The sequence below is a fragment of the Bos mutus genome, chromosome 16 (genome assembly GCF_027580195.1).
Source record: "Bos mutus isolate GX-2022 chromosome 16, NWIPB_WYAK_1.1, whole genome shotgun sequence".
Taxonomy (NCBI): Eukaryota; Metazoa; Chordata; class Mammalia; order Artiodactyla; family Bovidae; genus Bos; species Bos mutus.
Genome location: NC_091632.1, coordinates 28,596 through 316,953, shown reverse-complemented (window position 1 = coordinate 316,953; position 288,358 = coordinate 28,596). Strand labels below are relative to the sequence as shown.

Genomic DNA, 288,358 nt, shown 5'->3' with positions numbered 1-288,358 from the left:
CCCTCATCTCCTGGAAGAGCAGGCCTGGTTCTTCTCTATCCTAGACCCACCAACACTGACTGAAACAAACTGCCAATGCAGTGTGAAAAAAAGCAAGAAGCCCACTCTTCTCAAAAGGATACTTGCATATTTAATAGCATTCTCTTATTACATTTCATTTATTTGTAGCCAGGACCTGAATCAGGGGTTTCAGTGTACAATGTAAACAGAAAGACACACAGTGGCAATATTTTTTAAATTAATTTTTTTGTTATATAAACAATATGTAAATGTTCTTTCCTTGAATAGAAAAATGAAACCATTGCATTTCAGAGTCAGACTTCCTTTGATCAGTCTCCTAAATCCAGACTATTTCCCCTCAACACAGAGGTAACCACTGTTACCAGCTTGAATATATATTTGCCTAATATATACATAGAAAATATATAATTCTGTCATGTGGACTTGGATTTTGCTATTATTTTTTACATAAATTGTAAACCACAAATATTTCACAACTAAATTCACTAAAAAAAAGTCATATCTAAACCAGTACATACAGATTTATATCATTATATTCTTAGAATAGACATATCATGGTTCATTTAGCCACCTCCTTGTTGACAGACATCCAGGTTCTGTCATTTTCTCTCATTATAAACATTGTATTCTGTCACATGCTTGAGTCTTCTCCAACCTTGTCCTGCCTGGTCCTATGTTCCTACCCCTTATGAAGGGGAAAATTTATCATTTATACTGTTTTAAGGGTGCAAAAATAGTAGAAGTGTTCTTAAGAACTCTTTATAACACATTTTTAGTAATTTAAAAACCCTAGGTCCCATTAAGATGATTTCTACATCCAGTTGGGGACAAATCACTGCTCTAGGAAAGACAGTGCACCCAAGGAGGTAGAAGGAGTTTCAAAAGAGAATGAAGAGAGTAGAAAGGGAAAGAAAGTGAACAGGAAAGAGTAAGAAAGAGAAAGATGTAAAAGAACATGTATACAGTAGCGCTCTCTGCAACAGAGTAAAATTGGAAATGTCTAGCAGAAAAGAAACAAATAAAACTTGTCATATATATTCACCAGAATATTATGTAGCATTAAAATAATAATTTGAAGACTGTGTAAGAGTATGAAAAAGCTTCTGATATTAAGTTAAAAAGTAATCTATAGGGCATTTCACCTCAAAACAATGAATTTCACCTTTTTCTCAAGTGCACATGGAACCTTCTCCAGGATAGATCACATCTTTGGCTATAAATCTAGCCTTGGTAAATTAAAAAAAATTGAAATCATTCCAAGCATCTTTTCAGATCACAATATGGTAAGATTAGATGTCAACTACAGGAAAAAAACTATTAAAAATTCAAACATAAGGAGGCTAAACAACACGCTTCTGAATAACCAACAAATCACAGATGAAATAAAAAGAAATCAAAATATGCATAGAAATGAATGAAAATGAAAACACAACAACCCAAAACCTATGGGATTCAGTAAAAGCAGTGCTAAGGGGAAGGTTCATAGCAATACAAGCTTACCTCAATAAACAAGAGAAAAATCAAATAAATCAAGTAAACCTAGCTCTACACCTAAAGCAACTAGAAAAAGAAGAAATGATGAACCCCAGGGTTAGTAGAAGGAAAGAAATCATAAAAATTAGTACAGAAATAAATGGAAAAGAAACAAAGGAGACCACAGCAAAAATCAACAAAGCTAAAAGCTGGTTCTTTGAGAAGATAAATAAAATAGACAAACCATTAGCCAGAGTTATCAAGAAACAAAGGGAGATGAATCAAAGCAACAAAATTAGAAATGAAAATGGAGAAATCACAACAGACAACAAAGAAATACAAAGGATCATAAGGACTAGTATCAGCAATTATATGAAAATAAAATGGACAAATTGGAAGAAATGCACAAATTTTTAGAAAAGTATAAGTATCCAAAACTGAACCAGGAAGAAATAGAAAATCTTAACAGATGCATCACAAGCACAGAAATCAAAACTGTAATCAGAAATCTTCCAGCAAACAAAAGCCCAGGATCAGACAGCTTCACAGATGAGTTCTACAAAAAATTTAGAGAAAAGCTAACACCTATCCTACTCAAACTCCTCCAGAAAATTGCAGAGGAAGGTAAATTGCCAAACTCATTCTATGAGGCCATCATTACTCTAATACCAAAACCGGACAAAGATGCCACAAAAAAAGAAAACTACAGGCCAATATCACTGATGAACATAAATGCAAACATCCTTAATAAAATTCTAGCAAACAGAATCCAACAACATATTAAAAAGATCATACATCATGACCAAGTGGGCTTTATTCCAGGGATGCAAGGATTCTTCAACATTTGCAAATCGATCAATGTGATATACCACATTAACAAAGTGAAAGACAAAAACCATATGGTTATCTCAATAGATGCAGTTAAAGCCTTTGACAAAATTCAACATCCATTTATGATAAAAACCCTCCAGAAAGCATAGAAGAAACATACCTCAACATAATAAAAGCCATATATGATAAACCCACAGCAAACATTATCTTCAATGGTGAAAAATTGAAAGCATTTCCCCTCAAGTCAGAAACAAAACAAGGGTAACCACTCTCATCACTACTATTCAACATAGTTTTGGAAGTTTTAGCCACAGAAATCAGAGAAGAAAAAGAAATAAAAGAAATCCAGATTGGAGAAGAAGAAGTAAAACTCTCAAGTTTGCAGATGACATGATCCTCTACATAGAAAACCCTAAAGACTCCACCAGAAAATTATGAGAGCTAGTCAATGAATATAGTAAAGTTGCAGGATATAAAATTAACACACAGAAACCCCTTGCATTCCTATACACTAACAATGAGAAAACAGAAAGAGAAATTAAGGAAACAATTCCATTCACCATTGCGATGAAGAGAATAAAATATTTAGGAATAAATCTACCTAAAGAAACAAAACACCTATATATAGAAAGCTATAAAACACTGATGAAAGAAATCAAAGATGACAAATCAAATAAATGGAGAAATATACCATGTTCATAGATCGGAACAATCAATATAGTGAAAATGAGTATACTACCCAAAGCAATCTATAGATTCAATGCAATCTCCATCAAGCTACCAACGGTATTTTTCACAGAACTAGAACAAATAATTTCACAATTTGTATGGAAATACAAAAAAACTTGAATAGCCAGAGCTATCTTGAGAAAGAAGAATGGAACTAGAGGAATCAGCCTTCCTGACTTCAGGCTATACTACAAAGCTACAGTCATTGACAGTATGGTACTGGCACAAAGACAGAAATATAGATCAATGGAACAAAATAGAAAGCCCAGAGACAAATCCACACACCTATGGACACCTTATCTTTGACAAAAGAGGCAAGAACATACAACGGAGAAAAGACCATCTCTTTAACAAGTGGTGCTGGGAAAACTGGTCAACCACTTGTAAAAGAATGAAACCAGAACACTTTCTATCACTATACACAAAAATAAACTCAAAATGGGTTAAAGATCTAAATGTAAGGCTAGAAACTATAAAACTCTTAGAGGAAAACATAGGCAAAACACTCTCTAACATAAATCACAGCAGGATCCTCTATGATCCTCTATCACCTCCCAGAATATTGGAAATAAAAGCAAAAATAAACAAATGGGACCTAATTAAACTTAAAAGCTTTATACAATGAAGGAAACTGTTAGCAAGGTGGAAAGACAGCCTTGAGAATGGGAGGAAATAATAGCAAATGAAGCAACTGACCAAGAATTAATCTCAAAAATATACAAGCAGCTCATGAAGCTCAATTCCAGAAAAATAAACAATTCAATCAAAAAGTGGGACAAAGAACTAAACAGACATTTCTTCAAAGAAGACATACAGATGGCTAACAAATACATGAAAAGATGCTCAACATCAGTCATTATCAGAGAAATGCAAATCAAAACCACAATGAGGTACCATCTCATGCTGGTCAGACTGGCTGCTATCAAAAAGTCTACAAACAATAAATGCTGGAGAGGGTGTGGAGAAAAGGGAACCCTCTTACACTGTTGGTGGGAATGCAAACTAGTACAGTCGCCATGGAGAACAGTGCGGAGATTCCTTAAAAACTGGAAATAGAACTGCCGTATAACCCAGCAATCCTACTGCTGGGCATACACACTGAGGAAACCAGAATTGAAAGAGACATGTGTATCCCAGTGTTCATCGCAGCACTGTTTATAATAGCCAGGGCATGGAAGCAACCTAGATGTCCATCAGCAGACGAATGGATAAGAAAGCTGTGGTACATATACACAATGGAATATTACTCAGCCATTAAATAGAATACATTTGAGTCAGTTCTAATGAGGTGGATGAAACTGGAGCCTATTATACAGAGTGAAGTAAGTCAGAAAGAAAAACACTAATTCAGTATACTAATGCATATATATGGAATTTAGAAAGATGGTAATGATAACCCTATATGTGGGACAGCGAAGGAGACACAGATGTACAGAACAGTCTATTGGACTCTGTGGGAGAAGGTGAGGGTGGGTTGATTTGGGAGAATGGCATTGAAACATGTATATTATCATATGTGAAACAGATCACCAGTCCAGGTCCAACGCATGAGACAGGGTGCTCAGGGCTGATGCACTGGGATGACCCAGAGAGATGGGATGGGGAGGTAGGTGGGAAGGGGGTTCAGGATGGGGACATATGGACACCCATGGCTGATTCATGTCAATGTATGGCAAAAACCATTACAATATTGTAAAGTAATTAGCCTCCAATTAAAATAAATAAATTTTAAAAAAGTTAAAAAGTAGACTATAAAATTAAAACTATATAATAATAACAACCATGTAAAATGATGCAGACATATTAAGATGGAAAGGCAATACAGACAAAACAATTTGATTTGTTATAGTAACAGAATTGTGGGTATATTATTATTATTGTTTACTTACATTAATATTGTCATAATGGTATTTTGGGCAATATTTTATGTTAAATAGCAACAAAAAGAAGAAAGGAAAATAAATAAATTGAAAATGGTGAAGAAGAGAGGGAGAGAAGGGCATGGGAGATGAAATAAGAAAGGAGAAGAGAGGTGAGGAGAAAAGGACTGGAGTCATGTTTTGAAGGCTGGGCCATCTTTAGCCATAGAAGCAATGTCAGCGATAGTGTTGACTCAGGCTCTTCCAGGCTCCTTGGATGGAAAACAGTTTCCACCGTACACAGATGTTTACCTTCCACCCTCTTCCCTTTGATGTTTTTTAAAGCCAGTGAAGAAGTTAGGGATACCAAGCACAGGATTTCAAAGAACTCAGATTCTAGTGTCTAGAGAGAGATGAGGGCACAGGTGTGTGAGCAAACAATTATAGACAGTCAACAAAAGCTCAAATAGAGGTCTGATATTCTGTAGGCGGAGATTGTAGTGTCCCAGAAGGCTTCACAAGCAAGGGACATTTGAGCTGCATTTCAAAGAATGGGCAGGAGATTATCAGACAGAGAAAAGGGGGCAGCATTCTAGGCAGAAGGCACAAGTGCAAAGGCACCAGGGCCTAAACACACACTATCATCCAGTATAGTTAAACTTTGGGTTTGGGAGAAACATAGGTAAGAGATGAGGCCTTGAATTTATTCTAAGGGCAATGGGAAGCATTAAAACATTTAATCAGAGCAACATCATACTCTAATTTATGCTTTATGATGACCATTGCAGCAATGAGCAAACTGGGTGGCAGTAGGACAAAGTGGAGAGAAGGAACATAAATTAGAACATCATTGTAAGAGTTCTGATAAGAAAGAGTAAGACCCTAAACTGGGGCAATTAATGGGATAAGAGTAGAGGAATTAACTCATGAAATTTTTATGTAGAAATAATAAAAGTTTATCCATTAATTCATTCAGTGAGCAACTTTTGAGTTGCTGTTGACAGCTCAGTCGTGTCCGACTCTTTGAGACTCCACGGACTGCAGCACACCAGGCCCCCCTGCCCACCACCAACTCCCGGAGCCACCCAGACTCTGTGGCCCCACGGACCACAGCACACCAGGCCCCCTGCCCACCACCAACTCCCGGAGCCACCCAGACTCTGTGGCCCCACGGACCACAGCACACCAGGCCCCCCTGCCCACCACCAACTCCCGGAGCCACCCAGACTCTGTGGCCCCACGGACCACAGCACACCAGGCCCCCCTGCCCACCACCAACTCCAAGAGCCACCCAGACTCTGTGGCCCCACGAACCACAGCACACCAGGCCCCCCTGCCCACCACCAACTCCTGGAGCCACCCAGACTCTGTGGCCCCACAGACCACAGCACACCAGGCCCCCCTGCCCTCCACCGACTCCTGGAGCCACCCAGACTCTGTGGCCCCATGGACCACAGCTTACCAGGCCCCCCTGCCCACCACCAACTCCTGGAACCACCCAAACGCACGTCCATCATGTCAGTGATGCCATCAAGCCATCTCATCCTCTGTCATCCCCTTCTCCTCCCACCCTCAATCTTTCCCAGCACCAGGGACTTTTCAAATAAGTCAGCCCTTCGCATCAGGTGGCCAAAGTATTGGAGTTTCAGCTTCAACATCAGTCCTTCCAATGAACTCCCAGGACTGATCTCCTTTGGGATGGACTGGTTGGATCTCCTTGCAGTCCAAGAGACTCTCAAGAGTCTTCTCCAACACCACAGTTCAAAAGCATCAATTCTTCGGTGCTCAGCTTTCTTTATGGTCAAACTCCCACATCCATACATGGCTACTGGAAAAACCATAGCTTTGACTAGACAGACCTTTGTTGGCAAAGTAATGTCTCTGCTTTTTAATATGCTGTCTAGGTTTGTCATACCTTTTTTTTTCCCAAGGAGCAAGCATCTTTTAATTTCATGGCTGCAGTCACAATCTGCAGTTATTTTGTAGCCCCCCCAAAATAAAGTCTATCATTGTTTCCATTGTTTCTCTATGTATTTTCCAGGAACTGATGGGACTGGATGGCATGATCTTAGTTTTCTGAATGTTAGTTTTAAGTCAGCTTTTTCACTCTCCTCTTTCACTTTCATCAAGAGGCTTTTAAGTTCTTCTTCGCTTTCTGCCATAAAGGTGGTATCATCTGCATATCTGAGGTTATTGATATTTCTCCCGACAATCTTGATTCTAGCTTGTGCTTCATCCAGTAGTAATGCTCCAACTATCATACAGTTCTTCTTATTCACATGCTAGCAAGGTTATACTTATAATATTTCAAGCTAGACTTTCAGAAGTAAATGAATTGAGAACTTCCAGATGTACAAGCTGGCTTTAGAAAAGGAAACCAGAGATCAAATTCCCAACATTAATTGGATCATGGAGAAAGCAAGGGTATTCCAGAAAAACCATCTACTTCTACTTCATTGACTACACTGAAGCCTTTGTGTGGATCACAGCAAACTGTACAAAATTCTTAAAGAAATTGGGAATACCAGACCACTTACCTCTCTTCCAAGAAACTTGTATGTGGGTCAAGAAGCAACAGTTAGAACCTGACATGAAAAAACTGACTGGTTCAAAACTGGGAAAGGAGTACAACAAGCTGTATATTGTCACCCTGCTTATTTAACTTATATACAGAGCACATCACGTGAAATGACAGACTGGATGACTCACAAGCTGTAGTCAAGCTTGCTGGGAGAGATATGAACAACCTCAGATATGCAGATGATACCACTCTAATGGCAAAAAGTGAAGAGGAACTAAAGAGCCTCTTGAGAGCGTGAAAGAGGAGATAAAAAACCTGGCTTAAAACTCAACATTCAAAAAATAGATCATGGCACCCAGTCCCTTCACTTCATGGCAAGTAGATGGGGAAAAAGTGGAAACAGTGACAGATTTTCTTTTCTTGGGCTCCAAAATCACTGCAAAGCATCTACTTCTAATTTAATGACTATGTCAAACTCTTTGACTGTGTGGATCACAACAAACTGTGGAAAATTCTTAAAGAGATGGGAATATCAGACCACCTGACCTGCCTCCTGAGAAATATGTATGCAGGTCAAGAAGCAACAGTTAGAACTAGACATGGAACAACAGACTGGTTCCAAATAGGCAAAGGAGTACATCAAGGCTGTATACTGTCACTCTGGTTATTTAACTTATATGCAGAGTACATCATGTGAAATGCCAGGCTGGATGAAGCACAAGCTGGAATCAAGATTGCCGGGAGAAATATCAATAACCTCAGATATGCAGATGACACCACCCTTATGGCAGAAATTGAAGAGGAACTAAAAAGCCTCTTGATGAAAGTGAAAGAGGAGAGTGAAAAAATTGGCTTAAAACTCAACATTCAAAAAACTAAGATCATGGGATCCGGTCCCATCAGTTCATGGCAAATAGATGGGGAAACAGTGGAAACAGTGAGAGACTTTATTTTGGAGGGCTCCAAAATCACTGCAGATGATGACTGCAGCCTTGAAATTAAAAGACACTTGCTCCCTGGAAGAAAAGTTATAACCAACCCGCTGCTGCTGCTGCTAAGTCGCTTCAAGCATGTCCGACTCTGTGAGACCCCAGAGATGGCAACCCACCAGGCTCCCCTGTCCCTGGGATTCTCCAGGCAAGAACACTGGAGTGGGTTGCCATTTCCTTCTCTAATAACCAACCTAGGAAGCATATTAAAAAGCAGAGACATTACTTTGCCAACAAAGGTTCATCTAGTCAAAGCTATGTTTTTTCCAGTAGTCATGTATAGATGTGAGAGTTGGACTATAAAGAAAGCTGAGCACCAAAGAATTAATGCTTTTGAACCATGGAGAAGACTCTTGAGAGTCCCCTGGACTGCAAGGAGATCCAAGTAGTCCATCCTAAAGGAAACCACTCCTGAATGTTCATTGGAAGGACTGATGCTGAAGCTGAAACTCCAATACTTTGGTCACCTGATGCAAAGAACTGACTGCTTTGAAAAGACCATGATGCTGGGAAAGATTGAAAGCAGGAGGAGAAGGGGCCAACAGAGAATGAGATGGTTGGATGGCATCACCAACTTAATGGACATGATTTTGAGTAAACTCTGGGAATTGGTAATGGACAGGGAGGCCTGGTGTGCTGCAGTCCATGGGGTCACAAAGAGTTGGACACTGAGCGACTGAACTGAAAATCACTTGGACGGTGACTGTGCTGTGCTAAGTTGCTTCAGTTGTGTCTGACTCTTTGGGACCCTATGGAGTGTAGCCCACCAGGCTCCTCTGTTCATTGGATTCTCTAGGCAAGAATAAAGGAGTGGGTTGCCATGCCCTCCTCCAGGGGATCTTCCTGACTCAGGGATCGAACCTGTGTCTCCTTCATTGGCACTAGGTCCACTTTACCACTAGTGCCACCTGGGAAGCCCCATGGCAGTGAATGCAGCCATGAAATTTAAAAACTCTAGCTTCTTAGAAGAAAAGCTGTGACAAACCTAGACAATATATTAAGAAGCAGAGACATTACCTTGACGACAAAGGTTCATATAGTCAAAGCTATGGTTTCCTCCAGTAGTCATGTACGGATGTGAGAGTTAGACCATAAAGAAGGCTGAGCACCAAAAAACTGATGCTTTCAAATTGTGGTGCTGGAGAAGACTCCTAAGAGTCCCTTGGACTGCAAGGAGATCAAATCAGTGAATCCTAAAAGAAATAAACCCTGATACTCATTGGAAAGACTGATGTTAAAGCTGAAGCTCCAAATAATTTGGTCATCTGACTCATTGGGAAAACCCTGATGGTGGGAAAGACTGAAGGCAAAAGAAGGGGCAGAGAGTCAAATGGTTAGCATCACTGACTCAATGGATGTGAATTTCAGCAAACTCTGGAAGATAGTGGAAATCACAGGAGCCTGGCACGTTGCAGATCATGGGGTCACAAAAAGTCAGACCTAACTTAGCAATTGAATGACATGTCAGTCAGTGATCAAATAGAGTGTCTTAAGAGAGAAAGTTGGACGGGTAGACAGCCGGTTACAGACCAATGAGGGAGAAGGCTTGAGAGACTAGGAATCAATGGGCTATGAGAAGGGAGGGAGGAGAGTTTTAGGATGACTTCCCGGTTTCCTTCTCAGAGGTTGAGTGGATCCAGTGGCTGACATGAGGAGCTCAGGGTAAGGGTGTATCTGGAGCCACACGGTCATTTTGATTTGGGTCTCTTCATTTCCTTGAGAAAGGCCAGGTGTGGCTTAGGGAGCTTGTTATCGCCTTCCCAATTATATGAATTTATGGAAGGCACCTAGAAAAGTCCCTGTCACACAGTAAGTGCTCAGTAACTGTTAAATGAAGAAAACAAGTAAGAAGTGCAGAGACTTAAAGCAAGATTCATATATACCATGCTGCCTCTGTTCATAAGATCAAGATCAGTGTGTGGCCCACTGACTCTGAAAGGCAGTATACCAGAAACTTCTGACAGAACTAAACCTCAGCCTCCCAAAAAGAGGTTATTAAAGAGAGTGTGAATATAAACATGCAAAAATAGAGCTCACTGTTTGTAGCCTGGTCTCCTGCAAAGAAAAGCATAGATGGGGCAGAGGGATCTCAGCAGTTTATTCCCATCAAAAGGCAAATGCATACTGTGAACCTTGAAAATCACCTCATTGCTTGATACCATGGAGGAAGTCACCAAAGTTGTGAATTTTCTTTGTTCTTGTGCTTTTATTATTGTTGGTTTACTGAAATTTTAGAAGATGAAACATAGTATGGAAATATTATTTATATCGATGCTGTTGGGTAGTGAAGTCATGGAAAATTTGCTTGAAAGGTTTACTGAACTGCTTCTCCACCACAGGGAATTAAAAAGCTTTGAAGGACTCAACTCTTCAGACCTCAGGCAACTCATGTCTTCTGTATGTGACAAGACTTGTAAACACTCTGATCCTGAAAGTGAAACACTGCTGAGGCATTGGATGGAGGAAGTACTCATGTTGACCTTAAGCTGGATGTGTGGACTAAGTGACTGACCACTGGAACCTGCTTTCATTTCTTATTGCTTCAGTACTCTGAGCACAATGAAATCTTTACCAGATGAGCCACAAGGGAAGCCCAATGAAATCACCAACAATAAAGAAATGCAGTGCTATTTGATGGACATAAAGTCACATTTCAGGAGACATTCTCAGATTTTGATATGAATGGTATGAAATTTGGTATGAATTTTGTTATGTTATATATATGTATATATATGTTATATATATTATATATGTTATATATATATGCTATGTTATATGTGTATATATATATATATATATATATATATATATATATATAAGAAACCTTTTTAAATTTGTATAGAGAAGGGGAAAAATCTCATACTTGTTGGGTTTCCTCTTGCCGTTTAAGAGAGATAAAAAGTGTCTGACACTCATAGCCTATTTCCTCTGTTTGGAGACCCTGGCCTTCCTGCCTGTTACCCTCATATATATATATATATATATATATATAAACCATTTTGAAATGAATATCTATTGAGTGCTTATATGTTCCAGGCACTAGTCTAGGTGTTTTACATGTACTAATTCATTCAAGCCTCACAACAAACCTATGTGATAATTTCTAGCATTGTTCTCATTTCACAAATATTAAAATGGAGACACAGTAAGATTAAGAAGAAAGATCTTCAAGTAGGGGAATCCAGACTCTAACTCTGGCAGTCTGACTTCTGTGCTCTTAACCACTCTGTGTAAACTTGAAGATGTATCTAAATCACCAAACATCAACCCTATCAGTGGGGCTTCATTTCCATGGAACTGATTATAGTGAAAGTTAATCACAGTTACCAAGAAAATCAATTTTCCTAGAATTATAGAAAGCACTGGATAAATTCCAGAACTTAAAATATCCTACTATGTGGTATGACTTAGCAATACTTGAGTGCATTTTCTTTTTCTAAAGAAACCATTGAGGTCAGTGCTGAGAACCCTCACTACTGAGTAAATCTGGATCCTGTGTTGAGATATGACTTGCTGGAGCACCCTCTACAACTCCATTTGTTATATACCTGTCCTCATGGACTTCATCAATCCTCTTAAAATCAACCCACATTTAGCATAGGCCCATAAGAGTGCACTTTGTATAAATTATTAATCTAACTGCTTTTATATTGCTTTTGTGTTGTTGTTAAATTGTCCAGTCAGCTTCGCTGTTGTTGTTATCTTTTAAGTTATGGACTTCATGTTCTGAAGTATAGCATGGTAGTTTGGTGATTGATCCTCTCATTAAAGAAAACTAAAAATACTGGACAAAATAAATAATTGAAAACTCTTTTTAAATGCACTAATAGATTGGGAAAAATATTACAGGTAAATTCAGAAGCCTTAAAATCACATAAAAACCAGAAAGATAAACCTGTACTAATGTCAGCATTTATAATGAGTTTCAGTTTTCATATATCTTGCAAGACATAGAGGGTTTAAAGGTAAAGAGACTAATAGGAGTCTACACGCCCAGTATAAATCCATAAACCTAGAGCCCAAAGGCTACAATTCATTACAAGGGTGAATTAAAAATAAATTGGTCAACATCACTCATTATCAGAGAAATGCAAATCAAAACCACTATGAGGTACCATTTCACACCAGTCAGAATGGCTGCGATCCAAAAGTCTACAAATAATAAATGCTGGAGAGAGTGTGGAGAAAAGGGAACCCTCTTACACTGTTGGTGGGAATGCAAACTAGTACAGCCACTATGGAGAACAGTGTGGAGATTCCTTAAAAAACTGGAAATAGAACTGCCTTATGATCCAGCAATCCCACTGCTGGGCATACACACTGAGGAAACCAGAAGGGAAAGAGACATGTGTACCCCAATGTTCATCGCAGCACTGTTTATAATAGCCAGGACATGGAAGCAACCTAGATGTCCATCAGCAGATGAATGGATAAGAAAGATGTGGTACATATACACAATGGAATATTACTCAGCCATTAAAAAGAATTCATTTGAATCAGTTCTAATGAGGTGGATGAAACTGGAGCCTATTATACAGAATGAAGTAAGCCAGAAGGAAAAACATAAATACAGTATACTAACACATATATATGGAATTTAGAAAGATGGTAACAATAACCCAGTGTATGAGACAGCAAAAGAGACACTGATGTATAGAACAGTCTTATGGACTCTGTGGGAGAGGGAGAGGGTGGGAAGATTTGGGAGAATGGCGTTGAAACATGTAAAATATCATGTAAGAAACGAGTTGCCAGTCCAGGTTCGATGCACGATACTGGATGCTTGGGGCTAGTGCACTGGGACGACCCAGAGGGATGGTATGGGGAGGGAGGAGGGAGGAGGGTTCAGGATGGGGAACACATGTATACCTGTGGTGGATTCATTTTGATATTTGGCAAAACTAATACAATTATGTAAAGTTTAAAAATAAAATTAGAAAAAAAAAATCGGTGTCATGCCCAGCTGCCTTAAATCTGGCACTAAATAGAGAGAAGAAAAGCATTTCTTTTGAGAATTAGTAATTACCAGCTAGACCTTGTGCAGATTTGCAGCCCACAATTCACACTATCCTGGGGGTTCAAAAAATCTAAAGCCAAACATTTATTTTTTGTATGATCCTGAGCTAGCAATGTCCTCAGGTGCTTGGCAGTAGCAAATAGAAAACATTCCAGAGGAAAGCGATTTCAATCCAAGCATCAGAGAATTACCACAGATTCAGGTTTAAGAAACATGAGCTTCCCAAAAAATCACAAAACACAAGGAAACAAGATACCATGAGTGAGGTCCCATAAGGGAAAAAGTAGACGGCATATAGTGGTTCACAACCTAGGGTAACTTTGTCCTCCAAAAGACATTGTTGGTTGTCACAGCTAGGAGGGGAATGTGTACGCCCTTGGCATCTAGTGTGCAGAGTCCAGTTGCTGTCAAACACTCTCGAATGTGCAGGACAATCTTCTACAATAAAGTCTTCCCTGGCTCAAGATGTCAATAGTGTTAACACTGAGAAACCCTGAGAGAGCAGAATCATGCCTACTGCTAAGTCACTTCAGTCGTGTCCAACTCTGTGCGACCCCAGAGACGGCAGCCCACCAGGCTCCCCATCCCTGGGATTCTCCAGGCAAGAACACTGGAGTGGGTTGCCATTTCCTTCTCCAAAGCATGAAAGTGAAAAGTGAAAGTGAAGTTGCTCAGTTGTGTCTGACTCTTAGCGGCCCCATGGACTGCAGCCTAGTAGGCTCCTCCATCCATGGGATTTTCCAGGCAAGAGTACTGGAGTGGGGTGCCATCGCCTTCTCTGGAATCAGGCCTACAAGGCTTCTATTTTGGATCTGAAAAAAACATATATAATGTGTATAAACTTAAGGAAAATTAAAATATCCAAAAACAGCAAAGGAATATATTATCAAGCAGATTTGAAGAGCCAAATAAAATTTTTTTAAATTAAGTAAAACAACTGAACTAAAAAATTCAGTGGAACAAACATTCTGAAAAATAGCCTGGAATTATCTAGTAAAATTAAAGATATACATAATCTGTGACCCAACAATTCCACTCCTAGTACATAGCCTTGAGAAATTCATGCACATGTGTTTCAATACGCATTGTTGAAAATAGTGCCTCCATAAAAAGGGAAAAAGACTAATCCAGATATCCATCAAAAACAGAATAAAAGGTGTAATATTTTCATGAACTGTACTGCCTCAAAGCATGGAAAGTAAGTGACCCACAGGTACAAACATGGATTAATTTTCAAATATTATGTTGAATAAAAGATGTAAGACCCAAATATAGAGTATTACATTAAAACAGACAAACAAAAATGGATATAGGTGGTAAAACTGTAAAGAAAAGCAAAGAAATTGTTAGACTAAAGCCAGAGTGATGATCATCTCTGGTGGAGGAAGTGGTGGTTGAGGATCAGGAACAGAGACAGAAATTCTGGACTTCAGTAAAGTTCCATTTCTAGGGTGATTACTTAGTATTTGTTTCATAATTAATTGTTAAGCTGTGAAAGTGAAAATGTTGGTCCCTTGGTCGGGTCTGACTCTGTGGCCCCATGAACTGTAGCCCTTCAGCCTCCTCTGTCTATGGAATTCTCCAGGAAAGAACACTGGAGTGGGTTCTCATTTCCTTCTCCATTTATATTTTGCACTTTTCTGAATTGTGTTACATTTTCTCAATTTAAAAAAAAAGTTTGAAAAAGACGTTTGAAAAATGAAATGGACAGGTTAAACACCAGCTTAGGAAAAGCTGAAGTGAGATTTACGATATTGGAAGACAGATCTAAAGAAGCTCTTCAGAACACAGTTCAGAGAGACAAAGAGATAAAAAGTAGGAGAGAAAGATTGAACTGGAATTCTAAAGACATGACACAAAGAAGGGCAGTATTTGAAGAGCTAAAAGCTGAAAGTTTCTCAGAACTAAAGAACAAACAACTGACAAAATCGGGAAGCCCAGATAATCACAAGCAGTTTAAATAAAAAGTATATACACCTATAACATATATTAAAATTTCATAATGTGTAGATTTAAAAAAATGGCTCCATGTAGCTCTTGGTACTTGACCCAACTTCTGTCAAAATGTCTCTTGTTTCTGAATTTCTGTGCAAGCCCAGCATGAAGGGTAATCACACTACACCTTTAAGTACAGACAGGTCAGTCAAAGCATAGAACAACTCTGATGCTGAGTAGAATGCTTTGAACATTGAAACAGCCATCAAGACCAAAGGTATGGATGCGGTTACCATCATCCACATTTTGACCAAATGCGGCAATGAAAAGAGACAGGATATTGCCTACCATAGAAGGACCAAAAAGAAACTTGCATCAGCACTGAAGTCAGCCTTGTCCAGCCACCTAAAGATGGTGATTTGAGAACTATTGAAAACACTTGCTCAGTATTATGCTTCTGATTTGAAAGCCTCCGTGAAGGGGCTGGGGTGCAATGAGGATTCCCTGAGATTATTTGCTCAAGGACCAACCAGGAGCTACAGAAAATTAGCAGAGTCTACAAGGGAATGTACAAAATTGATCTGGAGAAGGACATTATTTCTGAAACATCGGTGACTTCTGCAAGTAGTCAGTTGCCCCTGTAAAGGGTAGAAGAGGAGAGGATGAGGCTCTGTCATTATGTACTAACTGAGCAAGATACCTGCAGTCTCTATGGTACTAAAGAGAAGAGGAGAGAACTGATGTTCTTAATGGATAAACATCGTGACCAAGCGGAGTGTGTGTCACCTCCAGAAAGTACTTGAAAGGTACAAGAGTTATGTCCCTTAGAGATTTATAAACATAACGGCACCCCACTCCAGTACTCTTGCCTGGAAAATCCCATGGACGGAGGAGCCTGCTAGGCTGCAGTCCATGGGGCCGCTAAGAGTCGGACACGACTGAGCAACTTCACTTTCACTTTTCACTTTCATGCTTTGGAGAAGGAAATGGCAACCCACTCCAGTGTTCTTGCCTGGAGAATCCCAGGGATGGGGGAGCCTGGTGGGCTGCCGTCTCTGGGGTCGCACAGAGTCAGACACGACTGAAGCAACTTAGCAGCAGCAGCAGAGAGCATAAAGAAAGCTGTGGTACATATACACAATGGAGTATTACTCAGCCATTAAAAAGAATATATTTGAATCAGTTCTAATGAGGTGTGATGAAACTGGAGCCTATTATACAGAGTGAAGTAAGCCAGAAAGAAAAACACCAATACAGTATACTAACGCATATATATGGAATTTAGAAAGATGGTAATGACAACCCTGTATGTGAGACAGCAAAAGAGACACAGATGTATAGAACAGTCTTTTGGACTCTGTGGGAAGTGGCAGGGGATGATTTGGGAGAATGACATTAAAACATGTATAATATCATATAAGAAATGAATCACCAGCCCAGGTTAGATGCAGGATACAGGAAGCTTGGGGCTGCTGCACTGGGATGACCCAGAGGGATGGTATGGGGAGGGAGGTGGGAGGAGGGTTCAAGTTGGGGAACATGTGTACACCCGTGGCAGATGCATGTTGATGTATGGCAAAACCAGTACAATATTGTAAAGTTAAAAAAAAAAAAATAAATAAAATAAATAATACTAGAAAACTTCAAAAAAAAAAAAAAAAAAGAAAGAAAGAAAGAAAGAAAGAAAGAAAAAGGTCAAAGGAGACTGGGAAGATGTTTTCCTAAACCTGGCCCGAGTATTCATAATAAATTCCTGTATTTTGCTGTATATGACTCCATGAAGGGCAAACCCTCATTATAAGGGCTTGATTAGAATCATGGTCTCCCACAATTACAAGCTGCTGTACTACTACATCCAGCAAGACACCAAGAGTGACTGCCAGAAAGTGCTCTATGCCTGTGTGTTGGGGATGACTTAAGCGTGAGATAGCATGAGCATCCAGAAGTGGTGTTCCTATGCTTCTAGCTAACAGTTCTAGAAAATCAGCTTGCTACAAACAGCCCCCTATGCCCATTCCCTGTGAGGATGATGTTAGTATTGCTCCCCTTGGCCCCAGCTTTATTTTAGTTGCCCAAGCATTTCCTGCCTTTCCTGTCTAGTCTTCCCTTTTATCAAAAAAAAAAAAAAAAAAAAAAGAACATTCCAAGGAGTTGGAAGTGCAGTCTCTGATGTGAAACACTTTGCCTCTTGTGTACTATGTCATAATGTCATAAACAGATGGATAAAATAAATTTTTATTTAAAAATTAAATAGAAAATATATTAAAAGCAGTCAGCAAGAAAAAAATATATAACCTTTAAGTAAATGATACCTAGACTGACTCCTTTTTTCATCAACAGTGAAAGTTAGAGGATAGTACAATAATATTCTTTAATGTGATAAAGAAAATTAAATCTATTATAAATCTATTATATTATCATGATGCTGCTACTGCTAAGTTGCTTCAGTCATGTCTGACTCTGTGTGACCCCAGAGATGGCAGCCCACCAGGCTCCCCCATTCCTGGGATTCTCCAGGCAAGAACACTGGAGTGGCTTGCCATTTCCTTCTCCAATGCATGAAAGTGAAAAGTGAAAGTCAAGTCGCTCAGTCGTGTCTGACTCCTAGCAACCCCATGGACTGCAGCCTACCAGGCTCCTCTGTCCATGGGATTTTCCAGGCAAGAGTACTGGAGTGGGGTGCCATTGCCTTCTCCATTATATTATCATATGTATGAAAATAACATCAATGACAGATATAAAAACATTAAATAACTCATGGAATAAAGACATTTTTAATTGAAATTTAAAATATTTAGAAAGGGTTACAGACAAAACATTACATGTCAAACTTGTGAAATACAATTAAAGTGGTACTTTAAAGAAAAATTATAGTCTTAAATGCCTATATTAGAAAATAAATCAGAAGGAGGATCAATATGGGTAGAGGTGTAGGACGTGGAGCTTACCTCCCACAAATACATCAAAAATACATCTATGTGTGGAACAATTCTCATAAAACATCTACTGAACACTGGTAGATGACCTCAGACTTCTGAAAGAGCAAGAAAATCTCCATGGAACTAGGTATGACAAAAGGAAAAAAGGAGAGAGAGAGAGAAAGGAATCAGGATAGGACCTGTGTTTTTGGGCGGGAGCTGTGAAAGAAAAACGTTGCCATACCCTGGGAAGTCCCCAGCCAGGATGGGAGGGGAGCTTCAGAGACTTGGAGGACAGCACAACTGGTTTGTGTAAGGCAAAACAGAGAGAGACTTGCCCAGATGTTCAGTACCATCACCATGCACTCCCCAGTCTGAGATACTTGTCTGCCAGGGCAGGCAGGGACTGAATGCCAAAGCTGGGGCTTTGCAGGTCAGACATGGGGATACAACTGGGATTGACTGCATAGAGACAGCCTGAATGGACAGGAGAGGGGTGCAGTTACAACCAAGGGTATATGCAGAAGAAACGTGGGCCAGCATCTCTTTCCGGAGAAGGCAATGGCAACCCACTCCAGTACTCTTGCCTGGAAAATCCCATGGACGGAGGAGCCTGGTAGGCTGCAGTTCATGGGGTCGCGAAGATCGGACATGACTGAGGACTTCACTTTCACTTTTCACTTTCATGCATTGGAGGAGGAAATGGCAACCCACTCCAGTGTTCTTGCCTGGAGAATCCCAGGGATCGGGGAGCCTGGTGGGCTGCCATCCATAGGGTCTCACAGAGTCAGACACGACTGAAGCGACTTAGCAGCAGCAGCCGCCATTGAATTACCCATGACATTTTTCACAGACTGGAACAAATAATCCTAAAATTTGTATGGAATCATAAAAATAAATAAATAAATAAAAAAACCCAGAATTGCCAAACCAATTCTCAGGAAAAAGAACAAGCCAGGAGAAATAATTCACCCAGATTTCAGACAATACCACAAGGCTACAATAATCAAAACAGTGTGGTATTGGCACAAAATCAACCATAAAGATTAATGGAATATAATAGAGAGCCCAGGAAAAACCCACACACATGGATAATTAATATTTGACAAAGGAGGCAAGAATATTCAATGGGGGAAAGACAGTCTTTTCAGCAAGTTGGGCTGGGAAAGTTGCACAACTGCATGTAAATCAATGTAGTTAGAACACATCCTCACACCATGCACAAAAATAAACTAACAATGGCTTAAAGACTTAAACATAAGTGGGAGAGGGAGAGGGTGGGATGATTTGGGAGAATGGCATTGAAACATGTATAATATCATATATGAAATGAGTCACCAGTCCAGGTTTGATTCACGATACTGGATGCTTGGGGCTGGTGCACTGGGACGACCCAGAGGGATGGTATGGGGAGGGAAGAGGGAGGAGGGTTCAGGATGGGGGACACATGTATACCTTTGGCGGATTCATTTTGATATATGGCAAAACCAATACAATATTGTAAAGTTAAAAAATAAAACAAAATTTAAAAAAAAAGAGAGAGGAAAAAAAAAGTCATGAGATTAAAAAAAAAGAAAACAAGACAAGACACCATAAGATTCCTAGGAGAGAACATAGGCAATTATGTTAATTATGTTTAACATAGGAAATTAAGTTTTTTTAGGTCAGTCTCCCAAGGTAATAGAACTAAAACCAAAAATAAACAAAAAGCACTTAATCAAACATACAAGCTTTTTCATAGCAAAGGAACCCAGAAACAAAACAAAAAGACAGTCTATGGAATGGGAGAAAATATTTGCAAACAATGTGATTAACAAGGACTTAATTTCCAAATATACAAAGCTCATGCAACTGAACAACAGAAAAACAAGCAATCCAGTTGAAAAATGGGCAGAAGATATAAAGATGGCCAATAAACACATGAAAAGATGCTCAACATTGCTAAAGATTAGAGAAATGCAAATCAAAACTACAATGAGGTACCACCTTATACCACTCCGAGCAGCATGATTAAAAAGTCTGAAAGTAACAAATGTTAGAGAAGATGTAGAGAAATGGAACACTCCTACACTGTTGGTGGGAATGTAAGTTGGTGCAGCCACTATGGAAAACAGTATGGAGGTTTCTCAGAAAACTAAAAATAGATTTACCATATGATCTGCAATCCCACTCCTGGATATATATCTGAATGAAACTATAATTTAAAGAGATACACATACCCCTATGTTCATAACAGCTCTATTCGCAATAGCCAAGACATGGAGACAACCTAAATGTCCATTGACAGATGAATGGATAAGGAAGATATAAATGAGGGAATAATACTAGCCATAGAAAAGGATGGAGTAATGCCTTTTGCATTAACATGGGTGCAAGTAGAGATTATCATACTAAGTAAAGTAAGTAAGTCAGAAAGGGAAAAACAAATACCATATGATATCACTTGCATGTGGAATCTAAAATATGAACTTGTATATAAAGCAGAAACAAAATCACAGAGAGAACAGATCTGTGGTTTCCAAGGGAGAGGGATGGGAGAGGATTGGACTGGGAGTTTGGGGTTAGTATATGTAAACTATTACATATAGAATAGATAGACAACAAAGTCCTACTGTATAGCACAAGGAATTATATCAATGTCCTGAGATAAACCTTAATGGAAAAGTAATATAAAAAAGAATGGCTCAGTGGGAAAGAATCTGCATACAATGCAGGAGACATGGGAGATTATTGATATTTCTCCTGGCAATCTTGATTCCAGCTTGTGCTTCTTCAAGCCCAGCGTTTCTCATGATGTACTCTGCATATAAGTTAAATAAGCAATATCTCCTTTTCCTATTTGGAACATCTGTTGTTCCATGTCCAGTTCTAACTGTTGCTTCCTGAACTGCGTATAGGTTTCTCAAGAGGCAGGTCATGTGGTCTGGTATTCCCATCTTTCAGAATTTTCCACAGTTTATTGTGATCCACACAGTCAAAGGCTTTGGCATAGTCAATAAAGCAGAAATAGATGTTTTTCTGGAACTCTCTTGCTTTTTCCATGATCCAGTGGATGTTGGCAATTTGATCTCTGGTTCCTCTGCCTTTTCTAAAACCAGCTTGAACATCAGGAAGTTCACGGTTCACATATTGCTGAAGCTTGGCTTGGAGAATTTTGAGCATTACTTTACTAGCATGTGAGATGAGTGCAATTGTGCAACAGTTTGAGCATTCTTTGGCATTGCCTTTCTTTGGGATTGGAATGAAAACTGACCTTTTCCAGTCCTGTGGCCACTGCTGAGTTTTCCAAATTTGCTGGCATATTGAGTGCAGCACTTTCACAGCATCATCTTTAAAGATTTGAAATAGCTCAACTGGAATTCCATCACCTCCACTAGCTTTGTTCATAGTGATGCTTTCTAAGGTCCACTTGACTTCACATCCCAGGATGTCTGGCTCTAGGTGAGTGATCACACCATCGTGATTATCTGGGTCGTGAAGATCGTTTTTGTACAGTTCTTCTGTGTATTGTTGCCACCTCTTCTTAGTATCTTCTGCTTCTGTTAGGTCCATACCATTTCTGTCCTTTATCGAGCCCATCTTTGCATGAAATGTTACCTTGGTATCTCTAATTTTCTTGAAGAGATCTCTAGTTTTTCCCATTCTGTTGTTTCCCCCTATTTCTTTGCATTGATCGCTGAGGAAGGCTTTCTTATCTTTCCTTGCTATTCTTAGGAACTCTGAATTCAGATGTGTATATCTTTCCTTTTCTTATTTGCTTTTCACTTCTCTTCCTTTCACGGCTATTTGTAAGGCCTCCCCAGACCGCCATTTTGCTTTTTTGCATTTCTTTTCCATGGGAATGGTCCTGATCCCTGTCTCCTGTACAATGTCATGAACTACAGTCCATAGTTCATCAGGCATTCTGTCTTTCAGATCTAGTCCCTTAAATCTGTTTCTCACTTCCACTATATAATCATAAAGGATTTGATTTAGGTCATACCTGAATGGTCTAGTGGTTTTCCCCACTTTATTCAATTTAAGTCTGAATTTGGCAATGAGGAGTTCATGATCTGAGCCACAGTCAGCTCCCGGTCTTGTTTTTGCTGACTGTATAGAGCTTCTCCATCTTTGGCTTCAAAGAATATAATCCATCTGATTTTGGTGTTGATTATCTCTAGTAATTTTCTGGTGGAGTCTTTAGGGTTTTCTTTGTAGAGGATCATGTTATCTGCAAACAGTGAGAGTTTTACTTCTTCTTTTCTAATCTGGATTCCTTTTATTTCTTTTTCTTCTCCAATTGCTGAGGCTAAAACTTCCAAAACTATGTTGAATAGTAGTGGTGAGAGTGGGCACCCTTGTTTTATTTCTGACTTGAGGGGAAATGCTTTCAATTTTTCACCATTGAAGATAATGTTTGCTGTGGGTTTATCATATATGGCTTTTATTATGTTGAGGTATGTTCCTTCTATGCTGGCTTTCTGGAGGGTTTTTATCATAAATAGATGTTGAATTTTGTCAAAGGCTTTCTCTGCATCTATTGAGATAATTATATGGTTTTTATCTTTCAATTTGTTAATGTGATGTATCACATTGATTGATTTGTGGATATTAAAGAATCCTTGCATCCCTGGAATAAAGCCCACTTAGTCATTATGTATGATCTTTTTAATATGTTGTTGGATTATGTTTGCTAGAATTTTGTTAAGGATTTTTGCATCTATATTCATCAGTGATTTCCATAAGCCTTTTATTCTTCTCCATCAGAGGTCAGATAGACTGAAAACCACAGTCACAGAAAACTAACCAATCTAATCACATGGACTATGGAAGGGTCATGGTGGAGAGTTCTGCAAAACGTGGTCCACTGGAGAAGGGAATGGCAAACCACTTCAGGATTCCTGGCTTGAGAACCCCATGAACAGTATGAAAAAGCAAAAAGATAGGACACTGAAAAATGAACTCCCCAGGTCGGTAAGTGCCCAATATGCTTCTGGAGATCAGTGGAGAAATAACTCCAGAACGAATGAAGAGACAGAGCCAAAGCAAAAGCAACACCCAGTTGTGGATGTGACTGGTGATGGAAGTAAAGTCCAATGCCATAAAAAGTTATATTGCACAGCAACCTGGAATGTTAGGTCCACGAATCAAGGCAAATTGGAAATGGTCAAACAGGAGATGGCAAGAGTGAACATTGAAATTTTAGGAATCAGTGAACTAAATGGACTAGAATGTGTGAATTTAACTCAGATGACCATTATATCTACTATGGTGGATAGTATTTCTTCCCTCAGAAGAAATGGAGTAGTCAACAAAAGAGTCCAAAATGCAATACTTGGATGCAATCTCAAAAATGACAGAATGATCCCTGTTCATTTCCAAGACAAACCATTCAATATCACAGTAATTCAAGTCTATGCCTTGACCAGTAATGCTGAAGAAGCTGATGGTGAATGGTTGGTTCTAAGACGACATACAAGACCTTCTAGAACTAACACCCAAAAAAGATGTCCTTTTTATTCTAGTGGACTAGAATGCAACAGTAAGAAGTCAAGAAACACCTGGAGTAACAGGCAAATTTGGCCTTGGAGTACAGAATAAAGCAGGGCAAAGTCTAATAGAGTTTTGCCAAGAGAACGCATTGGTCATAGCAAACACCCTCATCCAACAACACAAGAGAAGACTACACACAGACATCACCAGGTGGTCAATACTGAAATCAGATTAATTATATTCTTTGCAGCCAAAGATGGAGAAGCTCTATACAGTCAGCAAAAACAAGATCAGGAGCTGACTGTGGCTCAGATCATGAACTCCTTATTGCCAAATTCAGACTTAAATTGAAGAAAGTAGGGAAAACCTCTAGACCATTCAAGTATGACCTAAATCAAACCCCTTATGATTATACATTGGAAATGACAAATAGATTCAAGGGATCAGATCTGTTAGAGTGCCTGAAGAACTATGGATGGAGGGTTGTGACATTGTACAGGAGGCAGGGATCAAGACCACCTCCAAGAAAAAGAAATTCAAAAAGGCAAAATGGTTGTCTGAGGAGGCCTTACAAATGGCTGTGAAAAGAATAGAAGCAAAAGGCAAAGTAGAAAAGGAAAGATATTCCCATTTGAATGCAGAGTTCCAAAGAATAGCAATAGAGAGATAAGAATGCCTTCCTCAGTGATCAATGCAAAAAAAAAAAAAAAAAAGAGGAAAACAATAGAATGGGAAAGACTAGATATCTCTTCAAGAAAATTAGAGATGCCAAGGGAACATTTCATGCCAAGATGTGCACAATAAAGGACAGAAATGGTATAGACCTAACAGAAGCAGACAATATTAAGAAGAGGTGGCAAGAATACACAGAACTACACAAAAAAGATCTTCACCACCAGGATAATCACAAAGGTGTGATCACTCACCTAGAGTCAGACATCCTAGAATGTGAAATCAAGTGGGCCTTAGGAAACATCACTATGAACAAAGCTAGGGAAGGTGATGGAATTCTAGTTGAGCTATTTCAAATCCTAGAAGATGATGCTGTGAAAGTGTTTCATTCAATATGCCAGCAAATTTGGAAAACTCAGAAGTGGCCACAGGCCTGGAAAAGGTCAGTTTTCATTGAAAACCCAAAGACTGCTCAAACTACTACACAATTGCCACATACACTAGTAAAGTAATGCTCAAAATTCTCCAAGCCAGGCTTCAACAGTATGTGAATTGAGAACTTGCAGATGTTCAAGCTGGATTTAGAAAAGGCAGAGAAAACAGAGATCAAATTGCTAACATACATTGGATCACTGAAAAAGCAAGAGAATTCCAGAAAAACATTTACTTCTGCTTTATTGACTACAACAAAGCCTTTGACTGTGTGGATCACAACAAACTGTGGAAAATTCTAAAAGAGATGGGAATACCAGGCCACCTGACCTGCTTCTTGAGAAATATGTATGCAGGTCAGGAAGCAATAGTTAGAACTGGACATGGAACAACAGATTGGTTCCAAATAGGGAAAGGAGTACACTAAGGCTGTATATTGTCACCCTGCTTATTTAACTTATATGCAGAGTATATCATGAGAAATGCTGGAGTGGATGAAGCACAAGCTAGAATCAAGACTGTGGGGAGAAATTCCAATAACCTCAGATATGCAGAAGACACAACCCTTATGGCAGAAAGTGAAGAACTAAAGAGCATCTTGATGAAAGTGAAAGAGGAGAGTGAAAAGTTGGCTTAAAGCTCAACATTCAGAAAACTATGATCATGGTATCTGGTCCCATCAGTTCATGGCAAATAGATGGGGAAACAGTGGAAACAGTGGCAGACTTTATTTTGGGGGGCCCCCAAATCACTGCAGATGGTGACTGCAGCCATAAAATTAAAAGACACTTGCTCCTTGGAAGAAAAGCTAGATAGCATATTAAAAAGCAGAGACATTACTTTGCCAACAAAAGTCAGTCTAGTCCAAACTATGGTTTTCCCAGTAGTCACATGTGGATGTGAGAGGTGGATTATAAAGAAAGCTGAGTGCAGAAGAATTGATGCTTTTGAACTGTGGTGATGGAGAGGACTCTTGACAGTCCCTTGGACTGTGAAGAGATCCAGCCAGTCCATCCTAAGAGATATCAGTCCTGAATATTCAATGGAGGGACTAATGCTGAAGCTAAGACTCCAGTACTTTGTCCACCTGATGGGAAGAACTGACTCATTGGAAAAGACCCTGATGCTGGGAAAGATTGAAGGTGGGAGAAGGGGACGGCAAAGGATGAGATGGCTAGATGGCATCGCTGACTCGATGGACATAAGTTTGAGTAAACCCTGGGAGCTGGTGATGGACAGGGCAGCCTGGTGTACTGCAGTCCATGGGGTTGCAGAGTTGGACACGACTGAGTGACTGAATTGAACTGTACCATTTTTCTAGATTTCACATATAAGCAATATTAAACAATATTTGTTTTTCTCTTTCTGACTTACTTTACTCTGTATGACAGTCTCTAGGTCCATTGACATCACTACAACTGGCTCAATTTCTTTCCTTTTTTAGCTGAATAATATTTCGTTGTATATATGTACTACATCTTCTTTATCCATTTCTCCATTGATGGACATTTAGGCCACCTCCTTTTCTTGGCTATTTTTAAATGGTGCCACAGGAAGGTGAATGCATCCTTTTGAATGATTGTTTTTTCTGAATATATGCCTATGAGTGGATTCGCTGGGTCATATGGTAGCTCTAGTTATAATTTCTTTTTAAGGCAGTTCCATACTGTTCTCCATAGTGGCTGTACCAAGTTACAGTCCCACCAACAATGTAGACGTGTTCCCTTTTCACCACACTCTCCAGCATTTATCATTTGTGGATTTTTTGATGATACCCATTCTAACCAGTGTGAAGTGATATTTCATTGTAGTTTTGCTTTGCATTTCTTTTATAATTAGTGATGTTGAGCACCTTTTCATGTGTTTGTTGGTCACCCATATGTCTTCTTTGTTGAAATGTCTATTTAGGATTTCCACTAATTGCTTTGTTTTGTTTTTAGTTGAGCTGCATGTTATTTTTGTATATTTTGGAGATTAATCCCTTGTCAGTTGCTTCATTTGCAAATGTTTTATCCCATTCTTAGGGTTGTCTTTTCTTTTTGTTTATGGTTTCCTTTGCTGTGTACAAAGTTTTACATTTAATTAGGTCCTATTTAGGGACTTCCCTGGTGGCTCAGATGGTAAAGCGCCTGCCTACAATGAGGGAGACCTGGGTTCAATCCCTGGGTCGGGAAGATCTCCCGGAGAAGGAAATGGCAACCCACTCCAGTATTCTTGCCTGGAAAATCCCATGGATGATGGAACCTGATAGGCTACAGTCCATGGTGTCGCAAAGAGTCAGACATGACTGAGCAACTTTACTTTCACTTAGGTCCTATTTGTTTATTTTTATTTTCGTTACTCTAAAGCAGTGGATTGAAAAAGATCTTGCTATGATTTACATCACAGAGTGTTCTACCTATATTTTCGTCTAAGAGTTTTATAGTATCTGGCCTTACATTTAGGTCATTAATCCACTTTGAGATTATTTTGTATACAGTGTTGGAGTGTCCTAGTTTTATTTTTTCATGTGTCCAGTTTCCCCAGCACCACTTATTGAAAAGACTGTCATTTCTCCATTGTATAGTCTTGCCTCTGTCAAAGATTAAGTCACCATATGTGCATGGGTTTTTCTCTGGGTTTTCCATCCTGTTCCATTGATATTTATTTCTGTATTTGTGCCAGTGGCATGTTGGTTTGATTACTGTGGCTTTGTAGAAGAGTTTGAAGTCAGGGATCCTGCTTCTTCCAGCTCTGTTCTTTCTCAAGACTGCTTTGGCTATTCGAAGCCTTTTGCTTCCATACAAATTGCAAACATTTTTATTCTGATTCTTTGAAAAATGTCATTGGTATTTTGATAGGGATTGCATTGAATTTTTAGATTGCTTTGGATAGTATAGTCATTTTCACAATATTGATTCTTCTCATTCAGGTATATGATATATATTGCTTCTTCTGTTTGTGTCATCTTTGATTTCTTTCATCAGAGTCTTATAGTTTTCTGACTATAGGCTTTTTGCCTGCTTAGGTAGGTTTATTTCTAGATATTTGTTGTTGTTGTTGTTGCAATGTTAAATGAGATTGTTTCCTTAATCTCTCTTTCTGCTCTTTCATTGTTAGTGTATATAAATACAAGAGATTTCTATATATTAATTTTATATCCTGCAACTTTACCAAAACCATTGATGAGTTGTAGAAGTTTTCTGATAGCATCTTTAGGATTTTCTATGTACAGTACCATGTCATCTGCAAATAGTGAGTGTTTTACTTGTTTGTTTCCAACTTGAATTTTTTTCTTTAACTTATTTTCCTTCTCTGATATATGTGGCTAGGAATTCCAAAATTATGTTGCATAAAATTGGCAAGAATGGACATTTTTGTCTCATTCTTGGTCTTAGAGGAAATGCTTTCAGCTTTTCACCATTGAGTATGATGTTAGCTGTAGGTTTGTTGTATATGGCCTTTATTATGTTGAGGTAGGTGTCCTCATGGCTCAAATGGTAAAGAATCTGCCTGCAAGGCAGGAGACCCAGGTTCTATCCCTAGGTCATTCTTGCCTGAAGAATTCCATGGATAGAGGAGCCTAGTGGGCTAGAGTTCTTGGGGTTGCAAAGAGTCAGGCATGACTAAGTGACTAACACTTTCAGGTTTCTTCTAAGCCCACTTTCTGAACGTTTTTTTTTTTTTTTAATTTATCATAAATAACTGTTGAGCTTTGTCAAAAGCTTTTTTTGCATCTATTGAGATGATCATATGATTTTTATTCTTTAATTTGTTAATGTAGTGTATCACACTGATTGATTTGCATATATTGAAGAATTTTTGCATCCCTGGGATAAATTTCACTTGATCAGGGTATATGCTTTTTTTAATGTGTTATTGGAGTCTGTTTGTTAGTATTTTTGTGAGGATTTTTACATCTATGCCCACAAGTGATACTGGTCTGTAATGTTCTCTTGTTTTGTGTGATACCTTTGTCTAATTTTGGTATCTCATGATGGTGGCCTTGTAGAAGAAGCTTGAGAGTATTCTTTCCTTCACAAATTTTTGGAAGAGTTTCAGTAGGCTAGGTGTTAACTCTTCTCTAAATGTTTGATAGAATTCAGCTATGAAGCCACCTGTCCCTTTTTGTTGGAAGAATTTTAATCACAGTTTCAATTTCAGTACTTGTGATTAGTTTTTTCATGTTTTCTATTTCTTCCTGGTTCAGCCTTGGAAGGATGTATCTTTCTAAGACTTTGCCATTTCTTCTTCTTGCTGTTGTTCAGTTGCTCAGTCATGTCCAACTCTTTGGGACACTATTGACTGCAGCATGTCAAGCTTCTCTGTCCTTCACCATCTCCTAGAGCTTGCTCGAACTCATGTCCATTGAGCTGGTAATGCCATCCAACCATCTCATCCTCCGTCATCTCCTTCTCCTACCTTCTAACCTGCATCAGCGTCTTTTCCAGTGAACTGGCTCTTCATATCAGGCGGCCAGAGTATTGGAGTTTCAGCTTCAGCATCAGTCCTAATGAGTATTCAGGTTTGATTTCCTTTAGGATTAACTGATTTGATCTCCTTGCAGTTCAAGTGACTCTCAAGAGTCTTTTCCAACACCACAGTTCAAAAGCATCAATTCTTCAGTGCTCAGCCTTCTTTATAGTCCAACTCTCACATCCATACATGACCATCGAAAAAACCATAGCTTTGACTATACAGACCTTTGCCAGCAAAGTGATATCTCTGCTTTTAATATGCTGTCTAGGTTTGCCATAGCTTTTCTTTGAAGGAGCAAGCATCTTTTAATTTCATGGCCGCAGTCACCATCTGCAGTGATTTTGGAGCCCAAGAAAATAAAGTCTGTCACTGTTTCCATTGTATTCCATCAATTTCTATGAAGTGATGAGACCAGATGCCATGATCTTAGCTTTTTGAATATTGAGTTTTAAGTCAGCTTTTTCACTCTCCTCTTTCACTTTGATCAAGATGCTTTTCAGTTCCTCTTCACTTTCTGCCATAAGGGTGGTGTCATCTGCATATCTGAGGTTATTGATATTTCTCCTGGCAATCTTGATTCCAGCTTGTGCTTCATCCAGCCTGCCATTTCACATGATATACTCTGCATATAAGTTAAATAATCAGGGTGACAATGTACAGCTTTAACGTACTACTTTCCCAATTTTGAACCCATCTGTCGTTCCATGTCTGGTTCTAACTGTTTTTTCTTGACCTGCACACAGGTTTCTCAGGAGGCAGATAAGGTGGTCCGGTATTTTCATCCCATTTATTTCTGCTCTGATCTTTATGATTTCTCTCCTGCTACTATTTTGTGTTTTATTTGTTCTTTTGTCTTTAGTTGCTTTAGGTGTAAGAATAGGTTGTTTGAGATTTTTATTGTTTCTTGAAGTAGTGTATTGCTATAAAGTTTCCTCTTAGAACTGCTTCTCCTTATCCAATAGGTTTTGGATTGCTGTATTTTGTTGTCATTTGTCTCTAGGTATTTTTTATTTTCTCTTTGATTTCTTCACTGATCCATTGATTAATTAGTAACATATTGTTTATCTTCCAAGTGTTTGTGTTATAAATAGATTTTATTGTGTTGAGACATATTCTCCCTATATGCACTTTAAGAGATTTTACCATGAATGGATGTTTAACTTCTTCAAGTGCTTTTTCTGCATTTATTGAGATGATCATGTGGTTTTTGTCTTCTTTTGTTGATGTGGCTTATCCCATAGATTGATTTATGCATGTTGAACCATCCTTGTGAACTTGGGATGAATCCCACTTAATCATGCTGTATGATCTTTTTTATGTGTTGTTGGATTCATTTTGCTAATATTTTAGTAAGAATTTTTGCATTTATATTAATCAAGATATTGGCCTGTAATTTTCTTTTTTCAATCAGATCTTTGGTTTTGGTGTCAGAATGATGATGGCTTCATAGAATGTCTTTGAAAGTGTTGCCTTCTCTTCAATCTTTTGGAAGAGTTAGAGAATGATTAGTACAAGTTCTTTTCTGTATGTCTCCAAGAATTCATCTGTAAAGTCATCTGGTCCTGGACTTTTGTTTATACAGAGTTTTTATTTATTTATTTATTTTTTAAATTAATTTTATTCTATTCTCAAACTTTACATAATTGTATTAGTTCTGCCAAACATCAAAATGAATACAGAGTTTTTAAAATTACAGGTTTTATTTCATTTCTAGTGATCAGTCTGTTCAAATTATCTACTTCTTGACTCAACTTGGATAAGTGTACGTTTCCATTGTCCATTTCTTCTAGGTAAGTCGAATTTGTTAGCATATAACTGTTCATAATATTCTCATGTTTTTTTGTTTGTTTGTTTGCTTTTCTGCAGTATTGGTTGATATTTTTCACGTCTTATTTTATTTATTTGGATTCTCTCTCTTTTCTCATTGGTGATTCCAGTGACGGGATTATCAATTTTGTCTACTCATTCAAAGAACCAGTTCTTGATTTTATTGATTTTTTCTATTTTTTAAAACCTATTTTACTTATCTCCACTCTGATCTTTATTATTTACATCCTTTTGCTAACTTTAGGTTTTAACTCTTTTTCTAGTATTTTCAGGTGGTTGTTTTGGTTGTTTATTTGTAATTGTTCTTGTTTTGGAAGACAGCTTGTATTGCTATGAACGTCCCTCTAATAACTGCTTTGTTGTACCCCACAGGTTTTGTATGGTTGTGCTTTCATTGTCATTTATCTTAGGGAATTTTTTAATCTCATTATTGATTTTCTTTGCTGTCCCATTAGTTTTTTAGTTGCATTATTAAAATGAAATAACAGCCATGTAACTTCTTCCCCACCACTATTTCTTTTTTTGTGGTTGATTTTGAGTTTCATGCCATTGTGCTCAGAGCAAATGCTTAAAATAATTTCTATACTCTTGAATTTTTTGAATACTGAAATTATATTGATTACATTCTTTGAAGCCAAAGAGAGAGAAGCTCCATACAGTCAGCAAAAACAAGACCTGGAATTGACTGTGGCTCATATCTTATTGCAAGGTAAGATTGCACTTATTGCACTACCTCCATATTGCAAAATTCAGACTAAAATTGAAGAAAGTAAGAAAAACCACTACAACATTCAGGTATGACCTAAATCAAATTCCTTATGATGATACAGTGGAAGTGAAAAATAGATTCAAGGGTTTAGATCTGATAGATAGAGTGCCTGAAGACCTATGAACAGAGGTTTGTAAAATTGTACAGGAGGTAGTGACAAAAGCATCACAAAGAAAAAGAAATGTAAGAAGGCAAAATGGTTGAAGAGGCCTTATAAATAGCTGAGAAGAGAAGTGAAAAGCAAAGGAGAAATGGAAAGATATACCCAACTGAATGCAGAGTTCCAGAGAAAAGCAACGAGAGATAATAAAGACTTCTTAAGTGAACAATGCAAAGAAATAGAGGGAAAAAAATAGAATGGGAAAGACTAGGTATCTTTTCAATAAAATTGGAAATACCAAGGGAACATTTCATGCAAAATGGGCACAATAAAAGGCAGAAATGGCAAAAACCTAACAAAAGCAGAAGAGATTAAGAATAGTTGGCAAGAATACATAGAAGAACTGTATTAAAAAGATCTTAATGATGCAGTTAACCACAGTGGTGTGGTCACTTACCTAGAGCCAGACATCCTGGAGTGTGAAGTCAAATGGGCCTTAAGAAGCATTACTATGAACAAAGCTAGTGGAGTTGCTGGAATTCCACCTGAGCCATTTCGAAGCCTAAAAGACGTTGCTGTTAAAGTACTGCACTCAACATGCCAACAAATTTGGAAAACTCAGCAGTGGCCACAAGGGCAGGAAATGTCAGTTTTCATTCCAATCCCAAAGAAGGGCAAAAAGACTGTTCAAACTACTATACAATTGCTCTCATTTCACATGCCAGCAAGGTCATTTTCAAAATCCTTCAAACTTAGCTTCAACAGTATGTGAACATTTAGAAAAGGCAGAAGAACCAGAGATCAAATTGCCAACATTTACTGGATCATACAGAAAGCAAGGGAATTCCAGAAAAACATCTACTACACTGACCACATCTACTCCATTGACTACACTAAAGGCTACATTAAAGGCTTTCCACACTCTGGAAACTATGAAATTCTTAAAGAGATGAGAATACCAGACCACCTTACCTGCCTCCTGAAAAACCTGTATGCAGGTCAAGAAGCAGCAGTTAGAATCAGACATGGAAAAATGGACTGGTTCAAAATTGGGAAAGGAATACATCAAGGTTGCATATTGTCACCCTGTTAAATTCTATGCAGAACACATCATGTGAAATGCTGGGCTGGATGGATCACAAGCTGGAATCAAGATTGCTGGGAGAAATATAAGCAACCTCAGAAATGCAGACGATACTACCCTAATGGCAGCAAGTGAAGAGGAACTTTTTGAGGAACTTCTTGAGCTTCTTGATGAAGGTGAAAGAGGAGAGTGGAAAAGCTGGCTCAAAACTCAACAATCAAAGAACAAAGATAATGGCATCTGGCCCCATCACTTCATAGCAAATAGAAGAGGAAAAAGTGAAAACATAAAGAAGGCTGAGTGCTAAAGAATTGATGCTTTCAAATTGTGATGCTGGAGAAGACTCTTGATAGTCCCTTGGACAGCAAGGAGACCAAATCAGTCAATCCTAAGAGAAATCAACCCTGAATATTCATTGGAAGGACTGATGCTGAAACTGAAGCCCCAGTACTTTGGGCACATGATGAGACAAGCCAACTCATTGGAAAAGAACCTGATGCAGGGAAAGATTGTGGGCAGGAGGAGAAGGGGTCAACAGAGAATGAGATGGTTGGATGGCATCACCAAATCAATGGACATGTGTTTGAGCAATCTCAGGGAGATAGTGATGGACAAAGAAGCCTGGCACGTTGCAGTCCATGGGGTTCCAAAGAGTTGGACAGGATTTAGCAACTGAACAACAAAATTTTTCAGATTTGTTTTGTGCCCTAGTATGTGGTTAATACTAGTAAACATTCCACGTACACCTGAAAAGTATGTGTGTTCTGTTCTTTTAATGTAAAGTGCTGCCAATATCAACTGTCTGTTTTATAGTATCATTTATGATCTCTGTTGCCTTATTTATTTTCTGCCTCAAAAATCTGTCCATTGATGTGAGTGGTATGTTAAAGTCTCCTACTATAATTGTATTCTTGTCAATTCTCCCTTTTTGTCTGTTAGTGTTTGTTTTATATATTTGGGTGCTCCTATAATAGTTGCATATATGTTGACAACTCAGCAGTGGCCACAGGGCAGGAAAATGTCAGTTTTCATTCTTGCTGGCAAGTGTAAAATCCTCCTTTTGTATTGATCTTTTATCATTATATAGTATCTTTCTTTATGCCTTTTTAAAATTAATTATTCACCGGCCTCAGGTCTTAGTTACACCATGTGCAACCTTCATTATGTCATGCAGGAATCATTTGTTTTCACACTTAGAGTGTCTAGCTGTGGCATGCAGGCTCAGTAGTTGTATCACATGGGCTCCAGACTGTGTGGGCTTCAGTAGTTGTGGCACACAGGCCCAGGAGTTTCACCCACAGCCTTGGTTTCTGTGTGACATGTGGGATCTGATATCTCACTTTGGTTTTATTTATTTTTAATTGAAGGATAATTGGTTTAGAATATTGAGTTGGTTTCCACCTGACCTGCCTCTTGAGAAACCTATATGCAGGTCAGGAAGCAACAGTTAGAACTGGACATGGAACAACAGACTGGTTCCAAATAGGAAAAGGAGTACGTCAAGGCTGTATATTGTCACCCTGCTTATTTAACTTATATGCAGAGTACATCATGAGAAATGCTGGGCTGGAAGAAGCTCAAGCTGGAATCAAGATTGCTGGGAGAAAAATCAATAACCTCAGATATGCAGATGACACTACCCTTATGGCAGAAAGTGAAGAGGAACTAAAAAGCCTCTTGAAGTGAAAGAGGAGAGTGAAAAAGTTAGCTTAAAGCTCAACATTCAGAAAACGAAGATCATGGCATCTGGTCCCATCACTTTATGGAAAATAGATGGGGAAACAGTGAAAACAGTGTCAGACTTTACTTTTAGGGGCTCCAAAATCACTGCAGATGGTGATTGCAGCCATGAAGTTAAAAGATGCTTACTCCTTGGAAGGAAAGTTATGACCAACTTAGATAGCATATTCAAAAGCAGAGATGTTACTTTGCCAACAAAGTCTGTCTAGTCAAGGCTATGGTTTTTCCAGTGGTCATGTATGGATGTGAGAGTTGGACTGTGAAGAAAGTTGGGCACCAAAGAATTGATGCTTTTGAGCTGTGGTGTTGCAGAAGACTCTTGAGAGTCCCTTGGACTGCAAGGAGATCCAACCAGTCTATTCTGAAGATCAGCCCTGGGATTTCTCTGGAAGGAATGATGCTAAAGCTGAAACTCCAGTACTTTGGCTACCTCATGCGAAGAGTTGACTCATTGGAAAAGACTCTGATGCTGGGAGGGATTGAAGGCAGGAGGAGAAGGGGACGACAGAGGATGAGATGGCTGGATGGCATCACCGACTTGATGGACAAGAGTTTGGGTGAACTCTGGGAGTTGGTGATGGACAGGGAGACCTGGCGTGCTGCAATTCATGGGGTCGCAAAGAGTTGGACACAACTGAGCGACTGAACTGAACTGAACTTCTGCCATACATCAACATGAATCAGCCATAGGTATAGGTATAGGTCCTCTTGAACCAAAAACACAGAGCTCTTCACAAATTCATAATTCATTGTCATCTTGTGCAGAGGCCATGCTAATTTTCGAATTCATTCCAATTTTAGCATATGTGATGCTGAAGCAAGCACCCATTTTGTTTTCAAGTTAATTTTGTCTGAATATTGTGACCTCTGCTTTTTTGTCATTTCCATTTGCATGAAATATCTTTTCCCATCCCCTCTCTTTCAATCTATGTGTTTCCTTTGCCCTAAAGTGGGTCTCTTAGAGGCAACCTATTGTAGACCCTTGTTTTTCTTTGCAATCTGCCACTCTATGTCTTTTGATTGGAGCAGTCTATTGACATGTAAGTTAAATATTGATAAATATGTATTTACTGCCATTTTAAACCTTTTTTTCCAGTTGATTCTTTATTTCTCCACTGTTTCATTCTTTTGTTTTACTTTTTATGGTTTGATGATGGTTTTATTGTATGCTTGTATTCTCTTCTTTTGTGTGTGTATGTGTGTGTGTGTGAATCTATTTTATGTTTTTGATTTCTGGTTACCCTGTTTTTCAAGTATATTAACCCCTTCATTGGAGAAGGCAATGGCAACCCACTCCAGTACTCTTGCCTGGAAAATCCCATGGGAGGAGCCTGGTAGGCTGCAGTCCGTGTTATCACTTAGAATCGGACATGACTGAGTAGCTTCACTTTCACTTCTCACTTTCATGCATTGGAGAAGGAAATGGCAACCCACTCCAGTGTTCTTGCCTGGAGAATCCCAGGAACAGAGGAGCCTGGTGGGCTGCCATCTATGGGGTTGCACAGAGTCGGACATGACTGAAGCGACTTAGCAGCAGCAGCAACCCCTTCCTATATCTGCTTGTTTTAGACTGATAGTCATATAAGTTCAAAGGCATTCTAAAAAAAAAAAAATTTACATTTTCTTACTCTCTTCCCCCACATTTTATGGTTTTGATGCCCTCTTTTACATCTTCACGTTTATCCCTTTGCTGTTCCATATGTTTATCATTGCTTTCACAAATAGTTTTTTTCTTTTTTTTGATTTATATAATGGCTAAGTGATTTATTTTCTAATTGTGATTTCTTTTTTCCTATGTCTTCTTCTTTTCTATTTAGGGAAGTCACTGAAGTCACTCAGTCATGTCTGACTCATTGCGACCCCATGGACTGTAGCCTACCAGGTTCCATCATCCATGGGATTTTCCAGGCAATAATACTGAAGTGGATTGCCATTTCCTTCTCCAGTTTTGGGAAGACCTTTCAATATTTCTTATAGGATAGGTTTCATATTGCTATATTCTTTTCATTTTTGCTTGTCTGATAAATCCTTTATCTCACCTTACGTGCTAAATGATAATCATGCTGGGTAGAATATTCTATGTTGCAGATTACTCCCTTTCAAGACTTTGAATGTATTTTCCTCTCCCTTTTGCCCTGCAATGTTTCTGTAGAGAAATCAGCTATCACCTTATGGAGATTTCCTTTTAATTAACTCTTTATTTTCCTCTTTCTGCTTTTGAATTATCTCTTTAACTTTTGTCATTTTATATATAACATGTCTTGGTTTAGGTCTGTTTGTGTTCATCTTCTTTGGGAACCTTTGTGCTTCCTATATCTTTAGGTTTGGGAAGTTTCCAGACATAATTTTTTCAAATACATTTTCAATCCCCTTTTCTTTTTCTTCTTCTGGAATCACTATTATGTGTAGATTGGCATGCTTTATGTTACCCCATAGGCCTTGTATACAGCTTTCATTTTTCTTCATTTGTCTTTCTGGTTGCCATGCTGACTAGTTAATCTCCATTATTCTATCTTCCAGACTACTTCTTCATTCTTCTGCATTATTCTCTCCAGTATTCATTGCCTTTAGCTCAGCTTTAATCTTGGGAAATGAACTTTCTAAATTTTCTTGCCTCTTCATTATAGTGTCTCATTATTTTAACAGTGATGTGCATTTCTGTCGATCAGATACGATCAGATCAGATCAGTCGCTCAGTTGTGTCTGACTCTTTGCGACTCCATGAATCGTAGCACACCAGGCCTCCCTGTCCATCACCAACTCCCAGAGTTCACTCTGACTAATGTATATTGAGTCAGTGATGCCATCCAGCCGTTTCATCCTCTGTCATCCCCTTCTCCTCTTGCATCCAATCCCTCCCAGCATCAGAGTCTTTTCCAATGAGTCAACTCTTTCCAATGAGGTGGCCAAAGTACTGGAGTTTCAGCTTTAGCATCATTCCTTCCAAAGAAATCCCAGGCTGATCTCCTTCAGAATGGACTGGTTGCATCTCCTTGCAGTCCAAGGGACTCTCAAGAGTCTTCTCAACACCACAGTTCAAAAGCATCAATTCTTCGGCACTCAGCCTTCTTCACAGTCCAACTCTCACATCCATACATGACCACAGGAAAAACCACAGCCTTGACTAGACTAAACTTTGTTGGCAAAGTAGTGTCTCTGCTTTTGAATATGCTATCTAGGTTGGTCATAACTTTCCTTCCACGGAGTAAGCATCTTTTAATTTCATGGCTGCAGTCACCATCTGCAGTGATTTTGGAGCCCAGAAAAATAAAGTCTGACACTGTTTCCACTGTTTCCCCATCTATTTCCCATGAAGTGATGGGACCAGATGCCATGATCTTCGTTTTCTGAATGTTGAGCTTTAAGCCAACTTTTCACTCTCCTCTTTCACTTCATCAAGAGGCTTTTTAGTTCCTCTTCACTTTCTGCCATAAGTGTGGTGTCATCTGCATATCTGAGGTTATTGATATTTTCTCCCGGCAATCTTGATTCCAGCTTGTGCTTCTTCCAGCCCAGCATTTCTCATGATGTACTCTGCATAGAAGTTAAATAAACAGGGTGACCATATACAGCCTTGACATACTCCTTTTCCTATTTGGAACGAGTCTGTTGTTCCATGTCCAGTTCTAACTGTTGCTTCCTGACCTGCATACAAATTTCTCAAGAGGCAGATCAGGTGGTCTGGTATTCCAATCTCTTTCAGAATTTTCCACAGTTTATTGTGATCCACACAGTCAAAGGCTTTGGCATAGTCAATAAAGTAGAAATAGATGCTTTTCTGGAACTCTCTTGCTTTTTCCATGATCTAGCGGATGTTGGCAATTTGATCTCTGGTTCCTCTGCCTTTTCTAAAACCAGCTTGAACATCAGGAAGTTCACAGTTCACATATTGCTGAAGCTTGGCTTGGAGAATTTTGAGCATTACTTTACTAGCATGTGAGATGAGTGCAATTGTGCAGTAGTTTGAGCATTCTTTGGCACTGCCTTTCTTTGGAATTGGAATGAAAACTGACCTTTTCCAGTCCTGTGGCCACTGCTGAGTTTTCCAAATTTGCTGGCATAATGAGTGCAGCACTTTCACAGCATCATCTTTCAGGATTTGGAATAGCTCACCTGGGATTCTATCACCTCCACTAGCTTTGTTCGTAGTGATGCTTTCTAAGGTCCACTTGACTTCACATTCCAGGATGTCTGGCTCTAGGTGAGTGATCACACCATCGTGATTATCTGCGTCGTGAAGATCTTTTTTGTACAGTTCTTCTGTGTATTCTTGCCATCTCTTCTTAATATCTTCTGCTTCTGTTAGGTCCATACCATTTCTGTCCTTTATCGAGCCCATCTTTGCATGAAATATTCCTTTGGTATCTCTGATTTTCTTGAAGAGATCTCTACTCTTTCCCATTCTGTTGTTTTCCTCTATTTCTTTGCATTGATCACTGAAGAAGGCTTTCTTATCTCTTCTTGCTATTCTTTGGAACTCTGCATTCAGATGTTTATATCTTTCATTTTCTCCTTTGCTTTTTGCTTCTCTTCTTTTCACAGCTATTTGTAAGGCCTCCGCAGACAGCCATTTTGCTTTTTTGCATTTCTTTTCCATGGGGATGGTCTTGATCCCTGTCTCCTGTACAATGTCACTAATCTCCTTCCATAGTTCATCAGGCACTCTATCTATCAGATCTAGGGCCTTAAATCTAGTTCTCACTTCAGCTGTATAATCATAAGGGATTTGATTTAGGTGATACCTGAATGGTCTAGTGGTTTCCCCTACTTTCTTCAATTTCAGTCTGAATTTGGCAATAAGGAGTTCATGGTCTGAGCCACAGTCAGCTCCTGGTCTTGTTTTTGCTGACTGTATAGAGCTTCTCCATCTTTGGCTGCAAAGAATATAATCAATCTAATTTTGATGTTGACCATTTCGTGATGTCCATGTATAGAGTCTTCTCTTGTGTTGTTGGAAGAGGATGTTTGTTATGACCAGTGCATTTTCTTGGCAAAACGCTATTAGTCTTTGCCCTGCTTCACTCTGTATTCCAAGGCCAAATTTGCCTGTTACTCCAGGTGTTTCTTGACTTCCTACTTTTGCATTCCAGTCCCCTAATGAAAAGGACATTTTTTGGGGGTGTTAGTTCTCAAAGGTCTTGTAGGTCTTCATAGAACCGTCCAACTTCAGCTTCTTGAGTGATACTGGTTGGGGCATAGACTTGGATTACTGTGATATTGAATGGTTTGCCTTGGAAACAAACAGAGATCATTCTGTCGTTTTTGAGAGTGCATCCAAGTACTGCATTTTGGACTCTTTTGATGACCAGAATCTTCTGAGGGATTCCTGCCCACAGTAGTAGATGTAATGGTCATCTGAGTTAAATTCACCCATTCCAGTCCATTTGAGTTCGCTGATTCCTAGAATGTCGACATTCACTCTTGCCATCTCTTGTTTGACCACTTCCAATTTGCCTTGATTCATGGACCTGACATTCTATGTTCTATGCAATATTGCTGTTTACAGCATCAGACCTTGCTTCTATCACCAGTCACATCCATAGCTGGGTATTATTTTTGCTTTGGCTCCGTCCCTTCATTCTTTCTGGAGTTATTTCTCCACTGATCTCCAGTGGCATATTGGGCACCTACTCATCTGGGGAGTTTCTCTTTCAGTATCCTATCATCTTGCCTTTTCATACTGTTCATTTCTGTCGATAGCCATTCTTAATTCCTCAATATTTTCATTACCTCCTTTTGAACTCAGTGTCTATTAGACTGAAGAGGACTGTTTGGTTGTCAACTATGTGTAAAAGTATGAAATTAGAAAACTTTCTAACACCATACACAAAAATAAAGTAAAAATGGATTAAAGACTTAAACATAAGACCAGAAATTAAAACTCTTAGAGAAAAACATAGGCAGGACACACTCTCTGACATAAATCACTGCAAGGTCCTTTATGATTTACCTCCTAGAGTAATGGAAAACAAAAATAAACAAATGAGATCTAATTAAACATAAAACCTTTAGCACAATAAAGGGAACTATAAGCTAGGTGAACACACAAACCTCAGAATGGGAGAAAATAATAGCAAATGAAACAACTGGCAAAGAATTAATCTCCCAAATATATGAGCAACTCATATAGCTCAATACCAGAAAAGCAAACAACCCAATCAAAATGTGGGCAGAAACACCTAAACAGATGTTTCCCCAAGGAAGACATACAGATGGCTAATAAACACATGAAAAGATGCTCAACATCACTCATTATTAGAGAAATGCAAATCAAAACCACATTGAGGCATCATCTCACCAGTCAGAATGGCCATCATCAAAAAGTCTACAAACAATAAATTCTGGAGAGGCTGTGGAAAATAGGGAACCCTCTTACACTATTGGTAGGAATGCAAACAGATACAAACACTATGGAGAACAGTATGGAGAGTCCTTAAAAAACTAGGAATGGGAAGGTGGAAGAAGATAGTGGAGGAGTAAGACAGGGAGATTTCCAGCCTCCCCACAAATACATCAAGAACTCATCAAGATACAGAACAACTCCTACAAAGCAACCTCTAGATGACAGTAGAAGAACCCAGGCCTCCGGGGGTGGGTGGGGGGCAGGCTAAGCTCCCTGGAATGAGGTAGGAGAGAGGATAGAGACATAAAAAGGGAAAAGACAGAAAATTTCTGGATGGGAGATTTTGCCCTGAGGGAGGGAGGGAGGGAGGAAGTTGTAAAGCAAGAAGAGTTCCCATGCACTGGAAGATCCCTCACAGGGAGGCTCAAGGGGGAGCCATGGAATCTCAGAAAGACAGGCAAAGCAGAGACTTAAAGGGCAGAAAAAAGAGAAAGCTGCACTTCTCAGCCTATAAACAGCTCATGGACCATGACCTCGACCACACAGTAAGCTTGGGGTACAGAGAGTAGCCTACAGAAGGCCCACAGCAGAGAGGATAGGCCCAGCTTGCCAAGGCGCAGCATACAAACCTCTCCAGTACACAAAACCCTTGGGGCACAGAGGGTGGGCCTAAGGAGCCAAAAGAAACCCCACAACATAGAGGGTGGGCCTGGTGAGACGAAGCAAGTGCACACAAGCCCTGCGATGTAGAGGGCAGGCCTGCGGAGCCAAGACAAGTGCACACAAGTGCTGCGATGCAGAGAGCAAGAACAGGGAGCTGAGACAAGTGTACATAGCCCTGTGACATAGAAGGTGGGCCAATGAGCCAAAACAAGTGCACAGAAATGCTGTGACATAGGGAACAGGCCCAGAGAGCTGAGACAAATGTGCACAAGCCCCGCGGCATAGCAGGATGGCCTGGTGAGCCAAAACATGTGCACATAAGCCCAGGACATTCAATACCACAGCAATCCAAGTCTATGCCCTGACCAGTAACGCTGAAGAAGCTGAAGTTGAATGGTTCTATGACGACCTCAGTTCAGTTCAGTTCAGTCGCTCAATCCTGTCCAACTCTTTGCGACCCCATGAATCGCAGCACTCCAGGCCTCCCTGTAAATCACCAACTCCCAGAGTTCACTCAGACTCACGTCCATCGAGTCAGTCATGCCATCCAGCCATCTTATCCTCTGTCGTCCCCTTCTCCTCCTGCCCCCAATCCCTCCCAGCATCAGTCTTTTCCAATGAGTCAACTCTTCGCATGAGGTGGCCAAAGTACTGCAGTTTCAGCTTTAGCATCGGTCCTTCCAAAGAAATCCCAGGGCTGATCTCCTTCAGAATGGACTGGTTGCATCTCCTTGCAGTCCAAGGGACTCTCAAGAGTCTTCTCCAACACCACAGTTCAAAAGCATCAATTCTTCAGCACTCAGCTTTCTTCACAGTCCAACTCTCACATCCATACATGACCACAGGAAAAACCATAGCCTTGACTAGACAGACCTTTGTTGGCAAAGTAATGTCTCTGCTTTTCAATATGCTATCTATGTTGGTCGTAACTTTTCTTCCAAGGAGTAAGTGTCTTTTAATTTCATGGCTGCGGTCACTATCTGCAGCGATTTTGGAGCCCCCCAAAATAAAGTTTGACACTGTTTCCACTGTTTCCCCAACCATTTCCCATGAAGTGATGGGATCAGATGCTATGATCTTCGTTTTCTGAATGTTGAGCTTTAAGCCAACTTTTCACTCTCCACCTATACTTTCATCAAGAGGTTTTTTAGTTCCTCTTCACTTTCTGCCATGAGGGTGGTGTCATCTGCATATCTGAGGTTACTGATATTTCTCCCAGCAATCTTGATTCCAGCTTGTCATTTTAGAACTAACACCTCAAAAAGATGTCCTTTTCATTATAGGGGACTGGAATCAAAAGTAGGAAGTCAAGAAACACCTGGAGTAACAGGCAAATTTGGCCTTGGAATACAGAATGAAGCAGGGCAAAGGCTAATAGAGTTTTGTCAAGAGAACACACTGGTCATAGCAAACACCCTCTTCCAAGAACACAATAGAAGACTCTATACATGGACATCACCAGATGGCCAACACCCAAATCAGATTGTTTATATTCTTTGCAGCCAAAGATGGAGAAGCTCTATACAGTCAGCAAAAACATGACCAGGAGCTGTTTGTGGCTCAGATCATAAACTCCTTATTGCCAAATTCAGACTTAAATTGAAGAAAGTGGGGGAAAACCACTAGACCATTCAGGTATGACCTAGATCAAATCCCTTATGATTATACAGTGGAAGTGAGAAATAGACTTAAAGGACTAGATATGATAGACAGAGTGCCTGATGAACTATGGACAGAGGTTCATGACATTGTACAGGAGACGGGGATCAAGACCATAGCCAAGAAAAACAAATGCAAAAAAGCAAAGTGACTGTCTGAGGAGGCCTTACAAATAGCTATGAAAAGAAGAGAAGTGAAAAGCAAAAGAGAAAAGGAAATATATAAGCATCTGAATACAGAGTTCCAAAGAATAGCAAGGAGAGATAAGAAAGCCTTCCTCGGTGATCAGTGCAAAGAAATAGAGGAAAACAATAGAATGGGAAAGACTAGAGATCTCTTCAAGAAAATTAGAGATACCAAGGGAACATTTCATGCAAAGATGGGCTCGATAAAGGACAGAAATGGTATGGACCCGACAGAAGCAGAAGATATTAAGAAAGGTTGCAAGAATACACAGAACTGCACAAAAAAGATCTTGATGACCCAGTTAATCACGATGGTATGATCACTCATCTAGAGCCAGACATCCTGGAATGTGAAGTCAAGTGGGCCTTAGGAAGCATCACTATGAACAAAGCTAGTGGAGCTAACTAGCAGTTGAGCTATTTCAAAGCTAGTGGAGCTAGCTAGCAGTTGAGCTATTTCAAATCCTGAAAGATGATGCTGTGAAAGTGTTGCAGTCAATATGCCAGCAAATTTGGAAAACTTAGCAATGGCCACAGGACTGGAAAATGTCAGCTTTCATTCCAATCCCAAAGAAAGGCAATGCCAAAGAATGTTCAAACTACTGCACAATTGCACTCATCTCACACACTAGTAAAGTAATGCTCAAAATTCTCCAAGCCAGGCTTCAGCAATATGTGAACCATGAACTTCCCGATGTTCAAGCTGGTTTTAGAAAAGGCAGAGGAACCAGAGATCAAATTGCCAACATCTGCTGAACCATTAAAAAGGCAAGAGTTCCAGAAAAACATCTATTTCTACTTTATTGACTATGCCAAAGCCTTTGACTGTGTGGATCACAATAAACTGTGGAAAATTCTGAAAGAGATGGCAATACCAGACCACCTGACCTACCTCTTGAGAAACCTATATGCAGGTCAGGAAGCAACAGTTAGAACTGGACATGGAACAACAGATTGGTTCCAAATAGGGAAAGGAGAACATTAAGGCTGTATATTATCACCCTGCTTATTTAACTTATATGTAGTGTACATCATGAGAAACACTGGGCTGGATGAAGCACAAGCTGGAATCAAGATTGCCAGGAGAAGTATCAGTAACCTCAGATATGCAGATGACACCAGCCTTATGGCAAAAAATGAAGAAGAGCTAAAGAGACTCTTGATCAAAGTGAAAGAGGAGAGTGAAAAAGTTGGCTCAAAGCTCAACATTCAGAAAACTATGATCATGGCATCCAGTCCCATCAGTTCGTGGCAAATAGATGGAAAAACAGTGGCAGACTTTATTTTTTTTTTTTTTGGGGGGGACTCCAAAATCACTGTGGATGGTAACTGCAGCCATGAAATTAAAAGACGCTTACCCCTTGGAAGGAAAGTTATAACCAACCTAGATAGCATATTGAAAAGCAGAGACATTACTTTGCCAACAAAGGTCCATCTAGTTAAGGCTACAGTTTTTCCAGTGGTCATGTATGGATGTGAGAGTTGGACTATAAAGAAAGCTAAGCCCTGAAGAATTGATGCTCTTGAACTGTGGTGTTGGAGAAGACTCTTGAGAGTCCCTTGGACTGCAAGGAGATCCAACCAGTCCATCCTAAAGGACATCAGTCCTGAGTGTTCATTGGAAGGACTGATGTTGAAGCTGAAACTTCAATACTTTGTCCATCTGATGTGAAGAGCTGACTCATTTGAAAAGACCATAATGCTGGGAAAGATTGAGGGTGGGAGGAGAAGGGGACGACTGAGATGAGTTGATTGGATGGCATCTCCAACTCAATGGACATGAATTTGGGTAAACTCCGGGAGTTGGTGATGGACAGGGAGGCCTGGCGTGCTGTGGTTCATGGGGTCACAAAGAGTCAGACACAACTGAGCAACTAAATTGTACTGAGCACTGCCAAAGCCAGAAGGACTGCCCAAAGAAATGCTGAACCCATAGACACCCCTGTGATATTCTCCTGGTTGGGGGAATTTGTGCCTTTTTTTCTCATTGATAGAGCTGGATCTTGTCCGTCTGAAAGGCAGTGTCTTGTCCTACTAGAGGACACCGTGTCCTACTACTGGACACTACACTGCCCTTCAGAGAAACGAGATCCAGTTCCATCAACCAGAACACAGGCACAAGTTCCCCCAACCAGGAAATTATCACAGGACACTATCCAACCCTAATTGACTGGAGAAGACTCCACAACCAAGAAGTATGACCTTGAGAACATTTTTTTTTTCCTTATATATCACATTATTGATTCCCTCTACATATTTCTACCTTTACATTATCCTTTTGTGGTATTGTGGAGTTTTCATTTTTGTTTTCCTTGTTTAAAAATACCCTCTTTTAAAGATTTTTTCACCTTTTTTGTGATTTTTCTAATTTTACTTTTGATATATTTCTTATATTATAGTTATTCCTGAATATATATATAAATCTTTTTCACATATGTATATTTATCCTTGCTGTTCTAGTTTTTCCTTTCCTCTTTTTTTCCCTTTCTTCCACCCCTTCCTTTTCCATTTTCTCTCCCTTCTCCTATTTTTTCTCTTCCTCTTTCTTCCTTCCTCCTTTTCCCTTCACTCTTTCTTTTTTCACCATGTAAGTTAAATTGTTGTGCTCTCTTTCTTATATTCCCCAATTGGCAATCTGCTGAGGCTCAGTTTTCCAGATTTAGCCTTAGTTAGCTCTGTTTTTAACTGGTCAATATTACTTTTGGTTTCCCTTGTTCACCAAGTCAATTTTCTGTACTCTATACTTTGGTTATAACTGTGTGTGTGGAAGTGTTGGTATATGTCTAATTATTTCTGTGATTATCTGCTTGATCTCCTCCCACTAGTACACAGGCACAAGTCATCCCTAACAAGAAATAAACACAAACTACTCAACCAACCTTTCCCTCTGAGGGCAAAAACAAAAGGAATAAGGACTACAACCCTAAAGTTTGGGTAAAGAGGACCTCAAGCAGAGTAAAGTAGAAAAAAAAATTAAAAGACAGAGAATACAGCACAAATGAAAGAACAAGGTATAAACTCACAAGACCAAATAAATACGGAGAGGAAATAAACAGTCTATCTGAAACAGAATTCAGAATAATGATAAAGATATTCTGAAGACTTGAAAATAGAATGGAGATAATGCAAGAAACAATTAACACAGTTAATACAATCACCAAGGACATAGAAGATACGTAGAAAAAGCAAACAGATGAATATCACAATTACTGAAATTAAAAGTACTCTAGAAGGGACAAATAGCAGCATAGCTGAGGCAGAAGAACAGATAAGTGTGCAGGAAGATAAAATGGTAGAAATAACTGCTGAAGAGCAGAATAAAGGAATAAGAATGAAAAGAATTGAGGACAGCCTCAGAGACTTTGGGGACAATATTAAATGCACCAACATTTGAGTTATAGGGATTGCAGAGGAAGAAGAAAAAAAAAAAAAGAAATGCACTAAGAAAATTTTTGAAGAAATTATAGTTGAAAACTTTTCCAACAATAGTCAATCAATTTCAAGAAATGCAGAGTCCCTTACAGGATAAACCCAAGGAGAAACATGAAACAGATGTTAATCAAGCTAACAGAAAGAAAGCTAACAAACCAAGGGAAAAGCAACAAGTAACATACAAAGGAAAATCCATACAATTAAAAGAGGATCTTTCAGCAGAAACTCTGCAGGTCAGAAAGGAATGGCAGGATATATTTAAAATGCTGAAAGAAAAAAAAAAAAAACTACAACCAAGATTAGTATACCCAGCAAAGATCTCATTCAAAATTGATGGAAAAATCAAAAACTTTACAGACAAGCAGAAGTTAAGAGAATTTAGCGCCATCAAACTGGTCTTACAACAAATACTAAAAGGAATTAGATAGTCAGTAAGCACAAGAGAAACAAAAGACCTAAAACACAAACCCAAAACAATTAAGAAAATAAAGAACATTATCAATAATTACCTTAAATTTAAATGATAAAATGTACCAACTAAAAGACTGATTGAATGGATACAAAAACAAAACCCACATATATGCTGCCTACAAGAGACCCAATTCAGACCTAGAGACACATAGAGATTGAAAGTAAAAGGATGGAAAATGATGTTTTGTGCAAATGGAAACCAAAAGAAAGCTGGAATGGCAATCCTATTTCAGACAAAATAGACTTTTAAATAAAGAATATTATAAGAGACAAAGAAGGACACTACATACTGATCAAAGCATCAATCCAAGAAGACATAACAATTTTAAGTATTTATGCACCCAACATTGGAGCACCTCAGTACATAAGGCAAACACTAACAGGCATAAGAGGGGAAATCTACAGTATCACAATAATAGTAGGGGACTTTAACACCCCACTTACACCAGTGCACAAATCATCAAAACAGAGACTCAATCAGGAAACAGAAACCTTAAATGAAACACGAGACCAAACAGACCTAATTGATATCTTCAGGACTTTCCATCCAAATGTAGAATACACTTCTTCTCTAGTGCACATGGTACATTCTCTAGGATAGACCTCATCTTGGGCCGCATCAAGCCTCAGTAAATTTAAGAAATTGAAATTGTATTAAGTATCTTCTCCGACCACAGCACTATGAGACTTGATATCAACTAGAGGAAAGAGACTGCAAAAAACACAACCTCATGGAGATTAAACAATACATTATTAAATAATGAAAAGGTTACTGAAGAAATAAAAAAGGAAATCAAAGGATTTCTAGAAACAATTGACAGTGAAAACATGATGACCCAAAACCTATGGGATTCAGCAAAAGCAGTTCTAGGAGGTAAGTTTATAACAATGCAATCCTACATCAAGAAACAAGAAAAGCATCAAATTGACAACCTAACTCTGCATCTAAAGCAGTTGTAAAAAGAAGAACAACAACAGAAAATCAAAAGTCAACAGAAGGAAAGAAATCATAAAGATCAGAGCAGAAATGAACAAAAAAGAAATGAGGAAAACAATAGCAATGTTAATAAAATTAAAAGCTGATTCTTTGAGAAGATAAAATTAACTAACCACTAGCCAGACTCATCAAGAAAAAAAGGAAGAAAAATTAAATCAACAAAATTAGAAATGAAAAAGAAGATGTTACAGTAGACAACAAGAAACACAAAGGATCATAAGAGACTATTATGAAAAACTATGTTCTAACAAAATGGACAACCTAGGGAAATGGACAGGTTCTGAGAAAAGTTCAACCCTCCCAAGACTGAACCAGGAAGAAAAAAATCATGAACAAACCAATTACAAATACTGAAACTGAAACTGTGATAAAAAATCTCCCCCCCAAAACAAAAGTCCAGGGCCAGATGACTTCACAGGGGAATTCTACCAAACATTTAGAGAAGAGCTAATGCCTATTTTTTTGAAACTTTTCCAAAAAGTTGCAGAGGAAGGAACATTTCCAAACTCATTCTACAAGGCCACAATCACCCTGACATGAAAATCAGGCAAAAGCAACACAAAAAAGAAAATTATGGGCCAATATCACTGATGAACATATTCAAAAATCCTAAAGAAAATTCTAGTAAACAGAATTCAGTTTCAGTTCAGTTGCTCAGTCTGTCTGACTCTTTGCTGCTGCTGCTGCGTCCGACTCTTTGCGACCCCATGAATCGCAGCACGCCAGGCCTCCCTGTCCATCACCAACTCCCAGAGTTCACTCTGACTCACGTCCATCGAGTCAGTCATGCCATCCAGCCATCTCATCCTCTGTCATCCCCTTCTCCTCTTGCCCTCAATCCCTCCCAGCATCAGAGTCTTTTCCAATGATTCAACTCTTCGCATAAGGTGGCCAAAGTACTGCAGTTTCAGCTTTAGCATCAGTCCTTCCAAAGAAATCCCAGGCTGATCTCCTTCAGAATGGACTGGTTGCATCTCCTTGCAGTCCAAGGGACTCTCAAGAGTCTTCTCCAACACCACAGTTCAAAAGCATCAATTGTTCGGTGCTCAGCTTTCTTTCTTTTTTTTTTTTTTTTTTTTTTTTTAATTTTATTTTATTTTTAAACTTTACATAATTGTATTAGTTTTGCCAAATTTCTTCACAGTCCAACTCTCACATCCATACATGACCACTGGAAAAACCATAGACTTGACTAGATGGACCTTTGTTGGCAAAGTAATGTCTCTGTTTTTCAATATGCTGTCTAGGTTGGTCATAACTTTTCTTCCAAGGAGTAAGCGTCCTTTAATTTCATGACTGCAGTCACCATCTTCAGTGATTTTGGAGCCCCCCCCAAAATAAAGTCTGACACTGTTTCCACTGTTTCCCCATCTATTTGCCATGAAGTGATGGGACCAGATGCCATGATCTTCGTTTTCTGAATGTTGAGCTTTAAGCCAACTTTTTCACTGTCCATTTTCACTTAATCAGCTTTATTTTCATGAACCAACAAAAATGGATGAAGAATCTAACCTTTAAAGCTTGTTGTTCAGTCAATAAGTTGTTTTCGACTCTTTGTGACCACATGAATTGCAGAATGCCAGGCTTCCCTGTCCTTCACTATCTCTCAGAGCTTGCTTAAACTTATGTCCATTGAGTCAGTGATGCCATTCAGCCATCTCATTTTCTGTAACCTCCTGCCCTCATCTTTCCCAGCATTAAGATCTTTTCCAATGAATCGGCTCTTTGCATCAGGTGGCCAAAGTATTGGAGCTTTAGCTTTAGCATCAGTCATCCCAACGAATATTCAGGGTTGATTTCCTTTAGGATTCACTAGTTTGATCTCCTTGCTGTCCAAGGGACTCTCAAGAGTCTTCTCCAATGCAATTCAAAAGCATCAATTCTTCAGCACTCAGCCTTCTTTATGGTCCAACTCTCACATCCATACATGACTACTGGAAAAAACAAGCTTTGACTTTATGGACTGTTGTCAGCAAAGTGATGTCTCTGCTTTTTAATACTCTGTCTAGTCTTGTCATAGCTTTTCTTCCAAGGAGCAAATGTCTTTTAATTTTATGGCTGCAGTCACTGTCCACAGTGATTTTGGAGCCCAAGAAAATAAAGTCTGACACTGTTGCCACTCTTTCCCCATCTATTTTCCATGAAGTAAGCAAAAAGCTCCAGAAAAACATCTATTTCTGCTTTATTGACTATGCCAAAGCCTTTGACTGTGTGGATCACAGCAAACTATGGAAAATTCTTAAAGAGGTGTGAATACCAGACCACCTGACCTGCCTCTTGAGAAACCTGTATGCAGATCAGGAAGCAACAGTTAGAACTGGACATAGAACAACAGACTGGTTCCAAACAGGGAAAGGAATATATTAAGGCTGTATATTTAACTGCTCATTTAACTTCTATAGTGTAAATCATGAGAAACACTGGGCTGGATGAAGCACAAGGTGAAATCAAGATTGCCAGGAGAGCTATCAATAACCTCAGATATGCAGGAAGTGAAGAAGAACTAAAGAGCTTCTTGATGAAAATGAGAGAGGAGAGTGAAAAAGCTGGCTTAAAACTCAACATTCAGAAAATTAAGATCATGACATCTGGTTCCATCATTTCATGGCAAATAGATGGGGGAACAGTGGAAACGGTAGCAGACTTTATATTTTTGGGCTGCAAAATCACTGTGGATAGTGACTGCAGCCATGAAATTAAAAGATGCTTACTCTTTGGAAGAAAAGTTAGGCAGCACATTAAAAAGCAGAGACATTGCTTTGCCAACAAAGGTCCATCTAGTCAAAGCTATGGTTTTTCCAGTAGTCATGTATGGATGTGAGAGTTGGACTATAAAGAAAGCAGAGTGCCAAAGAATTGATGCTTTTGAACTGTGGTGATGGAGACGACTCTTGAGAGTCCCTTGGACTGCAAGGAGATTCAACCAGTCCATCCTAAAGGAGATCAGTCTTAAATATTCATTGGAAGGACTGATGCTGAAGCTGAAACTCCAATACTTTGGCCACCTGATGCAAAGAACTGACTCACTGGAAAAGACCCTGATGCTGGGAAAAATTGAAGGCAGGAGGAGAAGGGGATAACAGAGGATGAGATGGTTGGATGGCATCACTGACTCAGTGGACATGAGTTTGAGTAAACTCTGGGAGTTGGTGATGGACAGTGAGGCCTGGTACTGCAGTCTATGGGGTCACAAAGAGTCGGACACGATTGAGCAACTGAACTGAACTGAACTGAACTGATGGGACTGGATGCCACAATCTTAGTTCTTTGAATGTTGTGTTTTAAGCCAGCTTTTTCACTCTCCTCTTTCACTCTCATCAAGAAGCTCTTTAGTTCCTTTTAAAACTAAAGCTACAGTCATTTGAAATAACATAAAAATATAAAGTAACTAGGAATAAATCTAACAAAAGATTGCAAGATTTTTATGAAGAAATATTTAAAACTTTATTATAAAACATTAAAGGAAAATTATTATTTCATTTAACAAATACTTATTCAGAAGCCACTACTTGTTATGTAACTCTTATGTTTTACAGTTGTTAACCTGATAAATCCTCATAACCATTTCTGAGAAAGGTACTTTTATTATTAAAATAATCACAGTCACAGTTAAGGAAACTAGAAACTATCACAAAGTTGGAAATCTACTGAGTGACAGAACAGAGATTTGAACCAAAGCACCTTGGCTATGGAATCTCATATTATGTTGCCTTTCTTGATGAATAAAATAAATGGAGAGAGACATTCTATTTACCATTTAGAATACACAGAAATATAAAAATGTTAGTTCTTAAAATTATAAAGGTATCAATTTCTCCCCAAAATTAAACTATAGTTCAATGCAATTCCCATCAAAATTACAAGAGATGCCATCGTGGTTCAGCATGGATGGTGCAGCATCCAGCTGGGTTTTAAAGTTCACTAGAAATGTAGAGGACAAATCAGATAACTGCTGTGACCCATGTAGAAGCCAAGGACTGGGCCATCCATTTATTAAGCACCTAATATGTTCCAGTTGGGCTTCCCTGGTAGCTCAGATGGTAAAGAATCTACCTGCAATGCCAGAGACCTGGGTTGGGATGATCCCTGGAGGAGAGCATGGCAACCCACTCCACTATTCTTGCCTGGAGAATCCCATGGACAGAGGAGTCTGGTGGGCTATATGAGGGTTTCAAAAAGTCAGACACAAGTGAGTGACTAACACATACACACACACACACATATTCCAGTCACTGCTCTAGAAACTAGGGTACAGTAATGAACAAGATAGACAAGGTCCTTGCTCACATCAAGTTTTTAATCTAAGAGGTACTTTTATTTCTACTTCTGAAAAAAATAATTGGCATCAGATTACTCCTCACACTGAGAATTTTAAATTCTGTGTAAAAGTATTTGAAGGCACAAAGCTGGTAGCAAGGACTCAATGGGCCAAGATCCAAAGAAAAGGGAAATGTGCTCTGATAAGTGCAACATCCTAAAGCCAGTTTCCAATGACGACCTTTGTTTAAATTTTGCACGTGTGAGGCAATGCTTCAAGAAAGAAAGTAGGTGACATGGAACTCTGATCAACGTTATGTGGCCCCCTGGATGGGAGGGGAATTTGGGGAAGAATGGGTACACACATATATATAAGGCTGAGTCCCTTTGCTATTCACCTGAAACTATTACAACATTGTTAATCAGCCATATCCCAATACAAAATGAAAAGTTTAAAAAGTGAAAATAAAAGAAAACAAGTAGAAATTTTGGCAATGTTTATGGATTAGGAGAGACAAAATTAGAGTGGGCCCCAGTTTAGCCACCAGATATTCTAGAAATAAGGGTAACAGAAACAGGTCTCAATTGGACCAAGTTATTCTGTTCATGGGGCTTCCCTAGTGGCTCAGACGGTAAAGCATCTGTCTGCAATGCAGGAGACCCGGGTTTGATCCCTGGGTTGGAAAGATCCCCTGGAGAAGGAAGTGGCAGCCCACTCCAGTAATCTTGCCTGGAAAATCCCATGGACTGCGGAGCCTGGTAGGCTACAGTTCATTGGGTCGCAGAGAGTTGGACACGACTGAGCGACTTCACTTTCACTTTTCATTCTGTTCATAACCTATCTGCCTACCACAAGACAATTAAAGCCTTATTTGGAGGAAGTTGCCATCAAGAGTTCCTAAAATTTTTGAGAAAAAAAAAAATATCCAGCAAGTAGTTGAAAATTAACAACAGAAGAAAGATTAAAAGCCAAGAAAAAAGGCTCCTCCCCTCAAAAGGAAACCCCAGAACCATAGGTGATTCAGATTTTTTTTTTATTTACCAGATACACACTTTAAAATAACAATGATTAATGTATTTTAAAATAATTGGAATTGAATGGAAATCCTAGGACTGAAAAATACTATAGCATAAATTAAGAATTCATTTGATGAGTTTAACAAAGTAGATTAGACAAAGCAAAGGAGAGTATTGGTAAATTGGAAAAAGGAAACAATAGAAAATATTCAGGCTAAAATATGTACCCCTCCTGTCCTGTGTGCTCAGTCATGTCCAACTCTGCAACCCCATGGACTGTAGCCTTCCAGGCTCCTCTGTCCATGGAATTTTCCAAGCAAGAATACTGGAGTAGGTTGCCATTTCCTTCTCCAATGAGTGTGAACTCAGTGCAGAGTATGGAATTTTACAGGTAAGAGTACTGGAGCGGGTTGCCATTTCCTACTCCAGGGGATCTTCCCAACACAGGGATTGAACCAGAGTCTCCTGCATTGGCAGGCAGATTCCTTACCACTTGCACCACCTTAGAAGCCCCCACATGCCCCCCAAAAGAGTGGAAAATGTGTGAGACATATAGTACATAGTTAAAATCCCAACGTACACGTAATTGTAGTGCCAGAGGAGAGGGAGATGAATAAGACAGATTCAGTATTTGAAGAAATACTTCACATAGAAATATTCTAAATCAGAGTATTTCAAAATGAAGCCACAGACTGAGGAATATCCACAAAACAACCCTCTTACCCCAAATCTAAATACATCACAGTAATCTAGAGAAAATAAAGACAAAGAGAATACCTTACAAGTGAAATCATTTACCTCAGATTGGGACTTGAATCCTTGTGCTGGGACTCGAACCCAGCCAAAACCCAGTTTGGGACTCAAACCCATGTGGCTGGGACTCGAATTCAGCCAAAACCCTATTTGGTACTTGAACCCATGTAGCTGGGACTCAAACCCAGCCAAAATCTTGTGTGGGACTCGAACCCACATGGCTGGGACTCAAACTGAGCCAAAACCCATGGTACCTGGTTTAAGAACCTAATGAAGCTCAGGTTCTTGATGTCTATTCACAGAAAGAACTCAGTGAGAGACAAAGCGATAGGTGAGAAGTGGACTTATTCAGATTCAGAGAGAAGCACACTCCACAGACAGAGTGTGGGCCATCACAGATGTCAGCGTGCCACAAAATGTGGTACAGTTAGCTGTTACTGACTGGGTAATTTCATATGTTAATGAGTGGGAGGATTATTCCAACTATTTTGGGGAAGGGGTGGAGATTTCCAGGATTTGGGCCACCACCCACTCCTTGGTCTTTTGACAGTGCCTTGAAACTGTCATGGCACCTCTGAGTATGTCATTTCACTTGCTGATTGAAGATCAAGATCTAGCCTTGTCTGCCACCTTGGTCTCATTTGATTCTAATTGGTTTATGTTGTGTCCAGGGCTATGTCATTCTTTGAAAAGTTGTGCCCTGCCCCTTTCCCTCCTGTTACAAAAGGAGGCAAGGTAAAAACAAACTTTGTTGTAATTAGTGAACTTTTGAACAGAAACAATGAAAGCCAGAAGACAAATGGAATAATGTTTTTAAAGTATGGAAAACAACCACATGTAGCATTTTATAAACAGCAAAAATAGCCTTGGAGTGACATTAGCAAGATGGTAGAGTAAGAGGTAGGAGTACTTTTCTGTCAATGAACAACAGATGGCTATCTACAAACAAAAAATAGCTCTGGTATGCCCAAGAGTTTAGAACTTCAGCAACATAGTGGAAGAGAAAACAAAGAACCACAGGAAGATTATTAGGGAGATTGACTTAGCTGAGATGTCTAGAGATAGATAGAGATGAAGAAGGAGGGAAGGAGCTGTCAGTATCAATATCATCACAGTTCCCAGTGGCCCTCTCCATGGAGATCTCTGGAAGACTTTGCCACTAAGGACCTCGATAGCTCCCATGACAACTATGGGCTCCCCACAACTTTCACAGCAGAGGACCCTATAGTGTTCCTTGGCACAGACATCCACAGGTCTTCTGAGGTCTGTTCCACAGAAGACCTGGACAGCTTTCACCACTGAGGTAACCAACAGCTTCCCATTACATACAAAACTCAGTTCCAGACAAAGAGAACTAATGTAGAGATAAAACAAGAAAATTTCTGGAAGAAAATATAAAAGAGTACCTTAATGACCTTGAAGTAGGCAATATTTCTTTAATAGGAACTAAAAGCTTCAGCTCTAAAGCAAAAGAGGTGGAAAGACATCTTAAGAGAGTGAAAAGGCATACTGGAATGGGAAGAGACTCGTAATACTTATATCTGACAAAGGACTCCTATTGATAATATATGAAAAGCCTTTACAATCAATAAGAAAATGACAAACAATCCAATAGAAACATTGGCAAAATACTTTAAGAGGAACTTCAAAAATAAATCTGAATGGCCAAAAAATATCTTAAAAAATAGCCATCAGGGATATGTAAATTTGAAACACAAAAGATATCAGTTTGTTCCCTCCAGATAAACAAAGAAAAATTAAGTCTGACAAATCATCATTAATGGAAGTATAAATTGGTATAATTACCTTGGAAAACAGTTTTTATGTTATCTAGCAAGGTTTAAGATGCATATACTCTGTAACCCACCAATTCCATTTCTATATATATCAGATCAGATCAGTCGCTCAGTCGTGTCCGACTCTTTGCGACCCCATAAATCGCAGCATGCCAGGCCTCCCTGTCCATCACCAACTCCCAGAGTTCACTGAGACTCACGTCCATCGAGTCAGTGATGCCATCCAGCCATCTCATCCTCTGTCGTCCCCTTCTCCTCCTGCCCCCAATCCCTCTCTATATATAGCCTAGAGCAACTCTTCAGCACATACATCAAGAGACATGAAGAAGAATATTCATTGCAGCATGGTATTCAGTACTCTCAAACTGGGAAAGAAATACTTTTCATCAGCAATAGAATTGAGAAGTAAGTTGTGATATACTCACACAATGGAATTCTGTACTACAAACAAAAGAAAATGATTTGCAATACACAGATGAAAGAAGTTAGTCACAAAATAAGATATTTACTTTGACTCCATTGATAAAATATTCAAAAACACATAAAATCAAACATTATGCCATTTAGAGATTTAAAATGTGATAAAACTGTAAAGAAAAGCCAAGGAATTGTAAGCACAAAATTAATGATGAGGATTAGCTTAGGTTGAGGAGGGAATGGATGAGATCAGGAAGGCATACAAAGGTAATGCTATCATATTCTCTTTGTTAAATTGGATGGCAGGAATACAAGTGTTTGTTAAATTGTTATTTTTATACTGCATGACTTATAAATAAATATTACTTTATAATCAATAAAATTTGGTACAATTAAAATTTTGTGTCTTTTACATAAATATATTTACATGTAAATATATGTAAAATATAAATCTTAAATAAAGATTTATGGTCATGTTGCTTATGATGGAAAAAACATGGCTGCCTCTGTACTAGGTTTCACTAAAGAGTAGACTACAGTCATTGACCTTGTCTCCAGGAATTACCCTGTTGAAATGCTCTTCCTGAGCAGAGGGAATGTCCTAACCATTCTGTTTATATAGAGTATAACAATGACTTAGGCTGCCATAAGAAAATACATTGGACTGGGTGGCTCAAATAGCAGAAATTTACTTTCTTGCAGTTGTGAAAGCTGGAAGTCCAAGATTAGGTGCCAGCATGGTCAGATTCTGGTGAAGACACTTCCTGGCTTGCAGACAGCTGCCTTTTTGCTCTGTTTATATGGCCTTTCTTTGATGCATGTAAATAAAGAGTAAGCCCTCTGATGCCTCTTCCTAGAAGGGGCACTAATCCAGTCATGAGGGCCCCACCCTCATGACCTCATCTAATGCTTATTTCCTCTCCAAATATCATCACATTATCATATTCACATATGAACTTGGGGGGTGCGAGACAAACATTCAGTCTATAACATATAGTCACCCAGATTAGCTAATTACCACTTTGGCAGGTTGAGAGAGACTGAGGCACACAAGTCTTATACAGAATATATGGTTTTAGGGGTTGAGAATGAGTATGAAAAAAAAACCCAAGGACTTTCACTTTATTCCCTACATCAAGGTGAGGGCTTGCTTAGCTCTGGGGACTTAGCCACTGCTTCAGAACCCCTTTGCCATGGATGGTACCTATCTCACAGTCCCCTCGCATTTTCTGTGCACATTCCATCTGCCTTGCATCTGCTTGCCCAAGGGTTGAGGGGGGAGCACATTATGTCTATGCAATGTCCTTAAATGAGCACTTCCCTCTTAAGAGAACTTTTCCCCAGAGATTTCCTCAACATGTGCAATGACAGAGATTCTACACAAGGATTGGGGTTGGGGAAGAAGGCACTAAAGGGAAAAGATTTAAATTCTAAAACAGAGAAAATTAAAATCCTGCCAGAAGCAGAATAACATGGGGAAGCACAGGGAAGTTTTGTTTTTGGTCTCAGTATGGGAGTTTCAGAGAACAGATGGCTGGGGGTTATTTATAACTTATAACAGGCAGAACTGAGATCTGTGAAATGCCAGGTGGCTTGGCTGAAAATGAATAAGGCCAGGGTAAGTACTGAGACCTCCACATGGACTCCTAGAATGTGGGTATTTGCGGGGAGGGACGGTTCTGCCATAGAAAGGTTATGGAGCTGATCTCCATCCTCCAGGCTAGGTGAGAAACCCTCCAGAGAATCTCTGCTCTTAGGAATAATAACAGTTTCACTAATAATCATAGTTAACATGTTATTAGCTGACTAGATATCGGGCACTAAGCTAATTATATATTTGTAAAATGAGAAAGCTGAGTCTTGGTGAAGGCAGGTAACCATCCTAAGACCCCATAGCTATGTGGAGCTCTCTGCATGGCACCCTGGCCTGTGTGGGAGTGGGAAGAGTGCCAAGTGTCTAGACAACTTCCCCTATCACTTCAGCCCTAAGTGACTTAAAGAAGCAAGATCACAGGGCTTGAAATATGGACCAGAAACTTTGAGAGGGGTGGGGAAGGGGACAGGGAACTGGCACATTAAGGAGGAGTGTTGAAGGGCAGCTCTGAGCAGCGCATGTGTGTGTGAATATTCAGGTGATCACCCAGATAAAGGCAGTGTGATTATATGTAGAAGAGATTAGTTATTTATTAAATGCTTATTTAATAAATCTGGCTCTAGAGGACAAGGCAGGCAGGCACTGAAGTCCGATCTGGCTGATTCTACTCTGCCAAAGGGCTTATTCTACACACCTCTTAGGAAGGAAGGCAAGCCACTTCCTCTTCTCTAGTTCTCAGTCTCTCCTCTTTAAAACAAGACAGTTGTTCTAAGATTCTTCACAGCTCTGATCATCTATGCATCTATGATTTCACTGTAGTTAGCAAACGTGGAGAAGAGGATGGTTGGGGATGTCAAAAGTCAAGCTCTTGGCTATCAACTCCAAGGCCAAGAGCCAAACCTTGGCAAGAACAGTCAGCGAGGCAAAGCAAAAGGAAGAAAAGTCAGGAGGTGCCATCTGTGCCATGTGGCAGGGAGTGAGATGCTATAAGCACCACTGATCATGCCAACACCCACTCCCAGGGCTAGGTGCTGGTGCCAGCCATGCCTGCCAATGGGTGGATAGAATGCTTCCAGGAGCAAGGTTGTCTATCTCAGAATAAGTAAAGCCCTAGGCAACTTGATGCCTTCTTGAGGAATTCCCTTCTGGGAACTAGAGGACTTCCCTTGTGGCTCAGCTGATAAAGAATCCCCCTGCAATGTGGGAGACCTGGGTCCAATCCCTGGGTTGGGAAGATCCCCTGGAGAGGGGAAAGGCTACCCACTCCAGTATTCTGGCCTGGAGAATTCCATGGACTGTATAGTCTATGAGGTCACAAAGAGGCAGACACGACTGAGCGACTTTCACTTTCAGGCAACTTGATGCAGTTTATTTACTTTTCAGGCTGCAACAATCCTTTTGAAGGCCAAATGTTCGACTTCCTACCTCTATTAGTCTACAATTCTATGTCCCTCTGAAGCACAACTTCATTTTTTCCCAGTGGGCATCATTATCGTCCAAAGATCAAGCATTGACCCCAGGTCACAAAGCATATAGGCTATGATGTTCAGGTCAACCTAGGGAAGAAATGACTCTGAACTCTTACACTCTGTGCCATAGAAGCGACTTGCATTGATGATATGGGCTCCATTGTTTAGCTCAGCTAATTAGTAAGCATTTAGTTAACAGCTATTATGTGCACTTGCTGGGTACCTACAATATACCTAATCTGAAGAGGAGCTGGTTACCAAAGTCATCCAAGGCCTGAGTCTGAGATAGTAGACTTAAATGAAGATGATTGTCCACTGACATTGAGGTTGGTCAGGCTGGGTTCTAATCTTGCATCTGTCTTCAATTAGTACCATTAGAAAATTTCTTAACCAGAACTCCCAGTCTGAAAATTGTAGTAATGATGCTACCTCCAATTATTGAGGGCAGGTAACCATCCTAAGACCTCATTGTAGAGACAAAATAGTTAATGAGACATTGTAGAGACAAAATACTGTCTGGAAGACAGGAAAGTCCTAAATGCTGATGTAGCTGTTGATGATGACATGGTGATAATTGCCCTTCCCTGAGTCAATCCTACTTTAGGCCTAGAGTACTTCCCTATCTAACACCCACTGGCTGATATTAGATAGAGAATGCAGCTGGTTATGGATTCAGGAATCCAAGAAAACATTGCCCTTCACTCCTGGACCAGGAAGCATGAGAGCCTCACTAGCAAACAAAAGAAACTGTTACTTTCAGAAATCTGGATTCAGTCAAGAAAGATGAAAAACAAGCAACTGGAGACTTGGGAAGCCAGACATAGGGTTGTGAAAGTAGCCTTATGAAGAGACCAGGGAGGAAGGAACGGGTTAGGTGAAGGGCAGGTGCCTGAGATCCTATCCTGCTCTGGCCCCTGACCCAAGGCCTTAACTTCCCCAGACATAAATGCAGAAAAGCAAACTATAGGCCGAGGTGAACTATGGCTAGAAATTTGAAGTCAGGGCTATGTCTCCACTGTTAAGGAGCTGAAATGAGGTAAGGACATGGAACATAAGATTTGGTGAATGTTTGGGTGTGTGAACTCCATGGGTGGTCTGGGAGTGTGAGGACTGGAACTCTGGGGATGGAAACAGCCTACTGAGGAGAAGTCTCTGGACCCAGGAAGCAAGTTCACTCAGTTACACATTTATTACCAGGAGACTACCTGCTTTCAGAGGCAGAACAGCTCACACAAAGAAGGGAATGCAGAGAGGCAATATGGCTCAGGGAAAATATTCCAGGCAACAGGATCTGGAGACTGGAATGCAGTGTTCCCACAGCTCACTACGCAGGGAACGCAGCAGATGCCCTGATTCAGGGGAACATTTGGTTTCTGTCTCACATCGACTCACTGGAGAGGATTGTGAGGAGGGCCTGGAGACAGAGAAACAAAAGAAAAGGTCAGGAAAGGGAAAGCCAGGAAGCTGTCCATAAGTTTCCTAAGATCCTTCCAGAGGCCTTGAACAGGTGGTGACAAAAGGTCAAGCTGAATGAGACCTTCCACAACACAGAATCCAGTTCTTTTATTTTATAGCTCAGGAACCTAAGGCCCTTGGAGAAGTTGGCATAGCACAATAGAAAGAGGCTGTGGAGTCAGGGAGACATGAAATCACCACTTAATAGCTGTGTGATTTAGTGCAAGTTTCTTAACTTCTCTGAGCCTTAGACTTCTTTGTAAAGGGATTATATCACTTTTAAGAAGTGAGTGAGGTAATTTATGTAGACCACTTAGAATAGTGGCCAGTAGACAGAAGAGACTCAGTAAATATTAGCTTCGATTTCTCAGGGTCACACAGGGGTTAACAATAGACCTAGGACTAGAGACCAGGTGCCCTGACTTTTAAGCCAATGAGTCGGACATTCTACCACCCAGCTACAGAAAAGTGTCAAAGACAAAACATGCCTATGATGTGCCATTAGACGTGGGGTAGGGAGGGGTTGAAGCAATGTTAGAAGGGATTTTCTCATGACCAAAGAACGGGAATGTATTACCAAAGGTTCCATTTTGGGAACTTATTTAATTGTGTGCTTGGAATGGATTAAAGGCTGGGAGTGAACTAAATGTCATCTCGATGAACTGTTAGGCTCACCGATGCAGGAATTCAATTTACCAGAGGCAGGGTTGGTTATACCATTCTCTAAACCTCCCAAAAGAAAGAAAATAAACATGCAATCATTTATTCAACAAACATTTATTAGGTACATGATATGCCCAAAGAAATAGGGTTTCTAATTACCATTTTGCTTATGAGGAAATGAACGTTCCAAGATATTAAATGAAAAAAATGTCATACAACTAGCAAGTGTCACAGCTAGGATTTGATGCCATCTTGATTTATCTTTGTCCTGCACCACACTGCATTTCCTGTTTTCTGATAGAGAGAAAGGAGTAAAATTGGCTCTAGGGCTGATACCCTCAGAATGGTGTGCATGGAAAGAAGGTCTAAGGAGAATATTTGGCTTGCCCTTTACTAAGAGTAGAAGTAGTCCTTGGAGGCTGCCTTTTACATTGCCCCTGGAGTTTCCCAGCTTGTTCTGGGGGGCACTCTGCCCCTGGTAGGAATCTCTATCTAGGATCCCATGGCTGTCTCACCAGGACCAGACAATCTCCCAGGATCACTCCCCAAAATAGTCTCACTGCCCAGAAGCTTCACAGGGACTATCATATTCACATCCTGAGTAATTAGAGGCAGAAGTATTCAGGCACAGACACATTTCCTGTGTGATGGGGGAGACATGAGGGAGCCCTGACTCTTTATGGGAGATGCAGCCCCTTTCCCCAGAGAGTTCCCAGGATGATAAAGTGATAGAACAAATACCACTTTTGCTCTTAAAGAGCTTCCAGCCTGATGGGGGACATGTAGACAAAGATTGCTATTGTTTTTCAGTCACTCAGTGATGTCCGACCCTTTGCAAACCCATGGATTGCAGCATGACAGACTTCCCTGTCCTTTACCATCTCCCAGAGCTTGCTCAAATTCATGTCCATTGAGTCAGTGATGTCATCCAACCATCTTGTCCTGTGTCATCCCCTCCTGCTCCTGCCTTCAATCTTTCCCAGCATCAGGATCTTTTCCAATGAGTCGCCTCTTTCTATCAGGTGGCCCAAGTATTGAAGCTTCAGCTTCAGCATCAGTCCTTCCAATGAATATTCAGGACTCATTTCCTTTGGGATGGACTGGGATGGACTGGTTTGGTCTCCTAGCAGTCCAAGGGACTCTCAACTTCTCCATACCACAGTTCAAAAGCATCAATTCTATGGCTCTCAGCCTTCTTTATGCTCAAACATACTCATCCATACATGTCTACTGGAAAAACCATTGCTTTGACTATACAGACCTTTGTCAGCAAAGTGATGTCTCTGCTTTTTAATATGCTGCCTAGGTTTGTCATAGCTTACTCAAGGAGTAAGCATCTTTTAATTTCATGGCTGCAGTCACCATCCGTAGTGATTTTGCAGCCCCAAAATATAAAATCTGTCACTGTTTCCACTGTTTCCCCATCTATTTGCCATGAAGTGATGGGACCAGATGCCATGACCTTAGTTTTTTGAAAGTTGAGTTTTAAGTTCACTCTCCTCTTCCACTTTCATCAAAAGTTTCTTTACTTCCTCTTCCCTTTCTGCCATAAGGGTGGTGTCATCTGCATATCTGAGGTTATTGATATTTCTCCCAGCAATCTTGATTCCAGCTTATGCTTCATCCAGCCTGGCATTTCACATGATGTACTCTGCACAGAAGTTAAATAAGCAGGGTGACAATATACAGCCTTCAGTTCAGTTCATTTCAGTTGCTCAGTTGTGTCTGACTCCTTGCGACCCCATGAATCACAGCACGCCAGGCCTCCCTGTCCATCACCAACTCCCGGAGTTTACTCAAACTCACGTCCATCGAGTTGGTGATGCCATCCAGCCATCTCATCCTCCCCTTTTCCTCCTGCCCCCAATCCCTCCCAGCATCAGAGTCTTTTCCAATGAGTCAACTATTTGCATGAGGTGGCCAAAGTACTGGAGTTTCAGCTTTGGCATCAGTCCTTCCAAAGAAATCCCAGGGCTGATCTCCTTCAGAATGGACTAGTTGGATCTCCTTGCAGTCCAAGGAACTCTCAAGAGTCTTCTCCAACATCACATTTCAAAAGCATCAATTCTTCAGCGCTCAGCTTTCTTCACGGTCCAACTCTCACATCCATACATGACCACTGGAAAAACCATAGCCTTGACTAGACGGACCTTTGTTGGCAAGGTAATGTTTCTGCTTTTGAATATGCTATCTAGGTTGGTCATAACTTTCCTTCCAAGGAGTAAGCGTCTTTTAATTTCATGGCTGCAGTCACCATCTGTAGTGATTTTGGAGCCCCCCAAAATAAAGTCTGACACTGTTTCCACTGTTTCCCCATCTATTTTCCATGAAGTGATGGGACCAGATGCCATGATCTTCGTTTTCTGAATGTTGAGCTTTAAGCCAACTTTTTCACTCTCCTCTTTCACTTTCATCAAGAGGCTTTTTAGTTATGGCCTTGACCTACTCCTTTCCCAATTTTGAACCAGTCCGTTGTTCCATGTCTGGTTCTAACTTGCTTCTTGACCTGCATACAGATTTCTCAGGAGGCAGGTCAGGTGGTCTGGTATTCCCATCTCTTTAAGAGTTTTCCACAGTTTGTTGTGATCCATACAGTCAAAGGCTTTAGTGTAGTCAATGAAGCAGAAGAGGTTACTTTTCTGGAATTCTCTTGCTTTTTTGATGATCAATCAGATGTTGGCAATTTGATCTCTGGTTCCTCTGCCTTTTCTAAATCCAGCTTGTACATCTGGAAGTTCTTGGTCCATGTACTGTTGAAGCCTAGCTTTAAGGATTTTGAGCATAATTTTGCTAAAATGTGACCAGTGTTTGTCGCTCAGTCCTGCCTGACACTTTACGACCGATGGATTGCAGCCTACCAGGCTCCTCTGTCCATGTGATTTTCCAGGCAAGGATCCCGGAATGGTTTTCCATTTACTTCTTCAGGGGATCTTCCTGACCCAGGGATCAAACCCGGGTCTCCTGCACTGAAGGCAGATTCTTTACCAACTATGTGAAATAAGCACAGTTGTATGGTAGTTTGAATATTCTTTGGTATTGCCCTTCTTTGGGACTGGAATGAAAACACCTTTCCAGTCCTGTCCAGGCCACTGCTGAGTATTCCATATTTGCTGGGTAACTGAATGCAGTACTTTCACAGAATGATCTTTTAGGATTTGAAATAGCTCAACTGGAATTCCATCACCTCCACTAGCTTTGTTCATGGTGATGCTTCTTAAGGCCCACTTGACTTTACATTCCAGCATGTCTGGCTCTAGGTAAGTGATCACACCATCATGATTATTTTGGTCATGAAGATCTTTTTTTGTATAGTTCTTCTGTGTATTCTTGCCTCCTCTTCTTAATATCTTCTACTTTTTTAAAGTCCATACCATTTCTGTCCTTTATTGTGTTCATCTTTGCATGAAATGTTCCCTTGGTATCTCTAATTTTCTTAAAGAGATTTCTAGTCTTTCCCATTCTATTGTTTTCATCTATTTCTTTGCATTGATCACTGAGGAAGGCTTTCTTATCTCTCCTTGCTATTCTTTGAAATCCTGCATTCAAATGGGTGTATCTTTCCTTTTCTCCTTTGCTTTATCTTCTCTTCTTTTCTCAGCTATTTGTAAGGCCTCCTCAGACAACCATTTTACCTTTTTGCATTTATTTTTCTTGGGGATGATGTTAATCACTCCCTCCTCATGAACCTCCATCCATAGTTCTTCAGGCACTCTGTCTATCAGATCTAATCCCCTGAATCTATTTGTCACTTCCAATGTATAATTGTAAGTGATTTGATTTAGGTCATACCTGTATGGTCTAGTGGTTTTCCCTACTTTCTTCAATTTAAGTCTGCATTTGGCAATAAGGAGTTCATGATCTGAGCTACAGTCAGCTCCCAGTCTTGTTTTTGCTGATAGTATAGAGTTTCTCCATCTTTGGCTGCAAAGAATATAATCAATCTGACTTTGGTATTGACCATCTGGTGACGTCTCTGTGCAGAATTGTCTCGGGTTGTTGGGTGAGGGTGTTTGCTATGACCAATGCATTCTCTTGGTAAAACTGTTATGCTTTGCCCTGCTTCATTTTGTACTCCAGGACCAGACTTGCCTTTTACTCTAGGTATTTCTTGACTTCCTACTTTTGCATTCCAGTCCCCTATAATGAAAAGGACATCTTTTTTGGGTGTTCTAAAAAGTCTTGTAGGTCATCATAGAGCCATTCAACTTCAGCTTCTTTGGCATTAGTAAGTGGGGTTTAGACATGGATTACTGTGATATTGAATGATTTGCCTTGAAAATGAATCAAGATCATTCTGTCATTTTTGAGATTGCACCCAAGTACTGTATTTCAGACTCTTTTGTTTACTATGAGGGCTACTCCATTTCTTCTAAGGGATTCTTGCCCACAGTAGTAGATATAATGGTCATCTGAATTAAATTCACCCATTCCAGTCCATTTTAGTTCACTGATTCCTAAAATTTCAATGTTCACTCTTGCCATCTCCTGTTTGACCACTTCTAATTTACCTTGAGATTCATGGGCCTAACATTCCAGGTTCCTATGCAATATTGTTCTTTACACTATTAGACTTTACTTCCATCACCAGTCACATCCACAACTGGGCACTGTTTTCGCTTTGGCTTCATCTCTTCATTCTTTATGGAGTTATTTCTCCACTCTTCTCCAGTATATTGGGCACCTACTGACCTGGGGAATTCATCTTTCAGTGTCCTATCTTTTTGCCTTTTCTAGGACTCACAACAGATTTCCCAGCCTGGAGATCTGGCAAAGGGAGAACTCCCAAGGAATTTGACTTTGGAGGCCAGTGGAATTTGATTACAGAACTTACACAGGACTAGGGAAACAGACTTTTGGAGGGCACAAACAAAACCTTGTGTGCACCAGGACCCAGGAGAAAGGAGCAGTGACCCCACAAGAGACAGACCCAGACTTCCTTGTGAGTGTCCAGGAGTCTCTGGCAGAGGCATGGGTCAATGGTGGCCTGCTGCAGGGTTGGGGGCACTGAGTGACCCCATGGGACCTTTTGAAGGAGGTTGCCATTATCTTCATTATTTCCACCATGGTTTGGTCTCAGGTCAAAGAAAAGGGAGGGAACACAGCCCCACCCATCAACAGAAAATTGGATTAAAGATTTACTGAGCATGGCCCTGCCCATCAGAACAAGACCCAGTTTCCTCCAGTCAGTTTCTCCCATCAGGAAGTTTCCATAAGCTTCTTATCCTTATCCATCAGAGGGCAGACAGAACTAAAACCTCAATCACAGAAAACTAATCAAACTGATCACATGGGCCACAGACCAGATCAGTCACTCAGTTGTGCCCAACTCTTTGCGACCCCATGAATCGCAGCACACCAGGCCTCCCTGTCAATCACCAACTCCCGGAGTTCACTCAGACTCACGTCCATCGAGTCAGTGGTGCCATCCAGCCATCTCATCCTCTGTCATCCCCTTCTCCTCTTGCCCTCAATCCCTCCCAGCATCAGAGTCTTTTCCAATGAGTCAACTCTTTGCATGAGGTGGCCAAAGTACTGGAGTTTCAGCTTTAGCATCAGTCCTTCCAAAGAAATCCCAGGGCTGATCTCCTTTAGAATGGACTGGTTGGATCTCCTTGCAGTCCAAGGGACTCTCAAGAGTCTTCTCCAACACCACAGTTCAAAAGCATCAATTCTTTGGCGCTCAGCCTTCTTCACAGTCCAACTCTCACCCCTCTTCTCGCTCCAGGCCCATGAACCGTGGGGTTGCTATTTAATGAACTTTATCAGACATCTGGTTCTTTCTTCAGGGCCATCTCACCTAAAATCACCCACTCTTCCCTCTTAAATAAGACATCTCGATGGACTAATGACTAATCAGCCCATGCTCACACATAACTGTGGTGTCATACATTTGGTATTTTTTTATTTTTGGGGATGCTTGGACTCAGCTATGGCCATCTGAGGCCCTGACCCAGAGCATCTATTGTAGCTGGACTTAACTGCATCTTGAGCACCACTATAATGGTAGGCATGGGCATTACAGTCAATGGTCACAGGACATAAATTATATTACACGTTCCCCCCTCCTATCAACCTCCCCCTTAAATATTTACCACCATTTTCAACATGCTTCCCCCTAGTTACTTATTTAAATTTATCACGCTTCCAGTACTCAAATTAGCACTCCGACTAAAGTAAGTATATAAGCACCTAGTCCTTCTCCCCATTACCATAGTTGATGTAGCTTAAAATCAAAGCAAGGCACTGAAAATGCCTAGATGAGTTCCCTAACTCCATAAACACACAGGTTTGGTCCCAGCCTTCCTGTTAACTCTTAATAAACTTACATATGCAAGCATCCACATCCCGGTGAGAATGCCCTCTAGGTTAACAAAACTAAGAGGAGCTGGCATCAAGCACACGCCGGTAGCTCACCAAGCCTTGCTTAACCACACCCCCACGGGAAACAGCAGTGACAAAAATTAAGCCATAAATGAAAGTTTGACTAAGTTATATTAATTAGGGTTGGTAAATCTCGTGCCAGCCACCGCAGTCATACGATTAACCCAAGCTAACAGGAATACGGCGTAAAATGTGTTAAAGCACCATACCAAATAGGGTTAAACTCTAATTAAGCTGTAAAAAGCCATAATTACAATAAAAATAAATGACAAATGTGACTCTATAGTAGCTGACACACTATAGCTAAGACCCAAACTGGGATTAGATACCCCACTATGCTTAGCCCTAAACACAGATAATTATAAAAACAAAATTATTCGCCAGAGTACTACCGGCAACAGCTTAAAACTCAAAGGACTTGGCGGTGCTTTATGTCCCTTTAGAGGAGCCTGTTCTATAATCCATAAACCCCGATAAACCTCACCAATTCTTGCTAATACAGTCTATATACCGCCATCTTCAGCAAACCCTAAAAAGGAACAAAAGTAAGCACAACCATAATCCATAAAAACGTTAGGTCAAGGTGTAACCTATGAAATGGGAAGAAATGGGCTACATTTTCTACATTAAGAAAACCTAGTACGAAAGTTATTATGAAACTAATAACCAAAGGAGGATTTAGCAATAAACTAAGAATAGAGTGCTTAGTTGAACTAGGCCATTAAGCACGCACACATCGCCCGTCACCCTCCTCAAATAAGCATAATGCACCCAATCTTATTTAAATGCACTAACCATATGAGAGGAGACAAGTCGTAACAAGGTAAGCATACTGGAAAGTGTGCTTGGATAAATCAAGATATAGCTTAAATAAAGCATCCAGTTTACACCTAGAAGATTTCATACATCATGAATATCTTGAACTAAACCTAGCCCAAAGACCCTACTCCAACTAAATAACCAAAGTAAAATAAAACAAAACATTTACTCCCAATTTAAAGTATAGGAGATAGAAATCTTAGATATGGCGCTATAGAGAAAGTACCACAAGGGAACGATGAAAGAAAAAAATCAAAGTACAAAAAAGCAAAGATTACCCCTTGTACCTTTTGCATAATGAATTAACTAGTACAAAACTTAACAAAATGAGTTTTAGCTAAGCAACCCGAAACCAGACGAGCTACTCACAAACAGTTTACCAAGAACTAACTCATCTATGTGGCAAAATAGTGAGAAGATTTGTAAGTAGAGGTGACACGCCTAACGAGCCTGGTGATAGCTGGTTGTCCAGAAAATGAATCTTAGTTCAGCTTTAAAGATACCAAAAATTCAAATAAATCTCACTGTATCTTTAAAAGTTAATCTAAAAGGGTACAACCTTTTAGAAACGGATACAACCTTGACTAGAGAGTAAGATCTAACAGTACCATAGTAGGCCTAAAAGCAGCCACCAATTAAGAAAGCGTTAAAGCTCAACAACAAAGATTGTACAAATCCCAAAAACAAACAACCAACTCCTAGCCCTAATACTGGACTAATCTATTATAAAATAGAAGTAATAATGTTAATATGAGTAACAAGAAACATTTTCTCCCTGCATGATTTTAAGTCAGTATCTGATAATATTCTGACTATTAACAGTTAATAAAAATAACCCAACAATAAATAATTTATTAATTACACTGTTAATCCCAGACAGGAGGAAAGAAAGATTAAAAGGAGTAAAAGGAACTCAGCAAACATAAACCCCGCCTGTTTACCAAAAACATCACCTCCAGCATCTCTAGTATTGGAGGCACTGCCTGCCCAGTGACAATCGTTAAACGGCAGCAGTATCCTGAACGTGCAAAGGTAGCATAATCATTTGTTCTCTAAATAAGGACTTGTATGAATGGCCACACGAGGGTTTTACTGTCTCTTACTTCCAATCAGTGAAATTGACCTTCCCGTGAAGAGGCAGGAATATACCAATAAGACGAGAAGACCCTATGGAGCTTTAACTAACCAGCCCAAAGAAGACAAATCAAACCACCAAGGAACAACAACACTCTCCATGAGCTGGCAGTTTCGGTTGGGGTGACCTCGGAGAATAAAAAATCCTCCGAACGATTTTAAAGACTAGACCTATAAGTCAAACCACTCTATCGCTTATTGATCCAAAAATTTGATCAACGGAACAAGTTACCCTAGGGATAACAGCGCAATCCTATTCAAGAGTCCATATTGACAATATGGTTTACAACCTCAATGTTGGATCAGGACATCCTGATGGTGCAACCACTATCAAAGGTTCGTTTGTTCAACGACTAAAGTCCTATGTGATCTGAGTTCAGACCGGAGTAATCCAGGTTGGTTTCTATCTATTAGGTATTTCTCCCAGTACGAAAGGACAAGAGAAATAAGGCCAACTTAAAATAAGCGCCTTAAGACAATTAATGACCGCATCTCAATTAACAACACGAAACCCCGCCCTAGAAAAGGGCCTAGTTAAGGTGGCAGAGCCCGGTAATTGTGTAAAACTTAAGCTTTTATATCCAGAGATTCAAATCCTCTCCTTAACAAAATGTTCATAATTAATATCCTAATACTAATTATTCCCATCCTATTAGCCGTAGCATTTCTCACATTAGTGAAACGAAAGGTATTAGGCTACATACAATTCCGAAAAGGCCCAAATGTTGTAGGCTCATACGGTCTACTCCAATCCATCGCCGATGCGATCAAACTTTTCATTAAAGAACCACTATGACCCGCCACATCCTCAGTCTCAATATTTATCCTAGCACCTATTCTAGCCCTAAGCCTAGCCCTGACCATGTGAATTCCCCTACCCCTACCCTATCCTCTCATTAACATAAACCTAAGAGTCCTATTTACACTAGCCATATCAAGCTTAGCCGTATACTCCGTCCTCTGATCAGGCTGAGCCTCCAACTCAAAATACCCACTAATTGGAGCCCTACGAGCAGTAGCACAAACAATTTCGTATGAAGTAACACTAGCAATTATCCTACTATCAGTGCTCCTAATAAGTGGGTCCTTCACCCTCTCTACATTAATTATCACACAAGAACAAGTATGACTAATCCTTCCAGCATGACCCCTAGCAATAATATGATTCATCTCAACATTAGCAGAAACAAAGCGAGCTCCATTTGATCTTACCAAAGGAGAATCAGAACTAGTCTCAGGCTTTAACGTAGAATATGCAGCAGGACCATTCGCCCTATTCTTCATAGCAGAATACTTAAATATCATCATAGTAAACATTTTTACAGCAATTTTATTCCTAGGAACATCTCACAATCCATATATACCAGAACTTTACACAATCAATTTTACCATTAAATCCCTACTACTCACAATCTCCTTTCTATGAATCCGAGCATCCTATCCTCGATTCCATTATGACCAATTAATACATTTATTATGAAAAAACTTCTTACCCCTGACACTAGCTTTATGCATATGACACATATCACTACCTATTTTTCTATCAAGCATCCCCCCACAAACATAAGAAATATGTCTGACAAAAGAGTTACTTTGATAGAGTAAATAATAGAGGTTTAAAACCTCGTATTTCTAGAACTATAGGAATTGAACCTACTCCTAAGAACCCAAAATTCTTCGTGCTCCCAATTACACCAAATTCTAACAGTAAGGTCAGCTAATTAAGCTATCGGGCCCATACCCCAAAAATGTGGTTCATATTCTTCCCGTACTAATAAACCCAATCATCTTTATTATTATTCTATCAACTATCATATTAGGAACCATTATCGTTATAATGAGTTCCCACTGACTACTCATCTGAATCGGGTTTGAAATAAACATACTTGCCATTATTCCTGTTATAATAAAAAACCATAACCCACGAGCCACAGAAGCATCAACTAAATACTTCTTAACCCAATCAACAGCCTCAATACTATTAATAATAGCTGTCATCATCAACCTGATATTCTCAGGCCAATGAACTGTAATAAAACTATTCAACCCAGTAGCCTCAATACTCATAACAATAGCCCTCACCATAAAACTGGGAATAGCCCCATTCCACTTTTGAGTCCCAGAAGTAACACAAGGTATTCCCCTATCCTCTGGCCTAATCTTACTGACATGACAAAAATTATCACCCATATCTGTACTCTACCAAATCTCCCCATCAATCAACCTAAATCTAATCCTAATCTTATCAATCCTATCAATTATAATCTGAGGCTGAGGAGGACTAAATCAGACCCAACCTCGAAAAATTATAGCCTACTCATCAATCGCTCACATAGGCTGAACAACAGCAGTACTACCATACAACCCCACTATAACATTACTAAACTTAACCATCTACATTATCATAACTTCCACCATATTTACACTATTCATAGCCAACTCTGCCACCACCACCTTATCACTATCACACACATGAAATAAAACACCCGTTATAACCGTTCTAGTTCTTGTCACCGTCTTATCAATAGGAGGACTCCCTCCCCTATCAAAATGAATAATCATCCAAGAGATAACAAAAAACGACAAGGTTATTCTACCTACCCTCATAGCAATTACAGCACTATTAAACTTATACTTCTATATACGACTCACATACTCCACTACACTAACAATATTCCCCTCCACAAACAACATAAAAATAAAATGACAATTTTCCCCCACAAAACAAATAACCCTCCTACCAACAACAGTTGTACTATCCACCATACTACTACCACTCACACCAATACTATCAGTGCTAGAGTAGGAATTTAGGTTAAACAGACCAAGAGCCTTTAAAGCCCTAAGCAAGTATAATTTAATTCCTGATGAGGATTGCAAGAGTATATCTTACATCAATTGAATGCAAATCAACCACTTTAATTAAGCTAAATCCTCACTAGACTGGTGGGCTCCACCCCCACGAAATTTTAGTTAACAGCTAAATACCCTAATCAACTGGCTTCAATCTACTTCTCCCACCGCGAGAAAAAAAAGGCGGGAGAAGCCCCGGCAGAATTGAAGCTGCTTCTCTGAATTTGCAATTCAACGTGTAAATTCACCACAGGGCCTGGTAAAAAGAGGAATCGAACCTCTGTCTTTAGATTTACAGTCTAATGCTTTACTCAGCCATTTTACCCATGTTCATCAACCGCTGATTATTCTCAACTAATCATAGAGATATCAGTACCCTATACTTCCTATTTGGTGCCTGAGCCGGCATAGTAGGAACAGCCCTAAGCCTGCTAATTCGCGCTGAATTGGGTCAATACCCGGAACCCTACTCGGAGATGAGCAAATCTACAACATAGTTGTAACTGCACACGCATTTGTAATAATCTTCTTTATAGTAATGCCAATTATAATTGGAGGGTTCGGTAATTGACTTGTCCCTCTAATAATTGGCGCCCCCGACATAGCATTCCCCCGGATAAATAATGTAAGCTTCTGACTCCTTCCCCCCTCCTTCCTACTACTACTTCTAGCATCGTCTGTAGTTGAGGCTGGGGCAGGAACAGGTTGAACCGTGTATCCCCCTTTAGCAGGTAACCTGGCCCACGCAGGAGCCTCAGTAGACCTAACCATTCTCTCTTTACACTTGGCAGGTGTCTCCTCAATTTTAGGAGCTATTAATTTTATTACAACAATTATTAATATAAACCCCCCTGCAATGTCACAATATCAAACCCCTCTATTCGTGTGATCCGTAATAATCACTGCCGTACTACTACTCCTTTCACTTCCTGTACTAGCAGCTGGCATTACAATGCTACTAACAGATCGAAATCTAAATACAACCTTCTTTGACCTGGCAGGAGGAGGGGACCCTATCCTATACCAACACTTATTTTGATTCTTTGGACACCCCAAAGTCTATATTCTTATTCTACCTGGGTTTGGAATAATCTCTCATATTGTAACTTACCTCTCAGGGAAAAAAGAACCATTCGGATATATAGGAATAGTTTGAGCTATGATATCAATCGGATTTTTAGGGTTCATCGTATGAGCTCACCACATATTCACAGTCGGAATAGACGTTGATACACGAGCCTACTTCACATCAGCCACTATGATTATTGCTATCCCAATTGGAGAGAAAGTCTTTAGTTGACTAGCAACACTTCACGGAGGTAATATCAAATGATCTCCCGCTATAATGTGAGCCCTGGGCTTCATCTTCCTCTTTACAGTAGGAGGCTTAACCAGAATTGTCCTAGCCAACTCTTCCCTTGACATTGTTCTCCATGACACATATTATGTTGTCACACACTTCCACTATGTTCTGTCAATAGGAGCTGTATTTGCTATTATAGGAGGGTTTGTGAATTGATTCCCACTATTCTAAGGCTATACTCAACAATACATGAGCCAAAATTCACTTTGCAATTATATTCGTGGGTGTTAATATGACTTTCTTTCCACAACACTTCTTAGGACTATCTGGCATGCCACGATGATACACCGATTACCCAGACGCATACACAATATGAAATACTGTCTCATTAATAGGCTCATTTATCTCTCTAACAGCAGTCATGCTAATGGTTTTCATTATCTGAGAGGCATTCGCATCTAAGCAAGAAGTCTTAACCGTGGATTTAACCACAACAAACCTAGAATGATTAAACAGGTGCCCTCCGCCATACCATACATTTGAAGAACCCATATATGTTAACCTAAAATAAGAAAGGAAGGAATTGAACCCCCTACTATTGGTTTCAAGCCAACATCATAACCACTATGTCTCTCTCAATTAATGAGATGTTAGTAAAATATTATATAACTTTGTCGAAGTTAAGTTACAAGTGAAAACCCTGTACATCTCATATGGCATACCCTATACAACTAGGTTTTCAAGATGCAACATCAGCAATCATAGAAGAACTACTTCACTTTCATGACCACATGCTAATAATCATCTTCTTAATTAGCTCATTAGTGCTTTATATTATCTCACTAATACTAACAACAAAGTTAACCCATACCAGTACAATAGATGCACAAGAAGTGGAGACAATCTGAACTATTTTACCCGCTATCATTTTAATTTTAATTGCCCTCCCATCCCTACGAATTCTATACATAATAGATGAAATCAACAACCCATTTCTTACAGTAAAAACCATAGGATATCAGTGATACTGAAGCTATGAATATACGGATTATGAAGACCTAAGCTTTGACTCCTATATAATTCCAACATCAGAATTAAAGCCAGGAGAATTACGACTATTAGAAGTTGACAACCGAGTTGTATTGCCCATAGAAATAACAATCCGAATACTAGTTTCCTCTGAAGATGTACTACACTCATGGGCCGTGCCTTCCCTGGGATTGAAAACAGATGCAATTCCAGGCCGCCTGAATCAAACAACCCTTATGTCAACCCGACCAGGTCTGTACTACGGCCAATGCTCAGAGATCTGCGGACCAAAGCATAGCTTTATACCTATTGTCCTTGAATTAGTTCCACTAAAGTACTTTGAAAAATGATCTGCATCAATACTATAAAATCACCAAGAAGCTATACCAGCACTAACCTTTTAAGTTAGAGATTGAGAGCATCATACTCTCCTTGGTGATATGCCACAACTAGACACGTCAACATGACTAACAATAATCTTATCAATATTCTTAGTTCTCTTTATTATTTTTCAACTAAAAATTTCAAAACACAACTTCTATCACAACCCAGAATTAACACCAGCAAAAACACCAAAACAAAACGCCCCTTGAGAAACAAAATGAACGAAAATTTATTTGCCTCTTTCATTACCCCTATAATCCTAGGCCTCCCCCTCATAACCCTTATTGTATTATTTCCTAGCTTACTATTCCCAACATCAAATCGACTAGTAAGCAATCGTTTTGTCTCCCTCCAACGATGAATACTTCAACTTGTATCAAAACAAATAATGGGTATCCACAACACCAAAGAACAAACATGAACATTAATACTAATATCCTTAATCCTATTTATTGGGTCAACAAACCTACTAGGCCTGTTACCCCACTCATTCACACCAACCACACAACTATCAATAAACCTAGGCATAGCCATCCCCTATGAGCAGGGGCAGTAATTACAGGTTTCTGCAATAAAACTAAAGCATCACTTGCCCATTTCTTGCCACAAGGAACACCAACCCCATTAATCCCAATACTAGTTATTATTGAAACTATCAGCCTTTTCATTCAACCAGTAGCCCTTGCCGTGCGACTAACAGCTAATATTACTGCAGGGCACCTGCTAATTCACCTAATCGGAGGAGCTACACTTGCACTAATAAGCATTAGCACTACAACAGCTCTCATTACATTTATCATTTTAATCCTACTAACAATTCTCGAATTTGCAGTGGCTATAATTCAAGCCTATGTATTTACCCTCTTAGTTAGCCTATACCTGCACAACAACACATAATGACACACCAAACCCATGCTTACCACATAGTAAATCCAAGCCCTTGACCCCTTACAGGAGCCCTATCCGCCCTATTAATAACATCCGGTTTAATTATATGATTCCATTTCAACTCAACGACCCTGATAATACTTGGCTTAACAACTAACATACTTACGATATATCAATGATGACGAGATATCATCTGAGAGAGTACTTTCCAAGGACACCACACCCAACTGTCCAAAAAGGCCTCCGCTATGGAATGATCCTTTTCATTATCTCTGAAGTCCTATTCTTTCCCGGGTTTTTCTGAGCATTCTACCACTCAAGCCTTGCCCCCACACCTGAACTAGGCGGCTGCTGACCTCCAACAGGCATTCATCCACTCAACCCCTTGCAAGTTCCACTACTCAATACCTCCGTCCTACTAGCTTCAGGAGTCTCTATTACCTGAGCCCACCATAGCCTCATAAAAGGAAACCAAAATCACATGTTACAAGCCCTGTTCATTACCATCGCATTAGGAGTATACTTTACACTACTACAAGCCTCAGAGTACTATGAAGCACCCTTCACTATTTCAGACGGAGTGTATGGCTCAACTTTCTTCATAGCCACAGGCTTCCACGGCCTCCACGTCATCATTGGATCTACCTTCCTAATTGTCTGCTTCTTCCGCCAACTAAAATTCCATTTTACTTCTAATCACCACTTCGGCTTTGAGGCCCCTGCCTGATATTGACACTTTGCAGATGTAGTATGACTCTTCCTCTATGTATCTATCTATTGATGAGGCTCATATTCTTTTAGTATCAATCAGTACAACTGACTTCCAATCAGTTAGTTTCGGTCTAACCCGGAAAAGAATAATAAACCTAATATTAGCCCTCCTGACTAATTTTACATTAGCCACCCTACTTGTTATCATTGCATTCTGACTCCCCCAACTAAACGCATACTCAGAAAAAACAAGCCCATATGAGCGGATTTGATCCTATAGGATCAGCCCGCCTTCTGTTCTCCATAAAATTTTTTCTAGTAGCCATCACATTTCTTCTATTTGACCTAGAAATTGCACTCCTCCTACCACTACCATGAGCCTTACAAACAACTAACCTAAACACAATACTTACCATAGCTCTCTTCCTAATTCTTCTACTAGCTGTAAGCCTAGCCTACGAATGAACTCAAAAAGGACTAGAATGAACCGAATATGGTACTTAGTTTAAAAGAAAATAAATGATTTTGACTCACTAGATTATGATTAAACTCATAATTACCAAATGTCCCTAGTATATATAAATATCATGATAGCATTTACAGTATCTCTTGCAGGACTACTAATATACCGGTTCCACCTAATGTCCTCTCTCTTATGCCTAGAAGGAATAATACTATCCCTATTCGTTATAGCTGCCCTAACAATTCTCAATTCGCACTTTACACTAGCTAGTATAATACCCATTATCTTACTAGTCTTCGCAGCCTGTGAAGCAGCACTAGGTCTATCTCTACTAGTAATGGTACCAAATACATACGGTACTGATTACGTACAAAATCTTAACCTATTTTAATGCTATTTTTCAATGCTAAAATATATTATCCCAACAATAATACTTATACCCCTAACCTGATTATCAGAAAACAACATAATCTGGATTAACTCCACAATACATAGCCTACTGATTAGCCTTACAAGCCTGCTCCTTATAAACCAGTTTGGTGACAACAGCCTTAACTTTTCATTAGTAGTTTTCTCCGATTCTCTATCCACCCCACTATTAATTTTAACCATATGACTCCTTCCCCTAATACTAATAGCTAGCCAGCACCACCTATCAAAAAAAAAAACCTGACCCGAAAAAAACTATTTATTACCATGCTAATTCTACTACAATCATTCCTAATTATGACCTTCACTGCCATAGAACTAATCTTTTATATCCTATTCGAAGCAACACTAGTCCCAACACTTATCATTATCACCCGATGAGGGAACCAAACAGAACGCCCAAACGCCAGACTTTATTTCCTATTTTACACACTAGTGGGTTCCCTACCCCTATTGGTTGCACTAGTTTACATCCAAAACACAGTAGGATCCCTAAACTTCCTAATACTCCAATACTGAGTACAACCTATGTCTAACTCTTGATCTAACATCTTCATATGACTAGCATGTATGATAGCTTTCATAATAAAAATACCACTATACGGCCTCCACCTCTGACTACCTAAAGCCCACGTAGAAGCCCCCATCACGGGTTCCATAGTCCTTGCAGCAATCCTGCTAAAACTAGGAGGATACAGCATGCTACGAATCACATTACTTCTAAACCCAGTAACCGACTTTATAGCATATCTATTTATCATACTATCTTTATGAGGTATAATTATGACCAGCTCAATCTGCCTCTGTCAAGCGGACCTAAAGTCAATTATTGCATACTCTTCTGTAAGCCATATAGCACTTGTCATCGCAGCTATCCTTATCCAAACACCTTGAAGCTACATAGGGGCCACCGCCCTGATAATTGCCCATGGCCTTACATCCTCTATACTTTTCTGTCTAGCAAACTCCAACTATGAGTGAATTCATAGCCGAACTATAATCCTAGCCATAGTTCCTCCCACTAATAGCCACCTGATGACTATTAGCAAGCCTAACTAACTTAGCCCTACCCCCAACAATTAACCTGATCAGAGAATTATTCATAGTAATATCAACCTTCTCATGATCTCACATGACCACAGGAAAACCCATAGCCTTGACTAGACGAACCTTTGTTGGCAAAATAATGTCTCTGCTTTTGAATATGCTATCTAGGTTGGTCATAACTTTCCTTCCAAGGAGTAAGCGTCTTTTAATTTCATGGCTGCAGTCACCATCTGCAGTGATTTTGGAGCCCAGAAAAATAAAGTCTGACACTGTTTCCACTGTTTCCCCATCTATTTCCCATGAAGTGATGGGACCAGATGCCATGATCTTCATTTTCTGAATGTTGAGCTTTAAGTCAACTTTTTCACCCTCCACTTTCACCTTCATCAAGAGGCTTTTTAGTTCCTCTTCACTTTCTGCCATAAGTGTGGTGTCATCTGCATATCTGAGGTTATTGATATTTCTCCCGGCAATCTTGATTCCAGCTTGTGTTTCTTCCAGTCCAGCGTTTCTCATGATGTACTCTGCATAGAAGTTAAATAAACAAGGTGACCATATACAGCCTTGATGCACTCCTTTTCCTATTTGGAACCAGTCTGTTGTTCCATGTCCAGTTCTAACTGTTGCTTCTTGACCTGCATACAAATTTCTCAAGAGGCAGATCAGGTGGTCTGGTATTCCCATCTCTTTCAAGAATTTTCCACAGTTTATTGTGATCCACACAGTCAAAGGCTTTGGCATAGTCAATAAAGTAGAAATAGATGTTTTTCTGGAACTCTCTTGCTTTTTCCATGATCCAGAGGATGTTGGCAATTTGATCTCTGGTTCCTCTGCCTTTTCTAAAACCAGCTTGAACATCAGGAAGTTCATGGTTACATATTGCTGAAGCCTGGCTTGGAGAATTTTAAGAATTACTTTACTAGCGTGTGAGATGAGTGCAATTGTGCAGTAGTTTGAGCATTTTGGCATTGCCTTTCCTTGGGATTGGAATGAAAACTGAAATTTTCCAGTCCTGTGGCCACTGCTGAGTTTTCCAAATTTGCTGGCATATTGAGTGCAGCACTTTCACAGCATCATCTTTCAGGATTTGGAATAGCTCAACTAGAATTCTATCACCTCCACTAGCTTTGTTCATAGTGATGCTTCCTAAGGCCCACTTGACTTCACATTCCAGGATGTCTGGCTCTAGGTGAGTGATCACACCATCGTGATTATCTTGGTCATGAAGATCTTTTTTGTACAGTTCTTCTGTGTATCTTGCCATCTCTTCTTAATATCTTCTGCTTCTGTTAGGTCCACACCATTTCTGTCCTTTATTGAGCCCATCTTTGCATGAAATGTTCCTTTAGTATCTCTGATTTTCTTGAAGAGATCTCTAGTCTTTCCCATTCTGTTGTTTTCCTCTATTTCTTTGCATTGATCGCTGAAGAAGGCTTTCTTATCTCTTCTTGCTATTCTTTGGAACTCTGCTTTCAGATGTTTATATCTTTCCTTTTTTTCCTTTGCTTTTCACTTCTCTTCTTTTCACAGCTATTTGTAAGGCCTCCGCAGACAGCCATTTTGCTTTTTTGCATTTCTTTTCCATGGGGATGATCTTGATCCCTGTCTCCTGTACAATGTCACGAACCTCCTTCCATAGTTCATCAGGCACTCTATCTATCAGATCTAGGCCCTTAAATCTAGTTCTCACTTCAGCTGTATAATCATAAGGGATTTGATTTAGGTGATACCTGAATGGTCTAGTGGTTTCCCCTACTTTCTTCAATTTCAGTCTGAATTTGGCAATAAGGAGTTCATGGTCTGAGCCACAGTCAGGTCCTGGTCTTGTTTTTGCTGACTGTATAGAGCTTCTCCATCTTTGGCTGCAAAGAATATAATCAATCTGATTTTGGTGTTGACCATCTGGTGATGTCCATGTATAGAGTCTTCTCTTGTGTTGTTGGAAGAGGGTGTTTGTTATGACCAGTGCATTTTCTTGGCAAAACACTATTAGTCTTTGCCCTGCTTCATTCTGTATTCCAAGGCCAAATTTGCCTGTTACTCCAGGTGTTTCTTGACTTCCTACTTTTGCATTCCTGTCCCCTATAATGAAAAGGACATCTTTTTGGGGTGTTAGTTCTCAAAGGTCTTGTAGGTCTTCATAGAAGCATTCAACTTCAGCTTCTTGAATGATACTGGTTGGGGCATAGACTTGGATTACTGTGATATTGAATGGTTTGCCTTGGAAACGAACAGAGATCATTCTGTCGTTTTTGAGATTACATCCAAGTACTGCATTTCGGACTCTTTTGTTGACCATGATGGCTACTCCATTTCTTCTGAGGGATTCCTGCCCGCAGTAGATGTAATGGTCATCTGAGTTAAATTCACCCATTCCAGTCCATTTCAGTTCATTGATTCTTAGAATGTCGACATTCACTTTTGCCATCTCCTGTTTGACCACTTCCAATTTGCCTTGATTCATGGACCTGACATTCCAGGTTCCTATACAATATTGCTCTTTACAGCATCGGACCTTGCTTCTATCATCAGTTACATCCACAACTGGGTATTTTTTTGCTTTGGCTCCATCCCTTCATTCTTTCTGGAGTTATTTCTCCACTGATCTCCAGTAGCATATTGGGCACCTACCGACCTGGGGAGTTTTTCTTTCAGTATCCTATCATTTTGCCTTTTCACACTGTTCATGAGGTTCTCAAGGCAAAAATACTAAAGTGGTTTGCCATTCCGTTCTCCAATGGACCACATTCTGTCAGATCTCGCCACCATGACCCGCCCATCTTGGGTTGCCCCACGGGCATGCCTTAGTTTCATTGAGTTAGACAAGGCTGTGGTCCTAGTGTGATTAGATTGACTAGTTTTCTGTGAGTATGGTTTCAGTGTGTCTGCCCTCTGATGCCCTCTTGCAAGACCTACCGTCTTACTTCGGTTTCTTTTACCTTGGGTGTGGGGTATCTCTTCATGGCTGCTCCAGCAAAGTGCAGCCAATGCTCCTTACCTTGGACGAGGGGTATCTCCTCACCACCGCCCTTCCTGACCTTCAACATGGGATAGTTCCTCTAGGCCCTCCTGTGCCCGTGGGGTTGGTCCTCCGGGGTTGCTCCTCCTGCCCGCCGCCCCTGGCCTCGCGTGCGGGATAATTCCTCTCGTTGCCGCCCTGACCTCGAACGCTGGGTATCTCCTCTCCGCCGCCCCCACCGACCTCGGACGCAGGGTAGCTCCTCTTGGCCGTTCCTGCGCCCTTGCAGTCTGGCACTGTCAGCCACTGCCCCTGACCTCGGACGTGGGGTGACTCCTCTTGGCCACCGCCCTTCGGGCATGGGGTCCTCCTGGCTTCTGCCCCTGACCTCGGACGTGGGGTAGCTCCTCTCAGCCGCGCTTAGCACGCCCGTCGCAGCCGCCTGTGCTTTGGACCACAGCCTTATCTAACTCGATGAAACTATGAGCCATGTCCCGTGTACGGTCACCCAAGATGGATGGGTCATGGTGGAGAGTCCTGACACAACGTGGTCCACTGGAGAAGGGAATGGCAAGCCACTTAAGTATTCTTGCCTTGAGAACCCCATAAACAGTATAAAGGGAGGGACTGGTGGTGGGGAAAAGTGGGTCTTGCTCTGGTGGACAGGGTCTTGCTCAGTAAGGCTTTAATCCAATTATCTGCTGATGGGTGGGGTTGCACTCCCTCCCTGGTAGTTTTTTTTTGGCCTGTAGCCCTGGGGCTACAGGCTCTATGGTCAGGTTAATGGTGACCTCCAAGAGTGTTTATGCCAAAGGGGACCTTCCCAGACAACTGCTGCCCATCTGCCCATCCCTGTGGTGAACCCCTGCTGACCCACACCTCCACAGGACCCCTCCAACACTAACAGGTAGCTTTGCTTCAGTTTCCTATGGAGTCACTGCTCCTTTCCTCTGAGGCTTGGTGCATGCAAGGTTTTGTTTGTGCCTTTGTAGCCTGAAGTCTCTCTTTCCCCCAGTCCTGTGGAAGTCTTGTAATCAAATCCCACTGGGCTTCAAGGTCAGGTTTCTTGGGATTCCTAGTCCTTTTGTTGGGTCCTCAGCCTGGGAAGCCAAAGTGGGGATCCAAACCTTCACAACAGTGGGAGATCTTTTTTGGTATTATTGTTCTCCAGTTTGTGGGTCACCCACCTGGCAGGTATGGGATTTGCCTTTATCGTAATTGTGCCCCTGCTACCATCTCACTGAGGCTTCTTCTTTGTCTTGGGGCATGGGGTATCTTTTTTTGGTAGGTTCCATGGGGTCACACAGAGTTGGACACGACTGAGGCGACGCAGCAGCAGCAGCAGCATCCTGTCAATGGTTGTTTAATAGCTAGTTATGATTTTGGTGCTGTTGCAGAAGGAGATGAGCACAGGTCCTTCTACTCTGCCATCTTGAACTGGAAGTCCCTCTCAGCTATTTGTAAGGGCCTTCAGACAACCATTTTACCTTTTTGCATTTCTTTTTGTTGGGAATGCTTTTGATCACTGCCTGCTATACAACGTTACAAACCTCCTTCCATAGTTCTTCAGGCACTCATCTATCAGATCTAACCCCTTGAATCTATTTGTCACTTCTGCTGTATAATCATAAGGAATTTAATTTAGGTCATACCTGAATGGCCTAGTGGTTTTCCCTACTTTCTTCAATTTAAGTCTGAATTTGGCAATAAGGAGTCCATAATCTGAGCCACAGTCAGCTCCAAGTCTTGTTTCTGCTGACTGTATAAAGTTTCTCCATCTTCAACTGCAAATAATATAATCAATCAGATTTCACTATTGACCATCTGTTGATGTCCATGTGTAGAGTCATCTCTTGTGTTGTTGGTAGAGGGCGTTTGCTATGACCAATGTGTTCTCTTGGAAAAATTCTGTTAGGCTTTGTCCTGCTTCATTTTGTACTCCAAAGCCAAACTTGCCTTTTACTTCAGGTATCTCTTGACTTCCTACTTTCGCATTCCAGACACTTATGATGAAAAGGATGTCTTTTCTTGGTGCTAGTTCTAGAAGGTCTTTAGGTCTTCATAGAACCATTCAACTTCACGTTCTTTGGCATTAGTGGTTGGGGCGTAGACATGGATTACTGTGATATTGAATGATTTGCCTTGAAAAAGAACCAAGATCATTCTGTCATTTTTGAGATTACACCCAAGTACTGCATTTTGGACTCTTGTATGAGTAGTATGAGGGCTACTCCATTTCATCTAAGAGATTCCTGCCCACAGTAGTAGATACAATGGTCAACTGAATTAAATTCACCCATTCCCTTCCATTTTAGTTCACTGATTCCTAAAACGTTGATGTTCACTCTTGCCATCTCCTGTTGACCACTTCCAATTTACCTTGATTCATGGACCTAACATTCCATCCTATGCAACATTGTTCTAACAGCGCTGGACTTTACTTTCACCACCAGACACATCCATAACTTGGCACTGTTTCTGCTTTGACTCAGGCTCTTCATTCCTTCTTGAGGTATTTCTCTGCTCTTCTCCAGCAGCATATTGGGCACCTACTGACCTAGGGAGTTCATCTTTCAGTGCCATATATTTTTGCCTTTTCATATTGTTCATGGGGTTCTCAAGGTAAGAATGCTGAAGTGGTTTACCATTCCCTTCTCCAGTGGACCACGTTTTGTCAAAACTCTCCACCATTGACCCATCCGTCTTGGGTGGCCCTATGTGTCATGGCTTGGCTCAGTAATAATCATGTAGATAAAGCTTATTGAGTACATACTACATAAGAAGCATTCATATAAATATGAACTCATTTAATCCAAAAAAATAACTTTATGAGACAGGTCTTATTTTTATCCTTGTTAAACAGATGAAGAAATGGAGGCACAGTGAGGTCAAGCCACTTACACAGCTAGAAAGTGACGATGCTAACATTAAAATCCAGGCAGTCTGGCTAGTCTGGCTAGTTTGGGGATACTCTAACTCCTCAAGGGTCTAGGTGACCAGAAATGGTGGGTCTGGTCTGAGAAGGCTGTCTCAGGAACATGGGTAGTCTCAAGGCTTGTTTGGAGCTCAGGGCCTAGAGAAAAGGATCCAGAAAGCCCTGGGGCAGAAAGCAGGCCTGCTAAGATTAGGAAGTCATAAGTGAGAGCAGAGAAGGTGGACTCCTAGAGGAGGAGGACCAGGAAGACTTGTGAAGAGTTTATTTATCTATTTGTTTACCATCGCAGTATATGGAATGTGCTATCTTAGTTCTGTGACAAGGGATCGTACCTCCTGCATTGGAAGTGCAGAGTCTTAACCACTGGACCACCGGGAAGTTGAGTCTAGACAGACCACATGAGAAAGGCCTGTGAGCCTGCCATGGAGAAAGCTGGCTAGGCACAGAGGAGCCCTAAAACAGAGAGGAATTGGGGTGGGGAAAAACACAAGGAAACATCCAATGGGAGACTTTCCATAGGGAAGGGGTTTGAGCACCAAGTATGAGGGTAATACTGAGGGTGGGGAGTTGGTAAGGAGGCAAGTGGGAACTCAACAACCGAGGCACACACTCCCCTACCCATACACCCAACAGGGCTCTCTTTGGGACACCTGTCTCAAATGCGCTAACTAGTTGATTATTAAATAACATACTGATCATGACCTGGGCTTTGGCTTTAGACAGATAAGAGTTTCTGGTCCTAGCTGTACAACTCACCAGCTTTCTGAAAGTGAAAGTGAGGTCGCTCAGTCGTGTCCGACTCTTTGCGACTGCATGGACACCAGGCTCCTCTGTCCATGGGATTTTCTAGGCAAGAGTACTGGAGTGGGTTGCCATTTCCTTTTCCAGGGAATATTCCCAACCCAGGGATCGAACCCAGGTCTCCCGCATTGTAGACAGACGCTTTACCATCTGAGCCACCAGGGAAGTCCTACCCTCTCTGAATTCCGGGTCCTCATCTGTAAAATGGTGATAATAGTAGTTACCTTATGGAATGATTGTAAGGATTAAATGAATTACAGGTTATCCAGCACTTAGCATAGGGCCTAGAAGAAAGGGTTCAATAAATAATGACCCTTGGACAGCAAGGACATCAAACCAGTCAATCATAAAGGAAATCAGTCCTGAATATTCATTGGAAGGACTGATGCTGAAGCTGAGGCTCCAATACTTTGGGCACCTGATGAGAACTGATTCATTAGAAAAGACCCTGATGCTGGGAAAGATTGAAAGCAGGAGGAGAAAGGGATGACAGAGGATGAGATGGTTGGATGTCATCACTGGCTCAATGGACATGAGTTTGAGCAAGCTCCAGGAGTTGGTGATGGACAGGGAAGCCTGGCGTCCATGCGGTTGCAAAGAGGTGGACATGACTGAGTGACTGAACTGAACTGAGTCATTTAAAAGTTTAATTTCAAAGTATTTTGGGATTTTCTAGAAATTTGTTATTGATTTCTAATTTAATCTCATTGCTTTCTTTATTATCAGTATTTTAAAATGTATTTAGACTTGTTTTGTGGTACAGCATATCTTAACCATGTGCAGCTACTGTTGCGTGGAATATACTACAAATGTCCATAGGCAAAATTGATTGATAAATTTTTCCGTGATTTTTTTTTTTACTTTACAATATTGTATTGGTTTTGCCATACATCAACATGCATCTGCCACGGGCACCAGGATGATTGATAAATTTAAGTCTTCTATTTCCAAGTTGATTTTACCTACTGTTCTATGAATTACTGAAAGATGATTTTTAAAATCTCTAGCTAAAATTTTGCATTTGTCTATTTCTCCCTTCAGTTTGATTTTTGTGTATGTTGCTTTATGTATTTATTTTTTTACTTTATGTAATTTAAAGGGGTTGTTATTAGGTACATATATATTTAAGATGATTACTTTTTGATAAATTGAGCCCTTTATCATTGTATAATGTATCTCTTTATCCCAAGTAACAGTTTTTGTTCAAATCTACTTTTCTGATATGAATATAGCCACTCCAGGTTTCTTATGATTAGTGTTCTCATTGTATATATTTTCCCATCATTTTACTCTCAAGTTATCTGCATATTTGTGCCAAAGTCTACTTATATTTAATGACGTTATAGATATGGTTGGATATAAGTCTCCCATCTTGGTAGTTGTTTTCAATTTATCCTATTACTCTTTATTCTTTTTTGTTTCTTTTCCTATCTTCTAGATTAACTGAGTATTTTTTAATATTCTAATTTATCTCCAGTGATGATGCATTAGCTATAGTTCTATGTTTTATGTTTTAGTAGTTGCTCTAGATTTAACAGTATTCATCTTTAACTTATCACAGTATACTTTCAGATAATACTGTACCGCGCTTATGTGTAAGTAAGAACCCTGCAACAGTATACTTCTTTTCTCACCTCCCATTCTCTGTGCTATTGGCATCTTACATTTCATCTTTGTGTTATAAACTCTAAAATACATTCTTATTATTTTTGTTTTAAATAGATAATTATCGTTTAAAGAAATTTTACAGTGAGGGGTCTTTTTATATTTACCCACGTTTACCACTTCTGATGCTCTTCATTCCTTTATGCAAATCCGAGTTTCAATTTTGTATCATTTTCCATCTGCCTGAAGAACTTCCTTTACCATTTATTATAGTAAATATGTCCTGGTGATAAATTCTGCCAGCTTATTTTTGTTTGAAAAATGTCTTTATTTTACTTAATTCTTAAAAGATATGTTTTGGTGAGTACAGAATCTTGTTTGATAGGTTTTTTTTTCTTTCAGCACTTTCAAGAGGTTCTACTGTTTTCTGTCCTTCATGCTGCTGCTGCTGCTGCTAAGGCGCTTCAGTCGTGTCCGACTCTGTGCCACCCCATAGACGGCAGCCCACCAGGCTTTCCCGTCCCTGGGATTCTCCAGGCAAGAACACTGGAGTGGGTTGCCATTTCCTTCTCCAATGCATGAAAGTGAAAAGTGAAAGGGAAGTCGCTCAGTCGTGTCCGACTCTAGCGACCCCATGGACTGCAGCCTACCAGGCTCCTCTGTCCATGGGATTTTCTAGGCAAAAGTACTGGAGTGGGGTGCCACTACCTTCTCTGCTGTCCTTCATAGTATCCCTCATAATACTTAGCAGCTTTTAACAATCTTCATTCCTCTATACACAATAGGCCTCTTTTACTCTGACTGCTTTAAAATGTTTTTATCACTGATTTTCAGAACTTTGAGTATGATGCTCCTTGGTGTGGTTCTCTTTGTGTTTATCCTTCATTAAGTGACTTAGATTTGTGAGTTCATAGTTTCTACCCAACTTGTAGAAATTTAACCATTATTTCTTCTAATATTTTTCTGCCCCTCTCTGGAACTTTAATTACATGCATATTAATCCACTTGATACTGTCCCACATGTCACTGAAGCTCTTTTTAAAAAATTTTTTTGTTTCATTTTTCCTATTACTTTGTATTCAGATTCAATGAAATTTTTCTCTGCAATGTCTAATCTGTTATGAACTAATGTATCCCCATCTTCATATGTTGAAACCCTAATCCCTCAATGTAATCAATGTAACTGTATTTGAAGATGGGGCTGTGGAGTTGGTAGGTATTAAGGGTGGGGGCCTGGTCTGATGGGATTATTACCCTTATAAGAAGAAATACAAGAGAGAGTGATCTCTCTTTCAAGGAAAAGCCATGTGAGCACCCAGCATGAGGGCAGCAACCTGTAAGCCAGAAAGAGGGCTCCCACTAGAATCCAACCATGCTGGTACTCTGATTTCAGACTTCTAGCCTCCAGAACGGTGAGAAAATAAAATGCTGTTGTTTAAGCCATCCAGCCTATGGTATCTTGTTATGGCAGCCAAAGCAGACTAATACATAATTCTACAAGTGAAATTTTGATTTATTTTTATAGCTTCTATTTTTTTCTTCATTATGCTCACATTTTCCTTTAAATCCTTAAGCATATTGAGCATATTTAAAAGCCCTTTTAATGGTCTTGTCTGTTAATTATATCACCTCTATCATTTCTGGGTCTATTCCAATTGACTGATTTTTCTCCTGATTATAGGAGAAATTTTTCTCCTGATTTTAGGTCACTTTTTTTTTTTTTCTGCTTCTTTGCTGCCTACTAACTTTTAATTGAATAACTGACATGAATTTTATATAATTGAGTGTTGAATTTTATCATAGTCCTTTGATCAGTGTTAGACTTTGTTCTGGTAGGAAGTTAGTTTGACTCTTTGCTTGAGGCTTGTTTTTAAACTTTTAAAAAGCATATTTAGAGTACTCTTTATTTTACTGCTAAAGTGTGACTCTTTTGTGAGTCTCTTGCTATAACTAGTGGAAATTTAAATAATTTCTGGCTTTGTGTGAAGCTAGGAATTGTTAAGATACAAAGGGGAGCAGAGATTGAGGGGTTTTTGATGAATTGGGTTTGGAAGGATAAGAGGTAGAGAGGAACTACTGAATGGTGGTGTCAGTCACCTACAGTTAATAGATGGCAAACTATTTACAGCTGGTGGGGAAGACATTACTCATCTTCCCCATTTTAAAGATAGAAAAGTGAATCCCAAAGGAGGAAAAAATTTGCCTCAAACCATAACAGCCTGGGACTTGGCAGAAGAGATCCTGTTCTGTAAGAGATCCCTACACCTGGCCACCTGACTTCCTATCCTACAAAGCTCCCTCCATATCAGCCTACAGCCCTGGCCATGCCTGCAGGAACCTAGGAAAAGCTGGCGGACTGAGTTCCAGGGAGAGGAATGCAGGGAGGGTCTTATAGCAAATTCTGGGAAGTGGTGGCTATTGAAAGAGATATTGGGGAGGAGAAGATAGAGCTGAGAGAAAAGCAAAAGCACTTCCACCCAGGCAGCAGCTGCTCCCAAATATGTCACAACTCGTCAAAGAGGCAGAAATAGAAGCTGTCCAGGGAGTAGGAGGGGGTGGGGTGGCATGCTAGGACTCTTAGCCCACAGGGAGGAGAGAATTGAGTGGCTGGAAGAGAAGGGGGACAGGTGGGGTGTGCTGTTAGAGATGAGTATGACACACACATGCTAGGCAGTTAGGTAGGCTGAAGTGGGTCCACAGAACATCCCAGTTGTCCTTCAGTGAGCTTGAGTATGGGAGCAGAGCAGAGACGGGAACAGGACAGACTAGCCAAGGAAACCTGCCTGCTCTGACCCTATGAATCGATCTTTAGAGCTGCATCTGATTTAAACACTCAAAACAGTCCTTCTACCCCGACCCCAGGAGTATTTCCTCCAGCCCCACATGCTGTGTCAGAAAAAGAATGTCACCTCTCAAAGGGCCACTGGAATCATTCAATCCAGCATCTTGATTTACAAACAGGAGAGTTCGGAAATGGGGACAGTAACGTGCCCTGACTCCGTATCTAGGGTTCCCTCTTCCTTTTTCCCTGAACTGTCTCAACTGGGAGCTGAAGGTCAAGCCCTCACAGAAGCATGAACTACTCCTAAGAAATCCTCACCTATATTTTCCCCAAGTTCCTCAGGTTTACACTGCCACATACTCTGCTAAGCCCTGTTCTGCTTATTTTAAAAAGTAGCTCTGCACTTTGTATCTACCAACCACCTCTCCATGACCCTCACTTCCTGAGGACCCTACCACCTGCAGACCTGCACTTCCCCACCCCAACCCCAGAGATTCTTGATGAATGAGCCTGAGCCTGAGCTCCAGATTCCAGGCAGGGACGGATTTCCCAGTGGTAATTTGATGCCCTGTTCTCAGTGGAAACAATGTGCTGTCTCCGGAGGCCTGTAGCCCTCCCCTCCCCCTCATTTCTCCACCATGACTCCCATCTGCGTCCAAACCTCTCCTTCTTTCTCAAGACTTCAGGATTCCCTCTGGTCTCTCCAGCCAATTGTCTCACCCTTCTCTTGTGTCTTCTATTCATTTCTCCATCACTACCTCTCCCAATAGCTCTCTAAACACTCTATTTGAAACCTAGAGCACCTCCCATTCCCTTGCTGCCTCCCACCTATAGCCTCAGGCTTACCTGGAAAACATGTATTCACAGCACACTTCTTCACCTGTCAGCCTCAGAGAGGGAGAGGAGGCACCTTCATTCAGCTCCGAGGCCTAACTAAACTCAGGCTAAGAGCCAACACCTTTCACACTTCTGACACTAGTGCTCTGTGCATCCGATATATAAAAAGAATAAATAAGGTGCACTAGCTGATTTTTAGACTACCTCACCGTTTGGACATTCTATGATTCTGTGATCTCTTCTCACCCTGCTACAAAGTCCTAAAAATAATGCTGATTTGCATGCCATGTTCTTGCATCTAAGTCCTATTGAAATGCACATGTATTCTGCTGCCCAGCTCCCACCTGGTCCTCATTCATAATACCACAGAACTAGCCTAGGCAAACAAAATGTGGGGCCTGTCTGGAGAAACCAGAGGCTCCCACCCTTCCAGAACCTCCTCCTTGATCCTTTATACCTACGCATGTGAGACTCTGGGATAGGAAACTTGCTTTGATGTAAGTCAAGCAAATTAGCAACCTAGGTCAGCCCCACTGCGAGGTCAGTAGGGACTGGAAGATCCTGGGTATCAGACAGCTGGGACTGGGTATGCAGCAGATGCAGAAACAAAGAGTCAGGAGCAGGTGAAAGGGATCTCTGAGCATTTTGAAATTCAACCAGTACCATGCAAATGAGATGAGCCCAGCATGCAAATAGACAGAATCAAGTTGAGACAGTCAGGGTAGAGGCACAAACAGCCTGGCTCTGGAGCCTTGGACAGGGACAAGGACTTCCTCTGGAGGAAGCAGGACTGCTAGAGGAGGAGGCTACAGTCAGAGCAGGGGGCCCAGAGTGCCCACGCCAGCAGGGGTAGGGATTAAGACCTGACGCCCTGCTGTCAGGTTAGAGCTGATGGATCACCACTGGTGGCAGAGCACAAAGGCTGTTCTGTGCTTGGCACCAATGTGTTCCCATCCATCAGAGGGCGGTCAGCATGGAGCAGAGGAATATGCACGGGGGGGCCTCTAGGGGCAACTTTTCCACAGTTCAGCTCTGAGAGAGGAACAAGGTGAGAAAAGGGCCAGTCTCTCCATTAGGGTTCTGAGGTCAGAGACACTTGGGCCACCCTAATCTCTCAGTCCTGGAAGGGTCTGTGCCTCACAGCTGGGATTTAACATAGTCCACAAGCCACTTACTTGGACAGACATACACAAATACATCCACAGACAGGGATTCATTGAAACCCAGACACAAGGTCACCCTCATCTCCCAGTCCTGTCCTCACATTTGGTCAGAAGCGAGTGATACACAGACATAAGCCTAAACTCACACCCAGACTGAGGGCAGGAACTGACTTTATTTGCCACTCTTGCCAATGTCCAGTCTTGCCCAGGGAATGATAGAGAGTAGGCTCTCAGGAAACTGAGTTGAGCAGAGAAAGGGATAAATGAATAAATTCCTTCTCTGGATTATATTAAGCACTGTTTCTAGCCTACTCTATTATCACCGACTTTGTATAATCATCTTCCCATGGGTGAAGTGAAGATGGCAGAAAGACCACGTCTTATTCACATTAGTGACTCTGACACCCAGCACAAGGTACACATTATGTAATCTTTGAATGAAAAAGTGAATGAATAACTGTATACACACATGGTGTGGGGTCATGTTTTCCCTCTCTCATTCCTGTTGTTCTGGTCCTCTGGAGACAACGAAGACAACCAGAGAAATAGCCTGAGAGAGAGGCCAGGAGTGGAGGAGGGGATACAACAAGGAAGGGAATGAACGTTTTAGGGGTGTTTCCACGTGCCAGGTGCCCTTTCATTAATACAGCAACGATTCCTCTAGCATGCACATGTACCATCTCAAAGTTCTTTTCAACTTTCCCTTACGGTACTTGCTGACTATCGGTCTCGTGCCGGTATTTAGCCTGAAACTTGCATCCTTCCCAGTCGAACCCACCGTCTTATCTCTGAGTGGCTCCTGCAGGTCTTCAGCACTTGGCACTGCGTCATTGTCATGGTCTTCTATGTGGTCGCCTTGCCTCAAGCCCTTCCCTGCTGCCAGGTGGGCCTCCTCTCATCTTTGCAGCCTTGTCCAGTCATCCACTTACCTGAACCCTGAGCTCCATATATGCTCATCTACCCAATGATCTCCCTGCCTTCTTCTCCTCATCCAAATCCTACCATTTCTCCAGGATCCAATCCAGGGATCTCCTCCCCTTCCACAGAGACTCCAGCCTTTGGTGGTTTTGATTTTCTATAAACTGAAACATTCATTTGATGAACCCACTCATTTGCAATAGGTCATAACCCCATGTTTACTGCTGAATTAAAACATCTCTCTCTCTTGCACTGTAATTTAACATTTGCACAGTATCCACACTCACCAACTAGATAGTTCAGTTCAATTGCTCAATCGTGTCCAACCCTTTGCAACCCCACGGACTGCAGCATGCCAGACCTCCCTGTCCATCACCAACTCCCAGAGTTTACCCAAGCTCATGTCCATTGAGTTGGTGATACCATCCAACCATCTCATCCTCTGTCGTCCCCTTCTCCTGCCCTCAATCTTTCCCAGGATCATCTTTTCCATTGAGTCAGCTCTTCGAATCAGGTGGCCAAAGTATTGGAGTTTCAGCTTCAACATTAGTCCTTCCAATGAAAACTCAAGACTGATCTCCTTTAGGATGGACTGGCTGGATCTCCTTGCAGTCCACAGGACTCTCAAGAGTCTTCTCCAGCACCACAGTTCAAAGACATCAATTCTTCGGCACTCAGCTTTCTTTATAGTCCAACTCTCACATCCATACATGACCACTGGAAAAACCACAGCCTTGACTAGATGGACTTTTGTTGGCAATGTAATGTCTCTGCTTTGTAATATGCTGTCTAGGTTGGTCATAGCTTTTCTTCCAAGGAGCAAGCATCTTTTAATTTCATGGCTGCAGTCACCATCTGCAGTGATTTTGCAGCCCCCCAAAATAAAGTCTGCCACTGTTTCCACTGTTTCCCCATTTATTTGCCATGAAGTGATGGGACCAGGTGCCATGATCTTAGTTTTCTGAATGTTGAGCTTTAAGCCAACTTTTTCACTCTCCGCTTTAACTTTTGTTAAGAGGCTCTTTAGTCCTTCTTCACTTTCTGCCATAAGGGTGGTGTCAACAGCAGATCTGAAGTTATTGATATTTCTCCCGGCAATCTTGATTCCAGCTTATGCTTCATCCAGCCCTGCATTTTCATGAGGTACTCTTCATATAAGTTATATAAGCAGGGTGATGATATACAGCCTTGATGTACTCCTTTTCCCAGTTGGAACCAGTCTATTAAGATCCTAGAAATAATCACAGAACAAGCTCAATTCTCCTGCTTCCATTTTTAGAGGATGAGGTCACATTGTTTAAGAGTGTGGCAGACCGGGTCCAAAAAGGACAAAACAGTGCAATTTCTGGGTTTCTATAGTAACTTCAACATCACTCTTTTTCTCAGCACTCAGAATTTGAGTGTAAACTGAGGCAAGGGTTTTCTTTTTTCTTTTCTTGGTGGGGTGTTAGAAATATTAATAGATTCTTCTTCAGCCTATCTGAAAGTGAAAGTCGCTCAGTCGTGTCTGACTCTATGTGATCCCGTGGACTATAGAGTCCATGGAATTCTTCAGGCCAGAATACTGGAGTGGGTAGCCATTCCCTTTTTCAGGGGATCTTCCCAATACAGGGATCGAACTCAGGTCTCCCACACTGGAGATGGATTCTTTACCAACTGAGCCATGAGGGAAGCCCAAGAATACTGAAGAGGGTAGATTCTCTCTTTTCCAGTGGATCTTCTAGACCTAGCAATCAAACCAGGGCCTCCTGCATTGCAGGCGGATTCTTTACCAACTGAGCTATCAGGAACCCCTCAGCTATCAGCCTATCTGGTCAGGATCAAAGCAAAGTTTACAACCCATAGCTCCTATACTGCCACTTTTTATCACACTAGTAAAACCAAAACCCAAATTAAGGCCTTGTTGCTTCCCCTCAACATGCTTGGGTTAAAAAAAAAAAATGTCTAGCTATGTACCCTCCTCATCTCTGTTCCTTATCTCAAAGGACACATTTTTGGGATAGCAAAATTTTTCTACTCCTCACCATAGACAAAGAGAGGGTGGAATGCTGCATTTTTCAAGCTCTATTCAGATCTCACCTCCCCTGTGAAGTCTTCCCCAAGACTCCAGCACAGTTCCTCTTCCTCTTATTATCCTTGCCACCAGCTGGAACTTGTAATATCAGTCTCATCTGTCATTTGAGAAGAAATGGGGCTAAGTCCAGAGTGTTTTAGGGGACAAAAAAACTGGGATCAAAGGATAGAAGATTCAGGGTGCAGGCTGCAGTTTAAAACCCAGAAGGGCTTCCTGCTCATCAGTGGAATGGGCTGCCTTAAGAAGTCAGCAGATGTTGGACAATGGCTACATGGGAAGGGGATTCAGGCATCAGGGGTTGAGCAGAACTAGGTGGCCAGCAGGGTCTACTAGATGGGAAGGTCCTCAAGGGTAGAGACACTGCCTTGGGCATCCCTGTGATTCTTCAGTCCTAAGACTGAGACTTGTTCGCTGCTGATCTCTGAGGCCTGCCTACTGTATTGGGATCATTGTTCCCTCAGACCCCAAAGCCTCAGCTGAGAGGTGATCACAGACTGAGAAGCCCAAAGATTAAGCAGTCCCTCCTCCACTTGACATTTGAGATCTGTGTGGTATATATAAAGTTGATGGCTCAGATGGGAAGACCAGAGCAACCCAGCCAAGTGGTCAAGGAGAGGGTATATTTAAACTGCATTTGAAGGTCTCTGCTTTCTCTCCTTCCCTCCTCACCCACATTAAGGAGCCAGGAAAATCCTGGTGTCTAAATTGGGTAGGAAACAAGTTGAAAAGATGACATGGGAAGACAGATGAATGATTCAGAGTCAGAAAGGGAGGAGACAGAGGACTGATCTTGACCTTGCCACTGTGGGGAAGATGGTGATGTGTAGACTGTAAATTCCAGTCTCTGCTCTGACACTGGTCAGCTGTATTAAAGAGAAAACTTCCACTGACTCCTATCAAAAAGGAGAAAACAAGACCGAAAAATTCCCTTTGCCTCAGTTTATCCACAATCACATGAGACTTAAGAAATATATGATGTCAAAATTGCTTTGAAAACCTAAAAGTTGAATCCATCTGCCAATCCTTACCCTGGACACTGAGTATCCATACATGTTCACAAACTGAAGTGCTGTCACCCTCTGGAAAGGGAATCTTCTGAAGAGTTTGATCTCACCAATACAGTCTGGGTAAGGCGCTATGAGGAAGCAGGGAGATGAATAGACTGACTTCCCACGGCCCCTTCCAGCCTAAACCTGCTCCTTCCTTGGCCTTCCCCCACCCCACCCCTCTTCTTTGAGGCTAGCAGCAGGCAGGCCGCCCAGCTAGGAGTAATTGAAAGGAGCAGATGAGGGGAGAATGTGTGTCCTCCCCCAGCTTCCCGGCCCCCACGGGGGCTGTCGAGAAATGAAAACTAGTCAGATTACACCCGTGGCCTCCCTCCCAGTGCACGGGAGCCAGCTAGGGGTAGGCCGGCTGGGGCGGGGGCCGGGGTGGTGTGTGCAGGGGGAGAGGGAAGGGGAATCACGTCTAATCCACTGTAAACGTCTTGATGTGCAGCAACAGCTTAGAGGGGGGCTCAGGTTTCTGTGGCGTTGGCTATATTTATCTCTGGTTCCATGCCAGCGGGGAGGGTTTAAATGGCACCCAGCAGTTGGCGTGAGGGGCCGCAGGAGCTTGGGGGCTGGTGGCAGGAACAAGTCTCTTCTGACCCCATGGAGCTGTATGAGACCTCTCCCTACTTCTATCAGGAACCTCACTTCTATGACGGGGAGAACTACCTGCCTGTCCACCTCCAGGGCTTTGAGCCGCCAGGCTACGAGCGGGCTGAGCTCAGCCTGAGCCCTGAGGCTCGAGTGCCCCTTGAAGACAAGGGTCTGGGGCCTGCGGAGCACTGCCCGGGCCAGTGCCTGCCGTGGGCGTGTAAGGTGTGTAAGAGGAAGTCGGTGTCTGTGGACCGGCGGCGCGCCGCCACGCTGAGAGAGAAGCGCAGACTCAAGAAGGTGAATGAAGCCTTCGAGGCCCTCAAGAGGAGCACCCTGCTCAACCCCAACCAGAGGCTGCCCAAAGTGGAGATCCTGCGCAGCGCCATCCAGTACATAGAGCGCCTGCAGGCCCTGCTCAGCTCCCTCAACCAGGAGGAGCGCGACCTACGCTACCGAGGCGGGGGCGGACCCCAGCCGGCGGTAAGTGGCCACCTCACCCGCCTGCCCGGGCAGGGGGCACAGGGGGCATTTGGACAGCCTCAGGGGACCCCATCGTGGGCTCAGTCAGATGGCTGGAGCAGGAGCCAGGCAGGGTCTTAGGAGGCTGCAGGATGCCTTTCCTTTGTTACAGCTGGACCGCCCAGCTGACCTCCGGTGTCCCCGTGTCCTTTCCAGATAAGACAAAGGCAACCGGGAGGAGAGGCATGTGGAGGGGGTGGCACAGGCCTTTAGGAGGGGTCCAGAAGCAAGTCCAGAGTCAGCTGGATGGGGAGGAAGGTTAACCCCAGCGTCTGGTGTTAGGGCCTCAAAGGCAAGGTCAAGCGTACCTCAGAAGACTGCTTCGCCCCTTAGCCAACCCCATCCTGGGTATGGCCAGTAGAGAGGAAACCCACTCGGCCTCCCTCACGGAACCCCAACAGGCCTGCGCAGAAGTCGGTCTAGTTGAGCCAGACACTCTGCCTCCTTCACCCCGATCCCAGAGTCAGGAAACCAAAGAGCCCTCCTTAATCTGGGCGCCCTATAGGGGCAGAATCACCCCCCACCCCAGGATGGGTGCTGGGAAAGGCCTTGAATCAGGGGTTCTGTGGCCAAATTAAAAGAGGTAATTTTGAAGATTCTGAAATAGGGGGTGGGCTAGGCTGGAGGGCTGCAGCTTGTGACCCTCCCTCCAACCCCACCACAGGCACTTCTTCTGTCCACTGGGACTGGACAAAAGAGACACTACCAAGAATGGTGGTGCCCTAACCCTGGGCCTCCGTTCTGTCTTGCAGGTGCCCAGTGAATGCAGCTCCCATAGCGCCTCCTGCAGTCCACAGTGGGGCAGCGCACTGGAGTTTGGCCCCAACCCAGGGGGTAAGTGAGACTCAAATCACACAGTCTGTCTCTAGGTGCAGTTCTTCCCTCTTCCCTTATTCCCTGCTCCGGTACTTTTCCCTCAGCCTCTCTAGGAGGTTTTTGAAACTAGGGCCCCAAATAGTGGGCTAGAAGGCCCTGTGCCTCTCTGAAGCTTTGACCTGCTAAGGAGTTTTCTAGGCCTCCTGCAACAGCCCAGCTGGGGCCTGGTGGCTGACCTTCCCCACAGAGAGGACAGTGTCCCTGCTCTGGGAATTGCTGAGTCAACGCTGCAAAACTGGGCCAGCAAAGGGCAGTTCCAGTCTCCCAGGATACACTATTCTGGCTCCACCTCAGAATAGCTGCTTCCAAATTCTAACTACATCGGGGATTTCAGAGGACACACTGGTGTTCAAACACACATACACACATGTGCGCACCTAGCATTAGGAAAGGCATGGACTGTGGAGTAGAACCCAAGCTTTTCTCACCCGTCTGTCCTGGAAAACCTGTGCTACTCCAAAGAGTTCAGCCCCTGACTCTGGTCATACGATCCTTTCATCAACCAGGTAACATCTTCTTACCTTCTCCTTATAGATCATCTGCTCCCAGCGGACCCTACAGACGCCCACAATCTGCACTCCCTCACCTCCATCGTGGACAGCATCACAGTGGAGGATGTCGCTGCGGCCTTCCCAGATGAAACCATACCAAACTGAGATTGTCTGCCGGGATGGGCATCCATGAGAGCCCCCCAAGCTGGCCACAGATGCCACCACTTCTGCAGCAGGGCTCTTCTAAGCCAGGCTTTCCTGATGCCAGGAAACCAGCTCTGGGGCTGACAAATGCCAGACTACCCCCTCCTCATCCACTTAAGGTTAACCTGCCACCCAGAGAGGGAAAGAATGCTCTCACTTAGCTGACTCCTTAGAGCAAGAGGGCAGTTCTGTTTCCAGGGAGATAAAGCAAGGGACCAGAGTGCCCCCTTGTGTAAGCCCTCTGGTCAGGGGGCAACTCAGGAGCTGCCCTTTGATCGTTATGCAGCCTCCAAATCCACTCCCTGAAAAGATAGCTTGAGATATGAAGACAGTGTCTTGACCTGGACAAACCATGCACATCTCCTGTTCATCTCTTCCTATGCCAGTGGCTGGGCTGGGCCTGCCCTGAATTGAGATGAGGGAGAGGAATAATCCAGTTCCCAAGTCACTGGGGGGGCCAAGCTTTTACAGTGAATCCTGGGAACCTTCCAGTAGTTTTATGTTTTGTTTTGTTTTGTGTGTTGTTTGTAAAGCTGCCATCTGACCAAGGTCTCTGTGCTGAAGTTGCCAGGGATAGGTGCGGGGCGGGGGGCAGGGGCTCCTGGGGTGATTAATTTTGTTAACTAAGCATTGTGTGGTTTTGCCATTGTTTTGTATATTTTTTTTGCTAACTTATTTGGATTTCTTTTTTTAAAAAATAAATAAAGACTGGGTGCTAGAAGAGTGTCTGTGATATAGAGGGAGGAGATGACTGATGCTATAGCCTCTTCCACCTCGGTGGTCCAGACACATTGCAGGGCCAGGGCTTGTGAAGCAGATGGGGCTCCCAAAGCATCCGAGGCACCACACTGCTGGTGGTCATGAGGTGCCTGAACCCCTATTTCACCATTACAAAGGAAGCCATGTCTGGTTCATTGGCTGGGCAAAGACAAGATTTTATGGAAATCCTTGGGGGACATGCAGGAAATTTCATTCAACATTCTGTTGCGCTCTAGTTCATAGGTGCTATTCACAGTCTCCTGCACTCCATCCCAATAGGTTCATTCCCTTTCAATTAACTGAGAATGCTCATTTTCCTAGCACTCAGAACACAGCCAGCAGACAGGGGTATAGAGCTGGAATCTGTGGGTTTCCCCTCTCTAATTCCTGCCTCTCCTCTAGTGCAACATTAGGAGTCCTGTGAGGAAGTGGGAGGTGATCAAATCAGGGTGATTGGGGTCAGACACTACCCCTTTATTCCAAGCCAAATAGCATGCCCCCTCACCACACTCTTCTGATACTCCAGGCTGCAGGAGATTCTGGTCCCTGTCTACAGCTCAGAGGATGAAGCCAATTTCATTGGGGGTGGGGGGCAAGGGGTTTATAAAGAAGAATCAAAGGAAATGAAGCTAGGACTCTCTTCATATGGGATGCCATTTTCCAAAGACTAGCTTCCTGAAGGGAAGAAGGTGAGTGGAGAATTGAGATGAAGGATTTGGATAGAGATCACATAACGTTAACTGATAAAGCATCAGGAGCTAGAATTTAGTCCATTCAGACTAGAAACCTTATTAATTCTGACTGCTTCAGGCTGTGTCTGGTTTATTGCAAATTATAAGTTTCAGAATCATTACAGAAGTCAGGGGATTCAGAGTGCAGTACATTCTGGCCTCAGTTCTTCCGGGCCCTTCACAACAGACTTGACCCAGTTTTATCAGCCAGGTCCAGGGCCCGATGCCCCTTCTGCACTAGCTCTGGGCCCAGCTGCACCATCTCTACCACACCTATCTTCCTGACTTGTTCCTGGAGAGGGAAGACAACACACTGCTCCTGGAGGTTTCTCCAGGTTTCTCCTGTGTAAGCAACAGAAGCAAGTCTCAGAGCAGGCTCAAAGAACCCAGGTGAGAGCACAGAAGGTTGGGGGGAGGGTAGGCGGGTTCCCCCAGAGCTCGCTCATCCCAAACCACCAGGCAGGGCTGGGTCTACTGGGAAGCATAAACTGGCCTAATCTTTCCCCATTTGTGAGATTTTCTTTTTGGGTTTATGTCACTGCGTTTATGCTGTGGACAGGGGTGTTGTTCCGTTTGCTGTTCCATTTACTGGAATGTTTGCCATTCCAGTAAACAAAAAATGCTGCCTGCCATCAAGTCATCAGACACTGCAGTGGCAAGGTGCACCCATTTCCTGGATGGAGAAAATAACAGAAAGCATTATGTGGTTCAGATACTGGCCCTAGACTGATAAGATGCTTATGTAAAGAGTAATGCCAATAAGTCCGGACTCTTGCATATTCCCATATATAGAAAGGCACTAAAATCATTAATTTGATATGCCTGTTTTTTTGTGATTATCAGTAATCTTTGACATTTGACTACATTTTTATTTTTAGCGTATGTCCTGGCAGAACAGTTCCTCAGAGCTATTTGAGAGGTTCTCCCCTGGGCTATAGTCCTCAGTAAGTTCCCCAAGGAAAACATACTTTTCAATTGTTAGGTTGTGCAATTTTCTTCAGTTGGACAGTCTTACCTCCTTGGAAAGACTGGAGAGGAATACTTAGGTCACTGCCACAACTCTTAGCTCTCCGTGGCTCACTGCCCTTGGAGATGAGGAGGGTAACATGTGTGGGTATTGAGTCAATATTCATTCTCTTATTATCCACCGCAAATATCAAACTACCCATTCAAGGAGTATCTTCTCCCATCAGATACATTTCCTCTGGCCCTGGCACCTTCGAAGCTCCTAGGGGGATACAATCCCACCGCCTTCAGTTGCCCAGTAAGTGGTAATGATCTAACCAAGAGAAAGGCACTCATTGCTACTAAGGAACTGATAGGTTCTTGGGTTGCTGGATAAGTTAATTTCTTCTCAATTATCATTTCAATTGGAATTTGAGGTTGATATTCATAATCTTACAAATGAACAGTTCTCAGCAATGGCTATTAGGGTTGATTGTCAAGTATGGTCATTGTATACTTATTTCTTTTTCAGTCTTTAAGTCCTTAAGCCTCCCACTTGGAAGAAACAATTTGCTGGAATTTCACATGTGCGAGCGTAACTTTACTTTGAGCATTCTTTGGCATTTCCTTTCTTTGGGGTTGGAATGAAAACTGACTTTTTCCAGTCCTATGGCCTCTGAGGAGTTTTCCAAATTTGCTGGCATATTGAGTGCAGCACTTTCACAGCATCATCTTTCAGGATTTGAAAGAGCTCAACTGGAATTCCATCACCTCCACTAGCTTTGTTCATAGTGATGCTTCCTAAGGCCCACTTGACTTCACATTCCAGGATGTCTGGCTCTAGGTGAGTGATCACACCATCGTGATTATCTTGGTCGTGAAGATCTTTTTTGTACAGTTCTTCTGTGTATTCTTGCCATCTCTTCTTAATATCTTCTGCTTCTGTTAGGTCCATACCATTTCTGTCCTTTATCGAGCCCATCTTTGCATGAAATGTTCCCTTGGTATCTCTAATTTTCTTGAAGAGATCTCTACTCTTTCTCATTCTGTTGTTTTCCTCTATTTCTTTGCAGTGATTGCTGAGGAAGGCTTTCTTATCTCTCCTTGCTATTCTTTGGAATTCTGCATTCAGATGTTTATATCTTTCCTTTCTCCTTTGCTTTTCACTTCTCTCCTTTTCACAGGCTTTGTAAAGCCTCCCCAGAAAGCCATTTTACTTTTTTGCATTTCTTTTCCATGGGGATGGTCTTGATCCCTGTCTCCTGTACAATGTCACAAACCTCTATCCATAGTTCATCAGGCACTCTATCAGATCTAGTCCCTTAAATCTATTTCTCACTTCCACTGTAAAATCACTGCAGATGGTGATTGCAGCCATGAAATTAAAAGATGCTTACTCCTCAGAAGGAAAGTTATGACCAACCTAGATGGCATATTAAAAAGCAGAGACATTACTTTGCCAACAAAGGTCTGTCTAGTCAAGGCTGTGGTGTTTCCAGTGGTCATGTATGGATGTGAAAGTTGGACTGTGAAGAAAGCTGAGCGCTGAAGAATTGATGCTTTTGAACTGTGGTGTTGGAGAAGACTCTTCAGAGCCCTTGGACTGCAAGGAGATCCAACCAGTCCATTCTGAAGGAGATCAGTCCTCGGTGTTCTTTGGAAGGACTGATGCTAAAGCTGAAACTCCACTACTTTGGCCACCTCATGCAAAGAGTTGACTCATTGGAAAAGACTCTGATGCTTGGAGGGATTGCGGGCAGGAGGAGAAGGGGATGACAGAGGATGAGACGGCTGGATGGCATCACTGACTCGATGGACATGAGTTTGGGTGAACTCTGGGAGTTGGTGATGAACAGGGAGGCCTGATGTGCTGCACTTCATGGGGTCGCAAAGAGTTGGACACGACTGAGCGACTGAACTGAACTGGACACGTGTGAATGGCAAAGTTTTGTCAAACTGGAGCCTAGACTCATTTATTATTTTCACAAGATAAACATTTGTCATCAAAGCATAGAGACTTTCTTAAATTAACAAACACTTAACTTTCACACTGAATTACAGATAAAACTCCAATTAATGAGTAATGAATGATAGTTCTTTAGGGAAATTAGCTTAAATTTGGTCTCCAGTGGAAGCACCTGCAATAAATCAAACAGGCTTAATCAAATGCTACCTAATAATGAACTTTAGGGAATCTGCTAGAATATAAAGATAAGAATTATTTGAAGTCGATATACCAATTGACAGTGTGTAGAGAGGAACTTCTTGGAGTGTTTAGATAATTGGTGTGAACTGCGAAACACTTAGAGTACTATTTGCTGCACTTGAATAAACATCCTTGGGTATCTAACTTCTTAGAGTAACCTAGTTGGCAGTGAAACCCTTTAAAGTGCTGCAGGTGGTTGGACCAGCTGGAGAGGGAGGTAAAGGAGGTACAATGGAGGGTGAGAGCAGAGAAGCCCCCTCAGTTCAGTTTTACTATTTCATGGGTAAGAGCTAACATGTCGTGTCCCCTGGCCTTGTCTGAATTCCTGGCTTCTGGGCTCCAGGCTAGGGCTGAGACACCTGGAGGTGAGCTAAGCTCAGGAAGAACTGAAGGGGTTGGGCTAGGGTCATGGCTAGGGGCGTACCACCTGGACCCAGATGGGAATCCCAGATGCCACAGTGATTATGGCTGTGCCTCACCCCTCAGCCACATGCAACGACCAAATCCAGATTCTCTGCCTCTCACTATGCTGGGTACATTCCTAAGAGGAGCAAAGAAAAGTGTCCAAGGGAAGAAATCTAGAGTCTTCTTTTTCACAAATGCTGAGAGAAACACGATGTCAGGGTCTCATCTCAAACGCAGCCTGTCCAATGTCAAGTTCACATTTCCACATAAGCCTGTTTCATCTACATTTCCCACCCCAGTGGCTGGCAATGTTGGGAAACAGCAGTTTTCCTGAAATCCTTCAGATCTCACCCCTTTAGCCAGCTGGTCACCAAAGTTGGTCAAGTCTGCTGCTGCTGCTGCTAAGTTGCTTCAGTCGTGTCCACCTCTGTGCGACCCCACAGACGGCAGCCCACTAGGCTCCCCTGTCCTTGGGATTCTCCAGGCAAGAACACTGGAGTGGGTTGCCATTTCCTTCTCCAATGCATGAAGGTGAAAAGTGAAAGTGAAGTTGCTCAGTCCTGTCCGACTCTGAGTGACCCCATGGACTGCAGCCTACCGGGCTCCTCTGTCCATGGGATTTTCCAGGCAAGAGTACTGGAGTGGGGTGCCATTGCCTTCTCCGTGGTCAAGTCTACGTTTCATCATTAAGAGGGTAGTAGGCTTTGTCTTGCTCTCATCCTGCCATCTGTGCCCACAGACTCTGCCATCCCATATCATTGGTGGAATGGTTCCCCTTGAAGATTCAAGGCTGTATTATGCTGCCATCAGGGACTGCACCATTCCAGTGAACAAAGAAAGAAGTCTCCATGAAGAGCAGAGGAACCGAGTGCCTTAGGAGTGGCAGAGATGAGAGTCTGAGAAAGGCAGCTGAAGGGGGGTGGGGGGGTGCTTAGCCTCAAGGTAGGGGCTCAAGCTCACTCAAAAAAAGCATATATACTGGTAGTGGGTCAGAACTTTTAACAAATAGCTATATCATACCAGTTACATGGTCTCAGCTTTACAATTTTCTGTTCTATAAAATGGTGATGATGATACATCATAGGGTTGTGAAGATTTAATGAGCTAATACATTTATCATGCTTAGAACAGTGTCTGGCACAGAAAAGTTCTCAACTTTTAGATTTAATAATAATCCTCATAAAAACCCTCTGAGATAATGTTGGCTCACTTATTCATTCAAGTATATTCATCTAGGGACACATGAGATCAACGGGATTCACTTAAAGGAGCTTCCTCACAGCCCTGTGGGAAAGACTAGAGAGGACAATGACGAGGCAGCATCGTGGTGCGCACAGAGCGCCCGGGTCAAAAAGGGTTGCTGGTTACCTAATTCTGCTGAGAGGCAGGCAGTGCCCCCCAGGTGACACTTGAAGTGGGTCTGGAGCGTTCACAGCTGCAAAGGCAAGAAACGTATTTGTGCTGCCTTCTGGTGACGGGGCTGGACAGACACATTTCTGAGTTAGGCTGACTCAAGACTGGTGAGGAGAGAGGGTACGGGAAAAAGTCAAGATAGCCTCTTGTCCTGCCCCAAGGACTTGGATCTCAGATCTAGAGGTGCGGGGGAGTTGCTACATAAGTGCACAGCAGAGTGATATGACTGAAGGGTGTTTAGGATAGAGTTACTTATCCTCTGGCATCAGTGTGAAAGGCTATGAGGATAGTGAAGCAGGTGGGTACAGAGGAAGTGAAAGAAATAAATCAATCTCAGCAGTTAGGACTCCTCACTCCTTTTCCTATACTCCCTTGGCACAAGTAACCCAAACATTAACCTATCAATTCCATGGTTATATAAGTAAACAGAAGGTAACTAACTACAAGCTTGAAAAACTCTGATATTTACATTCCAGCACACAACAGCCCTTAGGACTGTGGAATAAGCTAGATGCATCAGGTAAGTTTGAAGTTTTTAAAAAAAAAAAGACCAGAGCCATGTGTATGTTGTCTCAAGACCAGTTTATTTATTGGTATATACACACCCACACTCAACACTCACACACACCCATCCGCCCATTCTTGATGCACTGAGCCAGTACAGTGCTGAGAAGGGACCTGATAAGACACAGAAAGCTGATGGTGGGGGCGGGAAGGGTATGGGTCACTGGTGACTCTCCAGATAAAAAGTATATTGATGGTGAGGCAGAAGATACACCAAGACAAGAATCTTCCATCAAATACCTCCCAAGAAACCCTGAACAGACCTGGATCCTGCTAGTTGCTGCCTTATAACATAACCAATTAAGATAGGGTTAAGTTGCAGAGGAGAAGCTGGAACTGAATTTCCCATTTAGCTAGCCCATCAGAGTTCCCTGAAGGAATCAGATGGCCTTATGGTCTCTGATTGTGAGTTCATCAATTACAGGAATCTGGGGCTCCTCCATAATCTTAACATCCATTACCCAGAGACAGGGGCTCTTTCTCTCCAATCGACTCATTTTCTGCTCAAGAACTCCTCCAGCTCCATTGCCAGTGGCCTGACAGCTAGGAAGGGCAGGTGAATATCTTGTCCAGATGCATGGAAGCCCACCCAGCCCCACCACTCTGCAGCAGAAGGCTGTAAGTGTGGCACTGCCCCAGGCTCCATCACTCCTTCTAGACAGGATTCTCTGACCCTTCATCTGACCTGCTAGCCTAGCCCCTACTCAGACCCAAATCAGCTTGCAAACTAGCTGCTCAGCCACCTGAAGGTTGGCACTGCACTGGCCCCTCTCCAGGTAATATGCCCCAGGTAACATGCCCCAGGTACTTTTCCTCTCCTTTCACTAGGAGAAGCTCTGGGTTCCATCAACTCACCCTAAACTTGGGTTCCAAACACTTCCAAGCACCTTGGCAGGAGAAGTATGTGGATGAAGAAGGAGAATTTATTGGAAATGACATTCCTACCAAAGCAGGATCTATATCCCTCAGGCCTAGATGCAACCACGCTGTTGGGGAAAGCAACGGAAACTGGGAAGGTCTCAGGAATTTCTGGAGGCAGCCCCTAAATACCAAAAGCACCCTGAACAAAGAATGACAGTTTGGGGACAAGCAGGTGAATGACAGTCTTCAACAACACTGGATTTCCTGGACCTAGGACATGATTCACTAAAGGGGAAGCTTTATTTTCTTGCTAGGAGATCATGGGAAGGAAGCCTCAGATTACCTTTTTCCCAAACCAGATTTGAAGGTCAGTGTGTTAATATATACTCAATCCACTCATTAGGTACATTTTTGTAGGGCTGGGGTTATCAAAGAAGTGGGACAAAGGGGGACAGCAAGGCAAGAAATACTGGGAGCACAGCTGGCAGTGCATGGTTAGCTCTGTTCTGCCCCAGAGCCAAGATCCTTCTCCTTCCAGCCCAGCAGCAGCTCTACCCTACAGCTGGGGCAGGAGGTAATTCCCACTGCCACATGGGCTTAGAGCTACCGCAGGACATCGGCTCTCCCTCTAGCTGACCTGCCTGCAACCTCTCACTGGGCAGGAGGGCTGAATTTCCCCATGCTTATGCTTGACGTTTGGGATTCAACTTAAACCAGGGCCTAGAATCTCCACCTGAGCCTTCCTTCTTCCCAGGTTCATCATCCTGAGAAAGAATGGGGCCGTCTACATCTCCCAGCCCTCAAAGAGGTCCTGAAGGTGTGGCAGCAGCTACAAGGTGCGGATGAGTCGGGGGAGGGAAAATGGCGGGAAGGGGGATGCCAAAAGCAGACGTAGCCCATCTAGTGCAACCAAGAGACGGACAGAAACCAGAAGGCCAAATAACCCAAGCAAGGAAGTCTGAAGCGCCCTTTCCTTGGAAGGGCCACCCCAGCCCTTGGTTCTGCATCCTGGTCTCCGGTGGAGTGAGCGGTCCAGACCTGTTAGATGCAGAAGACGGAAGGCGGAGTCCATGTATCTCCGCCTGCTTTCCTCTCCCTGCCGCAGACCCACAAGCATGGACGACCTGGCTGCCTCACACAAGGAGACCCAGACACATCCCAGAGAGCCTTACAAGGGACACACAGTGGACCTGGGGTAGCGGGATGCTGAGGGATAGACGAGTATATTCTGAGAGAGGAGACTAGGAGCCCTGGGAGTAAGGGGAACCAGCAGGACGGTAAGGGCTATCCGAGCCTGTGAAACCAAGCAGGAGGAAGCTGGCCTTGCGGGGCTGTGGCTAGTCCCGGAAGGCGGAGAGCATGTGTCCGTAGAGATAGTGGGAGCGAGCTGAGAGAGAGAGAGAGAGAGAAAGGCATTTGCGCAGTGAGTTGGGAGCGACCCCCTGAGAGACGGGTTGCAAGGTATCTGCCGCGTGCCTGTAAGCTCGAAGCGCCCAAAGCCTGAGAAAGCAGTAAGGGCAAGCGGAACAGTGGGTGCGAGCAGCGCTGGAGCAGCAGGGCCGGCCCGCCAGCCACGGGCGCGGGGAGGCCTTGAGCCGGCGGACGGCGGGCGCGGAGCGCCTGCGCCCGGGGCGCGGCCCCCTCACCCCGAGCCGCGGGCACAGCCGCGAAGGACCCGGGGTGGGAGGCGGACTCAGCAGGAGTAGGTCCGCACTGCTGGGGTCTCCAGTCTCCGCGCCCCTGCCGTCTGGACTAGGAGTCGACAGCCGCCGGGGAACACAGAGCAACGGGTTAGTGAGCGTGAAGCTCGCAGGTGGGGCCCTCCCGCCCGCGGCCGCCTTAGCAGAGCCAGCCCGGAGCGGCGCGCCCCGCCCCGCCTTGCCTGCCGCTCACCTTCAGGCGTGATCTTCTTCCGCGGGGACGGTGGAGGCGGCACGGGCCCCACGGTGGACGCGCGGAAGGTTGCCGGGAGCGTGTCGGCCGCGGTGCTGAGCGAGGCGCGGCCGTGGGGGTCCCGCGGACGGAAGCGTTTCCTCCAGGAGGGCGCGCGGCGGAGCGCCTTGTCTTCCCCCTGCACCGGGGGCGCGCAGAGGCCCGGGGCTAGGGCGCTACGGCCGCCCTTCGTCCCTGCCTGGGAGGGCAGGTAGTGCCTGTTCTAGGGGAACTTTTCCCTTCAGAAACAACGGAGCAAGGTCACGTCCCATTTCCGGCCCTCAGCCTTTCCCTGTGGAAAATGACTGGACGAAGCGGATGGCTCCGGAGAGCCCTTGCGACTCTTAAGTCCCCTGTGTCTAGGCGAGGTGCGGTCCCCTCTGTTCGAATCTGACATCCTGCCGTTTAACTCAGTTTCCCTGTCGCCTCAATCATCTCAAAGTGGGCTTGGGATGCCCACTGACCTTTAAAATATCCCTTCTCTCAGCCTCATGCATGGGAAGTGGTCACCAGCCAGCCTCCATGCGCTCCTTCCTGCCCTTCTGGAGACTCAATATGGCTGTAGGCCCAGTGTCCTGGAGGAGTGCTGGGTCCGGAGCCAGGAGACCTGGCTTCCATTTTATTAGCTGTGTGACCCTCAAAGGTGATCTCTCTGAGCTTCAGTTTCATTATCTATAAATGTACAGGCTGCCTATCTGCTGGATCTGGGGAGAGCAGTGACAGGGCAGGCAGATGGCCAATCTGAATAGGCTCCGCCAAAGAAGGCAGTGGACAGCCCCCTGCTATCTGCCTGCTGTATTGCCAGCCAGGCCTCCAAAATAACTATCTCTGCCAAAGGGCACCCAGAGCCATAACCCTACAGGATGTCCCTCTGCACAAGCCTCCCAACCCACCCTTCAGAGCCCACATCCACCCTCCTTGGCGGCCATGCCTAAAACCCCTCAACCCTTGTGTTGGCAGAACTGTCGCAGGTAGAGGGCTACCAGCGGGACTGAGAGACACCAACCCACCAATTCTCACCTCAACAACCTCTACCAGCCCCATTAGGTTTGCTGCTCCTGCTCCGAGTAGGCAAATGTTCCCATCAGTTCTTAGCACCATGTATCTCTGCCATAGCATTTTTAAATGTACTGATGAGATTATCTCATCAATTTATTTCTCTTCTCGTCTTCCTTCTCTCCCCCACCTCCACTTTCAAATTCTAATCTTCATGGGGCAGAGATTTTGTTCTTTTTGTTTCAACCAATATATTCCCCAGCCTCTGAGTAGTGCCTGGGAACACTGTAGGTACTCAATAAATAATTGTTAAATGGCAGCTGGCCTCCTATGCACACATCCCATCCCTCAGTTTATGAGGAACTTTCCTCATCAGTTCTGTCTTCCCCATGACCCTATCCTTATCCTAGTTCTGAGACCCTTCTTTTCTGCATGATTTCTCTCCATTTCCACCTTCAGCCAACACTAAGGTCTTCTTTCTGTTTTTCTCCCCTGTCCTCTAAGTCAGGTGTTCTTTCTGTTCAGCATCTCCTCATTTCCCATGAGTCCTGCTATCCCTGTACAGGAGAACTGGATCTAGCCCTCCAGGGCCTTAAAGCTTGAGAAGGGAGACCGAGAACCAGAACTGTCAGAGAACATAGTTCCAAGAGACAACCCAAGATTGCTTATGATGTGCTTGATGGCTGGACAGGAGGCAGGCTCTTGGATCTCCAACCTCCCCCCTGCTACTGCCCCATAGCCCCAAATCTCATATTATTCATGGGACCTGGCCTTCTATTTTAAGCTTCCTTTTAAAAAATCAGTTCTCTCCAGCCCTGCACCCAACTGCATCCCAGAAAGACCACTACATTGCCAAGATAATATCACCTACTCAATAACTCCGCCTCAATGTCTGATGCCTGGTATCTCCACTTTTAGGAGGCAATGGAATGTAGGAAAAAGAACACAGGAATCAGATACACTTTTGCTCCAGTCTTGCTCTGCCACATACCAGCCTATGACTGTAGATAAGTTACCTGTGACAGCAAGTTACCTCTTTGATCTTCAATTTCATCTGTAAGATGGGATAATAGCCTGTCTCGTGTGATTATTACTAGCATAAAATAAGATGTCTGCCATCACTTCAGTACCATGCCTTGCCCCATGCCTGGCCCAGAATAGGCATTCAAAGACTATTTTTGTCAGGACTGAAGGAGTAAAGAGCTTTCTAAATTAGAAAGCACCATTCAAAGATTTATGAGAAAGCTCTATCAAAGAAAGCTTAGATCCTAGTGTATGGGAAATAAAGGAATGTCCTCCTTGTAGGGGCATTGGGAAGATTCAGATCTCAGAACGGGGACACCTAGTGGGGTTTGGCAGTTTATCTCCTTGACTGAAATACACACACATACATACACACACACACACACACACACGTGTGTGTGTATGGTAAATAACATACTCCAAATTTCAAGGTACCTCTGTGAAGAAAACACCCCTTTACAAATTCTGTGTGTTTCTGAGTGTGTCCTATCTACCAAGGCAGAGTAGTCATTCCACAAACAGGTTTTATTCCTGTTAAACCCAACCAAGAAAAGATTAACTGATAAGTAGGTAACACTAATGGTGTCCTATAAGGAGGCCCAGAAGTCTAAAGAGAGGCACTGATGGGGTGGGGGTGCAAACAAAGGGAAGCTGCACAGAAAATGGGGATCAGCAGATCTGATTGAAGATGGAGAAACTAAAAATAAATAGTCTGGGCTCTTTTTTAACTCGTTTGGAACCAAGGCAGCTAAGATGGACCTGACAGGGAGGGCAGGCAAGGCTGATGATAGGAAAGTGAGTAGGGAGGTGGAAGGGGAGAGAAGGCAGGCACTGAGGGGACTGTGTCCTCAGGAAACCCATGTGTTAGTAGGCATCTCTTACAGAAGTATTATGGCCAGAACTTAGGAGTCTTCCCAGAAACAGTCCAGCCTAAACTTGAGAGGAAGGCCAGACAAAATGTAGTTGGAAGGGACTGTTTCTTCAGTGACCAGGGCACATGAGTAAAACTAGAGGGGAAGCTGGGATGATAGCAGCCTGAGCCATGTGTGTAACTATGTCACAGTGAACTGAGGAACATGTGAGCAAACCTGTCATTGAATGACCTCAGCGTAACTTCCACCTCCAAACAATCACACTGCTGGGCAGGATGGAAACTTTTGAACAGGTTGGAGATGTGCTTTGCTGACAACACTGAAAAGAGGAGGTCTAAGAGATACAGTCAGAGAAGGCAATGGCACCCCACTCCAGTACTCTTGCCTGGAAAAATCCCATGGATGGAGGAGCCTGGTGGGCTGCAGTCCATGGGGTTGCTAAGAGTCGGACACGACTGAGTGATTTCACTTTCACTTTTCACTTTCTTGCATTGGAGAAGGAAATGGCAACCCACTCCAGTGTTCTTGCCTGGAGACTCCCAGGGACGGAGGAGCCTGGTGGGCTGCCATCTATGAGGTCACACAGAGTCAGACATGACTGAAGCGACTTAGCAGCAGCAGCAGCAAGAGATACAGTAAAAGGTATGATCCCAAAGAGATTGCCTTTGGGGGAAACCTCTGAGCTTCTGTAGTTAGGGGGTTTGGGGCACAGAGTTTGAAAATGCTAGAGGTTCAAGGAAGAAGCTTCATAGAGACTTCTCTAGGCCTATTGCTAGGCCTGTTTCTGCCTCCTCAACCCCCTGACATCATCCCCATCCTCTATGGCTCTCCTCTTTTAGGTTACTCCACCAATCATCAACCCAAGGAAAGAAGAACTCATGAACTTCAATGAACCAGCAGTGACCACCAAATCTTCAAGGTCCCCAGTTAACAGCTAGGTACTCACATCATCCAGCTTCCGGTCTGTGCCCAAAGCCAGCAGGTTGTTGAACTCTCTCTCCAACACTTGGCGTGCCTAGAGTGCACAAGGTGAGACAGGGAGAGTAGGGAGGGGCTATGGTTACTGACTTCTAATACCATCTTTCACCTGTTTTGTAGGGAGTACAAGGGTGGAGATGGGGTTTTCAGTTCATTTAACCCATTGGCCTTTGATACTGTTCCTTTAGGTCTGACCTTGGTGTCCGCCTACAGGTCAAACTGTAAACCTTAGGATTTTTCCATATGGAGCTAATTAGAAAACTATAATTTTAAAAAAAAACAACAACTATAGAACACATGGATGGACAGGCTTCACTAACTGGGGGCAAAAACCAACAGTTTGTCTATAAGGGAATATCATGGCATACTACCTCTCTGAAGGGATAAATATGCATGGAGAACATGTATAATAAAGATTTATTTAGATTATATAAATGTATTTTATGAGGTTCCAAATAAAAATTTTAACTTAGGAGACTGCTCAGTCATGGATATTGGTAGCCCTTAGGCTGTGTGGGGCATAAAGGCCTTCTGTAGGCGTCCTAGTACTTTAACTCACTAGATTTGAGAAATGCCAGAAACAAGGAAATTTTCAAAATTGCCACCAGATATTTTAAACCATTTTTAGTGAAGGATTCCATATTGGATCAGATCCTACTTCCCTTAATAGCTAAGCTAAATGAATGGGTCAGAAAAACAAGAATGGTTAGAGAGCAACAGAGGGGTAGCCCTGCTACTGTTTACAGATGTATTGCTATCCACAAAAACTGGATGTATGTAGAGACAGGAAACAAGACAAAACAAGCCCATTTCTGAGTAGAAAATACTAACCATAGAATTCTGTGAGGACGGTCTTTGTTGGTAATGGGTAATATTTTTATAAATGATCAAAAGAGAGACGCACAGTTAATTTTCAAGTATCCAGATGACACTGTTCCCCTGGGTAGTGAAAAATGATTATGAAGCTGTGTAAGTGGGCAAGAAGGCGACCAATGAGGCTGGAGGTGGACAATCATAGAGATATTGCATTTTGTGGGGAAATCTCAGCTCTTCCTAGAGAACAAGGGGAATCTGTGCGATCCATTCTGACTGGTGGGGATGGGTCACTGTAAAGACACTACAGGACACCCTGGGCTTGTGTGCTGCCATCACCCCTAAAAGGCCAATACACCACCAAAATTACGAGACAATTCAACACTACCTTGCACAAGCAAAAACTTGTCTGTTCCCAGAATAGCTTGTGCAGCTCTGGTGGTTGAATTTCAGAAGATATATGACAGCTGCAAACAGTCCAGACAAGGGTAGCTAAAATGATCAGGGCATGGAAACAACTCTATATGAGAAAGGCTAAAAGAATTAAGACCACTCTGTCTGGAAAGACAAAGCCTCAGACCCAGAGGTAGCACAATCAGGGTTTATGAAATGACAGAAAGTAGAACTAGTCAAAAACAAACATCTGTACCAAATCACAGACAATTAGGATGAGGCAGTTGTCCTCCCCAGGGGGAGCCCAATGTGAATTACATTTAGGAGAAATAAAATCAGGAAGTATTTTATACAACAGGTAGTAATTCTAGAGTCCATTATCCACAGGAAGTTAAAAAGGTCAAACATAAATAAGTTCAAGAGAATTTAGTTATATTCTTAGATGATAGCTCCATAATAAATATGAAATGTAATGGAAGGAGATGTCTAATCTTTTGAGCTGTTGACAGGGAGACAAAGCTTTGGCATGGAGCATCTCTGGGCTGTGTTATTTGGTATATTTAGCTTTCTTAAACCTAGGGACCCAGGAGCAGATCCCTAAGATGGGAGACAAAGGAGATACAGGTTCTCTGGTCCTTTTGGGCCCTAGGGCTAGGGCTATTCATTTTTCTCAATGAATAGTCAGGTCAGAAAAGCAAGTTGAGGCAAAGTCTCAACTGCAGTGATATGGCTGGGAGGAGATGGAGGTGCCCACTGCAGGGGCACCAGGCCTGTGCTGAGCATGTTCTGTTTGTGAGGAACACTTGTTTCCTAGGGAACTTGGTTATGCACAAGGACCACTTGGAGGTTTGAGGACATTTGTGATCCCCTCTAGGACAGGCCTCCCACCAATCCATAAACCTATGCATATCAGAGGGAAAGAAAGCAAGAGGAAAGGGAGACCGAGATTGAGACTGATGACAAGTATGCCCACCTGGGTATTTTGTGTGGGTATCTGGAGAACCAGGGCCAGTGTGTTGTGGTCAAAGTTCTCATCCAGGGCCAGCAAAGCGCCATGCACACCACTCTCATGGAGGTTTCCTGCGTAGTCTCGGAGCCCAATAGATTGGACCCAATGAACTACCTGGTCATTGGTCCAGACCAGCACATCTGGAGGGTGGGGGCAGAAAAGCAGCAGAGACAGGTGTGGCCAAAGCCTCTCCAGGGACAGAAATGGAGGTCCCTGGACCCAGAGCTCCAGTCTACCCTGTTTGTCTTGGCTCCTACCCACTCCCACCCCCCTTAACTTTCCACATCTTCTTTCTGTCCTCCTTGGGACCTGAGCTCTTGGAGAACCAGCCCATACTACTCCATTCTTGCCAGCCTGCAGGTTCAGGCCAATAGGCTTTCTCCCCAGACCCCCTGTATCAGGGATCCCCTGTCCCTAGGCAGGAATGGCCCTTTTCTTAGTCTTTCTACGTTCAAGGTCTCTCCTAAGACTTGCCTTTCTTTCTGGTCAAACCCCACCCACAGCACCAAGTTCTCTGAGCACTGTCTCACACCCTTGCATTTGTCTGGTTGGTGGCCCTGTCGTGTGTGTGGGGCGGGGGCTGCTTCTTCTCCAACAGGTGGCAGCATCCTCTGGGCGGAGCCTGTGTCTCCCTGCAGGCTCTGCCTTCCCTCTCAGATTTGGATCTCTGCTGTGGCACGGGACACCTCTCCTGTCTTCCCTCAGCCGGAGGCAGGTCTGTGCGGCAGGCCCTCGTCCCCCCAGGCTGCTTCCACAACCCTCAGAGGAGGCTCCATCGAGCCTGATAGGCTTACCCTTGATCTCATGCTGGCTCTCCTCCCGCCGCTTCTCCAGCTCCTTCCGGTCATAATTCAGCCTCTTCAGGCACATGATGCCATACTGAAGACTGGTTCTGCAGGCACACAGCCCCCCTGAGCCAGAGCCTCAGTGGGGTTGCATTTCAACCTCATCTGCCCCATATCCAGCACCAGTCACAGCACATCAAGACCTACATCCTCCAGTACAAACAGCGTCCCAGCCTGCTCCTTCTCCACCTTCCCCAGGGCTTAGATATGATCCATTCAAGGGTTACTACCCTACCCATCTTCCCTCTAAGCCAGGGTGTGGGCTTGACTGATGAAGGAAACTTCTTTGAATGATAGCAACATGTCCTTCCCTCTCCAGGGTCTGAAATGACAAAGACCCGTACAGATACTCTTTTGTGTGCCCATTTCATTGAGTCCCTAAAATGGCCTATGGTATGACCTGCCCCTATACTGACAGCTCCGCTGTTCCTCAGACACGGCAGGCATGCTTGGGCTCTGTGCCTTGGGGCCTCTGCAGTGGCTGCTCCTTCCGACTGTGACATCCCTCCCCCTTAGACTGCTACATGGCTCATCCTCCTGTCTCCTTTAAGTTTTTGCTCAAATGTATTTCAAGTTGAGTAGTTACCTTGTCCACCTGATTTAAAACTGCAACATCACCAGCATCACCCCCAGCCCATACTCCCAATCCACCTTACTCTGGTCTAATTTTTTTCCTACCACCTTTTATCTATTAACATTCTGTATATTTATAATTCCTTGCTATGTCTCCCAGTTACAATGTAACTGGAAGCTTTGTTTTGTTCACTGATGTATCTTAAATCCCTAGAATGGTGCTTGACACAGTCCATAAATGTAAACATCATAAATCCTAAATGGATTACATGAAATAATTCACATAAACTATTAAAGTACTTTAAACTGTACCAGGTACATAGTATGTACTCAGTAAAAAATGACTAAGCCAGGCCAAAACCCAAGGACTGCAGAAGGGACCCCACAGGCTATCAGTCCAAGTTCTGACCTAATGCAAGAGTCACCTCTTTGACAACCTTGTGAGTATTATGAACACCTGTGCCTGAACACTTCTGGTGACAGGGAACTCACTATCTCTCAATGCAGCTCATTCCACCTTGAGCAGCTTTCCTTGTAGTGTGCTTTAAACTTGAACACTACTGTGCCATTCAGCCTCTCTGGATTTTATCATCTATAAAGTGGAGGAATAGAATAGAAGGTCTCTCCCAACTCCAGCTGCTTTTGACTACCATTGAGGTCATTGCTTTGTGAGATTAAATCATGCTGGATTGCTCCCTACTTTTCTTACCTCAGTTCTACCCAGGTAGCCCATCTGCCTAGAAAAGAATCCCATATAGCTCAGAGACACCATTTCTAGGAACTGTTTTCTGGCTCACGACCTTTAAGCCTTTTGGTCCCTGGAAGGAGGGCAGATGCACACATACCTCCTAACTGGAAATGCCTCTAACTGTGATCCTACTATAATTTCAGTTCAGTTCCTATGACTTTCAAAAAGCTGTTGTATGGTATAGCAGAAATATAAAGCCCTTAACATCAGATCAGTCTGGGTCTGAATGCCAGCTGTGCCACTCTCCAGCTGAGTGGCACTCGGCATATGTGAAACGGGGGTAGTGCCTCTCCTGCAGAATCACCATGAGCATTAAAGGTGATCCTGTATGACAGGGTTTAGTCCAGCCCCTGAAATATAAGAGGCACTCAGTAATGGTGCCACTCTTAGGAGGACATTGCTGATTATTGTGTGTGTGTGTTCTCATATCAAAATCAGAGATGCTCATGGAAACCTGCTCAATAGAATACTATGGTCTAAGGAAAAGAGCTCTCAGTGAGGTGTCAAGAAAGAATGTTGGCCCCATTCTGCAGCCACTTGACTTGAGACCTGGTGACACTCAGTCTCTATTGGACTTGTTTTCTCCATCTGTGAAAGATGTTTTTAAATATCCCCTCCTCATCGTTAAAAAATTATAACTTAAAAAACATTTTTTAAAGATGAGAATATGCTCATGAAATACTGAGTGGAATGAAAGCAGTTATAGACATAACTGAGGTAATAAGGAATGCAGAAATGCTTCATTAACACTGAAGTACTGACGATTTGGGGCTGCAGATGTGTATAGTCTGAGTCTCTCTCCTGGGACCTGGGCAAAGGGTCAGAGGAAGACTTCTATAACGCTGGGCAGGGCTGGGCTGCCAGATCCTGAAGCAGCCGAGGCACATCTCAGCTTGGTGGGCAGTGGCCCTTCTCTCCCCAGCCCCATCAATCACTCAGCAAGGACAGGTGCAGCTAGGTCTGGCAGCCTCCCAGACTGACAGAGACAAAAGAGTGCCTTTCAGCCCTAGCGGTGAGGGGGGAGGGCAGACACAGCTAACGGTTCCGGCACAGGAGGTTCTCCGGCATGGTGGTAAGAGAACTGGGTTTGTGTCAGGAAACTTGCATTCTGATAGTATCCTTGAGTGACCTTGGGCTGCTGCTCCTTCCTATCCCTCAGTTTCCTCACCCATAAAAATATAGAGGCTAACTAATCTATTCCAAATATAATTTTCTCTTTATGAGTTGGAGAGACCAAGGGACACCTGCAGATTCCAAATAGAACCTTGAAAAGCCACACACTCTCAGTTGTAACCTTTGACACATTAACCACTCAAGGCAAAAGAGCTGGCTCAGATAGTTGGTATGATGTGAAGCTGAATGTTAAAAAGGACTTTGTAAAACCTATAAACTCCTGGAACTATTACCACCCACTTTACTCTCCCACCCAAACGCCAGCTGGGGTCAAGCACATATTTCAAATGAGTGAAGCAGGCTGGAGGGGGTAGGAGGACCTGGGGAATACCTATGTTTTAGGAGGGCTGCCTCCCTAGCTCCAGCTGGTTGTTTCCATGATCCTGTTTTTCAAGAGAAGCCAGACATCCAGAATTCTGTGTAATATTTCCTAGTGTTTAAATGTTGGCAACTAAAGTCATAATTTTAAAAATACAATGTAGGCCAAACAAAATACATTAGTGAGCCAAATTCTACCCTCAGGCTACCAGTTGGTGACCTCCACTGCAGACACTTTTGCACAGAAGATCTCTCAACAAAGAGAAGAACACTGGATGACTTTCTGTACAAAAAGGATGTATGTTTAAAGCTGAGAGGCTCAGATCTAGGATGTTAGCAGAGCAAGAATCCAGATAGAACTTTCCTCTGATCTTGTAAGGAATCAGGTACCTAAAATAGATGCTGGGTTCAGTATGAGTCTTCTCCGGATACATGTAGGGAATTCAGCAAGCCCCGTGACAAGAAATAAAATTCATATCTATGAGGACATTTTTCCAAGTGAAGCTAAAAAGAAATGACTGTGTCTTAAGAGTTGGAGGTGAGAGGATTGAGAGGGTAACAGGCAGGAAGGCCAGGGGTCTCCAAATGGAGGAAATAGGTTGCCAGTGTCAGACATTTTTCTCTCTCTTAAGCGGCAGGAGGAAACAAACTAGCGATTTTTTTCCTTCTCTGCTGCTGCTGCTGCTAAGTTGCTTCAGTCGTGTCCGACTCTGTGCAACCCCATAGATGGCAGCCCACCAGGCTCCCCCGTTCCTGGGATTTTCCAGGCAAGAACACTGGAGTGGGTTGCCATTTCCTTCTCCAGTGCATGAAAGTGGGAAGTGAAAGTGAAGACTCTCAGTCATGTCCGACTCTTCAGGACCCCATAGACTGCAGCCCACCAGGCTCCTCCATCCATGGGATTTTCCAGGCAAAAGTACTGGAGTGGGGTGCCATCGCCTTCTCCATACAAATTTAAAAGGAGGTTTCTCTTAAAATACTGTGTTGCCATCATGACACCTGGTTTCACCTGAAGTTAACTATTCTCAAACCTTGAGTTAACCAATGCATTTTTCTTATGGAAATATTTGTCTTAAACTATGTTAATGTACTATGCATTTACCCCAGATTCTGTCTTCAAGTCGGTTCCGCCTAATGGCTCAGAACGGACTTGACAAACCAGTATGTTATACTCAGACATTGTTCCCCTAATCTATGTAAACAAAACTATTTGTATGGCAATCTGCCCTTCTATAAGATTCAAGTCAATCGTTTTATGGCCCGGGATGAATCATCTGGTGCCAAGATTATCCCAAAATGCATCTTATGGATGAGGGGCCTGGTGCCATTCTGAGTTTTAAGACATTCCTTTCTTTCATTAACAGACTGCTAGTGACTATATAACATCCAGCTGAAGACTAACAGGGGGGTACTCTTTTTGCCCCCTTCTGATGCCTATGTCAGAAGCTTTCTCTATCTCCGTTATACTTTAATAAAACTTTATTACACAAAAGCTCTGAGCGATCAAGCCTCGTCTCTGGCCCTGGATTGAATTCTTCTCCTCTGGAGGCCAAGAATCCCAGCGTCTTTTCATTCAGCAACAACCTTTCAGGACTAAACCCTCAAATTGCAGTGGAGACAAAGATTTGACTTTCCCTAAATGGAGATCTGTCACTATCCCAAACTGGTAAAGAAAAAGCGCCTCTATTCCTGGAGACAGACCCCCAGAACTGGGGCAGACCTGTGCTGGGAGGCGGCCGTGGGCTCCAGCCTGGCTCACCGGTGGGAGCTGTCCACCATCTTCAGGTGGACCCGCAGGTCCTTCTTGGTGAGGTGATCCAGCATGCGAGCGTCCACGAGGCACTCCATGAAGTAGCTGCGGTACTGGGGGAGCCCCAGGCTGGGGAGCCACTGGTTCCCAATCCACTCGTGGTTCATATCCCCATAGACCAGGGTCTGAGGAACAAGATGGAGGAGGATGGGGGCAAAGGCAGTGTCAGCAGGTTGCAGCTAGCATATTGTTGAAGAGAGAAATCTTACTCCAACATCCATGGCAATTCAATAAAATCGCAGCTTACTTTCACTGAGAGGCTGGGGAACAATGTCTGAGTATAACATAGTGGTTTGTCAAGTGGGAGGTGGGGATTTTTAATGGAATGTTTTAAATCCTGGAATGATGTATTTCTACTCACTTATCAATTATCTACAGTAATGAAAAGAAGCATCTATCTAGGCAGCAGATAATAGGAACTCCTTCCCATCAACTTGAAAGGCATTTGTGGTGCTGTAAGGCAGACTTGCCTTCCTGATTTCCAGTCAGCCACAAGCCTGCTGAGTCCAAGGGTCAGGCTGCTTTATAGAGGACCTGCAGAGTGGCTAAGAAAGCCAGTCTTTCTTGGGAAACTGTCTTCATATGGTCCACAAGGGATTGTGTTTGACTAAAGATGTAAAAAAAAAAATGAAGTAAGGTGACCTGTGCCTGAATAGCCAGTGCTCTTCTCTAAGGCTTGGTGGTCTCTCCAGAAATCCTCTAGGTCCTTTGTATGCTGTCTCCCCACCCCCAACACAGCATGTGCACCACCCCCTACCCAGTCTGGTTCTGAGAGGCCTGCTCCAGTTAATCACTGCCTCCTATCTTGCAGGCAGGGACATCTCTGACCATCTATCCTTAAAAAGAATTTTAATGGCAACCCTCCATCACTCTCTTTCTTTACCTAATCTGATTTTTTTAGAACTGAATATTTTATCTTATCTTTTAAAAAATAGTTCATACATATAAAATATATGCAGCGTATGTTCATTGTGAAGCATAAAGATGAAGTTAACATCTCTGAATGTCATCCACTGTGGCCTCCATCCCTGTGTCTTCCCCAGCTTGTGCCCTGCTCCCTCGAGAGGAAAAACCTCTCCTGAGTTTTCTATCATTCCCCTTCTTGAGAAAATGTTTTATTGGTTCTTATGGTCACTGATGCGTACTTCTTTAAATAATATAATTACATTTGCTTGGTTGAGAGTTTTAATAGAAAATCTTTTGGGACTTATAGCTTTCACGTTACATTATATGTGCGAGTCATTTATTTCCTCTGCTGAATAGTATTTTACTATGACAATATACTGTACCTGATCAGTCCAGTCTACTACTGCTGCTGTTGCCCAGTAAGTATAAACAGTGCTGCTCTGTGCTTCATTTTAATTCATGGCACTTATATCTATCTGCCATACTGTCCATTTATTTGTTTACTGTCTATCTCTCCACTAGAATATAAACCTCAGGAGGGCTAAGATTGCTTACTTCTGTAGAGCAAGGCCTAATACCTAGTAGCTGCTCAATAAATCCTTGTTAAGTGAATGAATGAAAGCCCTTTGCTAAGCTCGCCAGGGGTACCCCCGAGAGGGTCAGGAAGAGGAAGAGGATTCATACAAATGATCTCAATACTCCTGGGAAGAGTGTCAAACTGAGGGGAAGAGGCAGGCATGCTGGGGGCACAGCCATCCAAGGGTCCTCACCTGCCATGGTAAAAACCAGAGGTAATGAAAGGGGACTGAGGAAGGAATGAGGCAGGGCTTCAGCAGAGGAGAAACCTGTGCCCAGGGCTCTTCGTGTGAAGAGGGACCTAAAAGACCAGGGCTCAGAGTCCTCCAGGAGCAAACCTGCTGGGAGAACACCACCCCAAACTGCTGCGAGTTGGTTCTGAACAAGGGGACAGGGTCTTACCTGAGCCCAGCTGCCCTCCTCACTGTCCTGGGAACAAGTGCAGCATGTCAGGGGGAAAGAGGCAAAATCAAGAAACCTGGCAGCCTCCACCCAAGGCCCCATCAGGAGGAAAGAGCAGACACCCCAGCAGCGGGATGGGTGACTAGGGAAAGCTTGCTGGGATGGTTTCGGCACAGAAGGTGGTGCACATGCCTGGGTTTGCAGTGAACGGGGATCAAATGTGTGTGTGGCAGAATCACAGGCAGCCAAGTTCCCAGGTCCTCATCACCCTCCCTGTTCCTTCCCCAAGGATCCAGCGCAAGGGCAAAGACTGGCTTCATGTCTGTAGCTGGGCAAGATGTTCCCAAGCCCTCCTCTTCTCTGCAGTACATTAGGAGCCTAGCGTGAGCCTGTGAGCCCCCTGGGATGCACCCCCACCCCCACGAACTGTTTCCATTCTCACTTCTCTCCCACCAACTCACCACTCTGAGAGCAGAACTCCATCAAACAGCAGGGATCCCAAGCTTATACTGTATCAGCTGCAACCCCCTTTGCCTTCCTATAACCTTCCCCTCATCCTCATGCAAGTCATCAGTCCTAACCCCAGACCCAGGACCCAGGGCCTGACTCACTGTTTTAGTGGACGTTGCCAGAGTTTCCATCTCTTCGTGGGTGACCCAGACATTCCCAGAAGACTGCAGGCAGAGAAGAAACCTAGCTGGTCCTGTGCTGGGGTGCCTAGGCTCCCTATCAGGCTGAGAGCCTCCAGGACAAGGACAGAGCTGCCTTCCCCAAGTCCCATCACAGGCCCAGCCCAGAATTCTGCAGTCTAGCTCTGAGCAGCTCTCTTTTATTACCGTGTCTGCACTGCTTAGCACGGTGTCTGGCACACAGAAGTACTCAGCAAATTTTTCTGAATGAATATGAATAAATGGCGTGAATCTGGTATACGGACTAACCCAATCACAGAGATGGACTACAGTGAAAGATTTCCTCTGGGCCTCTATGGACAGGTTTACATTCTTCTGGAGAGGTTGGAGGGCCAGAATTTACAAATGCCCTATTTCCTCTGCTTCCCACAAAGGCCCTGTTTGCAAACTCTGCCCAAAGATCTAGAATTCCTGGCAGAGGGAGAACTGGGGAGATGGAGCTCATGGGCAGTATGTGGGAGGCAGGGAATTACACCTGCTGAGATCCTGCTGAATCAGTGCTACCACCTCTTGGAGGCCAGGTGGAACCCTCTGTGGGGACAGGAAGGGACAGGACTCAATGCTATCCTCTTCCCAATGACCCATGGGAAACTTTGCAGACACTATTCTGGGGCTTCTGAAAATATTCTAGGTGAGGGAGAGGCCACTCACAGTCCTGGAGGTGGGCGGGGCAGAGGGGCTGGTCAGCGACACCATCTCCTGGATGGCCAGCCGGAGCTTGAGCCGGTGCAGGGCATTGCTGATGCCAATTTCTCGCTGGATCTCTGTGTCCGATAGGGCTGACATGATGGCGCCACTCTTGACGTTAGCCCGGCAGGCTGCCACGTACCAAGCAGGCATCCCCACCCAGAGCTGCAGATACGAGGCACAGAGGGTAAATTCAGACCCTTCCCCAAGATCTGGGCTTCACTCAATACTGAGAGGCAATGGTCAGGCCTCATCCATGGTCCCAGAATAGCAAATGCAGAGCAGAGGAATTTAGACATGTGGAAATGACCATCACCAAATGCTTTTTCTCATTTAACAGGAAACTCTGAGGCCTGGGAAGGTGAAGGGATTTTACCAACACAGCGTGGGTGATCAGCTCCTGGGGATAGCTATAGGAAAAGTGAAACCACCTGTGAAAGTCTTATGGCTCAATGATGATTAATTCCCAGACTTAGCCACCTGAGAGACATCAGAATATAATATCCATTATGTCCTCCAAAGTAACAGGTGTGTATGTTTGGGAAAAGGGGGTGTTGGCTAAGTGCTAGATATGGCACTGTGCACTTCGCAGGGGAGAAACATGCGGGGAAAATTTTAGAAATGCCACCCCTGTGCCTAAGGAGTCCTTATCCTTTCTCACTCATCCTTCCCACCAGACCCGAGTAGACTTGGACTCCCTTTGCCCAGGTTTACCTCTAGCCAGGAGACCACAGTAGGGCCGTCCCACTGGGCAAAGGGCATTCCTTTTCTCCGGGCATCTTCAAGCAGCTGGTGTCTTTCAGGAAGAACAACAACAGATTTACTAGTCCTTTTTTCTTTGTCAACCATGCTTACTCTCAGGGACCATGGGCTCTGCCAAGATGTGGGCTCCCACTACCCCAGCTCCTCACCACAGGACTGCCACCTTTGCTCTATGCCTGAAACAGTGTAACACGAAGCCATGGGGAGCAACACCTCTCCATTCCCAGAGGTGAGGGCTTTCAGTTTGTTTGCACAGACATTTTTGTCTGCTCTGTCAGAGATCCCAGGTGCTGGGTCATAGCACACTTGTCTCCTTCTCCCAAAGCGCCCTTGTCTCCTTCTTGCTCAGGTCATCCTAAGAACAATCTCCCAGCCCCCACTTAGACCAGGCCAACTCAGTTCAGAAAGGGCCTTGCTGGGCTCTGACTGCCTGAGCTCAGCCCCATGGCAGTCCTGGGGCACGACAGTGAGTGAAGGGCTGGACCCCACCTTGGCAGAGCCTAGCCTGTGGTTCTTACTTCTTCTTCAGCCTTCGGTCCTTTTCTGCCTGGGTTCCCAGCTTGCCAGGCACCATGGGCTCCTGCAGACCGAGCTCAGAGTCTGTTAGTAGTACAACTAGAATGGAAGAGACAGCGTATCAGCTAGGTCCTCTGCTTCTCCTCCCATGGCCTGGGTCAGGACTGGAGAGCAGACCAGCAGGACGCGCCTCAGCACAGGAGAGCCTGCAGGCCTGAGGGGACCACCCATTCTTCCTGGAGCCTCCACACAACATCCCTACAACCCGGCGGTCCCACAGTGGCATCAAGTGGGTCACCCCCAAGCCCAAAGAGCCTTCCCGTGGGGGCCCCAGCTCTGTAAATGTTTTCCAGCCAGATGGCTAGAAGTTGTTCCACCCTAACAGCAGCAGAATCCTAGCAGAACTTGTCCCTCCTCCAGACCAAGCTGTGAAGGAAACTTGGAAAGCCAGACTGGGCTTTGGGCTCAGCCAGGATTAGCGTGGCCTGGGCTGGTGTGGGGAAACAGGCATGCTCAGAGATGTGTGTCTGGGCCCCTTTCTCAGGGCCACTCACTTGCACAAATCACAAAATGGAACATGCATGGCTCTGTCATCTTAAGGATCTCCTGAACTGATGCCAGAGTTCATGGCAGGGGCAGCATTGTAGAATTCATTTAAGTCCCAGTCACTCCTCACAAGTATACAGGGGGCAGAGGGTAATCCAGAAATCAATCTGCAATGCTGTTTTAGGTTTAGGTGCCAACATGGTGTGGGGAACATAGGAAATCATAAGGCTCCAACACAAGATGCCTCTTGCACTGCCAGACCTCCTCAGCCCTGGCCCCTCCCGTCTGTGGCTGGCTCCACAACGTATTTTGCAAGGCCTCTGTGAGCTCGCCCCAGCCTAGGATCTAAACCCACCTCTTCCATTTCTCCCACACCCTTCCCTGTGCACCAAACTCTCATACCCACCCCGTCCCCCTTTCACACACAAATGCTTCTTCTTGGCTAATTCCCACTTAGCCTTCAAGCTTCTGCCCTGGTGTTGCCCAGCAGAGAAAGTCACTCCTGTCATTCCCAATGCTCCATAACTGACCTCTGAGTTCCAGAAGCACCCAGAGCATATTGCTATTTTAATATTGTTTTGGAATCATCTCTTTTTCTTTTTCATTAGAAACTGAACTCCTTGAAGGAATGACTACTGCTCTGATACCTATTACGAAGCCTTGCTTTACTACAGTAGTTAATAAATGTCTGTTGAGCCAATAACTGGATAGATGAGGGCAACGAAAGGAGGAAGGGAGGGAAAGGAAGAAAGGAAAGAAGGAACAGGGGAAGGACAGGAAGACAGCTCACGTTTACGGTGTGCCTACCACATGTCAAGCACACACTGGAACTTTATATTATCATAGAGCTGTTAATAATGCTACCCTTCCCCAAGTACTTACTTGACTACAGTGTCTACCAAGTTATGATTAGGCATTAGGATATTTTGAGTCTTGGAGGCAAGGTATACTAGGAATTAACAAGTGACTCTCCTAGGAGAAAAAAACATCCAAAAAATTTCTCCTGAAGGTCCTGAGCACAGTACACTAGAAAACCTCCAAACGGGAAGAAACCTCAGAGGTCCAACCTCACACTTGATACAGGAAGCCCTTCTACAGCATACCAAATAAACAGCCATTCATCTGATGCCTGACACTTCTCATGGCAGGAACTACCACCTCATGAAGCAGCCCTTCCAGCTGTGAAACAGCTCTGACAGAAAAGTGCTTCTCTGGAGCGGAATCTCGGTGTCTGTGGCTTCTGCCCCCTGGTCCCTGGCAGACAAGGCTGGATCCAAGGACACCCTCCTGCTCCTCCCCTACTCACACCCATTTACTAGGGTTAGACAGAGACCATGGCCTGTGGGTCCATCCCGGCTCGGCTGGATCAGCCTGCCTTTCTCCTTCTTCCCAAACAGGCGGCCGATGGATGATTTGATGCCCTTGCGCTTGGCACCCTTGTGCAAGGAGTCCTGGCTGCTGTTGCTGCTGCTGGGGTTGCTCCCTGGATCCTCCAAAGCACTACAGGATGACAGCCAGGACGGGGTGGGATGAAAAGAAATATACTTAAATTACAGCATGAGAGATGGGAACTAGACTTCAGGAAGAACTTACAGTAAATGTCAGGATTGAAAGGGTAAGGGGGGTATGATCAGAGCACGGGACCAAAAGAGACATGGAAATGTCCTTCTCTCATGGTGTTTCAAAGAGAAGTGAGATGTTCAGACACCTGGGACAGGTAAGGTTCAGCCTGTTCAGAGGCAGAGAGAGGGACGAGGTAAACTTGGGGACGGAGAGGCTTGAGATGGGGTCTGCTCCATTTACCTCTTGCCTTCTTCCTGGCTCAGGGCAGGGAGGCCAAGCTTTTCTAGCTGCAGTGTCCTGGGTGAGGAAGGAGGAGAAGTCTCACATTTTATGGTGGCTTTATCCTCTCGGTTCTCTTCCCAAGACACTGGTGACTGAACAGACAGTGGAGCCGTCAGGGGGTAGAGGGAGAGAGCGGGGGCTTGCTGACCCAGCCCAGATAGGCGGAGGGGCGTAGAGAGCGGCAGAGGGGAGGCCCTGCCGGGGCTTCTCAGAGTTCAGACTCAGACTCAAGGGCCCACGGGGGAGAAATTGAAAGGGAAAGGTGGGGGAAAATTAACCTGTTAGTACCTGGGTCATCAGGCAGCACTCACCAGCAGCTTCCTCCTATGCTTTCTTAAGTCACTGGGCTGGAAGAGAGAGTGGAGGGTGAGCTTGGACTCACCTTTTGGATGCTTGAACGTCTACCCTAAGGGGAACCCAGTGGTCTTAGGATGAGAAGATAGGACTCAGCACCTTATACAGACCTGAAGAGAATATCACAGCAAAACAAACCAACAAAAAACTGGCTTGAAAAAAAAATAAATCAGGGCTTCCTCTGAAAGACAGAAAGACGTGTGGGGGCTGGGTGAGTTTCTTAAGCATTATCCAAGGGGACAGGGCAAGAAAGTAACCACGTAGCTCTTCCCAAACCCAGAACGATGTGCTGGTAACCTGGCGTGCCAAGGTCTATACACATCATAAGAAGAAAATGCTGTGACCCAACTGAGAGTGAGCCCTGCAGTCAATTCCCCTCGGTCAACCCTGAAGCAGAGCCTAGTGATGACAAGGTTGTTCATCAACTGCCCCAAGTCTCTCACCAAGGTCATGACCCCCATCCGATCCAGGTCCTGGGCAGCACTGCGGGAGGTAAGCTTAGGTGTGGCACGGCCGCTGAGTGGAGGGGACGCGCTGGCCAGGGACAGGGCGGTCAGAGAGGTGGGGATGGAACCGCGTTTGTGCAGCTGGGTCAGGTCTAGGGCCTCCATGCTGCCACTAGTCACTCGCGTTTCCAGCTCCTCTGCACGGAGCTCTGTGGACTCCTTCTCTTCCTGGATCATCCTGGGAGGTAGGCAAAATCGGGCCTCACTGTTAGCCCAGAGAGGACTGGCAGGAGGCACGTGTGGGCACTGCCTGAGTCACCACCCAGTGACCCAGGGTACAAGGTGATGCTCAGGTGTATCCCAGTGTTCGGGGGCATTGCAGGGACATACAAGGCCTTGTGGGCACAGCTGGTTCTATCCCACTACAACTTAGCAATTTTCTGTCTAGTTAACTGGCCTAACGTAACAAAACTCCCTAGTTTAACAAAAGCAGTTGCTAGGAAAGGAGGCAAGTCAGTCAGTGGAATATAAACCTTCCCGGAAGTTAGAATGCTTGACCTACCACTATCTATAGGGCCTCAGTTTCCCAATATACCCAATGTCAGGAGTGGTCTAAGTCAGTAGTTCTCAAACACAGAACCTTTAATTGATGCTGATCCCTGATGGAATGTTCCCTGTTCCACAGAAAAATTAGAGTAGTAGTGATAATGTTATGTGTATGGGGGAGGCACTCAGAGAGAAATGTGTGTACGCACACTCACACACACACACACACACACACACACAAATGTAACGACGTCAACTATCCTTTAGAAGTAGGACCTATCTTTATTCTCAGAGCATATCTTTCCAACTTCAGGGATATTAAAATATCCTTTCTTTGATAGAATGGTTATGACAGGAGACGGTAATTTCTTTACTGTTTCATTTTGCAGAATGAAAGTTGGCAGTACTATGTTAGTACCCTTCTCTGTGTGTGTGTGTGTCTGTGTAGTATTTTCTTTTTAGCTTGTCTGTGCAATCCAAAAGTGTGGGAACCACTGAACCAGATGACCCCTACAGCCCTGTAAAGCACTAACGTTCTTTGCTTTGGACTTTCCTTTGCCATTTGTCACAAACGTTAATAAACTCTCTATAAAAATGGAGTAAAGGGTAGATTTTGATAACATTCCCTGCCAGTGGTTTCTGTCTGATGCTTCATGAAGGATGGAAGGCATGACACAGTGCACGGAGTTTAGAAAATTTTGAATCCTGGCTCTGCCACTTACTGCACTGCTTTGGGCAAATCATTTAATCTATCTTATTTGTTTCCTTGTCTGTAAAATGGAAATAATGCTGTCTCCTCCAGTGACTGTGATAAGACTGACAAAAGCTCTCACCCTGAGTTGGCCTCAGTATGTGGGAACTACACAAAAGTGATTGTGTTTAGCTGTAGGAGGTCAGGAACACAGCCTCCGAAGACCTGGGAGGAAAAATGAAGCCTGAGAAGTCAATCTGAAGTCCTGCCCCTCTCCATCAGCGTTGTGCCAGAACCTTGCCTGATCCCCACACAGGGTCCCTAGACGATGGCACTCAAGGTGCAGCTGTAAGAGACAAGCAAACACATATAGAATCTCTCCTGCAGTGTTCAAACACAAAGAGCCTCTGTCCTTCAAGGAACCTCCCAGGCCCTCCACCCCTGCCCTAACCTGATCTCCTCGTTGATAGCATCCAGCTGCTCCTGCAGCATCATGGCCAGGGTCTGGGCATCTGAGTGGCTGCTGGGGGAGACAACGTCCATGGAGCCCACCAGACCCCCTGGTTCATCCTCATCCACATCAGAGATCTCACGGTCACTGTCAAAGGCAGGGGTGGCTGTCGGGACCAGCAGCGCAGGCAGTGGAGATGGCTCCCAGTCCTTAGCAGGGAAGGATAGAGAGGTGGGTGAGACGCACGCGATGGCTGAGGAGCAGGACCCTCCCCACCTACAGCAGCAGCACTGACATTTCCCGGGAGGTTGTTGGAAACGCTAAATCTCAGGTACCATCCCAGACCAGTAATTCAGACTCTGCCTTCTAACAAAATTCCTGGATAACTTACTTGTATGTTAAAGTCTAAGAAACACTACCCAAACTCAAGGAGGCAGAGAGCAGAATACTTAGGAAAAGATTCCAGAAACTGCCTTGCTTTGAATGCTGGCTCCACCAAGTCCCAGCTATGAAAGAGCTGTTTAACCTCTCTGTGCCTTAGTTTCTTCATCTGTAAAGTGGGAACAGTAACAGTATCTACCTCATAGTTAGCTCTGAGGATTAAATTAGGAAATGCATGTAAGGCACTTAGCACAGTGTCTGGCACCAAGTAAGTATTATGTAAAGTCTATCCATTTCTATGCACACAAAAGGTAAAGTGAACAAGAGAAAACCAAGCAGGCCTAACTGTCTTGTGTCTCACAGACTTTTAGCACATTACAGAACCCTCTGGTCAACCGTCAGAGGAGGCAGCTTCTCAGAAATCGTCCTACAAACCTCTTTGGTAGACAAAGGCCTAGAAGTGCAAAGAGCACAGAACTGGGCTGGGAGAGTGAGATCGGGGAAGAAAAGGGAAGAGCCCATCTCTAACTCTATCTTCTGTGTCCCAAACCCCCCAGGGCTCTTTTCTCACTCCTGCAGCCTTTAGATTGAGCTCCTGGGCAGCTGCTGTGTTGTTATAAACAGAAGGAGGACAAGGAGAGAGGGGAGAGAGAAAAAGAGATGATTTCAGACGTCAACTCCCCGCCTTAGGGGTTCCCCTAAGGGCGGAGATGAATCCTTCCCCATCAGATAGGAGTTCCCTCCTTTTCTCTACCTCTATCTTCTAGCGCCCTAGAGCATGTAGGGAACCTGCGTTCAAGACAGAGCATGGTTAACAATTATGAGCCTAGGAAGGAATCAGACTTCCCCAAAAGACTGAAGTCAGTCCTTTTCTGCCCCTAATCTTTCCTGTTTCCTCTCAGCTTCCTAGGCAGACCCCACAGAAACTACATGCTTCTCAGGAAACTGCAGGAGCCATCCCAAGGGTCAGTTAACCTGTTATCCCGCCCTCACCTCCCCCATAAACCACAGCTTTTGTTTCAGAGAGCTTGCCAATTCCATCTTGGCCCTACTTCCCCCACCCCCACCACTAAAACACCCAGGCACACGTGCACAGGCTTCAGTGGGGCCTCAGGGACTGGCTGGCCACCCACCAGCCCCTACCTCTTGCCCATCAGGAGGTCAAGGCGAAACACAGCTGTTGTAGCTGATGACGGCCTTAACCCCGAGGCTGCAGCTGTCACTGACATGGGGGAGGGTAGGGGGAGGATGTGCCCCGCACACCAGCTGTCTGTGAAACCAGAGCCAGACACGTGGCTGAACTGACCCCAAATTCCCCTGGGGAGACCCATCCACACTCACCCCTCCACCCCCTTACCTCGGCAGGCGGTTCCCGCCGTGCTGAGTGACAACGGCGCAGACCTTGAGATGCGTGGGCAGTCGTGCTCAGGGAGAACCGCACATCCGCTGCACTGCTCGTGTACGCCCTGGAGTGGTGGATGGAGGAGAAAAGGTGAGCCCTGAGGTCTGACAGCCCCAGCTCACACCCACTGGCCCCAAAGAGTTAAGGGCTCTTCAGCTTGGAGAAGAGAAGGACATGACTTTTGTAAATGATTTAAAGGTTTCCATGTAAGCAAGAGATTAGGTTTATTCTCTGGTGCTTCAGGAATGAGAATGATCCAGGTGAGTAAGTTCTAGGCAGGTAGCTTTTCATTTAATACAAGAAGAACCTTCAAACAGTACACAAGGTATCTGGAGGGAGAGGGGAGTTCCTGCTTATCCTCACTGCCACTTTTCTCCGCAACTCAGTTCCAGCTCTATGATGGGGTCAGTACCTCTATAGTCAAAGCCAAGAATCCTCAGTCACTAAGGAAAGCAATGCCACATAGCTCGGTGTGCTCAGGGCTGTCTTTTTGATTGGGGTAGGGGGTTGGTCTCTTCTTAGCATTCTACAGGAACGGAGGAGTAGGAGGAATTCCAACTACAATTTCCTGTCTCTATTCTCTGCTTCTCTCCATATGTGCTCTGTAGCTCAGTCGTGTCCAACTCTTTGTGACTCCATGGACTGTAGCCTACCAGGCTCCACTGTCCATAGAATTTCCCAGGCAAGAACATTGGATTGGGTTGCCATTTCTTTCTCCAGGGGATCTTCTAGACCCAGGAACTGAACTTGCATCTCCTGCATTGGCAGGCTGATTCTTTACCCACTGTGCCACCTGGGAAGATGCTTCCCTCCACACTCCTATACAATAATTCCTAATAAACTTGAAATTGGTACCCAAGTGTCTACCACTCTAGAAACCTACAGACTTCTCTTCAACATCTCTTTTCCTAATTTATGTCCTATGCTACCTCTCTGCACATATATATACACACATTTACTTTTCTCTCTCTTCAAAAAAACTGATCCCTATTCCCCTGATACAACAAGAGCATGACTATAGGGAACCTAATGAGTTCTGATCTAAGACATTTTGGTTTGTACAGAATATATCCAGAAGCCATGAACCTTGAGTAGCATCATCCACTTCAGTCTCCTCAATCATCACCCTGCCTCTCTGGGCAGAGAATTGAGTGCAGGCTTGATGTCTGAGTTCAATACCAAATGCTTCAGAAAATATGAAGAAAAACCCAGAAGTTCTCTAAAACATGGGCCTAATTCTAGCATTATGTTCAGAGCCCTAACTAAGTTATCTCAAAAGAACTAGAGTGAACCAGATACTCCCCATGAGCAGGCCCTGTGGGACACAGGTGGGCATGTAATTCAGTAGACCCCTCTCAACAACATGCCCTCTGTCAAGGAAGCAGGAATCATGCCCTGTGTTTCATGACAGTGGGGAAGGATCATGCTGTGGTCTATTGGCTCTCAGCATCCTTCAGAGGACAGGTGCTCCCTTTTAAACTGCCCGAGTAAGCTGGATGACTTTACCAAGTTTTCTAAACCTCAGTGTTCCACCCTGAATAGGAGGAGGGCCCTGAGGTCCTGAGCAGTCTTTTGTTGGGAGGAAGTCTCCTCCCCCAGGGTCCATCCAGGGCCATCCAGGACCCCGTCCCAGCGTGCCTGCCTCCTGAGCATACCTGGAGTGGATGCCATCCACAAATGGTCCTCCTCGACCCTTCAGTTGGTCCACCTCTTGGCGCAGTTTCTCAATCTCTTCAGACAGGCGGCCCTGTGCCAGGCAGACCCATAGTAGGGATAGCAGCAAGGGTAGGGAAGAAAGGGGATAAAAGGACACAGAGAACAGCAGAGTTGGGGAGAAGCAGAAGAATGCACTGCAAAGTCCAAACCCAGGGGCCCAAGGCCAAGACCACAGATGACACCAGAAGAGAAGAGGTCCAGCTGGAAAGTGAGTAGAAGAGTTGGCAGGGCAGGGCCAGAAGAGGGCTCTGTCTGGAAGGACTCGAGCAGAACAGGTCTGCTGAGCCCTCCCTGCCGACAAAGGCATGGCACATAAGGCCGGGTAGCAGAGGGGCCCGCACGAACTCCCAGGCCTCACAGACATTGCCGGGGCACACAGTGGCAATCCTCCCCAGATCTCCAGAAAGCAAGAGCTTCACCAGGTTCGTGTGCTTGCATGCCCAGTTGCTTCAGTCATGTCCAACTCTTTGCAGCCTAGCAGGCTCCTCTGTCCATAGGGTTCTCCAGAGAAGAATCCTGGAGTGGGATGCCCTCCTCCAGGGGATCTTCACCCAGGGACTGAACCCGTCTCTTATGTCCCCTGCATTGGCAGGTGGGTTCTTTACCACGAGCGCCACCTGGGAAGCCCCACCAAATCATTTTGTCAAGTCCTTCATTGGGCCCTGTCTCTCTGCTACCCACTCTCTGCCCTAAGCTTATGGCTCAGTTTCTTCTTTACAGGTGGGTGGTGATACATCCACTGTGACAGGCTTTAGTGAGGATTAGTGGGGTAACATGTGAACACGGACTAACAAACTGGCTAGCACAGTGCTGGGTTTGAGAGCAGCTACGTGAAACACAGGTGTGTTCTTTCCACACAGCAAGCTCAGCCCTCCCAGGCTGGCAGGGCTGGCCAGCAACTGGGTACCTTGTGATGGTGCTGCTCTTCAATCTGCCGCTGGGAGGTCTCCAGCTCTTGGATCAACGTGTTCTGGGGGAGATCAGCTGTGAGCCAAGAAGCCTCCCTCTCCCTGCCCTGACTCCAACTCCAGCTCTGGCCACGCCGTCCCCTCCCAGGACCATCTGCGCTCGGCCTGCTCTCCAGTTCAGCCGCTCCTTGCCCACCTGACCCCCAAACCACCACCCCTCATCCCCTAGCTGCTCTTTCCCTTCTCTCCGGTCCACAGCCCACTGCTGCAGCCCCATCCCACCTGCTCGCGGGGCTCTCCCCACACCTTTGCCCTCCCCACCCCCCCCATTTCCACCAGCTCTGTTCCTCCCAGTAACCTGACCACCAACAGTGGTCCGCAGCACCTTCTCCTCCAGGGCCACCATGCGCTCCCTGAGGTGGAGCTGCAGGCGCTCCTTCGCCTCGATAAGCAGCCGGTCCACCGTGTCTGACAGGCGCTTGTTGTGGGCTTCATTCATCCTCTCCCGCTGGCGCACCTGCAAATGCAGCCTGCCTGACAGCAGGTCCCCACGGCCCTCCCTCCACAGCCCCAGCCTCACAGGCCCCCACGGCCCTTCCTCCACAGCCCCGGCGTCACAGGCCCCCGTGGCCCTCCCTCCACAGCCCCACGGCCTCCCTCTACAACCCCAGCCTCACTGGTCCCCTGGGCCCTCCCTCTACAACCGCAGGGAAGCACCTGTTCCTACTGTGGTTCTGCGCCCACCTGGCCACTTCCATCCTCTGGGGCCCCTCTCTCCAGTGCTCCTGCCCACGCCCCCAGCTCCTCCATGTGTCTGTCTCTGTCCTAGTTAGGTCCTTGTCCAGCTCCCAGTCTCCTCCTTTCCCTGTTCACAGACCATCCTGCGGTACCACCCTGGGGCAGAGAGGGGCGCCAAAGAGTCCTGTCTGGTGTTCTCACCCGCGCCAGCTCTTGGTTCTTCTCCTCCAGCTGTCCCTCCAGCTGTCGGAGGTGCTCCTCAGTGTTGCCATGTCGCTCTTCAGCCTGGAGGTAGGAATGGGTCGGTGTAGCTTGTAGATCATCCTTCCTCCTGCTCAGACCTTGCATCCCATGCTCCCCGGTGCCACAGGAGTCTTTGGGAATTAGGGCCTCAGGGAAAAGTGAAGCCAAGCTCTCCACCTACCATAGCGGAGCATTGTGTCCCCACCACTGCCATTCTTCCCACGTACCCCAACCCCTGCCGGATTCGCCCACCCACACCTCCTCCTTCCTGCTCAAGGCTAACCTTGCACTATCTCAGAGCTGGCAGCTCAAGAGACTGTAAATTCTCATGCCTCCAGAAAGAATGCCACTTGAAAGTATGAGCTACCATAAATCTCTGTGCCTCTAGATAGGAGCACGGACTCCAGCCGGAGTTCAAATCCTGGCTCCCTCCCGTCCCAGCTGTGTGATGTTGGGCAAGTTACTGAACCTCTATGAGCCTTTGTCTCCTCCACTGTGATAACAGTATCTATGCCTTTTGCAAGGACCAAAGGTCATAATCCATGGTAAACACTTAGGACTCAATGAGCACTCAACAAATACTAGCCACAGTGATTACTTTTGCTGTTAAACCAGCCCTGGTAGAGTGGTCTCCCCTTCTGTTCATGCATCGTCAAAGATGGGGACCTCACTGTCTCTTTTGACAAGGTATTCAATATTATTACACATCTTATAGTCAGGAAATCCCTTCTAAAAGTCCTTCTACAATGACTTCCTGAACACATTAATCACTTCAGTCTAGCCCTTGTGGTCAGTTTTTGGAGTGATGAAACCTGACTGCTCAGGATCGCACACACAATATCTTCTGCTGGACTTTAAACTCTGTTCTTCATTCCTAGGGGATATTTCCTGAAAAGCTTAGAGATCACCAAGTTCAACCCCATCATTATAGAGATGATGACTTCATCACAGAGATAATGACAGAGACACCCAATTATGGAGGGAGTGACTTTTCCCAGGTCACAGAGCCAGTCAGTGGCAGAAGTAAATCTGGTCCTGCGTGTATGAGGCACAGCCAGGCTGGAGGCTCCATCTGCAGAGCTCCCAAGCTGCCACACTGGCACAATGGCCAGCCTCTCACCTCCAGAGGTCTAGGGTCTGATGCTTACTAAATATTGGTTTCCTTCTCTTCACTGCTTGAGGCGGTAGCTACGGTGATCCCACATGGGGCACCCCTGAAAAGTCTTTCCCACTGTAAACACTCCTAAATTCTCCTGATTAAGCCACCGCATATCCATGCATTTACACAGCTCTTCCAGACCTAGGCTGTTTTTAGCCATACACCTCCATAAAGTTAATTATCCTTTGGGTAAAATTATATTCCCTTTCATTTGTGCAAAAGTTGCAGCCTTCAAACAGCCAGAGGTGGTCCCAAGATCTAGAATGCTTCAATCTGACAAAAAATGAAATGCTTTGCCTAAACTCCCAGCCCCTTGAGAGATGTATAAACTCTGATCATATCTCCTCTCAAATTTCACTTTTCCAGAAATCAAAGTCCTATTTTTTTCCACTTCAGATTCCCCCAAAAGGCAGTATTACTATTAATCACAATGGTATAAATAATAATAAAAATACTTTGCATTGGCGCAGTTTTTCTACTTCTTAAAGTACTCTTACACTCACCCTCATGAGGCTCACACCCCTGTGGAGTGATAAGGGCAGGGGTTACTCTTCCATCTGACAGACAAGAAAGTGTGCTTCTTGGAGCCATGCAATGAGCAGCAGCTTCCTGGCCCCAGCCGATCACACCTCCCACTGTCTCCACCTACTGCCTGGCTCCAGGAGAGCTCAAGCAGCAGCAGTCAGAGGCAGATTCCCAGGCCGGTGTCCACTTGCCTTAGTGAGGGCCGCAACTCTTTGGGCCAGCTCAGCCTCCACCTCTGGCAGCGTCTCGGCTTTGCGCATCGTCTGCTGAAGTTTCTGCTCGGCTACCTCCAGTAGCTCCTGCAGATATCGGGCTTTCTCCTCACACTAGCAGAGTGAGGGGTGGGAAGGAGAGTCAAGAAGGAGCACTGAAGCGTCCCCTACCCCTAGCTTCAAGAGAGAGCAGGTGACAGGCCAGGGATCATCTTCATTCCAGGATACCCAAAGACACCTGACTTCCCTCTCCCAAGGTGGCCTGCTGTACTTCAGTGGCTCTTGGGCCACCAAGGGGAGGGTCAAGCATGATCATCAGGACCTCCAGGTTCGAGTACAATGCCCCCAAACCCCAAATGCAGGAGTTACCTGGCGATGCAAGGATTCCCTATTGGCCAGCTCGTTCTCCAGTTTGTCATTGAGGTCATGGATTGATGTAGCCTCACGCTGAGCAGCCAGGTAGCGCTTCTCCAGGGTGGTGATCCGCTCCTCCATGTCCTCCTTCTGGGCTAGAGCCTGAGCAGGAGAGGACAGGGTGCCAGAGAAGGGCATCAGCTTCTTCCTGCCCCCACTCTGTCTGTGCCTACGCACTAGAATGGCTGTGTCTCCGCCACACTCCCCTACCAGCTTCTGATCCTGACCCATCCCTTCCACCACTCCTCCCCACACCGGACCCCCTGAGCATTCAGTCTTACACTCCTCAGCCCTCACTTGGCCCTCCCTCAATACCCAGGACATCCAACAGCTGCCTTCCTAAGTGCCAAAGGCCCGCACCCAGAAAGACAGTGTCAGGCCCAGGCCCCTGCTCACTTCCCGGAGGTCCCTCTGGTGTTTGCTGCTCAGTTCCTCAGACTTGATGAGGTCCCGGCGGGCTGTGCCCAGGTCCTCCTCCAGTTCAGCCACAGTTGCTGTCAGGGTGACCAGTCGCTCCCGGGTCTGGCTCAACTCAAAGTTCTGCTTCTCCAGAAGCTCCTGCAGCTCCTCAACCTGGCCTGCGTCCTCCTCCAGAGACATGGAGCTCTCAGTTAGCTGTCAGGCACCCCCTCCCTGCCCTGCCCCGGGGAGAGGGGCAGAAGGACAGCACATCCAGAGCAGGCCACAGCTCTGCCCCAGCTCCAGAGCACATGTCCCAGGAACACCCTTCGTCCTCTGAGCTCTAGGACCTCACGCCAAACAACAATCAAACACCCTCACTCTCCTGTGTCTCTCTTGAAAAGCAATCATTTCTAGTTTTACCTGCTATTTCAGTCTCTTGTAACCTAGAGAGGGCCATGACTAGGGGAACAGAGGCTCAGAAAGAGAAGTGATCTCTTAGATAGATGGCTCCTAACAATTCAGTTACATGCTTACCAGTGTACATACTGGGCACTAAAAGAAAAACCTGCAGATTTCTTTGCAGATGGGGTAAGGGGAAGAAGGAAAGAGAGATGATAACCTTGGAGAAAGCTCCAAATTTAATTCAAGCAGTCGCTCTACTGCATGAAAGCTGGGCAGGGCCCACACCCCATCTGGGGTAAGACGTGCCCCCTCTGTGCAGCTCCCCGTGACCCACCTTCCACAGGCCTTTTGGTCCCAGCTCCACAGTCCCCTCCTCTTCGGCCACTCCATCCCGAACCCCTGACCCCTGCTGTAGGGAAGACACCTTCAGGGAGTCAAAGAGAAGAGAACCTTCTAGACCTTCCAAATCCCCCACCTCCCAGAGAGAGATGCCTCATGTTAGCTAACAATCTCCAGCTAAGACAGGAGGGAAAAGTCTGATGAGGACCAGAGTTGGGAACAGGTGTAACCCAGCCATGGCTTCCAGATGAAAAGAGGGAAAGTAGCTTACCTGCTGGTGGGCACACGCCAGCTGTTCCTCCAAAGTCGTCACTCTCTCGAGGGCCGCCCGGAGCCGCTCTCGCACCTGCCCAAGGAAAGGGGAGATGGAGAAAGAAACAGGGACCCTCTGGACTTGAGCTGGAGAAGCCTGGGCTTGGTCTATCATCACTGAGCATGAGGCAAAGAGAAAGACCTACCAAAAGGCAAATTTCTGAGAGGGCACCTAATAGAAGGACCTGGAAATTGGACTAACGGTAGGAGTAAGCCAGTTAGGAAGCTAGAAGGCAGTTTTCCCTAAACAGAGGATACACAAATCTCAGAGAAGGGATGCATGGAGGCTCCAGGGAAGAGACTGGGGGTGGACTGGACCGTATTGTATTGTATCCATGGTTGCATTGGGGGTGGATGCAGGCTGTCGGCTAGCCTAGGTACCTTCTCATCCAGGGCCTTGTGGTGCTCAAACAGTGACTTGAGAGCCTTCAGCACCTCCACCTCACTGGAAACTCCTGATGGTGACTGAGCCTGACGCTTCACCACAGTCATCCTCAGTGACCGCTCATGGCGGGACACCAGGCACTCCAGATGTTCCAGAAGCAACTGGCAGAGAGAAGGCGAGGGTGCAAGGGAGGACTGTGAGCCTACACCTCGGGGGCTATAAGCACGGTCCACACAAACCCCCAGCAAGCCCAAGTCCTGCCGTGTGTACTGCTGTTGGAATGCGGAGACACTCCCATGTGGGTAAACGGGCACTGCCCCAACTTCAGACCTGTCCCAGCCTCTCTCTCAAGACCCTGACTTTCCCATGATCCCCCAGCTAGAGGTGAAACACCTAGGACTGATGGTTGAACACACTGACTATCATCCCAGAAGACAAGGCAAGAGGAGGTGAGTATGGGGCTGGATGTGCTGGCCATGCCTGCTCCCTCGGTCATACTCCCCACCCCCCAAAGCACAAACACACACCAGGTCACCCCACTTACCCTCGTGTTATTCCGCTCTGCTTTCAGCTCTGATATCTCTTCCTCCCTCTCTAGAAGCTGCTCTCGACACATACTCAGCTCCCGGGTTAAGGTGGTAAATTCCTGTAAATCCCCAAGGCCCCTCAGTGCTTAAGGATCCACCACTTACACAGTATCCTGCATGCCCAAGTCCGTGAGTGGTGGGATCCTGTCACTTGTCCCCTACTTCCACCAACTGTCCCCAGAAAAATCCCTACCCATCTACATGTGCTTAGTCTCTCAGTTGTGTTTGACTCTGAGACCCCATGGACTGTAGCCCGCCAGGCTCCTCTGTCTATGGGGATTCTCCAGGCAAGAAAACTGGAGAGGGTTGCCATGCCCTCCTCCAGGGGATCTTCCCAAACCAGGGATCAAAACCAGGTCTCCCACATTGCAGGTGGATTCTTTCCTGCCTGAGCCACCAGGGAAGCCCAAGAATACTAGAGTGGGTAGCCTAGCCCTTCTCCAGGGCATCTTCCTGACCCAGGAATCGAACTGGGGTCTCCTGCATTGCCAGTGAATTCTTCACCAGCTGAGCCACAGGGAAGCCCTACCCATCCATACTATTAGCATATGTTTCTCCAGAGGGGAGAAGCATTCCACGTACATGCAAGGGAACACAGTTGGATATGACAGTGAGAAAGTCACCAAGTGTGCTCTGTGATTCCTTCCTCCTGCAGCCACCAATATAATCTGATTATGCTCCCCCCTCCCATTTTGCATTTGTTTCTCCAACAATCCAGTGACATTTCCCTGTAGAAGCGGGTGGAGGTGAGTTTCACTTCTGGTTTGCTGTTAGTAAGGTCCAAACAGAGATTGATGGATATTAAAGAAGGAAGAGAAGGGGGCTTTGAAGTGAGTGTTCTGGAGAGCTCTTTTCTACTCCCTTCCCAGAGTTTTGCAAGTTTCAGGTAGCAAAAAAAATGAGATGACTGAAGGGCCACCCTGCATAGAAACAAGAGTGTACAGATCTGCTGAATCAGCCATGTGGCTTCAGCTCTGGCTTCTAGGATCCCAGCTCACGCCATCCTGGGGCCTGATGCCAGGGCATTTGTCCTGGCTTTGTCGAATGCCCATGTATAAAGTATCCCTTTGAGGGGTCTTTTCCCACAATGATAGGCCCAGACACTCTGAGAGACATTTCCAGCCCACTCTCATCCATGAGGCCAAGAACAGAGGGTGAGAGGCTGGCCCCAAAGACCCAGGCCTATCATATCTGTTTATACTTAGACATCAACTAATTCCAGAAAGGTGTTTAGTTAAGGGGTCCAAACTCTGTGGATGCTCAGGGTCTGGGAGTGACTGAATAGTGGCTACAGTCCCATCCCAACCTGCAGTCTCTCTCACACAGCACAGAATCACTACTGAAGGAAGAAATTCAAAGCAATCACCTTTCATCATTCCATATCAGGCCAAGGGGACAAGAGACACAGGGAAGAGACAAGGGGCACAGAGAGATGCCAGAGCCTAAGAAGCCTCGGACGCGGACCCTGCTCATGATTCCTGCCTTTCTCTCAAAGCCACGGGCAACAGCAGTCAAGCAGCTCCCATCCCGGAGGCCAGGCCTGGCCTCATGCAGCTTCGCTATCCAGCTCACACACGTGTGCATGCACACATTCTCCCCCCCACACACACACCTGAACACTTGACGGCATGCCCCCAGCCCCTAACTTGGCACTATCAGCTCTCCTACTTTATCCAGGCTCAGTCACTGCCTAGTCTTCCCACCGCAGTGTGCCTCCTACTTCCCTCCCCAGCTCTTACCATCTGACACACTGTTGCCAGGGTAATCTCCCAAAGCAATGTTGTCTTCACCATTAAATACCAACTTCTTACGCTGGTTCCAGCTTCTCTCTCACAGTTCCTTTCCAAACACCCTAAGACCCAGTTAACCTGAGTAACCTGCTGTTCTCAATCACTAGTAAAGTCCACACCTTTGCTCAGTGGGCTCCCTCTCCCTCCTTCCCAATCCTCTGCCAACACCTGATTTTTCAAAGTCCATCGCAAAGGACACACTTCCTTGGGGTCTTCCTAGTGGAAGGCTTTTTCCTTCCACTGAAAACTGGAACAAAATTCTGGGAGTGCTGACCATGTACCAGCTCCTGGTTGGTCACTGGAGACACAGTAACAAGATAGACATAATCCCTGCCTTTGTGAAGCTCCCAGAGCAGAATTAAGATCAGTTCTCAGCTCTGCCCATTTGTGATCTTGGGCAAAATGTCGAACCTCTTTAAACGTCTAATCCGAAAGATACAGTCGTCCCTCAAGGGCTGCCATGAGGATCAATGATCTGGCCCCTATTTTACTCATTGATATGATTTTAACAGTCCTCTGGAGCCCCTCTTCTATTCCTCCACACTCTTCCTGTCGTTTGGGTTCTTGTCTATTTCCTTTTTAGTGTATGAGCTCCCTAGAGGCAGGTGGTTCCTTCATCCCAGGGCTTGCTCAGGGCTCCAAACACAGTGGGCGTAGGATGGGCCCACCTCTCACCCCAGTTCCTCACCAGGGCTCCATATTCTCATCTAGAAAGCATCATAATACTCTGCCCTGCGGACACTTCTGAAGCCTGGGCAGGAACCTTGCCCGCTCTGGCCCTTCTCCCCACATGCAAGGGGCAGAGGAGCACTCCAGCTCCTCAGGGCTGCCTCCTCCTCCACCCCGGCAGCTCCTCTACCGGCAGGGCGGTCAGAAGCAATTCACCAGTCTCCTCAAGGTTGAATTTCATCCTTTGTATAATAGAGGTGATGGTGATAATAGCACCAAATTCACAGTTGTGAGAATTCTGTCAGGGAAACCCCATGCAAAGTGCTCAGCATACAGAAGATGCCATAAAGGGTGACTATAATCGCTACTAGTTGTGTTGACGGAGGAGAATAAGAGAAGTGTCACAATTCTGTCTATAATTGTCCACGGGATGCCTCTTGTTTCTCTCATCCATGCAAAGAGAGATGAACTAGATTGTCTCTAAAGCTTCTCCCATCTTCGCTCTCTGTGGTTCCCACCCACCACTTCCAAGAACAGACCCTGGTGAAGAGCAGCCAAGGGGAAGCGTCCTGCCCAGTACCGGCTGCCACCTGCTGGCTGCCTGGGCTCACTGCAGCTGGCCACTAAGGCGGGGCTTTCCTGCATCAAAGGCCATCCTTTTCTCCAGGTGAAGCCAGTTTCAGCCTGAGGCGCTTGGGAGAAACAGGGAAAGGTTTTATGAAACAAGGCAAAGGAGAGGAAATGCTCTGTGAGTTCCATCTGTTGAGATGCTCACAGATGCAGAGCTGAGGGCTCAGAAGGTGTGGCTCTGCTGGGCTGGGTGAGGGGAAGGGGAGGAGAGAAATGCTGACGGGCAGGCCTTACCTGGGGGAGGGCAGAGTTAAGGTGGCGCTGGAGCTGGTCTCGCTCATGCAGGGCATCCTGGAGCCGGCTCTGTGTCGCCAGCAAAGTCTCCTGACTCTCCCGAAGGGACTCTAGCAACTTCTCCCGCTCATCCAGCATGTTCACCATCAGCTGCTCAAAGTTGGCGTCAGCATCGGCTCCATGGGGAGGCCCCAGGGGGTCTCCCTCGTTGATTGTGGGCATCACTTCACACATGGTGGGGGTGGGCAGGGGACAGGGGAGTGGCTCACAGGGTTGGCACCTCCGGGGGTCTCAGTGAAAAGGTCTCACAGTGGGCAGTACCAGGTGAGTGAAGAGGTGGGCAGGGGCTTCTCCATGGCATCAGTTGGTCTCAGTCTGAAAGGGGCCTGGTGCCCAGAGTGCCCCTGTGAAACGGAGTGAGAGGGCCTGGTTTAAGCTCTCTGGGCTGGGGCTGGGTACCCTGTGTCCCCAGACAAGGAGGAAGCAGCCGAGTGTGGCCATGACAGGCGGAGCAAGTAGGGCTCAGAGAGGACCCTTCTCTTAGACTGAGCACTGCAGCCTGGCAGAGTCCCAGCTGGGTCCACTGACAACCATCGTTTCTGGAGGGCCGTGGTCTGTTGGAGAAGAGACTACTGTGAGAAGCAGCTGAGCAGAGAAGGGCAGAGGAGGAGGCATGGGTGAGGGCAGAGAACGCAGGAACCTGGAGCAGAATGTGGGGGCGTGGGGGAGGAGCTGGGCAGGCCCCTCCTCCGGGTTTTCTCACTCAGATGGTGCCTTCCTTAGTTCTCCCTAGAAATGCACATGCCTGCTGCTGCAGCTTCTGCTGCCAGCTTTCTCCACCCCCAGCTGTCAGAAGGGCAGCCGCAGTGGAGTGGCTCCTGACCCACATGGCTTGCTGGCCAAATATAGAAATGATTCAGTAAGTGGCAAGAGAGCAGCCAGAAAGCGGCCAGAGTCCTCCCAAGTGGGGCGGTGCAAGTGGGAGGGGGAGAAACAGGGTCCCTACCCCACCATAGGTTTCTTCTCCACGTTCAGGCCAGGGTGAGTACAGAAGGGGTTAAAGAGTTCTTAGTGGATATGAGTCCCATACAGAATAGACTGCTGGGGTCACAGGAAACAGGGACAGAGTAGCTCTTACCCTGACCCCTGGTACAACATGGCTACCTGGCAAGGCCCAGGCTGGACAATGGGGCAGGCAGAGAACCCTGATCTGCTCCATGCCCATCATTCAGGGAAGTCTCTGGATCAAGTCATCCCCTCCTCCTGAACCCTGGCAGACAGTAGGCTTCCACTCTGAACTCATGAATTGCCTCCTATGGGCTGGAGCAGGGACTGAATGAAGTGAAGGATCGGTGACGGGGAGTGGGGAGGGTTACCCTCCTAGGGCAGGGCTTCCAAGGCGGGCCTCTGCTCATGTCTGGGAATCTTTTCCCTCCAAGTCATTGACCAATGCTAGCACTGTCAGAAGCCACCGGCTAGGGTGGTTAACACGTGCACAGCCTGGCAGGAACACCTTGAGTTTTGCACAGGGATGCCCAGCGGTCAGAGCAAAGGAAAGGGAACTGAGGAAGGCGGCCAACAGCTGGGGATTTCCACCTGCCATCAGCTTTTGGTCTCCCTGCTCACTGCTGGAAGGCTACCACCTAATCAGTTTTCAGAGGAAGCTGTCTTCAAAGCTCCTGTTCTAGGACCGATGGGATGTGAAACAGCCAGTGCGGTGATAAGGACTCACAGAAACCTCATAAATGGTGCTTTCCTTCCTTCCTTACCCCTTCTACATCTGGGAAACTCAGAGACAGCTTCTTGTCTAACCCTCTGGTGGCAGACTGGGAGAGTCAGGGAGAGGACAGGCAGCATCTGGACCCAGTGTGAAGTGAAAAGTCAGACACAGGAAGTCAGACACCCTGTGGCAGGGCTGAACCTAGCAGGAGAACCAAAAAAGGGCCAAGCCTCTACCTGAATCACCCTTACCCTCCCCAGCCCCCAGGAATGGGGGACAGAAAAAGTGATGCAGGGGAGAAACATGGGCCCAGATGAGATAAAAGTCAGAGCACTAACTAGAGAACTCCCAAGTCCACAGCCACGGCCATTCCCAGAGGACCCAATAGTTCAGGCAGCATGTGGGTGTGCCCATATATGCACACATATGCCCACATATGTATGTATACTGGCAGACAAAGGATTTGGAGCCTTAGGACATACACATGTTCCCAGACACAGAAAATGGAAACAAAATCTGACCCAGGGAGCCCTTCTCCAAACTGGATAGCCACTGTAAAAGGTGGGATCCCACGAGGTGAAAAGTAGCACCCTGGTCTGCACCCTACGTTACCCCAATATCCCTGCTCCACAGAGTAGCTGGGAGCAGAGCAGACAGGAGGAGCTACTGCCCCAGTCCTGCCAGAGCAGTGGTCTCACTAATGCTAATGACAGCAATTGCTCGGACTCGCTCACCCTCCTCACCTGAAACACTCCACTCTGTGAGATTTAAAGGCCACTGGCTTCCCTGGTGGCTCAGAGGGTAAAGTGTCTGTGTATAATGCAGGAGACCTGGGTTCGATCCCTGGGTTGGGAAGATCCCCTGGAGAAGGAAATGGCAACGCACTCCAGTACTCTTGCCTGGAAAATCCCATGGACTGAGAAGCCTGGTAGGCTATAGTCCATGGGGTCACAAAGAGTCGGACATGGCTGAGCGTCTAGTGGTTAGTGGCCCCACCATATCTCTCTAAGCTCATCAACAGCCATGCCCAATCTCTTCCCACTCTCCTGCCCCCACCCGAAGAAGAAGTGTGAAGCCAAAGAGAAGATCAGTCTGGGGAAGGGGCCCCTGTGGCAAAGGCTGTGCTTTGGAAAAGAGCACTGTGCTCAGGAGCACAGGGACTGAGTCCAGCAGAGCTCAGGCAGCCCACAGCATAACGCACAGGAAGGAGCCCAGAGCTAGGACTCTGGAGCCCTGAGCCGCAGTTCTGTCACAGACTAGCTGAGTGATCCTGGGTTTGTCTTGACTTACTGAGACCTCTGCTGTAAGACAGAACCCACGACCCTTATTCAGTCCATCTCAGGGGGATGACACCATAGATAAAGAGCCTGGGAAAGCAGAAAGCATCCCATGATTGTAGGGGAATTTGAATTATGTTAGTAGTGGGCAAAGGTGGGCCTGTGGGTGGAGTTTTTAATGGTTCCTTCTAGGAAAGGGGTTGAGAAGTTCTCAGGAAGGGAACATAGGATCTCAGGCTGCCCACAGTGATGTGCTGGACATTTGGTCTGATTTGGCCTACCGAAATCCTCCCAGTCATCCTGGCAACTGAGAAGCTGACTTTGGTACCATCATCGCTTCCCCAGGCTCCTTCCAATCCAAGAGCCAGGTAGCCACTCCACTCCCCCTAGTGAAATGGCATCCCACAGAGCAGGCTGAAGATGCGCCCAGAGGTGCATGGCAGGCGGATGCCTCTGAGATGACTGTCCAGGACTTCCTACGGCTGCCCCCACAAACTTCACTAGTGTGGTGAGCAGACGGGGGCTCGAGAACAGCCCTATCGGGACAACTGGCTCTTTCTGGTTCCATCGCCACCTTTAAATAGTGCAGTTATCATCTCAACCTAGCAGAAGCCTCAACTCCTGCACAATTTCTAAGTAACACTCACAGATCAAAAGCCACCAGCCCCTAAAGCAGACATATATGAGGAGCTGTGGCGGTGAGGAGTGTCGGCAGGCTGTGACACAACAGAGGAGTGCCCCCAACCAAGCTGATGTGTGTGTGTGAAGAGGGAGGGTCAGATGAAAACCAGGCCTCTGCGCTTATGAATACAGGAGAGGCAGACTCTGAAACCTCTCTGGCTCCCTAATAATCACCCCCATCTTTTCCTAACAAACAGGAGGGATGGGCGCTTGGATGTGATGCTCTGGGTGACCACACACACATACACAGACTGGCTTCCCACCGCCCTACCAGATGGCAGGCCCCACCATGGTAAGACAGCTCAGCAAGGACAAAGCTATTGGCTTCCATAGAGACCCAAGGGCCAGGGCAAAGCTTCCAGGAGCTGTGCCCAAGTGTAAGTGGGCCAAGAGCCAGGCAAAAGGGGAGCTTCAAGGTGAGAGCCCCTTTACCTCAGAGTAAAGAGCTAAAAAAGGAAGGTCAGATACCACCCAATTGGAGGAAGAGTGAAGACCTGAGGAAATGGGGGAGAGTCATCTAGGAAAACAGTAACAATTATGAAAGCAGCTATGATTTATTCAGAATTTACCATGTGCTAGACATTGTGGCATCGGTTGACACATAGTAACTTTAATTCTCCAGTTCCTTGCAAAGAAGACACAGTTCTTCTCATTTCACAGATTTGAGAATTGAGACAAGTCATGCAATCAAGTCTATGTGGCTAGTAATAAAAAGAGCTAGGATTCAATTCCAGTCTGTCTGACTCCAAAGAGGAGTAGAGGATGGAGGAGAGGGGAGTGGACACGACTCCTTCAGGCATCCTGTTTCTTCCAAGAAGCCAAGGCACTTGGGCCCCAGCCCCTTTCACCCTTATCCAGGAGACGGGAGCCTAAGGGTTCACTTGCCTCAGCCCTCCTCCACCAACCCTCCTCTAGCCCGAGCGAAGGCCTCTGCACAGCGGGCACCATGGTCACGAGGCAGCCACGTCCCCACTGGAAGTGACCTGTCTACAGAGCCTCACCCACCACCTAAGCAAACCTCTCCCCCTACCTCTGGCTGGCTCTATACTGAGCTGTAAGGAGACTGCCTGAGTTTCCCACACCACTCCATATTCCCTATTCCTACAGGAACTACAAAAGCAGACATTCTTCCGAGCCCTCAGCCTCCTCCCTCTGGGGCTTTCAGACACCATCCTCTCAGTGGAACGTAGTCCAGCTCCCCACCTCTCTTTCCCTCTCATGCAGAAGTCCATCCTCTCCCCTTGTTCCTCTTCTGATCCAGCTCAAAACCCCAAGAAGACTTGCCCCCACTCAGCCCCCTCTCCAAAGCCCCACCAAGCCCCCTTTCCCTGCTACTCCTTGTCTCTGCTCACCATCAAGCTCCCAGAATCCACCTATTGTTCACGAGCTTCTAGCACCTTATCCAGCCTGCCTTAGTCTCCTTTCCATATTAATCTAAGGAACTTCTGATCACCCTTAAGCTCTTCTTAAGCACCACTTCCCCCACGGAACCTTTCTGATTCCCTCCACACATAAGATTGCCCCTTCTACTGACCCAGAACAGCTTTTTCTTCTATTTGTGGCACACCAACTCAACTGAAGACTCTTGAGTGAGAACCATGACCTAATTATCTTTGGACTCTCCAACACTTACCATGGGCCTGACATACACAGAGTTGAGTGGATACATGTGACAGAGTCATTCTAGGAAGTCCATCCCTGACCCACTTTAAAGAAGGGGAGTTCAAAATAGAAAAAACTTATCTTGCCCTCTAAAAAATTAAAACTTCTTCACAGCAAGATGGGGGCCATTCCTGCCTTAAAAGGCAGACTCTGGAGCAAGTTGATGGACTGGCTCCTCCACTAACCACTCATGTGACTCTGGAAAGATACCTAATCTCTCTGAGCCTTGGTTCTCCATCTGTGAAATGGGGATGATAATAATATTCACTTTAGATAGCAGATGTGAGAATTACTAGAGTTCAATAACATACACAAAGTGCTGACATCAGTGTCCATCAAACACTCAGTAAGTATTAATTCCTAGCATTTCAGGCTCCTGAAGCATCTTGAGGCTGAGCCCGCTCCAAATACAGTAAGAAAACTAAAAATCTGTATTAGCTAGAGGAAGCGTTCCCAGAGGAAAAAACTTTTGGAAAAGCTTTATTGATACTTTCTCACTGCTGGCCACAAATCCCTTCAAAAGCATCCAGTTCTCTGGGTCTCTAAAGGGCCAGCAATGAGACTTCCTCTCTCTGAGCTTCAGGTTCCCAAATCTGGGAAATAAAAGTCATAACATGTAACATGATCTAGTGATCTCACAGGTTGTCATGAGGGTCTAAGGAGTTAAGAGACATGAAACTGTTCTGAGAAGTATAAAATGCTACTCAAGCACAGGTTAGCACTGACTGCCAGCTTAAGACACTCAACTTCTGAATGCTGGCATAGTCAGCTGACACAGGAAGAGACTGCTCTATCTGACAGGTTCCCCTGGGCCCATACCTGTGAAGCCCATCTCTCCAGCTGCTCCACAGGAGTGAATTATAAGCCACCTCTTACTAAGACATGGCCTATCATTTGGGTAAGCAAAGAACTTGCTGTCCAAATCAGGACAGTGAATTCAGGCACCAGGACTCAGATATAAAATGCCACTGCCCCAGGCATGTCGAACCACTTGGTCACTCTCACTGTCACCACCCAGGGGGTACTAACGGCAGAGGCTGGGGCAGAAAAGAGGCCTGCAGGTCTCTGTACATCTTCCAAAACAGCCCACTTCTAAAGTAACCACAGTTACAGCCATCACAGCTATCCATTTAAATTAAGCCAGGTGTTTGCAAACTGGGCTTTTTCATAGAGTACCTTCAGGGCAGCCTGGCATGAGAAAAAAAAAAAAAAAAAAAGAGGAAAGAGGTAAGACAAATGCAAAGGGCTCTGAACTCTCTTTTCTTTTTTTAATCTCATCAACTCCAAATCTGTGAATTTTACTGGATTTCGGATTAAGGTTTCATTTGTATCAAAGGGTTCCAAGTCTAACAAGAGGTTAGAAGATCTCTGGTAAGTATTGTCTACAGAGACCTCTGCTAAAATAAACACACATTCTCTCAAAGAGGCAGCACATCAGTGCAATAGAACAGGACCTGGGAAGGCTACACAGGACACACTGGGGGCCACACTCTAAAGGTCTAACGGTGGTGCTTTAGTTGCTCAATCATGTCTGACTCTTTGCGATCCCAAGGACAATAACCCACCACACTTCTCTGTCCATGGGATTTCCCATGCAAGAATACTAGAGTGGGTTGCCATTTTCTTCTCCAGCGGATCTTCCTGACCCAGGGATTGAACTGGCATTCAATTCTTTGCATTGCAGTTGGATTCTTTACTGACTGGGTCACCAGGGAAACCCCAAATGTCTAATAGAGATAATTTATTTACAAAAGTTAAGATAGGCTGCACCACTGAACATAGCACCTGGCTTCGGCTGAATTTACATCATAAGTACAGCAACCCCAACCATCTTCTGCTAATCAGAGCCACTGATTAACGCATATATGTCCTCAGTCCACCCTGGTGGCTCAGTCAGTAAAGAAGTAGGGAGCTACCACATAGCAGAAAACAACTGTCCAGGGGTAATAAGGAACATCAGAAGGGAGTACTGTCAGACGCTGGGGTGTGAAAGATCCAGAGCGCACAGAACTGCCCAGAGAAATGTAGGCACAATAAAAAGTGTGCATTGCAGGTGGTCACGAAAGTGTGTGTGGGGTTGGGGGTATGTGCAGACACAAAATAGAATATGGTGGGGGGAGGCATGTGTATTCACACAACAGAGTGTGTAAGTGTAGTCATGAGAATTTGTGGTGTCCATGTATAATATTGAAAGAGATATGTGCTTGTGTGTATGTGTGTGTATATGAGTATGGTCGTGAGAATGGGGTCCTGAGTTCATGTGCATGAGAGAAGATGAGTGGGCATGTAAAATGGTGAGACTGTGTGGATGTGTGTGATCACGAGTATATGTCAGGGCTCATGACTGGTCATGAAAATACATGTGTGTGCAATCATGAGAATGCATCTGGGAGTCATGAAAGTATGTATGTTCATAAGAGCATACAGCTGCTGTGAGAGTTTTGCATGCGTGCATGATCGTGAAAGCATATCGCTGATCATGAGAGAGTATAAGTATATATGTGGTCTTGAACTTCAGTGAGAATGTATGAGAGGGAAAGGAGGGAAGGATGAGAATAATAATGAAGGAATAAAAATTGTACTTGTTCATGTGCTCTGCCCCAAACAAGGACCAAAATTTTAGGGTACTCCACAACTGGCCTAGTGTGAGTTCAAGGCAAGGAACTAGGCTTAGCCCATCTTTCTACTTACTACGAACCATCAGAGCTTCACTGCCTAGCCTCCCAAGCCCAGGGCATCAGATATGGCAGCAGTCACCCACTAAGTCTTCCAGAATGCTCACTCCTGAAGGAAGAGCCCAGGCCAGACTCCTTGCCTGACCTTCCTCTTAGCAGCTATCCTCGAAGCCAAACATAGGAAAATCCTCTTCCACACAGTGGTGAGCGAGGCTGCGTGGTGGTGGAGTGGGAAACGGCTGAGAGGTGATACCCCACGTCTGAGGTATGAGAAACCCCAGTAAGATGGTAGACACTGAGAGAGGGCATCAGAGGGCAGACAGACTGAAACCACAACCACAGACAACTAGCCAATCTAATCACAGGGACCACATCCTTGTCTAACTCACTGAAACTAAACCATGCCATGTAGGGCCACCCAAGACGGGCGGGTCATGGTGGAGAGTTCTGACAAAATGCGGTCCGCTGGAGAAGGGAATTGCAAACCACTTCAGGATTCTTGCCTTAAGAACCCCATGAACAGTATGAAAAGGCAAAATGATAGGATACTGAAAGAAGAACTCCCCAGGTCGGTAGGTGCCCAATATGCTACTGGAGATCAGTGGTGAAATAACTCCAGAAAGAATGAAGGGATAGAGCCAAAGTAAAAACAATACCCAGTTGTGGATGTGACTGGTGATAGAAGCAAGGTCCGATGCTGTAAAGAGCAACATTGCATAGGAACCTGGAATGCTAGGTCCATGAATCAAAGCAAATTGGAAGTGGTCAAACAGGAGATGGCAAGAGTGGATGTCGACATTTTAGGAATCAAAGAACTAAAATGGACTGGAATGGCTGAATTTAACTCAGATGATCATTATATCTACTACTGTGGGCAAGACTCCCTTACAAGAAATGGAGTAGCCATCATAGTCAACAGAAGAGTCCGAAATGCAGTACTTGGATGCAATCTCAAAAACAACAGAATGATCTCTGTTCATTTCCAAGGCAAACCATTCAATATCATGGTAATCCAAGTCTATGCCCTGACCAGTAAGGCTGAAAGAGCTGAAGTCGAATGGTTCTATGAAGACCTACAAGACCTTTTAAAACTAACACCCCGAAAAGATGTCCTTTTCATTACAGGGAACTGGAATGCAAAAGTATGAAGTCAAGAAACACCTGGAGTAACAGGCATATTTGGCCTTGGAGTATAGAATGAAGCAGGGCAAAGGCTAATAGAGTTTTGCCAAGAGAACGCGCTGGTCATAGCAAACACCCTCTTCTAACAACACAAGAGAAGACTCTACACATGGACATCACCAGATGGCCAACACTGAAATCAGACTGATTATATTCTTTGAAGCCAAAGATGAAGTCAGCAAAAACAAGACCGGGAGCTGACTGTGGCTCAGATCATGAACTCCTTATTGCCAAATTCAGACTTAAATTGAAGAAAGTAGGGAAAACCACTAGACCATTCAGGATGATCCAAACCAAATATGACCTAAATCAAATCCCTTACAATTATACAGTGGAAGTGAGAAATAGATTTAAGGGACTAGATCTAATAGAGTGCCTGATGAACTATGGACAGAGGTTCGTGACATTGTACAGGAGACAGGGATCAAGACCATCCCCATAGAAAAGAAATGCAAAAAAGCAAAATGGCTGTCTGAGGAGGCCTTACAAATAGCTGTGAAAAGAAGAGAAGTGAAAAGCAAAGGAGAAAAGGAAAGATACCCATTTGAATGCAGAGTTCCAAAGAATTGCAAGAAGAGACAAGAAAGCCTTCCTCAGTGATCAGTGCAAAGAAATAGATAAAAACAATAGAATGAGAAAGACTACAGATCTTTTCATGAAAATTAGAGATACCAAGGGAATATTTCATGCAAAGATGGGCTCATTAAAGGATAGAAATGGTATGGACCTAAAGGAAGCAGAAGATATTAAGAAGAGGTGGCAAGAATACACAGAAGAACTGTATAAAAAAGATCTTCATGACCCAGATAATCATGATGGTGTGATCACTCACCTAGAGACAGACATCCTGGAATATGATATCAAGTGGGCCTTAGGAAGTATCACTATGAACAAAGCTAGTGGAGGTGATGGAATTCCAGTTGAGTTATTTCAAATCTTTAAAGATGATTCTGTGAAAGTGCTGCTCTCAATATGTCAGCAAATTTGGAAAACTCAGCAGTGGCCACAGGACTGGAAAAGGTCAGTTTTCATTTCAATCCCAAACAAAGGCAATGCCAAAGAATGTTCCAACTACAGCACAATTGCACTCATCTCACATGCTAGTAAAGTAATGCTCAAAATTCTCCAAGCCAGGCTTCAGCAATACATGAACCATGAACTTCCAGATGTTCAAGCTGGTTTTAGAAAAGGCAGAGGAACCAGAGATCAAATTGCCAACATTCACTGGATCATCAAAAAAGCAAGAGAGTTCCAGAAAAACATCTATTTCTGCTTTACTGACTATGTCAAAACCTTTGACTGTGTGGATCACAACAAACTGTGGAAAATTCTTAAAGAGATGGGAATACCAGGCACCTGACTTGCCTCTTGAGAAATCTGTATGCAGATCAGGAAGCAACAGTCAGAACTGGACATGGAACAACAGATTGGTTCCAAATAGGAAATGGAGTATGTCAAGGCTGTATATTGTCACCCTGCTTATTTAACTTATATGCAGAGTACATCATGAGAAACGTTGCGCTGGATGAAGCACAAGCTGGAATCAAGATTGCCGGGAGAAATATCAATAACCTCAGATATGCAGATGACAACACCCTATGGCAGAAAGTGAGGAAGAACTAAAGAGCCTCTTGATGAAGGTGAAAGAAGAGTGAAGAAGTTGGCTTAAAGCTCAACATTCAGAACTAAGATTATGGCATCTGGTCCCATCACTTCATATCAAATAGATGTGGAAATAATGAGAGACTTTATTTTCTTGGGCTCCAAAATCACTGCAGATAGTGACTTCAGCCATGAAACTAAGACACTTGCTCCTTGGAAGGAAAGTTATGACCAACTTAGACAGCATATTAAAAAGCAGAGACGCTACTTTGCCAACAAAGGTCCGTCTAGTCAAGGCTATGGTTTTTCCAGCGGATGTATGGATGTGAGAGTTGGACTGTGAAGAAAGCTGAGCACCGAAGAATTGATGCTTTTGAACTGTGGTGTTGGAGAAGACTCTTGAGAGTCTCTTGGACTGCAAGGAGATCCAACCAGTCCATCCTAAAGGAGATCAGTCCTGAGTGTTCATTGGAAGGACTGATGTTGAAGCTGAAACTCCGATACTTTGGACACCTAATGCAAAGAGCTGACACATTGGAAAAGACCCTGATGCTGACTGAAGGCAGGAGGAGGAGGGGATGACAGAAGTTGAGATGGTTGGATGGCATCACTGACTCAGTGGATATGAGTTTGGGTAACTCCGGGATTTGGTGATGGACAGGGAGGCCTGGTGTGCTTCGGTCCATGGGGTCGCAAAGAGTCGGACACAACTGAGCGACTGAACTGAACCGAACTGAAGACTCTCTATCATCCAGTGCCCATGCCTACCTCCACTCCTGCCCCCACTTGGAACTGTAGGTTCTTATTTGAAAGGTTCTCTCAGGCCATGCAGGCCAATCTCCCATGCTGGAAGTGAGTTCCTCCCAAAATATCCCTGACAGGTCAGTCTTTCTTTGATTATCCTTCAGGAATACAGAGGTCACTACTAAATGAGGAAGCCCTCATTGTCTTAAGGAAGTTTTTTCTTAAACTGAATGGAAACCTATCTCTCCTTTAAAATGAAAGTTATCTATCAAAGGGCAGTGGCTATGAAGTCACATCAGACATGCATTTATGAGAATAAATTTATCAGAATAAATAAAACTACAATGGCTGGGCAAAGTGAGCAATTGTTGTTTAGCTGCTAAGTCATGTCATACTTTTTGCAACCCCATGGACTGTAGCCTTCTAGGCTCCTCTGTCCATGGGATTTCGCAGAAAAGAATACTGAGCCACCAGGGAAGCCCAAGTGAGTGACAGAGGTCTCTTTGCAAACCAGCTATTTTCATCAGAGACTTAGCAACAAAATTATACTTGTAACTAAGTATTCTTTTAAATCACTGTATACATTATACATTTTTATAATTACTATATAATGTATACTGTATCTATACATTAGTATTATTATTCAGAGATATAAACCTAAACCACCTACCATGCTTTATGGGAGATTTAGGAATTTTCCCTTTACTGACTATAGAATCTAATTCCTCCACTAATGTAACACCACTGTATTGGGTGCCCAGAGGATCTTCTGCTCCTGGTTAAAAATATCTAGTTTCAAGGCTTCACTGAACCCAGGGGATCTGCAGATAGACCTCTTTAATTCAATCCAATGATTACTATGAGTAGATTTCTTATTCTGCAGTAGATTACTTTTTGTTATGGATACAAAAGGCAAATAAGATACAATCTAAACCCTTAAGAAATTCACAGCCTACTTGGAAGAAAGGAAAACATATGGAGTAGCATGTAATCAAGTATTCAGTCTCCAGCACATCCTGGGCTTCAGCACTGAGCACCACCTGCAGTGACCGAGTTCACCAGTGATGGTTTCTCCCTCAGCTCTTTGGGAAGGAGACAACCCCAGCCAAGGCCTCTAGACCCCTGACTGACATGCAAGATGCTTCTCTGGACTAGAACTGACTTCACCTGGGGGAACAGAAGGTGCTTGAGGGAGGTGGGGCACAGCTCCCAACGCTCTCTGAAAGCAGAGCCACAAGCTGGGCAGCCATCATGCTTCTTGTGTGAGTGGTGAACCAGCAGCCCAGATCCTCAGGCTCTGCCAGCCCTGGAGTTTCATACGAAGCTGGCTTAGAGCTCCTTCCCTCAATGCTATTTCCCCATGACATTCTCAGTTTCCAAAGGCCCCTCCCAGTTCAGCAAATTCCTCTAGAAGGACCCCTTCTCAGAGTCCGCCCAGCATCAGCACCCCTCTGAGTACTCTTTACTCTGGTGGCCATCTCAAGTGCAACGCTCCTGGGAGCCAGCACCGCATGTCCCCCAGAGCTAATTATACTTAGTGAGCTAGCAGCCAGAGGGGGACACATGGTGACTTCATGCGGCTGCGATATATATTTGTCCCTCCCTCTGACCCCACTCCCTTTCCTCTATTTCTCCCAATTCCCTACCCAGAACCTAAACTCTGAGGCAGCTCCCTGCTCCCTACCAACTCCTCCTCTCCAGCACACACACACACACACACCCCACACATAACTTCATACTACTTAGAAACCACACCTTGTTTCTATATCAACTCATCCAAGGGCATATAGCCACAGAGTACAGTATCCCTGGCACAGAAAGACTTCAGTTGTCTCCCCCATATCCTAAAGCCCCATTGACCTCCACCTCCCTGGCCCTGCTGAGTTTTCACCATGCTTCACTGCCCCCAAAGCTGACTACTCTCCCTCTTCCCTAGCTCTCACCCTGCTGTCCTCAGTGGCTCTGAAAGGACCCATAAGCAATCCCTGACAACTATTTCAATCTCTAAGATTTCAGCAATCAACCTAGAGAGGAGACCCAGTGTCCTGGCTGCCTGCCCTTCCCTGCCTATCCAATCCCTCCTTATCATCCAGCTGCAAGACCTTCCTTATACATGCCACAGTTCTAGCATCATGACAAGCTCAGCAGCACATGCCCTGATACCACTGGATGAGATTTCCTTTTCACATCCCCACCCTCTTCCCACACCCATTCTTCTATCTTTCAGAGATGGTGTCTCTCATTGTGGAGGGTGTCTAGTGCATTCTTGGCCTTCAATAACCATTGTGCCATTCATTGTCTCATCTCCCGGTACCTCTTAATCCAGGCAGCCTCCTCACATCTCAGGGCAAAGTCCTAGAAAACAGCCAAAGAAAATCATTCAAACACTTTTTTAAGGTAGCTTTCCTTGGGACTGCCTGGCTAATTATTAGTGGCAGAGAGTGGACAGGTTGGAATCCAGGTAGGACAGTTATTTAAAAGGATGTGGACCCAGATATTTTCATAATCCAATAGCAGTGTAACAAAATTGGTGCTGGTGGTGGGGGAGGAGGAATGGATCTGTTAACAGGGTGTCTGCTGTGTGTACCTTTCAGGTGCTCCATGGCCCTAAATTGCCTTCAGAAGACTTAGCACCTAGCATGGTGTCTGGCATTACAGTAGATGCCCAATTAATATTTGTTGGATGTTGAACAAAGTACTAGGTGCCAGTTCCAACTGGGAAGATTGAGGGAAGAACCCAAAAGGGGCTACTGGAGGCGCCCCTTAAGATCCCACCAGGAGAGGATCTCCATGCTAAGGACAGCCTCATTAACCACTTGCTCACCAGAGGACAGCAGTCTCAATACCCCTACCCCTCTACCAGCATACCTCTCCTTAAAGGTGACATTGGCACCCCCTTCTCAAAACAAAAACCCAGCCACATCACGTTTCCAAGTCCTTCAATCAGACCTCTCTTTTCCCACTCACAACCAAACTGTACTGGAAAACAGCTCAACTGCGTAGTGGAAAGTCAATTCCCCACTCCTACTCTCCCCGCTCAGGAATCTCTACCCAGCCCTATTTTATGGTTGCTCCCATCCTGAACCCCACCTTCAATAGACCTCCAATTGGCTGCTCCTTCCACTCCACCGCCCCTGGCACTGCAGAAATGTGGGCATCTCTGGCACAACCTGAGACTGGCAGTTCGAGGAATGGAGAGTGAGCAATATTAAGAACGGCTGTTATGAGCAATGTGTGAGGGGATAAGAACCCCTGGAAGAACGAAGACCGTGCCAAAGCAGCGGAGCTGGCCCCGGCGCTTCTTCTCTGACTCTTCTGCATGGGAAACGGGGGCGCGGTCCACCCAGCTCCCCCTGGGAGACTTGCCAACTCAGACTCCCCGCCCGGAGCTGATGGAGCTGAGGGCGAACTCCAAGCACTCCCCACAAATCGGGCATCGTCCTCTCATTCTCATCCTCAAGGGCACAGGGCGCTGCAAAGGCTGGTGAGGGGCGGCAGGAAAAGTATCTACCGGAGAGACACGTTTGAGTAAAAGGTGCTGTTTCCCAAGAACCGCTAGACTGAGACCTCCTTCCCAAACTGTGAGGGGAGCTGGAGGTGGGAAAAACAGAAATCCCTCCCGCACCCCGGGCTCTGGAGGCTCACCTGCCTGCACTCACCGAAGGCCGGGCAGCTTGGCTCTGCGCAGGAAGCCGCCCCGGCCTGGAGGCGCCGGACTTGGCCTCGCGAGCGGAGCAGGCGCCTAGGCAGCCGCAGCCTTCCCGAGCCGAAGCGCCCCGCCCTCGCCTTCTGCGGACGGCCCCCGGCCCCACCTCAAGGGCGGGGCTAGCCGGCCCCCTCGAGGCCACGCCCCTGCCCCGGCGCTCCCTCCCTCGTGACGTGGAGCCGCTTGGGGCTGCGCGCCATCTTGGCTCGGCCGGGAGAGTATCTCGTGAGGTGGCGGGGAGCCAGATTTTTACCCAACGCCAGTCAAGTTTTAGGGCCCAAGGGAGCCCTGCCTCCATCCCAGTGAGGTGCAGCACGTACCCTTTGAACCTACGTTTGCCTCTAACCACCTCCTCCCTAAATTGGTCTCAGTACTGGCCTTGTAATTGTTTGCCAATGATTTGTTGCCTTTCACACTCTGTTGCCCATTTATTATTCGTCCTTTGGTTGCGCCCATTTTTTAAGTGGAGAAACTTGAAAGCAAGATAAATTTCCATACTGCAAGCTTAAGTGAATTGTGTCGCTTGGCTGTGCTAACACTGTTACTATAAAATGAAATGTTTGTCTATAGTATGTACAGAATAGTAAGACAGTTTTAAATGCCAAAATTCATGCCAAATTTTGGTTAAATCTGACCATTTTCTTTTAATTGCACCGTACCCTATACCCTGTGACAATTAATGCATCTTTCCCATCTGGTTTGTGAAGTTTCATCACAGTATCTATTCAGTCCTTTACATTGCCCAGTAAGCACTGTTAGAAATGTAAGGATTTTACATATTCAAAAGCAGAGACATTACTTTGCCAACAAAGGTCCTTCTAGTCAAGGCTATGGTTTTTCCTGTGGTCATGTATGGATGTGAGAGTTGGACTGTGAAGAAGGCTGAGCGCCGAAGAATTGATGCTTTTGAACTGTGGTGTTGGAGAAGACTCTTGAGAGTCCCTTGGACTGCAAGGAGATCCAACCAGTCCATTCTGAAGGAGATCAGCCCTGGGATTTCTTTGGAGAGAATGATGCTGAAGCTGAAACTCCAGTACTTTGGCCACCTCATTGGAAAAGCTGACTCATTGGAAAAGACTCTGATGCTGGGAGGATTGGGGGCAGGAGGAGAAGGGGATGACGACAGAGGATGAGATGGCTGGATGGCATCACTGACTCGATGGACCTGAGTCTGAGTGAACTCCGGGAGTTGGTGACGGACAGGGAGGCCTGGCATGCTGTGATTCATGGGGTCGCAAAGAGTTGGACACGACTGAGCGACTGAACTGAACTGAACGTGTACAGACTTATAAACACACAAGTTCTATATCAGCAACAAATGCTGTAGTTGACATCAATGGCATGTATAACCATTTTTTTTCTTTCCTCCAATATATTCACCATTTGGCTTAATTAATTCTATGTCATTGGTAGAAGGAAGGAAAATCTGAGTAATTCTGACTTACTTGAGGGGTAAGAAATGAACCTGAATATTTTGTTTGTCTGACCCTCCAAGCAAATTCAAGGTACATATTTAAAGAAGTGGAAAGTACATAGCAGTTTTTATAAAAGCAGTCCAGAAAGTTCCAACTCTTCTCCAGATGGTTTCAGTTCCCATCAAAAGGAAATCCCTGAGACACTTTATATCCTTTCACTAAAACGCAACTCAGTCAATGCAGAGGTAAAGTATAACATACTTTACCAAGTGTTAATGTTTTACTAAGAGAAAAGCTGAGGCAATGTTTAATGTTGTATCTATCATACCATGGAGTTTGATACAAAAACCAGGAAGTTCAGTCAGGACACAATTATTAAGCCAATTTTACTTCACTCCCCTTTTAAAAGTAACTCCTAAATAGGGGACACAAAATTCACTAGACATCTCCCTTCTGCTCCATGGCATTTTATAAGGACACTAGGAACTGTGTGTTTCTCTCCTTCTGCTTCAGAGGCAATTTTTGATTGTAGAAATCTCTAAGGTGCTTATTGTCCTTGGGTTTTTTTTTTTTTTTTATCATTTAAATGCCCAAATTCTGTTTTTCACTGACCTAGCTCACTTTCTGCATGAACAGCTTTAGTACCCACTTCACTGTGGGGTAAGGTTAGCTATTAGCACCAGTATTAAGCAGATCCTTCCTAAGAACACTCTGTAAATAGCAGGGGGTAGGGAGAATGGTAAGGAAAAAACAACATTCATTTAGCAGTCAAGCGCAGGACTGTACTGCCCCCGTGGGATTTTCATGTTTAAGGAATATGGTCTTAATGCCCACCTTGTGGCAATATCTAGCTAACATCCATTCCCTCCCCCAGCTGATTTGGGTAGGGGGCGGGGCAGGAGACAAACAGCAAAGTTATCTTGTTAGCAAAAAACAAAACAAAAACATGATCTTCTTCTCAGAGTACACAGGCTATAGCAAGTCCTCTCACCAAGAGGACATTAGTTTTTTTGCAGGGATGAAAAGACCAGGCTCTGATAGGTAGCACAGGGCAGAGCACAACAAAGGAGGCACTAAATTCTTAGAGTGCTGAAGTCTGGTTCCCATATGGGAATGCATTTTTTAAAGGACCTTCAGCATAATAAATGCCTTTTTAACAATTTAATCGCTATTCTTCCTGCAGTAACTTAAATGGTTTTACATTTTACTTAGAAACATGTATTTATAAGATTCTTTCATGGATCTTATATACTATTTAGGCTGATTAGGGATAAGGTTTACCACAATCACCTTTTTATTCATCCTTTTATTTTTTCCGTCTGTGTTCACTTGCCTGCTTCCCTTTGCTGACATCTACCATAAAAATAATGAGACTGACCATTTTAATTGTGGCATAGCAAAGGGTCAGAGTCCTGGCTCTGCCATTTATTGGGTATTATGGCTTTGGTGGGCTTCCCTGGTAGCTCAGGTGGTAAAGAATCTCCTTGCAATGCAGGAGACCTGGGTTTGATCCCTGGGTTGGGAAGATCCCCTGGAGGAGGGTACGGCAACCCTCTCCAGTATTCTTGCCTGGAGAATCCCCATGGACAGAGGAGCCTGGCGGGCTACAGTCCATGGGGGTCGCAAAGAGTCAGACACAACTGAGCAACTTAAGCCACAGCACAGGATAGCTTTGGGTAAGTCACTGATTGCGTTTTTCAGCCACAGAATAGGAACAGTATCACCCACCTTGTGGGGTCGTGAGAACTAGAGACATTATGAAAAGTTCCTAATATAGCACAAAATCATTATCATCACCACTATCAGCTTCATGCAAAAAAAAAAACCTAAAATTCAAAACTGGCCAAAAAAATTTATGCAACAAATATTTTTAAAGAAAGATACACAAGTCAATCTCATTAAGATTCTGAAAACCCTGTCACCTGCTTTATTTCTAGATAAGGGTAAAGGGAAACAAGGAAATATTCACTTGAATTTGAGGGGCAGCTAAACTGAAAGCACGAGTAGCAACAATTTTATGCCTCTAAGGTTACTCTGATCCATAAAGGAATGCTAAAATTTCCTTGTTTGGAGACTTAAGAGTTTAATTTTCCCCTAAAGCAAGATCATCCACTTTGGCTGGGGTAAAAGAATAAAGAACAAACTCAGTAGCACCAAATGGGGTTTAACACAGAAAATAGGGCCAGGTTTCTCCTTTCAAATGCAAAATTTTACATTAAAATATGTTTAAAAATCATAGTTGTTTTTCCTCCTGATTCAATCCTTCTCTTTCTTCTACCAGGAACCCCAGAAACCTAAAGAGCATGTGATTATTGACTAGATATACAATCCAGCTGCCCCTTCCAAACTGGAATCTGATTACAAATGGACTGGCCTAGCTCAAGGCTGCCCTCAGTGACAGGAAGCAGTATCTATGCTCTCAGGGAAAACGGATACTGAGGATGCCACCAGTCAAAAAGTCGAACGCTGTGTACTGGGTCCAGGATGACTTGCACACCCTGTTCACTGCGCAGTTTCTGACCACCATGGACAGGATAATCTTGGAACACCAGTCTCACTCGATGATGCCGCATGTCCGTGCTCACACTGATAGTAAACTGGGAGGGAAAAGTAAATTCAATACCCAAATTTAACAACCTTGTTTTCCTATGACACACTCTGAAATGAAACAGTCTAGACAATTGACATGGACTAGGCCACAAAATAATCTCTAAGTTACACTACCAGCACCTTTGCAAAAATATTAAAAATTAACAGTGGTTTTTATAAGTTTTTCTTAGCTTCATATATTTAAACTGTGCTAAAGAAAGCCTCTCAAATGGCTGCACATATTAGGATACGTGCACATAGAGTACCATCAGTGACAATTTTTAAAAACTGGATTGGAGCTATAAGAGATGATTTGAAGGGATTTTGATGAGATACATCTGATGACTTTTTTTTGGAAAATAAACCACAAAATCTCTAAATGTGTTTATATATCAACATATATAGATGGATAGAGAATTGTATGAATAGGAAGAATATGGAATATGAGTATATAAATAAGTCATTAATGTGGCTTAATGAGATGCCTACCATAAAAACAGATATATGACATACTTTGAATTACACAAAATTATTTAAGACAGTGGGTATATACATGTATATATTAACAGAAACATTAAAGAACAATTCCCCAGAAGTTAAGTGCAGTTATAGGATACAAGTCTAAGTTACCTTTACTGTCTCAACATGTTTATGTATTATTTAACTCTTCACATGAAGTATGCATTACTTATTTTACCATTAAAAAAAGAATAAAGCTATTTTCAATGTGGAGGGGAACGTATCTCTGAAAATAAGCCAAAAATACAGAAAAGATAAATTACATGAACTCTCCAGTTGCCAATCCAGTTAAAAATGTTAAAAATATGGAAAATATACCAGAGGCATATTTGTTGTTTACTAATCTAATTCTTAGCTAAACCTTGAATAGTCAAGGGAATCACACAAAGGACAGAGCTGGTAACCCTACATTTTAATATTCCATTTATGATACCACATGCATACTTCAGATCCTGACATATAGTGCCCATGCTTTACCATTAACCTTAATGGGGTAATGTTTCTCAAACATTAACGAGCACAACACAGGAGATATAAAACCATTCTATTCACTATGGAGAAGGAAACAGAGGTAAAATATTCTCAGACATAACTAACTTCTCCACAAATAAGTCTAGTCCTAATATAAAAGTCAGTTTTCAGATTTTATTTAAAATTATTTTAAACAATAATTTTTTTCAAATATTTCTTCCTCAGTGGTTAAATATACAAATCTTTCAAACTCTAGGTACAGTGACAGTCTACGAAAGAACTGAGGATGACATCCTGTCTCCACTTACCAGGGTAAATATCATTCCCATGACAATTGGAATAAAGATGAAATTGAGAGTGGTGACCTGCAGTAGGCAGCAGTCCTGGTCTGGGTTGGTATGAACATCTTCGTACTGAATGGGAGGCTGCAATCCTCCCATACACTTGCTCTTTAATCTTGGGGACTGAGAAGAATTAAGAATTACTCTCATGGATTAGAGGAAATGTTATGGCTCTAAGACTCCACCAGTGAAAATGCTTAACTAAAGCTGCTGAGATCCATTTTTCTGTTATCTCTTCTCTCTTTAATATATATATCAGCTTCTACACAGATCAAGGAAAGCCCTTTGAAAGATGAGGAAACACATGCAAGCACATGCAGAACAGGTCCTCTCAGTAGCCAAGATCTCAGGTACAGTCCAAGCAAAAAGCAGAAAGAAAGGTACAATAGTATCTGCTCTTCCTGCAAACACTCTTGGCAGTCCCTCTCCCCATGGCTTCCTCAAATTGCCTCAGATATATACAACCATGTGAATTATTATTGTTTACAAATACATTTTCTTTGAAAAAAATTTCTAGGCAAATAACCTCAATACATTGTTTTAACAAGTTCTCTCCTTTCCCCTACTTTTAAGTCTTCAATTATACAGAAAAATTAATAAAACCATGCAATAAACTCCTGTATACCCTTTACCACTGGATATTCTGCCATATTTGTTTTCTTTCCTCTCACATCTCTCATTTTATAAATATATATATATTCACATGTTTAAAAAAAAATCACAGCTCTGAGGTGGGGGAGGCAAAGTCATTTGAAAGTAACATCGGCACCTAAAAAAATTAACAATAATTTCATATCATCTAATATCCACAGAATCTTCAAATTTAATTGTACCAAAAATGTCTTTTATACATAAAGAGGTATCTCATTGTTCATTAATCCAGGATCTGCTCAAGGTTTACTCTATGCATTGAGCTATTAAATCTTTGTGCCTCTTTAATATAAAATAATTCCCTCTTTCTTTTCATGACATTATTATAAGTTTTAATGTGTAGTATCTGATTTTAAAAAGGCAGTTTTATGTTTAGTAAAATCAGAGCAAGGTATTATCTGAAAAGCAAAGAGATGATAAAAACGCATACCTGTTTTTTGAACTTGAAGTTGAATTCCCACATTGGTTCCTGTCTGTTCCCAACAATCTTTCTGCACCAGAAAAGTAAGCACTGTAAGAAAATAAAAATAACCTTTCTGTTGCTAGCTCTAAAGACAGCCATGGCTCCAATGCTGAGATTTTACTTTGGCACAGATAGAAACCCCCATATCCTGCCCCCTCACCCCCAATTTGACATTGGTGCAACATGAGAAGAGATAACCCCAAGGCTGTTCAGTAAAGAGAAGAGGTACCGATAAAAGTCAACCTCAGATGCTATTAAGGTCAACCCCTATTGTTCTCATCTTTAAAGACAGAAACACGGTCTCTAGAGACTGGGGCATTCAGCAGGCCACTACTCTATATTAAAATATAAGGGCAGTCAGTAGCCATCAGATAAGATGATAACAAAGCCATAAAACAGGCAGAGATAGCCAACCCTGAATGTAATAGGAGCAAACCACTCAGGACCTTCTGGGAGCAGACAGCCAGTATGGAAACTACCGAGCTGAGCTGAATTCAATCTAGAGTAAGCCCCTCAAGGAAAGTCAGGCTACAGCTAGGGTTAACACAAGAAGTTAAGTACCTCCCAGGGGATAAGGGGTGGGTCGTCCGCCGTGCCAGCTGTCCTGCCCTTCAGACATGCCCTGTACGTCCTGCTGTTCCATCAAAAATAATGGGCTTGGCTTTAAGGGGCAAACACTTCTGCTGCCAACACAACGGCTCCAGTGTCCCACACAAGCTATGCTACTGAAAAGAGAGAGAGGGAGAATCAAATACGAAAAGGTGGAGTCCAGCAACATGTGACAACTTCCTTCAGGCATGCTGGCAACTTCCTGAATGCCATGCGATTATGGTTATACTAGCAAGGCAATGCATGGGACATAGGCCACTGCAGGTCCCACATCCTCCAGATCTCTAAACAATGGACACAAAAACAGCAGACAGGTGGCCTAGGCTTCCTGTCTCGGTTAAGATTTTTGTTATCACCACTGTTAGTAGTCCACTTAAAAAATTAATATACAATTATAAAAATATGAAGACATGGGCATTTTAGATTTAGGAGTAGCACTTGCATTGTGCACTGGAGCCGCAAGGATGTCCAGCATGAAGTCTGCCCAGTGCTGCTCTGCTCCCAGCAACTGATTAGCACCCAGCCACGGTCAGCTTTGGGGTGATCCCACCTCACCACAGTTAACCTGCGATGATCAAAGGTCTTTGGGAGAAGGAAAACTATAAATGTGAAAAGATACTCTGTCTACTCAGTATTATGAGAAGGAATAAATTTCTACCCCCTCAGCATTCTAATCCTGCCCTAAGTCCATCAACTAGTGTGCCATTAAATTGAGCTCAGCCAATGACCCTGATCACCTCAGTTTACAATCCTGGGAAGAACCATGATGATCTTGAAATCAACAGTACTCTTTTAATCAATATGTATCAGGTAGAATGTTCTTACACTAGAGCTGAACTAGGGAAAAAGAATCATTAACATCCAAAGCATAAAAAACAAACCAGAATTATGAAGTACTAAAGAACATCAGACTTTGGGTAGGAACAGAATAAAAAAAAAATAATTCACAAACTCAAAAGATACAAAGTTTGGACAATAGTATTAGCTGAATGAGAAAAAAGTTGGAGACATCGACTTGCCTAAATAATCATATATGCTATAATAGTCTAGCTTGGCAAAGGTGTGTTCACAGATACCTCATGGTGGAACAAAGGACAAAATGGACCACAGGCTTACAGACCTACTTACAGATCAGAAAAATACAATGAAACTTGAATACAATGTATAAATGAATATAAACTACTGGGGAAATCCAGAGATATAAATAATGGCCTAGAACACAGGAAGAATTTTAGAGCGCTAAAGTCTATGAGTGGGAATACTTCATAGTCTCTGAAACAATCCATCCCAGAGCCTGGCAACAATAGGCACTTTGCAAATGCTGAAGAAGTCTACACCAGAATCTTTTAAGAAGGTCAATGAGAAAGTGACATTCCAGATGTCAAGGTCACATTAGAAAAAGAAAATTAGTAAGTTGTTTTATATTTTTGTACGATTTAATGGAGAAGGAAATGGCTACCCACTCCGGTATTCTAGGCTGGAGAAACCCCGTGGACAGAGGAGCCTGGGAGGCTACAGTCTATGGGGTTGCACAGAGTCGGACATGACTGAAGTTACTTAGCATATCATGATTTAAAGCACCTTTTGAGAATTATGGTTTACATCTACCAAGGAAGAACTGTGTTCTTCCTTGCTCAAACCATCAAACCATTTAAAGTGGTTCAATGTATAAGGCATGAAAATAAATTGAAGAGAATAAGGAATATGCTAAAAGCACAAGAAAGCTTTAAGGTAAAGATAACATAAGCCAGCCCAGCACAGCAGGAATGTCCTGGAGAAACGATACCCCCAAGCCCAGAAAGTTTATATTAGTCCCCGAGCAGCCTGGTATCTACAGCCCCAGACCACCCCATTAAGAAAGCTAGAAACAAGCCATGATAACAGGCCCGTTATACAAGAGTCCATTTCTTAAACCCTACCACTAATACCCACTTACTTTGGAATTCTTTAATGTGCTAGGAGTGCTTTCTGGAATGGCTGGATTCTTGGAGATTCGAGCAGCAAATGGCTCATACATATGGTACAGAGATCGGATCACACATGCCCGAAGACAGTGCAGCTTCTCCATTGACTCTGGTCGCAGGCGCAAAGGCAGAGAGGCATCCAGTGTGTAGTGTCTGAAACATGACACATTACTCCTACCAGTAAGCGACCTGTCTCTTCTGTTCTAGGCGTCTCCTAGGACTCCTGGGCTCTGTACAAATTTTACATTACTAGTCCACTGGCAGTAGTTAGTTTGTCCCTAGTGCTCTCATGTGGTCTCTCTCTCTTACACACACACACACACACACACACACACACACACAAAATCACCATCTCCTTCACTTCTCAGCTACTTTTCTTTGTTATGCAAAACCCAATTCATATATACCTTATAATCCTGCACTTTTCTATTCATTTAACATTTTTAAATCCTAGTTCACTTTAAAAAGGGCAAGTCTCTGACTTGATACTAGTACAATATACTTCAGTTACTCAAAAAGAACTTGCACTGGAGAAGATCCACCAGGTTCTCTTGTCACATGTCTCAGAAAGTTCTCTACTCCCTGATAACATCCCCTTCCACCATACTCTTACCGACAGTTTATAATCTTCATTTCACTTCTAACCCAGCATCAAAAGTTAGCCCTCTTATTAATCACATCATTCACTCTCCTCACCACTGCAACTATACAGAGCCACATAAATGCAAAGACTATGCAATCAAGATGACTAGCAAATCTAAGAAACAACCAACCCAGTTGGAAAGATAAACAGATGGGCATCTATAGTTTCTGAGAATTCTAGCTAAGATAAACCTCTGAAGCAAAGTCAAAAACAGTTATTTTTGAGACCTTACTTTTGCTGAAAGTATTAGGTTGGTGCAAAAGTAACTGGGATTTTACAATGTTGAACTTTGCCACTTCATATTGGAATACATTCTTAAATAAATGTGGATATATTATACATCATTTTAGTGTACATTTCTCACTTTTTTTTTTTTTCGCTAATGACATTACTTGTTGTTTATTTTGTATTTACTTTAGACTATGGAAATGATGTTAGACAAGAAGCAAATTGGAGCGGTTTTTATTTGAGTTCAAAATGGGTCATAAAGCAGCAGAGACAACTCACAACATCAACAATGCATTTGGCCCAGAACTGCTACCAATCACAGTGCAGTGGTGGTTCAAGATGTTTTGAAAAGGAGACGAGAGCCTTGAAGATGAGGAGTGTAGCGGCCAATCAGTGGAAGTTGACAACAACCAACTGAGAACCATCATCAAAGGTGAGCCTCTTACAGCTATAGGAGAAGTTGCTGAAGAACTCAACATTGACCATTCTATGGTCATTTGGCATCTGAAGCAAATTGGAAAGGTGAAAAAGCTCAATAAGTAGTTGCCTCATGAGCTGACCAAAAATAAAAAAAATTGTCATTCTGAATTGTCGTCTTCTAGGGCTTCCCTGGTGGCTCAGAGGGTAAAGTGTCTGCCTACAATGCGGGAAAGCCAGGTTCGATCCCTGGGTCGGGAAGATCCCCTGGAGAAGGAAATGGCAACCCACTCCAGTACTCTTGCCTGGAAAATCCCATGGACGGAGAAGCCTGGTAGGTTACAGTCCATGGGGTCGCAAAGAGTCGGACATGACTGAGCGGAGCGATTTCACTTTACATTACTATTCTACGCGACAACAATGAACCATTTCTCAATCGGATTGTGATATGCGATAAAAAGTGGATTTTATACAACAACCAGCAATGACCAGCTCAGTGGCTGGACTGAGAAGCTCCAGAGCACTTCCCAAAGCCAAACTTGTATCAAAAAAGGTCATGGTCACTGTTTGGTAGTCTGCTGCCCATCTGATCCACTACAGCTTTCTGAATCCCAGCAAAACCATTACACCTGAGAAGTATGCTCAGTAAATTGATGAAATTCACCAAAAACTGCAATGCCTGCACCCAGCATTGGTGAACAGATTGGGCCCAAGAATTATTCTCTACAACAATGCCTGAATGCACATTGCACAACTGACACTTTAAAAGTTGAACAAGAAAAAAAAAAAAGTTGAATGATTGGGCAATGAAGTTTTGCCTTATCTGCCATATTAACCTGACCTCTTGCCAACTGACTACCACTTCTTCAAGCATCTCAACAACTTTTTGCAGGTAAAACGCTTCCACAAGCAGCAGGAGGCAGAAATGCGTTCCAAGAGTTCACTGAATCCGGAGGCGTAGATTTTCATGCTACAGGAATAAACAAACTTATTTCTTGTTGGCAAAAATGTTTTGAATGTAATGGTTTCTATTTTGATTAACAAAGATATGTTTGAGCCTAGTTACAATGATTTAAAATTCACTGCCTGAAACGGCAACTACTTTTGTACCAACCTAATAAATATTCTGCTTGGGGGTAAGGAGGTAATCATAGGGAAGACAATTACCTGAATGAATTAATATCAATTTTAAAGAGGAGCTCAAGGAAGTCAAAGCTACGTTCATGCCCAGGCATGAATTAGAGAAAGTGAAGAGGTCACCATCCAGGGAGTAGCATCAAATCAAAAACAATGAAATCAGCCACACAGATAACATAGTGAGCTTTCTGTGGTCGCACCTTCGGTACAACCTTGTCCAAAAGGCAGCAGTGCAAGTGACAGTCCAGGCGTTCTTACAAATCAGGGAAAAATTCACAATGTCCTCAGGACGGATATAGGAGGCCAGCAACAGCCAAATATCCATGGGATACTCTTCTCCTCCAGTCCCGTTCAGGTCTTCTGAAATAGAAAAAAGAACTATAACCTCTGACCTTCTATTATATGCACATATAAAGATCCCTAATCATTTCAATTCTCCCAGGGCTTGCATAGTTAAGAAAATAGTTTAAATAGGTCCAAGGAAGTCTCTCAAACTCACATTTCCTGCTTATTGCAGCTGCTAAAATTTTTGGTTTCCTGTTGCCCAAGTGAATAGGTTGTGTTCTTAAGGCCTTTATTTAACCAATATTTACACACTATTTTGAAGTTTTCAAAGTACCTTAGCATACATTATACCACTCAACTCCAATAATATGAAAATAAGGAAAATATTACTGTGCCCATTTTACTATATTATTGTGGCCCATATTACTTTGTGCATGTAGTCAAGGTAAACAAAATCCAGTTTTCTCCAAATTCCAACTTTACACTATAAATTCTACCCTTGATTTCCCTTGCAATCCCCATCCATCATTTTCTTCAGTTCAGTCATTTAAAAAACAAAACTGATTTTTATATAGTATAAGGAATCCTCAAAGTACAAAATAAAAAACTAAGTAAATTACAATGTATTTTCATTACTCAATAATTGCTTGCACATATTTTTTTTTCTTCTAGTTTCTGGTTTCACTATCAGCTTGGTCTACGGTTCTGGCCACGGGCATCCAGTAATCAAAGACACCCTGTGAGGACATATCCTCACTTCTTCCTCCTTCAGACCTTATTAGTGTTAATTCTCTTGACCCTGAGGTCCATAATACATGTCAGATTCAAGTAAAAATCCACACTCCATAGAGACACCAGAATCTGGTCTAACTCTAAACTTTAATTGAGACTTAGTCATATAGTTATCCAAAACCAAGGTTTCTTTGTTTCCAGGGCAAAGCCCTGAAGCTGCATCTGCTTTTCTAGTGGCTTCCTGCAGCTCTATAAGTCAATTAGGTTCTTGCATTAGGTTCTTCATAATGGAGACCAATGCTTCTAAAACATTGTTTCTTGTGGTTCCTATGCTTCTTGAAATCTCCAGCAACCATTTAAGGCTCAGCCTACAGCCCTTGGGGCCCTCTTCTCCCACATTAAATCTCTCTCTCAGAAGGCAAACAACTTTCAGTAATTCCTCCACTGAGAATCGTGATGACTTTTACAAAGCAGAGTACTGTTAAAATTTTTCTATCTTTAGGGACAAAATTCAGTGATTATAAAAATTGCCAATATTCTTTTTTTGCAAATATTTTATACCTAATTATTAAGAAATTTCAAAACATAAATGGAATCAGTAAAGGAAAGCTTCATGTAGGTAAGTTATGTAGGACATAAAAAATTTGATAGGCATAGGTTAAGAGGAAGTATTCCAAGTGAAATAAACAGCTAACATGAAGCCTGAATATTCAGAAAAACAAAACATATGTGAAGGCAATAAACAGATAAGTTGAGCAAGATTTTGATGATATTAATAAACTGCTGTTAACTTTTTTACATGTGATAATTTTTTAAAGAGCATTTATCTTTTGGAGATAATTATCAAAATATTTACAGATATAATAATGGGATATCTGGAAACCTTCAAACTAATTGTGCACGTGTGTGTGTTGAGATTAGGGGTGAGGGGGTAGTGGCTAAAACAAAAACAGCCATGAGTTGATAACTGTTGAAGGTATGTGATAGCCACATGGGATTCATTATACTATTCATTCTTCTTTTGTATACGTTCCTTTTTTAAAAGAAAAAAGAGGCAGGGGGGTGGGAGACTGGTTTGATGAGAATAAAGGACCTTAATGAGGGTAAAGTGGAGCAAGGAAGTAAAAGAGGAATTATAGCTAAGAGTTTGTAAACCACAAGTCATATGTCTGATAAGTAACTGGGCTCCTGAATACATAAGAATTATTACAACTCAGTAACAAAAATATAACCTAATTTAAAAATGAGTGAAAGATTTGGATATTTCTCTACAGATGATATACAAAAGGCCAATAAGCACATAAAATATTCAACATTAGTATGCAAATGAAAACCATGAGATACCACTTCACATTCACTAGAATGGCTATAGTTTAAAAAGTTAAACAAATAACAAGTGTTGGCTAGGATGTGGAATTGCTAGTGGGACATAAAATGGAAACTTCATAAAGAAAGCTTGGTAATTCCTCAAAAAGTTAAACACAGTTACCATGTCATCTAGCAATTTCACTCCTACCCAACAGAAATGAAAATACTTCAGACAAAAACTTGTCCATGAGTTAGTAACATTATTCATAATAGTCAAATAAAAAGGAATGAAACACTGATGTACGCTACAATACGGATGAACCTTGAAAACACTATGCTAAGTCAAAGCAGTCAGATGCAAAAGGCCACATATTATATGATATATGATTTCATTTATATGAAATGTCCAGAGTAGGCGAATCTATAAAGACCGAAAGTAGTTTGGTGGTTGCCTGGGAGGAAGGGATGGGTGGGAAAGAGTGTTAGGAGGGAATTAGGTTTGGGTTGACAGAAATGTTCTAACTTAGATCATGTTGATGGCTACAGAACTCTGTGTGAACATATTAAAACCATACATTGCACACTTTAAAGGGATGTATTTTGTCTCAATAAAGATGTTTTAAAAATCTGTAAGCTCTTCTGTGGAACGTGCTCAAAACCAAAGAAGAAAATCAAGAGCAATATCTAACATTGATACAATGGTGACAATAGGCAGGGATTTCAAGCAAGAAAGAGAGAAGAATGTCTATTAGCATCCTTGGTTCTGGAAAAGAGTGGTATAACTGACAATAACTGGCATAATTGCAAAGCAATGTCAGTTCATTTATTACTGATTATTTCAATTGTCATTGTTCAGTTGCTCAGTCGTGTCCAACTATTTGCAACCCCATGGACTGCAGCATGCCAGGCTTCCCTGTCCTTCACCATTTCCTGGAGCTTGCTCAAACTCACATCCATTGAGTTGGTGATGCCATCCAACCATCTCATCCTCTGTCATCCCCTTCTCTTCCTGCCTTCAATCTTTCTCAGCATCAGGGTCTTTTCCAAGGAGTCAGCTCTTCGCATCAGGTGGCCAAAATACTGGAGTTTCCGCTTCAACATCAGTCCTTCCAATGAATATTCAGGACTGATTTCCTTTAGGATGGACTGGTTGGATCTCCTTGCAGTCACCAGGGGACTCTCAAGAGTCTTCTCCAACACAATTCAAAAGCAGCAGTTCTTCGGTACTCAGCTTTGATGGTCCAACTCTCACAACCATCCATGATACGTGGAAAAACCATAGCTTTAACTGGATGGACCTTTGTCGACAAAATAATGTCTCTGCTTTTTAATAGGCTATCTAGGTTGGTCATAGCTTTTCTTCCCAGGAACAAGTGTCTTTTAATTTCATGGCTGCAGTCACCATCTACAGTGATTCTGGAACCCAAGAAAATAGTCTGTCACTGTTTCTATTGTTTCCCCATCTACTTACAATGAAGTGATGGGACTGGATGCCATGATCTTCATTTTTGGAATTTTGAGTTTTAAGCCAGCTTTTTCACTCTTCTCTTTCACCTTCATCAAGAGTCTCTTTAGTTCCCCTTCACTTTCTGCCATAAGGGTAATGTCATCTGCATATCTGAGGTTATTGCTATTTCTCCCAGTAATCTTGATTCCAGCTTATCATTCTTCCAGCCCAGTATTTCACATAATGTACTCTGCATATAAGTTAAATAAGCAGGGTGACAATATACAGCCTTGACGTACTCCTTCTCCAAGTTTGAACCAGTCCATTGTTCCATGTCTGGTTCTAACTGGTGCTTCTTGACCTGCATACAGGTTTCACAGGAGGCAGATCAGGTGGTCTGGTATTCCCATCTCTTTAAGAATTTTCCACAGTTTGTTGTGATCCACACAGTCAAAGGCTTTAGCATAGTCAACAAAGCAGAAGTAGATGTTTTTCTGGAATTCTCTTGCTTTTTCTATGAAGCAACAGATGCTGGCAATTTGATCTCTGGTTCCTCTGCCTTTTCTAAATCCAGCTTGAACACCTGGAAGTTCTTGGTTCATGTACTCTGAAGTCAAACTTGGAGAATTTTGAGCATTACTTTGCTAGCATGTGAAATGAGTGCAATTGTGCTGTAGTTTGAACATTCTTTGGCACTACTTTCTTTGGGATTGGAATGAAAACTGACCTTTTTCCAGCCCTGTGGCCACTGCTGAGTTTTCCAAATTTGCTGATTATTTCAAAATATTTTAACAAATGCAAAAGTCTGTTATCTGATTCTCAAGTATAGGTGAAAGTTCTCATAGATCTGAGACCAAAACTATACATTATTATTTTAACTTCCCCCTGACTCTAGCCGATCATCAGAACCACTTTAGCTTTATCAAAAGGTACCCTGAGACCTCACTGGTAGTGCAGTGGATAAGAATCTGCCTGCCAATGCAGGGGACACAGGTTCAGTCCCTGATTCAGGAAGATTCCACACGCCATAGAGCAACTAAGCCTGTGCACAACTATTGAGCCTGTGTGCTACCACTACTGAAGTTCACGTGTCTAGAGTATGTGTTCTACAACAAGAGAAGCCACCACAATGAGAAGCCCACACACCAAAACAAAGAGTAGCCCTCACCCACCGCAACTAGAGAAAGCCCCCACAAAAAGCAATAGAGACCCAGTGCAGCCAATACGTAAATAATTTTCAAAAATTACAAATAAAAAAGAATAGGTATTCTGGGCTCCATTCCAAGAGTATGAGTTTTTAAGTCTGGAGCAAACCGATGAATGATGGATTGGCACATTATATACCATTAATCTAACTTTCTTTGTTTCACTTGTGTAAGTTTTATCACCACTAATACATAAATATCACATGTTTCTATTTACTACAGTACCTAGTAGACATAAAGCAGACATTAACAACTGCAGAGTACATACATATCTAACTGAAATGAAACTGGTTATATAAAAATCCAAATATTTAGAAGAACATTTTTGTCAAAAGTTTTCTTCCTTACACATTCAGAAATCCAGAAATGCAAAGGCTTTTTGTTCTCCTGTTGTTAAATGGATTTTACCTGATAATGTTCTCAATCATAATACGTTCTCAATGAACAGCTACTACAGTTTACAGCTCCAGAAATATACTGACTGTTACGACTCTCCTTTCCTCTCAAATTTAGATATAAGTGGAAAGCCCTGGTATATTAAAGTCCTGTCCTACTCCTAACATTCAAACTCGGGTTCCCTACTGGTATCACCTCTTGTGTTACTGAGAAGTGACAGCTTCAAGTTATCACCACAGATAGGACTAATAATCCAAAAGAAAGCAAGCCTTGTACCTCTGTGCCTCTTGCTTTTCTTTTTTCTGGAGATAGTTCTCTCATGGATGCTTTCCTCCTGGGCATCAGTCTCACCACTGCTGTCGATGATGTCACAGGGCTCACCAGCCCCAGAAAGAGCTTCCACTGCAGGAACCTGGGAGGCTTCCAAGCCACAGAGAGATTTTACTAGAAAAAAATAAGAGAATGAGACAGCAGAGCCTAAGCCTATGGCTTAGGCACGGTGTCAGCATACATGAGGAAAAGAAAACAGAAAAACAAAAAAGCAAAAGCAGTGTGGGAGTCTGCTAAAGAAAGCTGAGAATGTTAAAAAAAAAAAAAAAGGCATTTTAAATACAAAAAATTGGAAAGCAATGGGCAAACTGATTCCAAAATTGCAGAAACACATCAGACCTGTAATAAGGGAGTGAAACACATCAGACCTGAAATAAGGGAGTGAATTATTCTCCACTATAAACCCCGCAGGATAAAAGCAAAAAGTGAATGCTATTTTCATTTGCATAATTTCTGAGGAGAATGTTGAGAGGAATTAAATCCAATTTAACCTTAATCTTGGGCGAGAGACAGTACTTATTATAAAAACACAAGTTTCAAGGTTGAAGCATGGAAGCATGAAGCATGGAAAAAGGAAAAAAAAAATGCTTCAAGGTTATTACACAAATAGCAGTTAAGTGAAGAATAATATATGTGAACAATAGGAAGAAGATTAATAAGCAGGAAGAAAGCAGTGGAAACCACAGAAGAGTAATCAAGGACTTATTTTTTAATAGAAAGACAAAATATTACCGCTACAGAAACTTCTACTGCTCTTGGCTAATTTTTCCCCTCCTCTGAATATTAAGTAACAACGGAGGACAGCAAACACGTTTACAGGAAGATCCCCAAAGGACTGTAAGAAAAACACTGAGGCAGAACCCCAGGAAAATAAAAAACCTAGTTTACTGTCTGAGTCTGAAAAGACTCGTTGGAAGCCTACCTTCCTGCTGAACAGCATTGGCGACAGCTTTCTTGACCCTTCCAGACCTCACGACTGCCGGATCCGAGTTGGCATAATCCGCCACGGTCACTGAAACACAGTACCAACCCTCAAAGGAAAAGGCGTCCCTCCTCAGCTTACTCCCCACCAAAATTCCCTGCGCACTCCAAGTTCCCAGAGGGCCCCAGCCGCCCTCCCATTGCAGACAGGCGAGCACTCGCCACGGTGCCTTCCAGCCCTGCTTCCAGCCCCGTCTTTCAACGCCCCTGCCCCTCGCCCACCTCTTCCTGAGCAGGCGTCTTGGGCCCGGAACTTGAGTCGCTTCCCTCTCTTGGGCATGGCGACCGTGTCGGGGCGAGGCCGGGTTAGAGGGCCAGGTCCCCGGGCCATGTTTCAGGCCAGAGAGCGGGATCTGTGAGCCTAGGGCCAACTCCGGCCGGCTCCGCTGCCATCCCGCTCCAGAGACCGCAGCTCCCGCGAGGACTTAGGCCCCGGCTCCGCGTCTCATCGGCCGCCAACTCTCCTCTTCAGAAACCAATCACCCTCTGGTTTAGGGAGTACGTCATCATCCGGCGCCTGCAGATAACCCTGCGTCTGGGTTCCTAAGTGGTTGGGAGTGTGTCTTTATGGGCCGTGTTGGTTTTGTCAGACGTCTTATAAGGTAATTTTGTGTCTCAGACCGAAACCCACAACCCCGTCGATTAGAACTGAGTTTACCTTCTTGTCTCCCCAGTTTTTCTGCTATTGTCTCTGTCCATCCGCCAGGTTCCCTTCAGTACACCCAAAGCGCGTTTATTGTCATTCTCGTGCTCATCTCTCAGGCCACAAAGGCATAGTCTAACATGGGTAAGCCTTCACTCTAATTTCTTATACTAAAGCTATACATTTCTGAATTCTGAAATTTGGGGGAAGGTTTCTTAAAAGTTTATTGATTTACACCATCCTCCAAGATAAATTGGAGAAGGAAACGGCAACGCACTCCAGTACCCCTGCCTGGAAAATGCCATGGACAGAGAAGCCTGGTAGGCTACTGTCCATGGGGTCTCAAGAGTCGGACACGACTTAGCGACTAAACCACCACCACCACCAAGATAAATACTAGTAGGGTTGATGAGGAAAGAATGGTGTCTCCTTTGTTTTGAGTGAGAAAAACTTCACGGAACTAAGGTTATAGAACTGTGACGGAGCAGGATCCTGGTCTAGTATCCAGTAGGAATAAGTTATTGTGGGTCCTAAATGAGGTTCTTTGTCCTTCTAACTTCTTTGCAGCTACCAAAAGGTGCTAATCCCTGCCTTGAGAAGCATGGTACTTAGGGACCAGGAACCCAACCAGGACCCACCAGACAGTGCCATCCTAACATGTTTAGGATCCGACTTATGTTTTTAATCTAATTAAACATAAACATAGACATTTGTTAGGCACAAACCACGGGCCTTTTACTAACATTGTGTAACACTAGAGATTGTGCTAATAAGGTTGAATCAGGAATTGTGTTAGAAATTAAATATAATTGTAGTCATGAAATAGTCAAACTTAATTTATCTAAAATAATAACATGAACAAGGGTCTAACAGACTGAACTAAAAGAAATTTGTTTTATTTTTAAAATAATTTTCCATGTAATTGATATTTGTAGTCAAAATGCAGCTGGTAAATCTCCAAACCTCATTTCACAACAGTAATAAATTTGCAGGGGATGTTGATTTGGATCCCTGGTCAGGGACCTAGGATGCCACATACCAAAATAAATAAATAAATAAATGGAAGCAATATTATAACAAATTCAATAAAGACTAAAAAAAGAATATGAAGATCTTAAGCAAAGCTCTTCTTGAGTTCTTTTGGCCACATCAGTGGAACAGAACACATGTAGATCTTTTATTTCACCTTTTACTCAGTTCAGTTCAGTCGCTCAGTTGTGTTCGACTCTTTGTGACCCCATGAATCACAGCACGCCAGGCCTCCCTGTCCATCACCAACTCCTGGAGTTAACCCAAACTCGTGTCCATCGAGTCGGTGATGCCATCCAGCCATCTCATCCTCTGTCATCCCCTTCTCCTCCTGCCCCCAATCCTTCCCAACATCAGGGTTTTTTCCAATGAGTCAACTCTTCACATGAGGTGGCCAAAGTATTGGAGTTTCATGAGAAATATCATGAGAAACGCTGGGCTGGAAGAAGCACAAGCTGGAATCCAGATTGCCGGGAGAAATATCACTAACTTCACATATGCAGATGACACCACCCTTATGGCAGAAAGTGAAGAGGAACTAAAAAGCCTCTTGATGAAAGTGAAAGAGGAGAGTGAAAAAGTTGGCTTAAAGCTCAACATTCAGAAAACGAAGATCATGGCATCTGGTCCCATCACTTCATGGGAAATAGATGGGGAAACAGTGGAAACAGTGTCAGACTGTATTTTTTTGGGCTCCAAAATCACTTCAGATGGTGACTGCAGCCATGAAATTAAAAGACACTTACTCCTCGGAAGGAAAGTTATGACCAACCTAGATAGCATATTGAAAAGCAGAGACATTACTTTGCCAACAAAGGTCCGTCTAGTCAAGGCTATGGTTTTTCCAGTGGACGTATGGATGTGACAGTTGGACTGTGAAGAAAGCTGAGCACCGAAAAATTGATGCTTTTGAACTGTGGTGTTGGAGAAGACTCTTGAGAGTCCCTTGGACTGCAAGGAGACCCAACCAGTCCATTCTAAAGGAGATCAGTCCTGGGTGTTCATTGGAAGGACTGATGCTGAAGCTGAAACTCCAATACTTTGGCTACCTCATGTGAAGAGTTGACTCATTGGAAAAGACCCTGATGCTGGGAGGAATTGGGGGCAGGAGGAGAAGGGAATGACAGAGGATGAGATGGCTTTTACTAAAATGCAGCAATTTTAAATTAATGGCACTGTCAGAGTCCATATTTGAAGATACACATTTTTTTCTAGTAAGATAAGTTGTAAAAGTTACTAAAAGAGATGTTATTTTTTCAAGTTCCAAAAATTTTTATTGAATTTTTTAAATTAAAATTTCCTTCAACTTATAGACTTAATTTGGGGATAAATTGATATCTATATACTATTGAGTCTTTCCACTCAGCCGTTGGAAATGCATCTCCATTTAATAAAATCTTCCAAGTCCCTTAATTATTTTAACTCAGACTTATTGTTCTTGTCAGTTTTTCTTTATGTTTTGTTGAAGTTTAGTTAATTCACAATATTATATTAGTTACAGGTGTACAACATAGTAATTCAATATTTTTATATGTTATAATCCATTTAAAAAGTAACGGCTATGTTTCCCTGTGCCATACAATATATCCTTGTTGCTTCTTTATTTTATGTGTAAGTACCTTGTATCTCTTAATCTCATACCCCTATCTCGCTGCTCCTCCTTCCCTCTCCCCACTGGTTTTTTCTCTATATCTGTGAGTCTGTTTTGTTACTACATTTATTTGTTTTAGTTTTTAGATTCCATATATGAGTGATAATATACAGTATTAGTCTTTCTCAGTGTAACTTATTTCACTGGGTGTAAAACTCCCTAGGTCCATCCACATTACTGAAAGTTGCAGAATTTCTTTTCTTTATGGTCAAATACTATTCTATTGTATGTGTATGCACATATATACATATTAATTTATATTTGGACTTTTTGATGGTGTGAGGTGATATCTCATGGTTTTCATTTGTATTTCTCTGATAATTACTAGTGCTGAGCATTTTTTCATGTGCTTGTTGGTCATCTGTATTTTTTCTTTGGGAAAATGTCTAGTCAGGTCTTCTGCTCACTTTTAAATTGGGCTGTTTGTTTTTTTGATATTAAGTTGTATGAGATGTTTATATTTTTTGATGTTAATCCTTTATTAGTCATAAATAAAGGCTGTCTTTTTGTTTGGTCAATGATTTCCTGTGCTGTGCAAAAGCTTTTAAGTTTAATTAGGTCCCATTTGTTTATTTTTGCTTTTATTTCTTTTTGACTTAGAAGACAGATCCAAAAAATATTGCTGCAATTTATGTCAGAGTGTTCTACCTATGTTCTCTTGTAGGAGCTTTATGGTTTCTAGTCTTACATTTAAGTCTTTAATCCATTTTGAGTTTATTTTTGTATATGATGTGATGAAATATTCTAATTCCATTGTTTTACCTGTAGCTGTCCAGTTCTCTGGCACTATTTACTGAACAGTGTACATATTCTAGCTTTTTTTCATTGTATATTCCTGCCTCCTTTGTTGTAGATTAATTGACCATAAGTGTGCAAGTTTATTTCTGGAATTACATTTATTTATTCTGTTCCCTTGACATATGGGTTTGTTTTTATGCCAGTACTGTGCTGTTTTTATTACTGTAGCTTTATAGTATGATCTGAATTGGGCGTGTGATACCTCCACATTTGTTCTTGTTTTCTCAATATTGCTTTTGCTCTTTGGGATCTTTTGCAGTTTCAATAAATTTTAGGATTATTTGTTCTAGTTCTGTGAAACATGTTATGGATATTTTGATAGGGGTTGCATTAAATCTCTAGATTGCTTTGGGTTGTATGGACATTTTAACAATATTATTTCTTCCAATCCAAGAACACAGGATATCTTTCCATTTCTTTCTATAACTTTCAAATTCCTTCATTAGTAATTTATAGTTTGAGGTATTTCATTCCTTGGTTAAATTTATTTCAAGGTATCTTATTCTTTTAGGAAGCAGTGACAGATTTTATTTTCTTGGGCTTCAAAATCACTGTGGATGGTGACTGTAGCCATGAAATTAAAAGACGCTTGCTCCTTGGAAGGAAAGCTATGACAACCCTGAGCAGTGTGTTAAAAAGCAGAAACATCACTTTGCCCACAAAGGTCTGTATAGTCAAAGCTATGGTTTTTCCAGAAGTCATGTACAGATAGATGTGAGAGTTGGACCATGAAGAAGGCTGAGCACCAAAGAATTGATGCTTTTGAATTGTGTTACTGGACAAGACTCTTGAGAGTCCCTTGGACTGCAAGGATATCAAACTAGTCAATCCTAAAGGAAATCAACCCTGAGCATTCATTGGAAAGACTGTTGCTGAAGCTGACGCTCCAATACTTTGGTGACCTAATTGAAGAGCATACTCATTGGAAAAGACTCTGATACTGGGAAAGATTGAGTGCAGGAGGAGAAGGGTGGTAGCAGAGGAGGAGATGGATGGATAGCATCACCAACTCAATGTACATGAGTTTGAGGAAATTCTGGGAGATAGTGAAGGACAGGGAAGCCTGGTGTGCTGCAGTCCAAAGGGTCACAAAGAGTCAGACACAACATTATGACTGAAGGACAAAAATATCTTATACTTTTTAAAATTTATTTATTTTGTAATTGAAGGATAATTGCTTTACAGAATTTTGTTGTTTTCTGTCAAACCTCAACATAAATCAGCCATAGGTATACATATGTCCTCTCCCTCTTGAGCCTGCCTCCTATCTCCCTCCCCATCCCACTCCACCAGGTTGATACAGAGCCCCTGTTTGAGCCCCTGTCAGAGTCATCAGTTCACTGAGTCATTAAATCCCCATTGGCTATCTATTTTACATATGGTAATGTAAGTTCCCATGTTGCTCTTGTCATACGTCTCAGCCTCTCCTCCCCCTCCCCATGTCCATAAGTCTGTTCTCTAGTCTGTTTCTCCATTGCTGCCCTGCAAATAAATTCATCGGTAGCATCTTTCTAGATTCCATATATTTACATTAGAAGGAAATGGCAACCCACTCCAGTGTTCTTGCCTGGAGAATCCCAGGGATGGCACAGCCTGGTGGGCTGCCGTCTCTGGGGTCGCACAGAGTCGGACACGACTGAAGTGATTTAGCAGCAGCAGCAGCAGCAGCATACTATATTTATCTTTCTCTTTCTGACTTACTTCACTCTGTGTAATAGGCTCTAGGTTCATCCATCTCATTAGAACTGACTCAGATGCATTTCTTTTTATAGCTGAATAATATTGCGTTGTGTATCCATATCACAGCTTCTTTATCCATTCACCTGCCAATGGACGTCTAGATTGCTTCCATGTTCTAGCTGTTGTAAATAGTGCCTCAATAAACATTGGAGTACATATGTCTTTTTCAATTTTGGTTTCCTCAGGGTTTTATTCCCAGTTTTTTAAGGACTCTCCATGCCATCTTCCATAGTGGCTGTATCAATTTACATTCCCACCAGCAATGCAAGAGGGTTCCTTTTTCTCCACAGCCTCTCCTGCACTTATTGTTTGTAGATTTTTTTTATGATGGCCATTCTGATTGCTGTGAGATGGTATCTCATTGTAGTTTTGATTTTTGCATTTCTCTAATAATGAGTGATGTTGAGCATCTTTTCATGTGTTTGTTAGCCATCTGTATGTCTTCTTTGGAGAAATGTCTTTTAGGTCTTCACCCCCTTTTTTTATTGGGTTGTTCGTTTTTCTGGTATTGACTTGTATGAACTGCTTGTTTATTTTGGAAATTAATCTTTTGTTAGTTGTTTCATTTGATACTAATTTCTCTCATTCTGAGGGTTGTCTTTTCACCTTGTTTGTAGTTTCCTTTGCTGTGCAAAAGCTTTCATGTTTAATTAGGTCCCACATGTTTATTTTTGTTTTTATTTCCATTACTCTAGGAGGTGGGTCATAGAGGATATTGCTTTTATTTATGTAATTGAGTGTTCTGCCTATGTTTTCCTTGAAGAGTTTTATAGTTTCTGATCTTACATTTAGATATTTAATCCATTTTGAGCTTATCTTTGTGTATGGTGTTAGGGAATGTTCTAATTTCATTCTTTTACATGTAGCTGTCCAGTTTTCCCAGCACCACTTATTGAAGAGGCTATATTTGCCCCATTGTATATTCTTCCTCCTTTGTCAAAAATATGGTACCCATAGGCGCATGGGTTTATTTCTGGGTTTTCTATCTTGTTCCATTGGCCTATATTTCTGTTTTTGTGCCAGTACCATACTTCCTTGATGACTGTAGCTTTGTAGTATAATCCGGTCAGGAAGGTTGATTCCTTCAGCTCTGTTCTTTTTTCTCAAGACTGCTTTAGCTATTCGGGGTCTTTCATGTTTCCATATGAATTGTGAAACTCCTTGTTAGGAGGTTTCTCAGAGTATAGTTCCAAATAACCACGTTGGCTATAGGTATAGTACTAACTAGTCACAGAATTCTCTGCTCAAACCAGTGTTCTCACAGAAGTGTCCAGCATGTACTGTGTATGTCTCTAAGCTAATGAGGAACATGTGGTGTGTGAACTTGAAACTCTGAGCCTCTTGACAAAAGCTGTATTTTCTGCCTCTGAAAACGTGGTAGTTTTAGACTGAAAGTTACATGAAAAACACTTCAGTTGCTTTTATTTTATTAGGTTCAACAACTTCCATAGTCTAACCCTTGAGTTTTTTTTAAAGAAACAGGCTGCATGCAAACTCCTTGTTAGGAGATCATCTCAGAGTACATTTTTACCTAACCAGGTTAGTTACTGTTGGAGTACAAACTAGTCCAGAACTCTGGTCAAACCTGTGTTCTCAGAGAAGGATCCAGTATGCCCTGTTGGTGCATTTACACTGGTCAGAAACATGATGTGTGTTAACCTTGAAAACTGACATTTTCCTTAAAGCTGAACTATCTGCATCTGAAACCTAGTATATTTTAGACTGAAAGTTACTTAGAAAACTTTGCTTGCTTGTGTGTTATTCAGTTCCACAACTTCCTTAAGTCAAATCCTGTTGGTTTTGGAAACCAAAGAAAGCTGCTTGCAATTCCTTGTTAGAGGGTTATCTCAGAGTACATTTTCACCTAAGCAGGCTAGGTAGACTTAGAGTAGTCTCTGGTCCAGAACTCTCTGTTCAAAACGAGTGTTCTCACAGGAGGATCCGAGTGCTCAGGTTGTGTCTTTACATTCTTCCAAATCACACTGTGAACCAGGAAATCAGAGCTTGCTGGCTAAAGCCTCTTCTCTGCCTCAGAAAACTACTTAGATTTTACAGTGTAAGTTATCAACAAACCCTTTGGTGGCTTTGCTTTGTTTCTGATCGATCACTTCCAGATCTGATTCTTGAGTTTTCTGAAAGAGAGAAGCTGCTTGCACCTCCCATGAGGAATTCATCTTAGAGCACATGTGTACCTCACCAGCTTAGCAGTAGTGACAGAAGTAACTACGCACAGAACTCTCTGCTCAAAGCAGCGCTCTCCCAGGAAGATCCAGTGTGCCCTGTTTGTGTCTTTACATTCTGATTTGGAAACATGATGTGCCTGCTGAACCTTGAAAACCAAGTTTTTGGTTCAAGCTGTATTTCCTGCCTCAGGCAACTAGCCTCTTGCAACACGATTTGCTGCTCACTTTGGCTTTGTGGAAATTGACAACTTCCTACTCTAATCCTCAACTTTTCAGAACTGAAAAAGATGCTTGCAACTCCTCATTAGGTCATGTCAGAGTACATTTTCATCTGTCCAGGTTTCCTATAGTTAGAGTGCTAACTAGTCACAGAACTCCCAACCCAAAGCATGTTTCCAGAGAAGGATCTAATGGGCCTGTTTGTGTCTTTACCTTAGGAAGGCACGTGCTGTGTGTGAATGTTGAAACTGAGCATTTGGTGAAAGCTCTATTTCCTGCCTCGGAAAACTAGTCCATTTTAGATTGAAATTGACCTCCAAAACACAATGGTGCTTTTCTTTTATTGCAGTCAACAAATTCCTTAAGTATTGTTTTATTCAGTTCAGTGGCATCCATAAGTTGTGACATTTTACGAGGTTCAGACACAGCAAGCACATCATGCTGTGTGTGAATCTTGAAACCCGAGCTTTGGGTTCAAGCTGTATTATCTGCCTTGGAAAAGGAGGTCGTTTTCCACTGAAAGTAACCCGAATAACACTTTGGTTGCTTTGGGTGAATCCATTCAACAGCTTCCTTAGTCTGATCCCTGAGTTGTCTGAAACAGGCAAGCTGCTTGCAACTCTTTGCTCCAGGGTCATCTCTGAGTCTATTTTCACCCAGCCTGGTGAGTTATCGTTCAGAGCACTAAAGAGACCCAGAACTCCCTGCTTGAACCACGGTTTCCACAGAATTGTGTGCCCTGTCTGTGTCTTTGCAGTCTCCAGAATCATGCTGTGTGTCAACCTGGAAAACCAAGCTCTTGCTTAGGGCTTTTCTTTGGGTCTTTTCTTAGGCCTTGGGTCAGTTACTTGAAAAATGCTTCAGTCAACTTTTGTTTTAATCATATCAACAACTTCCTAGTCTAAACCTTGACTTTTCTGAAACAAACAAGCTGCATGAACATCCTGGTTTGGAGGTCATCTCAGAACATTTGCACCTGACCACATTATTATAGCTAAGGAACTAACTAGTCACAGACCTCCCCGCTCACATCAGTGTTCTCACAAAAGGATCCTGTGGGCCCTGGGTGTGTTTGAAATCTTTGGAACCATGCTCCATGTGAACCTTGAGGCTGAGCTCTGGTCAAAGACGTACATTCTGGCTCAGAGAACGAGTTAATTTGAGATGGAAAGCAACCTCGAGATGCCTTGCTTGCTTTTGTTTTATTCTCTTCAACAACTGCCTTAGTCTAATCGTGGAGTTTTTCAAAACAACCAAGCTGCTTGCAAATCCTTGTTAGGAGGTCCATCTCCGATGACATTTTCACGTATGCAGGTTATAGTTAGAGAACTAGCAAGTCACAGAACTCTGCTCAAACCAGTACACCTAGAGAAGAATCCGAGACTCATGCTGTGTGGGGACATAGCAAACTGAGCTTTTGGCTCAAGCTGTAACATTGCAAATCAGCAAACAAGTTGGGTTTTGACCCATTTCCTGGAAAAACACTGCCATCTCCTTCATTTTATTCAGATTGACAGGTTCCTAGTCTAATTCTTGAGCTTTCTGAAAGAAAGAAGCTGCTTGTCATGCCTTGGCAGGGGTTCTTCTAAGAGGTCAAATACACCTAAAAATGTTATAGTTTACTGTCTGCTCAAACAATGGTTCTCCCAGAAGGATCCACTCAGCCCTTTTGTGTCTTTATGTTCTTCAGAAACATGCTGTGTGTGATCCTTGAACCCCAACTTTGGATTAAAGCTCTATTTTCTGCATTTGAAGCCTGGTTGATTTTAGACTGAAAGTTACTTGGAAAAACTTTCCTTCCTTGTGTGTTATTCAGTTCCACATCTTTGTTAGCCAAATCCTGTTCGTTTTGGAAATGAAAGCAAGCTGTCTGTAACTCCTTATTAGAGGGTCATCTCAGGGTACATTTTCACTTAAGCAGGCTAGGTAGACTTAGAGTATTCTCTGTTCACAGAACTCTCTGTTTAAAACCAGTAATCTCACAGGAGGATCCAAGTGCCCAGGTTGTGTTTTCACATTCTTCCGAATCATGCTGTGAACCAGGAAGTCAGAACTTGCTTTCTAAAGCCTCTTTTCTGCCTCAGAATACTACTTAGATTTTACATTGTAAGTTACTGACAAACCTTGTGGTGGCTTTGCTTTGCTTCTGATTGATCACTTCCAGGTCTCATTCTTGAGTTTTCTGAAAGAGAGAAGCTGCTCGCACCTCCTGTGAGAAGTTCATCTCAGGTGCTATGTCGGGTTCTCCTCTCCAGCTGTGATGGTGGGACACTCTTCAGGTTGGACTGGTGGGGCTCCTCTCTCATTGTGGCCATGGGCCTCCTCTCAAGTTCAGAAGGGGACTCGGGGCTCCTAGCTAGTAGTGGTGGTGCCTCCTCTGGGGATTCTCCGTGGGGAGGCTGTTCTCTCTACTTGTGGCATTGGGGGCTCGTCACTAGTTTTCACAGGGTTGCTCCGTTCTAGTTGTGACAGGCTCATCTCGAGTTACTTCATGGGCCTCCTCTCTATTTGCGGTAGAGTGGCTCCTCTCTAGGCGCAATGTGCTGGTGGCTCCTCCATACTTTTGGCAGGGAAATCCTCTCCAGTTTTGTCAAGGAGCTCCTCTGTTTGTCGCCGGGGTCTCCTTCCCTGTGACAGCATAGGGCTCCTGTCGAGTTGTGGTGGGGGACTTGGGGTTCCTCTCAAGGTGCGACAGGTTACTTGGAACTCCTTTAGAGTTGTGATGGGGCCTCCTCTCGAGCTGCGTGGGGCAGCTCCTTTCTAGTAGCGATTAGCACACTGGCTCCTGTTGAGTTGTGTTGTGCGGTAGTGAGAGGGTAACAGGCAGGAAGGCCAGGGGTCTCCAAATGGAGGAAATAGGCTGCAAGTGTCAGACATTAAAAAAAAATTAATTTATTTTAATTGGGGGCTAATTACTTCACAATATTGTAGTGCTTTTTGCCATACATTGACATGAGTCAGCCATGGGTGTACATGTGTCCGCCACTCTGAACCCCCCTCCCACCTCACTACCCTCAGGGTCATCCCATTGCATCATCCCTGAGCACCCTGTTTCATGCATCGAACTTGGACTGGCAATCTGTTTCACATATGGTAATATACATGTTTCAATGCTATTTTCTCAAATCATCCCACCCTTGCCTTCTCCCACAGAGTCCAAAAGTCTGTTGTTTACATCTGTGTCTCTTTTGCTGTCTCACATACAGGGTCATCGTTACCATCTTTCTAAATTCCATGTATATGTGCTAGTATACTGTGTTGGTGTTTTTCTTTCTGACTTATTTCACTCTGTATAATAGGCTCCAGTTTCATCCACCTCCTTAGAAATGATTCAAATGAATTCTTTTTAATAGCTGAGTAATATTGATGCTTTTGAACTGTGGTGTTGGAGAAGACTCTTGAGAGTCCCTTGGACTGCAAGGAGATCCAACCAGTCCATTCTAAAGGAGATCAGTCCTGGATGTTCTTTGGAAGGAATGATGTTAAAGCTGAAACTCCAGTACTTAGGCCACCTCATGCGAAGAGTTGACTCATTGGAAAAGACTGATGCTGGGAGGGATTGGGGGCAGGAGGAGAAGGGGACGACAGAGGATGAGATGGCTGGATGGCATCACTGACTTGATGGACGTGAATTTGAGTGAACTCTGGGAGATGGTGATGGACAGGGAGGCCTGGCATGCTGCATACATGGGGTCACAAAGAGTCGGACACGACTGAGTGACTGAACTAAACTGAAGCCAAAAGTCTTAAGAGCTTGAGCCGCTCTTAAGTCTTAGACTGAGTGGCTCTTAAGTCTTAAGACTGAGTGGCCAAACTGAACTGAACTGAATATTCCATTGTGTGTATGTACCACAGCTTTCTTATCCATTCATCTGCTGATGGACATTTAGGTTGCTTCCATGTCCTAGCTATTGTAAACAGTGCTGCAATGAACATTGGTGTACACGTGTCTCTTTCAGTTTTGGTTTCTTCAGTGTGTATGCCCAGCAGTGGGATTAATGGGTTGTATGGCAGTTCTATTTCCTGTTTTTAGGAATCTCCACACTGTTCTCCATAGTGGCTGTACTAATTTGCATTCCTACCAACAGTGTAAGAGGGTTCCCTTTTCTCTGCACCCTCTCCAGCATTTATTGTTTGTAGACTTTTGGATAGCAGCCATTCTGACCGTTGTGAGATGGTACCTCATTGTGGTTTTTGATTTGCATTTCTCTGATAATGAGTGATGTTGAGAATCTTTTCATGTGATTAATACCTATCTGTATGTCTTCTTTGGAGGAATGTCTGTTTAGTTCTTTGGCCCATTTTTTGATTGGGTCATTTTTTTCTCTGGTACTGAGCTGCATGAGCTGCTTGTATATTTTTGAAATTAATTTTTTGTCAGCTGCTTTATTTGCTATTATTTTCTCCCATTCTCAAGGCTGTCTTTTCACCTTGCTTATAGTTTCCTTCGTTGTGCAAAAGCTTTTAAGTTTAATTAGGTCCCATTTGTTTATTTTTGTTTTTATTTCCATTACTCTGAGAGGTGGGTCATAGAGGATCCTGCTGTGATTTATGTCAGAGAGTGTTTTGCCTATGTTTTCCTCTAGGAGTTTTGTAGTTTCTGGTCTTAACGTTTAGATCCTTAATCCATTTTGAGTTTATTTTTGTGTATGGTGATAGAAAGTGTTCTAGTTTCATGGTTTTACAAGTGATTGACCGGTTTTCCCAGCACCACTTGTTAAAGAGATTGTCTTTTCTCCATTGTATATTCTTGCCTCTTTTGTCAAAGATAAGGTATCCATAGGTGTATGCATTTATCTCTGGGCTTTCTATTTTGTTCCATTGATCTATATTTCTGTCTTTGTGCGAGTAGCATATTGTCTTGATGACTGTAGCTTTGTAGTATAGTCTGAAGCCAGGTGGGTTGATTCCTCCAGTTCCATTCTTCTTTCTCAAGATTGCTTTGGCTGTTTGAGGTTTTTTGTATTTCCATACAAATTGTGAGATTATTTGTTCTAGTTCTCTGAAAACTACCGTTGGTAGCTTGATAGGGATTGCATTGTATCTCTAGATTGCTTTGGTAGTATATTCATTTTCACTGTATTGACTGTTCTATTTGTGTCATCTTTGATTTCTTTCATCATTGTTTTATAGTTTTCTATATATATGTGTTTTCTTTCATTAGGTAGATTTATTCTCTTTTCATTGCAATGGTGAATGGAATTGTTTCCTTAATTTCTCTTTCTGTTTTCTCATTGTTTGTGTATAGGAATGCAAGGGATTTCTGAGCGTTAATTTTATATCCTGCAACTTTACTATATTCATTGATTAACTCTAGTGATTTTCTGGTGATGTATTAGTGTTTTCTCTAGAGGATCATGTCATCTGCAAACAGTGAGAGTTTTACTTCTCCTTTTCCAATCTGGATTCCTTTTATTTCTTTTTCTTCTCTGATTGCTGTGGTGTAAAATTTCCAAAACTATGTTGAATAGTAGTGGTGAGAGTGGGCACCCTTGTCTTGTTCCTGACTTTATGGGAAATGCTTTCAGTTTTTCACCATTGAGGATAATGTTTGCTTTGGGTTTGTCATATTTGGCTTTTTTTTCTGTTGCTTTATGTTCCTTTTATGCTTGCTTTCTGGAGTTTTTTTTTAATCATAAATTGATGTTGAATTTTGTCAAAGGCTTTCTCTGTATCTATTGAGATAATATTATCCTTTTTATCTTTCAATTTGTTAATGTGATATATCACATTGATTGATTTGTGAATATTGAAGAATCCTTGCAACCCTGGGATAAAGTCCACTTGGTCATGATGTATGATCTTTTTAATATGTTGCTGGATTCTGTTTGCTAGAATTTTGTTCAGAATTTTTGCATCTATGTTCATCAGTGATACTGGCCTGTAGTTTTCTTTTTTTGTAGCATCTTTGTCTGATTTTGGTGTTAGGGTGATGGTGGCCTTATAGAATGAGTTTGGCAGTTTACCTTCCTCTGCCGTTTTCTGGAAAAGTTTGAGTAGGATAGGTGTTAACTCTTCTGTAAGTTTTTGGTAGAATTCACCTGTGAAGCCATCTGGTCCTGGGCTTTTTTTGTTGTTGTTGTTGGAAGATTTTTTTATTACAGTTTCAATTTCTGTGTTTGTGATAGGTCTGTTAAGATTTTCTGTTTCTTCCTGGTTCAGTTTTAGAAGGTTATAATTTTCTAAGAAATTGTCCATTTCTTCCAAGTTGTCCATTATTTTGTCCTATAGTTGCCAAGAGTAGTCTATGATCCTTTGTATTTCTATGTTCTCTGTTGTGATTTCTCCATTTTAATTCTAATTTTGTTGATTTGATTCTTCTCCCTTTTTTTTTCTTGATGAGTCTAATGGTTTGTCCCTTTTATTTATCTTGTCAAAGAACCAGCTTTTAGTTCTGTTGATTTTTCTATAGTCTCCTTTATTTCTCTTTCATTTATTTCTGCCTAATTTGTATGATTTATTTTCTTCTACTAACCCTGTGGTTCTTTATTTCTTCTTTTTCTAGTTGCTTTAGGTGTAAAGTTAGATTATTTATTTGATTTTTCTCTTGTCTTGAAGTAAGCTTGTATTGCTATTAACCTTCCCCTGAACACTGCTTTTACTGAATCCCATTGGTTTTGGGTTGTCGTGTTTTCATTTTCATTTGTTTCTATGCATATTTTGATATCTTTTTTGATTTCCTCTGTGATTTGTTGGTTATTAAGTAGCATGTTGTTTAGCCTTCATATGTTTGTATTTTTAATACTATTTTTCCTGTAGTTGACAACTAATCTTACTGCATTGTGATCAGAAAAGATTCTTGAAATGATTTCATGTTTTCTAAATTTACCAAGGCAGATTTATGGCCGAGGATGTGCTCTATCCTGGAGAATGTTCCGTGTGCAATTGAGAAAAAGTGAAATTCATTGTTTTGGGGTGAAATACCTATAGATATCAATTAGGTCCAACTGGTCCATTGTATCATTTAAAGTTTGTGTTTCCTTGCTAATTATCTGGTTGGGTATTAAAGTCTCCCACTATTTTTGTGTTGCTGTTAATCTCTTCTTTCATACTTGTTAGCATTTGCCTTACATATTGCGGTGCTCCTATGTTGGGTACGTATATATTTATAATTGTTATATCTTCTTCTTGGATTGACCCTTTGATCATTATGTAGTGTCCTTTATGTCTCTTTTCACAGCCTTTATTTCAAAGTCTATTTTACCTGATATGAGCATTTCTTCTCCTGTTTTCTTTTGTTCTCCATTTGCATGAAATATCTTTTTCCAGCCCTTCACTTTGAGTCTGTCTGTGTCCCTTGTTTTGAGGTGGGTCTCTTGTAGACAGCATATATAGGGGTTTTGTTTTTGTATCCATTCAGCCTGTCTTTGTCTTTTAGATTTGGCATTCAGCCCATTTACATTTAAGGTAATTATTGATAAGTATGACACCCGTTGCCATTTACTTTGTTGTCTTTGTTTCGAGGTTATAAACCTTTCTCTGTTTTCTGTCTAGAGAAGATCCTTTAGCATTTGTTGAAGGTCTGGTTTGGTGGTGCTGAATTCTCTCAGCTCTTGCTTGTCTGTAAGACTTTTAATTTCTCCTTCATATTTGAATGAGATCCTTGCTGGGTATAGTATCTGGTTGTAGGTTTTTCTGTTTCATCACTTAAAGTATGTTCTGCCATTCCCTACTGGCCTGAAGAGTTTCTATTGAAAGATCAGCTGTTATCCTTATGAGAATCCTCTTGTGTGTTATTTATTGCCTTTGCCTTGCTGCTTTTAATATTTGCTCTTTGTGTTTGATCTTCATTAATATGTGTCTTGGGGTGTTTTGCCTTGGGTTTATCTTGTTTGGGACTGTCTGGGTTTCTTGGATTTGGGTAGCTATTTACTTCCCCATTTTAGGAAAGTTTCCAACTATTATCTCCTGAAGTATTTTCTCATGCCTTTCTTTTTGTCTTCTTCTTCTGGGACTCCTATGATTCAAATGTTGGGGCGTTTAACATTGTCCCAGGTTATCCTCATTTGTTTTAATTCTTTTTTCTTTTTTCCTCTCTGCTTCATTTATTTCCACCATTCTATCTTCTACCGCACTTATCCTATCTTCTGCCTCAGTTATTCTACTGTTGGTTCCCTCCAGAGTGCTTTTGATCTCAGTTATTGCATTATTCATTATTGATTGACTTTTTTATTTCTTCTAGGTCCTTGTTAAACATTTTTTGCATCTTCTCAATTTTTGTCTCTAATCTATTTATCTGTAATTGCATTTTGTTTTCAAGATTATGGATCATCTTTACTATCATTATTCTGAATTCTTTTTCAGGTAAACTCCCTATCTCCTCCTCTTTTGTTTGGCTTGATGGGCATTTACCATGCTTCTTTACCTGCTGAATATTTCTCTGCCTTTTCATTTTGTTTATATGGCAGTGTTTGGGGTCACCTTTCTGTAGGCTGGGGGTTTGTGGTTCCTCTTTATTGTGGAGGTTGCTCCCTATGGGTGGGGTTGGAGTAGTGGTTTTTCAAGTGTTCCTGGTTAGGGATGCTTGCCTCTGTGTTCTTGTGGGTAGAGCTGGATCTGTTCTCTCTGGAGTGCAATGAAGTGTTCATTAGTGAATTTTGGGGTATCTATGGGCTTGATGTGACTTTGGGCAGCCTGTATTTTAATGCTCAGGGCTGTGTTCCTGCATTGCTGAAGAAATAGCATGGTATGTCTTACTCTGGTATTGTATGGCTTACTCTGAAATCGTTGTAGCTTGGTTTCAGTGTAGGTATGGAGGTTTTTGGATAAGCACTTGTCAATTAATGTTCCCTGGAGTCAGGGGTTTTCTGGTGTTCTCAAGTTTTGGATTTAATCCTCCTGCCTCTGGCTTTCAGTCTTATTCTTACAGTAGCCTCAATACTTCTCCATCCGTACAGCACAGATGATAAATCATCTAGGTTAATGGTGAAAAGATTCTCCATAGTGAGGGACACCCGGAGAGGTTCACAGAGTTACATTAGAAGAGAAAAGGGAGGCGAGAGATAGAGGTGACCAGGAGAAGAGGGGGAATCAAAAGAGGAGAGAGAAATCTAGCCAGTAATCAATTCCCTATGTGCTCTCCACAGTCTGGAACACCCAGAGAGGTTCACAGAGTTACATAGAGAAGAGAAGAGAGAGGAGGGAGATAAAGGTGTCCAGGAGGAGAATAGGGAAAGTCAAAAGGGGAGAGATCAATCTAGCCAGTAACCAGTTCCCTAAGTGTCCTCCACATCCCAGAACACCCAGAGAGATTCATAGACTTAAGTAGAGAACAGAACGGGGAGGGAGGAGATAGCAGTGACCTGGGGGAGAAAAGGGAGGGTTCAAAGTGGGAGAGAGCAATGAAGCCAGTAATCAAACCCCTAAATAAAAATGGGTACTGAAAATTATGTTCTTAAAAGTACAAAACTGATGACAAATATCAAAAAGCAAAGATTAAAAATCTAGACTAGAAGTTAGAGTCTCAAAAATACAATATTAGAAATACCAAAAAAAAGTCAATCATGAAAATTATAAAAAATTTATCTGTATGAAATTTGCTTCAAAAATAGCTAATAGTAGGTTATAAAAATGAAAATTAAAGGAGTAATAAAGAAGATAAAAATAAAAGAATAATAAAGCTAAAATTAAGAAATGATATTAGTAAAAATATATCTAGGAATTTCTCTGGAGCTGTTGAGGGCAGTGTGCGGTTATTTCTGTTTCAGATAGTTCCTTGTTCCAGCTTATACTTCTTCTCAAGGTCTATAGGCCTCTTCCAGTGCTTAGTCAATGTTAACTACAGGGTTTTAATCTGTTGCACCTGTCATTTCCATAGTGGTTCCCTCTTCTTTGTTTATTTTGGCTTTGTCTGTTTGCAGGTCTCTTCAGTGTCTAATTTCCTCTCTGACACATGGGTGTGAAAAGTGAAGTTGCTCAGTCGTGTCCGACTCTTTGCGACCCCATGGACTTTGGCCTACCAAGCTTCTTCATCCATGGGATTCTCCAGGCAAGAATACTGGAGTGGGTTGCAATTTCCTTCTCCAGGGTATCTTCCCGACCCAGGGATCAAACCTGGGTCTCCCGCATTGTAGGCAGACGCTTTAACCTCTGAGCCACTGAAGGTGGTCACTTATTTAGGCTCACTTGTTCAGTTGTGTTATGGGGAGGGAGGAACACTGCAAACAAATATCACTGGCATGTGTGGGGAGTGCTCGCAGTGTTTGGACCACACTGGGTTTACCCCAGCTCATGGCAGCGTGTTCTTTCCTGGTCTACACTGCTCAGGCTCCAGGTTGCTCTGCAGGGGTGCTGTCCAAAGCAGACCCTGCATTTCGTGCACTTCCCAGGTCTAAGCTGCTCAGGTTCAGGTTCTTGGGTACTCCGCAAGGGTACAGAATAAGTTGGCTGTGCGTTTTGTGCCCTTCCTAGGTCTGAGCAGCTCAGGTGACCAGGTGCTTGGGGAGCGCACTGTCCCAAGTGGGCTGTGTATCTTAATCACCTCCCCAATCCTGGCCCCTTGGTTTCCTGGGTGCGCCACGAAAGCACCATCTCAGGTGTGCTGTGTGTCTCCTCTTGGATGCTGATCTCTGGCTGCAAGCCTCCTGGCAAATGTCAGTTGTCCAGGATCCCAGGAAGACATGGTTAGCAACTGGGAGCTTGCTCACAGTTTGAAGGAGGATGCTGTCTCTGGGGCCAAGATTGCACCTTGCCTTCTGGCTCTGGCTGTTGCCTGCCTGTCTCTCTGCCTCTTGTCGGGGGGAAGGGGCCTGTCCACAGCTGGCTAGTTCTCCATTGGTATTGGCTCAATCCTTTGTTCTGTGATCTGGCCAGGCTGTGTCTTAGGTTAGAGCTATTTGCAAGAAAGTTCTCTCTCTTTTTTTTCTCTCTCTGGCTAACCCACAGTTTGGGTTGCTATCTCACGTTAGCTCTCTCAGACTGTCCTCAGGGCATTCAGCCCCAGTCCTTACCCTAAACATCTGCCTGCGCCTCCCTGTCCAGCCCCAGCTCACTGGTGGCAGACGTGAGCTTCTGGGCTACTTCTCTGCTGGGAGTTGCGGTTAGGCATGCATTCTTTGTTCCCCGCCACCCCCGGTTATATTGCCCTCTAAGATTACAGAATTTGCCACAGACCCATCAGTGAGAGGGGTTCCTGCTGTTTGGAAACTTCTCCTCCTTCATGACTCCCTCCCCTGAACTGGTCTTCATCCCTAACGGTTGTCTCTCTTTTTGTCTTTTAGATTTTGTCCTACTGAGAGAGTCAATTCCTAGGCAGGTTGATAAGAAGTCCGGGTGTCCCCAAGGAGAGAAGGGTCTGGGATTCTCAAGGAGGAAGAGATAGGGGTCTGTAATTCTCAAGGAGGAGGAAAGGACAAATGGTTTTTTTCCCCTCTACATTCCTTAGTCTTAGTCACATAAAACATTTTTGTCTTTAAGAACTGATGATTACACAACAAACAACTCAGTTTAAACTCTGTACTAAGGAACCAGAGATCAAATTGCCGACATCCACTGGATCATTGAAAAAGAAAGAGAGTTCCAGAAAAAACATCTATTTCTGCTTTATTGACTATGCCAAAGCCTTTTACTGCATGGATCACAATAAACTGTGAAAAATTCTGAAAGAGATGGGAATACAAGACCACCTGACCTGCCTCTTGAGAAACCTACATGCAGGTCAGGAAGCAACAGTTAGAGCTGGACATGGAACAACAGACTCGTTCCAAATAGGAAAAGGAGTACGTCAAGGCTGTATATTGTCACCCTGCTTATTTAACTTATATGCAGAGTACATCATGAAAAATGCTGGGCTGGAAGAAGCACAAGCTGGAATCAAGATTGCCGGGAGAAATATCAATAACCTCAGGTATGCAGGTGACACCACCCTTATGGCAGAAAGTGAAGAGGAACTCAAAAGCCTCCTGATGAAAGTGAAAGAGGAGAGTGAAAAAGTTGGCTTAAAGCTCAACATTCAGAAAACGAAGATCATGGCATCTGGTCCTATCACTTCATGGGAAATAGATGGGGAAACAGTGGAAACAGTGTTAGAATTTTATTTTTTGGGCTCCAAAATCACTGCAGATGATGATTGCAGCCATGAAATTAAAAGACGCTTACTCCTCGGAAGGAAAGTTATGACCAACCTAGATAGCATATTCAAAAGCAGAGATATTACTTTGCCAACAAAGGTCCATCTAGTCAAGGCTATGGTTTTTCCAGTGGTCATGTATGGATGTGAGAAGTGGACTGTGAAGAAAGCTGAGCGTTGAAGAACTGATGCTTTTGAACTGTGGTGTTGGAGAAGACTCTTGAGAGTCCCTTGGACTACAAGGAGATCCAACCAGTCCATCCTAAAGGAGACCAGTCCTGGGTATTCATTGGAAAGACTGATGCTGAAGCTGAAACTCCGATACTTTGGCCACCTCATGCGGGGAGTTGACTCATTGGAAAAGACCCTGATGTTGGGAGGGATTGAGGGCAAGAGGAGAAGGGGATGACAGAGGATGAGATGGCTGGAAAGCATCACCAACTCGATGCACATGAGTTTGGGTGAACTCTTGGAGTTGGTGATGGACAGGGAGGCTTCTCATGCTGTCATTCATAGGGTCGCAAAGAGTTGGACACGACTGAGCGACTGAACTGAACTGAAGGATTATATAACAACAATGTATCCTGCTTGAGGACGGTTTCTCCTTCCTGAAATCCTTCTGGCTAATCCTGTTATCTTAAAATGTAAATTATTGGAGTGGGTCTAGTACGATCTTTACAATCTCCAGACATTCTTTTGATTCATTGTAATAACTAACTAAAAGTATGTTGTTCCCTTGCTAACACTAGCAAAAGGGGCACTCTTTCTGCCCCCTTCTGATGTCTGTGTCAGAAGCTTTCTCTATCTCTTTTATATTTTAATAAAACTTTACTACACAAAAGCTCTGAGTGATCAAGCCTCGTCTCTGGCCCCGGATTGATTTCTTCTCGTCCGGAGGCCAAGAATCCTGGCATCTTTCATGGTTCAGCAACAACATTTCACTACTTACTTTCCAAGAGAAAGGGCTGCCTTTCTGGGTGACTGGTGTCCTCTGCCAGCGTCCAGAAGTTGTTCTGTGGAAGTTGCTCAGCATTCAAATGATCTTTTGATGGATTTGTGGGGGAGAAAGTTGTCTCCCCATGCTGTTTCTCTGCCATATTAGGACCGTGTTCTCCTCTTTAGTTGTGGTACTTGGGCTCTTCTCTAGTTGTAGTAGAGTGCTCTTCTCACATTATAAGGGGGTGACTCCTCTCGGGTTGTGATGAGAAGGGACGGTTCCCCTAGTTGTGACGTGCAGGAGGCTACTCTCGAGTTGTGGCAGTGGAGGCCTCCTCTTTAGTTGTGGTATAGCATTTCCTCTCTTGTGGTAGAGTGCTCTTCTCGAATTGTGGTGGGGTAGGCTCCTCTTGGGAATCCTCTGGAGTTGTATCGGGGGGCTTGGAGCTCCTCTTGAGTTGCGATGGAGAATTCAGTATTCCTCTCAAGACGCTGCAGGGGAATCAGGTCTCATCTCAAGTTGAGGCAGGGAACTCAGGGTTCTCGAGTTGCTGCATGAAACTCGGGGTTCCTCTCGAGTTACAACAGGGGATTCAGGCCTCTTCTCGAGTTGAGGCAGGGAATTCAGATTTCCTCTCAAGTTGCAACAGGGTTCCATTAGAGTTATGGTGGAGCCTCCTCTTGAGCTGTAGTGGGGCAGATCCTTTCAAGTAGTGATGTGCAGGCTGGCCTGTGTCTAGTTGCAATGTGCAGGGGGCTACTCTTTATGTGTGGCATGGGGCTCCACTCTAATTGCAGGGAGAGTTCACTCTTTATTTTTGGTGGGTTGGCTCCTCTCTAGTTGTCATTTGCAGACTCCTCTCTAGTTGTGGCAGGGGGCTCCTCTACAGTTGTGGTAGTTTGGCTCCTCTCTAGTTGTGGTAGAGTGCTGTTCTCAAATTGTGAGGTGGGTTACTCCTCTTTGGTTGTGATGAGAAGGGATGCTTTTTTAGTTGTGATATGCAGGAGGCTACTCTCTAGTTGTAGCAGGGGGGCCTCCTTTTTAGTTATGGCACGGGGCTTCCACTCTTTGCAGAAGAGGGCCCTGCTCGAATTTTCTGGGGTAAGTTCCTCTTGGGAATCCCCTGGAGTTGCATCAAGGTGCTTGTGGCTCATCTCGAGCTGTGACGGGTAACTCGATGTTCCTTTCGAGTTGCCTCAGGGGAATTAGCCCTCATCTTGAGTTGCGGCGTGGAATTTGGGGGTTCTTCTCGATTTGTGGTGGAAAACTTGGGATTCCTCTCGAGTTTTGATGGGGGTCTTGGGTTTCCTCTCGGGTTGCAACAGGTGAGTGGGGCCTCCTCCCAAGTTGCAGTGGGGAACTCGGAGTTCCCCTAGAGTTACAACAGGGTAGTCAGGCCTACTCTCGAGTTGAGGGGGAAAACTCGGATTTCCTCTCACGTTGCAACAGGGGACTCCAGCCTCCTCTTGAGTTACATGGGGGAACTTGGGCTTCCTCTCGAGATGCTGCAGGGCAGTCAGGCCTCCTCTCGAGTTTAGTGGGTAACGCGGGGTTCCTCTCCAGTTGTGGCGGGAAACTAGGGTTCCTCTTGAGTTGCAGCAGGATACTTAGAGCTCCTCTCAAGTTGTGGGAACTCAATGTTCCTCTCGGGTTGCAGCGTGGGACTCGCAGTTCCACTTGAGCCCTGGTGGGGAACTCAGGATTCCTCTCTAGTTGGAGGTTACTCAGGGTTCCTCTCAACTTGTGGTGGGGCCTCCTCTTGAGTTGTCTTGGGGTGACTCATCTCTAGCAGGGATGTGCAGGGTGCCTCCTGTCTTTTTCCAGTGGTGGGTGGCTACTCACTAGTTTTGGCATGGGACTTCTCTATCATTGTGGTTGGGGTCAACTCTGCAGTTGTGGTGGGCTTGGTTCTCTCTACTGGTGTTGTGCAAACTCCTATTTGTGGTGTGATGTTCATCTCTTTATTTGTCCACTCTATTTGTGGTGGGTGGGCTCCTCTCTAGTTGTCATTTGCAGACTCCTCTCTAGTTGTGGCAGGGGGGCTCCTCTTTAGTTGTGGTAGAGTGCTCTTCCAAATTGTGATGGGGGTGACTCCTCTCTGGTTATGAGAAGGGGTGCTTTTTCTACTTGTGATGTGCAGGAGGATACTCTCTAGTTGTGAAAGGGGGCGCCTCCTCCTAAGTTGTGTTATGGGGCTTCCTCTCTTATTGTGGTAAAGTTCTCCTCTCGAATTTTGGTGGGTTACTCTCCTCTTAGGTATCCTCTGGAGTTGAATCAGGGGGCTTGGGGCTCGTCTCGAGTTTCAACGGGGAACTCAGGGTTCTTGTGTCACTGTATGTGAATCTGGCCTCATCTCGAGTTGAGGCAGGCAACCTGGGTTTCTTCTAGACTTGCATTGAGTAACTAGGAGTTCCTCGCGTGTTGCGAGGGGGAAATTAGGGTTCTTCCTGAGTGGCAGCAGGTGAGTCAGGCTCCTCTTGAGTTGAGGTGTAAAACTCGGATTTCCTCTCTAGTTGCAACAGGGGAATAGGGTGTCCTCTGATGTTGCGAGGGGGAACTTGGGGTTCTTCTCAAGTTGCAGCAAGGAAGGGGGGCCTCCTCTTAAGTTGCAGCAGCCAAACTCAGGGCTCCTCTTGAGTGTGGTGGGAAACTCGGGGTTCCTCTAGAGTTACAACGGGGATCTCAGTGTTCCTCTCAAGTTGCAACAGATGAGTCAGCTGTCCTCTGGAGTTGCAGCAGGAAACTTGGGGTTCCTTTTGAATTGCGATGGGGATCAGGGCTCCTCTTGAGTTACAACAGAGAAGTCATGCTTCCTCTTGAGTTGCAGCAGGGTCGTTGGGCCTCCTCTTGAGTTGCATGGGGGAACTCAGGGGTCCTCTTGAGATGTTGCAGGGTAATCGAGCCTGATCTCGAGTTGCAGCAGGGAACTCGAAGTTCCTCTTGAGATGCGGCAGGAAACTCAGGGTTCCTTTCAAGTTGCAGTGGGAAACGGGGTTCCTCTCTAGTTCCGATGAGGAACTCGGGAATCCTCTCGAGTTGTAATGAGGAAATTGGGGTTCATCTCACGTCACTGCACAGGAATCTGGCCTCATCTAGAATGGAGGCAGGAATCTTGGGGATCTTCTCAAGTTGGGAGAGGAACCTCGGTGTTCCTCTCGAGTTGCAACAGGGATCTAGGGGTTCCTCTTGAGTTGCAACAGGGTAGTCGGGCCTCCTATAGAGTTTAGGTGGGTAACTCGGGTTTCCTCTCAAGTTGCCACAGGGCAGTCAGCCTTCCTCTTTAGTTGCAGCAGGGTAACTCGAGGTTCCTCTTGATGCGGATGGAAACTTGGGGTTCCTCTCAAGTTGAAACAGGGGAATTGGGCCTCCTCTTGAGTTGCAGTGGGGAACTCAGGGTTCCTCTTGAGATGCTGCAGTGGAATCAAGCCTCTTCTCGAGTTGCAGTGGGGAACTCAGGGTTCCTCTTGAGATACAATGGGAAATTCGGGGTTCCTCTCGAGTTGTGATGGGGAACTTGGGATTCTTCTAGAGTTGCAATGGGGAACTCCGGATTCATCTCAAGTCACTGCAGGGGAATCAGGCCTCATCTAGCGTGGAGGTGGGGAACTCAGGATTCTTCTCGAGTTGCAGCAGGAAACACAGTCCTCCTCTCAAGTTGTGTTGGGGAACTCGGGATTCCTCTAAAGAGGCAACGAGAATCTCAGGTTTCCTCTCGAATTCCAACAGGGGATTCAGGCCTCCTCTTGAATTTCGAGGGGGACCTGGGGTTCCACTCGAGTTGTTGCAGGGGAATTGGGCCTCATCTCGAGTTGAGGCGGAGCACTCGGTGTTCTTCTCGAGTTGTGGTAGGAAACTCGGGTTTCCTCTCGAGTGGCAATGGGGAACTTGGGTTTCCTCTCGAGTTGTGATGGGAAACTTGGGTTTTCACTCGACTTGCAACCGGAGTGTCAGACCTCCTCTCGAGTTGTCTTGAGGCAACTCATCTCTAGCAGGGATGTGCAGGGTTGTTCCTGTCTTTTTGCAATGTTGGGAGGCTACTCACGAATTTTGGCATGGGACTTCTCTATCCTTGTGCTTAGGGTAAACTCTGTAGTTGTTGTGGGTTTGATCCTCTCTATTTGTGGTGTGAGATTCATCTCTTAGCAGCAGAAGGGCTTCTCTCTATGTGTGATGTCTAGCAGGCTCCTCTGGAGTTGTGCTGGAAGTGCGGGGCTCTCTGGGTGTGGAGTTGCATCCTCTCTGGGGTGTGGGTGGCTCCACAGGGGAAATCCTACTTTGGCTGATACGGGTAATTCACTAAAATTAGTGGGATTGCTTTTCTCTATATGTGAGGTACTCTGCTCGACTTACTTCAGAGAGCTTGTCTCTATTTATGGCAGAAAGGCTTCTCTTTAGGTGTGATATTCTGGGAGCTTCACTCTAGTTGTGCCTGAGGAATCTGCTTCAGTTTTGGCCGGGGAGCCCCTCTGTCATTTTGGCCAGTGGCACCTTTTCTTGTTACAGCCTAGGGTTTCTATCAGATTGCAGCAGTGAACTCGGGGTGCCTCTTGAGTTGCAGCTGGTGACTCGGGTTTTCTTTAGAGTTGTTGTGGAGCCTCTTGAGCTATAGTGGGGCAGATCCTCTATGGTAGTAATCTGCAGGCTGCCCCTGTCTAGTTGCAAAGTGCAGGAGGCTACTCTCTAGTTGCAGCATGGGTCACACCTCTAATTGCAGTGAAGGTCAACTCTTTATTTGTCATGGGTCGGCTCCTCTCAAGTTGTCGTTTGCAGACTCCTCTCTAGCTTTGGCAGTGGGGCTCCTCTTGACTTGTGGTAGATGGGCTCCTCTTTAGTTGCGGTAGAGTGCTCTTCTGAAATTTGATGGTAGTGACTCCTCTCTGGTTGTGGTAGAAGGGTAGCTTTTACTAGTTGTGACATGCAGGAAGATACTCACTAGTTTTGGAAGGGAGAGGGGGCTCCTGTTTAGTTGTTGTATGGGATTTCCTCTCTTGTTGTGGTAGATTTCTCCCCTCGAATTGTGGTGAGGTAGGCTCCTCTTGTGTAGCCTCTGGAGTTGCATCAGGGGGCTTGGGCCTCATCTCGAGGGGTACTCGAGATGAGTACCCCTCATCTTTCAGTGGGGTACTCGGGGTACTTCTCAAGTCACTTCATGCGAATTGGGACTCATTTCGATTTGAGACAGGGAACCTGGGGTTCTTCTAGAGTTGTGGCAGGAAACTCGGGTTCCTCTCGAGTTGCAAATGGATCTTGTGGTTCCTGTCAAGTTGCAACATGTGAGTCAGGCTCCTTTCGAGATTAGGCGGTAGCTCAGGTTTCCTCTCGAGTTGCAACAGGGGAGTAAGGCATCCTCTGGTGTTGCGAGGGGGATCTTAGTGTTTGTCTCGTGTTGCAGCAGACATCTCGGGATGTGGCTGGGATCTCGGGGGTGGTGAGTTGTGGTGGGGATCTCGGGGTTCCTCTTGAGCTGCAACAGGGCAATCAGGCCTCCTTTAGAGTTGCAGTGGGGAACTCAGGGTTCCTCTTGAGTTGTGATGGGGTACTCAGGATTCATCTCATGTCACTGCAGGGGAATTCTTCCTCATCTAGAATGGATTGGGGAACTCAGGTTTCTTCCCAAGTTGTGATGGTAAACACGGTTTTCTTCTTGAGTTGTGGTGGGGATCTAGGGGTTCTTCTGGAGTTGCAACAGGGTTGTCAGGCCTCCTCTCGAGTTGAGTTTGGGAACTTGGCTTTCCTCTTGAGTTGTCACAGGAGAGTTGCCTCCTCTTGAGTTGCAGGGTGAAACTCGGGTTTCCTCTCGAGAGGCTGCAGGGGAATCAAGCTTCACCTCGAGTTCAGGTGGGGAACTGAGGTTCTTCTCGAGTTGCAGTGGGAAATATGGGGTTCCTCTCGACTTCTGACAGGCATCTCGGGGTTCCTCTCGAGTTGCAACAGGGGATTTTGGGGGGGGGCTCTCAAATTGCAAGATTGAACTAGAGGATCTTCTCGAGTTGCAGGTGGAGAGTTGGACCTCCACTTGAGTTGCAGCAGGGAACTCGGGGTTCTTCTCGACTTGGGCCGGGAAACTCGGGGTTCCTCTTGAGTTGCCAGAGGTGTCTCAGAGCTCCTCTTGCGTTTCATTTGGAACTCAGTGTTCCCTTTGATTTGCAGTGTGCCACTCAGTGTTCAACTCAAGCCGTTGCAGGGAACTTGGTGTTCCTCTCGAGTTGGGGTGGTACTCAGTGTTCCTTTTCACTTGCAGTGGGGCCTCCTCTAGAGTTGTTTTGGGATGACTCATCTCCAGTAGGGATGTGAAGGGGGGCTCCTGTATTGTTGCAATGTCTGGAGGCTACTCACTAGGATTTTCATGGGACTACTCTAACTTTGTGGTCGGATTCAACTCTGTAGTTGTGGTGGGTTCCATTCTCTAGTGGTGATGTGAAACTTTATCTCTACTTGTGGTGTGGGATTAGTCTTTTTTAGCAGCAGAGTGGCTCTTCTATATGCGTGATATACAGGGTACCCCTGTCAAGTTGTGGAGGGCTCCTCTCGAGGTGCAGGGCTGTGTCCTGTCTGGTTCGGGTGTGGGTGGCTCTAGCGGAGAGGTCCTTTCTACTTTTGGTGCTCAGTGTTCCTTACTAATATTAGTGGGATTGCTTTTCTCCAGTTGTGAGGGACTCCACTCAACTTACTTCAGGGATCTCCTCTCTATTTGTGGCATTAAAAGCTTCTCTCTTGGGGGCCTTCACTCTAGTTATGCCAGGGGAATCCACCTCAGCTTTGGCTGGTGAGCCCATCCGTCATTTTTTCCAGTGGCCCCTTTTCTTGTTACAGTCTAGGGCTCCTTTTCAAATTGCAGTGGGGAACTCCCGGTGCCTCTTGAGTTGCTGCAGGTGATTCAGTGTTCCTTTAGAGTTGTAATGGTGCCTCCTCTTGAGCTGCAGTGGGGGTAGATCCTCTCTCGTAGCGATGTGCAGGCTGGCCCCAGTCTAGTTTCAATGTACGGGAGGCTACTCTCTAGTTGTGTCATGGGTCTCCACTGGTATTGTAGGGATGGGCCACTCTTTATTTGTGGTGGGTCAGATCCTCTCTAGTTGTCATTTGCAGTCTCCTCTCTAATTTTGGCTGGGGGCTCCTCTTCATTTGTGGTAGTTGGGTTCCTCTTTAGTTGTGATAAAGTGCTCTTCTCAAACTGTGATGGGGTGACTCCTCTTTATGATGAGAAGAGGCATTTTTTCCATTTATGGTGTGCAGGAGGCTACTCTCTACTTGTGGCTTGAGGGCCTCCTTTTAAGTTATAGCATGGGACTTCTCTTGTTTCGTAGAGTGCTCCTCTCAAATTGTGCTGGGGTAGGCCCCTCTTGGGAATCCTCTGGAGTTACAATAGTGGCTTGGGTCGAGTCTCAAATTGCGATGGAGAACTCGGGGTTCCTCTCGAGTTGATGCAGGTCAATCAGGTTTCATCTTGAATTGAGACCAGGAACTCGTGGCTCCTTCTGACTTGTGGCAGGAAACCTGGGGTTCCTCTCAAGTTGCAATAGGGGAGTCAGTCCTTCTCTCGAGTTGTGAGGTGGAAATCAGGGTTCCTCTCTTGTTGCAGCAGGGGAGTCAGGCCTCCTCTTGAGTTCTAGCAGGGAACTTGGGATTCCTCTCGAGATGCATTGGGAAACACATGGTTCATCTTGAGTTGCGACAGGGAACTCAGTTTTCCTCTGGAGTTGGAATGGGGGAACTTGGGATTCATCTCAAGTTGTAATGGGGAACTTGGGATTCACCTCATTTTGCTGCAGGGGAATTAGGCCTATCTAGATTGGAAGCGGGGAACTAGGGGTTCTTCTCAAGTTGCAACAGGAAACTTGGTGTTCCTCTCAAGTTGCCATGGGGATCTTGGGGTTCCTCTCAAGTTGCAACAGAGTAGTCAGGCCTCCTGTCGGATTGAGCTGGGGAACTCGGCCTTCCTCTCGAGTTGCCACAGGGATGCCAGGCCTTCTCTGGATTTGTGGTGGGAAACGTGGGTTTCCTCTCAAGGCAACTGGGATCTCTGATTTCCTCTTGAGTTGCAGCAGGGGAGTCGGGCCTCCTCTCAAATTGTGGCAGGCATCTCGGGGTTCCTCTCGAGTTGTGTGACAGATCTTGGGGTTCCTCTTGAATTGCAACAGGAGAGTCAGGATTCCTCTCGAATTGTGAGGGGGAACTCGGTGTTTCTCTTGAGACTATGCAGGGGAATCCGACCTCTTCTCTATTTGCAGTGGGAAACTGGGGTTTCTCTCGAGATATGGCAGAAACCTCAGGGTTCCTCTCAAGTTTCTATGGGGGAACTTGGGATTCCTCTAGAGTTGCAACAGGGACCTCATAATTCATCTCATGTCACTGCATGGGAATCAGGGCTCATCTAGAGTGGAAGTGGGAAACATGGTGTTCCTCTCGAGTTGTGAAGCAGTTCTGGGCATACCTCTCGAGTTGAGACAGCATAGTCAGGCCTCCTCTAAAGTTGAGGTGTGGACCTCGGGTTTCCTTTTGAGTTGCAGCAGGGAATTCGGGGTTCCTCTCTAGTTCCAGTGGGAAACTCCGGGTTTCTTTCAAGTTGCAACAGGGAAGTCAAGCCTCCTCTTGAGTTGAGGTGGGAAACTCGTTCTTCATCTCAAGAGGTGACTGGGACTTCGGGTTTCCTCTCGCATTGGTGAATTTAACTCAGATGACCATTATTTATACTACTGTGGGCAAGAATCCCTTACAAGAAATGGAGTAGCCATCATAGTCAACAGAAGAGTCTGAAATGCAGTACTTGGATGCAATCTCAAAAACGACAGAATGATCTCTGTTCATTTCCAAGGCAAACCATTCAATATCATGGTAATCCAAGTCTATGCCCCAACCGGTAATGCTGAAAAAGCTGAAGTTGAATGGTTCGATGATGACCTACAAGACCTTTTAGAACTAACACTAAAAAAGATGTCCTTTTCATTATAGGGGACTGGAATGCAAAAGTGGAAAGTCAAGAAACACCTGGAGTAACAGGCAAATTTGGCCTTGGAGTACAGAATGAAGCAGGACAAAGGCTAATAGAGTTTTGCCAAGAGAACACACTGGTCATAGCAAACACCCTCGTCCAACAACACAAGAGAAGACTCTACACATGGACATCACCAGATGGTCAACACCAAAATCAGACTGATTATATTCTTTGCAGCCAAAGATGGAGAAGCTCTATACAGTCAGCAAAAAAAAAAAAAAAAAAAAGACCAAGAGCTGACTGTGGCTCAGATCATGAACTCCTTATTGCCAAATTCAGACTTAAATTGAAGAAAGTAGGGAAAACCACTAGACCATTCAGATATGACCTAATATGACCTACATCAAATCCCTTACAGTTATACAATGGAAGTGAGAAACAGATTTAAGGGACTAGATCAGATAGACAGAGTGCCTGATGAACTGTGGACAAAGGTTCATGATATTGTATAGGAGACAGGGATCAAGACTATCCCCAAGAAAAAGAAATGCAAAAAAGGAAAATGGCTGTCTGAAGAGCTCTTAAAAATAGCTGTGAAAAAAAAGAGAAGCCAGTAGCAAAGGAGAAAAGGAAAGCCATACCTATTTGAATGCAGAGTTCCAAAGAATAGCAAGGAGACTTATGAAAGCCTTCCTCAGTGATCAGTGCAAAGAAATAGAGGAAAAGAGTAGAAAGGGAAAGACTAGAAATCTCTTCAAGAAAATTAGAGATACCAAGGCAACATTTCATGCAAAGATGGGTACGATAAAGGACAGAAATGGTATGGACCTAACAGAAGCAGAAGATATTAAGAAGAGGTGGCAAGAATACACAGAACAATATAAAAAAATATCTTCATCACCCAGATAATCATGATGGTGTAATCACTCACCTAGAGCCAGACATCCTGGAATGCAAAGTCAAGTGGCCTTAGGAAGCATCAGTACGAACAAAGCTAGGGGAGGTGATGGAATTCCAGTTGAGCTATTTCAAATCCTAAAAGATGACGCTGTGAAAGTGCTTCACTCAATATGCCAACATATATGGAAAACTCAGTGGCCACAGGACTGGAAAGGTCAGTTTTCATTCCAATCTCAAACAAAGGCAATGCCAAAGAATGCTCAAACTACCTCACAATTGCACTCATCTCACATGTCTCACATGCTAGTAAAGTAATGCTCAAAATTCTCCAAGCCAGGCTTCAATAATATGTGAACCATGAACTTCCAGATGTTCAAGCTGCTTTTAGAAAAACCAGAGGAGCCAGAAATCAAAATGCCAACATCCGCTGGATCATCGAGAAAGCAAGAGAGTTCCAGAAAAACATCTATTTTTGATTTATCGATTATGCCAAAGGCTGTGACTGTGTGGATCACAACAAACTAGAATATTCTGAAAGAGATGAGTATACCAGACCACCTGACCTGCCTCTTGAGATATCTATATGCAGGTTGGGAAGCAACAATTAGAACTGGACGTGGAAAAACACACTGGTTCCAAATAGGAAAAGGAGTACGTCAAGGCTGTATATTGTCACCCTGCTTATTTAACTTATATGCAGAGTACATCATGAGAAACGCTGGGCTGGAAGAAGCACAAGCTGGAATCAAGATTGCCGGGAGAAATATCAATAACCTCAGATATGCAGTTGACACCACCCTTATGGCAGAAAGTGAAGAGGAACTAAAAAGCCTCTTGATGAAGGTGAAAGAGGAGAGTGAAAAAGTTGGCTTAAAGCTCAACATTCAGAAAGCTAAGATCATGGCTTCTGGTTCCATCACTTCATGGAAAATAGATGGGAAAACAGTCGAAACAGTGGCAGACTTTTTTTTTTTTTTTGGTTCCAAGATCACTGCAGATGGTGACTGCAGCCATGAAATTAAAAGAGACTTACTCTTGGAAGAAAAGTATGACCAACCTAGACAGCATATTGAAAAGCAGAGACATTACTTTGCCAACAAAGGTCCATCTAGTCAAGTCTGTGGTTTTTCCAGTGGTCATGTATGGATGTGCCAGTTGGACTATAAAGAAAGCTGAGCACTGAAGAATTGATGCTTTTGATGCTTCTCCAACACTGTTGGAGAAGACTCTTGAGAGTCCCTTGGACTACAAGGAGATCCAACCAGTCCATCCTAAAGGTGATCAGTCCTGGGTATTCATTGGAAGGAGTGATGCTGAAGCTGAAACCCCAATACTTTGGCCACCTGATGTGAAGAGCTGACTCATTTGAAAAGACCCTGATGCTGGGACAGATTGAGGGCAGGAGGAGAAGGGGACGACAGACGATGAGATGGTTGGATGACGCCATGGATTCAATGGACACGGGTTTGGGTGTACTCTGGGAATTGGTGATGGACAGGGAGGCCTGGTGTGCTGAGGTTCATGGGGTTGCAAAGAGTCGGACATGACTGAGCGACTGAACTGGAACTGGAACAAAGCAAAAATAGAATCACCCACGTTGCAAACAAACTTAAAGTTACCAAGAGGGAAAGGTGGAAGGGGAGGGGTACACTGAGAGACTGGGGTTGAAATATACAAACTAACCTGTCTAAATAGATAGGTAGTAAGACCTACTGTGTGGAGAATGAAATGGCAACCCACTCCAGTATTCTTGCCTGGAAAATCCCATGGACAGAGGAGCCTGGTAGGCTACAGTCCATGGGGTCACCAAGAGTTGGACACAACTGAGTGACTTCACTAACTAAGAACCTACTGTATAGCACAGGAACCCTACTCAATACTCTGCAATAATCTATATGGGAATAGAATCTTAAAAAGAGTCAAAGTATGCTTATGTATCACTGATTCACTCTGCTGCATAACAGAAGCTATATAACATTGGAAATCAATTGTTTTCTCATAAAAATTAATTTAAAAAGAATAAGTGTAAAGCAATAATACAAAACAAAAGATAGGATTGTCCAAAGAGGAGTATTTTCAGGATCTCAACATTTTGCATATTAAAGTATATAATTTATTTAATGTTAGATTGCATTAAGCAGATATTTATTTTGCAAACTCTACAGTTACAGCTAAAAATTAATAAGGAACATTGGATAAAAAAATGGTTCAATTCAGTTGCTCAGTCATTTCCAACTCTTTGTGACCCCATGGACTGAAGCACACCAGGCCTCCCTGTCCATCACCGACTCCCAAAGTTTACCGAAACTAATGTCCATTGAGTTGGTGATGCCATCCGACCAGCTCATGCTCTGTTGTCCCCTTCTCCTCCTGCCTTCAATGTTTCCCAGCATCAGGGTCTTTTCAAATGAGTCAGTTCTTTGCCTCAAGTGGTCAAAATATTAGAGTTTCAACTTCAGCATCAGTCCTTCCAATGAATATTCAGGACTGATCTTCTTTAGGATGGATTAGTTGGATCTCCTTGCAGTCCAAGGGACACTCAAGAGTCTTCTCCAACACCACAGTTCAAAAGCATCAATTCTTCGGTGCTCCGCTTTCCTTTTAGTCCAGCTCTCACACCCATACATGGCTACAGGAAAAACCATAGCTTTGACTAGACGGGCCTTTGTTGGCAAAGTAATGTCTCTCCTTTTTAATATGGTGTCTAAGGATACATATATACTAAAAGTATATTAAAATCACAAAAATAATAAAAAACAATGAAAATATATATGTATAAGAGAAAATATATGTATAAGAGAAACAAACACAAACAACAAGACAGTAAATTTAAATTTAGTCGTATTTATAAAACCACTATTAAAATGTATAGCAATCCAATCAATATACAGCATGGTGCTGATGTTGTTCAGTAGCTGTCTCGTCTGACCCTGCAACCCCATGAACTGCAGCATGTCAGGCTTCCCTGGCCTTCACTATCTCCTGGAGTTTGTTCAAACTCATGTCCATTGAGTCAGTGACGCCATCTCATCCTCCATCGTCCCCTTCTCCTTTAGTCAGTGAGCTGCTCTTTGCATGACGTGACCAAAGTATTGAAGCTTCAGCTTCAGCACCAATCCCCCCAGTGAATATTCAGAGTTGATTTCCTTTAGGATTAACCAGTTTGATTTCCTTCCTGTTCAAAGGACCCTCAAAAGTCTTCTCCAACACCACAGTTTGAAAGCAGCAATTCTTTGGCAGTCAGCCTTCTTTATATTTTAACTCTCATATCCATACATGACTACTGGAAAAACCATAGCTTTAACTATACGGAGCTTTGTTAGCAAAGTGATGTCTTTGCTTTTTAATACCCACTCTAGTTTTGGCATAGCTTTTTTTCCAAGAAACAAATGCCTTTTGATTTCATGACTGCTCACCGTCCACACTGATTTTGGTGCCCAAGAAAATAATATAGAGCATGGTGACTATAGTTAAATAATTTTGCATATTTGAAAGTTGTTAAGAGAAATTTTTAAAAATTCACATCACAAGAAAATAATGCATAACTTTGGGTGGTGATGGATATTAACATTGATGGATAATAACATTAGACATTGTGATGATCATTTAAAATATATTTATGTTGTTCAGAAGTTAATATAATGCTATAAAGTCAAGTATATCTCAACTAATCACTGAATTTTAAAGGTCGTGCTTTATGTTATGTAAATTATGCCTCACCACTATTGCTAATTTAAGCATCAAAGCCTAATGAAAATAATAATGGCATTGTGTTGTTAGGCTCAAATATATCTATAAAACATTAATATGCATAAATGTGTACCATGAACACTTATTCCATTATGTGTCATGCTAAATCATCAGTCCAAAGGTATACATGTTGCAGCATGCTATAACACCTTATTTTTAGTGACCAAAAGTGAGGACTCTGACAGAGTCTGGCTTTATGCTCTTCAAATACATCTGTTTTATCGACATACAATGAACATCATTCCCTAACCTTCTCAGAACTACATTGGACCAGGTGATTGGTTTCTACAATGACATATGGGTAGAAGTGATGTGTTTATTACGTATAGAGGCTCTGAATAGTGTATTTGTTTCCTTATGTTCTGTCTGTCTGCCGTCTCAGGTTCCTGCATGCTGAAGATCCAGTAGGAACTACTAAGAAGAAGTAGGAACTACTAAGAAGAAGTAGGAACAGTGGGACTCCTAGATGGAAACAACCAGAGTTTCTTCTTCACTGACTGCAAACTTGTACTGTAATATGATTGCAAGATGTTTCTTTATTTTGTTACACTGGTATATTTGAGGTATTGTCTCAGAGTGTAGATTTGTTTTCAGGTGATTGCCGGGAGCCGGCATATTGCATATTGAGTGCATATTGCATATTGCATATTGAGTGCAGCACTTTCCATAGCATCATCTTTCAGGATCTGGAATAGCTCAACTAGAATTCTATCACTGCCGGGAGCCAGCGTGAGGAACTTTGCCCATGGCAAAGGTCATGAGGAAGGAGGCTCGGCATACGCAAAGGCGGGATCGAGCCTCAGGAGTCCCCCTGGAAATTCTCGAGCATCTACCCCCAAAACCAGAGTCTGCCTACTTTCTGCTTTGTGCTCTCACCTACACCTCTGACTTTACGGGGGGGGGCGCTGTCCCCACTACCTCGCTCTGAAAAAAGAGTTAACTTATAGCTCCAGTTAATAAAGTTCCTGGGTGTGATAGTGTTTCAACCTACAAAGTCCTTTGGAAGTCCTCTAGCCTGCCTGAATAGGTTTTCCGGCCACATGTGATCGCTCAGAGCCTCCCAACTGTGAGAGGCATGAGATGTTCTAAACTGTCTGAATACAGAGTCCTTTGAGCAGTTAAAAGATTGATTAGAAATTGTATTGGTGAAGGGTTTTTCACTTGTTGGGCCAATGTTTGCTGCTAAGTCTCCATATCCCTTACCTGCTGTGTCCCTGGCAGTGTATTGATTAATATAATTGGTGTAAGTAGTAGCTTTAATGTTTGTAACCTTGGACCCTTGAGTTAATTCTTTTCTTGATTGAGCCCACCATACCTTTGCTCTGTAGGAATGCAACTTTATCTAATGCTTTTGGAGGGTGGCTCCTGACCAATCACCTTTAGAGAAAAATAAGTTTTCTGAAGAAAGGGTCTTAAAATGTTAACAGGCCTCCGGGCCAGAAGATGATGCAAATCACCTAAGCTTTTGCATATGATAAGTTTGCAGGAAGAAAGCCTGGCTTGCTGCGTGACTCTACCCCTTCCCCCGTTATCCTCTATGCATAACTTAAGGTATAAAAACTACTTTGGAAAATAAAGTGCGGGCTTTGTTCACCGAAACTTGGTCTCCCCATGTCATTCTTTCTCTCACCCTCTGGCTGAATTATTCAGCCTCTTTTCTCCACTGAATTTCCTTACTGAGCTATCCTTATTTCAGCCTCTTTTCTTCACTGAATTTTCCTACTGAGCTATCCTTATTCTATTACTCTTTATATCCTTAATTAACATTTAATTAAGCAGTTGTTTCCTGATCCTCGCCGACGCCGTCCCCGCTTCGAATTCCCTGGATCCACCGGGGCTGGACCCCGGCAGGTGATGATATTGAATTGAACACAGAAACATTCAATTCACTATCCTAACTATAGATTTAAGGATTAGATCAGTTTACTCACATGGGTGATGGGTGACAGACATGCAGTTTTTTCCATCCTGTAAGTAAAACTTAGTTGAAACAAGTCATCAGTGCAATTCTCATTTGTAAATAAATATGACAAATGTTTATTTACATTTGTCATGATGGGTACAACATCAATCCTAAAAAAGAGTTCATAAGTCAAGACAAAAAAGTCAAAGACAAAAAAGAAATACTATTTTAGAAACATGAATAGTGTTTCAAATTGTCAAAGAATCTCTAAACAGAAAAAATGTGCTTATGAGCAGAAGTGGATATTGGCCTTGTAACCTCATTCCTGATAATTTTAGCTACATACCTGCCTGGAAGTAGCTGAAATAGAAAAAGCATTTTGTAGGAGGGTTTTGTTTTTTTGTTTTTTGTTTTTTTTTTCTGTCTTAAATAATTGGGTTTAAATGTTTTTTTTTTAAATTATTAATTGGAGGATAATTGCTTTACAGTGTTATGTTGGTTCTGCCATACAACAAAGTAAATCAGTCATGGGTGTACATACATCCCCTCTGTTTTTAACCTCCCTCCCACACCCCACCCCATCCCCCCACAGGTTGTCACAGAGCTTCAGGTTGAGCTCCCTGTTTTATATATTTAGAAACTTCCCACTAGCTATCTGCTTTACTTGTGGTGGTGTGTATGTCTCAATGTTAATCTTTCAGTTTGTCCTACCCTCTCCTTCCCTCAGAAGTCTGTTCTCTATGTCTGCGTCTATATTCCTGCCTTGCAAATAGGTTTTTCAGTATCATTTTTCTCGAACACACACACACACACACACATTTATGTGCACATGTGTGTTAATATAGGGTATCTTTCTCTTTCTGACTTACTTCACTGTGCATAACAGGCTCTAGGTTATTTTTAAGGTGCCTTTCATTTTGAATCTGCTAGATACCTACACTGATGACCAACTAGATATCCTAACATGAATAAAAGTACCCAGATTTTTGTCAGCAGATACAACATGCTTTAATTTCTACAAAAGTTTATCTAGGAACAGCGTTCCACTTCTGAAAAGGGATCTAATCCTCCCCGCAGTATATTGGAAAGAACGACAATATCACGTTTGTGTATTAGTAAGTGATACACTTTTCTAAAGATGTGAAAGATGAGATCGGAATGAATTATGGGAATAAAATTAAGGAAGGCAAACTTACAGCAATTACTAATGGTCTGGAATGCAATAAATTGAAAGTTTTAATTTTTTTCCAGAAAGTACTATTGATACTGGATAATTAAGTGTCATTTTTCCACTATTGATACTAGATAATTAAGTGTCATCTTTCCACCCCCACAGAGGGGAACCTTTATGCCAAGAAGGAGCTTCAGAGGACAAATCATCTACAGAAAAAGTAGTCTTAAAACACAAACCCAGATGATCACCGAACAGAAGCAGTCTTCTAGAAATTAAACTGATCAGATCAGATCAGATCAGTCGCTCAGTCGTGTCCGACTCTTTGCGACCCCATGAATCGCAGCACGCCAGGCCTCCCTGTCCATCACCAACTCCCGGAGTTCACTCAGACTCACGTCCATCGAGTCAGTGATGCCATCCAGCCATCTCACCCTCTGTCGTCCCCTTCTCCTCCTGCCCCCAATCCCTCCCAGCATCAGAGTCTTTTCCAATGAGTCAACTCTTCGCATGAGGTGGCCTAAGTACTGGAGTTTCAGCTTCAGCATCATTCCTTCCAAAGAAATCCCAGGGCTGATTTCCTTCAGAAGGGACTGGTTGGATCTCCTTGCAGTCCAAGGGACTCTCAAGAGTCTTCTCCAACACCACAGTTCAAAAACATCAATTCTTTGGCGCTCAGCCTTCTTCACAGTCCAACTCTCACATCCATACATGACCACAAGAAAAACCATAGCCTTGACTAGACGGACCTTTGTTGGCGAAGTAATGTCTCTGCTTTTGAATATGCCATCTAGGTTAGTCATAACTTTCCTTCCAAGGAGTAAGCGTCTTTTAATTTCATGGCTGCAGTCACCATCTGTAGTGATTTTGGAGCCCCCCAAAATAAAGTCTGACACAGTTTCCACTGTTTCCCCATCTATTGCTTTTGCCATTTGCATTCCTAAAATAAATAATCATAGGGTTTAAATAAAGTTACATTTATTAGATAAAATTACAAAGGAATTATATAGGAAGTATTTTATTTGGTTGTAAGAGAAGTAGATGACAATGGATCAGAGAATCACATAGGTTAAGAAGAGACTATATTAAAATATCATGAAAGTGAAAATCACTCAGTCACGTCTGACTCTTTGTGACCACATGGACAGTCCATAGAATTCTCCAGGCCAGAATCCCTTCTCCAGGGGATCTTCCCATCCCAGGGATTGAACTCAGGTCTCCCGCCTTGCAGACAGATTCTTTACCAGCTGAGTCACAAGGGAAGCCCGAGAATACTGAAGTGGGTAGTCTGTCCCTTCTCCATTGGATCTTCCCTACCCAGGAATCAAACCAGGATCTCCTGCACTGCAAGTGGATTCTTTACCAACTGAGCTATCAGGGAACTCCAAATATCATGAAGTCATATGTATGGACTGAGTTAAAGGTTAATTGGTATTTGTAATGCAGCATACAGTGGGTATGAATAGCGAATGTTACTGGACCCCATGATGTAACATGCTTTCCATATGTAGCATAACTGATGGGTGAGGTACACAGACGAGAACAATATGATTACACGTATCTGTTCCCCCAGTAACAAGGACTGAGTTTAAGAAAGTCAGTTCTCATTGGAGTAGAAATGGGAAGGCTTAAAATGTTATGAATAAAAATTAGGCAAAAGTTTTAAGTGAAAAGCTTTGAGTTGAAAGGAAATGGAATAAGTCAATAGGTACAGAAAAAGAAATTGATGAACCCAAAGAAAAACAATAGTAAGGCTGTGTCACATATAATTTCACTCTTAAAAGGGGTGAAACAATTTAATACTATTGCTGCACAATAGCTCTAAATAAAAATGCATACATCATATTGTTTCTGGTATCATTACTGCTGCTGCTCAGTCATTTCCATCATGTCTGACTCCTTGTGATCCCATGGACCGTAGCCCACCAGGCTCCTTGCCCATGGAATTCTCTAGGCAAGAATACTGGAATGGGTTGCCATCCCCTCCTCCAGGGGATCTTCCTTGCCCATGGATCAAACCTACATCTCCTGTATCTCCTGCATTTCAAGCAAATTATTTTACTGCTGAGATACCAGGGAAGCCCTCTTGTATCAGTACATCCAAGTGTAAAAAATACGGACTTTATTTCTCTAATTGATTTTAGCTGCACGTCAGTTCATTGCTGAGGTTTCAAATCTCATTTCTTAGAAACTGAGCAAGGCAAAGGCAGCAGTACTTGCATAGATTATGTAAATAGATTCACGCATCTGATCCAGTTAACAGAAGGGAAACGTTGCTCAAAAGCATTAATGAATTAACCATCTTGAATTTGCCATATCTACAGATGGAGTACAAATTAAGAAAAGAAAAATCAAATACCACTACAGTGATGGAATTTATCCTCTTGGGGTTTTCCGATATCTCTAATTTCTAACGGATTCTTTTGGGGATATTTTTAGTGCTCTATCTGATCATCCTGATGTGCAGTAGTGTCATTGTACTGATAACAAGAACTGACCCTACTCTCCAGAACCCCATGTACATTTTCCTCAACCACTTTTCCATTTTAGAAATCTGTTGTGTAACTGTCACTATCCCAAGAACGCTCATGGACCTTCTGAACCAGAAAGGGCACATTTCTTTCATTGCCTGTGCTACACAAATGTGTTTGGTCCTTCTTTTTGGAGGTTTAGAGTGTCTCCGGGCCGTGATGGCCTATGACCACTCCGTGGCCATTTGTAACCCTCTTCACTATGGTCTGATCATGAGCCCCTAGTCTGTGTCCAGATGGTCACTGCCTCTTGGGTCAGTGGAGTTCCTGTTGTAATGGGGCAAACATGGCAGGTTTCCTCTGCCCTTTTGTGGGTCTAGCACAATTAATCATTTTTTTTTCTGTGACCTCCCCCCAGTATTCAAGCTTGCTTGTGGGGACACATTTGTGAACAAGATAGCAGTCTATGCAGTTGCAGCGGTGTTCATCATGGTTCCATTTCTGTTGATTGGTGTCTCCCATGGCAAAATCATCTCCAACATTCTGAAACCGCGATCTGCCAGAGGGAGGGCTAAAGCCTTCTCCACTTGCTCGTCTCACCGCACAGTGGTGGTCTTATTCTACAGCACAGCCTCTACCACTTATTTACAGCCCAAACCAAATCAATCTGAAGAAACTGGGAAGTTGATCTCTCTTTTCTACACAGTTTGGATCCCAATGTTGAATCCCATTATATTTACTCTGAGGAACAAAGATATCACTGTAGCACTGAGAAAACTACTAAGTAAATTATCAAACTTGACGCGAAGGCTTGAAATTACAGAAGCAATTTGTTTCTATGTTTCCCATGTAAATACATCAGAAAATATTAATCTAGTTTATTTCTATGTTCCTATAAACTGATAGTATCATCACTGCCATCTCACATTATGTGAAAGGACCTTAGTTTCAAAGAGTTAAGGGTTTCTGGGTTATCAAAACACAAATTATCTCCATGGCAATGATCTATTCTGAAGACCTGTCTTTCCTCTCACTGGGAAAGAGTGAGTTAAGAGATTTCCTGAGCAATAAAATGATAGTTAACTGCAATATAACCAATGATCATGGTCATGACTGTAAGAAATTTGCTTGAAACTTACAATTCCTTCAGGAATATTCACTGTCTTTTTCTGTACTTACGATTGGATTTAGACGATGAGAAAATAACAACCGCATCCAAGTTGGTGGGAGTAGGGGAATCTGAGTGCTTTCTTGCAGTTTTTCCTTCTTTGTCTGTTTTGCAAGTGTCCATAACCCTTTCAGAGTACAAACCCTGAAAGGATTCTGTTACCTCAATGCTGACTGTTCCTAGTGACGTCATTTCCTCTGGCTTGTAGCTTCATGTTTCACTTTTGTAGTGTTTCCTTAGTATTAGGAATATTAGAAATTTAAACTATAAACTGCATTGGGTTGAATGTTGATCCCTCTAAATATATGTCAGGTTACAACCTGCAAACCTGAACTTATTAGGAAAATAAAAGCCTTTGCAGGTGTAATTCAGTTAAGGACTTTGGAATAAGATTATCTTAATTTAAGGAAGGCACTATATCCTATGATCAGTGTTCTTAGTTCTTATAAGGTGGGAAGAGAGATTAAGTTAAAAATAGAGACGCAGCAACACATAGAAGAATATCACGTGAAGATGGAGGAAGCAACCGGGAGTGACACATGACACAGCCATGAAGCGAAGGAGGTCAGGGACCACCAAAAGCTGAAAGAAGTGAGGAGTGACTATCCCTTTAGAGTCTGTGGAGGAAAACCCTGTCAACACTGTGATTTGGTACACTGGTTTTTAAAGATGTGAGAAACTCAACTTTTGTTACTTAAACCACTCAATTTGTGATAATTTGTTACAATAGATCTAGGAAAGGAATACACTGTGTAAGCAGTCTTTTTATTATGCTGTTTTTATTCTAATCATCTGGAATAAATTCTGTATTTTGGGAACAGTGATTTAAAAAATACGTAGTTTTTTTTTTTTTTACTTTAAAAACTATATCAATGAAGCCTTATAAAAATATGTGCCCAAGAATGATGGTTAATCGTGTTTGTTCAAGGATGTTTATTAAAAGCTTTTTTAATACTGCAAAAGACAACACTAGCAAAGCAAAGGGAAGCTGTTCTCATTTGGAACATAGTAGGCACGGGCGCCCGTTTACCATGTGATGCTGCAGTCTCTCAGGACAATGTTTTAGAGCCACGCCAGTGAGGAAATCCCAAGCTTTTCAGGCATTTAATAAGTACATAAATGTATGTATAAATATAACTCTATTTTTGTGAAACAAAGAGAGATAGCATCCATATATTCATATAACATTTCACACGTGCATATTTCTAGTTGGTGTGTATGTATGTCAGCAATATCTGGATGTGTATTAGAAGAGAGAATGGGCTTCTTTACAGTGACAGGAGTTCAGATAATGTCTGACTTATTTAATTATTTATACTTTTTGTAGTATGGATTTATTACAAAGAGAATAATATGCACATCACAAAAATAATAAATTTTATTCAGAAAATAAAAACTACATATGGAAGAATATTACTGCATTTCTTCTTTTCTTATTTCCTCCCAACTTTAACAGAATATTTAGTAGCTAATAGAGAAATTTAAATATCAGCCAAATAATATTAGATGTTTGATAGAAATAGCACATTTTTTATGAACTAAACAGAGCCAGAATCTATAATGTTTGGTCATGTCTTTAAAAAAGGACTAAAATGGCTTTAATAATAGTTACAAACAGAGATAAATTTAAGATTATGATACATATGTATCATAGGATAATATGTACATAGGCACTTTTACATATGTATAACATATATTTTATATAATGTAAAGGCATATATTTCAATATTCATTGGAAGGACTGATGTTGAAGCTGAAGTTCCAATACTTTGGCCACCTGATGCAAACAGCCAACTCATTAGAAAAGACCCTGATGCTGGGAAAGATTGAAGGCAGAAGGAGAAGAGGACATCAGAAGATGAGATGGTTGAATGGTATCATGGATGCAATGGACATGAACTTGGGCAAACTCTGGAAGATGGTGAGGGACAGGGATGCCTGGAGTGCCGCAGTCTATAGTGTTGCAAAGAGTCTGACATGACTGGAAGATTGAACAGCAACAACAAATACATATTTATATATAGCTATCAGATCAGATCAGATCAGTTGCTCAGTCATGTCCGACTCTTTGCGACCCCATGAATCGCAGCATGCCAGGCCTCCCTGTCCATCACCAACTCTCGGAGTTCACTCAGACTCACGTCCATCGAGTCAGTGATGCCATCCAGCCATCCTCACCCTCTGTCGTCCCCTTCTCCTCCTGCCCCAATCCCTCCCAGCATCAGAGTCTTTTCCAATGAGTCAACTCTTCGCATGAGGTGGCCAAAGTACTGGAGTTTCAGCTTCAGCATCAGTCCTTCCAAAGAAATCCCAGGGCTGATTTCCTTCAGAAGGGACTGGTTGGATCTCCTTGCAGTCCAAGGGACTCTCAAGAGTCTTCTCCAACACCACAGTTCAAAAACATCAATTCTTTGGCACTCAGCCTTCTTCACAGTCCAACTCTCACATCCATATATGACCACTGGAAAAACCACAGCCTTGACTAGACGAACCTTTGTTGGCAAAGTAATGTCTCTGCTTTTAAATATGTTATCTAGGTTGGTCATAACCTTCCTTCAAAGGAGTAAGCGTCTTTTAATTTCATGGCTGCAGTCACCATCTGTAGTGATTTTGGAGCCCAGAAAAACAAAGTCTGACACTGTTTCCACTGTTTCCCCATCTATTTCCCATGAAGTGGTGGGACCGGATGCCATGATCTTCGTTTTCTGAATGTTGAGCTTTAAGCCAACTTTTTCACTATCCACTTTCACTTTCATCAAGAGGCTTTTGAGTTCCTCTTCACTTTCTGCCATAAGGGTGGTGTCACCTGCATACCTGAGGTTATTGATATTTCTCCCGGCAATCTTGATTCCAGCTTGTGTTTCTTCCAGTCCAGCGTTTCTCATGATGTACTCTGCATATAAGTTAAATAAACAGGGTGACAATATACAGCCTTGATGAACTCCTTTTCCTATTTGGAACCAGTCTGTTGTTCCATGTCCAGTTCTAACTGTTGCTTCCTGACCTGCATACAGATTTCTCAAGAGGCAGATCAGGTGGTCTGGTATTCCCATCTCTTTCAGAATTTTCCACAGTTTATTGTGATCCACACAGTCAAAGGCTTTGGCATAGTCAATAAAGTAGAAATAGATGTTTTTCTGGAACTCTCTTGCTTTTTCCATGATCCAGCGCATGTTGGCAATTTGATCTCTGGTTCCTCTGCCTTTTCTAAAACCAGCTTGAACATCAGGAAGTTCACGGTTCACATATGGCTGAAGCCTGGCTTGGCGAATTTTGAGCATTACTTTACTAGCGTGTGAGATGAGTGCAATTGTGTGTAGTTTGAGCATTCTTTGGCATTGCCTTTCTTTGGGATTGGAATGAAAACTGACCTTTTCCAGTCCTGTGGCCACTGCTGAGTTTTCCAAATTTGCTGGCATATTGAGTGCAGCACTTTCACAGCATCATCTTTCAGGATTTGGAATAGTTCAACTAGAATTCTATCACCTCCACTAGCTTTGTTCGTAGTGATGCTTTCTAAGGCCCACTTGACTTCACATTCCAGGATGTCTGGCTCTAGGTCAGTGATCATACCATTGTGATTATCTGGGTCGTGAAGATCTTTTTTGTACAGTTCTTCTGTGTATTCTTGCCATCTCTTCTTAATATCTTCTGCTTCTGTTAGGTCCATACTATTTCTGTCCTTTATCGAGCCCATCTTTGCATGACATGTTCCTTTGGTATCTCTGATTTTCTTGAAGAGATCACTAGTCTTTCCCATTCTGTTGTTTTCCTCTATTTCTTTGCATTGATCACTGAAGAAGGCTTTCTTATCTCTTCTTGCTATTCTTTGGAACTCTGCATTCAAATGTTTATATCTTTCCTTTTCTCCCTTGCTTTTCACTTCTCTTCTTTTCACAGCTATTTGTAAGGCCTCCCCAGACAGCCATTTTGCTTTTTGCATTTCTTTTCTATGGGAATTGTCTTGATCCCTGTCTCCTGTACAATGTCACGAACCTCATTCCATAGTTCATCAGGCACTATCTATCAGATCTAGGCCCTTAAATCCTATTTCTCACTTCCATTGTATAATCATAAGGGATTTGATTTAGGTCACACCTGAATGGTCTAGTGGTTTTCCCTACTTTCTTCAATTGAAGTCTGAATTTGGCAACAAGGAGTTCATGGTCTGAGCCACAGTCAGCTCCTGGTCTTGTTTTTGCTGACTGTATAGAGCTTTTCCATCTTTGGCTGCAAAGAATATAATCAATCTGATTTCGGTGTTGACCATCTGGTGATGTCCATGTGTAGAGTCTTCTCTTGTGTTGTTGGAAGAGGGTGTTTGTTATGACCAGTGCATTTTCTTGGCAAAACGCTATTAGTCTTTGCCCTGCTTCATTCTGTATTCCAAGGCCAAATTTGCCTGTTACTCCAGGTGTTTCTTAACTTCCTACTTTTGCATTCCAGTCCCCTATAATGAAAAGGACATCTTTTTTTGGGTGTTAGTTCTAAAAGGTCTTGTAGGTCTGCATAGAACCGTTCAACTTCAGCTTCATGAGCGTTACTGGTTGGGGCATAGACTTGGATTACTGTGGTATTGAATGGTTTGCCTTGGAAACGAACAGAGATCATTCTGTCGTTTTTGAGATTGCATCCAAGTACTGCATTTCGGACTCTTTTGTTGACCATGATGGCCACTCCATTTCTTCTGAGGGATTCCTGCCCGCAGTAGTAGATATAATGGTCATCTGACTTAAATTCACCCATTCCAGTGCATTTGAGTTCGCTGATTCCTAGAATGTCGACATTCACTCTTGCCATCTCTTGTTTGACCACTTCCAATTTGCCTTGATTCATGGACCTGACATTCCAGGTTCCTATGCAATATTGCTCTTTACAGCATTGGACCCTGCTTCTATCACCAGTCACGTCTACAGCTGGGTATTGTTTTTGCTATGGCTCCATCCCTTCATTCTTTCTGGAGTTATTTCTCCACTGATCTCCAGTAGCATATTGGGCACCCACTGACCTGGGGAGTTCCTCTTTCAGTATCCTATCATTTTGCCTTTTCACACTGTTCATGGGGTTCTTAAGGCAAGAATACTGAAGTGGTTTGCCATTCCCTTCTCCAGTGGAGTATAGCTATATATAGCTATACTATATAAAATAAAATTACTATAGAAAATAAAAATAAAAATTGCTGATTTCACTCTTTTCACAGAGAGAACATCAAACACACACACACACAACCAAGAAGCACATCTCACTTCAGTGATAACACTGGTTCTTTTCAATTTTTCTGTATTCCCAGTGTCTGAGTGTTTCTCTTTGTAATATTTTCCTTTTTTATGTGATTATCCTGGTGAGAAGCAACAACAATACTTTTATAATCAGAGCTGACCAGGCTCTCAAATTCCCATGTGTTTTTTTCCTCAGTAACTTTTCCTTCCTGGAAATCTAGAATATTCATAAGTTTCACAGTCAGTATATATATATATATATATATATATATATATATATATATATATATATATATATATATTTGCATGCACTACAAAGATATATTTTATTTGCATTCTTGGGGACACAGAATACTTGGTCTTGACAGTTATGGCCCGTGACTGCTATGTGGCCCACTGTAACTTCCACAACTTCCCCTACTTATAAACCAAGAGCTCTGTATTCAGCTGATGACGCTTGGCTCTTGGATCAGCGGTGTTACAGTCAGGATGAGGCAAACATGCCAGATTCTCCCTCTGTCATTTTTGGATCTAACTACAAGCTGGCCTGTGGCGATGTTTTTCTGAATGAGATGTCAGTCCCTGTAGTTGTACCATTAGTGAATCGTTTATCATGATCCCTTTTCAGTTGACACTTGGCTCCTACAGTAAAATCACTTCTCCATCCTGTGTTGCCATCAGCAACAGGATGATCTAAAGTTTTCTCCACCTGCTCACCTCACATCATGCATGTGCACTAAATTGCTTCAGTTGTGCCCAACTCTCTGCAACCCAGTGGACTGTAGCCCAGCCGGCTCCTCTGTCCACAGGATTCTCCAGGCAGGAACACTGGAATGGGATGCTGTGCCCTTCTCCAAGGGATCTTCCCTACCCAGGGATCGAACCTGTGTCTCTTACATCTCCTGCATTGGCAGGTAGGTTCTTTACCATTAGCGCCACCTGGGAAGACCCATAGTTGAGCCTTTATTTTGTGGACCCAGAACCATTACATATTTATGACATGATTCCAACATTTTTACAGGAAAGATTTTTTTCTGCTTTCTATCCCATGTTACCCTGATGTTTAATCCCATGACATATACTCTAAGGAATAAGGATGTCACAGCAGCCTTGAGAAAATGACTGCATTAATGTTTAACATCCACTGCTTTGAGCTAGTGATCTTTCCCCCCACTTAGTTCTGCAGTTATCTTAATCAGACATTATTTGAAATTTTGCTTCCTGTATTAATATAAATTGATTATCCTCATGATCCTGCCATTTTATGCTTAACTTTCTGATATCAGGATTATCTCCCTAGTGTTTGTATTTATAAGAAATTATTTTTTTTGCTGATCTCATATTTAATGGACTAGTCTCTGTCAGCAAAAATTCACTGCTTATTTGATTTGTTGTTGTTCAGTTGGTAAGTCATGTCCGACTCTGTGTCTTCATGGACCGTAGCATGCCAGGCTCCTCAGTCCTCCACTATGTCTGGAATTTGCTCAGCTTCATGTCCATTGAGTCAGTGATATGATTAATATCCAAGTGTCTCATCCTCTGCTGTCCTCCATTTTGCCTTCATCTTTACTAGCATCAGGGTCTTTTACATTGAGTTGGCTCTCTGCATCAGGTGGCCAAAGTACTAAAACAATATAATATATTTTATCTATCAATTGGCCTCCCAATGTTTTCATCCAAAATTTATAATATATATTCTATTTTGTCTCCCTCTGTATTGTTACAACTTACTTAAAACCAAAAGATTTCAGCTAGCAAAGATTAGTGCATATGGAAAGCTTTAGAAAATATTTGTTGAATGACTATAGAATGTGGGCACAGTTGAACAAGCAAAAGTTCATACTGCAGAAAATGTAGAAAAGATGGCATTTTAATAAATTATATTAATTTAATTAATAATGGTGCATAAAAAGAGAGCTTGACCCTCACTTCACAAAATTTATTTTAAAATGTAATCTCAGATAATTTGTAAACTTAAGTAAAATGCATAACAATGAGTCTTTTCCAAGATAATGTTTATTAACTTCATGACGGTGCGAGAAAATTGTTTTTGATAAAATTATTAATCATAATGTAAACATTAATCTGTTGCACTTCCTGGACTAAGAAATACTGGTATTCAGAGTGAAGTTTTTCAACATAAAATGTTTAAATACACTATAGTTAAAGGAGTGCTCTAAATCAAAAGCATCAAACATTCAGGAGAAAAATTGACAACAGACTTAAAGATGCACTTCACAAGACAGAATAATCTAAATGCCCAGAAAAAAGAAGGAAATAACCCATTAGCAACCAGTAAAAGCAAATTAAAACCAGATTAAAATACTATGGAGAACAGTGTGGAGATTCCTTAAAAAGCTGGAAATAGAACTGCCTTATGATCCAGCAATCCCACTGCTGGGCATACACACTGAGGAAACCAGAAGGGAAAGAGACATGTGTACCCCAATGTTCATTGCAGCACTGTTTATAATAGCCAGGACATGGAAGCAACCTAGATGCCCATCAGCAGATGAATGGATAAGAAAGCTGTGGTAAATATACACAATGGAGTATTACTCAACCATTAAAAAGAATACATTTGAATCAGTTCTAATGAGATGGATGAAACTGGAACCTATTATATGGAGTGAAGTAAGCCAGAAAGAAAAACACCAATACAGTATACTAACGCATATATATGGAATTTAGAAAGATGGTAACAATAACCCTGTGTACGAGACAGCAAAAGAGACACTGATGTATAGATCAGTCTTATGGACTCTGTGGGAGAGGGAGAGGGTGGGGAGATTTGGGAGAATGGCATTGAAACATGTGTAATATCATATATGAAACAAGTCGCCAGTCCAGGTTCCATGCACGATAGTGGATGCTTGGGGCTGGTGCACTGGGACGACCCAGAGGGATGGTATGGGGAGGGAGGAGGGAGGAGGGTTCAGGATGGGGAACACAGGTATACCTGTGGCAGATTCATTTCGAAATTTGGCAAAACTAATACAATATTGTAAAGTTTAAAAATAAAATAAAATTTAAAAAAAATCAAATGAAGTCTATGACACATTCATTACAAGGAAGAAATAAACAGAAAGCTTCACCCTATCACATACATAAAGGACATGGAGTAATGAAAGCTCTCCCCTGATGCTGGTGTGTGAACTGTACAGCATATTAACACACAGCCTGCCTTTATCAAGAAAAGCTTACCCTTAGCCATGTACCGGAAGAAATGTGTGGACATGTGTGCCAAGGCACACATCTGAGAATGCTCATTTCACATCATAATGTCAAATCTTTATCAAACTCGAATTGATCATACCTATATACATAATTCCATTTCTTAAATTGTATTTAAAAAAATTGTATTTAATGAGCATATTCTATCATGGAAAAAAGCATAATACTCTTTCTTACTTTTGGCTATGCTTTTATTTTTTTATGAAACTAATTTAGAAAAATGAATTACCTTTTTTATAAAAAGTAGTAATCAAGCAACAAAAATATGATTCAAGACTGGTGATGTTACAGAATTGCTTTGAAAAATAAATCAACATCTTTATAAAAGGACATACTTAAAGCCAAGTTTAATTTTCCAACCTCTAAAACAATTAAAAACAAATAACTTTCATTTGTGGTTAAGAGGCACTGGGTTACAATAAGCCAGTTTACTTTTAAGCACTAGAAATTTTTGATAAATTATACAACATATTTTGAAGATATCATATAACTGTGGGAGAAAAAAGAATAGATGACAATATCAAAATCAAGGCTCATTAAGTCATAAAATATTCACACTTTTTCAAGCACAAATTTGTTGCAATACCATGCCACTGCATATCTTAGTATGTGTGCATGCTTACTAATTAATTCAAAGAGTGAGCACAATTGTGACATTGGACAATTGGATATTCCTCTCCACACATACATAATGCATAGGAAAATGTCTCAGATTTTTAACATTGTATCATTGTTCAGATTACAATTTACTTATTATTTTTTTTTCTACAAATGAAGCTGTTATCTGTAGTTGAAGGAATAATTTTCTTCTGTGAATTGTTAATTCATCTGTTTTACTCATTTTTAAAATTTATACTTTGGACTTTTCCTCTGTATTAAAGGAGCCAAGATCACTTTATTTGAAATCAGTTGTAACATTTTTTCCATTATATTAATTATATTAGATACTTATGGGGTTTGCTACGTTTTAGCATCTAGAATCATTTATTTTTACACAGTTTTGTGTGTGTGTGTGTCCTGCATTCTAAATTTTAATGAGTTAAACTTTCCTTACTCCAAAATTATAAAACCCATTTCTTAGAATAATGTCATCATTTCACTCTAAAATACACAAAATTGTGTATCATTTAGGGTTTATCTTGCTGTGGGATAGTTATCAAAAATACATATACTGTTTTTTTCCCTCTGAGGCTGCCCAGTTGTCCGAATAACAGTTATTTTAAATGCCCACGCCTTACCAATTTAGTAGGCTATTTTAGTCAGTGACAAATGTTCATGTATATTTGAGCCTTTTCTGGAATTTCTATTCTATTCCATCAGAAGGCTTCTTTATTTACGCATGATACTGCGCTGAGCTGTGCTCAGTCGCTCAGCTGTGTCGGACGCTTTGTCAGACGCCATGGACGATAGCCCGCCAGGCTCCCCTGGCCTCTCCTGCCTTCGTAGGCAGATTCTTTACCACTGAGCCACCTGAGAAGCCCATGCATAATACTGCACTCTGCAAATCACGAGGTCTTGTAACTCCTTCCCAGCACTAGCTATTTCTTGGATGAGCCCCTGCAGGAGCTCAGCCTGGCTGGCCTCTCACTGCCCTTCTGTCCTTTATCACATCTGGTCCCTGTGAGAAGCCTGTCCCACCAGCCACTACTCACGGGCCTTCCGTGATATTTGCCGTGAGGCTCCTGATACGTTTTAATTAACCTTCCAAATCACTCGCACTGTCACATTACTATATGTGTTCCCTCTTGTAAATATTTTCTCTTCATAATCATAAACCTTGCTGCTGCTGCTGCTAAGTCACTTCAGTCATGTTCGACTCTGTGTGACCCCATAGACGGCAGCCCACCAGGCTCCTCCCTCCCTGGGATTCTCCAGGCAAGAACACTGGAGTGGGTTGCCATTTCCTTCTCCAGTGCATGAAAGTGAAAAGTGAAAGGGAAGTTGCTCAGTCGTGTCCGACTATTCGCTACCCCATGGACTGCAGCCCACCAGGCTCCTCCTTCCAGGGGATTTTCCAGACAAGAGTACTGGAGTGGGGTGCCATTGCCTTCTCCAAATCATAAACCTTAAGAAACCACTATTTACTAAATAATTGGAACCAATATGGAGAAGGAAATGGCACCCCACTCCAGTGTTCTTGCCTGGAGAGTCCTGTTGACAGAGGAACCTGGTGGGCTGCCATCTAAGGGGTCACACAGAGTGGGACAGACTGAAGTGACTTAGCAGCAGCAGAGGCAGGAACAAATATCCAATTTTGGGGGTCATGAGAAACTGGCTCTAAGCTAAGATTTTTAAACAATCTTTCTGTTGGAGAAATTTCTCCACAGTTGAAACATATAACTCACAAACTTTTTGCTTAGCATCTTTCCTATGATCTCAGATGGACTTATTCCAGATTCTCATTTTATTGTAACTAGAATCTGAAAGTATTCACACCTTGAACATGTAAAATAAATTTGGGGAAAATTGGTGGTAGGCTGCAAAAGAGAGGAAAAATTTTCTCCTACTATGATTAATCTTGGGTTAAATTTTAAAATTTTGATATATGTTTAATACATTCATCAGCTAAATCTCAGGCTGCTGAAGAGATCAATAACACACTAATTTTGCACATAAAAATGTTTACCATCAGAATATGTATTATAACTATTACACAGATCTGTCCTCTAACTAGGAGTCAAGAAACATATCATACAGAGACTCTGCATAATGCATTCATAATAGTTAAGAATTGGATGCATGTGTGTTTTGGATCAACCCAAATAATGCTGTGTGAGTGTGCATGCCCTGTTATGTATGCCTCTGTAGCCCACCAGGCTCCTCTGCCCATGGAATTCTCCCGGCAAGGATTCTGGAGTGGGTTGCCATTTCCTACTCCAGGTGAATTTCCTGACCCAGGGATCAAACCTGTGTCTCTTGCATCTGCTGCATTGGCCTCTTGTATCTCCTGCATTGGCAGGCCAATTCTTTACCAACTATACCACCTGGGGAGCCCACAAATAATATTACTTAGCACCCTGTTCACATCTAAGAAATAAAATGCTCTGTGTCCTCTATTCCCTGGAGAGGCTGAAGAAAAAAATATTCTGAGTACAGTGAGAGCTATCTGGGAAAATTTTTAAAAAATGCAAGTCAGAAAATGTGTAAATTATAAATTTTAATATGGTAGCAAATGTTTTGGTTCATTAAAGCAACTTCTATATATTTCTTATTCTATTAAAATTTGCAATTAAATAATAATAATAAATAATGGTACTGAGTGCCTTTGAAATGTCAAAAAATGTAATAATTAAAGTCTAGGTATAGATGATATTAAAGAAAACTTCATTTGAGTCAACACATTGTATCAAAAAAGTTATATATATTTATTCAGTTTGATATTATAATAAGAGATTTAAAATGACATCACACATAAAGTTACAACCATTGGGGAATTCAAAGAACAACTATTTTGAAGAAAGAAACTTTTAGAATTCAGGATTTATAAAATAATAAAGATAGCTTTAAGTCCAACATAGTTTTTAAATTATTTGCAAGGATTATGTTGCTAATTTTTATCAGATATACAAATATACTTGAAATATACCTTGTTCTACTCTTGAAAAATTCAAACTCAAATCTTACCTATTTCATGTCATACAAGATTTGATCGCCAAAAAGTCATATCTGTACAATTAGAAATTGTATTTTATATAACACTGGAAATAATTTTGTTCAAGTAATGGGTGAAATTGCTCATACTAAATGTTTTTATTCATAAAATGATAAAAGATTAAAATTCTATTATTTTGTATATTAATCTTTTCTCTTTTTCAGATTGACAATTTTAAAAGTGTCTGTTTCTTTTCTCAATTTCAGAATCAAATAATGAACACCATATTAAGTAAACAAGCATTTCCTAAGTTCTATATTGTTCCCAAGTAGGAAAATAGTCTCAGTACTTCAATCCCAGATCATGTAATATCAGTGGGAAAATAAAAGGTAAATCAAAGAAATGAGCCAAATTGGAGCACTATGTGCTACAAAGTTGTGTGTGTTCTCCTTATTAGTTCTACAGAGTGGAGGTGATAATATTATTGAAATTATTGGCAGAAAATTCTTGGAGAGCTCACATCTAAGAGTCTGGGATTTTTATATCACTGTGATGATTGTTTTAATATCTTATTTCATTCCTTCATTAACCATGTGATACAAAGTCAAGGTAAATTAGAGAGCAGTTTTTCATAGTGGTAAGACAGAGAGTGAAATTTAGAAGAATAAAATTTAGTTTTTAATGACAAAAATAATAGCTAGCTTTTGAATAGACTTCCTATGAATGCCAAAACATCTTTAATTCGCTTTACATATATCAAATGAATTGATTCATATAGGAATCTTAACTGTTGGTACCACTGTTAGTCAGTTTTGCAGCCAAGTGATCTATGGCACAGGGAGATTAAGCAATTCACATTGTCACAAAGCAGGCAAGTGAAGCCGATTCGATTGCAGGCCATCTTGTCAGGATTGTATTTTTTGTCCATGACAGTATATTTAGACTATGCTTGCATGGAAAAACTCAAAACATAAAAGATGGGGAAATGAGAAGCAAGGCTGGGAGTCATGTTGAGTCAAGTGATGCCTGGAGTGTAATATTTAAGGAGGCGGTCACTTTAACAGTGTACAATGCAGAGTCAGCCCTGAAACTCTGAGATTCTGTACTAGAGGAGTCTCATTCCTTATTTAGCTAAGACCGTATTCTACTCCTGGCTCTGATGAAAGGAAAAAAATGCAAAAATGTAATCATCAACAAGTAACTCAGTAACTCTACCAAAAACAATTTTTCTAGGCAGTTGTTACAACCCTGGCAACTAAAGACTTAAGAACATTATACCATATTAATAATTATAATTATAGGACCATAACTTATACATAAACATATTAAAAGTGATAGGTAATTTTATCAATAATATCATATTTAATTAAAATAAGAAAGCAAAGAAATTTAAACACTTAATATAACAGATGATAAATAACGGAGTTAGGATTCAAACTTAAGTATGATTTAAAAAATAGGCACTGATTTGCAATCACAAAACCAATGTGCAAATGATCAATGTATCCTTCATTGCTAAATCTCAATATCCTAGCTCAAGAAAAGTGAATTTAGAAACTGCTATCTGAATTATTATTATTATTTTCTGAGGAACAACAAAGACATCAGAGAGGCACACAGAACACGGGGTAGAGCATGACAGGAAGTATCTCACACAGCTGGTGAACACAGTCCAGGTGACCCCTGTTTTCCCAGAGTGACCCTCTTAATTGCTTCTATCTGTATCTATTCCCACACAACTTTTCCAGAGTAAAACCCTCTGATAGCCCCCACGTAGTATCTTACTGAAATATATGTATTTTATTCCCCTATGTACAATTAAGTAAAATATTCTCTCGTTTTTGTATATAAGAACATGTATGATCAAGATCATCAAGTGATGGGAGGGAAATGAAGAGTTGAAATATGTAGCTGAAAATATATAAGGAAGATAATTTCTGTTATATTAATAGTTCTACTGAAGTATGTAAAGAAAAATTATAGAGAAATACAATAAAATTGCCAAAAATGTAAATGTTTAAGGGAATTCCCTAGAAGTCCAATGATTAGGACTCTGTACTTTCACTTCAGTCTGGTTGAGGTACTAAGATCCCATAAGTCATGAGACACGGCCACAAAACACTGTAAGTATTTAAAACTGAGATAACATAGCAAGACTGTGGGTGTATCTTCAATGATTATCAATTTGTCCAATGTCTGTGCTGATCAGGGCATTTGGTGCTTCCCTGGTGGCTCAGCTGATAAATAATCCACCTGCAATGCAGGAGACCTGGGTTTGATCCCTGGGTGGGGAAGATCCCCTGGAGAGGAGAATGACAGCCCACTCCAGTATTCTTGCCTAGGAAATCCTATGGACAGTGAAGCCTGGTGGGCTACAGTCCATGGGATCACAGAGTCAGACAAGACTGAACGACTAACACTTTAACTTTTTTGACTTCGGACTGTATTCGGAAAGAATGCCCTAAAAGATATTTCAAGGGAGAGTGTATGGTGATAACACATGGATTATAAACTGAGAAAGGAGAAATGCATAAATAATACATTCTTAAATTAGAAATAATTGCATTGATCATGGAAATCAATCTGGATATCCTGATACAATTTATAAAACAGGCACTGACCCCTGTTTTTTATTTTTTTATTTTAAAAATAAAAAGCAGATAATACATTTCTGCCTTTTCACAGATGCAACACCATGAAAAAGCACCAGAAGGTAACCTCACTAAATAGATGGAATTTGTTCTCCTGATCTTTGCTGATGTTCCTCATCTTCAGGGGTTTTTATTTGAACTGTTCTTACTCATCTATATAATTATCTTGATGGGCAATGGCATCATATTTCTGATAACAAAACTAGACCCTGGTCTCCAGACCTCCGCGAATTTTTTCCTTGGCAATTTTTCCCTTTTGGAAATCTGCTATGTGCCTGTTACGCTCCCCAGAATGCTCACGAGTCTTTGGACACAAAGAAGAACAATTTCTTACAAAGAAGAACAATTTCTTTAGTTGCTTGTGCCACACACATGTGCTTCATTCTTATACTTGGGGCCACCGAGTGCGTCCTTCTGGCCGTGATGGCCTATGATCGCTATGCGGCCATTTGTAGCCCTTTGCATTATCCTCTAGTCATGAACTGCTGCTACTGCTGCTAAGTCGCTTCAGTCGTGTCTGACTCTGTGCGACCCCATAGATGGCAGCCCACCAGGCTCCCCCGACCCTGGGATTCTCCAGGCAAGAACACTGGAGTGGATTGCCATTTCCTTCTCCAATGCAGGAAAGTGAAAAGTGAAAGGGAAGTCGCTCAGTCGTGTCCGACTCTTCGCTACCCCATGGACTGCAGCCCACCAGGCTTCTCCGTCCATGGGGTTTTCCAGGCAAGAGTGCTGGAGTGGGATGCCATTGCCTTCTCAGAGTCATGAACTACAGGGTGTGTATCCAGCTAGTGGCTGGCTCCTGAATCGGTGGAATCCCAATCCAAATAGGCCAGACAGGCCAGATTTTCTCTCTGCCCTTTTGTGATTCTAACCTCATCAACCACTTCTTCTGTGACATCCCTCCCATACTCAAGCTGGCCTGTGGGGACACTTTTCTGAATGAAATGTTGGTCTTCACGGTTTCTGCACTGTTTGTTTTGGTTCCATTTCTGTTGATACTTGTCTCTTATGGCAAAATCATCTCCACAGTCCTTAAATTGCCATCAGCTACAAGTCGCGGCAAAGCCTTTTCCACCTGCTCCTCTCATCTTACAGTTGTGGCGTTGTTCTTCGGATCAGGCCTTGTCACATATTTAAGACCCAGGACCCAAGGCTCAGCAGGAACTGACAAAGTGCTTTCTCTCTTCTACCTGATTGTGACGCCTGTGTTTAACCCCATGATATACAGTCTAAGGAACAAGGATGTCATGATGGCACTGAGACAATGGCCATGCAAATACCTTAATTCATTGAAAAACTGACTTGTATTTCAGAAGTTGATTTCTTATATATTTGTTATAAATTTTCAATATTTATCTTAAACTCAATTTATCTGTCTATAAAGTGGTAATTATTACCAAAATAAAAATTACTTGTAACACTGAGAAACCTTTCTGTCTCCAGTTATACAGTTGTGTATGGGTCAACAAATAGCAAATCATTCACTTGGGAATTCTATAATCTTAGTGTGAAATGTTCTCTTGTAGTAAGAACTTTAGACAAGAATTGCTATAATAGGCCTAGTTGTAATACAGACTGTTATATCACTTATTTGAAAGCATATTATTCAGTTCCATAGAGTTGTCACAGAAATTTTTAAAACTAAGTTAATAATGGGCATTAATTAAAATGTTATGTATAGTTTGGCCAGCAATTATTCTACAGAGAAATAATTTCTTAGAGTGAAAAGTGCCTCTCATTGGGAATGTAGTTTAATAGATGATGTTGTACAATGATATTAGTAATTATTAGGCATTATTTATGTGTATATAAGATTAAATAATAATATGATTTGTTGATTTGATAAAAGATATTATTGAAATCTTTACATATAATAAGATGAGCTTGGAAAAAGTGATGGGAATATTCACAAGTCATGGTTTTTTTTAATATATTTTCCTAGAGATGATAGTGAGGATAGGAAAGTTAGGGGAAAAGGGAAAGGATTTAAATTTTTGTAAAAGTAAGTATCTGCTATAAAAGCACAAATATTGTACACCTTAAACCTTACATACATACACATATTAGAAACAGTCAATACAAAAATAATTATCATTAATTACGGAAGTCACAGGGTAAATCATTCTATTTTCCCCTTTGTTTTATTAAAATTGTGCAGTTTATTACAATAAGCTTGTGCTATTCAGGTAATCAAAATAACAATTTGTATTCATTCTGGACAAGGAAAATCACAATTATTACTTGTGTGTGCTATTTCTGTAGTTTTATAATTTTCAAAATTCCATATATATGTATAATAATCCTTCCTATAGACAGGCAACAGATCATTGCAGAAATATGACCTGTAACCAGTACTCAAAGTTAAAAAATATGATGAAGCTTGAACTGTTGCTTTTAAAGTTTATTCCCATAAAAATATATGTCAGTTTTGTCACATTTCTATGGAGCTGGCTATTTCCAGATGGATAGGGAGGTGCAATACCACTTTCCCCTTGGGAGAAAGCAACCAGATGACATGTGACCAATTCTGATAATAAAGTGAAGAAGGAAAAACCAACTCTTAGAACCAAGTAAACAATAAGTCACCAAGATTCTCAGATAATATAGCCATCACAATCTACTAAAATCTAATGGGAATGATTGAATACAGGGGAGATTAAGAGAAAGAGAACTATACTAACAGCAACAACAAAATTCCAAGAAAATTTCTAGGCAGAAGTTGGATAAATCCTGAAACTATCATATGTTGAAAAGATTGAGACAGAAATTAAGAAATCCTCTCTTTTTGCTCTCCCTCCTGCCCGATTAAAAAAAAAAAAAAACTTTTTTAGAGAAGAAATAACTAGTGGGCGGTGGGCAACATTTAAAAATATTGATAGATCAAACAGATGTGACTTGATCTCTCTCCTTTTATAGAGAAGAGCAAATAAGAGTGATGTCTTGGAGCATTATGACTTTTTTGGGTAGATACTAAAGTTCCACAAGCTAAAAATGTCAGTGGACAGCTTCAGAAAGTATTTTCTCTTTGGCTTGGCAACTAACAAACCATATCTAAACTAGTTACCACATTCAGTGGTAATAGCTTGCCAAAAATCTGTATCTGTATCACTTGTTTTTAAAACACAATGAATGTGTGCAAATACTACCACTGCTTTGTAAATTATGCTGCTGCTGCTAAGTCGCTTCAGTGGTGTCCGACTCTGTGGGACCTCATAGATGGCAGCCCACCAAGCTCCCCGTACCTGGGATTCTCCAGGCAAGAACACTGGAGTGGGTTGCCATTTCCTTCTCCAATTATAAATTATCTTTATTATAAATATCTTTATTAGCAAGATAGTCTTTTGTTACTACTTTGCATTGTACTATTTCCAGAGCAAGTCACTTTTAATTCTGAGAAACTAAGCACACACAATTTTATTATTTAGAAACATGGAAACAGATATTCATTTACATAGGTATACATGCTTGTCTGTGTGTGTACTTTAGGAGAATATTGCTCTTGTGGACTGAAGTCAACTGAAAACAAAGGATGGGAAGGTCAATAATACGTGCAAAATCTTTCCAAGATTAATAGCCTGATTTGGAGAAAGTGAAAAGTGAATATGTCTTCATTGTGCACCTGGATTGTATTAATAGCTATGGATTCTTTGGTGGAAAAGAATTTCAGGGAATAATGGTAGACATCTTCTCTTTCTTTCCTTCTTTTAAAGATATCTGCGTATTTATATTTATATAGGTATCATACGTAAAATTGTTTCTTGGAATAGTGTTTTGCTATGTGTCGATAGCAAAAGTGTTTTGCTTTATATGGATAAACTATTTCTTTAGCTGTGACATGAAAGCATATAAGTTTATTTCACTATCATATAATTAGTATAGAGAACATATATAGAAATAGACTAGTAGAATTGGAAGATAAAGAGAAGGTGAACATATGGTCTAAGGGAAGAATTGGAAAAAAATAAATTATGAAGCAAACTTTTAGAGAGATAATGTTGAAGTTTCAAAAAGGAAGATGATTGAGCTTTGCCATAATAAGCTTTACACACAAAAGATATACATATTTATATATGTACATTTATATTTTGTGTTTAAAGCATTTAGATAGATGATAGATACATAGAGTTTGTGTTTGTGCATGCAGTAACACAGATGCGAACTTTTCTAGGTGGATTCATTGAAGTAATTATATTTAGAATGATTAAGGTTATCATATATGGCCTTCCCCAGTGGCTCAGCAGTAAAGAATCTGCCTGAAGTGCAGGAGCTGCAGGAGACGTGGGTTTGATCCCTTGATTGGGAAGATACCTTGGAGAAGGGCATGGCAACACATTCCAGTATTCTTGCCAGGAGAATCCCATGGATAGAGGAGCCTGGCTGGCTACAGTCCATAGCGTGGCATAATCAGACACAACTGAAGTGACTTAGCATGCACACACAAGGTTGTCACATATTTATATTTTTGTTGCTATGCAGTTGTTCAGTTGTGTTCGACTTTTTGTGACCCTATGGACTGCAGCATGGACTTCCCTGTCCTTCATCATCTCCCGGAGGTTGTTCAAACTCATGTCCATAGAACTGGTGATGCCATCCAACCATCCTGTCCTCTGTCGTCCCCTTCTCCTCCCATCTTCAATCTTTCCCAGCATCAGGGTCTTTTCTAATGAGTCGGCTCTTTGCATCAGGTGGCCAAAGTATTGGAGCTTTAGCTTCAGCATCAGTCCCTCCAATGAATATTCAGGACTGATTTTCTGTCGGATGGACTGGCTTGATATTCTTGCAGTCCAAGCTACTCTCAAGAGTCTTCTCCAACACCACAGTTTAAAAGCATCAATTCTTCGGCTCTCAGCCTTCCTTATAAAGTGTATCTTTTAGGGTCATTATTCTGTGACAGCCGGAGAAGGCAATGGCACCCCACTCTAGTTACTCTTGCCTGGAAAATCCCATGGATGGAGGAGCCTGGTAGGCTGCAGTCCATGGGGTCTCTAAGCAACTTTACTTTCACTTTTCACTTTCATGCATTGGAGAAGGAAATGGCAAGCCACTCCAGTATTCTTGCCTGGAGAGTCCCAGGGACGGGGGAGCCTGTTGGGCTGCCGTCTATGGGGTTGCACAGAGTCAGACACAACTGAAGCGACTTAGCAGTAGCAGCAGCATTCTGTGACAGCCAACATACTTGACAAAACAGAGAATCAATTAGTAACTGCTTCATATATTGGATTTCCATACTGAAAGTATGTGTAAACATTAACAAACCACTGAATATCTTAAATAAAAAGGGAAAGAGCCTTGAGATAATCTCTGTCCCTTTCTTTCAAGTGAGGTCTCATTTAGAATTGTAAGTAAAATCAAATGACTAACAAAAAACTACTATTTTTCACTGAGATAAAGAATGATAGATGACAATGAAAAACATATTAGGAAAAATAGTTAATTGAATTAAAGAATGTTTCTAGAATCTTGAAAATCAAGTGATGAGAATCAAGAAAGGAAAAGAGATAGAAGAATATGTGTTCTATGGAAATTCAGTGCAAAATTAAATGTTCCATGTCAGCAAATAGTGGCAGGTGCTGTAAGCCAAGGATAAGAGCAAGCATTTATTCATGCATGCGTATCATGAGACATCAAGACAGAATGAACTCTGTCTGAAGGTTTAAGAAGGCAGGGAAGTATGAACGTTGTTTTAAGAGAATTTATATTAATAATATTGTTAAAATAATTTCAATATTTAAATGAGTAGCCTTCATTCTATGGAAAACTAGATGTTGGCAAATGCTTCCTTCTCCAAGATTTTTAAAATTTCCAAAAAGACTCCTTGAATCCAAGATATTGTGTTCATTGCTTTGACATACTTAATCATAGTAGGCATTATTGCTGTTTTATAGACAGAGAAATTGACACAAAAGAACAGTTGAGATACTTGAGAATGCACAGATTATAATAAATTCAAAACAAAAGTCAGTTATCTTGATTATAGGACTGATACTGTTTCATTTCAATTTGCTTAGCTAAGAGTTAAGGGAAAGAATTACTATTGTTGTTCAGTCTCAAAGTCATGTCCAACTGTTTGCGACCCCATGGACTGTAGTATGCCAGGCTCCTCTGTCCTCCACTGTCTCCCAGAGTTTGCTCAAGTTCATGCCCATTGAATCCATGATGCTATCTAATTATCTCATCCTCTGCCACTTCCTTTTCCTTTTTGCCTTCAATCTTTCTCAGCATCAGGGTCTTTTCCAATGAGTTGATTCTTTGCATCAGGTGGCCAGTATTGGAGCTTCAAATTTAGCATCAGTCCTTCCAATGAATATTCACGGTTGATTTCCTTTAGGACTGACTGGTTTGACCTCCTTGCATCCAAGAGACTTCTTTAGCATCACAGTTTGAAAGGGAAAGAATAGCACTCCCATAACCATTATATCTTCACTTTCTCTATCACCATCAGTAATGTATTTAATTTTTGACATAAAAAAATAGATGAAGTAGGTTAAGATATTTACACTCACGTGTGCCATGTGTGTGTACTCAGTCACTCAGTCATGTCTGACTCCTGCTAACCCATGGACTATATAGCCCACCAGGCTCCTCTGTCCATGGAATTTTTCATGCAAGAATATTGCAGGGAGTTGCCATTTACTTCTCCAGGGGATCTTCCCAACCCAGGAATTGAACCTGCATCTCCTTCATTGGCAGGCAAATTCTATACCAATGCACCTCCTAGGAATCCCCACAAGCCCTAGAAAAATAAAAATCCAAATTTATAAATCAAATGTTTTAATTAAACTGTTAACTCTTTTAAAGAGAAATTAACCTGAAGGAACAAAATCTACAAAAGAAATTAAACCTATAAAGTGACATTATCATTAGATAAATAAATGATGTTGTCTACAAGTATTAGTAATAATTTTTAGTTATAGAGACTGAGTATCCCTTGAGTTACGCATTTGAAAGAGAGAAGCAGGTATATAGTGAAGTGTTGATTCTTTTTTCTTTCCTGTTAGGATATTTATGATGGATTAATTATTGATTTTATCTGTCAGTTCAGTTAAGTCGCTCAGTCGTGTCCGACTCTTTGCAACCCCATGAATAGCAGCACATCAGGCCTCCCTGTCCATCACCAACTCCTGGAGCCTACACAAACCCATGTCCATCGAGTCGGTGATGCCATCCAACCATCTCATCCTCTTTCGTCCCTTTCTCCTCCTGCCCTCAATATTTCCCAGCATCAGGGTCTTTTCCAGTGAGTCACTTCTTCACATCAGGTGGCCAAAGTATTGGAGTTCCAGCTTCAACATCAGTCCTTTCAATGAATACCCAGGACTGATCTCCTTTAGGATAGACTGATTAGATCTCCTTGCAGTCAAAGGGACTCTCAAGAGTCTGCTTCAACACCACAGTCCAAAAGCAGATTTTATCTGTACCCTCTGGTTAATTTCATATACATTACTGAAAGATCAACTGGTAAGGATTAGTTATATTCATACTAATTTAAATACAGCTTATAGGCAGGCAGTGTTAGGCATTTTTAAAGGATATATTACTATTTGTGATATTAAGTAATTGTGTGTGAATCTTTGCTTTTAAAGTGAAAGTCACTCAGTCATGTTGGATTCTTTGCAACCCCATAGACTATAGGGTCCATGGAATTCTCCAGGCCAGAATACTGGAATGGGTTGCCTTTCCCTTCATCAGGGGATATTCCCAACGCAGGAATTGAACCCAAGTCTCCTGCATTGCCGGCAGATTCTTTATCAGTTGAGCCATAACGGAAGCCCAAGAATACTGGAGTGGGTAGCCTATCCCTTCTCTAGGATCTTCCTGATCCTGGAATCGAATTGGGGTCTCCTGCATTGCAGGTGGATTCTTTAATGACTGAGCTATCGGGGAAGCTCTTAATTTTCATCTAAATTACTAATCTATTCCTTGATATTAAGTGTAAAAAAAGAATCCATACATAGATTTTTTTTTTTCATTGCAACTTTGTTAATTCAAGTAAGCTCTAGCAAAGATTCTAAGTAGGAAATGCATTTTGGAAATCGGTATGAAGCACAGTAATGAGAGCAGTATGACATTGCTGTGTCAGATGTTTGATATTCAGTTTTTATAACTCTTGGAAGAAGCGGGAAGAAAAGATCCAGGTATTCAGCTCCCTCTGGTTACACATGGAATAATTTTCTTAATTTACACTGAGAAAGTGGATGTAATGAAAGGTTTTTATTCTATTTTAAAATTATTATTCACAAACATATGACTTATAATTTAGGCTTGGATTCATTCCTCATCACATATCTAATAAAAATTCTCCCATGAGAAATGAGTCACAAATACAAATGGTGGTACCAGCATATTTGTAAATAATTTACCAGTTATCAAGGCAAAGTATTTTTTTTTTCTACACATTTTAAGCAAAATTCTAGCGATTTGCTTATCTGAAAGTGTTAGAGTTGGGTAAAATTTAAATGGCTATGAAAAATTGGATTTGTTTTAAAGAATAAAACACAATTAATTAATTTTCTTATTTAAAATGTAGTCAAACTGACTTCAGGCAGAAAACCTCAAAATACGTAATAATTGTAAATGACAGTATAATAATTGGGAATAATTACACTATCAGTAAACATGGGAAGAATGAAATTAAATCATATTTCTGTGAGCCCTCTGAGACAAACATTAAAAAGTGACCTTTCACATCTTCAGTGTTTTCTTAAGTAATAATTTTTTCAAAGCTGCAATCACATCCTTAGTCCTAAGACTGTATATCAAGGGGTTAAACACTGGTGTCACAGCAGTGTAGGAAACACAGCATTTTGTCGGTTCCTGCGGAATGATTTGATTTGGGGCGTAAATCGGCAATAGTCACGGAGCCAAAGAATAAAAGCACAAGGGTGAGATGGGAAGAGCAGGTGGAGAAGGCTTTGGACCGGCCTGTGGCTGAGTGCAGCTTTCAGACGGCAGAAATGATTTTGACATTAGAGCCCAGTATCAGGAGGAAAGGAATCATGGCAAACAGCGCAGCAACCGCATAGACACAAATTTATTAAGCGCAGTGTCCCCACAGGCCAGGGTGATCAACGGGAATATCACAGAAGAAGCCGTCGATCTGCTGTGAAACACAGAAGGGCAATGAGGACACCCGGCATGTCTGTGCTGTGGGAACTGGAATTCCCGCACCCAGGCGCCAGCAGCCGACTGCAGGCCCGTCCTGTGGGTCGTGAACAGAGGGCGGCGCAGAGGCTGCACGTGGACGCACAGGACACGGGCCTCGCCCCCAGGAGGAGCGCCCCCGGAGCAAGGAAGAAGCGCGTCTGATGGTGCAGCTCAGCGAAGAAACGCTTCTGTCCTGAGTCCAAAGGGTCACTAGAATCCTAGGGAGAGTGACAGATACGTAACAGATTTCCAGTGACGAGAAATTTGCAAGGAAAAAATACAGGGGCGTCTGGAGCACAGGGTCTACCCTCGTGATTATTATGATAAGACTATTTCCTGTTAAGATGAATATGTAGATGAGAAAGAAAGTTCCAAATAGAAGTCCTTGGACGTTTGGAAGATCCGAAAATCCCAGGAGAACAAATGCCATGACTGAAGAGAAATTGCTTTATGCTGTTTGATCTCCTGGAAGCATCTGCAATACACACACACACACACACACACACACACACACACATATAAAATCAATGTAAAATCCTCTATCTCTCTGAGTTGCAGTTTGCCAAGTGATAAAATATGTGCACTGCACTTTCAAAACTCACTAATTTGAGTCCTAGAAAAGCATCTAAATTTGATATTAAGCCATAGTTTAAAGAAGTTCATTCTTTCACGAAAAATAATCCATCAGAAAAGAGTAATATCAGGAATTAGGTCTGCTGATACATGGCTGTATTTTCCCTTTACTGATAGTGAAATAATTGATGCTGCATTTTGTTATTCAGCTGTGTGAGGCGAATATATAGCAAGAAATCTGACAATTTTATTTAGAATGACCTTTCCATCAATTCTTTCTCATGTTATTTCTTTTAAATTAATTGCATTTATTTATATTTTGATTTAAGCTATCCAAATATTTTTGAGTCATCATGCAACTATAATTAAAAAATAAGCCAGAAAAAGTGATTTGGGGGATGATCTTTGTGATTTTTTTGTTATAATATTTGGTATAGTCAGTTTATTTCAATTGAAAGAGTCAAAAAGAACTCAGCCAAAAAAGGTTTTTATCAAATCTCAAACACTGATTTTGCATTTGAGTGATAATTCCTGCAATCGGCAGCCATGCTTTCAATAAATTTCAACATAAAAATGTTATATAAATTGACTAAGATCAAAGTAAATAAAAGGCATTTTTAAGACTGAATTTTAAGCATGTACAACTCAAAAATCCAAGTTACTTTTACGGCAACCGATAATTTCAGGGGAACATAGAATGTATCATTTATATATACTTCTCCTTCCTGGGAACTAACATATATAAATAACCCAATGAGTATTTGATTTACGAATGGATAACAATAGCCAATAGAAATTAGATTACTATATCCTCCACTAAGGATTGGTATGGGATGCACTATTCTCATTATTGTGTTTTGTGTTCACCTCTCTCTCTCTGCACATTGAAGTCTTGTCTTAATTCTTCTCCAATATTGTAATAATATCCTTCTTCCATATTTTTATTAATTAATTTGGGGAAAACAAATCAGAGAAAAGTAAAAATAACAATTGAAAAACAAATTGGAAATTAGCAGTCTATAACTGAGTACTAATTTGCTTGACTAAGATTTGAGACAAGTTCTTAATAAGATGCAATGATAAGTAATTTTTGAAACTTCCACACGTATTGTGAATATTAAATAGAAATTGCATGATAAAACCTTTTCAAATGTAGAGAAGTTATTAAGCAATTTCTATCCAATTTCTAATTCCCTCCTTAAATATTATAGTAGCATAAAATCTTTCCTTCATATAAAAATACTGAGGATTTTCTCCATGAATTTGAAATGTTTTCCAGGTGGTGTCAGGGATACCATTCATGCATGGCTTTATTATAATACTGAAAAATATTATGTATTCATCTATGACAGTGAAAGATGTATATACTGATCGCACGTTGTGTTGGACTCATATTATTTCTGTTTTAATAATCTAAAACACTGAAAATGGAGTTACAAAGAAAAAGTGTACAAACCAAACAGTTGGTGACTACAAATTCCATTCTAAGTCCACTATTTATTTCAGACTTTAACAGTTTCTATTTGTGTTAAATGATTTTATGTTTACTTTCCAAAACAATTTAATTGAAATTACAGTGTTCTGCAACACAGAGGGTTTCCCACATGGCACTAGTGGTAAACAATCCACCTGCCAGTGCAGGAGATGCAAGAGTTGCAGGTTCGATCCCTGGGTCTGGAAGATTGCCTGCAGGAGGAGATAGCAACCTTCTCCAGCATTTTGCCTGGAAAATTCCATGGACAAAGGAGCCTGATGGGCTACAGTCTAGGAGACTGCAAAGATTCAGACACAATTGAGCACGCATTCACACATGCAATACAGAGATGGTGGTATTATCCACCACATCTACTATAAGGCTCTCCACATTTTATTTTCTCAAATGATACTTAAGCAATAAAACGATTATGAGCTGGATTAAATTCAAGCAACATAAACAAAGAAAATAAAGAAGAGGACAAGAGAAAGAGAGGGGAAGAGAGGAGGAAAGAGGAAAAAAAGAGGGAAGAAGGGAGGGAAGGAGAGAGGGAGGGAAGGAAAGAAGGGAGAGAGAGAGATATGGAAATTCAACCTATGAATTATTCTCAGTATTTTCATAACAAAATATTCACCTTAGTGAATCCCTGGTGGCTCAGAGATAAAGAATCCACCTGTAATGCAGGAGACATGGGTCCAATCTCTGGGTCAGGAAGATCCCCTGGAGAAAGAAATGGCAACCTGCTCCAATATTCTTGCCTGCGAATTCTCTTGGATGGAGGAGCCTGGTGGGCTGCAGTCCATGGGGATCGCAAGAGTCAGACAGGGCAGTGACTAAACCACCACCAGTGTTTTCAATCTCCGCCTAATACTGGAGATGAGATTAGTATTGTGGTTTGATTGTATACTTATATCCCTTCACTGTAGATAGAGAAAGGCAGTGTCACGTCACTACTCTAAAATTAATTCTACTCAAACTTTTCTTTTGCAGAAGTCCTTCCAAGTGAACAGTAAACAAGCTTGATTCTTTTAATTGAGGCTTTTTGTTTGTTTGTTTTTCCTTTAGGTTGGCTTCTTTTCTTAGGGACACAGGCCAATTTCTCTTTTACTTAGCTAATGACCTCAGGGCTCTAACTCCCTCTGGATGAGGACAAAGACAGTTATATTTGTAGTCTGATTTTGTAGTATTTGTTTAATCAGAAAAGTATAACATCAATGATTTTTCTTTTAATGCCCTAAAATGTTAGATTCCTTTTCAAGAGGACTTTACTTTTGGCTCAGATGGTAAAGAGTCTGCCTGCCTGCAGTGCAGGAGACCTGGGTTTGATCCCTGGGTCAGGTAGATGCCCTTGAGAAGGGAATGGCTACCGACTACTCCAATATTCTTGTCAGAAAATTCCATGGACAGAGGAGCCTGGCGGGCTACAGTCCATGAGAACAAAGAGTTGGACACAACTGAGCAACTAATACTTTTTAAAGTAGTGTTTCTTCAGAAATAATACTGTATTTCATTGATTGTAGTATGCAAGCACTTTTAAAACATTTAAAAATAAGCCAATTACTGCCTTCTTCAGTAAGTTTTCCTACATTTAGAATTTTCTTCAAAACTGCCTCAAGTATTTTAATAACTTGTTACATCAAAACTAACAATACATTTCAAAATTCTTTTAGTCATTTATCTCACTAATTTTCTAACAGAAAGAATAATGAAGATGTTGCCTGAAATATAGTCTAACTTGTCAAATTTAATATATTATCTTAATAGCCTGTAAATATTCAGGTTTATAAACTTTGATATTTAAGATGTGATTAACAAAGAGAATCAATCTAAAATGTAAAGAACACTTTTGATGTAAGAGTTCACGCTTACCTTCCTGGATTGGAATGAAGTTATTTCCTTCTTTGACATGGAGTATTTTAAATGTTGTTTTATTGACATTCAACTTTAAATAATTTGAATGTTAGGTGTTGCAAATGTCTTTCTAAATCATTTTTTCCCTCCAAAGCAAATAGTGCTCTTTAAGTAGAAATAGATTTCTTTCAGCCTTGGGAATTAGTTCTCTCCCGTATCAATGTGCTCTTGCCTGGAGAATCCCAGTTAGCAGCAGTTTCTCATTAAATTTAACAATTGGATATTTTAAAATTAATATATATTAACAGACACAGACATAGATTGCTTCTGCTGCTGCTAAGTCACTTCAGTTGTGTCCGACTCTGTGCGACCCCATAGATGGCAGCCCACCAGGCTCCCACACCCCTGGGATTCTCCAGGCAAGAACACTGGAGTGGGTACAGACATAGACTAGATATCTAGATACAGATACAGATACAGATACAGATACAGGTATAAATATCCTGTGGCTTCCCAGGTGGCGCTAGTGGTAAAGAATCCGTCTGCCAATATGGAAGACCTAAAAGATGCAGGTTCAATCCCTGGGTTGGAAAGATCCCCTGATAGTTTGTGAGTTTTGAGGAATCAGTCCATTTCATCTTATTGGCAATTTTATAGATACAGAGTTAGTAAAAGCATCTTTATTAATCCTTTAATAATATCTATAGATTTCAATGTGCCAACTCTCATTCTTTGTGTTTAATACATGTGATATGTCTTTTTTCATTGTCTATTTTTTAAAAGTAATATCTACTTTATAAAATTTACGAAGTATCTGCTTTTTACTTGATTGCCTTTCTGTATTTTTTTTTTTTTTTTAGTTTTGGTGATTTCTACTCTTTTTGTTTTTTCTTCCTTCTGTTTGATTGGATTTATTTCATTATGGCTTTTAGAATTTATTGTGGTGAAAATTTAATTTATTGACTTAATATGTTATTTTAATGTTCTAAATGTTCAGTACTATAACATTTTGGTTAAGTACTGCTTTGGCTGCATCTCAGAGATTGTGATATGTGATATTTATACTAAGTAAAAATGTAGATCAGTAAGAGGAAGACCTCCAGATACTTGAAAAGTTACATAACATATAGCTCTTCAATAGTGATAGCTTTCAATCCATGGACAAAATATTTCTAAAATGTATTGTGCTAACTCTCTTTCTATTATTCTTTATACAAGTCTGTTTATTCCTGCTTACATGTGTGCATGCTTAGTCATCTCTGCGACACTTTGGACTGTAGCCCACCGGGCTCCTGCTTCCAGCTTGTACACCTGAAAAGGAATAAGTGTATGTTCCCCTTCCCCTCACTCCCCTTTCTGTAGTCTAGGAGACAGTGAGGTCTACCTGGTTAGTGTGAATGTGGAGATGGAAAATTCATGTTGAACATGACCTAATTCTCCCAAGTCTTCTAGATTTCTTACTTTTGAATTTTTAATGACAAAGACAATTCTCTTCAAGACATTATTCATTTAAATCTTTTTTAGAACATCTTTATTTTTATTTTATAGCATCAGTAATATATAATCATAAGTTTCTGATTTTACAATACTTCCATTTATTAATAATCACAAAATACAGGAAAAGAGGTAGAAAATTTTAAGGAATACTATGGACAGATATGATTTTGGTTGTCGTATGAAACTCCTCCAGTGGCAGACAGAAAGGTTTAGTTTAATTAAGAAATGACATGGGGAATAAGCTGATCCCAAGGGTAAAGAATATTTTATATTTAAAGAGCACTATTTTTTATGACAAGGAATAGATTATAGACTGTGGTTAGCATCTGTTCCAAATAAATGTAAATTGCCTAATTGCCAAAACAAAAAAGGTCTCACTTTTTTTCTATCTTTTAACTTTATCTATAAAGGTAAGCATGCATTTAGCTTCAATTCAAACAGATAAGCATGAATCATTTTTTCCAAAGCAAATTTAGCTTTACAAATATCTATGTACATTTAGCATCAGCAAAAAAGGCATTCGTTTCAGAAGAATTAAAAATAGATCCTTTCCTCTTGCTGCTGCTGCTGCTAAGTCGCATCAGTCGTGTCCGACTCTGTGCAACCCTAGAGAAAGCAGCCCACCAGGCTCCCCCGTCCCTGGGATTCTCCAGGCAAGAACACTGGAGTGGGTTGCCATTTCCTTCTCCAACGCATGCAAGTGAAAAGTGAAAGTGAAGTCGCTCAGTTGTGTCCGACTCTTCATGACCCCAGGGACTGCAGTCTACCAGGCTCCTCCATCCATGGGATTTTCTAGGCAAGAGTACTGGAGTGGGGTGCCATTGCCTTCTTACTGTTAATTAATTTAGAAAACCCTGATTCAGATAATCTTTTTAATTTTCTGATTCTCATCATTATATTATCAAATGAGAAATTACAGAGTACTTTGTAATACGCATGTGTGCGCTCAGTCGCTTCAGTCTTCTGACTCTCTGGGAACCTATGCACTGTAGCCCACCAGGCTCCTCTGTCCATGGCATTCTCCAGGCAAGAGTACTGGAGTGGGTTGCCATGCCCTCCTCCAGGAGATCTTTCTGCCCCAGATCGAACCCACGTCTCTCATCTCTTACATTCCAGGCAGATTCTTTACCACTGAGCCATAGGAAATGTCTTGTGATATATTTGGCCAATATATCAAAGATTACAACCTCATTATCATTATCATCAGTCATCTTAAGTATTAAGATTTATTAAGTGATTACTACATAGTAAGCATATATTTAAGTAGTTTGCATGTAGTATTAAATCAGGATATATCACAAAAACATTTTAAAAATTATTTAACTAAGTTGTACGATAGTAAAAGGAATTATTAAAATGTGTTCTCATCCAATACCAAGGGAATAATTTGTTTGTTAAAATTAAATTCTATGTCAAATGAATGAGAAAATATTAAAGTAATATTGGCATGTTTTCCTTTTTATCCTAAAAGAAGCAGGCTTCTGAACTGCATTCACCAATTTTAGGTTTTCATTTCCTATTTCAAATTGATTTCATAAACTTTCTCTAAACAGTATTAAATGCATTATGATATAGCTGATTTACATATCATAATCTCTACCTCAAATAAAATTGTCATTTCAGTGGAAATACTGGAACAATAAACATGGATTATTTGAGCAAAAACACAAGTGGCTCTATTTAGATGAATTATATAGTGATTTTCTCTTTGAGTTGTATAAAGAGAAGCATTGACAGTTTTCAGAAGTCAGAGAAACCAACAAATATGTCACAAGATTTGAGGAAATCTTTGAACCTGAGATTGAGTTTAGAATATAAATACAGTTTGTACAGAATTTGAATAATTGTAATATTTCTTACTTTAGAAATGGTTTTATACAGACAATTCTATTTACTATTCATAAAAAATTTTCATTTCACAAATAAAAAGTTGAGACAAAAATATTTTAATAAATGTGGAGCGCTCCATTCTTGATATTAAGTTTTGCTTTCTTACTTTTTCTGGCTTTTCTTTGACATCTTAGTTTCAGTATGCTTTTCAAATGTACTATCCTACCCGAACAGCAAGGAATAATTTATAAAGGGGATTAAAAAATGATAGAAAACTTTACAAACATAAACAGCAGATACAATAATAAGAATAAAGCAGAAGGCAGTTTCTGTGGGAAATGGGGTGGCTCAACAAATGTAGGTGCATGCTGCTTGCTAAAAAGATTGATGATTCATTCAACAAGCAGTTTTAATCAGTATCCAAGTACTAGACTCTACATTGATTTAAGTATGTGAATAAAATTTGGTAAAGGTGTTGGGACAGGGTATTGAAAAAGGAGGCATGATTGCATAGACTCATACATAATGCATCTGTCAGCCACTAGCTTCTGACCATTTAAAAGACTCATTCATAGCAGTTTTGCATTTCTAACAATCACATTTTTATTGACAGAATTGTATAATAATGGAAAAGTTTGAATACCTTTAGTACTGTAATGTGTAGTTTAAGATATTGTAGATGGTACATATATAAATATTATATGGCTTCCCTGATGGCTCGGATGATTAAGAATCTGCCTGCCATGCAGAAGACCTGGGTTTGACCCCTGGGTAGGGAAAATCCTCTGGAGAAGGGAATGGCAGCACACCCCAGTATTCTTGCTCTTGTATGGACTATTGGTTCTACCCCATGTTTGTCTACATTTTTGCAGCAGAAATCTTGACTTTTGTCCTCACTTAATATCCTTAGAATATGTAATTAGTTGTGTATCTTATTTTCAGTGACTTGTTTTCTATTGACTTTCAAATAAGTTAACACATAATATGAAAATACATGTATAACATGCTGAAAAAAATGAAGCAATTTACTACTTCTGCAAGAATGAGTAAAAAGAGTATAATTTCTAAATATACAGACATGCTGCTGCTGCGGCTGCTAAGTTGCTTCAGTCGTGTCTGACTCTGAGCGACCCCATAGACGGCAGCCCACCAGGCTCCCCAGGCCCTGGGATTCTCCAGGCAAGAACACTGGAGTGGGTTGCCATTTCCTTCTCCAAATATACACACATGCATGCCCCACAAAAAGTATGCTTGATCTCTAACAGGAAAGAGAGGAAGGAGAGATTTACATTTTCAGTGGGAATCCATGTTTATACTTTGGAAATGAAGTGAAGTGAAACTCTCAGTTGCTTCTGGCTCTTTGTGACCCCATGGACTATACAGTCCATGGAATTCTCCAGGTCATAATACTGGAATGGGTAGCCTTTCCCTTCTCCAGGGGATCTTCCCAACCTAGGGATCAAACCTAGGTCCCCCACATTGTGGGTGGATTTTTTACCAGCTGAGCCACAAGGGAAGCCCAAGAATACTGGAGTGGGTAGCCTATACCTTCTCCAGCGAATCTTTCCAACCCAGGGATCAAACAGGGGTCTCCTGCATTGCAGGCAGATTTTTTACCAGCTGAGTTATCAGGGAAGCCTGAAATAACCTCCGCCCAAACAGGGACTTGAACCCTGGACCCTCAGACTAGAAGTCTGAAGCTCTACTGACTGAGCTATCCGGGCTCTTATACCTTGGGGGAAATTCCAAAGAAGCAATCAAATTGATTCATCTTTAATGTATTCTAGAAGTTAATGAATCACATTTAGTGGAAGAAATGTACTATGCGTTGCCTAAAAAGATCTACAGAAAAAATGAAAGAAGCTAGTAATATAGTTAATGCAAAAAAGGTGGGAAATCTCAACCTATCACATTCACATGCATGATTAACACAAACACATGCAAAAAAGGAAGAATGAAAAAGTTGAATGGGATCATCAGTAAAACAACAATTGTTGAGGATGTGGGTAATTTAGGAAGACCTCACAGATGAGTTGTGGGTGGTGTCTCTTTCATGCAGTAAGTGAGTTAGAGGTGAACATTCTAGCCAGAACTGCTTTTGTGAACATAAACCTGGATGTACTTGCCTCTTTCATCTTGAGTGTTCCTGGACCAAAAGAACAGCTTAAAATTCCTTTTCTCTCAACTGAGAAATCTGAATAGAACTTATCACTACTGATTTATGGACTTTACACGGAAATATACATGTTTGAAAACTAGTAACATCCCATAATATTATATAGTCAGCTCATCAATTTTATTTATAAGAAAAAAATGAAATATGTAGAATGTTAATGCCAAACAAGACTTTGGAAATACCACAGGAAAACCAACACTTTGAAAATTAACTATATTCATCCCTAAAACTATCTTAGGTCACTTACAACATATTTCACCATACAATCGAATTAACTTTCAATTGACAATAATTAAACACAGAATTGAGAGGTGAAGAGAAAAACATAGGCTATAAGAGCAAAATCACTAATGTAAATGAATCTAACTCAAATTTTTGCGTTTTTGAGCATTCAGATGAAGAAGTGAAGTGAAGTTGCTCAGTCGTGTTCGACTCTTTGCGACCCCATGGACTGTAGCCCACCAGGCTCCTCTGTCCATAGAATTCTCCAGGCAAGAGTACTGGAGTGGGTTGCCATTTCTTCCTTCAGGGGATATTCCCGACCCAGGGATTGAACCCAGGTCTCCCGCATTTCAGTCAGACACTTTACCATCTGAGCCACCAGGGAAGCCCAAATTATAATCACATATCTTCAGAAAAAGTGATAATTCATGGCAGAAAATAAAGATTAAATGGATAACTTTTCTTACAAATTGATTTCATAATGATGAAAAATGTAATTCACAACCTGTTAGACACCTAGCAATTATAGGTTTGTTTTCTAATGGAATTGGAAAAAATGAATGGTGTAACATCTTTTATATATATAAGGAAACAAAAGCCAAAGAAAGTGAAATAACAGTACTTTTGATTGAATCATTCCCACAGATGAAATATGAAGAGATGGAAGCAGAAGACAACATATCCACAGTTATACAATTTGTACTCCTGGGGTTTTCTGACCTTCCAAACCTCCAAGGGTTACTGTTTGGGGTGTTCGCCATCATGTACATCATTATCTTAACTGGATATAGTCTCATAATAATACTGCTGCTGCTGCCAAGTCGCTTCAGTCATGTCCGACTCTGCGACCCCATGGACTGCAGCCTACCAGGCTTCTCCGTCCATGGGATTCTCCAGGCAAGAACACTGGAGTGGGTTGCCATTTCCTTCTCCAATGCATGAAAGTGGAAAGTGAAAGTGAAGTCACTCAGTCGTGTCTGACTATTAGCGACCCCATTGACTGCAGCCTACCAGGCTCCTCCATCCATGGGATTTTCTGGGCAACAGTACTGGAGTGGGGTGCCATTGTCTTCTCCCATAATAATACTAACTATGCTTAACCCAGCTCTGCAGAAACCCATGTATTTCTTCCTGGCAAACTTTTCCTCCTTGGAAATCTGTTACGTGTCTCCCTAGGATTTTGGTGAACCTTTGGACTCAGGACAGAAGAATATTTGTCCTGGACTGTGCCACCCAAATGTGCTTCTTCCTTATCCTTGGAGCCACTGAGTGCTTCCTCCTGGCAGTAATGGCCTATGACCGCTGTGTGGCTGTCTGTGACCCTCTGCATTATCCCCTGGTCATGACCCCAAAGATGTGCCTCCAGCTGGCTGTGGGCTCCTGGGTCAGTGGAATCCCAGTGCAGATAGGGCAAATGTGCCAGGTCTTCTCTCTGCATTTCTGTCATTCGAACGAGATTAACCACTTCTTCTGTGACATTCCCCCCATTCTGAAGCTGGCCTGTGGAGACACTTTTGCACATGAGCTGTCGGTCTATGCAGTAGCTCTGTTGTTTGCTGCCATCCCTTTTTGTTGAACCTTGCCTCCTATAGCCAAATCATTTCCACTATTCTGAGGTTGCCAACAGCCAGAGGACAGGCTAAGGCCTTCTCCACGTGTTCTTCTCGTCTGTTGGTTGTGGTGTTATTCTTCAGATCTGCTGCCATTACCTACTCAAGACCAAAATCCAGTCATTCTGCAGGAACTGACAGACTCCTCTCTCTGTTCTACACCATAGTGACTCCGATGTTCAATCCCATGATATACAGCCTTCGGAACAAGGATGTGATTACAGCGCTGAGAAAATTATTACTGATGAGTTTAATTATAATTATAAATGTTTTAGTTGTTTTCTAAACAGGTAACAGAGAAACATTTTCAGCTTCTGTCTTCCCTCTTTAAGGAGTTAGCCACTTCTATTCTCAGATGCACTTATGAATACTTTAGAAAACTAATCCACAATTTACTGGCTTGGATAAATACCAGATAAGTGAGTCGTCAATCCTCCATGTCTAAGGAATAATCCTGCCTCATGAGTTACATAGTAATTTACACATTAAAAAAGCAAAAACAAAATTGAATCCAGTAAGTTTTTTGGCTTAAATATACTAGAAAATATGTTTATTTATCTAAATAATTATCTCTATCTCCGCACTTGCATTTGTTGGCATTCTTTGATTCTATAGCACAGAAAATGACTATAAGCAGTTGAAAATTGAATGTTTGAAGGAGGGATTGAATGAGTGAATGGGTAAATGAATATTGCTAGTGCCAACATCAGACTGCTAGCAAAAAAATCTAGATTTTTCAGAGAACCAATAATATTGGGAGCATATTTGCTTATCCACTATAAACTCACATGAAATTACTGCAATCATAAAATCAAAAGAATAGCAGTCATAGACTTTGTTCTCTTCCTAAGTGCATGATAAAAACAGTACCTTCCTACTCATCTTAACTGGTTTATTTTGCACATATTTGCATGTTCTACTTAGCAAATTTGATCCAAAATAATTTGCTTTGCATTATTTCATCCTTTACATAACTGCATTCTAACAGCTAAGTCTGTCAATTTGAATTTTTAAAAGAAAATATATATGGATATAAAAGTGAAGAAAAGTTTTAGAAGTTATTTTCAGAATTACCCACAGTCCATACAATTGCATTACATTAGTGTGTCTGGACTAACCTCCCATGTCTTTATCCCCTCCTTTAGTGTTGAAAACTTTAAATCATTGACTAATATAATCAAGGAAAGTGAACATATCTCACTAGGATTATGAATGCCCATCTTCCCAATTCCATCCTCAAATCAGCAACATTAAGAGATGATTTGTTGTAGCTGTCCCTGAGAACTTCTGCTATAGTTCTTTTGACAATTATTCCATTCTCTAGTTTTAGTTTCAATTATAACCTAACTGTCTTTATCCTGGGATGTACTATCATATGGTGTATCAGAGAATAATTTATGGAAGTTAATGGTTCAATCAAATGAAGACCACATAAGCCAGTCATGCTATTTCATTGGGAGATTGTGATAGATATTCTCTCCAGGTGAAATGAACTAGAATCCCTGGAAACAAGTGCACTACATTAGTTGACAAAATGGACTTTATAGATATGATTAATACCATAAATCATTGAAATGGGGAGATTATTCAGGTAGAACCAATCTGATCACATAAGCCTTAAAAAAAAGAGAAAGAAAAGCAATATTCAAAAAATGGGTTATCACAAATGGAACAGAGAAAAGGAGGGCTCATTTTGTCAGTGCTGGCTCCAAAGTCTGTTGGGACAAAGAGCAAGGACTGTCCTGATCTCTATAAAGTGAACATGGCATTTGACCAGTTGCCAGCAAGGAATCAGTCCTCTGTTCAACAACCTCAAGGAAGAAAATTCTGCCAATAATTTAATTGAACAAGAAAGATGGAATACTCACTAGAGCAAAAAAAAAAAAAAAAATGTGGCCCTCCCAACAGTTTTGACCTATCATCTACAGACCTCCAAGATAATAAACTAAAACTGCAAGAGACAGCTAATACACAGAAGATAATGATGTCTTTCAAAGAAAATAATATGAGATGGTGTAGACTTGCTCAGGATATACAAATTCAAAACTTCAATCTCATAACCAATTTAACTGTACTATAAGAAGAGACTTCCCTGGTGGCTCAGATGGTAAAGTGTCTGCCTACAATGAGGAAGACCCGGGTTCAATGCTAGGGTCAGGAAGATCTCCTGGAGAAGGAAGTGGTAACCCACTCCAGTATTCTTGCCTGGAAAATCCCATGGACAGAGAAGCCTGGTAGGCTACAGTCCATGGGGTCGCAAAGAGTCAGACACAACTGAGCGACTTCACTTTTCTATGAGGATTTGAAATATTCAATTTCTCAGCCTCCTTTCCATCTGAGTATGAAACAATGACTCAATTTTGGCTAATAACATGAAGATAGATGTCAACAAGTGTTCAGTCTTTTGTTTCCACTACTTTCATCCTTTGTGTTAGTCCCTCAGTCATGCCCAACTCTTTGTGACCCCATGGACTGCAGTCCCCTAGGCTCCTCTGTCCATGGGATTTTCCAGGCAAGGATACTGGAATGGGTTGCCATTTCCTTCTCCATCTTTCATCCTTGGAAGGGTGCAGAAGTCATATCTAAGAATGGGAAAGCAGGAGAGCATAAGGAACCTGACACTCCAATGCCTATTTTTAAAGTATAAGACTAATCAGACCACCCCACCAGAAGTGCTCTGTGAAGCAAACAAATGTGTTTTATTTCACAGGCGTAAATACAATTCTAAAGAAGAGTATATCTGCATACATATTAATGTTTCAAAATGTTTGGTGGTAGTAGATAGTACCTCTTTTTTGTCTGTTCATCTGGTGAAAAGCTGTATTGTGACAGGAAATGTTTCTCAGGAATGTAGATTTTGGTGTTTTTTATTTTTATTTTTTTAATTGGAAGATAATTGCTTTATAATGTTGTATTGGTTTCTGCCACACAACAAGGTGGATCAACCCTAAGGGCACATATGTCCCCTCTCTCTTGAACCTCCCTCCCATTCTCCACCCCATCCCACCTCTCTAGGTTGTCATAGAGTACTGGGCTGAGCTGTGTTATGCAGCAACTTCCCATTAGATCTGCTTTGCACACGGTAATGTAAATGATTCAGTGCTACTCTCTCAATTTTCCCCACCCTCTCCTTCCCCTGCTGTGTTCACAAGTCTGTTCTCCATGTCTGCCTCTCTAATCCTGCCCTGCAAATAGATTCATCAGTACTATTTTTCTAGATTCCATTTTATTTGCATTAATATACAATATTTGTTTTTCTCTTTCTGACTTCCTTCACTCTATATAGCACTTCACTCTAGATTCATCCACCTAATTAGAACTGATACAAATGCATTACTTTCTATGACTGAGCAATATTCAATTATATATATGTACCACACCTTCTTTATCCATTCATCTGTCAGTGTACATCTAGGTTGCTCCAATGTCCTGGCTATTGTCAATAGTGCTGCATATCTCTTTGAATTATGGTTTTCTCAGGGTATATACACAGGAGTGGGATTGCTGGGTCTTATGGAAGTTTTCATGGGGATGATTTTGATCACTGCCTCCTTTATATTACAGACCTCCATTTATAGTTCTTTAGGCAATCTGTCTATCAGATCTAATCCCTTGAATTGATTTGTCACTTCCACTGTATAATCAATCATAAGAGATTTGATTTAGGTAGAGTGCCTGATGAACTATGGAATGAGGTTCCTGACACTGTAGAGAAGACAGGGATCAAGACCATCCCCATGCAAAAGAAATGCAAAAAAGCAAAACGGCTGTCTGGGGAGGTTTTACAAATAGCTGTGAAAAGAAGAGAAGCGAAAAGCAAAGGAGAAAAGGAAAGATATAAGCATTTGAATGCAGAGTTCAAAAGAATAGCAAGAAGAGATAAGAAAGCCTTCCTCAGTGATCAATGCAAAGAAATAGAGGAAAACAACAGAATGGGAAAGACTAGGGATCTCTTCAAGAAAATTAGAGATACGAAGGGAACATTTCATGCAAAGATGGGCTCGATAAAGGACAGAAATGGTATGGACCTAACAGAAGTAGAAGATATTAAGAAGAGGTGGCAAGAATACACAGAAGAACTGTACAAAAAAGATCTTCACAACCCAGATAATCATGATGATGTGATCACTGACCTAGAGCCAGACACCCTGGGATGTGAAGTCAAGTGGACCTTAGAAAGCATCACTATGAACAAAGCTAGTGGAGGTGATGGAATTCCAGTTGAGCTATTTCAAATCTTTAAAGATGATGCTGTGAAAGTGCTGCACTCAGTATGCCAGCAAATTTGGAAAACTCAGCAGTGGCCACAGGACTGGAAAAGATCAGTTTTCATTCCAATCCCAAAGAAAGGCAATGCCAAAGAATGCTCAAACTACTGCACAACTGCACTCATCTCACATGCCAGTAAAGTAATGGTCAAAATTCTCCAAGCCAGGCTTCAGCAATATGTGAACCGTGAACTTCCTGATGTTCAAGCTGGTTTTAGAAAAGGCAGAGGAACCAGAGATCAAATTGCCAACGTCCGCTGGATCATGGAAAAAGCAAGAGAGTTCCAGAAAAACATCTATTTCTGCTTTATTGACTATGCCAAAGCCTTTGACTGTGTGGATCACAACAAACTGTGGAAAATTCTGAAAGAGATGGCAATACCAGACCACCTGACCTGCCTCTTGAAATATCTGCATGTAGGTCAGGAAGCAACAGTTAGAACTGGCCATGGAACAACAGACTGGTTCCAAATAGGAAAAGGAGTACGTCAAGGTTGTATATTGTCACCCTGCTTATTTAACTTCTATGCAGAGTACATCATGAGAAAACCTGGGCTGGAAGAAGCACAAGCTGGAATCAAGATTGCCGGGAGAAATATCAATAAGCTCAGATATGCAGATGACACCACCCTTATGGCAGAAAGTGAAGAAAAACCAAAAAGCCTCTTGCTGAAAGTGAAAGTGGAGAGTGAAAAAGTTGGCTTAAAGCTCAACATTCAGAAAACGAAGATCATGGCATCTGGTCCCAACACTTCATGGGAAATAGATGGGGAAACAGTGGAAACAGTGTCAGGCTCTATTTTTGGGGGGCTCCAAAATCACTGCAGATGGTGACTGCAGCCATGAAATTAAAAGACGCTTACTCCTTGGAAGGAAAGTTATGACCAACCTAGATAGCAAGTTCAAAAGCAGAGACATTACTTTGCCAACAAAGGTCTGTCTAGTCAAGGCTATGGTTTTTCCTGTGGTCATGTATGGATGTGAGAGTTGACTGTGAAGAAATCTGAGCACTGAAGAATTGATGCTTTTGAACTGTTGTGTGGAGAAGACTCTTGAGAGTCCCTTAAACTGCAAGGAGATCTAACCAGTCCATTCTGAAGGAGATCAGCCTTGGGATTTCTTTGGAAGGACTGATGCTAAAGCTGAAACTCCAGTACCCTGGCCACCTCATGCGAAGAGTTGACTCATTGGAAAAGACTCTGATGCTGGGAGGGATTGGGGGCAGAAGGAGAAGGGGATGACAGAGGATGAGATGGCTGGATGGCATCACTGATTCGATGAACGTGAGTCTGAGTGAACTCCGGGAGTTGGTGATGGACAGGGAGGCCTGGCGTGCTGTGATTCATGGGGTTGCAAAGAGTTGGACACGACTGAGCGACTGAACTGACTGAATGGCCTTGTGATTTCCCCTACTTTCTTCAGTTTAAGTCTGAATTTTGCAATAAAGAGTTCATGATTTGAGCCACAGTCATCTCCCAATCTTGTTTCTGCTGCCTATATAGAGCTTCTCCATCTTTGGCTGCAAAGAATGTAATCAATCTGATTTTGGTATTGACCATCTGGTGATGTCCATGTGTAGAGTCATCTCTTATGTTGTTGGAAGAGGGTGTTTGCTATGACCACTGCATTCTCTTGGCAAAACTCTGTTAGACTCTGTCCCGCTTCATTTCGTACTCAAAGACCAAACTTACCTGTTAATCCAGGTATCTCTTGACTTCCTACTTTTGCATTCCAGTCCCCTATGATGAAAAGGACATATATTGGGTGTGTTAGTTCTAGAAGGTCTTGGAGGTAATAATAGAACGATTCAATTTCAGCTTCTTTGGCATTAGTGGTTGGAGCATAGCCTTGGATTATTGTGATATTGAATGGTTTGCCTTGGAAACAAATGGAGATCTGTCATTTTTGAGAGTGCACCCAAGTACTGCATTTCAGACTCTTTTGTTGACTATGAGGGCTACTCCATTTCTTCTAAGGGATTCTTGCTCACAGTAATAGATATAATGATCATCTGAATTAAATTTACCCATTGCTATCCATTTTAGTTCACTGATTACTAAAATGTCAGTGTTCACTCTTGCCATCTCCTGTTTGACCACTTCTAATTTACCTTGATTCATGGACCTAACATTCCAGGTTCCTATGCAGTATTGTTCATTACAGCATCGGACTTTACTTTCACCACCAGACACACCCACAGATGAGTGTTGTTTCCACTTTGGCTCAGCCTCTTCATTCCTTCTGGAGCTATTTCTTCACTCTTCAGTAGCATATTGGGCACCTACCAACCTGGGAAATTCATCTTTCAGTGTCATATCTTTTTTCCTTTCCATACTGTTTACAGGGTTCTCAAGGTAAGAATGCTGAAGTGGTTTCCATTCCCTTTCCAGTGGAACACACATTGTCAGAACTCTCCGCCATTTAGTTCAGTCACTCAGTTGTGTCCGACTCCTTGCAAACCCATGAATTGCAGCATGCCAGGCCTCCCTGTCCATCACCAACTCCTGGAATCCACCCAAACTCATGTCCATGGAGTCGGTGATGCCATACAGCCATCTCATCCTCTGTCATCCCCTTCTCCTCCTGCCCCCAATCCCTCCCAGCATCACGGTCTTTTCCAATGAGTCAACTCTTCACATGAGGTGGCTAAAGTATTGGAGTTTCAGCTTTAGCATCAGTCCTTCCAAAGAAATCCCAGGGCTGATCTCCTTAAGAATGGACTGGTTGGATCTCCTTGCAGTCCAAGGGACTCTCGAGAGTCTTATCCAATACAACAGTTCAAAAGCATCAATTCTTCAGCGCTCAGATTTCTTCATGGTCCAACTCTCACATCCGTACATGACCACTGGAAAAACCATAGCCTAGACTAGATGGACCTTTGTTGGCAAAGGAATGTCTCTGCTTTTGAATATGCTATCTAGGTTGGTCATAACTTTCCTTCCAAGGAGTAAGCGTCTTTTAATTTTATGGCTACAATCACCATCTGCAGTGATTTTGGAGTCCCCCCAAAATAAAGTCTGACACTGTTTCCACTGTTTCCCCATCTATTTCCCATGAAGTGATGGGACCAGATACCATGATCTTCGTTTTCTGAATGTTGAGCTTTAAGCCAACTTTTTCACTCTCCTCTTTCACTTTCATCAAGAGGCTTTTGAGTTCCTCTTCACTTTCTGCCATAAGCGTGGCATCATCTGCATATCTGAGCTTATTGATATTTCTCCCAGCAATCTTGATTCCAGCTTGTGCTTCTTCCAGCCCAGCGTTTCTCATGCTGTACTCTGCATGTAAGTTAAATAAGCAGAGTGACAATATACAGCCTTGACATACTCTTTTTCCTATTTGGAACCAGTGTATTGTTCCATGTCCAGTTCTAACGGTTGCTTCCTGACCTGCATACAGGTTTCTCAATAGGCAGGTCAGGTGGTCTGGTATTCCCTTTTCTTTCAGAATTCTCCAGTTTTGTGATCCACTACCGGGGTCTAGCCCCAGTTGGATCCAGGGATTCCCTCAGGCGGATGGCGTAGGTGATTAAAGGATAGATAAAAGGAAGAAGACAGAGGTGACCTAACTGGTTTATGCGGAAAGCCAATAAAACCTGTGACATCAGGTTGCTCTGACCACGGAGGCCGCAGGCGCCCTCTCAAATAGTGGAAAGGTGTCCCCACCTTAGGCACCTTCTCAAGTGGGTCTTAGAAGCCCAGGCAAGTAAGTGGTCTCAGAGAGCCCCCACGCTCCGATCAGTCACCCTGAAGGAAGAACAGAGAAGAAAAGGAGAGAAAAGGAAGCAAGAAAGAACTACACGTGGAGACCAAGCTTTGAGCAACGCCCGTGGCTTTATTTTCAAAGGGAGCTTATATACCTTAAGTTGTGCATAGAGGATAATAGGGGGTGTGAAATCATGCAAAGTCAGCAGTCTTTGATCCTTATCGAGACCAGGCTTTCTTTTCTGCAAACTTATCGTATACAAATGGTTTAGGTGATTTACATCATCTTCTGGCCAGAAGGCCTGTTAACATTTTATGACCCTGATAAAGGTTTGTCAAACATAAGACTTATTTTCTCTAAGAGTAATTATTTTAAGGTTTGGAGGCATCCTCCGAAGGTGTTAGATAAAGTTGCATTCCTATAGGGCAAAGACGCAGTGGGCTTACAACAAAGGAAAGAATTCATTACCTTAAGGGTCTAAAGTTGTTAACACCAAGGCCACTACTTATTTTTTCTATATACCAACTATATTAATTAATACACTTCCAAGGATACAATACAGGGGATGTGGCAGCAAGCATTGGCTCAACAATGAAATCTTCTACTAGTTCTTTTCTAACAATTTCTAACTCTCCGAGAGGCTCTATACTATTTGAATATCTTAAGCTTGTCGTGCGGTTGGGAGACTGTAAACAATCGTATGCATAGCTGTAGGAGTCTGGGTAAACCTGTCAGGCAAGTTAGAAAGCCATCTGAGGGGTTTGGATTGAAACACTCCTATTATGCCCAAGAGGCTAATTAATAGAGCTCTAAGTTGATTTCCTTCAGAGAAAAGTGGTCAGGGATAGCCCCCCGTTAATGTCAGAGGAGTTGGTGAAAGTCGTAAAATAGTGAAACAGACAGATTCTGGTTTTGGGGTACACGCTCAGGCAGATCCTGTGGGGGGTCCTAGAGCCCTGACTCGCCTTGCCAGTCAGGGCTCTCCCGCATGACCATGTCATGGGTGGGAACTCCCGTGCTGGCTCCCGGCAATCCACACAGTCAAAGGCTTTGGCATAGTCAATAAAGCAGAAGTAGAATTTCCTGGAATTCTTTTGCTTTTTCCATGATCCAGCAGATGTTGGCAATTTGATCTCTGGTTCCTCTGCCTTTTCTAAAACCAGCTTGAACATCTGCAAGTTCACGGTTCACGTATTGCTGAAGCCTGGCTTGGAGAATTTTGAGCATTACTTTACTAGCATGTGAGATGAGTGCAATTGTGCGGCAGTTTGAGCATTCTTTGGCATTGCCTTTCTTTGGGGTTGGAATGAAAACTGACCTTTTTCCAGTCCTGTGGCCACTGCTGAGTTTTCCAAATTTGCTGGCATATTGAGTGCAGCACTTTCACAGTATTATCTTTCAGGATTTGAAATAGCTCAACTGAAATTCCATCACCTCCACTAGCTTTGTTCATAGTGATGAACAAAGGCCCACTTGACTTCACATTCCAGGATGTCTGGCTCTAGGTGAGTGATCATACCATCGTGATTATCTGGGTCATGAAGATCTTTTTTGTATAGTTCTGTGTATTCTTGCCACCTCTTCTTAATATCTTTTGCTTCTGTTAGGTCCATACCATTTCTGTCCTTTACCGAGCCCATCTTCACATGAAATGTTCCCTTCGTATCTCTAATTTTCTTGAAGAGATCTCTAGTCTTCCCCATTCTGTTGTTTTCCTCTATTTCTTTGCATTGATCTCTGAGGAAGGCTTTCTTATCTCTTCTTGCTATTCTTTGGAACTCTGCATTCAGATGCTTATATCTTTCCTTTTCTCCTTTGCTTTTCACTTCTCTTCTTTTCACAGATATTTGTAAGGTCTCCCCAGACAGCCATTTTGCTTTTTTGCATTTTTTTTTTGCATGGGGATGGTCTTGATCCCTGTCTCCTGTACAGTGTCACGAACCTCCATCCATAGTTCATCAGACTATCTATCAGATCTAGTCCCTTAAATCTATTTCTCACTTCCACTGTATAATAATAAGCGCTTTGATTTAGTTCATACATGAATGGTCTAGTGGTTTTCCCTACTTTCTTCTGTTTAAGTCTGAATTTGGCAACAAGGAGTTCATCATCTGAGTCACAGTCAGCTCCTGGTCTTGTTTTTGCTGACTGTATAGAGCTTCTCCATCTTTGGCTGCAAAGAATATAATCAATCTGATTTCGGTTGACCATCTGGTGATGTCCATGTGTAGAGTCTTCTCTTGTGTTGTTGGAAGAGGGTGTTTGCTATGATCAGTGCGTTCTCTTGGCAAAACTCTTTTTGGCTTTTGCACTGCTTCATTCCATATTCCAAGGCCAAATTTGCCTGTTACCCCAGGTGTTTCTTGACTTCCTACTTTTGCATTCCAGTCCCATATAATGAAAAAGGTTCATTATAGGGGATAACGTTCAAGGTCAGGAGGGGCGGCCGTGAGGAGATACCCCTTGTCCAAGGTAAGGAGCAGCAGCTGTGCTTTGCTGGAAGAGCTGTGAAGAGATACCCCACGTCCAAGGTAAAAGAAACCCAAGTAAGATGGTAGGTGTTGTGAGAGGGCATCAGAGGACACACTGAAACCATAATCACAGAAAAGTAGTCAGTCTAACCACATGGACCACAGCCTTGTCTAACTCAGTGAAACTAAGCCATGCCGTGTGGGGCCACCCAAGATGGGTGGGTCATGGTGGAGAGGTCTGACAGAATATGGTCCACTGGAGAAGGGAATGGCAAACCACTTCAGTATTCTTGCCTTGAGAACCCCATTAACACTATGAAAAGGCAAAATGATAGGATACTGAAAGAGGAACTCCCCAGGTCGGTAGGTGCCCAATATGCTACTGGAGATCAGTGGAGAAATAACTCCAGAAAGAATGAAGGGATGGAGCCTAAGCAAAAAGAATACCCAGCTGTGGATGTGACTGGTGATAGAAGCAAGGTCCAATGCTGTAAAGAGCAATATTGCATAGGAACCTGGAATGTTAGGTCCATGAATCAAGGCAAATTAAAAGTGGTCAAACAGGAGATGGCAAGAGTGAACATCGACATTCTAGGAATCAGCGAACTAAAATGGACTGGAATGGGTGAATTTAACTCAGATGACCATTATATCTACTACTGTGGGCAGCAATCCCTTAGAAGAAATGGAGTAGCCATCATGGTCAACAAAAGAGTCCGAAATGCAGTACTTGGATGCAATCTCAAAAAGGACAGAATGATCTCTGTTTGTTTCCAAGGCAAGCCATTCAATATCACAGTAATCCAAGTCTATGCCCCAACCAGTAACGCTCAAGAAGCTGAAGTTGAACAGTTCTATGAAGACCTACAAGACAGCACTCTTATCAGGGATCGGTCAATTTCTATTGAACACATGGATACTAGAAATATTTGTCACAGCCATCTAGGAAGCATGAACTTTTCAATTAAAACTCTAGGGGATTGCCTTTGGATTTATACATTCTTGGGAAGATGTTAGTTTAGATATACACATAGTATTACAGCCAAAGTATTTTAAAATTAATCACAGTAATTTCAGTAGTTAATATGAGGATTACTTAAAGTTTCTATAGCTAATAAGAATTTTAATAAGTGTGAGTTGAGAAAAGTCATCCATTCAGAGTGGAATGAGTTTTGTATGTAACCAAATTATTTTCCTAGAACTGTAAATTGCAAGAATGATATATCTTCCCTTTGTTTTAATAGGATCACTCTAGTGGCTCAGACGGTAAAGCGTCTGTCTGTTATGCAGAAGACCCAGGTTCAATCCCTGGGTTGGGAAGATCCCCTGGAGAAGGAAATGGCAGCCCACTCCAGTATTCTTGCCTGGAAAATCCCATGGATCTTGGAGCCTGGTAGGCTACCGTCCATGGGGTTGCGAGTCGGACACGACTGAGCGACTTCACTTTCACTTTGATAAAAATCCCATGGACAGAAATAAATCAAATGGCAAAGTCACATCAATAAAAACAATGGTGGGATTTCCCTGGTGGTCCAGGGGTTAAGATTCTTTGCTTCCACTGCAGGGAGCACAGGCTTTATCCCTGGTTGGGAAAGAGATAAGATCTCAATATGTCATGCTGTATATAACATGCTTTTGTTGTCTCTCTTTGACAGCAGAAAAAATAAAAAATAAAAGTCAATAAATTAAAACAATGGTAAAATAAAAACCAGCTAATGTGATCTTATCATTATGAAGGAGTATAGATGAATGAAGCAGAGAGGGCATGGCTACAGTCAAACATGCTTGAACACACAGAGCTAAAGAACAAGTGATGTTAAGTTTTACAGCCCCTAAGGGTCTCAGGGTTTAAAAGAATGAAGAAAATAAATACTGAAGTCTGTATGAAAATGAAACAGTCAAGGATAAACAGGATTCACTTACAGGGAAGAAAAGATGTCAGAAGTTGCTCTAATGGATAGTGAGATTTACTTCAAAGTTATCATAAAGAATATGTGGTAATGGCAGGTACTTCAAAGGAATATAAGAAAGACTTATTAAACCAAATGAGGTAGATTCATGATTAGGTCCAGTTATTCAAAAACATCTCTGTTAATCTATTATAATTTTTTTCATATTTCATTATTGATAAAGAGCATTTCTTCTTCTTTGGATTATGAGTGCAAACCTGAGACATAAATGAGTATGTAACTTGGGCTTTATCACTGAGTAATCATTATATCTCATTAGAAATACATTTAACTTTTTCTCAGTATTCAGTATCATCTTAAACACCTTTTATTGAACTATATTATACTTGCATTCAAAAAGTTAGTGATGCATACAGAGACTAGCTATTATTTTCAGGATCTTCTTGCTTAAAATCAGGTAATATTTTTATAATGCAAACTCAAAAATCCTCATTTTACCTGGAGTAAAATAAAGTTCTGAGACAAGCTAAAAGTTGCATTTTATAGAATTGAATCAAAAGAGTTAGTTATGAGAACCTGAGTGCAAATTTAACCCTAACCCTAACCTTAACCCTGACACTAAACAGAGTTATCATCTGTGCTTGCAGCAGTGTTACAAATCACAACATAAACTGTAGCATGAGGAGTGAGTCTCTAACAATATATATCTTTTCATCGCTGTGACTTCCATAATGTATTATTTCTATATTAACACAGAAATAATTGTAGCTCATCCTGATCATCAAAAAAAAAAGTAAAGTGCAATATACAATTTATTTGAAACATAATCATATATTTACTTAAAGGTTAACTAGCATCAGAAATATATAAGAAAATTATTAGGCATAATATGAACATAAACATATTTATTTGAGTTATACACAGCTTGACTTTAATTCAAGTGGTTTTTCAGTCCTATTGGACTTCTGAATTATATTGAGGGAGAAAGCAGTTTCATAGTTATCAAACTCCTGACTGTCTCTTTCACATCTTTATTCCTAAGGCTGTAGATAAGAGGGTTCAGCATAGGAATCATGACAGTAAAAAGCACAGTGGCTACTTTGACGAGGAGCTATGAGCTTTTGGAGTTGGGTACACAATAAAGGAACAGAACAGTCCCATGGAGAATGGTGACGGTGCTCAGGTGGGAGGCACAGGTGGAGACGGCTTTTCAGAGTCCAGCAGCTGAAGGCATCTTGATGATTGTGACAACTATGAAAACAGGAAGTGAGGATAACCAGGAGGCTACACAAATCTCATTGAGTGTAGAAATGATGAAATGCATCAGTTGACTGAAATGGGTGTCAGAACAGGAAGCAGAGATGATGGCAGAATACTCACAGCCAACGTGATGTATGACATTAGAACTGGAGAAGGACAGCTCCAAAAGAGAACATGTGATTGTCAAGGAACACATTCCACCCCACATGTAAGTCCCAGCGAACAGGAGGCTGCAGAGCTTAGGAGATATAGCAACTGTGTAGAGCAAGGGGTTACAAACAGCCGCAAACCTGTCATAGGCCATCGCTGCTAGCATAGACATCTCCATAATCACAAATGCACAGCCAAAGAAAAACTGTGCCATGCATCCTTTGAAAGAGATAACTCTGTCTTCCACTACCAAGATACCTAGGAGTTTGGGTGTAAATACACTGGAAGAACAAATATCCAAAAAGGATAGATGGCTAAGAAAAAAGTACATGGGTGTGTGGAGTTTAAGACTTGTCCTTATGATCACTATTATGCCAAGATTCCCCACCAGAGTGACTGTGTAAATGGTCAAGAACATCAGAAAAAGGGGTTCCAGGAGGTGTGGGTATTCTGAGAAGCCCAAGAGGATGAACATGGTCACAGAGCTCTGATTTCCTTCACTCAGAACCATGGATCTTGATTTAAAAGATAGAAATAAAGAAGAATTAAAATTGAGCAACAAAACATGAGAAGGTGGAGTGAAAGAAGCTCAAGATTGCTCAACCTAAGCTAGTGAAGCAGTGTGATCAGTGTATACCCAGGAATGTTCTGAAGTGTCAGGTTGAAGTCTTTGCTTAACAACTTGAGTAAATTTGATTATGGGAAATTAGCTTTATCCTTTAGAACTTTAGTTTCTTTATCTGGAAAATAAGAAAGAATAGTATTTATCAATAGTAGTATTATATATAAATGATTCCTGAATGAGTATAATGTTTAGAGTACTAAATATCCCCAAGATAGAATATAATTATATGAGAACACAGGCTACATAGAAGGAAATAAAAAAAGAAAAAACTAGACAAATCATTGATTGGGTTATGGCAGTCATATGATAACAGCAGAATTGGCCTGGGAAAGATTAAACATTTTTAACACATAAAGAAAAATAGAATAGTAAATTTCTCTGGGGTTAAACATATAACTGCACATGCATGATGATCCTGGGACTAATAAAAGTAGAATTAGAATTTAACCTGTATATTGCTGTTTTCAGTTCATATAGGTTTCCTCTGCCAAAAATCTTCTGGATTCCATATCCCTCAGATCAGAGTGAAAGGATGATCCTAGGTTAAATCAACTCACCAAATGCCAGATATCCTTGGTGTATTCTATGATGGATTCCTTGCTAACACTAATATGCTGCATACACATTTTGTATCAAAATTGAAATTTTGTTTAAACGTTTCCAGTCCTTTAATCAAAAGTTGATGATTCTTGCAAAATATAGTTAATAATAATAGCAAAAAATATAATCTGTTATTTTTGCAACAGCCAAGAAATTGCAATGGTGAATGGAATTGTTTCCTTAATTTCTCTTTCTATTTTCTCATTATTAGTGTATAGGAATGCAAGGGATTTCTGTGTGTTGATTTTATATTCTGCAACTTGCAGCAGTGTAATTTACAGTATGATTTCTTTTGTCATTGACCTACTGCTGATGTTTTTAAAAATAATTCACCTACATACAGAGGTGTTTGTGCATGCTAAGTAGTTTCAGTCGTGTTGGACTCTTTGTGACCCCATGGACTGTAGCCCACCAAGTTCCTCTGTCCATGGGATTTAGCACTAATATTTTTAATTCATCCATGTGATCACTGCACCTACTCCTTTATGTCACATATCAAGAAAGAAAAAAAAAGGCCATATAAAATATTGACCCAATAAGATGATACTACATAGTTTATTTGGAGGAAGAAATTGCAACCACTCCAGTATTCTTGCCTGGACAATTCAATGGACAGAGGAGCCTGGAGGGCTACAGTCTAGGGGGTCTCAAAAAGTCAGACACAACTGAACACACACACACACACACACACACACACACACACACAGAGTTTCCTGTGTCGGAAATGATATACACATATGTAGGGGTGTTGGAAAACAAAGATTACACAAATTATTCAAAGGGATTGACAATTCTGGTGCAGCTAATTTTGGAAGATTTAGCCAAATGGGCAACCTATAACTCAGCAGCTAATTGAGGTTCCCATTTATAAGTGTAAGCTATTTTTAATATAAGGCTAAGAAATAAAGAAAATATCTGCTTACTTGTTTGAGCATCTGTTGTCACCACATCAATGCAGTTGGCCTGATATTTCAACTGAAGCTTTGTCAGGGATGGAATCAACAAATATGCTTATAAATCCAATCAAAGGAGCATTTTAAAAGAGAATCACTTGAAATAGAAGGTTTTTGGTATTTTACTTTTTTGCTATTTTACAGATTTCTTAGTATGCTTTTTATCAGTAAATCAAATATAAATGATAAAGATAGTTGAAGTCCATGTAGACCAAAGATAATTAGTGCAACAAGTTTATTAATTCTATAGAGTATTACTTTGTAATTCTAAATTCCTTTCTTCCAAATTTTGTTCAGAATTGCATGCTAGTTTTAGTTAAAGCAAGAACTGTGTATATGATACTAACTTGTTTCTTTTAAAAAATATTTATTTATTTATTTTTGGCTCATGGCTCCAGAACACAGGCTCGGTAGTCATGGTGCACAGGCTTAGTTGCCACGTGACATGTGGGATCTTCCCAGACCAGGGATCGAAACAGTGTTTTTATCCTCCAATATGTAGTTTAGTTAAAGCTTGAAGACTTAATTTCATAAGCTTTGACAGTGCTTCTAGGTAGAGAAGCCCTGATTGTGCATGCTCCCACAGAGAGGTTGGGATTGTGTTATGTAAATACATTTTAAAAAATGGATGTCTTAATTATTTGTGATATGGCATCTTTTTTGTTAAAAAAACAATTATTTCAAATTCAGATTTAAAGATTTGTGAAAGTGGTAAGTGCCAAATACTCATTTAAAGAATAAATGACTAAATAGTTTTATTTACAGAATTTGTTATTTTTTAAACAACTACAACAAGTACAGTGAGAAAGAAAAACAAAAGAAAAATTAGAAGAAAGACAAGTTAAACTACAGGACAATATTTGTCAGGAGAAATGTTGAGGTTCAAGAGTCTAAGCCAGAGAGATATTAAAATAAATTGTTAATTTATTAAAGACAGATTGTTGAAAAAAGTTTTTCAAAGGGAGAAGTGTTTCATTTGTCTGATACAAAATCAGACTGTATCTTAACAGACACCAACAAGCAACTGGGGAAAATATCAAAATAGACTGGAATGCCAACAATATTGCAGAATGCCACAGATCATGTGATAAAGAAAATTATTTTATGATGTTGAGGACTATATAGTCCCTGACACACAGTTTTCCCACTGAGAAATTTAGGGAACTTTCCTAGTGGCTTAATAAAAATGAAGATTCTTTTAGGGCTACCATAAGATATTTCAACTTCTTTCAAAGTAATATTTGCCAAAGTGTTGATGCCCAGAATTTTGTCACTTCCTACTGCAAGCTCCCCAGGACAATCAAAAGAACCCATACCTCATTTTCTCCCATTTCCTGTGATCACCACATGGACTGTGAAAATCACTGTATGGAATTGACTGCAGAACTGTGGTGTTTGAGAAGACTCTTGAGAGTCCCTTGGACTGCAAGGAGATCCAACCTAGTCCATTCTGAAGGAGATCAGGCCTGGGATTTCTTGTGAGAGTTGGACTGTGAAGAAGACTGATGCTTTGAACTGTGGTGTTGAAAGACTCTTGAGAGTCCTTGGACTGGCCAACCAGTCCATTCTGAAGGAGATCAGGCCTGGGATTTCTTTGTAAGACTGATTGGAAAAGACTCTGACCTCATGCTGGGACTCATTGGACTCTGATTGGGAGGGATTGGGGGCAAGAGGAGAAGGGGATGACAGAGGATGAGATGGCTGGATGGCATCACTGATGCGATGGACGTGAGTCTGGGTGAACTCCGGGAGTTGGTGATGGACAGGGAGGCCTGGCTTACTGCAATTCATGAAGTCGCAAAGAGTTGGACATGACTGAGCAAATGAACTGAACTGAACTGAACTGAGGCTAGAAGAAAAGACTTAGACTTATAAAAAGGATTATATTTCTACTATGAATAATCTGAACTGGGTCTTTTGGAATATGTCATATCTTTCATACCGAAAGCTACATATCCCAAGACGAGGCAGGATAATTTGAAATTGGAATTAGATCTGAACATTTTGAAAATCACTAATATCATCTAAGACCAGAAGGTAAGTTTTTTGATAGTGTCGATCATAGAAATTGTGATTTTCTGTATACAGTAATCATTGTGTTTCAACCGTTTTCAAATATAGTAATAGAGCATTTTAACTTCACCCCATTTTTCAAAGGTAGTTTGTAATTATCACTAACATAATTTTACAAATGAAAAAATTATGGCTCATAGAATTTAAGAAATTTTTAAGATCTAGCTAAATATCAGATATAATTCTTTGGCCATGAGATACTTCTTTTAATAATGAAGACTAATCATGTGAATGAAAATAAAACTCAAATATAATTTATACACATGTAAATAAATGTAAATATTAAGTGATATAAATCATCACTTGTTTAGTTCAAACATGAATGTGAAGAACATTTCCTGGGATCAACTGCTGTGCATAATAAGGGTCTCTGTGACTTCATTAAAAGTAAAATTGGAAATGACTCTTCCTCAGTTTAATAGATTAATTTATTTGTATTATTGCACAAAACATCAATTCTTCCTACTGCTGTGTCCATAAATAGAAGAACAAATGAAATGCCTTTATGCGTTCTCCACAGTGTGGTGGATATATTCATACATGTTTCCTGAATCTCTTTTTATAACAACCTGTGACGTAGACACTATTGTTCTGTCTTGATTAGAGGAAACAAGGATGGAAGCTGCAAAGAAATGTACCCCAGATCAAGAAGTTGTAAATAGGGGAAAGCAAGATTCTCATCTGGTCTTTCTGATTCTCAAAACAATATACTTAAACACTGGGATTGTGATTTTCAACATTTTGCAGAAGAATCTGTGAGATTATATTTTATAGGGAAATTGGAGAGAGAACAAAAAGGCTAAGGGAACATAAAAATAAAATGGATCTACAAAGAAAGCAGCACCATATGTCATTGTTGCTGTTGTTCAGTCTCTCAGTCACGTCCAACTCTTTGTGACCCCATGGACTGCAGCATGCCAGGCTTCCCTGTCCTCAACCATCTCCTGGAGCTTGCTAAAACTCATTAATTAATTAATATTTGAGGATTCAAAAAAGCTATATTGTGTGTGTATATGTGGATGTTCCTTTGTGTCTGTTGTATTTGCTTCATATACACTTGCCTCTAAAGTTATTGAAGTAATTCAAGTCATCATGGTCATATCAAAAGAGTTTACTAGTTAAACATTGTTTTTTTTAATTAAATTTATTTATTTTAATTGGAAGTTAATTACTTTACAATATTGTATTGATTTTGCCGTACATCAACATGAATCTGCCACGGGTGTACATGTGCTTCTCATCCTGAACCCCCTGCCACCTCCTCCCCATACCATCCCTCTGGGTCATCCAAGTGCACCAGCCCCAAGCATACTGTTATGACATAATTTAGAGCAGAGTTAAAAATTTGAAGCATAGTCAGTATTCATTAAGTTTTAGTTAATAATTATTGTTATGACTAAAAATTAGTCTTTACAATTTTTAAGCCTGTGCAAAAAATGAAATAATACTATCCACATAAGTTGCTATCATGCCATAATGATGTCAGTCATTGAAAATATGTTTGCTAGCATTATAAATTTACTGGAATCAGGCAAAACACTGATCGTTCGATTACAGTAACTGTGTCCTTTCATTTCCTTCTCATCAACAATGCTCTGTAAAATTTATGCCAACTACTACAATTAGTCTGGCCCTGGGGTTCCCTTATCTGTCCTCCTTCACTTGCCTGAACCTCAACCTGCTTCATACAAGTCACACACAACCTCTATTAGAGTTACATCCAGCATTCCTTCTTTCTCAAATGCTTCTTCATTCTTCCACTAATATTCCAGTTACTTTCCGTGGTTTCTCATTTTCTAAGATTAAAAGGAAAACTCTTTAACTTTGAATGTATAGCCCTTGCATCCATTTTATATTTCTTTTTTCAGGCTTAGTTGCCACTACACATGAGACCTACAGCTTCTAAGGCCCTAAGTCATCTCACATGATTCAGTGTACACAGATCTCCTCTTGCCTCTGTGTTCACTAAGTTCCTCATGATTCTAAGCATTATCTTCTCCAGGGAAAGAATTTGAGTAATTTTTCAAAATATCAGAAACTCTTTTTTTTTTAATCACAAATAAACTCATAAGGATACAGAACTCAATAGAATTTAGGTATTTGTTACCAGAGACAATGAGTTCAAGGTTGCATTATGAAAAAATGACATTTTTTCATGTAATGTAATTAACTATAATATGAAATACATGGAGAAAAGGAATAATGTGACAGAGTTTATTCTACTGGGACTCACACAGAATCTGAAGCTACAGAAAGTCATATTTGCTGTGTTTCTGGTCATCTACGTTGTCTCTATGATAGGGAATGTGCTCACCTTGGTCACCATCACCACCAGCTCATTATTGGGGTCCCCCATGTATGTTTTCCTGGCTCATCTCTCTTTTATTGATGCCTGCTGTTCCTTTACTCTTTGTCATTGAGGAAGTATATGCATACATTTTAGTTTTTCTTAAAATTTTATTGAAAAAATAATTTAGATACCACACTATAAATAACAATATGTGCAAACAATTCTGTGTAAATCATATGCCAATATATACTTAAAGAAAATCTGTCACCAATATTCTATTTGTTATATCAACAGATATGTGTATACATGCAGACATGACACATGCAAATACATACACACAAGGAGGAGACTATATTTATCAGAAGTGTTTATTATACCTCATCACATTTTCTTTTTTTTAAAATATGAAAGCCAATTTAAAATCAAAGAAATGCAAACGCATATGTTAAATTCTGTTGCTTTCACTTTGTATCATTTTTCTTTGGCTGGTCAAGGGATTCATCCCCTGGCACCAGGGCACTGCAGAGATTGGTAATGAGTACTGTGTCAAAGCAGCAACACATTTCTATAGTAAAGATCAATAATACTTATTTCATGTCTACCAAATGCTGAAGGAAACCTAGACTAGGACAGTAACATAGTACTTTTCATTATGAATAGTTGCTGATACGTGCTGGAACAAATAGAAAATCATTTTAAACCAACATTATCTGAGCTGTTTTTGAGAAACGACAATGGTAATGATTTTTTGTGTCCAAATAACTACTTCTAGAGATGGAAAATGCCTAATCCTATAACTGACAGCCAGGTCTCTCAAACATTGATGTCTCTTCTATGGTATTTTGAACATAGAATGAGACATTCATCCAATTATACTTCCATAGATAAGAAAGCAAAAATCTAGGAAAATGAAAAACTCATAAAATTTTATATACATCATGATGACATGCAGACTTAGATAAAACTTTTTCAATGTGTAATATAGTTTTGTGTTTGTTTTTATTTTTCCAGGTAGGTAACAATGTTCCTTCAAAAAGTAGGTACATGATTGGGTAATTTTCTGAGTATAAAGTGACATTTACACAAAGAGACTGTGCTCTCCTTTACAGATATTTTGCAGATGTCCATACGCTCATCTATAGTTTTGCTGATCACTTTGTCAAAGTTTAGATAAGAAAAATTAAAGAATTAAAATAGAAAATTGCTCCTCTGTGACTGAATTCATTTTCTTGGGGATTACCAGTAATCTGGGAGGGAAAGTGACCTTATTTGCCATGTTGCTACTTGTTTATCTTATTAATCTTCTAGGAAACTTGGAATGATAATTTTGATTAGAATGGATCCCCAGCGGCAAACACCAATGTACCTTTTCCTCAGCCACCTCTCCTTCTGTGACCTCTGCTATTCGACAACAATTGGACCCAAGATGTTGGTTGACCTTTCAGCCAAGAACAAACCAATCCCGTTCTATGGCTGTGCCCTACAATTCTCGATTGCCTGTACCTTTGCAGATTCTGAGTGTCTCCTGCTGGCAGTGATGGCCTATGACCGGTACAGTGCCGTCAGCAGCCCCTTGCTCTATGCAGTCAGCATGACCAGCATGTCCAGCATGTCCCTGCTCATGGCTGGGGTTTACCTGGTGGGAATGGCAGATGCTCTGATACACATGACATTAGCATTCTGCTTCTGCTTTTGTGGGTCAAATGAGATTAACCACTTCTTCTGTGACTTACCTCCACTCTGCCTTCTTTCCTACTCTGATACACAGGTCAATGAATTCACAGTATTTATTGTTTTTGGAGTTATTGAATTGAGCTTGATTTCAGGGATTCCTATCTTGTACTGTTATATCATCCTTGCAGTCTGAAAGATCCACTCTGCTGAGGGGAGGTTCAAAGCTTTCTCCACCTGTGCCTCCCACCTAACTGCTGTGGCAATTTTTCAGGGAAGTCTGCTTTTTATGTACTTCAGGCCAAGTTCAGTTTACTCTTTAGATGAAGACAACATGACCTTATTGTTTTACACCCTTATGATTCCCATGTTAAACCCTCTCATTTATAGCCTGTGCAACAAAGATGTGAAAAATGCCCTAGAAAAACTAAAAAATAAAAGATGGTTTCAAATATTTATATCATACATATGTGTACACATATAATAGTTATTATTTTTGCAAAATTACATGGTATGATATGTAAGAAATATAATTTTATCAAATTATTTAATAAATGAGTATCTATACTAAAATTCAGCCATAGGAAACTATTGCAGTTTTCAAAACTTGCCATGCTTCATTATGTCTTGACCTTATCTATGAAACTCTCTCTGTGCAAATCCTGGTTCTTCAAATTCTATCATGTTTTTTGTGTGTATCCATTCCTTCAAGTATTATTATTTCAAGTATGTTAATATTTATCAACTATTTACTGTTTCTTTGTCTGCCTCTAAATGCTTTACATTTCTTGAAAAATCCATTAGTTTGTATAAAAATGGACCTTATAATCTAGATGAATAAAGAGACATTTATTAACTAACCATACATACAATTCATAGTAAAGTTTAAGACTTTCATTAATTAAAAAATAGATAAAAACTTCGGGTGAAAAAACTAAGAACAAATGTCAAAACATAGTGTGCAGAAGAAAGGTTCTCTTGAATGGAGATATTAATTGTCAGATTCAAAAATAATTTGGAAAAGGAAATGATTTTAGGAAGATAATTTGACACAGAGGTCTTGAGTTGAGCAGCTGTATACCTTTTAAGGGAATTTCCAGTGGCTCAGTGCTAAAGAATCTGCCTGCTAATGCAAAAGATGCAGGAGACTCGGATTCAATCCTTGGGTCAGGTAGATCTGCTGGAGTAGGAAATGGCAACTTGCTCCAGTATTCTTGTTTGGAAAATTCCATGTACAGAAGAGCCTGGTAGGCTGCGGTCTTTGGGATCACAAAGAGCCAGATGTGACTGAACATACAGACACACACATACACACACCTTTTTAGAATTTAGAAATCCAAAATTTAAAGCAATTTAAAGTGCCTCGGTAAATTGCATAGTTTTATTTAATAATAAGCCATCAACTCCTCCCCTTCTAGGCTCTGATTAAATGTTCCTTTTTGTAGTTCACAGACAACCATTTCCTTTAATCATTTAATTCCTTTAATCACTTTATTTGATATCATCCTGTTTGTGAAATCATGGCCTACAGTATGAGATTGTGAACAATCTTTGCTCAAGGATTCTGCATTCTGTCTGTATTATCCAAAGCACTTACCTAATGTTTGGGACACAATGGAGAAAGAGAGAGAGAGAAAAAAGTAAAGGAAAAGGAAGGAAAAAAGAATAGATAACATTTGTGAGTGTTTATTACTCATCAATAATTAACAAAATCAAAATTAACTGAAGATATTGTATGTGGCTTGAATATATGTATATACATATATATATACAATAAATTTTAAGAAAGAATATAAAATGGTTGGAATACTAGGGTGCTGATCTAGAAAGAAGATACATATCACACTAGAAGTAAAGCGCATCCATTTGTATACATTCTTAATATGTATCTATTTTGTCGGTTTCTATTCTACAATCTGATGCTAAAGCACTGAATTAGCATGTCTAAACAGTACAGATATATTTGAATAAGCATGTAAAATTCATGTACTTATTTATTACAGTTGCAGAAGTTAAAAACCACTGTTTCTTAAATTTTCTAGCCATGATTGTAAAGTGTCTTTGTGCCAAAACATTTCAGAATGAAATTAAAGCCCAAGAAGATTCTCTGGCTTCCACAGGGGGCATTTGTGAGAAACTGACCTCTTCCACAGAATTAAAAGACTTCAGGGGTTTTCCCCTGTACTATGTTTCCTCAATTTACACACAATGTTTTAGAACTCTTATTTATGAACAGAAATATAGTATAAATCATTTTTTTGAGATATATCGTCCAAGAAAAATGGAGTGTTTGTGGATTGTTGCTAATTTAGAGAATATAAATGTGTAATCTGGCCAGGTAATTTTTTTTGAGCCCTGTATTGAGCAAGAAAATACATTTTATCTACATACTGGCTGTTATTATGAGATCTAGCAGCTTTCACTTTTCACTTTCATGTATTGGAGAAGGAAATGGCAACCCACTCCAGTGTTCTTGCCTGGAGAATCCCAGGGACAGGGGAGCCTGGTGGGCTTCATTTATGATCTACATACTGACTGTTATTGTGAGATCTAGTGGATGTGAAATAAAGGCAAGAATATTTTAAGTCCTATAAATGGGATTATAAAATTAAAATTGACTTATTCAATCATCTATGGGCCTCTCACCCCAATTTACCAGTATCTTCTTGGAAGGAACTTGTACACATAGATATACCTCAGCTTTTGTGACTATCCTAGGGATATGGTAAAGAATCTTCCTGGAATATGGGAGACCTGGGTTTGATCCCTGGGTCAGGAAGATCCCCTGGAGAAGGGAATGACTACCCACTTCAGCATTCTTGCCTGGAGAATTCTGTGGACAGAGGATCCTGCTGGGTTACAGTCCATGAGGTTGCAAAGAGTCTGACATGACTGAGTGACTAACACTTTAAGGGTCAACACGTCTCCAGATCATCTGACTCTGACAGACAGTAAGAATTCATTCAAGAATGTCACAGAAAATTGAAACTATATCAAACATTTTTCCAGCCACAACAGTATAAAATTAGAATTCAATTAGAGAAATAAGTTTAAAAATTTGAAAATGTATAGAGATTAAACATATCCCTAAACAACAAGGAGTTCAGAAAAGAAATTAAAAAATAATTTTTAAAAATATCTGAGACAAATGGAAATAGAAAAATGTCACTCCAAAAATTAGAGGACAATAACAAGCTACAACAAACACAGTTTCAAGAGGAAAGTTTGCAGCAAAAAAAATGCTCACATTAAGGAAAAAAAAGAAAAAGCTAGAGCTACCTTTTATACCCCAAGGAATTAGGAAAGCAAAACATGCTGTCCAAAGTTAGTAAAAGAAAAGAAATAATAAAGATCAGAGTTAAAACAAATGAAATTAAAAAAGGCAATCAACATAAAAGCTGTACTTTTCACTTCAGTTCAGTTCAGTTCAGTTCAGTCGCTCAGTCATGTCCGACTCTTTGCCACCCCATGAGTGGCAGCACAGTAGGCCTCCCTGTCCAACACCAACTCCCAGAGCCTACCCAAACCCATGTCCATTGAGTTGGTGATGCCATCCAACCATCTCATTCTCTGCCATCCCCTTCCCTTCCTGCTCTCAATCTTTCCCAATATCAGGGTCTTTTCAAATGAGTCAGCTCTTCACATCAGGTGGCCAAAGTATTGGAGTTTCAGCTTTGGCATCAGTCCTTCCAATGAACACCTAGGACTGATCTCCTTTAGGATGGACTGGTTGGACCTCCTTGCAGTCTGGGACTCTCAAGAATCTTCTCCAACACCACAGTTCAAAAGCATCAATTCTTCTGCACTCAGCTTTTTTTATAGTCCAACTCTCACATCCATACATCACTACTGGAAGAACCATAGCCTTGACTAGATGGACCTTTGTTGGCAAAGTAATGTCTCTACTTTTGAATATGCTGTCTAGGTTGGTCATAACTTTCCTTCCAAGGAGTAAGTGTCTTTTAATTTCATGGCTGCAATAACCATCTGCAGTGATTTTGGAGCACAAAAAAATAAGTGAGCCATGATTTCCACTGTTTCCCCATCTATTTTCCATGAAGTGATAGGACCGGATGCCATGATCTTAGTTTTCTGAATGTTGAGTTTTAAGCCAAGTTTTTCACTCTCTTCTTTCAATTTCATCAAGAGGCTCTTTAGTTCCTCTTCACTTTCTGCCATAAGGACAGTGTCATCTGCGTATCTGAGGTTATTGATATTTCTCCTGGCAATCTTGATTCCAGCTTGTGCTTCTTCCAGCCCAGCGTTTCTCATGATGTACTGTGCGTATAAGTTAAATAAACAGGGTGACAATATACAGCCTTGACGTACTCCTTTTCCTATTTGGAACCAGTCTGTTGTTCCATGTCCAGTTCTAACTCTTGCTTCCTGACATGCATGCAGGTTTCTCAAGAGGCAGGTCAGGTGGTCTGGTATTCCCACCTCTTTTGGAATTTTCCACAGTTTATTGTGATCCACACAGTCAAAGGCTTTGGCATAGTCAATAAAGAAGAAATAGAGTTTTTTCTGGAACTCTCTTGTTTTTTCTATGATCCAGCGGATGTTGGCAATTTGATCTCTGGTTCCTCTGCCTTTTCTAAAACCAGCTTGAACATCTGCAAGTTTACGGTTCATGTATTGCTGAAACCTGGCTTGGATAATTTTGGCATTACTTTACTAGCGTGTGAGATAAATGCAATTGTGTGGTAGTTTAAGCAGTCTTTGGCATTGCCTTTCTCAGGGATTGGAATGAAACTTACCTTTTCCAGTCTTGTGGCCACTGCTGAGTTTTCCAAATTTGCTGACATATTGAGTGCAGCACCTTCACAGCATCATCTTTCAGGATTTGAAATAGCTCAACTGGAATTCCATCACCTTCACTAGCTTTGTTTGTAGCGATGCTTCCTAAGGGCCACTTGACTTCACATTCCAGGATGTCTGGCTCTAGGTGAATTATCACACCATCATAATTAACTGGGTCCTGAAGATCTTTTTCATACAGTTCTTCTGTGTATTAACAAAATGGAGGATAAACATAGCTAAATTTACCAAGAATAAGGGAGAATCTCATATAACTAATACTATAAATGGCAGCAGGGATAAGACCCTTGATACTGCACAAAAACCAAGGATCATAAGAAGCTACTATAAACAATACACATCCTCTCTCCCCCAAAGAAATCAAATGCCTTAGAATAAATTGTTAATTTCCTAAAGCATAACAATCTACAAAGCCTGAATGATGAAAAAATAGAAAATCTGAATAGACCAATTACTAGTAAGGAGATTTAATCAGTTATCCAAAGCTTCCCCAAAAGATAAGTTCAGAACCATATGACTTCACTGGTGATTTCTAATATTTAAATAATTAATATTTTTTAAAGTTTTCCAAAAAAAAATAGAAACATAGGCAGTACCTCCAAACTCATTTTATGAGCCCAGCATTACCTTGACTCAATACCAGACAAAACACAACAAGGAATGAAAATCAAGGGTCAATATTCCTGATGAACATGAATGCAAAAATCTCTAACAAAATATATTAAAAAAACAAATTCAAAACTGTATTAATAAGATCATACACTATGATCAAGTGTTATTTATTCCAAGCATGCAAGGACTGTTCAACATGTGCAAGTCAATTAATGTGATATACACATTAACAAACACAAGAAAAAGTAATATAATCATCTCAATAAATGCAGGAAACAAATGACAAGATTCAAAAATTTTTCATGATAAAATTCTCAGCAAACAATTTAGAGAGGGAAAGTATCTCAGTAAAAATAAAGGACAAAAATGACAAACTCAGCTTATATCATATTAAACAGTGAGAAGGCAAAATCTTTCCTTCAAAGATGAGGAACAAGACAAGAATTCCAACCCTTGCAAATTTCATTTAACATTTTCTTGAAAGTTCTAGCCAGAACAAACAGGAAAGAAAAGAAATAAAAGGCATCCAGGTGGAAAAAGAAGTGAAATAGTCTCTTTGCAGGTAGCATCATATACTATATAGAAAATACTAAATTTTTCACCATAAACAACACCAATAAATAAATTCAGTAAATTTCAGGTATAAAATAAATACAAAAAACAGTTGCATTTCTATACACTTAACAATTATTTATCAGAAAGAGAAATTAAGAAAAAAAATCTCATATAAAATAATTAAAATAAACTTAGCCAAGAGGTGAACTATACACTGAAATTGTATTGATGAAATACAGGAACATCGTACTGCTGAAAGAAACTGAAGAAGACACAAATAAATGGAAAGATATTTCATTCTCATGCATCAGAATAACTATTATTGCTAGAATACCTGTATCACTCAAAGCAAGTTACATATTCAATATAAACCCTATCAGTTTCACAAAGAAAAAAAAAAATCCCTAGAGACATGGAACCACAAAGGATGCTTAATAGCCAAGCAATCCTGAGAAAGCAAAACAAACCTGGAGGCATCACATTTCCTGATTTCAAACTATATTATGAAGACATAGCAATCAAGAGTATGGTATTGGAATAAAACAGACACAATGGAACAAATAAGCCACCTTATACATGGTTGGTAAAGGTACAATTATGGATCCAATAATATACAGTGGGGAAAATAGTCTTTTTTAATAAATGGTGCTGGAATGACTAGAGAGCTGCAGGCGAAATAATGAAACTGTGTTGAGTTGCTAAGTCGTGCAACAGCATGGGCTGTAACCTGACAGGCTCCTCCGTCCATGGCATTCTCCAGGCAACAATACTGGAGGGGGCTGCCATTTCTTTCTCCAGGGGATCTTCCCTACCCAGGGATCCCACCAGGATCTCTTATGTCTCCGAAATTGGCAAGTAGGTTCTTTACCACTGGCTCCACCTATACTCTTTATTCCATACACAAAAATCAACTCAAAATGAGTTAAAGACTTGAACATAAGAATGGAAACCATAAAACTTCTAAACAAAATACAGGAGGTAAACTTGACATCAGTCCTGGAAATTAGCTTTTGGTTTGACACTAAAATAAACACACAAAATCAAAAATAATTAAGAATAAACAATAATAAGTAAAATAATCATTTTAATTATTGTATTAATTTAAGAATTAACAGGATGAGTGATAACATAAAATAAATAGAAAGTTTGTTTCACTTTCATTAGATGTCTAATTTGAGTGGATGGTGTAGACTTAGGGTAACAATGAATCATACTATTAAAATCATTTTACCTTTATAATATTGATCAGTTTGAAGCAAGTGCAAAGAACTAAAGTTTGGCCATCACTGAAATGGTTGCATCAATCACAGGGGAAAATACAGAATTAGAAATTTAATTAATCACATGTTTGCATAACACAAAAGCATGAGGGGAAAAACTTTAGAGGTGTACTCCCAAATGTCACTATGAAAAATTAAATGTGATTTGCATATGTTGTTCAGTTACCAGGAGCAAGCACCAAAAGACTTGCTGACCACAGGTAGGTTTCTAAGTAACCAACTGTAAGAGTGAAAAATAAAATACTTTATGTCTGAAAAAATAAGGAATAAATTATTTAGAAAAGTGTAGATAAATTAGTCATAGTCTGCAATCTCCTTGCAAAAAAATGATGTTTCTTTTAAATCAAGGAAAAAAGGATTAATTTTGATTAGATAAGTAAAGTTATATTAATTTTGTTAATAATCAAAATTAAGAAGATAATCTTCATGTTTTTACCACTGTGAAATGGTATATCTATACTTAAGACTTTTTTCAATATTTCACCAGTGACCACTGATATATCCCAATACAATACAAATACAAATTTGTATAAATTCAACCACATATTATATTTACTTGTTTAAAGCAAAATAAAACTCACTCATATTCCAGTTTTCATATATTAACAGGGAAACAAAAATACATGCACACACACATACACACAAATAGAAGGCAATATATCAAAGATATGTTTATTGCTCATTTTTCCATTTCTATTTTTAATGGATGTGTGTTCATGCTAAGTTGCTTCAAGTTGTGTCCAACTCTTTGTGATCCTGTGGACTGTAGCCCTCCAGGCTCCTCTGTCCATAGGATTCCTCAAGCAAGAACACTGGAGTGGATGGGCATGCCCTTCTATAGGGGATTTTCGCAACCCAGGTATGGAACCCCTGTCTCAGGCATCTCCTACCTTAGCAGCTGCCTGGAATAAATGAGGCTAAAATCTAAAAGGCTGTGTTGATCCTACTTGTTGTTGGAATTTGTTTGGCTGATCAAGAGACATATCTTTTGACCCCACACTACTCCTGCATGTAATTAACAATAATGTGGAATATATCTAAATAAAACCTTATGAAATATCTAATGTCTCAAAAATATGAACACTATACAGAGAATAGTAATATCATATTGTTCATTTTAAATTCCAAGATATGCTCATTGTGCGAGTTTAATACACAATCTTCAGCAAATTATGATTCCTTTTTAAGTTTTATTTTTCATTGGAAGATAATTGCTTTACAATGTTGTGTTGGTTTCTGGCATATGATTCTTAAATAACTCAAGAAGTATAACCACTTTTATGCTCAACTGTTTATTTATCTTATAAATACACGGTTGTATATTCCAGTTTTGTCTCTTTAATTTGGGTGTTGTTTTCATATCATATTAACCTGTAGTGATCTCTAATCTCATGATTGATTGCTGAGATAAAGCAATGAAGTTTCACACAATTCACATACCTCACAGATGACATCCAAATTGAGGATCAAACTGTCAAAATCCTATCCTAGACACTTCAACTTTTGTCAACAACATACAATGAGACATCTCTAAGCTATGTTATGAGGATAAAGGATATAAAAATATAATGCACTTAATAAATCTTTTTTTTTTTCCAAATGTCAAGAAAAGTTAAACCTTTGATCTCACTTTTTTTTTTTTTTTGTAGTTCTGGATCATTTTAGAATAAAGAAGAATGGATGGAGAAAACTGCTCTTCCTTGAATGAATTTATTCTCTTGGGAATTAGTAATGACCCTAGAATCAAAGTGACACTTACCACATTTCTGGTTGTTTATCTCATTATTCTTGTTGCAAATCTTGGGATGATCATTTTAATAAAAATGGACTCCCAGCTTCACATGCCAATGTACTTTTTCCTCGGTCACCTCTCCTTCAGTGACCTCTGCTATTCCACAGCAATTGGACCCAAGATGTTGATAGACCTCCTTGCCAAGAACAAATCAATCCCCTTTTATGGCTGTGCTCTGCAGTCATTGATCTCCTGTACCTTTGTAGATTCTGAGTGTCTCCTGCTGGCAGTGATGGCTATGACCGGTACAAGGCCGTCAGCACCCCCTTGCTCTATGCGGTCAGCATGTCCAGCAGGGTGTGCTCCCTGCTTGTGGTTGGGATTTACATGATCAGCATTGTAGATGCTTTAATTAATACAATATTAATATTCCACTTGTGTTTCTGTGAATCAAGTGAGATTAATCATTTCTTCTGTGATGTTCCTCCTCTACCTTCTCTATCTTGCTCACATGCACAGGTCAATGAGTTAGTGATATTTATCATTTTTGGCTTCGTTGAACTGATTACGCTTTCAGGTCCTTTTCTGTCTTACTGTTACATCATCCTAGCAGTGATAAAGATCCACTCTACTGAAGGGAGGTTCAAGGCTTTCTCTACCTGCACCTCCCACCTAACTGCTGTGGCAATTTCCCAGGGAACTCTGCTCTTCGTGTATTTCCAGGCAAGTTCATCCTACTCTCTTGATGAAGACAATATGACCTCCTTGTTTTATACCCTTGTGATTCCCATATTAAACCCCCTGATTTATACCTTAAGAAACAACGATGTGAAAGAGGCTCAAAACTAATACAATTATGGGGAGGAGCCAAGATGGCGGAGGAGTAGGACGGGGAGAACACTTTCTCCCCCACAAATTCATTAAAAGAGCATTTAAACATCGAGTAAATTCCACAAAACAACTTCTGAATGCCGGCAGAGGACATCAGGCACCCAGAAAAGCAATCCAACTCTTCGAAAGGAGGTAGGAAAAAATATAAAAGACAAAAAAAGAGACAAAGAGGGAGGGACGGAGTTCCGTCCCGGAAGGGAGTCTTAAAAGAGAGAAGTTTCCAAACACCAGGAAACCTTCTCACTGCGAATCTGTGCCGAGCTTTGGAAGCACAGAGGGCAACATAACAGGAAGAAAAAATAAATACACAATTAAAACTCAAGATTATGAGTCCTACGGTAACTCCCCCAGCGGAGAAGCAGCGCAGACGCCTGCACGCGCCATTAGCAAGCGGGGGCTGGGCAGGGAGGCGCAGCGCGGGCTGCATCGCTTAGAGTAAGAATCTGGCCTGAATACCCTGAGCACTATCTGAGCGAAATAATTTGGGCTAGCAAACCAGACTGTGGGATATCTACCACGCGAAAAGCCAGCCCCAACCTAAGACACCGCCAGGCCCGCGCACGGAACAAAGAATTGATCAGAGATAGCCGGCTGCAGACCTTCCCCCTCCGGTGACAGGCAGCCAGAGCCAGAAGGGGGCAATCGCAGCCCCAGAGAGACATTATCTATAAAACTGTAAGCAGGCTTCTTTGCTAACTAAAACTTTTTGGGGGTCTGGACGGTTAACATCTGCCTGAGAAGGTGCGCTGGTTTTACACCCAGATAACCGAGTGGCGGGGAGGCGATAAGTCGCAGCATTGGCGCTCGCCAAACACCTCATCACTTGAGCTGCTCGGACCTGGGAAGAGCACAAAACTCAGGCCCAACTGAGTCTGCGCCTCTGAGGACTACCCGAGTGCCTGAACCTGAGCGGCTTGGACCTGGGAGGTACATCCAACCCAGGGCCAGCCTCGGATTGTTCCCGGCGGAACAACCTAGAGCCCGAGCAGTGTGGGCAGGGAGGCTACACGTGCCGTGAGCGGGGGCAGACCCAGTGTGGCTGAGGCACTGCGAGCGCACGCCAGTGTTATTTGTTTGCAGCATCCCTCCCTCCCTCCCCACAGCGACTGAAAAAGAGAAGAAATACAGCTCCACCCATCAGAACACCGACACAAGCTTCCCTAACCAGGAAACCTTGACAAGCCACCTGTACAAACCCACACACAGCGAGGAAAAGCCACAATAAAGAGAACTCCACAAACTGCCAGAATACAGAAAGGACACCCCAAACTCAGCAATTTAAACAAAATGAAGAGACAGAGGAATACCCAGCAGATAAAGGAACAGGATAAATGCCCACCAAACCAAACAAAACAGGAAGAGATAGGGAATCTACCTGATAAAGAATTCCGAATAATGATAGTGAAATTGATCCAAAATCTTGAAATTAAAATGGAATCACAGATAAATAGCTTGGAGACAAGGATTGAGAAGATGCAAGAAAGGTTTAACAAGGACCTAGAAGAAATAAAAAAGAGTCAACATATAATGAATAATGCAATAAATGAAATTAAAAACACTCTGGAGGCAACAAATAGTAGAATAACAGAGGCAGAAGATAGGATTAGTGAATTAGAAGATAGAATGGTAGAAATAAATGAATCAGAGAGAATAAAAGAAAAACGAATTAAAAGAAATGAGGACAATTTCAGAGACCTCCAGGACAATATTAAATGCTACAACATTCAATCATAGGGGTTCCAGAAGAAGAAGACAAAAAGAAAGACCATGAGAAAATACTTGAGGAGATAATAGTTGAAAACTTCCCAAACTGGGGAAGGAAATAATCATCCAAGTCCAAGAAACCCAGAGAATCCCAAACAGGATAAACCCAAGGCGAAACACCCCAAGACACATATTAATCAAATTAACAAAGATCAAACACAAAGAACAAATATTAAAAGCAGCAAGGGAAAAACAACAAATAACACACAAGGAATTCCCATAAGGATAACAGCTGATCTTTCAATAGAAACTCTTCAAGCCAGGAGGGAATGGCAAGACATACTTAAAATGATGAAAGAAAATAACCTACAGCCCAGATTATTGTACCCAGCAAGGATTTCATTCAAGTATGAAGGAGAAATCAAAAGCTTCTCAGACAAGCAAAAGCTGAGAGAATTCTGCACCACCAAACCAGCTCTCCAACAAATACTAAAGGATATTCTCTAGACAGGAAACACAAAAATGGTGTATAAATTCGAACCCCAAACAATAAAGTAAATGGCAACTGGATCATACTTATCAGTAATTACCTTAAACATAAATGGGTTGAATGCCCCAACCCAAAGACAAAGACTGGTTGAATGGATACAAAAACAAGACCCCTACATATGTTGTCTACAGGAGACCCACCTCAAAACAGGGGACACATACAGACTGAAAGTGAAGGGCTGGAAAAAGATTTTCCATGCAAATAGGGACCAAAAGAAAGCAGGAGTCGCAATACTCATATCAGATAAAATAGACTTTAAAACAAAGGCTGTGAAAAGAGACAAAGAAGGTCACTACATAATGATCAAAGGATCAATCCAAGAAGAAGATATAACAATTATAAATATATATGCACCCAACATGGGAGCACCGCAGTATGTAAGACAAATGCTAACAAGTATGAAAGGAGAAATTAACAATAACACAATAATAGTGGGACACTTTAATACCCCACTCACACCTATGGATAGATCAACTGAACAGAAAATTAACAAGGAAACACAAACTTTAAACGATACAATAGACCAGTTAGACCTAATTGATATCTATAGGACATTTCATCCCAAAACAATGAATTTCACCTTTTTCTCAAGCGCACATGGAACCTTCTCCAGGATAGATCACATCCTGGGCCATAAAGCTAGCCTTGGTAAATTCAAAAAAATAGAAATCATTCCAAGCATCTTTTCTGACCACAACGCAGTAAGATTAGATCTCAATTACAG

At 42.0% G+C, this 288,358-nt stretch overlaps 3 protein-coding genes, 1 long non-coding RNA gene, 3 other non-coding genes and 8 pseudogenes across 10 annotated transcripts; 8 read left to right on the top strand and 7 right to left on the bottom strand.

Moving 5' to 3' along the window:
• The first annotated feature begins 15,504 nt into the window (after positions 1-15,504).
• On the top strand, positions 15,505-16,203 carry LOC102273219 (annexin A2 pseudogene; annotated as a pseudogene).
• Positions 16,204-35,562: 19,359 nt separating this feature from the next.
• On the bottom strand, positions 35,563-35,672 carry LOC138991338 (U6 spliceosomal RNA). Its single transcript, XR_011467357.1, has one exon. It is a non-coding gene; the product is annotated as a U6 spliceosomal RNA (small nuclear RNA).
• A 37,790-nt stretch (positions 35,673-73,462) lies between these two features.
• Positions 73,463-73,530, bottom strand: TRNAY-GUA (transfer RNA tyrosine (anticodon GUA)). Its single transcript has one exon. It is a non-coding gene; the product is annotated as a tRNA-Tyr (tRNA).
• Positions 73,531-97,111: 23,581 nt separating this feature from the next.
• MYOG (myogenin) lies at positions 97,112-100,434 on the top strand. Its single transcript, XM_005895606.2, has 3 exons — positions 97,112-97,656; positions 98,448-98,529; positions 99,106-100,434. Exons 1-3 carry the CDS (start codon positions 97,186-97,188, stop codon positions 99,225-99,227), a joined length of 675 nt encoding a protein of 224 aa, XP_005895668.1. The 5' UTR covers positions 97,112-97,185; the 3' UTR covers positions 99,228-100,434.
• Positions 100,435-108,045: 7,611 nt separating this feature from the next.
• Positions 108,046-160,397, bottom strand: PPFIA4 (PTPRF interacting protein alpha 4). The gene is made up of 30 exons (XM_070384510.1): positions 158,687-160,397; positions 143,499-143,902; positions 140,133-140,234; positions 139,585-139,749; positions 139,163-139,237; positions 138,887-138,976; positions 138,145-138,336; positions 137,704-137,850; positions 137,314-137,448; positions 135,397-135,480; positions 134,843-134,974; positions 134,457-134,519; positions 133,489-133,580; positions 131,789-131,897; positions 130,051-130,259; positions 128,360-128,600; positions 127,874-127,909; positions 127,521-127,654; positions 127,051-127,217; positions 125,174-125,270; positions 124,608-124,689; positions 123,858-124,058; positions 123,129-123,191; positions 122,518-122,544; positions 120,583-120,758; positions 115,961-116,058; positions 115,131-115,306; positions 112,920-112,988; positions 109,044-109,281; positions 108,046-108,537 (listed from the first exon to the last, which is right to left on the bottom strand). Exons 2-30 carry the CDS (start codon positions 143,730-143,732, stop codon positions 108,488-108,490), a joined length of 3,684 nt encoding a protein of 1,227 aa, XP_070240611.1. The 5' UTR covers positions 143,733-143,902; positions 158,687-160,397; the 3' UTR covers positions 108,046-108,487.
• Positions 160,398-162,310: 1,913 nt separating this feature from the next.
• TMEM183A (transmembrane protein 183A) lies at positions 162,311-177,354 on the bottom strand. Of its 4 annotated transcripts, none has more exons than XM_014478167.2 (8): positions 177,101-177,354; positions 176,820-176,909; positions 175,844-176,011; positions 170,395-170,554; positions 167,742-167,922; positions 165,164-165,244; positions 164,050-164,205; positions 162,311-162,759 (listed from the first exon to the last, which is right to left on the bottom strand). In XM_014478167.2, exons 1-8 carry the CDS (start codon positions 177,207-177,209, stop codon positions 162,574-162,576), a joined length of 1,131 nt encoding a protein of 376 aa, XP_014333653.2. In that variant the 5' UTR covers positions 177,210-177,354; the 3' UTR covers positions 162,311-162,573. The 4 variants fall into 4 exon arrangements, with proteins under 4 accessions (XP_014333653.2, XP_070240614.1, XP_070240612.1 ...); XM_070384513.1 differs by having other exon boundaries at positions 164,050-164,197; XM_070384511.1 differs by having other exon boundaries at positions 170,395-170,551.
• Positions 177,355-177,367: 13 nt separating this feature from the next.
• LOC138991213 (uncharacterized) lies at positions 177,368-213,317 on the top strand. Its single transcript, XR_011467170.1, has 3 exons — positions 177,368-177,480; positions 207,095-208,820; positions 212,110-213,317. It is a non-coding gene; the product is annotated as an uncharacterized lncRNA (long non-coding RNA).
• A 3,823-nt stretch (positions 213,318-217,140) lies between these two features.
• LOC102285526 (olfactory receptor 10AG1-like) lies at positions 217,141-218,175 on the top strand (annotated as a pseudogene).
• Positions 218,176-233,164: 14,989 nt separating this feature from the next.
• LOC102285819 (olfactory receptor 10AG1-like) lies at positions 233,165-234,440 on the top strand (annotated as a pseudogene).
• Positions 234,441-241,821: 7,381 nt separating this feature from the next.
• Positions 241,822-242,713, bottom strand: LOC102286103 (olfactory receptor 10AG1-like; annotated as a pseudogene).
• An 8,446-nt stretch (positions 242,714-251,159) lies between these two features.
• Positions 251,160-251,232, bottom strand: TRNAR-UCU (transfer RNA arginine (anticodon UCU)). The gene has a single exon. It is a non-coding gene; the product is annotated as a tRNA-Arg (tRNA).
• Positions 251,233-252,551: 1,319 nt separating this feature from the next.
• Positions 252,552-253,802, top strand: LOC102286382 (olfactory receptor 10AG1-like; annotated as a pseudogene).
• Positions 253,803-266,840: 13,038 nt separating this feature from the next.
• Positions 266,841-267,791, bottom strand: LOC102265973 (olfactory receptor 1165-like; annotated as a pseudogene).
• A 7,074-nt stretch (positions 267,792-274,865) lies between these two features.
• Positions 274,866-275,976, top strand: LOC102286953 (olfactory receptor 5W2-like; annotated as a pseudogene).
• Positions 275,977-284,433: 8,457 nt separating this feature from the next.
• Positions 284,434-288,358, top strand: part of LOC102286364 (olfactory receptor-like protein OLF2) — an 8,149-nt pseudogene continuing 4,224 nt past the window's right edge.

Bases quoted from the DNA above. Each gene is read 5' to 3' on its own strand.
- MYOG (XM_005895606.2), top strand. From the start codon at position 97,186: ATGGAGCTGTATGAGACCTCTCCCTACTTCTATCAGGAACCTCACTTC. The intron at 97,657-98,447 runs GTAAGTGGCCAC...TCTGTCTTGCAG, and splicing joins GGGGCGGACCCCAGCCGGCG to GTGCCCAGTGAATGCAGCTC. The intron at 98,530-99,105 runs GTAAGTGAGACT...TTCTCCTTATAG, and splicing joins GTTTGGCCCCAACCCAGGGG to ATCATCTGCTCCCAGCGGAC.
- PPFIA4 (XM_070384510.1), bottom strand. From the start codon at position 143,732: ATGTGTGAAGTGATGCCCACAATCAACGAGGGAGACCCCCTGGGGCCT. The intron at 138,337-138,886 runs GTGGGTCACGGG...ATGTCTCTGGAG, and splicing joins GACCAAAAGGCCTGTGGAAG to GAGGACGCAGGCCAGGTTGA. The intron at 116,059-120,582 runs GTGAGCCAGGCT...GTGTGCCTGCAG, and splicing joins ATGGTGGACAGCTCCCACCG to AACCAGTCTTCAGTATGGCA.
- TMEM183A (XM_014478167.2), bottom strand. From the start codon at position 177,209: ATGGCCCGGGGACCTGGCCCTCTAACCCGGCCTCGCCCCGACACGGTC. The intron at 176,012-176,819 runs GTAGGCTTCCAA...ATTTTTTTCTAG, and splicing joins CAATGCTGTTCAGCAGGAAG to TAAAATCTCTCTGTGGCTTG. The intron at 162,760-164,049 runs GTAAGTGGAGAC...TTTCCCTCCCAG, and splicing joins TGGGAATGATATTTACCCTG to TTTACTATCAGTGTGAGCAC.